The sequence below is a fragment of the Symphodus melops genome (assembly GCF_947650265.1).
Source record: "Symphodus melops genome assembly, chromosome: 11".
Taxonomy (NCBI): Eukaryota; Metazoa; Chordata; class Actinopteri; order Labriformes; family Labridae; genus Symphodus; species Symphodus melops.
The window spans coordinates 21,612,098-21,844,307 of NC_136701.1; the positions used below are offsets into that span (position 1 = coordinate 21,612,098).

The following is a 232,210-nucleotide window of genomic DNA, read 5'->3' on the forward strand; positions in this document are numbered from 1 at the left end:
GATATTGAGAATTTTGTACTCTCCTGATCTATTCAATTCTTTATTCTAAGACAAAAAAAAAAAGCAAGGAAGTGGCTGAATGTGAATGTTAGCAATTGATGATGGATTTTCTTTGTAATATGGCTCAGTGTCACTGCAGCTTTTCAGTAACATTGTTCAGTGAACCTGCTATAGAAGCCATGACTTTGCTTTGTAACCATGGAGGAAGTGTGTTGTGTTGTAATATAAGAACGACAAAAGTATATTTACTGTGCCTGTTGGATGAGAGAAATGGTTTGGGAGACTTTGCTGTTCTTTCTCCACACAGTGTTTGAGCCAAACCTTCTGGCTGCTGGCGTGCGGCCCACAAACAGCTCTCCTTCTTTGTGTTGTACGTCAGTATCGATTGTATGAATGATGGTTGAGCTCAGACCTGACAGACCATGAGGTGACTGCAGACCTACGTCACTTCTGGCTTCAGTGTGGTTATTCTGTGTTATATCAGCTGTCAGGGTATTTTTCCCCATGTATTGCATGTTAGAGGAGCAGTTTCTCTTAACCTAGTTTTTTTCTTCACAGTCTGCAACAATGTAACACACAGAGACATGCACACACAAACACGCTCATACGATGACTAATCATCACAGATAGACTGTAGATAGTTGTGATTCACTGCAGCACCCCCTGATGGCCTCTTATATAAAAAGAAAGACAGTGTGCACAGTAACTCTCAAATATAGATTTGAAAAATAAAGTTAAGGTATAGTTTGGGCAAATATGCCTTCATTGTAAAGGACAGCAGGAGATAGACAGGAAATGTTGGGAAAAGTATGTAAAGAGCCGAGACAGTTTTAGAACCCACAGCCGCATATATGCTGGGCTTTCTGGCACCTCAATTTGAATATTTTTCCGATTTAATATGTCTGACTATGGAAATTAAAATCTAATATATAAAAATGTTCACATCTGCTTCATTTCCCTGACATACGATATAAAGATTTAAAAAACAGACAAATTAGGTTAAAACATCATTGTCGATGACATCAGGTCATGGCAACATCCTTACACAGACACCCTCTCAAAAATGAAAACATACGCTGAAGACCCACTGCAGGTTGCACTTTCACATGTCAAATACTAGAAAATGAGTTTGGCACCAATCCACTCCACAGCAGCATAAACATGTGCACATACCCATACACACATACGTTTATTATTAAAAGTAATATTAAAGTAACTCAAAATATTTTTATGTCCTACTTATCTTAAATATGAAAACATATAACTCTCAAAATTAGATCCAATTTGGTTTTTTTTGTGTTTTTTTTTACATAATTAGTTTTCTATTGAGCTTTATTTCACCAGGAAATAAACCCACTGAGATCAAGATCCGTTTCACAAGGGCGACTTGACCAAGAGGAAAGCAGCACTTGTCATAAAAGACATTACATGATTAAGAAATCACATTTTAATAAATAGGAATAAAGTAAATGTTTTGTAAACTAACTGGCAGTCAATTTAAAAGTAACACATCCTCACATAGAATCAAAATAAGATCTCCAACACGTGTCTATCCTGAAGAGAACAATGCTTTAATAAGCTTCAGCTTTAATAAGATTGTTTTGTCTGTCTTAGTTTGGTTATTGTGTTTTAAATCCCACATTGTGCATCCATAACACAGACAGCGTTAACTCCTGTACAACCTGTCAAAGCTTTTGTCTCTAACCATAGGAGACCAGTTGCAGTCTAAATCCAATTACAGCAATTTCCTTCAAGTTCCAAAGCCCCCATAAAGCCTTCAGTCCTCATTTCCCCCAGGTCACATCAAAAACACAAGTGTGAGAAAACGACTGCTACAGTTAAACACAGAGATTGATTAAAAGGCTAGGTCCCAATTTTGGTCAAATCTACAGATTGCTCTTTGATTTATTCACCAGGTTGAATAAGGAGTGAAAACTACAGGACAAAAGAAAAAATGCACAGATTACTTTCATACCAAAGGTTTATATAAAGAAATACAAACGATTAACTAAATGGTTAATGCTGACATACTGCAAATATTAAAAAAAGAATGCTTAGTTGTCGCTAATGCTATGCTACATGCTATGCTACCTCAAAAGCATTACATAAATCATAACAACACGGCTAATGCTAAGCAATGTGCTATGCTACATCTAAAGCTCAGAAGAAATCCATGACACATAATACCAAGGCTAATGCTAATGTTAACATTATTTATTGATACGTCCAATAAATACTGCAACTAGATGCTAATAATAGATTCTACTTTGATTTGAATCATCAGAGTTTAGTTTTGAAGAATTTGAGAGGCATGTGTTAAAGTTAGCTTAGCATGACTAGCAACAAGCACTTTGTGGGAATCATTTCGTATGGATCGCGGATCTGCAGCTAAATTAAACACGTTTAATACTCATAGCATAGTTTTGATGACACAAAAAAAAACTAAACGAGGCCTCAAGGCAGCGGAAATTCCTCGAACAATTTTTGTCATCGAATTACTCGAGGAATCGTTTCAGCTCTAGTCTGTGTGCCTCTCTGTCTGTCTTTAATAAAATAAAAAGAAGTTATGCCTCCATTTCAGTGGCATTAATATGTACTCAAATGTTGTACTTGTACTCAGTTTTCACCTAATATTTGACCTCAGAGACCTGACTAATTGACTGGCCATTGATTTTAATATCTGATGTAGTTGAAGCTGGCGTCTTCCGGAGGGAAATTTATGGATGTATGTATGTTTTTTTTTTGTTTTGTTTTTTTACATTTAGCGTCAGACAGGAGTTTGGATTTGATTTTAAATGTGTTCATAGTTAATCTGCAATGACATCTGCTGTTTGTCCATAAGCATATGACTGTCATCTACAGTATGTACATTAGAAGCTGGACATTTCACATGACTCTGGGAGGTCATTAATATATAAACTAAAGTGTATTGGTCCTAGGATTGATTCCTGTGTTAGATTTATATTGTTTTTTAAAAAGGAGGATTTTTTGGGGGGTTATTTATTCTGACACATTGACGGTTGGAGAGATAAGATCATGTCTGGGATTTTTCTGTAGAAGATTTTGGTCTACCAGCATTTGTGTATGATACTACACTCTACATTGAAGCATATTTATCGAATCCATAAATTATTGTCTCGTTCTATGATGTTATACAATTATGACACTCTCAGGAGATAAATATTTTGTCTGTTCCACAATTTATTAGCTGACCCAAAATGTATCGACTTGTCAAATGTTGAACTTTGTGATCAGGGTCGGTGTCTTTTTCAATAATTATGATACATTGGGTAAAATTGAGTTACTGTCTTATTAGTAGGGATGGCAATTGACTGTTATCTCTGTACTCTTATTACCTAATAAAAGAGTACTCGCAGATTATTAATTTTTGCATGATTATTATTTTTGATCTTAAAAAACAAATCTGGCATCAGACGCAATATTTTTTATATTATTAATATTTATATAATCAGCGTTATAACAGTGAAACAATAGAACAACATAAAGTCAAAAGAAAAAAGGTTAACTTGATTCAAACTTCTGGCTGCAACTCTAGACAGATTTGTATGCTGTGTATGTTTTATTTTACTTTTCCCGGTCTTCTTATTACTCCTCCTATACTTGAGGAGTGCTTCTCCAGACACCAGGGGTTGCTGAGTAGACGGTGGAATGTAAATGGATGACTTGACGTGTGAATCAGATTTGGGGAGTATGATTGTGAATGACTGAAACATGAAGTAAGAAGACGATTAACCGTAAAAATATTTGTGTGTAATTGTTCATATTTGCTATTTAAGTCACTTGTTTGAATTAGTTTTTGGGTTGGTCGCTGGTCTTGAATTTCCCTCGGGATCAATAAAGTATCCATCTATCCATCTATCTATCTATCCATCTATCCATCTATCCATCTATCTATCTATCTATCTATCTATCTATCTATCTATCTATCTATCTATCTATCTATCTATCTTGGGACTCCAAGGGGAGATCCAATTCTTTACAAAACACTTAGTTTTGTAATAAATTATTTTCTTATGCGAGATTCGTCGTCATCCGTTTGTCACTTCTTATTATCTTATGAAGCATTGCTTTTGAGTATGTATTGTTTATTTCTGATTGATTATGAATATGTAGTTGATTGTTATTTGCCGGAGCGACACTGGAATAATGCTGCAGAGAGGAACAGTGACAAGCCATATGACAGTCATCTCTCCTCTCCACACACAGACTCTAGCAGTTCACACAGGAGCTGAGAACTAAAACAGAGTCCTTCCTTTTTCCTGAAGTCAAACGCCGTGCGTACTAAGACTCATTAGTGTTCCCAACTGACAGTTTGGACCCCAGGACTGAAACTGACAGTTTGGACCCCAGGACTGAGGCACAGACCGTTTCCTCAAATAAGATGAGCGAGCTAATGCATGCATATCTGAACTACATCTATATATCTAGTATAATTTATTGCCACACACACACACACACACACACACACATACACACACATCCTCTGATTAGTACTTCAGATCAACACAAATATCTTCATTGTTTGTCTTTACTGGAAGATTATTTTACTTGTGCACGTGCTGCCTCGCTGGCTGCACCTGTGTGTCAAAGATGTGTCTGTTAAAGAGAACAAAGCACACGTCCTAGTCCAATATGTCTCATCCTGTTGTAAGTGTGTCCTCTCTTGAATGAATGGATTGGCTGGAGGATCTGTTTAGCTTAAATTAGCTTGAATCTGTTTGAAATCAGTAAAGGGCATTTACTTGAGAGGCTCCTGACATTTGTAAACATCCTGACGTTTGTACATTTTTGTCATGGATACTCTTCCACTCTCACCTACCTTTGCCTCTATTAGTGAATTATTTTTGCTACACTATCATCCTTTGGTTCATGTGCTTTGATGTGCTTTTTTTTTTGTTGTTGTTGAAGATTCATCTTTATAATCACAGCATTTTCTTCTTCCTAGGATTTGGTGTGTGCCCGGTGAAAAAGCAGTGACTAGTAGTGGTGAATCTGGCTGATTGGAGCCAGTAGAAATGAATGCCAACACCAGCCAGGTCAGTGACCTCTCTGAGATCCCCAGCCTCAAGTCCCTGGTGGGCACTGTGTCTATATCAGAGAATGATCCTTTCTGGAACCAGCTGATATCATTCACCTTCATCAGCCCCACCAGCAGGTGTACAAACACACACACACACACCTAAACACACAAACACACTCAGAAGAGTTGGTTAAACGTGTCTGATCACATGCTAGAATTCTACAGTTCATCTATTTAGACTAAACAAACGCCAGCTATCGTCCGGCCTGTTGATTTTTTATTTTTTTTTAATCAAACAATTATAATTTTCCTCTAACATGTCTGCATTAATAACTGTGTCGCAATAGTAACATCCAAGTTCTTTACAGTCGCCGCGACCTCCAACGTCCACGCCGGCCCTCCATCGTGGGTGTGGGACGCAGGCGGGTGCAATGAAGGTCACCTGAAAAAATCAGAGGGGTATCATCATTATTACCACTATCGCGGCGACCTCCCCCTCCCCCGCCCCCCCCGGGGGCGTGATGCAGAGTCTGGTGAGGTCGCACAAAATGTTTATTGTTTTTCTTCTTTAAATTAAACAATTACACTTTTCCTCTAACATGTCTGCATTAATAACTGTGTCGCAATAGTGGGTGTGGGAGGCAGGCGGGTTCAGCAGAGGTTGCGCGAAAAAAAGCCGTGGGGTAACAAAGAGGAAGAGAAATAATCACTGAAAAATTAATTCAAAACTGTTTTACTTGGTCTGATTATGACATTGACCAAACTATAGTAAAAACAGATTCTAAGACAAGTCTGTTTCCTATTCAAAATCTTTTGATCTTGAATCTCTGGTTCACTTTAGTGTTTGTTTATTTGATGTTGTTTCAATTTTACTGCAGCAGCATTCATGTTGGCTTTGTCCTTACAAATGATCTTGGTTTCAATCCTTCATAAGTTTGAATTGCTTATTTTGTATATCACAAGAAAGCATATTTTAGGCAACATTGTTTGTGGCCCACAGAATAATAAAGTTGTATTTTTAGTTGTACTGATATTATAAGTCTGTTAGTTGCTACATTTCTATTGTGCCTGTCTTATATACACAGTTAGAAATTGAAGTAACGTCCAAAGTGCTGAATGCTGTTTAGTTTTACTGTATGAGAATAGAATTTACATTACATTGCTAGCATATTTGCTGCCAGTAGAAATACAGAATTATACTGTCATTCTGATTTATAGCCCACTACTGTGAAGTTCTTTACAGTGTTCATACTCTCACATTACTGTATATTGCTGGTGTCTCTGCTGCCAGCTCTTTAAAAAGAAAATTAAAGAGAAAATTATTTACAGTGTAAACTCAAGATTTCCGCTGGTCCCTATTATCTTCTTTTCTGACAGAAGGCTACTTTGACCGATGTATTTATATCTTTATTGTTAGATGGATCATCAATTCACATTTTACATCCCTATCTTTACACACACCTTAACACTCCTCCACATGCGTCCCTTTGTGTAGAGATTATGGAAAGTAGTGATGGCTCGGTTTACTTCCTGGATTCTGGATCTGTATCTTTTAATCTTTTTTTTTTCTTGTACAAACTTCATGCAGATAACGTCATATTTCCTCTCAAACTCAACACATTCTCAACTCCATGATCCACATGTGCACCAGTTTTCTTGACTTAAAACAGAACAAAACAAAATCCCACCGATTTTGTTTGAAATTACAACATTTCATATTGTGAATGGAGCTAAGAGCTGTTTAAAAGTTAATGTTAGAAATCAAACTTGGAGCCCTCAGGCAGCCTTATTACCAAGTTCCCCTTAAAAACAGAGAAGACTGCATTACTGGCCGTTGGGCTTACAAAAGCTTGTTATTAAAATGACAGGTGCTGTCACTTTTTACACTTCCTTTGAGATACAACCTGTAACTACTGTCATGAAAAGAAGGTGCACGAAGCTCCAAAAAGAAACTTAACAAGCACGTTGCATAATGTCAAACTTCTTGAGGCACCTGTCTCTGCTATCCGTTCACGTGTGATTAAGAGAAATCATGACAAACTTCACTTCATCGCCACGAAACAGTTTCTGTCTCCAGGCTGCAATCTCTGCATGAAGCATGTTTCTTTAATTTAATGCTGGTATGGTGTATCGTCAACAGGCTATGAAAGTAAACATAATGCATGTTGGCAGGTGAAGCACAACAATAGAAAAGTGGAACAAACTGTTCATGTTTGAGGCCAAAATACGAGCAGATTTTTACCTTATATGGCTCATTTAAGTTCTGCACTGAATTACTGAGATAACAAAAACAGCCCATTGTTTGCACTCTGAGAATTTGACTCCCTTCCCGCACAAATCCCAGTGAGCCAGGACCTCTTTGAGGAGCAATGAATCTGTCCAGCAAAAACAAAAACAGATACAAAGATTTCAATCCAGCATGTTTCTGTGATTATTACATTTGAGTCTTAATTGATTTGACAGTGTTTTGACATGTAATTTGGCACCAGAGGTGGATTCAGCATTAAAGCGGAATACACTTCACAAGTGGTTTCTCAGTGTGTTAGTGTGTGCGTGTGTGTCATTAACTATCACTTTAATACAAATGTAAAGCATCAATGTGGTTTTTTTTTCTGGTTTAAAAAACGGCATGAAATTAACACTGACGCCTTTTTATAACCTAAGAAAGCAGATGAGACAATCAGGCACATGACTTTATATTTCTATGACTTTTAATCCTGAAGGTAGGTGTCAGATAAGTGTGCATTAACAGAATGCTACAGAGACAGTCTTACATTTTCCACACTGACAATTAATGACATGTTTAGCTGTTAAAAGAAAACAGATTGAGCTTCTTTTTTTTGTGTGTAAAAATATAAATATTGAAAAATAAAAGTAACAATTTTAGGATGAAATTAGTTAAGAAAAAAACATGGAACTTTTCTTCCAGGGGTCATCAATTTAGACCCAAATCAAAATTTCACCACAAGAGCTGTGGGTGCATCTTAACGGGATTGGCTGAGGCATTGTCTTAAAAATGTGTCACAACCAAAATGTTGCTTGTTTTATTTAACTTAAATCTTCGCAGTCATTATAAAATACTGGAGAGATGCCTCGTTGTACCCATACAAATTGCATCGAAGGGTCACAAAAAGGGGAAAACCTGAAAATATAAGAACAAGTGGCAGAGTGTGTGATGACACATTTTCCATAGAGACACTATAAAGGTCTGTCACTGGCACATGCCTGTAATAATAAGTAAAAACAGTAATTGGGGGAGTGTGCAGCATGTTGTTGACAGAGGGATGCAATCTGCCTGTGACAGCCCCTAATTACACACTAAAGAGATATATTTTATACCAAATAGCTTGAATTGTTTTTAGATCGCTGACATGGTTATTTGTGCTAGAGGCGGAAAATTAAGATACACGCCACCATGAAAACCCGAAGCAAGCCCCATGACCTCTGAGAGAAATGTCTTCCTTTGTTATGACTGGTGGTGTGACTGCAGTGCGTCAGTTTTTGTCTCAACTTAGGTTTACTGTCAGTGATGAGCTTTAACCCTTCTGAAGTGTGTTTGTGCAAGAGGACGACCCGTCAGCAGCTCCAGGGAGAATCTGGACTCATTGACCTGAGTTTTACCACATAGGTCTTTGTGATTGGTGATGCAGTTTGCTTCGACACAGTTCTGGACAAACCACATGATATGACACATAACTTGTTAGAGATTGTTAAAGCTTATTGTTTTGCTGTCCTACCAACAACTTGACTGTTTTGGTTCACTCTCTCAGCAGTTTGAGCGTTTACATGCAGTTTTTTCAGTTTAAATGCAAAACAAGTGTGCGTCCCTGCATGCTCAGGACGGCACAGCAGACAGACAAGGTGAGTGATAATATGTGTACAAAGTGGATCATTTTGCAAAAAGGCAAGACACAGCAGGTGGGGAACACGAAGTGAAGCAGAAAGCAAATAAACACTGAACTTAGATTTTCCAGGTGGCTAAAAAACAAGTCCAAGTGGAACATGTTGGTCAGTAAGACTTGACTGTTAACAAACTCTCAATAACTACTTCTAACTCACAGCAGTCTGGGGCTATTGTGTCTGTTTTGGAATACCTGCCTTTGTGTGCAATATTAAAAACGTGTGGAGATTTCCTAATAATCGTTGCCATTGGCTCTTAAACACCAGTATGACCTGACAGAAACTCCTGGTGAACTCAGGAAACTGGTCCTGAGGTCAGGAGTCATTGTGAATAGACAGTTACCAGAACTGAGCATGATGGATAGTTTGACTCAGACAGTTGTCCTGAGGCGGGGTCAGCAGGAGGTCAACTTCACTTTTCACCCTCCCTAACACTGAGGTGTCATATTTCCCCCTGTGCCTAACAGGTGAGTTTTCAAATCTCCACTATCAGCACAGTAATAATTCCTCTGCTCACTTTTACCCTCATGTCCTCTTTGACCTAAACTGGGGTTGAGCAGGCCTATAAGAGGGAGGATTGCTCATGGATTAAGTCATAACACAAATGAATTATGTTTGTTGTTTCCCAGAAAACTTGTTCATCTGCGTTTTTCCAGTGTTAGTGGATGTAAGTGGGGCACTAAGGCGGGGATGTCAGAATTCTTTAAAAGCCTTTCAGCACATCTGCACAGTGATGCAGAGGACACAGCGCTAACAAGAACCAGACTCACTTCATCTGAGTGGTCAGACAAGAATCAACGTTTAGGCACGCTTACACCAGGAGATGTTTGCGCATTTCTGTCTTCCTCTAATATATTGCAACATTGTTGTTGGGAGTTATCATAAATGACAACAATGCAATCTGCAAGGAATCAAATGTAATCCTGTTTTTAATCAAACTCCATCAATATGTCAAAAAATAATGGGGTGGAGGTTTACCTCACAATTCGGATGCACATTTGTTAACCTCAGCTGGTGATACTCCTCCACTCTGAGTAATCGCTCCATCTGGGAGTGTGTGCACAAATGTGCATGAGTGTGTGCATTTATCATTTAAAGACGGAAATCCCCCCGTTCTTGTTTTAGTGTGCTGCAGCTGCTTAATATTGACAGTCCGGGCTGTGGCTTGAAGGTGGGACCTCGGTACGGTGGCCAGTAGGGGCCAAACGCCCAAACAAATGTAAAAACACAATTGTGCTGCAAAAACAAAAAGGCGCCGCAAAAGGAAAAAAAAAGATCTGCAAAAAGGCAAAACAACTTTACAAGCATCAAATGTGCTGCAAGTACAGACAGAAAACTGAAGTCAAAAACATACTGTACATTCAGAGAACAACAAGTACAGAAACACTGCAAAAAGGCAAAACAACTGCATGTTTATTGCACTTCAGTTGCATTAAGTTGATTTTTGAAATTAAGGTTTACGTGAAGTTTTGGGGGCGCTGCCAGATATTTCACTTGCTGCAAATATATTTCTCCTGTTGTGAAAACCTCTGGTTAAAAAACGAGTTACCTCTCGACTCCTGCGGAGAAATAAGACTAAAACCAAGAATGCAGAATCACATCAGCTTCAGTGAAAGAGAGAAAGTCCACTGTCCGTACACCTCTCTTGTAAATGCAGCTTGCTCCAATCAAAACCGAAGCTTCTAATGCTTTGTTTTAATAATGTTAATGTCCAGCTGCTGATGCTCTTCTGAGCTCCTTGAAATAACGGAGTATTCAAAACATGAGGTGTAGTTGAGTGTCTGTGCGCATGCTTGGATAAATTAATTAAGATATAAATACAAATGTAATATTAAAATAAACCCCAAAATTAGAGTAAGAAAAAGTGTGTCAGTAAATTAGTAGTATTTAGTGTTGTGTTTTGTGTTTGTTGTGAGTGTATTAAATGTTTGTAGGCTGTTGGTAAGATCTCGGCCGATTGGCAACTTTAAAAGCAGCTCTTCGTTGGACAGCTCTGCCTTAAAGTATTCTTTCCAACACGCCACACAAGGTCCATAGAGTGAAATAATAGAGATGATTAAATCTGACGTCTCCATGTTAACAATAAACAAATGTCAGATATTTAAAAGAATTAGGTGAATTAAATAATAACTCCCTAATCACTGTCGATCAATAACAGTACTTGACAACGCTGTAGCAGTCTACATGTCTGTCAGAGATTAGCTGAGTCTTTTCCCAGATGTTTGTACCATTGAGAGATATGTGTTGAAATACAGCTGCTTTGTCTCTGAGACGTATGGGCCACCATCAGTGCAGCCCGACTGTTTTGTCTCCTCTAGTTGCCAGTGAAATCTCCACTCATGAGCCAGGAGGAGGGAGCCAGCCAGTATCAGCCCATGATATCATGAGAAAGGAAGCGAGCTGTGCTAAATGTTCCTAAGATCAGGTTTATGAAGCCCTTCCCTTCATCCCGTGGAAACAAAGAGAGCAGATTTACACGCTGACATCGGACATAAGATCGTATATGTGAACATCATCATCAGGAAAACATTGTGTAGTCAGGTGTTCCTGTTATTGTGTTCACTTCTCCCTTCAGACACACGGTGTCATCTTAATGCTTCACTCGAGTTGTGATCCAGGAAGATTGTGTTGAATCATGCACATATCACATTTTAACGGCTTGTTCTATCGTCTTGCTTTGCTGTTCCACAAAACACCTTTTGAATCCTCTGGCCAAGATATGAAATGCAGGAGGAAAATAAATATGTTTATTGTTCTGCACTGTTGCATGGTATTTTTGTCTCGTATTCCAATTGGATCTCAGGCCAAGAATCCCTGTTGTTATCTCTGCGCTGACAGACAGACTCTGGGCTCTGAATGGACTCTGCAGTACTTTGACTGTTTGTAGGAAAGTTTGGATAATGCATATGCATTTCTTCAGCATCATATGGAAGCCATTAAATATTGTTTTCTTTCAGTGGTCCACATGTTGTGGTAAAACACCTCCAAATGAAAGCTGTTGCCTGTAGTAACTCATCAAAACAATCACACATAGTTCATCTCAGCAAAACTCACAATTTCAGAAAACAGAAGAGAAGAAATGAGAGATAATTTCAGCTCTTAAGGATTTTATCTGTATTTATTTCCTGTTATAGTCCTGAGGTTTATAAATATTCAAGTAAACAATAACTCTAAAATGTGGACAGTCACTGTTGACGTATCTTTCATCAGTCCGGTCAGTTTTGTTTTGTACTCGTGGCTTTTGTGTGGATGCTGTAATGTTTTTACATTTACTGTATGTCGCCACATGGAAACGCATCGAAGTTGGTGTTTTAACCCCAACTGGAGAAGCAGAGAAACATTTAATAAAATGTCTCAAAAAATAAATTCATCAGTAAAACAAAAACAAAAAATCACCTGTTTCAGTATTTCATTGTGTGATATATTTGGTGATTAGTGTAACCATAACTACTTCATTTTGCATGTTGATGATCCCATAATCGTCTCTTTGCAAGGTCTCCTCTCCTGCCGTTTACACACATTTCACATATTTCTCATCTTTGTGTTACAGGCACAAAAAATGGGAGGTTCAAATACATTCCTTGATACTGATGCCCATAGAGACAAGAAGATCTCTTTTTACCACTCGTCAATCTTACTTCATGACTGCTGTTATTTGTACAATCACCGGACTCCTCATATTTTTCAGGCCGTTATTGAAATATCACAATTCAGAGGAATTCATCTTGTGCTGCGGATCATACATGGGAGTGGTCTCTCTCTGAGTCTTTGGACAGGCTCTGCAGCAGAGACCTCTGGAACGCCTCGTCAAGTGACTCTGGGATCAGAAACTCCAGCAGCAGGTCACAGATGCAGTAGATCAGGTGTCTGCAGAGATGCATTCGAGCAGGGTTAATGACACGCTGGTTTCTTTACATCTTCATACAGGAGACAACATTTTAACAGAACAGTGAAACTGCAGCAGACGTACTTATTTCTTTCTTAATTCTTTTCACCATTTCTTCGATATTAAACAGGTAGATTAAAGTCTTGTTATCCAATATAATCACAACACACTCTACATATACTGTACAACACTCTTTCAGAGCTAATCTTTGTTGTCTCACTTGTTGATCTGATGGTCCTGCAAAGACTCCAACATTGTCTCCAGGCTCAGTCTGTACTTCTCACTTCCCAGCAGGTCAGTGATCAGTTCTGTTCACGAGCAAACAGTGAGTCAAACCAAAGAGGACAACATGAGTTCAGGACTGTTCCAAACAGCCACCGTCTGAATGTAACAGCAGCTTCGTACCTGGAAGCAGCTGCATCAGACAGTCCAGACATTGCTCTTTGGTCTCCTCTCTCTCTGCAGCGCTGCGCTCGGGTCGGGGCTGAGCAGGCAGCGTGCCGCCCGGCCATACGGCTTCCTGCAGCACTTGTAAGTAAATCACCCAGCAGGGGGCGCTGGTAATGCGAGCGACTCCTACATCCAACCATCTAAGACAGAATGAAGCAAAAGTGTTCCCTGTTTTAAGTTACAAGAAGGAGTAACACAAACAAGCGTGCTGAAATCTCTGTAGACCGTCACAGAAACATTGTTTACTGACATGCTCAGTGAACCCCTCAAACTCCCAGAGGCGTAGGTCATGTCCAAAGGCAGAGGTCAGTACATTCAGTTAATGACAGCGGGACACTAGAGATTGGACAAGCAACATTCCCACAGACTACGTGGTGAAAAACAATCCCAGTGGAGACTCCCAGTAAGTATGACACATTACATTTAAAGAGGAAATTAATATTTGGAAAGGAACTCAAAGATAATGTCATGCAGCTCTTCAAACCCCTTAGCGTCTCATAAAGCCATCCGCTATAAAAAGAAGGATCCAGAATCTGGACGGTCAGCTGTACAAGGAACGGCATCAACATAGTGACGACTGTCACTGCTACTGCATGTCTCTGTTGTGAAGGATAAATTATTAGAAAGTTATTGCAAAAGTTTCAAAGCAGCAGCTCGACCTATTCTGGGCAACTATTTTGAGCCCACAAAGCCGAAACAAAACAAGTGTAATAAAGAAATCCTTATTCACTTATATAATAGGTGTAATATCGTAATGAGGGTTCAGGCTACTGGCAGACAGGATTGGTTGATGCTGTGTGTTTGTGTACTGTAGTTATGTGTGTGCAGATGCACATGTAGATGTAGATGTATAAACATTTGTGGTACAGCTTTAGTCTCTATTGATTGTGCACACTTAAACATCACTTCTGTATCATTTGTATTTTTTGTGCTTTATATCGTAAAATGATTATAAACTCAAACAGGCATGTGCAAAAGGATATAGAATAAATAAGTAATGCTCAAACTCATATAGGTAGAACGAGAGGCGTACCTCTCGATGAAGGTGCCAAACAGCAGTCTGATGGTCTTCTGAATGTTCTCAGTGCACAGCCAGCTCCACTGGTCCTTCATCAGCAGACACAAGATGTTCAAAGCAACATCTGCCACAGCTGTGTCTGAAGTTCAAACACGAAAAGAGAGGCACATTCAAACAGACATGAATAATCAAGTATAATCATGAATACTACGGATACGCCACAAACATGGATTTAAAAGTGGATGTTTGCTGCGGCCAAGTGGTGATATTGTGTTACTGCATGTTGAACCAACGTTTTGTTGTGAGAAGTAAAAAGATCAAACCTGTCCATAATGTAACTGTGTGACTCAAGAATAAACAGAATATTTGTCTTATGTCATTGTTGCTCTTTGTTGTCATTGGTGATTTCTTCTTTAGGTCAGAGACTCTATTACAACTATGAACTAAACTAACAACATTGAGACTGTTTTGTTGAACCTGTGCCGTGAGTTTTCCCTGAAGTCTTCTTGTCTTTGCCCGGCTGCTCACAGCTCTGCCTGGCCGTCTGTCTTCCACTTGGCTCACATAAAAGTCTCTCCTGCTCCAGGACAAAGTTCTCCAGGCCTGACAGAGACATCCCATTGAGGACCTGAAGAGTCAACATGAGCATGAGAGAAAATATAACCTATGTAACACACATTAATCAACCATAGTCAGTAAATGGAGAACAGGAACTTACAGCGCTGCCTTCACTGAAGCAGTACGTCACTTTGGGGTGGAGTTCGGGTATATTGAGAGATGGGGAGATCTTGCTTGGGAACATAAGCCTCCTTATGTAGAAAAAAACACAAAAAACAGGCCAGAGACAAACTCACAAGAGTACCAAAAAATAACATTCAGTATCCTCAGGTGAACTCTACTGTGATCTGTTCTTTTCCACACGTGCACTCTTGGTCATTTGTAGACAGTTTCAGGATAGCCTCTGACATTTTCCCCTTTCGCACATCTACCTCACAGCAGGAGGAGACAACAGAGAGAAGATGGGATGTAATTGGATGTATTTTCAGTTTCATCAAATGAGTGGAAAAGAACATACAGACAAGTAGAAAAGAGTATGCAGCAGCTTCATTATGTGCACAAACATCCCACTGGTTTTACACTGGTCTCATTACATGAACGTCATCACTCCGGCCCTAACGTTAGCGCTGAATTTTCCTCAATATAAGCAGCTGCATTGCTTAACTTTACACAGGAATTCTGGCATGAAAAAATCCAGATAAAGTGAAGATGGCATTTTTGGATGTTAACGTCCAGACATGCAGCTATTAACGACAATTTTGGGACGTTTTCAGAACTTTGTGCATGTGTGAATGGGACTTATGATTGAACTGAATGTTGTGAGACAGAAAGAGTTTCCTTACCTGCTTGTTATGGAGCCTCTGAGTAGAGGGAAGGTAGAATAAAACATAAGAAAAAAACTTCACTGCTCCACACAGTATATAAAAGTAATGAATAACTTTACTCTTTTTTCTAGTACATTAATCCAGTACACTACTTAACACATCCTTCCCAACCTGAGATGTATCCAAATGACTCAGCCTAAAAAGGATACTGACTGTTTGGTATATTTCAAAGGAAAATTAAAAACTCTGTTGAGGGCTCACAGGTTGCTCCGGTTTGTTACTAAGGCGTCATACGGCATCGGCTCTTACCTGTTCTTACGGCTGTCCATTGCTCTGCCATCAGCGTCTCCTTCCAGCTCCTCTGTTGGACTGACGAGATCAGGATGAGGGAACGCTGTCTTCAGAGTGTCTAAAGCATTTTCCACCATCTTTAAAGGCAATCAAGTGGGATAAAGATTGATGATAAGACATGAGATTAGTATAAAGATACCAAACATAATGTGTAGACGATATTTTCTAATAAACTAACAGTAATGAAGAACTCTCCAGAAAAAGGGAGGTGGTTGAATTTAATTAAATGTGTTTTTTTCCTCTCAGGAGATCTGTCATGGTTCGATCATTTCTCACCTTATCAATTCTTGATTTGGCAAAAGGCTTTTTTTCAAAATACGTGCAAACATCTGAGTTGAGCGACAGGAACTCCTGCATGTCCTCACTGTTGGATGTCTCAGGAATGCTGTTCAGTTGCTATAAAATAAATGTATTAAATTATAGAAACACAGAAATCGATAGAATTATAATCTCAGTACGTACTTTAAGGAACATATCCAGTTGGCTTTTGCGAGCTTCGACCTTGTCGTTGTCTGTATTTCCAAACAGGAGGTCAGGGAACATTTTCTTCGGACCTTTGACGTCTGAAATCCATAACAGGAAAAACGTTTACTTCTGGTTAATTTGACTTTCAAAGACAGGAGAATAAAATCGATGAGATAGATTCTTGTTGCAGCTAAAATACATGAAAACATAAACATACAGTACATAATGAAAGGTCATCTGAGAGACAATAATGGCACCTGTTTTAGACATTTCAAATTGCTATAGCTTGTAAAAATAATCCCTCAAGTCTAGTCTGATTAAAGAGTCATCAGTATAGATTTCAGCCTGTTTCATAACCAGCTCAAAAGTCTTCAGGAGCTTTGAGCAGGTTATGAAAGTATGGTGGATGGATCTGTGTTGTCACATTTAAACGTAATCTGAGCGATGTCTTACTGATTCTGGAAGGAACCACATTTAATCTGATTAAAGTTATCAACAGTTATCAACAGGGTGGATTAAAAGCAAGCAGACCTGAAAGGCCTTTGTTAAAGATTTCCTCAGGAGAATTACACAGGCAGTCGTATGTTGGAGCAGATTTTACAAACGCAAGTTCAGGACAGGATCAGCAAAGACGTTAACAAGTAAGGCTCGTCAATATCAACACAAACTGGAAATGACTGAAGGTCAATGGTCAGTTAAAGCAGAGGATCATCATTTCTTACTCTTGATTAACTTCTTGACTTCGGGCTTCTCCTCTAAACGTGTCTGTAAGTTGAGGAACTCGCTGTATCTCCTGTTGACTGTGCGACAGGAAGCAAGCTGCTGAGCACAGTCGCTCTCTGCTTCGGTAAACGTCTCAAACTGAAACAAGAAGAAGAAAATGTTCATTATTGTTTAACAACAGTACATGTCCAAAATATAGGAGTGGGAATTGGCAAATGACGATTGAAACAATACCTTAATATGATACCATACTACAACATATGATAATTACAAACAATACCATAGACGTCAACAAATAATGTGGATTAATCAATATCAGTAGCCAAATCAACTCAATGCTGCCTTTTAGTACAGCTCATGATGAGAGATGAGGTTTATTATTAGGCTGATAAAGACATCCGAGAAAATGGAGGCAATGTGGGAGCCATGACACCAAAAGAAGTCATTAAACGGACATCGGAATCAGCAATCAGATAAATTGTTATTTGAAACATCGGCGATGGCATTGGTTCTTATTTTCCCAATCGATGCATCCCAAATCTGATAAGTGCATCTGATTAAAATATCGACCTCTGTGCATCGACAAGTCTTTAGTGGAAGCACACGAGTTGGAACGACCACATAGTGAAGTATCAGTTTTGTGTCTCACATCTATACAAACAGGAAGGTGTTACCTTTACAGTGTAGAGAGTGTAGGGATGAATGCCTGTGCCGCGCTGCTCCATTGAGTTGACGGTACCAGAAATCTGCACATTCTGGATGTTGACAGCTGAAGCTTGGTTGTTAGGGGGATCAAAATTGCAGGGGCTTAGACAAAATCTTCTTGGAGGTATAACTGGGGATTTTTCCTGGGCGATACCAGCCGACCACAGGGATTCCTCAGGCACCACCACCTTTGACGCGCGATTTTTCAGAGGAGCGAAGCATCCAAAGTCTTCATCGTCCTTCAGAGGGCAGAAATTCTTTGGAGGGCCACAGTCACAAAAGCCTCCGGAGAGATCATCCTCAGAGTCCGAAGGAATCAGGGAGTCTAAACCGATCATTTTGGAGTCTGATGAGCGGCAGTAATGTCCAGGTGAGAGAGAACAGCAGTTTACTTTGCATGGTGTGAGTAAACCTGCATGGCAACCTTCTAGCCTCCCAGCAGACAACAAGCTGGCCATGCTGCCCTGTGACGAATCCCTCTGACTCTGCAGATCCTCACAGTCTGAGGAGCTTCTGCCCGCTTGATCAGAAGAAGACTCTGACCTGCACGTCGTCCAGGACTCCTGCTGGATCGGACATCTGTACAGATCTTGTGCAGGGAGCTCGTCCACGCTGATTGATTGGTTGATTGGCTCTCTGGACCTGGCGATTATGTCCACAATAGTCTGATTGAGCCAGTCAGGATCAGCCACCCTGCTTATGAGAGGCAGCAGCACATTGCAGGTGATGAGTTCAGTAACTACGTAACCACCAGTTCTTGTTTCCATCTGAGGGTATGGAACTAGCACATGTAGGACGAGGTTTACTAGAGCTCTGGCGTAGCTGAGCTCAGCAGCTGCACTGCTCACAGCCGGGTGAGGGGAGTCTACCTCACTGTAGAGCTGCCATAGGCTGATTCTCTCCATCTCTGTCGACTGTATTTGTATTGCTGTCATGTAGTTCTGCAGGTGACAGCCGTACAGCTCAAGCAGCCGCTGAACAAGCGCTTTTCTGTCCAGGCGCCTTGCACGCTCCTTTAGCTCCATCACTGACTCTAGCATTGAATTACGCACTGCAAGTTCAAACTCCCCCTCCACCTCTGGCAGCAGAGTGCGATACCAGGACGACACAAAGTCTCGCACGGCTTTGTGGACGGCACTGTGGATCTCGTGGTTCAACCTCCACTCATGTTCAGGTGAATACAGAGGTGGGCTCACTTTGCCAAGAGGCAGAAAGTGTTCCAGGTGGAGAAGGCTGTTTGCATCCAGCGCAGCACGGGACCCCAACCATCCCCCGAGAACCACCAGGAGGCTGGTGAAGATGCAGAGTAGCCAGACGTTCACGAGAAGGTGAAAGAGGACGAGCCATGCCAGCAGAGCTCCGAGCCCCAGCAACCTCCGCTGACCCAGGACCTCCGATAGAGTCCACGGGTTAGAGGCCTTGGTGGATGGCATTATTGTCTGGACAATAAGTCCTGCAGAAAAGAAAGACTGGGGTTTATCCTGTCATATAACAAGTAACTAAAATATTTTAATTGTAAAAGAGCAAACAGCCTGAATCCACAAATGATCACATTTACAATGTTTTTTCAAACTGATTAGACATTTCACTTTTGATTATAGCTGCATCCAGGAAAAAGTGCGTTCTGAAGTGATCTGAATATTATAAATCATTTGTTTGATTGTTTGATCAGTAAAATGTTAGAGAAGAATGAAATAAATGATTCTGTATAAAGTTTTAGAAACCATTTCGATAGAGCAAGATGCAGATGAATCTGTGTCCAGAAGAACAGTCATACTCTTTAAACAGTTGGTCTGGTTAAAATATAGATTCATTAATCCATTGCAATTATGAGATTCCCAATTTAATATCACTTCAGAAAAATGCAGAGATAGATTTTGCTGTTGTTGTAATAACATCCCTCTCCACTCGGGGCACTGTGGGCAATCTGGGCAGGAGATTTGTTCACTTTACATATTGATTGAAATGTACACTTGGAAAAATGTATTATAAACTACATATGTGAGTATTATCACAAAAAACCTTTTCAGAAGGGTTTTAACAACTCCTCTCAGTCGCTCAATCACTAAATCAATAAAATAAAACAGATTCAAACCTTGTTTTTATTATTTTATAATCTCAATTGTTTTTTGTTTTTTTTTCATTTACATTATTCATTACTCCTTTAATCACTTACATGTCACATGGTGCAGAATTTCACCATCTGAATCAAAGGTAAAGCACCCATTAAAAAAATACTTTCTTAATGTCTTGACCTGACTTCCTTTACAGTATCATAGAGTCCATAGATAGATAGATAGATAGATAGATAGATAGATAGATACTTTATTGATCCCGAGGGAAATTCAGGAAATTTGGTATAAACAGCTCAGGTACTATAATTATTATTTAGTTCAACAGTAAATAATGCTGTTACAAAATGCAAAAGAGAACAAATTCAAATCTTCTTACAACGTGGAAGAGCTAGCTTAATCATTTAGCAACTCATTCATTATAACACCATGCACTAAGCCCTCTTGTAGCCTGCAGGCTGACAGTCAGGTTACTGACAGTTTACTGCTGCTCATAGGAAATATTCATCGTAGTAAAATATGCATTACCTCAAAGGTTGTAGGATCTTTGTTACCCGAGTACATGCTGCATTAGACGTCCTCCTCCTGCTGCACATTGCTTTAATCCTCCAAGAAAGATTACCAGGATCAGACTTGGCCCATATGGACAAAATGCTAGGCTAACTAGCATTCAGGTGAGGTGTCCATTTGGCCTTCCTGTGTGTGGAAGAAGAAACAATGATTTAGAAGCTCTGAAACAGACACTTTTATGTAGTTTTATAGAGTTTGTGTTTGACTATTTATATTGACAAATAAATTAGAGATTGATACAACTTAACATTGCCATGTAAATTGAAAATATTTCAATAACCACCGACTTCCTATATAATAGTTTAACAGAGCTAGTAGTTCCTTCAGGGTCTGGGTGCTTCCTTGCACCTTCTCATGATCCTTGTTGCATCCCTCTTATATCTCAGACAGGAACATCTCTCTTCTCTTCTATAGTGTGTTTTGTTTGTACAGCACTTTGGTCAACCAAGGTTGTTTTTAAATGTGCTATAGAAATAATAAACAAGCATTCTTTAGCTGCTTCAACACCATGGCCAGAGTCTGCAGGTGCTCACGATCATTTTTCCCTTTCAGCAGGATGTCATCCAGAAAAATGGCCACAAGAGGGATGCCTTGCAGTAGTCTCAACATGGTACATTGAAAATTGCAAGGCTAGATGATACTCCAAAAGGTTCTGTGCATGTACACACCTTTTTTAGTATCAATGTTTACATACTGTTTTGTTTCCACATTCAAAGGGATTTGGTAATATGCCTGAGTTAGATCAAGTTTTGTAAACGCTGAAAGGCTGGTGCAAAGATGTCCTCAATTCTGTTCCAGTTTTGTTACCTGATTGACAGTCAGTTTGTATTCTCCGCACAGTCTCGCTGTGTCATCTAGCTTTAACACAGGGACCACAGGCTTACTCAGCATATTTTACTGGTTCAATTATCTCCTGGATGAAGAGACCATTAAGTTCAGCCTGACCTCTTCCTCTTCATGTTGTTGTTATATTATTGCTTCAATTCCATAATGCATGCCATATATAATAAATAATAAAACCAGCATTAATAAAGTAAAAAAAATAAAAATATATTATTAATAGTAAATAATTTTACAAATACTCTATAAGTCACTTTATTTACCGAGGCTAATTAAAAATAAATATCCAGTAAAAAAAAAATAAAAAAAAAATAAAATAAAATATATATATATATATATATATATATATATATATATATATATATATATATATATATATATATATATATATATAAAAGGTCTATGACGCACACTACTTGCTTATAGGGTACAGTATTGTGTGACGTGAATGACGTTCATCACGCTCATCACGCTGTAATAACGCAGCTGTTCACGCCCACATCTGACAAACAGTCCGGCAGCTTACAGTTGCAGAAAGCAGAAGCTGTTTCCATCCACGACGACGTCTACCATGGCACCTGTGAAGGTCGACAGCTCAGGTTGGAAACCTCCTTTTTTTTCACCCTCGCTGCATGTTTCAAGTGGAGAAAGAAGACAGCTCCACGTTTTCACCGGCTCATGGTGTTACAGCGCTGAAATGACAGAAAAGGTTTAAAGATGCATGAGAGAAGCACATCACCTTATCGCTAAATTTTCCGCATATTTCAGCTCGTATTTCAAGGTCGGTTGTTTGTGTTGTTGCTTACTGGTCACGATGAAGGAGACTCCATATGGCAGTAACTCAATGGCCTCTCCGCTGAGCTGCTGCACGCGCAGGTTTCATCTCCACTTGCATCAGCTCTGTTTGTTTTGTCATTATGCAAAAGACTAATACGCATGCATCCCATGAGACTGTGTGATCTCAGTTTTGATCCTCTATTCTACGGCTCGTATTTAAGTGTAAAAAACAACAACAAATGTTTTTCACTCAAAAGCTTCTGAATCAAACGCTGCAAATCTTTATAAACATGATGCGTTGATGATAAAAAGCTGCGAAACAGGTTGACTACTGTAGATATGGTTTCGTATTAACATGCAGCCTTTATGTTATTGAAGTGGTGCTGTGCAGTGTCATAACACGCCCAAACATTTTGTTGTTGAAGGAAGTCTTCTCGCTTTACAGAGACTCAGAGTCTGCAGAGACAAACACACAGCGTGCAGTCACTTTAAAATGAGTCTACTTTCATGTCAACAGGTCATATTTCCCCTCATCTGGATTTTGCTGGTTTTTCTATTATGTTGTAGAGTTTTGAAAGGAAATCCAACTTTTGAACATCACAAAAAGTATGATAAAGAGAAATCCTGCTTTCAAGAAGATTTTTAATTTTTAATTTTTTAAATATAAAAACATCTTGTTTGCTGCTTTTGATGAAATCTGTGTTTATAGAAATACCAAATTAAAAAGTATGGCTGCCGGACAGATTGTGAAATTCAGGAGTTGCAGGAGTTTTTTGATTACTTAACAGTGATGGTCAAAGGACCACATGAAGTCCCAATACAAACACTTGATGTGTGTGATGGGGGGGGTGTCTCTTGTTTGGCGGTTCTCACTTGAGGCATATTTACAGACTTCGAAAAGTGTAAATTCTGGATTTCAGTTCTTTGTTTCAATGTAACAAAGCAAACGTTGTATTAATAAACAAAGATTACTCCTCAACTGCAGTAATATATTACACCTATGGAAATGTAGGTGTTCATTTGTGTATTAAATGAAAGCATTATGTTTGTTCCCTGTGTTACTGAGCGCTCCCTTGCAGCAGTTTTGGGGTTAATGGGACAGAGTGTGGACAGTAATTCAACTCATGTGTTGTAAAGGCTGGAATGTGCCCGAAAAATGCAGAAAACCTTTAAAGATGTTCCTCTCTGTCTGTGTTGGAAAATGTTGTCACACCTTCTGCGCTGAGTTGTGCAACAAGCTGCATTTCTATGGCTGCCGCTCTGTAAACACACGAGCCACAACACATACCATAGGCAGAGTTCAGTTAGTGGGTGGAGTTCACATTCACAGGCATAAACAGACATGTAGTGGTCAAAGAAACTGCCTGAACAAAATCAGATTACAAATATAAAGATAGATATTTTTTATTTATTGTTGATGGGATTTATTTATTATTTTTGATCATTGAATTCATGTCTGCACAGCAAGAAGGAACTACTGATGTCTTTGTTTTGTGCAGATGAAACGGTGCCTGTTGAAAATGGAAAAACAAAGGTATGCATCGCTTCAATACAGAAGGGACTGGAGACAATTGCCCCTCTGGTTCGCTCTGTAGAAGAGACGCCTGAGCCCATCTCCACTGAAGTGCATGGCACCATCCCTTCCTGGATCAATGGAAACCTGCTACGCAACGGCCCGGGGAAGTTTGAGTTTGGGAATACACAGTGAGTGAGATCAACTCCACACCCTCAACACACACAAGAAAACTTAAACAGCTGTGATGAGTTTTTAAAGGTGCATATTATACTCCTTTTCAATCAGTTTAAAAAAAAAAGTATCAGAGCTCCCCAAGACATGTCTGGAAAGTTTCTTGTCAAAAATCCTGTATTTGATCATGTCTATAAACCCCTTTGTTTCAGCCCTGTTCAGAACAGGCTGTTTCTGTGTCTGTAGCTTTAAATATGTAAATGAGCTGTGTCTGACCACGTCCCTCTGTGGAAGTGCTTAATGCCTTGGCCAATTGTTTACAGTGGAAAGTTGGAATCATGGGACAGAACAAACACCTTATTGTAGGAGGGTCACCCATCTGGAGGAGGGGTTCCCTTTGTGATGTCACAAAGGGAAACTCTGAATGGCCTGTTAGATTTCACAGTTTCTGAAAAGACTAAAAGAAGGAGTGGATGGACTCATATTTGGGGTGGTTATAGACAAACTTGGGAATTATGTTTGTGTTTATTTTTGTGTTTATTTACCTTTACCTTTAACCTTTGTTTGTTTTTTATCCCAGCTTCAACCACTGGTTTGATGGGATGGCCATGCTCCACAAGTTCAAGATTGAAGACGGCCAGGTGACATACATGAGTCGATTCCTACGCAGCGACGTCTACAAGAAGAACAGCGAGAGGGATCGCATTGTGATATCAGAGTTTGGAACCCTCGCCATGCCCGACCCCTGCAAGAACTTCTTCCAGCGCTTTTTGTCTCGCTTTGAGATGATCCGTGAGTATAAAAAGAGAGGGAATTAGGTTGGGACAAGATATTGTGCAAGAACGTTGCTTTACTTTGTGACATTAACAAGCTTAAGATTGGGACACAGTGGGATCAGCTGGGTAAAATGAGGATCAGCTGGAAAAATGGAGAACAAAATGTTTCAGCTGCAGAACATTTAAAACACTCATGTCATGTTATAGCTGTGTTGAGGACTTGGTTGGAGCCTCTTAAGTAAATCAAGTTATGTAATCCCAGCACCCCCAAGGCTTACATAACACACATCTGCAAATACAGCGGGAAACCAGAGAGGGGAGCAGGCCTCTCCTCATGGTTCACATTCCCGTTGGAATTTTCAGTGCGCCACAGACTGCAGAGCAGAATGGTTAACCATTGTTTCTGTTTTGCTACACTTTTGTTTCTCTTTCACAGAGCCTACTGACAATGCAAGTGTTAGCTTTGTGCAATACAAAGGTGACTACTATGTCAGCACAGAGACCAACTTCATGCACAGAGTGGACCCTGAGAATCTGGAAACTTTGGAAAAGGTACCTTCATGAACATTGTGGAATTACAGATGTAAATATAAATGCCAGGAAGGAAATAGCTTCAGACTCAGAAACAGGCTGTTCTAAGCAGGGCTGTAACAGAGGGGTTTAAAGGCCTGATCGAAGACGGTCAGAGAGTCAGCTTGATTGGGGATATATATATATATCTCCAATTTACTCCAGTTTACTTAAGTGTTCACTTACCACCAAAATTGAGCAAATCCCCTTAATTGCCAATTTATACCACAGAAATAAACATGTTAACAGCCAGGCACAAAAATGCTTTTTCTTGGTTGATCAAAGGTTAAGTGGAGGCAGAATTTCCATTCTGGTGGCTGCCAATAGTTGCACAAGTTGACTCTTTCATAAGCTTCGACCGGAGAGCTAGTTGTGCCAGAATGTCTCAGCAGCTCCATCTGACTCTTTTTTCACGTTTGGACATTTTAAAAATCAAGCTCAATCTTTTTCAGTTTCTTTAAAACCAGCTTCCTCGAGCTTTAGTTATTATTATTTTTCATAATTTTACAGCATTTATTCTTCTATCCAGGTATAAAACCTGTATGTCCTGTGTTTTGTAGGTAGACTGGAGCAAGTTCATTGCTGTAAATGGAGCTACCGCTCATCCGCACTCTGACCCTGATGGTACCACCTATAACATGGGAAACTCTTATGGAAGCAAAGGTTTGTCCCATCATACAGTACATTAGACTTGATGCAGGACAAATTATAGGTATGACAACAATGATGATTCCCTGGTGCCAGATGTAAATATTTCAATATCTATTCTCAACAGATTTCCCTGATATCATACCAAGAGTTAACCCTGTGGGTCAACACATGTCAGATTAAATTTGTGTGCAAGCTAATAAGAGGTACACTTTTATCCAGGGGCCCTGTACAACATCATCCGAGTCCCGCCTGAGAAGAAAGACACCACAGACACCCTGCAAGGAGCCAAAGTACTCTGCTCCATCGTGCCTGCAGACAAGTCCCACCCCTCCTATTACCACAGCTTTGGTAAGAAAGCACTCCTGGACGTCAGAGGTTCTGTCTGTGTCCTTTTACGCCTCTGATAAATAATCTTCTCCTGCTCACAGCCATGTCTGAGAATTACGTGGTGTTCATCGAGCAGCCGATAAAGATGGACCTGCTGAAGATAGTCACGTGCAAGCTGAGGGGGAAGGCTCTGAGCGAGGGCATCTATTGGGATCCAAAGCTGCAAACTGTCTTCCATCTCGTCGACAAGCGTACAGGCGAGGTGAGAGGTGGCTCTTATTGCTGCGAGACTGAATAAATTCCTCCCCTGTAGATCCTTGAGCATCTAATCATTGTTCGTTCACCACAGGTCAGCTCAGTGAAGTACCACACCAAAGCCATCTCCGTCTTCCACCAAATCAACGCCTTCGAGGAGGACGGGTTCTTGATGCTCGACATGTGCTGTTCTGACGACGGCCAGGCCATCAACAACTACCTCATCCAGAACCTACGAAAGTCAGGAGACGCGTTGGATGAGGTCAGCATGTCAAGACGAAACACACAGTTCACGGAAGGAAGGAATAAAATGAACGCGAAATCATCACGATTGTATTTTGTCACATGACGTTTTGTTGTACGATTGCACCAAGAAACAAACTTTAATAGATACGTTACCTAAATGAACTCCTGCATTGTTCTTCAAATGTCTCCCACAGGTGTACAACACCTTGTCCCGGGCTTTCCCTCGCCGCTTTGTTCTTCCACTCAGTGTGACCCAGGAAACCCCGACAGACCAAAACCTGAACACTCGGCCCTCAAGTGAGGCAACCTGTGTCAAAATCAGCAAAGACAAGGTGAGTTAGAGACAATTATTATTACAATAACCTGCATCTGTCTCACTTTACATGTTCAACAAAAAAAAAAACAACCAAGCAGGTGTTTACATTCAGGCAAAGAAGTTAAAGCAATTAGTTAATTAGTTAGCAAATTAAAGTTTCTGATATTATGATAAACTTATAAAATAAAGGAAAACTATGAACAGGAAGGGAGGGATTTTTGTTTTCCATTTTATTTATTTTGTTTCTCTTTTTCCATCTTAACATAAACTGAGAGTCTTTTTCCCACCTAATGGGATTTTTTTAAAGCGATAATTACATGAAGATTGCGTAATGGTTTAATTTGAAGACATAAAGAACATAACAACCTTTTCACATTTTCTTTACACAGTTTCTAAAGTGAGTATTAATAATTCCTTGTATTTTAATAATGCCTGAATGTGTTACAGTTGAAGTTTTTTACATTTAAACAGTTTGAATCTTGTTCGGTGTTATTATGACAAATGTAAAATCATGAGATGTTTGTGATGAAATCAAAAGCTCTGATTTAATTTATGAGTATCTTAAACTGGAACTCGAACACTCACGGAGCATTTCTCTACATATTCAGTCAAATCAAAATCTGACGGTCGATCCTCTGTGTAAACAGGTGTTCTGTCAACATGAGGATCTCCATGGAGACGACCTTCAGGAGTACGGTGGCCTGGAGTTTCCACAGATAAACTACAGCAAATACAACACAAAGCCGTACCGTTATTTCTACGGCTGTGGCTTCAGACACCTGGTGGGAGACTCTCTGCTCAAAATGGACCTCAAGGACAAGATGTTCAAGGTGTGTGTGTGTGTGTGTGTGTGTGTGTGTGCGACTCATAGGTTGCACTGGTTTATGAGGCACAAAGGCAACATAATACTTTTAAACAGGCTCATACTCATTTAATCCAATCCAATCCACTTTATTTATATAGCACATTTAAACAACAAAGAAATGTCTCCAAAGTGCTGTACATATGATAATAAAAACAATTAAACACATATTTCCAAGACGATTCCATAAATAAAACAATAAAATCAATAAAAGATGTAGTAAACTAGTAAAATAAGTAAAAGACACATAGGACCACAAAACTCACGCAAAGTTAAAAAGCCAGGGAATAAAAATGGGTCTTAAAACGAGACTTAAAACACTCCACCGTGGGGGCTGTTCGGACGTGGAGGGGGAGAGCTTTCCAAAGTCGGGGGCCAACCACAGAGAAAGCCCTGTCCCCCCTGGTTTTAAGTCTCGCCCTAGGCACCATGAGCTGGTTTAAGTGAGTTGGTGCATTTATACCATGCTATCAGTAGCTATGTAAGCTGACAAAAGAGACGAGAAGTGTTGTAGTGTGTCGTCCTAAAATATCAAACTAGGTCAAAGGTTAAAGGAAACTGTGGACACCAAAACTGTTTAGAGCAACATATGCAGGTGATTATAATGAAGTGGCGCCCTCTGGTGTTTTAAAAGAAGGCCAGCGTGGGAGTGCGACAACCTGCAGTTATACAGTGTGTTTAACTGAAGCTGGCATTAAAACTCCCCTTTGTATGAAATAAACATGTTTACACTCCAGTCACGTTTTTATTGGATAATACAGTGTTTAGCCCCGCCTCTTCATGTATTGTAAAGTCTATGGGAAGTGTTTACAGTCAACTAGGGTTAAAATAAAAAACTCAAAGACCTTCTTTTTCTTCATTCGTTCCAGACGAGCTGCTGATAAGTCGGTCTCTTGCCCAAAGACACTTCAACAGGGTTTACTACTCTCCGCTGACAGTACTGTGTGTGTGTGTGTTTGACCTCAGGTGTGGTACCAGAAGGGTTTCTACCCGTCAGAGCCGGTGTTTGTGCCGTCACCTGATGCTGTGGAGGAGGACGATGGCGTCATCCTGTCTGTGGTTCTCACCCCCTCTCAGGTAAGACTGTTTCTGAGGAAGATAGACGTACGACAGGAATTATATGTCATCTCTAAGATTCAACAGTAAGGTAGCTTAACTGTCAATTCTGCTTTAGTACAGAACAAACAGAGGACATTTTTCTATAAACAGGAGAACGTGTGTCAGAACTGCTTGAGTCATTAACCAAGGACTTGTTCTTTATAATTTTATTTTTATTTCATTCGTTAAGTTTACACATTAAAAGTATCAACTGTGTCGTTTTGTTCACTTAACCAAAATGTTTTTTAGTTTCCTGTTAACAACAATAACCTTGACTGTTACTGACATTATTCTAAACATGAACTCTCTGTTTCTGCAGGATAAAGGAACGTTCCTCCTGGTTTTGGACGCCAAAACGTTTGAAGAGCTGGGCAGAGCCAACGTGCCCGTGAACATGGCGTACGGCTTCCATGGGACCTTCAACGCCTGTGCTTGAAGCGCTTACATTCAGAGCGTTTCTGATATTCAATATAACATGAAGAATACCAGTACAGTGTTTAACCACTATATTCCTGATGGTACTGACTCACCGCTGATGCAGTGTATTATTACTGAACTTGTTACTGCGGTTTGTAGCTGCGGTGCCATTTGCCTATAAACTCAAAGATACTTTAAGGAAGAGTGTGCAACATTTTACACGTAAAACCAGCAGGAATCAAGTCTTTGTAAATGTTTCTCTGAGTCATGACTGTCTACGATGTGTGAGAAGTGTGAGTCCCCCCCAGCTGTGCTGTTGTCAGAGCCGTGTTTACATGGACAGGACGGCTGGCTCCTCCCCCTCGTGTATAAAGCTGTTTCAGTCAAGGACTAGAGAGAAGAAGAAGAACATAGTCATTGCTTATTTGGATGTCACATAAGTGTCTTTAGATCTCGGTCATTCTGTGCCAATTTATGTGCAATATGAAGCTACAAGCTAACCAGAATGTGCTAACATCAGTCAGCTCAGACAACAATGCAGGCCACAGACCATAACAGAGGTGCTTCTTGTTAACAGTCAAGGCAGGCAGCTGCTTGGGGCCCCTGATCAGTATGGGGGCCCCTGAGAGACGACACACTTTAAACCAAAGCAGTGGCCCCAAAATGTGCACATTTTTGCTTCGGACCCCAACAGACTGGAGAATCTTATGGGTGCTTAATTAAGGTGCTTTCGACTTTGATGACTCTTTAGTGCAACGTGTGTGGAGAGGGGTGAGAGGTCTTCCCAAACAGCAGTTTAGTTTGGTTTAATGCTGGAGTTCAAGGGCGACATCTACTGGATCAAAAAGTCCCACATTCTTCCTTTAAGATGAGCATTCAAAGACATTCCCTTTTTAAAACAGAAGCTGACTTTGTGTATTGAAGACAGTTCTACCTGTTCTTCTTGTTTTTTCCAGGCTGTGTGATGTTCCATTAAAGTGCCTGATGACCTTTTCTACTTTATGAAACGATACTTTGTGAGGTTCGATGACTTTTGTACACGACAGTATAGCTGACATTCAATAAACTTGTAAGCTGTTTGAAGATTGTTTCATGTCTTTATATCTTTGACAGTTTCGAACATTTGGCTGAAAAGTAAACCGGCTGCTCACAGGACTTCACACGGAGGAGTGTGGATGAGATTTCATCAGGATATGACACACAGAGAGTCTGAAAGCAGAAAGAGATGTATAACAGATATACTTTGTTCTCTTTGTTGATCTATTATGAAACAAGACTTGATTCACACTTTTAACAATTGATTTTTTATACATAAAGGGTAATTGGACTTGCCCATGGACACATGGGACATGTAGCTGGGGATCAAACCCCCCGACTGACTTGTTTAGAGACGACCGACTCTCCCAACTGAGCTACAGCTGCGATAACATGGTTTTTAAAACTCGCCTTTCCCTTTCTCTGCTGTTTAATTTTACAAGGGAAAAAAACTCATATTTATTATTAATGAAGATATATTTCACAAAAAAGTTCTGCACACACAAATATCAGGTTTTATTCAAATGTGATTAATGTAACGGCTGAAGATTTCTTTGTTTTATAAACTGGATTAATCCAAAGACTAGAAATGAGCCGAGCTGTTCCTAAATAAAGAACTAAGGACTTGACCAAAGAGGAGGCAAATTCAAACATAAATATTAATCTCTTCAGCGTTAAACTTTCTGAATTTAAAAACCTCAAACTCACATGATAGAAAAATGTGCTGAAAGTCTTCGACAGTGTTTTCGTGTGAATCAAGAAATACACACATCCTCCACCAGAGGTCAGCACATGATCTCATTTCTGATGCAGGGAGGGAGACTCAGTCAGTGAAACACAATCTGAAATGAAAGTGTCTCTATTTTTTCAAAGAGCAAACCTTAGTGCAATAGGAAATGTGTTTGTGTTTGGTGTATGTTTCTAAAAAAACAAGAAGATCCAGGAGTCTGTATGCACGATAAAGAAACTCCTCCACGCACTGATCCTTGTTCTCTTTGTGTTAAACAGCGCTGTGAAGAGAAAAGCCTTCTCTGCTTTCAGATAGTGAATCTTAACCGATCCACTTTCTGCCTCATTCATCTGTTGCAACAAAAGGGTGAGGCAGGAGCAATGTCTCCGAGGGAGGCGGGCTCAACACGGGCACAGTGGCCGTAAGAGGGATCAAACCTGTGACCTTCTAGAAATTGGGTGGACTGTAACGGCCAGCCCTCCATGCATCTTCAAAAACACACTGGAGGAGCAGGGCACTGAGCCGAAGAGGGGCCATTTCAAAAGTCTGTGACCTTAACTACTGCATTTAAAGGACACATGAGACACACACACACACAAAGACAACATGAAGGGGAAAATAGATTTGTTCACTTCAAGAGTGAACTGAAGACAGGAGAAAAAAAGAGAGAACCTGTTGGTCAAAAAGAAACTAGATTAGAGAAGACGAACTGCAGATTGCTTGTTAATTTTTTTCTGCTGTGTGTGTGGTCAGAGAACAGATGCACGTTTCCAAAGAGGAGTGGACAAAAGAGAAAAGAGAAAAAAAACTGTGTGCGTGTGTGTGTGTGTGTGTGTGTGTTCCTAACAGCCGGTTAAAGCAACAGGAACCAAACTTATGAAGTACAGGAGAAGCCCAACAGAAGCAGCGGTACGTTATGTTTAAACAATTTTTTTTCCTTCATGTTATCGTTTTATTTTTCTTCTCGTACACCTCATCTTCTCCCTGAACATGCATTATTCAATCAATCAATGCATGTGCGTACTTAACTTTGCAAACAACTTCAGGAGTGTGGCGTGGCAAGAAAATATAAATCAATCAAAAAATAATTGCGGCGATAAATCAGAAGAATTGATGTGATTTTTCATTGATCTGCTTCAGTCAGAAACGCTCACTGAACAGGAATCCAGCAGCTGCCTCTTTTGATTTATTCTGCAGAGAGATGTGCTGACAGATACCTTCCTCCTGCAGCAAACTCACTTCTGCTATGAGCAGCGTTCTTTTTTTTTTTGATATGCAAACAGATCGGTATTTGACGAGAAACTTTACTTGGAACAATTTCCTTTGTGTTATTTCTAAGCTCTGTGTGCAACAGTATCAACCATTGAGTGTATTTAAAGATAAATGAAGTGTATCCGCCTCCTCCCGCTGTTGAAAGTGAAACAAAATACCCCCAACGACGGGCACGCAGATGTTCTGCTGGTGACGTCATTTGGAGCTGGAGCTGTGCAGGAGAAACTCAGCTCCATTTTTGACATCCTGCCCCTCACCCCAACCAAATCCCTTATTTTAAAACGTATTGATGAATGAGGGAAATATCCCTTATAGGTTGGTACAGTCCATAGAAGAACAGATTCTCATGTCAGTTTGAAGCAGACACAAGTGGAAAGTTAAATGACCATCGTTTAAGTGGTTATTACATTTTCTTTTAACGCTTCTCCTTTACTCAGATAAATCCGTTAACATGGCAACACAGGAGCCATGTTTTTCCAGTTTTCATATTAGTCATCAATACTAAAATCAACCCTTGGACATAAACTGGAATGATAAGACCTAATTATAAAGACAGAATCTATGTTAAGAAAAACATTTGGCGGTGAGGCTATTTGTTTGACGGATGTCTCTGTCATGTGAAGTGAAACGCAGGAAAACCAAAAAGTATTTCTTTGAACAAAAAGGCAAAATAAGGCTTGCTTTACAAAAACAAAAAGCCACGAGAAAACACGGGGAGTTAAAGGTATAATATGCAGCCTGCAGAGAGAATCACTCCCATGATTCCCCGCCAGGCTCAACCTCATCGTTTGTTCTGGTTTTGATTGAAAGCACCCATGGCGGCAGACTTATCATGCTGTACGTTTAAAAGATGTATCACAGGAGCAGTTCATGAAACGAACTGACCACAAGAGGGAAGGTACACTGAAACTAAACACTGGGGTAATCAGACACAGGTGGCACTAACAACAATCAAACATGGAGGGGGAAAAAAAATGGAGAAAGTGAAGAAACACGTGGGACAAGAACTACAAAATAAAACAGGAAACACTAAAGACACAGAGAACTTAAGAATGAAACACAGGACATAGAGAACCAGGCGAGGATAAGACATGACAGAATAAAACAGGAAACACTAAAGACAAAACTTAGAAATAAAAAATAAACACAAGGTAAAGAAGACGGATAAGCGGCAGAAAATGGATGGATGGTAAAGAAGAACAACAGGAAATTAAATCCAAATACTGAAAGAAGCGAAATACAAAACTAAAGCAGAAACTAATTTCAGTTCCCTGTTACCAGATAGATTCAGATAGCCAGTAGGGGGCGCTCCATTTGGGGAACTTTCATGGCATCCATGTCACATGTCTGTCTTCTTAAGCTAAGTGATTTGTCTCTAAATATTGTGTGCTCTCATAAGCCAGCACTTTGTAGCACGTAACGTTGACTATTTGTCACAACTTTTCCTCGGCCTACATCACAAACCCAAAGAAAACCACTTTTGGGTCTCTACCCCTCAGTTGAGAACCAAGGGTGTAGAGTTTCTACATGCACCAGAAGATAATGTTAGAGAAGTTTCACTTTTTAGCACAGACTGACTGAACTTCATGAAGCAGTTGGCAGCATGTTTGTAGTATTTTTAAAATCAGTCAGTGGTGTCTTGGGTCGGGAAATGTGATTTTCTGGCAGGGTAGTATCTTGTGATCAGCTGTGTCAGAAAAAGCGAAGCGTTTATTTTTAGCTTGTTTCTTTGTGATATGAATAGCTCTGAAAGCTACTGCATTTTGTGTGAACTCAAGAAAGTCAGACCAGACAACACTTAGAGCATCTGCACTGCTTTAGTCACCGAAACCCTCGAAAGACCTTTTTTAATATCATACTTATGATTATTGTCTATTATCTGCTGTAGCCATAGATACCGTTAGCCTTACATGTTACTCCAGTTGAGCTGATAATATTGATAAAGCACATTTTGTGACAGCAGTGTGTTGGTAATGGTAGATAGATTCTTTTTTGATTCAGAGGAAAATTCAAAGCCTCAAACAGCATGTTTACAAAAACATGCATGACACAAAACATTTGTTACAAAATATAAAAAAAAGGCCTCCCCCCTCCCATACATCATCATTATTCATTTCATTCAGCTCACAGCAGAGCTCTCTCAATCAGGAAGAGTTTAACCACTTGCGCGGCTAATTAGAGGATTTTCACGAGAAGATGCTGTTCCCATCTATCCATTTTCTTCCACTTATCCGAGCTCAGGTCGCTGTGGCAGCAAAGTCAACCAGGAGTTCCTTCTCTCCAGCACCGTTTCCCAGCTCCTCCAAGGCGAGACAGGATATATAATCCCTCCAGCAAACTACCTCTCAGCTAGGCGTCCTCAGGATACTTCCAAAGGGAAGCGTCCAGGATGCATCCTCATCCGATGCTTGAACTACCTCAACGGACTCCTTTCGATGCGAAGGAGAAGCGGCTGTACTCCAAGCTCCCCCTGAATGTCTGAGCTCAGAACTCTAATCTCAGAGGCTGACAGAGGCCACGCTCTGGAGGAAACTCAGGCCGCTTGTTTCTGCGATCATATTTATTCAGTCACAACCATAGGTACAACGTCTCCACTACTGCCAAAACGGAGCCAATTCATCTGTCTATCTCACAGTTCGTCCTGGCCTCACCCATGAACAAGGCTAAGATACTTAAACTCCTTTATTTGAGGTAAGGATTCACACCCCACCCGGAGAGAGCGATCAACTGTTTTCCAGAACCACGGCCTCGAACTTGGAGGCGCTGACACTCATCCCAGCCGCTTCGCACTCAGCTACAAACCGCCTCGAATGCCTGCTGGAGGTCCCCAGCATGCAGAAGCCAACAAAACCACATCATCTGCAAAAAACAGAGACGAGATTTTGAGGCCCCCAAACTGGAAACTGGAAACCTAGTCCAGTCTTTAACAAACACTTTTGTTGACCAGGTGGGTAAAAGTAAATTATTGAGGTGGACATTTCTTGAGGCTTTGAGTTGGTACAAGCAACAAGATGGCTTCACTGTGGTTTTATAAACTAAGATTTGATGAAACTGGAGTTGGAGTCATTGTAGCTCTGGGTGAAGGGGTTAAAGAGAAGCCGTCTACATCTGGACACAGCACTGATGACAGGCGTAAGACAGAAACTAAAATGGGGAAGGCGGGTGAAAATGGTCCAAACTTTCACCCATCAACACTGTTTTCCTGCCAGCCTCCTACAGTATTATAACTTCCACAGAGAAGTCGAGGTGAGCTGATGTTTGAATGCAGCAGGTAATATTCAGGACGTTTCTTCGCCAGCGCGGGGAAAGGAGATGATGATGATCTCTCTATCTATAGATAGAAAAAAAGCGACAATAAAAGCCTTCAAATAAACCAGCTTTCACATAAAAAAAAGGTTATTTTAAACATTTCTTTTGGGGCTTTTTGAGCCTTCATTTTTAGGGAGGGAGAGAGAGATCAGGGAATGACATGCGAAAGGAGCCACAGGCCGGACCAGAACCCGGGGGCCACACTGAGGACCACATGTGGCTCACACACATCCAGCAGGCTGCCTCCAATCAGAAGATTCTTCAAAAAAAAAAAAACTGCTATAAAAAGCATCTTTCACTGCTTTGCAATTGCAAACTCAAACAGTGAGAAGCTGAGTTTCCAGTACTTGCACAGCCAATCAAAACTTTTGAAAAGCAAATACTGTCAAAGTAAAATACGCTTTCATGGTTGTTTGATTAATGCCTAATTATCTAAAGGTATCTGTCAACAAGGCAAGTATCAGCAATACTGAACCTCCGTCAATTCATCCCGAACATAGAGACGCACATCTGGACTTAATTATCTGTAAACTGTACCAAAAAAAGTCGCTCTTGTCATCTCGCTGAAGGTAAGACGTTCAACAAAAATGTGTTAATTTTCCAAGGCAGACGTTTTTAAATGACAGGGTTAAAAAAAAAAAAAAAAAAACAGTCTCTAAATTCCCTGCCCGGTTTGTTTTGGGATGTGGGGCATGTTAACATCTGTACAGTGTGTTTTAAATATCATCGAGCACATAAGCCTCTTTTAAGTACCATCAGAATACAAAAACAGCTTCACTTCTGCTTCTCCTTTGGTGGGACGCATTCTCTGGATAATCATGCACATGTGAGGAGTATGATTTCCACTCTTTGCGCGTCTGTTTTCAGTTAGGTCATTACAGGGAGATGTGTGTATGTTAACATTTCTCAAATTGAGAGCAACACTTGACCTCAGAGTAAAGCGTGTGTGATATGCCGTGCGGCGTGTTCCCCTGGCACGCTCGCTGTATAGACTTACACACGCACGCACACGCATTAAATCCACACTGCAGCCTTTTCAATACATCCAGCCTGATTCACGTTAACCCATAAAACATGTCTGACATATTAATCAGGTCTGCATGTGGGGGTAGCTCTACTATTTCTCTGCTGCTGTGAGGGGGAGGTCTCTTATTGGGCCATCTTACGCATCCTAGTGGCCAATAAGAGAAGGCTGAATACCTCCTCTCCTAGCAACAAGACTCCTTTTTCTCTGCGCGGTGCAATCAGCAAATCGTCACCTCTCATTTTCCAAAATGAATAATTACAACTTAGCAGCTGTGAAGCAGAATCCGGAAAACACAAGTTTATCTTTTTCCTCACAGATAGAATATCTCTGATTTCTCCTCCTCTCCCTCCCTCTCTCCATCTTGGCGGTTGCTCCGACTGAGCGCATTCAGGCAGCTCCTGTCTAACCATCTTAAAGGCACAGCCCTGCATATTTAAGTTTTTTTTTTTCCTCCCTCTGTTCAGGGGCATTGTGGGTAATGGTCTGTACTTGTTGACCTCAGAGCGCTGAATGGAGGGGCCTCTCTCAGGAGGGAGAAGGAATACCTTGGCACAGAGCTATCATTTCCCTGAGACACCACCAACCTCTCAGCATTGAGCTTCTCTCTCTTTCTGTGTGCAGATGTTACACTCGCATGTTTGCTTAACACCCGACGATTTGACCAAAAATAAACAAAAATGAAGGCAGAGCATGTGGAGTTAAAGGTGTCGTCTTACACAGATAAAACAAACGTATCCTCCAAGATAAAACAGGGAGAAACTTTGCTCAGTTGAAGGTTTGCTGTAAATGACTTGGCTATCGCTCTTGTACAGCACCTGTTGCCAGGATACAGCAGTGTATGTGCACATGGCTGTCCGACCTCTGACCCTCGCTGCATTCCTGTCCTTGCCCCTCTGGGAGCAGGGGAGAGTCGAGCACATGTTACATGTCTGCACAGCAGCCTAAGACAACCAGAAACACGCAGAATTTTTCGGCTATCGTGTTACTCGTAGCGAGCTCAGGTACGAGTCAGAATATTCTTCAGATTTTTGTCAAATGTTTTATCAGCCATGGTTTTTGTTGTGGCACGTTTTAAATAAAGGGAGGATGCTGCAGGGTTTCATATGTTAAGAGAAGGGGGGGGTAGAACAAAGTCTGCATCTCACGTCGCCTGTGTGAAATTTGACATGGTGCAGTTGTAGGGACAGTTTGACCTTACACTTGCGAGAGTTCTCAAATTTAGCAGAACAATATCTCATGGTCATTATGAGTCAATTGGGGAGTGGGGATGCGGAAAGCGTCTGGCAGGTTGAGAAGCAGATAATTAACTACCCATCTGACCTCCTGTCCTTTTCGGCATCTTCCGTCCAGCCTCTGAATTGTCTGACAGCAGGAACAAAAGCCCCCACAAAGCTCATTTAGCCCGCTTTCAATGAGGACAGACAAGGAAAGAGTGCTCTCCCTTTGAAGTGTGCTCCCTCCATCCTGCTCCGGCCCCACCTCCCGTCTACCGGATCAGACCGTTACAGTACGAGTGGCTCGAACACACAACCGGTGTTCAACCTTAGCTGACCCTTGCTCTCGTCAGACCCGCCCTCCTCAGGGGAGGAATGCTGCTGATGGGAGTTTTTAATATTCCCCGGCCCTGCGTGCCCTCAAATTTGGCGGTGCGGTGTTAACACAAGCTGACACCACAGATTAGCCACAGACATCAGGAATGCTGCTGCCTTTTTGTGCCACGTGGACTTTGGCCAAGAGGGTCTTTGGGTTGTAAAGGCCACAGAGACCTGCGAATAACAGGTCCATGACGGAGAGGCAGGCGCTTTTTTCGCCGTGCTCGTCTTAACGTTAGCTAGCAAGCGAGCAACAGGCCGTGGACGTTTACGACGATTTCATCTCACATTTTTTAAAAGTTACAGATTCATGCTGTGTAGACCTTTTTTACAGAATGGGTCGAGATTATAAAAGAGAAACTACTTTACAAAATCAGAAAAGCCCAAAAAATATTTCATGAAACGTGTGAAGTTTAAAATGAACTTTGTAAAAAGAAAAATACTTAAAACACCTGAAGTGTAATCCAGACCTTTAAATGAGCATTCACAAAAGACAGTTTGCTCCTAATTGACTCTTTTGTAACTGCAGGGTTTTTTTTTTTATGTGAACACAATCACTCATACACAATGATCACTCCTGATTCAGTAACAGCATGAATATCTAAAGAGGCTGGCATGTTCGAAGGCCACTTGATCACTGCTGAACTAATGTTTTGAATATACAGGTAAAGTGATAATTCACGGTTAATGTGTGTTTTCATGTTAATGAGTTCAAACATTTTATCTTTAAATACCAGAACGCACACACTGACATAAAGCTCTGTGTCGTTTAAATAACGTGATTAGACACTGTGAAGTGAATTAAAAACCATTAATCGGGTGTTTATTATGAGTGAGAATTTGAACAAAGAATCTGAATAAAATGAGGATGTTCGTTTTATGTCGTTCTTCTCAGTGGAATTATAAGAGAGAAAATCTATATAGCAGCAGCTTCCTTTACAGCTAGACTTATAAAAATGTCGACTCCAACACAATCATCTGTGGTAAACCTCCGTGGTTTTATGGCGTCTTTGCATCCAATGCATCAATTCAATAATCTTAAGTATTTGAGGAACTTGTGGTTGTAATCTGACAGTCACTGCTAACCTCAAAAACATCTCTCATCGCAGGCAGCGTCACATGCCGGCGGACTTACCTTGACGTTCTTCTCAATTTTCAACTCACAGAATAAACAACGTCGTAACAAACAGACGACGTACTGTTGAGGTCAGCAGCTTAACTAACACTATATGATCAACAGGATCATGAAAGAAGTCTCTGAAGACTTTCTGAAAAGAATGTTCAACATGTTGAAGTGTGAAAAACTCATTAATACAAGGATTCATCTTCCCGGAGAAGAAGTCGGAGTAATTGATCAAATTGACTAAGATTTATCCGGCTGTTTCCAAGAAAGATCAGGAAACAGTTTTGAGTCAAAGTCAGATAAAAACTCCAGATTCGAACAGAACCTGCCTCAGATGAACTGTGAAAGTCATTCATGTGAAAAAAACCCCGAAACTTTGTGATCTTTGAGCGGGAAGCTCTGAAGGACACGTTGTGCTCGCTGCCGCTGAAGTTGAATCAATGACTTCACTTTAATTGTTGAACAAAGTTGTTTGCTTATTTTATAACAGCACAAAAACAAGCCTCTTGAATAAACAACTCATTAACAGCATGGAAAGATAAAGGGCCGAGCGTCGTGTTCTTCGACGAAAAAAACAAGTCAAATGGATCTTTGGAAAGTCACAGCAGCAGAAGTAAACCTTGTTGAGTTTTCCTTTAAAAAAACGAACAGGAAGTTTAATGCATACACAGCTTCAGTAACCTGCCAGCAGTTAAACGATCCACAGTGAAATAATGACAGATGTGATCATATTGTGATGCTGCTGCAGCGTGAACATCATAAAACCTGTGAGATGAATCTATTCCACCCTTTGTTCAATAAAAGTTGAGACTCAAATCGTGGCTGGAGCCTTTTACTAATGACAGAAACAGGAAGTGAAATTAACAACTAACATTTGAATGTAAGTGATTAAAATGAAAGGAGTCCTGTTCCACTCGGAGTATTGTTCGATATCTTTCTTGATTTTCTATGTTTTTACACTGTGTTGTCATCGTAGTGAGGATATTTTAAAAATATTCATCTTCTTGATTTTACTGTCAGTCAAAAGGTGATAAAACCACACACAGCACTGATGAGGACGTTTCACGTTTCAGGAAGACTTTGTAACAACTGATTATTTCAATTACCGAAAAAAATCTCACTTTCATTAAAGGTGAAATTTTGTATATTTTCATGTGGACAAAAAAAAAAATCCTGATACAAATTTTTGACTTTGGTGACCTAACTGGGGCTCTGGCTGTTGCAGGTGTGAACAGCTTGTATGCAGATGATCTTATTGTATTTAATTCAAGTACAGTGCTGGTTAACAGCACCTAAAGTCTGATGGAATGAGCAAGATATCAAATATAATGCCAGTAAGAGAGCCGTGTATATTTGTTAAACCACATGTCCTGTTGTCATACTGTATTTGTTGGCTCTTGGCTGGCCTTTTGTTAACCTTTATTTTAAAAGTAGTATTAGCACCATAATGATCAGAGACCCCGTTTTCAAGGGAGACCTGGCCAACAATAATTGTTTAAATGTCAGTATGCATGAACGGATTAGGAAGTATTGGGCCCCTGGGCACATGATCCACCCGTCTGTACGTCATATCTGTTTGTAGATCGTTCTTATATACTACATGTAGAGCATATAAAATAAATCTTTCTAATGGAGATACTTTTAAACATGCGTTTTGTCCTAGTTAACACCAAGACACCAAACATGTGCCATGAACTCATCATTAACGGCGTAAAAACGGACAGACTGGATCAATTCTTTGTGCAGCTCGAGAGCAGCAGTTTGTGCGACGCTGAGATCAGGAGCTCCGTTTCAAAGGCCACACAGGCAGCTACATGTGAGATGTAAATCACCCAAGTGTTTGGTATCATAACCACATTTCACCTTTTAAGCTCTGAGATATAAAACCTGTCTCGACCATTGACTCTATGTAAAGTTGAAAGATGCACCTCACCCCCCCTCCCATTGTACACAATTGAAGCCATGATACATCCCTTACCAGTGCTGGACTGGGACAAATAATCATCTCTGACAGTTCTGCTCAGACTGGCCTTAAGATACAGGCCATTATAGAAACAGTGAAGGGAAGCTTGTAATTGGTCAAATGAGAAACCATTAGAGAGCTCTGAAAGCACCGAAATACATTCAAATATCAGGATAGCGACAACAAGTTTAAATCAACCTGAGGATCTATCTGGGTGTGCTGTGATTTGGATGTGGATTCTGGACTGTTAGCACATTTTGGGAATTTACGCGGCCACACAAAAGGAGGACTGAAATAGTTTTTGAACACTTGTATTTTCCCAATTTTGTTTCTAATAGCACCTCCATTACTTTCTCTTTCTTTTTTAAGTGCATTAAACGAAATTCAAGGTATCAACAGAACTAGAAAAAGAATAAAGGCTGATTGAGAAATGAAAGGGGGGGTAAAAAGAGAAGCTGCCTGTGACATTGGAGAGGCAGAGTTCTCACAATCCTCTGTCATTTATGCTTGGAAAAGAATCACATACAGGGCCCCTGTCTTATTGCTATGGTAACCTGAAGGCCATTATCATACTTCGCCATTCACTATGAAAGAAGTTCAGTGAAAAGGGAGGACAGTGTGGTGCGTTTCTCTGCTCAAAGCATAGAAATAGAAGCAAAAGGAATGAATGAGTGAAAGAGAAATCAGACGTGTATCATTGAGAGGTACAGTAGAAGAGTGTATACGTAAATGGGAGGGATTCCCTGATATATCAACACGTGACCGTACTGAGCCTCTGTCAAGAATAGGAAAATGGTTTGACCCTGACTTATGATGGTTTGTTACCTGGGAAATTCAAGGTCAAGGTTTTTTTATTTGTTAGGAAAATATCACAATGTCTCTGTAAAAAACATGGGTGGACTTGCATATAGTTATAAATGTATATTACAATAAAGATGTGCATAGATGACATACTGTTTGATACTTTTCCTATTGAATCTTTGATAAATAACCGTCTCGAACATAAATGCTTTAGGAATAACATCCAATGTCTGTGATGAATTAAAGCTGTTCTGTTTGATGCCATGTAAGATCATTTTATTGGACGACTGATAATCGCCCGAGGTCACTGAGTGAGTTTGAAGGTTCAACCTTTTGTGAATCATTGTTTAGGGTTGCTAAAAACCTGATCTTTTCCCTAAACCGAGCAGAAAAAGTTTAAATTGACAAATTGTAAATTTGGCTCAACAGCTTGTTAGTTATGAGATGACGGATGTAACTGAATGTATTTGATGGAGCCCTAAAAGAGTAAGGAATATTTAATAGTACAAATGCAAAAACTACGTAGAATCTTACCTTACTCAGTTTGAAGACACATGTATGTGGAAAGTTGAGAAAATATAACTGATGATTTGAATGATTAGGGAAGTTATGATTGCAGGCAAATAGTTAAGAAGTGTCTGCATGAGCGCTCTGCTGCTGTTTGTGGCGGTGAGAGAGAAGCGAGCGGGTTAGTGTGACAGTGCATTAGCAGCCAGAGTCCGTTCTCTGCGTCCCCAGAGAGACCAGAGCGGCCATATTAACATTCTCCTCAGAAGGGCCACAGGATCTGCCTTCAATGCCGTCTGAATCCAAACAAAGGATGGTGTGTGTGTGTGTGTGTGTGTGTGTGTGTGTGTGTGTGTGTGTGTTACTGTTTGTAAGATGAGGAGGCAAAAGCAGAGAAAAGTAACGAGGGAAAAGGGCTACAGTAGGAGGGGGATTGAGATTCAGGATGTCATTTTTGTGACTGTGTATGAAACGTTTCTTCTCAGAGACATGTGAGTCTTTTTTTCTGTTTTAAATGATCAAAATCATTTCAATCATTTTATCTCACAAAGAAACATAGAACCCATTAATATGAGTTAAAGTGAAGAAAAAAAAATCCAAATCTGACTCATAGCGCTCGTCTTTGAGTTTTTCTTTTTTTTTTTTTTAAATTTATGAATCTATTTTCGTTCAGTGTTTGACCAATCATTGTGATCTACACACTTGCCAACCAATCTGACTCTCTTTAGCTTCGAAGATGAGTTGCTTAAGAAACTGTAACCAGGGAATTCATGAGCAACTCCTCTTACTTTCTCACTTACTGTTTACATTATTCTGTTCCTATTTATATTCATGCATTACTGTTTATGTAAGAGACTTTCTCTTCAAACCCAGCTCATGTATTTGTTATAATGAAGCCTTAATAAAGTGAGAGAGGGCCTTCTTAAATTGGATTAAAGGGTAGATACCAGTGCCGATGTCGGCCTGCATCACAGTAATAACCAGAAGCAACTGTAGACAATTGACTTCCTATGCATAACTCAAACATCTGGCCTTCATCACAGAGTGCCTGAAATCTTTTCACATTCCATGTGCAAACTGCACAATGTCATGCAATCTTCCCCGACTCTGCTGCACCTACCAACATTCACTCCTCTCTTATTTCTGAAAAACTAATGATGTGTTTGCGGTTTAACACTCAGATCAAGAGGGAGGTCGGGAATTATGGATCCATTTGATGTGCTGTATGTGCTTAATGTGATTTATTTACACTGCTGAAACGACCAGTGTGATCGCTGCTCAGGATGTGATGTTTTAACTTCTGAAGAGAAGTGGATCAGCTGCATGTGCAAAACAAGAGGGATAGACATCAACATATACAAAGTATTAAAAAATAAATAAATAAATAAATCTGAGCTTATCTACACGTGTTTGATATCACTGAAAAATCACATCATTGATGTTCAGTAAATGTTCACTATACTGAAAAACATGAAAACCCCCCCCGATACAAACAGCAACAAGTCTCAGTCAGTTTAAAGTTATGTTTCCCCCCCAGTATAACAAACACATTGTCTACAGTTGTTCAGAAGTACTGTTAGCCAAATCGTCGATGACGTCTAATGTGCTGATATAAGAGAACAGCATTAATGAGCGCTCTGTTTACCATCATAGTTCAGAGTCCTCTAATGTATGCTGTTCAGCGTTCAGGTTGACGGGAACATTTTTAGCTTTGCAGGTGTCCGCTCAAAGAAAAGTCATATTTGACAAATCTGAATTTGCTCTGATGACAAGTTAAGGTATTACAGAAGGACAAACATTTCATGCCAATTCAATGAGTACATGTTGATTTTCAAATTATAAATGTCAACCTCAAGATGGCATTAGAAAATATTATTATCACGCTCAGTTACTCATTCATGGAACGGTAACCATGAGGAACGTTTTGCCAGTCTTACTAATGGATGTGAGGATGTTTCACCAGATCAGAGAAAACATGTTGCCTGGTAATGACTCTTCCAATTAAAGTCATTAAGAGTCAATACTCATGATGGATAGCTGTCAAAAAAGTTTAGTAGATGATATTGAGATATTTGAATGGGAATGTTGTTGACCAACCTACAAACTGACAAAGTCATACTTAGTTACTTACAATAAAAGTTAAAGGATAGTTACCCACTGGACATGCTGCTCACCTCGGCCCCTTCACTCAGAAACCTGTTGGAGGGCCAACATAGAAGCTGACCAGACGTCGCTGCAGAAGGGGCCGTTTGCACCACTGAAATGTGTAAACATATTAAGAAAAAACAACTGAAAAGTCATGCTGGTGTAAGAGGACACTATAGGGAGATTTCTTCATGACCGCTTATTTGATTTAGCATTTTGTCAGTGCACACAGACTAAGAAGGGGCTTGGGCATCTGTACTGAAGCTTTGTCCTCCATAAATAAAGTGTCATTTCTGCACATAAATCATTTCCTGTTTGCAAAAAGTCATGTCCCTGCCCGACAGATATATTTGGTTAAATAAGAGCATCCGGTCAGTAGATATGTGATCCAGGCCAGCGTAATGCCTTCTTCTAGATCCTCTCCCGGCTGCAGCTGCAAACGCACCATCGTGTACTACCAATAAGTTTGTCCTTTGAAATAAGAGTTCTGAATTACTTTTTAAGTTAGAAAAATAAAACTTTATATCATCAGTCAATAATGAAACCTGTTGAAGAATATAGGAGATACACATATGTGATTGATATGCCATCGTCTTTTAATTTATTTTGTTATTTTATTTTAATGTGCATCACTTTGGTCAGCTGTGGTTGTGTTAAAGTGCTTAATCAAATAAAGTTGGATTGGATTGGATCACATTGTTCAACATTGCAATAACGATATAAATGTGATACATAATCAGGAATAAAGGGGAATCTTATCTATAACTCATGGGTTTTCTTGTTACGTTTTCAATACGTTCCTCCTAAATCCAAATTTGACCGCTAAATGGGCAACTTTTTTTAAAGCTAGTATAGCTAGTTAGAAAGCTCGCTTGTTCCTCAATTTACTGCATCAAAACTGAAGGCATGGCCATCCTATCCACAGCTCCATCCATCAGGTAGAACATGTGCATGATGAGTTAAAAAGCATTGATGTTTGTATAACATACATGTTCTTCACATGATTGTGATTAATTCTAATAATTGTGCAGCTTTAACTGATTAAAAAAACGCTCCTTCTCCAATGACATACAAGCATGTAGTTGATACTGATATCAGGAATTATTTAACCATTAGCCTGAAAAGAAGAAAGTCTGACAAAAGCTAACAGCATTTAACCCGAAGAAAGTAACCTCTCGCCTTCCATACAGAGTATCAGTGCAGAGCGTCAGAGCAGAACTGTTGAAAGACACGAGGGAAAAGCAGAAAGTGGAAACCTCAGATGTATAGATTCTTCAGGGACACTTTGTTTTTTCTTCATACTTGGTGTGATTGCATTTGCATAGTTTCTTCTTGGCAGTGTCTGAGAGGATTGGAGACTTTCTGAACTCAATGCTGCATCACTCTGGAATCCACCTACACACATCCACTCTTTCTTTTTTCTTTCCTTCTTCACCACAGCGCAGTTTAATAAAGCAATAACAGTTCCACACTGTAAGCTGATATGAGCTTTCTGAATTGCTGCCTTTTCTTTTAACCTTGATTCTACCTGCACACTAGAGGAAGGCCTCACTCAAAAGTAATTCAACCTATTACTGCAATCCTGTATTTGTTCATCAGTCAACATGTTGCTTTGGGTCATGTCATAGCCTCCAGTGTGTTCTTTATGAGGTCTTGGCATATATAAGTTCTTTTTTCTATTTGTTTGTATTCCCCGTACAATTAAATGTTGCTGAGATAAATATGATGAACTGTGCAGCAGAGCCATTTTAGTAAAGTAAAATAGATCAAGGTTACACAACTTCAAAAAAAAAAAAGATAGATACTGTATAAAATGGAATCATTTGAAAGTTTCTGTGCATGTTCAGTAACATTTACGTTCAGAACACATTGGCCTTCATCAACAGAAATGCCTGCAGAATCAGGGTCAGACTGGGATGCACTAATTATTTCAAACAGCATGTTTGGAATAAAACAAACTTTTACAGCATCCTTTTTTGATGATTAAAATACCCAAGTGTTTCCAGGTCATCATGACATGTCACGGTTTGTTGTTGTTCACTTTTAACTGTGATTGTGATGTTGACTTAAAATAGTTCAGATTTGATTTAATTTAAAACGTTACAGTAAAAACGTAGTCCACGTTTACTCTTAAAAATATATCTTACAATCCTCATGATCTCTTTTTTTGTCGGAGTATGAAGTTGTTGTTTGTTGTGATTAAAGTGTCTGCAGCACACGCCTTTCATGTATAATGCATCAGCGTTCAAAAAGCGTCCATTTCAGGGCTGTGTGAAGTCATAAAGCTTCGAAAATGATCATCGAAAGGAAGTACTGCGGCAGGAGCGAGACGCTGGCAAACACTTGAGGCTGGGTTCGATGATTTTGGTTCGAGTGCAGCTGAGGCAGGAGACCGGCAGCACGAGCAGTTACAAGATGGCGGCGGTCTGCAGTAGTGCGCTCTGTCCAGGGAGAAAAGAGACAGAAAGCCAGAGTAACCGAGCGGAACTTGCACCAAGGGCCAAGTATCACAGTAATTTGGAGCAAGTCCCATCTACCGGTAGGGGCGGGTAGAGCGGAGACAGCACCCACATGGGCACTGATACTGTAGGTGCAGGGGGGCGCGAGAACAATAGAATGGCTGCCTCCCAGACAGAGCTGCCGTACTGCAGTGATAAGGGAACAGGAAAGGGGGGGGCGGGGTGCAGCACAGTAGGTAGACACACCTGCTCCTGCCGCTGGAGCAACAGCAGCCACAGTAACAAGCAGCAGACAGAAAGAGCTGGTTTGAAAGGCGAGTCCAGCCTCTCATGCAGCGATCAGAGGGCATGTGAGGACTCTTCCCCTGTGCCGTGAGAGTGTGAGTGAGATCAGAGCACAGGGGAAGAGCTGGAAATGACAGAAGAGGGGAGGAATAACGCTGAGCGAACCATACGCTGTACACACACACACACAACAGATGTGTTTGTTCATGTATTTAGACTTGAAACATTAAAACTGAATCTGAAATTTGAGGTTTGCTCCCAGTTAATTCAGCAATTCCTGAGGGTTTTTTTTTTTTTTTTTTTGTCAGTCAAAGAACAACCGTCATCTTTTTTTTTTTTTTTTTTAACTCCAAGACGAGCAGTCTGCCTTCATTGGATTCTGTTCATGACCAAGAGACTGCGCTGAATGTCAGCAGTGGGATGGTCCATGACAAAGACTCTTCCACACACTACCCAGCTGAAGGGGAATTGATCTTACGAACAGAAAAGGCTTCATCAATTCAAGCATAAAATCAGCCGGCTCACAGTTAGTCCAAAATCTTTCAAATTAACATTATTGCTCTTTTCATGTCAATCTATTTTCCTCCACTACAGGTCCAGCTGTTTGCATCCAAGTTTTCTCTAAAATTAAATGCCAATTAAAAAAACAAACATTCACACAGAGGGAGCTGTCAATGAGTGACATCGAAAGATCTGTACTCTTTTCAATGGTCGGCCATTTTGCAAGTTAGAAAAAAAAAAAGAAGCAGAGGCCGGGGGGCAAGGCTGCTGTGGGAGGTCTTAATAATGTGGTTTGTGCATGCATATACACAGACACACAGATGGAGGGACAGTGTACATGCTTAAACTGCACACATGGAAGTTATTACTTTCATTTTCCTCAGTAGTTCCTCAAAGTCGAGCTTTGATGCAAACACTCGAAAAACCATCAGCATGATTTATTCTTCCTCCTTGCTGTCTGTCTGGATGTCGTCTTTCACTGCATGTTTTTACTGACCAAGTAAGCACTGACACTTTCCCCTACTGAAACCTGCTGAACATGACCATGTTTGCATTTTATAACTAATTTAAAACCCCTTCACATTTTTCCTCTCTTACTTGTAAATTCCAAAGAGATTCTTAAATTAAAGCTAAATTAAACAAAATGTATTCACAAGTCATACATGATGCAGAAATCAGCTTAGGGTTGGAACAACATCGATTCCACAATAAATCGTAGCCCTGACTCGTGTGATACTATCAGTCTGTCGCTGAGGCCCAGTTTGGATATTTATTTATAAACTTACTTTAAACTGATTTCTCTCAAAAAATGGACTGACTGTGCCACTCCTTCATGACTCCTCATGATCGTGTTTATGGCGTGAACGAATACGTCGGGAACAGAAGTAAAGCGGCCAAAGTCAAAGGTAAGAGTGGAATAAAAGAAGAAGAACATATAGGAAAGTTAAAGGAAGAAGCTTGATAAGAGGTGAAACTGACAGAAAATTGCAGTGAATAAATTAATCGTGGAATTGTCGATCCTTCTGACTTTTGGGGTTTTAAACAGGACAAGTTTATTGTAACGTCACTTTTTGATTTGTCATGACACAAATATTATCTTGATGTGGGCCATGTTTTGTGTGGCATATCATTTTTCACGTCCAGTGAGATAAATTCAGACTTTTCAGATGTATTTTATTGAAAATCCTCAGATTGCAATAACAACGATTTTGCTACATGTGCAGCCGTATCTGAAACTAAAACAAAGCTTTCTATTTACATGAATAAACAAGCCTTTAGTCGATACTGATCCAGTATCGACTAAAGGCTTGTTTATTCATGCTAACGTTACCATTAACCTGAAAAGAGCTGGGAATCTTTGGGTGTCTCACGATTCAATTCGATTTCGATTCTTGGGTTCATGATTCGAAAATCTATTTTTGATACAAAATGATTCTGGATTCATGAATCAAAGTCTTTTTTGTTATTATTATTATCAGTGCATACTTCAGGATCTACTCCAGTCACATCTGTGAGACTGGCTGAATCTCTTGCTGCTCCATTTGGCCTTCTAGTGAGTGACAGAGCTAGCATTAGCATTTAACAGGAAGTGACTGATTAGCCAAAAAACAAAACTGATTATTGGAAGTTATGAATCTAATTAAAATCTAAAAGATAAGAATCTTGATTTTCTCCATAAAAAAGCTTTAATCCCAAAGCAAAGCATCCAATACCGTATCATATCGTTACCCTGTGATTCCTACCTCGAACTGTAGACGTTTTTTTGTCTGTTATAGGATTTTGCACTATTAAGACATGTAAAGATTATTTAAGGTGTCATATTCTTGCTTCCAATAAGTTATCACATGCATAACAATGGGAATAGTTTGTCGGTTTACACAAGTTAGCTCATTAGCAGTCTTTAACTAAATAAGTAAAAATAAAAGACATTTGCATGGAGCGGGCTTGTGTCAAAGAACAGCTGTATTTTTCAAGCATTCATCCAACATGCCTTCAAATCAAAGCTGAAAATAGAATAGAAGTTCAAAGCTACCTGTCCTTCATCCACATGATCACTGCATCACTTCCTGTCTGATAAAAACTAATGAAAGAATGAGGACAAAACGTCACACAGCATATTGATTGAAAACCTGCAAACGCTCTCTTAAAAAACACTGAGAGTAAAGACGAAGGAGACATGTAAAGAGTTACATACCGGAGGTGTGGGTAAAGGGAGGGGAGAGCTGGAAATGAAGCTGTTACTGTGATCACAGATCAACAACCAATTATAGAAACAGACATTTGCCTCCAGACACATTTCAACATAGTGCTTTTGCAGAACAGTGGAGACTGAGACAACGGCCATCCTTAGCATGATGCACTGCTCGCTAGCTGATGACCTCAAGTGCCCCCGTGTATGACACAGTGGACCGAACACTGTCCCAATTATTTAAACATTCACTAAATCACAGTACACACTACAAGGGATTTTACAAATGCTGTCACGTCTGTTCAGTGCTGCATACATCCACAGTTTAAAGACCTATAGGGCTGTTAGCATGCTACTATAACTTCCCAGTCAACCATGCATTGAGTTCGCCTTTTCACTGTCTTCTATTTGTATGAAACAAAGGAGCGCAGTGATTTATTGAGAAAGGATGAGATTTTCATGAGGTCAAACACAAGTGTACTGAGCTTTCAGTGTCACGCTCTCTCCAGTACTTTGTGCTGCCCTCAAGTTAAAGTGTAAATGACTTGTAGAGGTGTGATAATGAAGAAGATTATCTGTTAAATAAGATCTAATACAATAACCCATTGAATATGAGTCTCTCTAAAAGGGGTGTTATCCCTTTGCAGCCACATTATGTATGCTACAGTATTTATCTGCAGCAAATAATTGACTTCACCTTTTTTATCAGACTTTGCGTCTGTACAGTACACACAGGGTGGTGTGTATGTTACAGACTGAGGAGTGAGTGTGTTGTGCTGTTTGCACGTGTAACATTAGTCACTGTGGGTGTGACCTTAGTCACAAATTCCTCATTCATTTATTGTACCTGCCCCAAAAACAAGGCTGCTGTAAATGCCTCAGTGTTCCGACACATCACTCCACCTTGTCTGGACATCCCTCCGACCCAGTCACATGTCCCTTACCCACATTCCATTATCTCCCTCTACCACCCGCCGTCACACACGTTGTGCCTGCCTCTGGGTCTAGCCCGTCCATGTAATGTAAGAAACCCAGTGTTCTCCCCGTCCTTTTCCTTTTTTTTTTTCCCCTCAGTGTCGGTGAATGGAGTAATAATCCCTGTCACCGTGCCTAGCTTAAAAAAGGGAAGCCACCCCTTCTTCGCTTCACTTTGTGTCCTTCCGCCATGTTAGTCTTTTTCCTTTTTTTTTTTTTGTTGGGGGGGGGGGGGGGGGAGGTTACATAGATGTGTGAGTGCCACTCGCAGCTCCCAAGAACCCAACCCGTGCACATCAGAGGAAAACGTCACAAGTTAGGGTCTCAGGGAATGAGAGAGGTACAGGTTGCTTTTTTTTTTAACAGCCCTTCTTATGCGACATACAGTTGATCCATTGCTGCACGGACGCTGTGGCAGAGACTGGAGCAGACAATGGCAGCTTTCTCTCTCCCTGGCTTTGTGCTGTACTCTGCCCCAAGTCTCTAGTATTGTCACTTTATCCAGACCGGGATCAGTAAGTCAATTCTGCACGATCCCGAACACATTTACGCATGAATACATTCATTATATTTCATACTTAAAAAGACAATAAGTAAAACTGTATGCTGTTCATGTGGTGACATGCCGATACACATCGTAAGTCACAAGCAAATAACATCACGCAAACAAAACTGACCATAAACCATCACATTGCAACTGGACACACACACACATACTGTACACACTTGTGCTGCAACTGAAAGGCCAAACACACCCAGGCAGACAGCACTTAATCATCACATGATGTTCATAAGAATGGTTCTGCATCAGCGTATTTTGGCCTCCCTGTTGCTGCCGTAGCCTGGCTCGGCAGCAACCGTGGTATGATAATCTTTGATTTTTTTTTACTTGACATGCCAAAATCCTGAACACTGCACGCAGCAGCACCAGCCAGACAACAAGGACAGCAGCAGAGACCAAATCTGGACTGCTCGGGTCTCACTCAAATAAAAATCCCTCCACATTGCTGAAATAAAAAAGAAAAGAAAAAAGCAGCAGCTTCCCCCCCCCATTTACATATATTTCATCTCCAGACATGCCAGACTATGAGACAGCTCCTGTCAATCATGCAATCTGATTTTATGGAGGGAAAGCTCAGGTGGATAACGAAGAAGAGGAGAAAAAAAGGAGGGTGACGACGAGACGCGAAGGAGAGGAAGAAGAAAACTCACCCAGCTGACTGTGGCGGCGGAGGCTGCTGCAGTCCTCTCTGTATGTCTGTGCCGGTCAGAGGAGCAGAGGATGTGGCCAGACACACAGAAAGAGGGAGATCTGCGATAAAAGAAAAAGCTGGAGAGAGAGAAAGGAGAAAGGAGAGAGAGAGAGAGAGAGAGAAAGAGAGAGGGGGGGGAAGAGGAAGAGGTTTTAGTGCTGCTAGCTCAGGCTTTGTTGAATGGATCATTCGCACTAGCACATGAGGCTGTTGTAGCAGATTGCTGCTGTCTAGCCGTCTGCTGTTCAGACATGCAAGACTATACCATGTGCAGTGAGAGAGAGAGAGAGAGGGGGGGGGAGAGGGAGAGAGAGAGAGAGAGAGAGAGAGAGAGAGAGAGAGAGAGAGAGAGAGAGATGAAGGGGAGGGCAGGTGTGAGGTGAAAGGGTTATTTTAGGTGAATGAGAAATTTGGCCAAGATAGGATTAAAAGAGAAAAGAAATAAGAATGATGACACTACTGTACATTTAAGGAAAAATATTGCCCCCCAAAAAAAAGCCAACATATACATCATAGATCAGCAATAGGTAGTGAAGACATGGGAGGGAAATGTATTTTTTTAAAGTCTTGACGAGATGGAAATGCAAAAGAGGTTTTAAAGGAGAACAGAGGTAGGCAAAAGAAAAGAATGAGCAGATCAGTTTGGCCTGTACGGCTACATGCCTGCTTCCTTGTAAAGGGAGGCAGGAACTAATGAAAAATTAGAAACACATTGACAAAGAACGACAAGAAGAAAGGAGTTCACCAAGTTCAGTTTTAAGTTACGGTAAGTTCGGAGAAGAAGTGTGAAAACTTAAAACTGTACACTCTAACTTACTATCTCGGGTATGTTCAAGTGTTCCAGATTAAACAAAGATTTATACAAGGTCCAGAACAGAGGACAAACATTACCTCTTATTATCTGAAATGAGCAGATGTGATCCTCAGCTATGAAAATAAGCTCAGGCAGTGTGTCCAAACAGCCACAGCAGTGAATAATAGGAAAAAATGTGAAACGCCTGTTGCTGTAGTGCCCCTAAAGCCGCTGCTACTCACCCCTCCATGTGACACTACTACCCATCATTTCCTTCCCCTATCTGTCTGTCTCCTTTCTCCATCTGTGTCACATCTTCGATCCGCTCCCGCTCGCCGCTTCAGTCTCACACCTCTCTGTCTGTATCTGAGCCCCTGTATGTTCTTTCCCCTCCTCTGCCTTGCATGCTTCATGGATTGCAGGCTCAAGTCCCCAGGGCAGGGGAACTGTAGAGCTTCGGCTTGCCTCTCTGCCTGTTACATATAGCAGTGAAAGAGCAGAAGCAGAGCGGGGGGGGGAGGAAGAGGAATACATATCCCCCCCCCCCATTCATTTCCCCCTAACAGCTGAAATCACAGACTCTAAAGGCCTCGCTATATGCAGAGAAAATTAGATCAAGAAAAAAGGTAAAGAGCGAGGAGGGAGAAAGTGGTGGAGATGAAAGACAAACACGAGCAGAGGAAGAAGGCAGAGATAGTTAATCACATTTTATCTTACAGTGTCTCTTTTCAAGCTCCTTTTCATTTAAGAAATGAAAAAAAAAAAAAAATCCTTCTTCAGTCGGCAAGTCCGGTATTCTGTTCCTGTCTCTCTCCCCTCTGTGTCTGCGAGAGTGACTGGGTATTACAGCGTGCGATCATGGAGGAAAAGGAGGGTGGGACAAGAGAATATTGAAAGAGGAAAGGAGCGGGGGGGAGGAGGGGAGGGGGGAGGAGGGGGGAGCGGGTCGCTGTTGAGCGGAAGAGATGTAGGCGAACTTTATGCAAGCAGCATGAGGTGACTTTCTCATTTTGATACAAACAGCAAATTCCAACCTCCATGCCTTGTTAAACAATGTTTCCCATTGTATCAAATTACCACGGCACAGACTGACTGACTTCCAAAGAGAAGCATGAGGACTTGGATCAAAAGCCTGTTGAATAATAGCTCTCATGTCGATGCTAGCTTATTGGGAGAGATTTTACAAAGTCCCAGGAAAGAAGAAAAACTACCTCCACTCGTTAGAAAGTGACATTTACACAGAGATGTATTTATACCCGAGCTGTTAGACATGTGTCACTGGTAGCCACAAAACAAAGGGATGAAATAGAATTCAAAGTACAGGAAAATGCAGCTTGTAATCTATGTTCAGTGTGAAAACCTCCAAGACAAAATAAAGAGAACTAACTGCTATCATCATGCTTCATCATATGTCCCCAAACGAATCATTTACCATCTTCGATAGAAGGGAAAATACTTCATTATACGGCATATCCATTACCAGCATGGTGGAGGAGCAGCTCACTGAACTCAGAGGCACCTTCTCCAGCTTTGGTTGTCAAGAGAAAGTCTTCAAGGTGAAGTATAACACTCATTCAGCAGCCCTCTGCTGGCAACAAACGATGTGACTGTGTGACCTCCAGAGGGCTGCTGCCACCAACGCAACAAAAGAGGGTATGCAAGGGACGTCACGGTGGGCGGAGTCACTACACCTCGAGCCAGTGAGTGGCAGAAAGCTTTTACTGCGACCAGGAATCATTAAGAAGGAAGCAGTCAACGTTTTTTTTTTAAATCAGCCGTCTTTACAGAAACGACTTCTTGAAGATGATCTCTCTGAAAGATCTAATTAAAATATCCCCAGCTGATTTATTATGTGTAGAGAAAGTTTGAGATGTGAGGTTCTGTTAATAAAGCCAACAACAACACAGAGCCCACATTAAACTATTCAGTGATAAATATCAGCTGAACTCCCTCCTCTTCTTTTTAACTTTGTGTTTCAGGGAAAATTAAAATCTTAAAGATTAAACTATTATCCATATTTTCACCTTTATGTTTAGTTTTAGTTTTTTTAGGTCTTTCCTCTTACAACTTATAAAAACTCAGATAAAGTGATAGATTCACGATAACTTAACATTAAGTTAAAGTCTTTGAAACAACAAGAACAAAAGAACAAGAGACAAGAAACAAAAGAGGAACAAAAAGTTGAAGGCTGAATCCTCAGCTTATTAAACCTTTTTATCGTGTAGGATAGAGGAGCTTTGCGTGTTTTGCAAACCTTCTTATTCAACTTAAAGTGGCGATTTTAAAAATCCTGATCTCAGCCTGAAACAGTTCGTTTTAGCTGCTGTCTCTTTAAGGCTCCCTCGACGTGCCGATACTGTTTCCCCTGACTGTCCACCTTTGAGGGTGGCAGAAAGCTGCATGGTTGCTGGGGAAGGAATGTTTGTGTGCTCGTAGAACAGCCAATGAGAATGGCTCCACCTGCCACCGTGAAAGTCTCGCGTCACTCTTGTTCAGCAGAACGAGCCGTTTAGTGAAACACTGCAGACTTGCGGCTAAATTTCAGCAGATACGTGTCGGTGTGTCTCAGCCTCGCCCGGACACAAAAGGTTTTTACTTATGTGTGTGTGTCGATGTGTGTGCGTTCGCTGGCTCCGCTGCACTGCGTCTTAGTCCCTCAAGAAATTTGAAATGTTGCCATCGCAACTATTTGTGCAAGTTCAACCAATCAGCGCAAATTAAGTGCAACCCTGCAATTTTGTCCAACCACTACAACAGTGACGAAAGTGAATTGTGGCACAGCAATCAGCTAAACATGTGTTTTCTCTCTGTGAAGCAAATAACAACTTAAAGTGGGTGTGCTCGCCTGCAGTGAGTCTCTGTTTGTCTGTGGCTTTGATACATGCTTTACAGCTCCATTTTAACGGGTCTACCTGCTTAAAGGTGTTTTAACTGATGTCTGACCTGCGTCAGGTCCAAGATGGTTAAAAGAAGCGTACTGTGACATGTGGTGAGAGGAGCGCCTCAAAGACTAAAACTGGTGAAAGTGTTGTTGAAAATCTCCACGAACTGTGTGTCAGTTAAAGCACACTGCGTTTCCGTCAAATCTTTCAGAGTTAATAAACGTCCAAACTTTCGAAGCTGTTGAGATGCTTTTATTATGATAGAGTTATTTCAGGAAATGGGGCTTTTATTATGATAGAGTTATTTCAGGAAATGGGGAGTTTTTTGGGGCAGCAGCTTTACACAACTCTGCAGGAGAAAGACTTCTTTCTGTGATCTCATGCAGAGACATGAGTCTGGAAACCCTTCCAAACAGGCGTTAGTGAGGGGGAGACAGGGGGTCTTAGTTTGTTTATATTTATGTGTTCATACACGTCGACCTTTATTAATACTGCAATATCGTGATATAATAAACTATAGTTATCAGAAGAAAAAAAAATACAGTGAAATTAGGTTTCATTGCCCACCTCTATTCAACCATAAGAACAACTGTCACTCTGCATTGGCCATTTTAAATTCAAAATCAATTACATGTAAAAAATGTTTAAGATTGAACTTAAAGACCAGGTTTGTCATTGTAACTGGCATGTATTCATATTCTTCTGCAGCAGCATAACGATGCAAAAAAATAGATATATTTTGTTGGAACAGTTTTGATCCTTTTTTTATGGCTACAAAAACCGTGAAAGGCAGTTGCAACTTTCTTTTGCAAATTCACTTTCTGTTTTAATTTACAGAAAAAAAAGGCTTAAATAAAAAAAGAAAAGAAAAAAGCCACAATTTGCCAGAGAGCTGATCGAGCGGGACAGAAAATCCGACACTGAAACAACATTAAAACATCTGATTTCTTTCACTATCAAACACTGCTTTTGACGGCTCAGAACAACGACCATGTGTGTTTATTGATGTGTTTATTAGCTTCCAATCCACATCCAATGTATTATCTTACACTGTTGCATGTGATTCTGTGTTTTTTGTCTCCAGCTGTTCGGCGGTGCTGCTGTGCAGTGCAGACGCGAATAGATCACGACACTCTCATGACAACGTTTATTCGGTTTGATATCCATCACTGATCCAACTGAGCTTATTTAGGCAATCAGGCTTTGCTCTGCGTACTTCTCATACTTTGACATCAGTCACATATAAAACTGTGGACAAATGTAAATGTCCACAGACCTGTGTGTCTTTGGCGAACGTGTGAATCTCTTAATTTGATGCGAGAAGTACAGATTGAGCAGGTGAGAGCTGATTATTTTACCACAACCTTAAAGTTAATATAACAAAGCCTGAGTGCATTTTTTTCCATGTTTGTAATCAACTCGATATTTCAGTGGTTATTTTTTTGAATAGAGGCTAATCTCAGATCCCCCCACTCTGCACAGATCACAGCAGAAATGAATACACACAATCTCCACCTGCTGGTTTATAAACAGAAAACTGGCTTCTTTCTAATAACAATGACACAGGCAGGCTTACCAAGACAGGAGGAACCTACACCTCTGTTGAAATCCAAACAGATTTTTAACAGCCAGTGGTTTACCTTAACTGAGTCAAGCAGCAGGCATACGTCCAACCTCCAATTCACTAGTCAAGCTTTTCTGAACGTCTATAGACTTCCTGGACCCAGGAACAAATCTCAGGACTGAAGTTTTAGACGCTCTAATAGTAAGAAAGCGAAAAAAAACAAAAAAAACAGCAGCTATTGTTTGAGAAGCACACATCGTATGCAGATGACTTACTACTATACATGAGCAAACTCTGCCACCTTTATTTCAGATCTTATAATAATGTGATGATCTCTGACGCTGCACAGTCCTACATTTGCAGATAAAGGTCGTTACTCAACAATTACGCTGTGCAGCAACACTCATTATTTGATCAGAATTTCTCATTTACTCAAGCAAGTTTTGTTTTTTTATTTTGTTTTATATCACCGGATGTCTTTTCCAGTCCACTTCAGGTAAAAACTCATTTAATCTCTGTTTTGTCTGAGGTTTTTAGACACTAATTGTCCAAATTTCCTTTTCAAATCTTCAGACAATCCATGTCATTGGCTCGTGAGCGGCCTCTTTCACTCACAGGTAAAATCTCAACAAGCACGATCATGAATACTCACACGGTCTCTGATGGAAGGATAATTCAGAACTGAATCGTAGTAAAGACACACCTCCTCAAACTGATCCGAAAGACTTGTAGGAAATAGTAGTAACGGAGGGATACATCTTGAGGCAGTTAAAAATAATTGCGACTCACGTGTGGTGTGTTAGCCTCATATTTTACATAAACGTATGAAGTATGAGCTTGTTCAAAGCAGCAGAAAAGACCAGTGAAAGGGATGAGAGACAAGATGTTAAGAAAGCGAGACAAATGGGAAGAGAAGGAAGTCAGTGGAACAGGGTTTCTCTGACGGACAACCCACAGCGGGCTCAGATAATTGACAGCAGGAAATGTGTGTGGTCCTTCACTATCAACCTCCATTTCCTCCCATCGTCAAATGGATCTATTTGGAAATATTTCATCTCTGAAGGGCAATCAGGCAATCAGTAGGAAAAGCAATCATTGACTACTTTTGACATTTAAAGACTTCTTTTGAATTGGGTCACAGACATTAGAGGCTGTGGTGTCTTAACACATCAGTACAGTAAGGGCTCAGTTCACTTCAACTTTTCCTTCTGTACTTCCACTTTCTTTACAGTAATACTTTTACTTGACTGTAAAGCAGCCACACAGAGCTAACAATAGAACAGCCAAACTAAATATTTATAGGCATTTTTATTAAAAACAAACAAAAAAAAAAGAAAAAAACCCTTCACTTTGATTTCACAGCGTACGTAGTGGGGGGTCACCAGGGAGTGCTCCCGTATGCCTCCTGCTGTACTATAACACATCTCCCCAAAGCCACAGCAAACTATCACACACATGAAATGACACATCACGCTACAGGAAGAACAGACTAAGCAGGAAACATTTTCATTTCGTACCTACTCGTATGGACTGTTCTCATGCTGCCGAGGCCGCCCTGCACTAAAGATGCCTACAGGTCTTTACTTTGCCTCGATCGCCATCGAACCCGTTGTCTTCGGGACATAGAGCGAAGGTTTGAAGTGGAAACAGACGTGCTCACACACTGCATGCACAGACACCATCTTGATTTCTTAAATGTGTTCGATTGAATGCAGCAGCATAAATATTTCAAAAGAATAATACATTTACACAAACTGCATCACTCAAGAAAATCTGAACGAAACGCTGCCGTGGAATAAACTCCACTGTGATCATCTGAACTTTTTTTAAACTTTAAATCAAAATCGTAACCGAAAAGCAGAAGGTGTATTTATTTGAATAATTTGTCCCTTTTAGCGTCTCCTAAAAAAAAAAAAAAAAGCCTATAACTGATTAAAATGTTTTTATAAAAAGCAGCTTAAAGTGGCATTGATTCTGAAGAAATCATAACAAATCGCTTCGAATATGTTTCAAATAAAGCAATGAAGCAGCGTATTTCTCGTGGGTAATGATTTGAGGGGCCTGTGGTTTGGAGAAGTGAAAGTCGTTTATGGCTGTCTTCATCACAGCAGTGTCTTTACCACGCAGTTCAGCAAAGGAAATATATCGTTTTGGTTAAGTAACACTGAACTTTGTACATAATTGGCTGCAGAGGCCGTGTTCTTCCCATGCGGCTGTATGGCGTTTCCCTTCAGTGGCATCTCTTTCATTAGAGCGGCCCACAGACCTCACTGCAGCAGCTCGTTGGTGCTGTTCTCACAACTCTGAAATGTTTTCTGTCCTCCTTGTCCTCTGGTCTGGGATTATTTCAATCTTTCCTCTTTTATTCTGCCCGAAAGAATGTTTTCTTTCTAATGCTAATCTGTACTACTTTGCCCTGTAAAAACTGTGAAACAAAAACAATTCTGAACATTTTATATCGATGCTTAACGGCGAAAAAAAACAACAAAACCACCCCCCCGATATCAGACAAAGCATTTTCAAACAATCCAAAAATCTAATCCCAAATACTGCAGCATATGAAAGTAAATGATGGGTAACAAAAAAATCCAGTAGTGTCCAGGCTGTGTGGTGTTTCCTCAGGGAAAGCTAGGAGGCTGTACAGTTATCTCCTGTGGTGTCACTCTGAACTATACAACCTACTACCTCAACCTGCGGAAACACTGGAGGAAACTGCGGGGCGGCTGCTTTGAACCAGAACCTGCCAGACCTCTGAAAAACTTTACAGCATATAGTGTCCGAGCTTAATACCTGACGAGTCATAAACTTTCGAAACATTTCTTTACATTAAAAAAAAAAAAAAGCATAAGGAAAGCCTGCTTGAACCGTTTCTTCATGCGTCCTGTTAAAAAAGCCGTAGTGAGCTGGATCAGTTCATTGACGTGCAGCACTGCTCAAGGACATCAGGGCAGTTTTGTGTTGTGTCACATCGTCATACAGTCCAACCCTCCTACTTGGGTGGGGTTACTGCATAAAGATGGGACACAAGGGAGATGTTTAGAGGACAATATTCTGCTCTGACAAGGAGTGTGTGTGTTTCAGTCACACCTGTTTAAAACATACAGTGTAGATACGGTCTGACACTTCCATCCTGTTTGACATCGAACCTGCTTTAAATATGATTACAATGCGGTATTTTTTTTTTAAGGCGTATTGTAGGGCAGGAGCTGTGTTTGCTGGGAAGACACATACCTATAGATACGAGCTTGTGCATCCAGTCACCACAAGTTCGGATCTACGGGTTTGTGGCAGCTAGCATTACCCCTTTAAGAGCAAAAAACAACAGTTCATTAAAAGTCACAACGTATGGAAACACAAACCTGTAAACACCCCTCATTCTTAAGTGTCCAAATGAACAACACAGAATTGAGATCTGGAGTTAAATCTTTGTGTATTTTTTAAAATAAAATATCAAATGTATGTTACGAGATTTAAGGTCTGTTTTCACTTTGATATTTTAAGCTAATTACTAAATTAATCAATTTCTAAAACGGTCAGATTAGATACTGTTCCTATTATCTATTTACATTATTTTTTCAAATGGATTACAACTTTTCAGTGTGGCCATAAAACACTTTCCTATTTGTGTATCTTGAGTACAGAGAAGTCAAAGCACAGTCCATTGAACAGGCTAACAGCACATGATGTTTGTGTAACCTACTGATCACATTCTTCTGAGGTCAACATTTATTTTCCAAATGTCAGACAGAATACTGCTGCATGTTCTTTTTCTTTTTTTTTTTGGGACATAAACACCCTAAACGCCATCCACTGAACAACACTTTGATTTCTGTAAATACACTTGGTTTAAAAATCTGAATTCAGGCGGTATTCTTAATAATTTACCACAAAATGTTCCAACACCACAAGGTGACCCTTTTACATTCGTATCATGTAAAAGGTTCGAGTAGACTGCGATGTTCCACAGACACAAAATGAGACATCTTCAGGTGAAGACAGTAAACCAAGTCCAGAGGCGTGTGAAATCCTATTAAATCACACCTTTTACACAATGCTAAATATGACGGCGCTTTAATTATGAAAAGAAAATGGATCGTTTATAAAAATCCTCAGAGCAACTACATGACCAAATATGCATTTCTATACATTTACAGTCTCTTGACCTTCCTACTGTTCAATAACACCATATCACAAGAACCATGAGCAAAACATCACGTATGCATCCAAAAGTGTGGATTAGAAGCAACACTGAACAACGCTAACAAAAAAATAAGTTTAGGAATTATAAATCGCCAACGTACCAGCAAGGGACACTTCAGGTTTGATGGTCAAGACATCCTATGGAATCAGATGAAGGCATGAGGAGCAGTGTAGGCCAGTACTTCAGAGCAGGACCCCTATAAAAAACAGATTTACAAATCATTAGTGGGAAGAGAACAGTCTAATGCTGGCAGACGAGATTCCCGTGCACACACATTCCTTAAAGCACACACTTCGAAACACGTGGTGATCCGAGCACACCCTTACAACACATGCAAACTTATCACTACTAGCACTACCACAACGATTCCAAAACATTTACAATCAAACCAAAAAATACAGAAAAAGCATAAGTAGGAAAATAACATCCCCTCGTTCTTTCCCTGTTAGCCCTCCTGACCCGTTGTCCGGTTCCCATTTTCCGGGGTACAAAAACCTCAAATCGCCTTTAAAAAAAAGGTACGGCAAAAAGGTTGAACGCGATGAGATGTGGATGAGGAGGAGTCGCAGCGCAGGGCTTGCTACAGAAAAAGTGGAATTTGTGATCAGGCAAAGGAATGGGTGGTGTTTTCTTTTTTTTCTTTTTTTTTTTGGTGCTTCATTCTGCCTGGCTTTTTTGGATCCCAGCAGGATCTCTGGCTGCAGCTCGGTCTCTCCGTAGTGCTGCCAAAATGTGTATATGTCCTTTTGTCTTAAACTCTGTCAAATTGGAGAGATGAGAAAAGATATCTTTTTTTTTTAAAAAGGCAGGGGGATAGCACAGGAAAACTAAACTAGAGCACAACTTATGAAAAAAAAAAGGACCCAGCATGAGTGAAAGTGCACAGCAAAGAGACGAGAGGCTTAGCAATTGAATGCAAGGGTAACGAAAATACATTCAAAAAAAAAAAAAAAGTCACGATGGAAGAACGTTGTTTTTCTCGTCAGAATGTTTTCTCTGCAAACATATTATCCCCCAAATGCGAGCTGCAAAATGTCCCCTCTCTGCTCCTACAACACAGAAGCCGAAAACCTTTCCAAAGCTATGCCACGTAGCGTGAGAGGGAGAGAGAAATCAGCCACTTTTTCCTCTCTCCAAAATGGCTGAGGGCCGGGGGAAAGCAGCTATGAGCAGAGAGGAAGAGTGGTGCTCCCCGTCCTGCTCAGGGGAGGGCTGGGCGATGCAGCGAGCATCTCTCCCTCGTTTCCCTCGCCTCACTCGTGCCCTTTGTCCCAGTAGCCGTCTTTCAAACCGGACGATTGGCGTACAGCTGTGTTGTGAGTCCATTAGAAACTCTACTTGGGCCACCATGCAGGGGAAGGCTACGACTGTACAAGGCTAAGGCTGATATGGCTGTGAGTGCGTGTCCCTCACATGCCCACATCCTGATGCTCAAACACTGCTGTCTGTGTCCTCCCTATGATGCAATTTTAATTTCTCCTGAATTCCTTACCGGATAACTACAACTTATATTTCTTTTAAGAAAAAAATAACATATTAGTGACAGTATATTTAATTTTGTACCTTTTTATTTCACCACTGAGTAAAAAAAAAAACCTTTTCAAAAATGTCCTTCACCAACATTTTTTCACTTTGTGAGCATTGTTTTCTCATAGCTCATAAGTCGTGTTTTTGTATAATGTTTCTATGAACGTCCTTGTCAGAACCATCACAATCAGAATCATTATGAACTCTCCTCGTCCTTCTTACTCTACTTATCTTAAGCACCTCTTCTGGCATCAGATGAAAATAGTGAGTCAAGTCAGAATGCTGCAGTGAAGTACTAACAGTGCATCCTCATCTGCACAGTTTTAAATGAGAATCCCAAGGCTCTATTCTCGGACCCCTTCCATTTACAGCGTTTGCTCCTGTAATGTATTCTTCATATTCAGGAAAAAGACAAAGAAAAAAATTTCAACTAATACCTTCCTGAAAGAAAATGTCGAAGCGATGAACGTGTGTTACTGCCAAGCTGACACGTCATTGATAAGATAAGAAGAGAATTATAACGCTTTGCCTCAACTCATCAATTTAACAGAAAAACAAACGAGGGTGGGGAAAATGCTGGTCGCTTGACGTCGATGTTCTTCCAGTAAAAGACCTCTGATTCATTCAGTGCTGCACCTGTTCCTTCTATAATATAGATACGAGTGTCCACTGTTTCCACACAAATACAACAATAATTCATCTATTGATATGCTTCACATTTGAGGGATTATTTTCTACTTCAGTACCTATTTAATGCTCTTGTTCATTTTAAATGTATTACAGTAAACAGCTGGCCGATGTATCAGTAATTATCTGGCTGATCCTGACTCGTCACCACCTTCAATCAAACCTGAAGCAGCTACAAAATGTCCAAGAAGTCAAAGTATTAGCCATTTTTAAGAAACACAAGGACGGCCTTCGTTGTGTTTAGAGCCTTCAGTGTTAGTTTTGCCACAGCTTGCCGATGGGCTGCTGTCCACTCCATGGACAGTACTTGAATCTTAATGACTGGATTTCATTATCAGCACATTGCCAGGACACCTGTGTTTCTGTGTGGACACGGGGAAAAAGGTTCTCAAAAGAGAAGTTTTCAGAAAACAAATCGAGTGACATGAGCAGAAGCCCAACCTTCAAGGTAACCCCGTTAACGCCACTCTCAGAGCCTGGGAGGGGTAGGGAGGGGGACAAGGGGGGAAATCATTACCCTCTATTTTTGTTCTTAATATAGAGGTAGATATAAAGTGTACTGATTTATAAGTTCAGCATCACAGGAACACTTACAGTCAGATAATCACTTGTGTTTTTTTTTCAATGTTTGCCTTTTGTTTTCTGAGAAACCTTTGATATATGACAGCTGTATTACAAATCCCCCCACACCTGCTTAATCACAATATGATTGGAATTTAGTCTTATTGTACAAGATGGTCCTTTAAAGTTGTGTCTGAGAGCCGCTTTTTTTTTTCTTGTAGTCTTCAAACATTGAACTTCCAAAAGTCTTGACACATGATTTAAACCTCGGCTTGGATGCACTTCACATGGGTTTATGAGATGTTATTATTTTTCATCATCACAGAGGAGAAAATCCTGTGGACTTCTTCACATGAACATGAATCCATTTGAAACCATTAAGTATATCATTAAAAGAAGTAGGTTTATTATTTTCATTGTGCAGGCAGAATATTCCAGGAACAGCTACAACCAGCACCATAGTTTAACTTGTGGTTATAATGGTGATTTGTAAATCACTGATTTGTTTTAAGGCTGTTATCCACAATTCAGTTAAAATAGTGTCTACAGTGTATGACCTTTGTATCTCTACAAAAGCACATATAGTTTGTAGATACATGAAGCGTTAGTGGAGTCTCTTTCAGACCCTGTTTGTGTTTAATAAAAGTCTGAATCTTTTGTGATTTCCTGAGCATAGCTCAACATCTGAGAGGGCAAGCAGCAATAATGGCTGATACAAATTGTTTGGTTGGAGTCGTGGTAACATGAGGGGGGAAAAACCTGGCAGTCCAGGCCGTTAGTTGGATTAACTTCTTTTAAATATCACCGAAATCTCTCAAATTAGCAGCAGTAAGATTTTAAAAGCGTCGATGTTGGTAAAACCTGTCGAATGTGCTGCTGGTTTTTTGGGACTGAATTTGATGGACTGAAGTTTCTAAATTCAGTTCATATTTAAAGAGCTCAACGATACAGATGTTATTGTGTCACTGTACTCAAATCTGCTTCATCACAACTCAAACGAGAATAAAGTCATGATAACAACATGTTAAGATCAAAGGACAATCCATGAGAACATCAATCTGTCTGCTGCTTCATACCAAAAACAATACACATGTATTCATATAGCGTTTAGAAAAATAGTCAGACACATTACAGAGCTACATTATGAAAGGAAAACAATATACTATACCAAAGGTTAGCTGGAGGAACAAGAGACAGGAGAAGTATGAAAAAGTGACTTCATGATGTTTTTACAGCAGCTGTGTACGGCATGCCTCACAAAGACTTAAAAAAGCATCTAAGTAATGCAAATTACAATAGAAAAGGATTCTCACTCTGTAGTCCTGATGTCTTTCTTGCTTTCTGCCCTGTCTGACCCATTGTTGGTCCCTTCAGTGTTGTATTTAGATGAATCTAAACTTGGCTGAGTCGTGTGCGAAGGCCTTTATGTAAATGATATCCCCATGTTGAGCTCAGTGCATCAGAATAAATGTGCAAAGCGCACACTGTGAAGTGCAATCAGACAAGATAAAGCACCAGTGGGAGACGCCAGACAGCAGAACTATTTAATACTGTAGATTCTGATTCATGTTCATACATCTTGATGTTTCAGTCCAATTTTTATCTGTTTCCCCCCCATTTCATCTCGCCCATCTCTTGCAGTTGCTTGTCCCTCACTCTTCCCTCCTCTCGCTTTCCCCATCAAATATTCTGCTCACGCACAACTGCGGCACCCTTTCTCCAGTCCTCCCCATTAATCCACACCACAGACATCTTGGCCCACTGTCTCGTCTCTCCCTCAACGTGCACTCAAGGCTCTCAAAGTCTGGGCCGTTTCAGCAGAGAGTGCCTGAGCATTTTTCAAAGGCCATGAGGCCCACTGCTGAACATGCTTTTTACTGTACAGACAGACTAGTATATCACGTCTCCTTCCCACTTTAAATACCACTGATTAGAAGACAGCATCCCATTCAAAGCAGAGGTCATATCAGGATAAGCTGCACTCCAGTCCTCACTCACACAGTATAAAACCTGGATGTTCAGCCATGCCTAACATTTACTTTCAATACGGCAGGAAAAACATCACAAAACAAACGGATGGCCTGCTTCAGCCGGCTCCAGCCAGCCTCAGATATGTGGCTGGCTCTTCCCTGTTTGAGCTAGTTTCTAAAGACACTGAAGACGATGGCCCCGTGGTCAGAAACTAAATCCATAAAAACTGGCTTTGTGTGATTGATTTGACGGACGATTTAGGAGTTCCTTTTATTAAATCTAATTCTTTTTATATAAGGCATACCTAAATCCATATTGTAAAATTATTAGATGCAACTAGTTTTGGTACTGCTACTATATATCGAAATGCTGCACATTATGTGCTTAGTTTTTCTTTTGTGATTTCCCGATGTCCTCGCTGTGTATTTGTGAAAGGTGAGATTAATGTTCATCAGGGTTGGAAAACTCTTAATTCAATATTATACAACATGATAGAATATATTACAATACTCCTAAACCTGGAACACAGTGTGTGCCATACAGAGGTGTAATATGAAGTGATTTTATACTGGAAACATGCTTTTACAGTGATAGCTTCTGCTAAATGCTAAAGTGACATTTTTCTACAAAGCAGCTCAAAATCCCGTCAGTCAGCTTCAATTTCCACCTCACACTTAAAACTCCTTTCAAATGAGCACTAGTGAGTCTCGTGCATCACTCTAGTGAGGAGCACATTTTTGCTTCATGTCCATACAATGGGTAGCGATTGTCATGTTTGACTCTGTGGGCAGTGAAGTCCATCCATTGCTGAGGAGTGCAACTCTCTCTGCAGTCTGTTTGACCCCGCTGTCTTCTTCCACTCTCAACAACCTCAAGTTGTGTTCATGTTACCTGGATTAATATGAAGTATTGACACGGGGCAAATTGCTGTGAAAATCTGATTAGAGCACCTTTTTTTGTCCAAATTCTATCATCTATATTTGGGGCTAACATATCCGTTATTGGATGAGTAAAATCAAGACGATGATATTAGCCTTTATTCATTTGCTGCTTTGGGTCTCTCAATCGGAATAAAAGGGAAGATGTCAGAACAAGTCGTAAGATTGTGAAGTAAATTTGCTGGCATTAATTTCGATGAATCCTTTTACCTAGATCCAGAGCTACAAAAAAAAGCACATGCTATCCTGAGTGACCACACTCACGCCCTTTATACACACTGCTGCCATGACAGACTGTTTTTCCACGGCACCTTTGGTCTCCTCAAGACCGTGATCATCATAATACGTCACGATAATCCCACAAGCAGAACTAATGTATATTTGCAGTGCAATTTGCGGATATTTCGTCTTTTTTTTTATACTGCTGTCAACTTCTTCTCTGGTCTATTAACTTCAGTAGACATTACGAGGGCTGGGAATCGTTGGGCGTCTCACTATTCGATTCAATTTCGGTTCTTGGGCTCACGATTCGATTGAGAATATAATTTCAATTCATGAATTCAAAGTCTACTTAAGTCATCTGGGAGACTGGCTGAATTTCTTGCTGCTTCATTTGGCATTTTACTGAGTGACAGAGTTAGCCCCAGCACTGAGCAGGAAGTGACTGATTAGTCCAACAAAAAAATCTGGCGATTTTGAGAAGTTTTTAATCAATTTAAAATCTCAGAAGATAAGAAATGTTTTTTTTTAATTTTTATTCCTCCTTCAGACATTACAGTAATGATAAGTGCCACTATCATGAGTCATAATCATGTGAGTCAAATGGTCAGAAAATGGGTTTCAATTATAATATCACCTGATGTTAGCCAGTCAATAAATAAAGGGAAATAAATGAAAATATTTTGAGTTGTTACTTTCTGACTTTCAACATGAAAATTATCGTAATAGAAAAACATAAGTTCAATTTTTCCTTATATAAATACTTCTAGTTTGGTAGTACTTCCATTTTTTAACAACACAGCAGTAAAACGTTTTCACCAGACGCAGACAAAACACAACGTAAGATCCATCATGGGTGGCCTGCTGCTTCTTCACATGCTTTATGCACAGGGAGTTAAGAAAGGAGCGAGCACAATGACTTAGCAGGGGTAAAGCTGTAGGACGGAGGAAAAGATCTAATTACTCTATTAATTACTTAATTTCTTTTCATCTGCTGGATTCACTGGCTTGAACTAATCACGGCCAAGAATGCGGCCAAATGCTCAATATTAACACATCTTCCGTGACAGGAGGAAGAGTGTGGGTCTAGGAGAGGATGAAAGAATGAGCTTTGCAGGAGCATTTCAGCCATTAATGCTGTCAGACTTGCAAAGGAAGAAGCTCAACATGAATATCAAGGTGGTGGTGGTGTGGGGGGGGGGACTCACGTTCTTCTTTCTTTGTGCAGAGCACCTGTTCTTTACTGAAATGCAGGCAGTGCAGGTATATTACAAAAGTATTTTCAGATATTCCAGGGTAAAAAGATCCCAGGTGGATCTGAGTTTCCCCTCAATCATCCTTCTTTGAAATGAGGCTGAAGTTAATTTTTCCAGCAGTGCTTAGAAATAGCCCACAGAGCCTCATCAACCTCCCTCCTCTCCTGCACATTTCTTTCTTTCTATCACTCTCCACTCCTGCCATCTCAGACCCTTCTTTCCCCTCCCTCCTCTCTCTCTCTCTCTCTCTCTCTCTTGCTTTCATTCATTCACTTTAATTTTGAACTCTGCGCTGGTAGACAGGCAGAGAGGGTAGCTCCATGGTTACCTGGCACCAGGCCATCTCATTACACTGCCAATTGATTCTGGCCTGCCGCCACGTCCGCTGCCCCCCATCCCCCCTCCCCCCTGTACACACACACACACACACACACACACACACACACACCATCCACCATCTCTGCAAACCAGACTGTCTGCAGCAAAGAAGATTTCAGAACTCACAGGAGGGAGAAGCAAACAGATTCACTCACGTACTCTGCGTACTCGTGCACTGCTGCACAAACTAAGAGCTCAAGCATGAGATCCAGTCCTGAAGAATATTAATTATAAAAGGATACCTCTGACATTTCAAACTTTTAAAAGGTGGATCCTATCAAGATGATTAATTGAATCACCAATTCGATTTTAGTTCTAGCCAAAGTCAAAGCTTGTTTCTCAAGGATAAAGAGATGAGCTGTGAGCAAGAAAAAATCCCTCTACAGGGTGCAAAAAGTCCTGACCATTAACACCATAGATAATTAAAAAAAAAATAATAATAATAAAAAAAAAAATAATAAAAATAATAATAATAATAAAATCTAAATATGTTTTCCTTTTCAGGTCACTTTGAACTTGATTTTATATGTCAGGCCATCAACTACTGAATTCTGTTGACGGAGGGTGGGTTTTACTTTGTTAATAATTATGGTTTTTATGGAACTTATATTCTCAGTTTCCTGTTGTCACTTGGTGCAGGCCTACTATAGTAATTGCGTTTTGAACCTGGCTGTGAAACGCAGTTTCCCTTTGATGAAAAGAGTTAAAGTTGAAAGTTGCTCGTAGAACGTATTTTTAATCATGGTTAAACTTTAAATGTGTTAAAAACAAGCTAGTATTTTATGTTAATGGTGACCTTTCCTGCAGGTCATGACTGCAGAAAACAGCTTTAGGATCTCAAATTTACAAAAAAAAAACCCAACAACAACAAAAACAACAACTAAGACATACCCACATCCACTCTTGAAGTGATGTTTTGAAACCTGGATTTGGGTTCACTGCAAGCTCAAAGCTGCTATTGGACGTCTTTGTCCATATTTAACACAAAGGCCTTTTCACACATGCAGTATAAACTCCTAAAAATGTCCTCGATCTTTGGCATTGGGCTGTATGTTTGGAAGCAGAAGGCCAAATTCTTCAGCACAACTTAGTCCAGAATTTTGTCCTGCCAAACCCTCAAGGAAAAAGGTGAGTGGATGTGGGAAAGCAGCAGGTAATATTTAGTCAAATTCAACAGGAGTGTGCGACCGGAGCACGATGTTGGATCTTGGTGCACATGTAATGAAGGTGCTTCAGTCTCTTTTTTCTGTTGATACTGTGAATCTAATTCCACCGAACATTTATGTAAAGGCAACTTCACATCAATAGAAAGTGCCCGTTATTGTGCATTTCTTCCTGTGACACATGTCCCACTCTTCTCTGTCTCAGTGGCATACTGATTTAAGTTCTGGCTTAACAACAAATCCTACTATTGTAACTGACTCTAAATAAAATCCCTTATTAGGCTTTTTAGAGCTAACACTATAAAGTTCAAACGTCTGGCTCCAGACCCAGGCCTACATATTTTACTCTGTGACATATTTCATTGCAGTTGTAGGCCAAAGAAACTCTCTGTAGTCTCCTGATATCTCGAGTGTCTGCTTTACATCATTTGTGCTGCTTGGAGCCAAAGAAGTCCGGATCGATGTCTAATGACTCATCTTGCCCTGTGACTCTTCCAGTGGTAGAGATTGTATGGCAGGTTTCACGGCTTCATCTAACAGAGCATCTGTCTAGGTACAGTTGGAGCTCGCCTTCCCTTCTGCTGCTGCTGGCAGATGCAGGGGTCATGGCCTCATGGTCACCAGGGATTTGAGGGGATCAGGAGTCAAATGGATCATAAATCCACATGACAGTGTTTCTACTGTGACTTCAACATCCCCATAACTCCATTCATTCATAATTTGGATGGAAGAGTGAAAGGCAGGTCAGGGTTTTGTAGTGTGAAAAAAATGTTCTCAAGACAGTTTTGAGTGTTGGACAATGACCAATGACTCATTTCTTAAAGGTTCAATTACATCTGTGAATCTCTTTATATGGATGTATAGATGCAGGCAAGTTGCTGCAGACACTCTAAATGAAAGGCAAGGGAAACACTGCCATTTGATATGTGACTGACTGAGCTAATGAAAGGTGACAGAGCCATTACATATTTGATCTTCTATAACAGATTTGTCATTTTCATAAACACTAGTATTACTTGGGTTTGAACTCAAAAAGGTATTTTCATGGTACAGATTTTCAACTAAAAACTGAAGAAGAAAAAAAGATACAGCTTTATGTGTGCATGTTGTTGTCATTCATAGAGAAGGCTGAATTTAATAAGTCCATACTTGGAGTGCACCCTAAAACATCTGCAAATCAAACTCAATCAAAGGGTGCTCTTGTCTTCAATTCAAGTGAATCCACCTAATTTGAGATTGAGCACTGAAATGGTTGTCACCGTTTCTGATCAGATGATGTATTTATTACAGCAGAGTAAAGAGCATGCTACATTTTTAGCTTTTCAATCGAGGAATACTGGTGGACATTGTAGTGCTACATGTTTAGCATCAGTCCTCTGAGCTACATTATCACGTTCCAAACAACAATCTTAATTTTCTCTCAATTACTTTTTTTAGATGACCAACAGCGTACATTAAACACGTCAACACTGTTAGACTTTCACATACAGCTGGATTGATGAAGCCTATTTTTCACTGACCTTGGTCACGTCCATCTTTTTTTTCTTTGTATGCAACACTGTCATCATTTCATGTCGGGGTGACCCCGACTAAGGATTGACGTCGTTAAACTGTTTGTCTATCATCGACTGATTGTCGAATGTCTTCTTCTTTTTTCAGCTCAAAGATCCAGATTCTTGTTTGCAACACAGGAGGCAAACCAAAGTCCTGTAGCCAATTCAATCTGTACAAGTGGATACACTGCTTGTGGGGATTTCTTAATGCACACATATACTTTTTTGATTTAAAGTACGGTATATTTTCAGTTTTGCATTTAAAGTATTGCAGTTGATATTATACTGAGCTATGCTACCTGTCATGATTTATTTGCAGAGAACAGACACATCACGTTAAAATTAGACATTGGACACCCCCATATAGCTGGAATGATTCTTGAGTCATTAGCCGTGTGCGACTGTCAGTTTGGCTACTGAGGCGGACAAACCTTCCAAGATTCGACCATAGGGGTCGCCCTTAATTTCATGGCTCACAGAGAGATGACTTGTGTGCAAATGGACGTTGAAACTCCATCTTTTATTGGTAAGTTTTTATACACCTCTCCACAAAAGATTGGTTGAAATGTGTGCCTCATACAAATCTTTAACAAGTGAAAAAATAGTTATTCATCACCAGAAAAACGTAATGACATGAAACATGTCGAGTAAGAAAACGACTGGTGCACATGCAGGGAAACGTTTGAGTATAAAGTTGGTTGTATCTTTGTTAACTGTTCAAATGGCCTTCAGATATAAAACCGATGATGCCTGTCTCTACCCAAATCACTCACAATAATACGACACACATCATCTCGAACATCATGTGCCCATTTTATCAATCCATCATGTGTCCATTTTTTGGTGTGAAGACGCCAGTAAATGGGCACGTGATGAAAATGGATGGCCTTGTTCAGAGTGTGCGGGCTGCTTCGTGACGCCGCACACGCTGAACAAGGCCATCCATTTCTAGCAAGTTGCCATGAGTCAATCACACCTCCTATCAATTCATCAACCCATCCATCATCCATCTATCTCGGAACAGATCAGCACCTCTTGTGAGGAAGCACAGCATCAATGAAGAAAGGGATGGAGGAGAAAATTCTCTGCGAGTTAAGATAGTTTAGAAATGATCTCAGTAAAAAGTCATATTTACTTACTCTGCTCATAAAGTCAGAGGGGAACAAGCAGGAGAGGCTGGGGATTTAATTTATGTTGTTTCCTGTCACAAATCACTTCGTTATGTTAATTTTATTTATCCACCACTATAGCCAATAGGTTGGGAAAATTCACCTGACACTGCAGAAAAACACCAGACAGGTGCTAACATCCAGCCCTGAGAAAACACAAACTCCCACAAAAACTATATATGTTATAGGAAATGGTGACTTTGGAAATGACACTCTGATATCCATGGAAAAGGAAAAGGCAGTGTAGACATTTTCTTGTCTCCCAAAAATGAAGGGTTACAGATGAGCCTCCCCACTTTGGGGCCCCTTTCCTGTACATGCATAGGGGTTGTTTAAGGACACAGTGAACCAGGCTACCCGATCTAGGGAAGGGGCCAGGCAAGGGGAGCAGTGACGGCCAAGTGGAAGAAACTCTGATGGAATCCTAGAGCTCGAGCTGCTGGCTCAAAGAAGGAGGGAGTGGAGAATGCTGCAAGACAGCGACAGGATTGGCTAATGTAAAAACCAGAGGCAGGACCAGTAAAGGAGGAGAGTAGATTAGAGCGTCAGCACAGAAAAAAAAAAAAGAATAAAGATGAATGTGAGGGGCGGGTTGTGCAAGTGTCTTCCAATATTGCAATTTTTTAAATGAATCAAGCAGCATTTTGTGACTGCTATAACTCAGCAGTCTGCAATGTGTAGCATAATACTCTAAAGGCAATTAACAAGTTTTCTTCAACTTTGTTTTTAAAATGGAAAGCAAGTTTGAATTTGTTCAGTTCTTGAGAGTAAACATCACACCTGCAGATTTATGGGACCCGCCGCACATTTGCTCCCTTTTTCGCCCCCATCTCCATTTTCTCCCTCCTTGTAACCTCGTCTCCCCAAATCCTGTCTCCCAATCCTCTGTCGCTCCCCTTTCTGTGTGAGTGTGTCTGGATCCTGCTGGAGAGGCTTTGTCTGTGAACACTGGAGCCCGGACCGGCCCACAGGGGCCAGATCCATGAATACCCACACTGTGAGAGCCGCTCTTTCTCTTCACACCACTTTCTCTATTGGAATGCCTGAGCAGTGAGGTAAGAAATGTGCGCACGCGCAGCCATGTGTGCACACACACACACATATGCATACAGTACACACACATTTTCTCACTTTCTCGGCCTTACACACACGCACACGCACACACACATACACCGCACTCTACACACAAACTGAGTGAGTCATGCGGTGATGAAAAGCCAGTGTTTTGTGTGTGAACCCTCTCACCCTGGACTCACATCCTGAGAGCCTTTCTCCTCCATCAGTCCCTGCCAAGCTCTCCCTCTAATTAAAGACCATCGGGTCCAATAGCATTGGCCCAGACCATGCCCCAACCCCGGCTCATGGAGGTCCTGAGCAGAGCAGGGTCTATGTGGAATGTGAATGACTGCGGTGATTAACAACTTCTCAGGGTTTCTAATTCCACACTTAATGGTGTGCTTGGCCACAAGAATCTGCCAGCTTCACAGAGAGCAGCTCTAATGTATAGACTGCAGCCGACAAGACGAGGCCCACATAAACATCTCAAAACATCGCCCCCCCATAGACTTTAATGGGGTTCGATCTGTTTCTAAATCAACAACGGTACTGCACAGAAAGAGCAAATCTCATCACTGAAAAACAAACAAAAAGAGCAAACGTTTTGTTTTTTTTGTCTTTGAGGGCCAATTAAGGGAAAATGAAGAATTTGCCTGACTAATTTATTGAGTTAGTGCCTGCACCTTTCTCTAAAGCAGATTTCAGTCTATTGTTTTCAATACTACAATGGTGTCAATCAGGTAACATTGAGAGTAATTAAAGCAAATGGAAAGGTACAAGAGACCGCTCACTTTCTGTTTTTATTTTAGCTGTTATTATTATATTCGCACCAGGGCTTCCATATGTGCTAGACCTATGAATGAGAAGGGATTGTTTTGACTATATGTAAGAATCAACAAGTGGGCTTGTGAAATCAAATTTCAACCAATTAGTCACAATTTGGAAAAGAGAGCACAACGATACTAAAACATACCAGAGCAAATCGAGTCTATGAGTCAAAAAACGATCGTCTTCAGTGAATTTTGAAAACCTGGTAGGACCTGCTGATCAAAGGAAAATGTTAAAAGGACAATATATTAAAAATGCTCATCATATATGACATGACATCATGGCTACAGGTGAAAGGTCGGAGCAGCAGAGTGCCCGGACAGCTCTCACCTGATAGCATTGCTCTAACTCTCCCAGTCCTCCTGTCTCTCTTTTGTTTCTGCTATCACAAAAGGCAGAATGTCCATTAATAAACAAATTCATTATTTAAATAACTCTGCCGGGTGATGATGAATGAAGAGTTTGATTGAGCTGCACATGATCAAATGATCCTCGATGAGAGCACAACAAATCCACAGGAAGATCAAATAGCTTCTATATCTTCATAAATGCATTAAAGAGAATACGAGATGTGCAACATTTTATGCAAAAAAAAGCTCACAGGAGAGGCGCTCTGTTTTCTGTTAAGCCCTCATGCAAGGTTACTCTTTATGAACGTACATCCTGTTTATATGTTCAAAGCTACTCTGACTGACTTTTTATCGCGCCAAACGTGGCTGTCAAATAAATCACTGACTGTGAATCCTTGCTGTGAAAAATGATAAACACACTCAGGATAGTTTCAGCAGCCTGCTGTTAATCACCTCGTACGACAATGAACTGGTGCCAGTAGATTTAGAGCTCACGACTCTCCAGAAATAATCAACCGTTTTGACCCGAGGGGTCGAGTTTGTTATTGTAGGAAGTGGCATCAGTCTCAACTAAATCTTGAGAAGAATTGGAGTGTGACCGGCCTCTGACCCTCGCACAGTCAGACGCTGTTTTTAACTGATGTTGAGTTTTAGTGATAGCCGTTATCTGTAGATATGAGCCTTTCACTGACTGATGTGGTCTGCACTGCTTAAGCCTACACATTTCTGTTTGTCTGCAGTAACGTAGTGGTTTGTTGGCGCGTGGCGGCCTGGGTTCAAGTCCAATCTGTGGCTACTTCCTCACACATTGTTCCCCACTCCTTCTCTCTCTCTCTCTCTCACTAATTTTCAACTCTGTCCACTGTCTTTATAATAAAGGCACAAAAAGCCCAAAAGTGCATTCATCACCTTAAGAATGTCATGCTCGCCTTGGTAGCTCACGTGAGAAATAAATACGAGCTAAATAAAATGATAAAAAAAAACATTTATCTTTAAAGTTATTCATTTAGAATTGATTCTTTCTTAAATGCTTTATTCAATTTAGATCATTTGAAGATAATATTGTCTATGTTTTCAAATGAGATTTTTCATTGTTTTTCTTTTAAAGTACTTTCAACTTACTTTTACATTGGCTTGGCTCTTGGCTCAGACAGAGGAATTAATACCAAGAATAATAAAACAACAATTAATAATAATAATAATAATAATAATAATAATAAAACAGTATTGGAATCAGGTATCAGCTAAATATTTTTTTAAGATGGGAATGAGCATCTGCTCTGATTTTTTAATTAGGCATCTCTGTGCTCTTGTCACAGCAGACTGCCTCTTTGGGTTAACCCAAATGAAGGCTTGATCCTCCTCCTCCTCAGACAGCAGGCGGTGACGTCACACACACAGCCTCCACTAAGTGTCTGCAGTCTGTGGTCGCGCCTTTCACTTACAACAAGGTATCCCTTTTCATTTTGGGCATCTCTCTCTGGAAGCTGCGTCGATGAGACACTTCAATAAACAAATAGCAGGGCACTCTGGTTTGGAAAAGGCCAAATATTACACACACACACATTACCAGACTGTTACACATGTCTGATGCAGAGGAGGGAAAGGACAAGCTATGAGCTAAATCAACGAGATGGCAGCAATTAATCTGAAAACACAGACTCGAAAATAAGTGGAAATTCACTTTTGAAACTAGTGACAATAAATGTACGACGCTTACAAAATAAACTGTCATAAAGATCCCTGCGTCGTGTTTTTTTTATTATCAAATATTGATATATGTAGCATTCATCTGATATATTATTTTTTGCTCTGAATATATGGACTATAATAATCAGGAATACAGTAGTTGTAGCAGATCAGAAGGGGAATCTTTCAGATGGATTATAAATTTGTGTTCCTTGCGTGTGTGTGTGTGTGTGCGTGTGTGTGTGTGTGTGTGTGTGTGTGTGTGTGTGTGTGTGTGTGTGTCTGAGCGTGTATAGTATGAAAGCAGATGCATTATCAGACAGGTAATTGGTCATCTTGATCGCTGGTTGTGCAGGTGCTCCCAGATGACAGTCAACCATAAATCATCTTTTCTTTTTTTCCACCAGCCACACTGCAGGATTTCTTGGTTGCCCTATCATCTGTGTTAATAGCTTTTCCTTTCAGCAGTCTGTCGGGGGCATGATGCCAGTTTTCTTCAACTTTATTTTATTTAGTTTGGAGGTTAAGAAATGACTTTAATTGATTTTGTGATCTTCCACGTTGCCGGCAGAAGAACATGTACGTGTAGGGCTAAAAAAAAAAGAAAGGGTCTTGCTAGCAGAAAAGTTAAATGCTTTTTTTAAAATATAGTCCACATTTAGACTGTTGTAGTTAGTTTTTTTCAATTTGTATATATTATATTATAAGTACTCTAAAACGACACAACGATTGCTTTTAGGAAGATGGGTTGATTGTGTATTTCATGAGACAGCTGGCTCATTTAAAAGTCTTTTGTGGTCCTGTAAGTTTGGTGAGTAGTTTTGGGTGAAGTAGGCAGCTTTAATGAATTCGTGGCTTGATTGATGGATGACCTGTTGTGCTACTCATTCTGACAGGAACAAACAGCAGGACTGTTCAGCTTGAATTCAAAGTTGAAAACATATAAAACAAGAGAGTAAACAATGCGTCTTGCTTTGAGTGTTCTGCAGGTTCCGGGTCACCAGCAGGTGAGGATAATCACAGGCCGACATGAAATATCAGCGTTCACATTATCTCCGATGTCAGATGAGTTGGAGTGTTTGGTTCATATGATAGTATTCACTCTCACGTTTTCTATCCATTTAACTGTAAAGTCAATCTGAACATGGTGTCAGCTGGATTACTCTGATCTTTAAAGCTAGCTTAACGGCTTATTTGCTTTACTCTGTTTACAAACACCTGATAAGAAGATTTGATTGAAAGTGGTGTAACTGGACTGAGGGACGTCTGTGTTTGACTCAGCACACTGACAAACGAAATCCAACGTCACCCTGTCAAACGTTGTGTCTACAAACGGCGGTGTCTCTCTTTTAACTTGGAGCTAACTGAACAGGTAAAAACATGATATTGTTTGTATTCCACCAAGTTTTAGCGTCAGCTTCTATAAAAAACAAAACATGTATTAACTATCATCTATTAACAGGCAGAAGTCCAAAATGTTTGATAGGAAGATGTTTTAACCATCAAGCCGTCGTAGAGCAGGCACAGTGTTAAGAGACGATGTCATCTTTAACTCATTCTGAATATTAAAGAAAAAAAGGACAACATATTCAGTCTATTAGAGGCTTCTATTAAATGTGATCAAATCGTTTCAACTCCAACAATGGTTGTATTATGAAATATTGGGTATTTAACTTTCATGCTGTTTGCTTGATGGGGTTACCGGTACAAAAAGCGAGGTACATACAGTATATATTGGGATATTAACCTTTTTATACATGTTGTTTTTCATAATAAAGACACGACTCAAACAGCTGATTAGTGTCACTGTCCTCTTCTTCAACTGTGGGTCACTAGTTTAGAGAAATGACTCGACACTGACTCTTCCGCTTTCCTTTGAAAGCGATGAATCAGAAAAGTCATCGAGGTGTGTCTTTCTAGAACCACCGGGGACGTGATTCAGAACAGTGCAAAGACATTATGAGCAGGAAAAATACCCGAATTTCATCAATCAAGGAACAGATTTTTGGATCTGTGTGTTTGTGTGTGCTTACACCCTAAGGGTGTGTAGACACTGCTGCGGTTTCCTGAACTATTGTGTCCGTCTGATGACTCACATTGCACTTTCACTCGTGGTAAGCATGAATCACATCCCTGACCACAACCACATGAACTCCAACACACACACACACACACACACACACACACACACACACACACACACACACACACACACACACACACACACAATCAGGAAGAATCTATCACACTCCCCGTCGTAGTCTTGTGCAGTGATGAGGACGAGAGACACAGACCCATCCAAGTCTTCACAATACAGAACGCTGCTTAGCGTTTCCAGAACAGAGACGTACAACCGAAAAAAAGACACACACACACACACGCACACACTCGCACATCCCAGTGTGAGTCATGAACTAAGGCTGTGATGCTGCAGGGGAGGGACACATGCAGACAGTGGGCAGACAGACAGTGGTGTGCAGCCTCCCTCCTCAATGAGACTCCAACATAAGCGGCATTCATGAATCACTTTTTCAAACTTCAATCTAAATAAAGCTGAAACGAGGATGTTCAACAAACTGTTTTGTTTCGGTAACTCAAATTTTGGCCTTTTTTTCAAACACTGAGGTGTGACATCACAATGTCTTGTAGCTTCAAGGAACACAAAGAATATGCTTTATAAGGAGCCTGTTACAGCATTTTGTGCAGACGGTATCTTTAATATTTCTCATGGATGGACGGATTGTGCCAAACAGGGCTAATACTGGTATAGGAGTAAATGACTCTAAAGCAGTTTGCTTGCCTGCTTTCCTCGCTGCCGCACCTGTTGGTTTGCCGTGATAACTGGTCTCATCGCTTGTAGTCTGAGGGGGGGTCCAAAACGGCTGTGGGGTAAGCTTTGAATTACATATTGCTCCTTTTATGCACATTGACAACTGAAATGTGTCTGTCAACGGGGTAAGCATCGTCTGTGACCAAATCTGAAGGTTATTTGAGTTTGATTTAAATTTTAGAATTGAATTATTGGCTATAAACTGATCAGTCTATTATTATTCTTTTATGTAGTGCCAAATCCCCCCCCCCCAAAAAAAAAAAAAAAAAAAAAAAAAAAAACCTCTAACATAGACAGTGCTCTTGATAACAAGTCATAAACATGTGTCCATCTGGTGCAGTACATGGTAAAGCTGTGCAGCGACTCATTGAAGCTCACACTCTCATCTATGCGTTACACTGCACAGGAACATCAGCCCGGGGGGAAAAGTGACATCTACGTACACTGATAGAGAGCTCCTCTGTTAGCCGTCTGCTGCTGTCTGGCTAGCATTAAGTTTGCAGCAGTGAACACAGCACTGCCACACAGTGTCCAACAAAGACATAGGCTGGGATAGGATGGGTCAATTATACAGCAGAAAAAGATGGACCTCTTTCTCAGCACTTCTACCAATCTGCTCCTCTTCCTCTCCTCAATAAAAGCCCAGATTGCTGTCAGACTGACTTGAATGAGCATGTGGGTGTCATTCGTGTTTGTTGTGCAAGACAATCAGATGATTCTTTGTAAGATCAAGGTGAGTTGAGGGACAACAGTCAGATTATAGACAAAGGAGATGGAAATGAAAAAGTGAATAAGTGGGGGAGAGACGAACGATCCCCTCTTGAATTTGTCTTCCTTTGTCCTCCCTTGAAATCAAAAGGAAGAATACCCTGCAGGCAACCAAGGTCATCTACCACATCAGTGACCTGAGTTGGTAGGAGAGTTGTTGCTGATGGTAGGCCTGATTTTAATCACAGTGTAAAAGTAATTACATGTATACAAGGAGAATCATTTCTACTGTAATACAGAAATGTTGAGTTTCTGTCACGAGACTGAAATGTTACTAAAGCCAAATACTGAACACTGTGACTTTTTAAAATGCAGAAGTACAGCACACACAGAAAATTCCCTCTTTGAATATAATCTTACTGCACTTACTCTTTTTTATTTTTTTTACAACTCTTTTTTTCTTACGACTGCTTTCTTTGCTGCAGTGCTCTCTGATTGGTTAAGCACATGTGTCAAATCACTCCAACGCCGTCACGATTAGCCGTGCGATTGGCTGGCACTCGGACCCCACTCCACCCCCACCAATCACCAACCAATACTGTGGCGTAGATGAGTGGGCAAGCAGATGTGTGCATCAGGTGGGACTGCGCTTGTAAAAGAGGAGGAGGAGGAGGAGGAGGAGGAAGAGGAGGAGGAGGAGGAGGAGAAAGTAGGGGCCATCCCAGGTAACAGAGAGGCAGAATGGGGACAGTGGAGCAAGTGGATGTCTTTCACTACCCTTGATTTTCAGTCAGTTAGTCAAGTGCAAGCGAAGGCTAAAGGATGTGTGCCTCGTTTGTGTTTGTGCTGTATTAAGCAGAATGTGTCGTGTACAACAAGAATCATCAAAACGGTAAAACTAGGCCATCTGAGGATAAAGTATTTTAAGGAAAAAGGGATTTTGAAAAGCTGTTCATTTAAGCTTACTCTGAGGGTTTATCTGCCTTATGATGATCACAGGCGAGGGGTCATACCAGTCCATAATAGGAAGAGAGACATGTTTAAATCGAATACACTCTTTTAAGATAAGTCAAAGTCGTGGCCTCGCTGAAGTCTCGTTCGTTCCTCTCAGACTGCACAGACTCTCTCCAGACACACTTCAGGGCAGTACATCGAGGCTCGACAGTGGGCCAGCGTTGCACAGAGACACAGAGACCTCACGATGACACCGTGGTGAAAATAAATACAAATAAATAGGTCATGCCAGCGTTGTGAGTCACTCTGCTGTACACTACTGACATAAATAGCTTCAACAACACTGAGAAAAAAAAATAAACACAAAGATGCTCACTCACACAGACTCGTATAAAGGTGGCGCGGGTCTCAACAAACTGTCCCTTTGTCACATCACACCAAACCTGGCAGCAACAACTGTTAAAAATGGGACTGGAGATTTGGGGGGTTTTGGTGCTATCACACTGTGTCTAGAGCACACACTGCAGTGGGTGTGACTTCCACCTGCAGGCCAGCTGCGGGAATTAATGCTCAAAGTCCCGACTTACCGGTTAGAACACGATGTCTTCTTTCCATGCAATACAAAATTTCATCCAGCCACCTAAGGGAGGCGAAAACAGTAATGAATGCAGCATCCGTGCAACACTAAGCTGGCCAGTTCATCAAACACTGCCTCACAACAACAATGCTTCATAACTGACTATTTCTGCAGTGGTGCTCCACATGCTTCGGAGCAGATATGAAGTCTAATATTTGTATCACAGCAAGTGTAGCTGTTTAGCAGATTGAGGTCAGGGTTTGGCTTGGCATGTTATGTAATCTGGTATATGGGCCAGAATAATAGTATTACATATGAGATTGCAGTTCAAACGGGAGTCACGCTGGTGAAAGGCAGGCTGGTGCAGACTGCGGCAGCTTCTCTGTTTTCAGGCTCGTAACGGAAAAATGTACCCCAGAGAGTAGTCTGAGGCTTTTTCTTCTTGCCTTGTTTCATTTCTCCAAACCCATCAGTTTGTGCTCACTCCCCTTTTTTTTTCACCCACACTCGGCGATTCTATTTCTTATATTGGTTTTTGTTTTTTTTCAAACTCTCTGATGTCGCTGTCTTCACAGTTTGATGCCTCCAATTCCCCATTTAGTCTCACCGTGACAAACTGCCAGACGAGCAGACAGACAGACAGACAGACAGACAGACAGACAGACAGACAGACAGACAGACAGACAGACAGACAGACAGACAGACAGACAGACAGACAGACAGACAGACAGACAGACAGACAGACAGACAGATTTTGTTCATATCTCTGTGTAGTATCTCATTAAGGTCTTGTCAATCTGTCATTGCCACTTCTGCTTTTTTTTTCTCATCACTCGAGCAGGGTGGGATATCCGCATTGGTTGCTATGGCACCAGACAGCTCCTCGTTTCCTCAGACAACGGCTAACTGTGATTGTGTCTCTGTGAGTGCATGTTTGTCCATGCACATGCATGTGTGTGTATGACACTTGCACCCATGTGAGAGGCCCCTTGTGTTTATTGAGATGAGGTAAAACAGTGAGTGTGAGTGTTAATCACCAGTGTTTACTTTTTTCTTTTCTGCAATCAATAATTACATCCATTTAATGGGCTTACAGCTGGCACTATTAAAGCTCACAGATAAATTCTAGCAGCCCTGGATTTCAGTCTATCTGCCTGTGTTCCTCATTACTCGGCATGCGACTCAATAAAACCAACATCTTTTCTAAGTCCACCTGTCATTTCTTCTATGTTAGCTCTCCAGCAGAGGGCAGTGTCTGCCTGACATTACAGATACTTTACCTTTCCAAACATGTACTGTATGTGGGATGATTAGTTTAGTCGCAGAACCTTTCTTTTCAGGAAACTATAGAGTGGCCCTGCCTTTTATTAACTTGTGTGTTTGTTGTTCATAAAAGAGATACGGAGCTGTCAAGCTTAGAGAATGAAATTCTGGATTTTTAGTGAAAAGTCGAAGAAGTTTCCAAATTGTATTTTTACAGTTTGCATGATTTTTTTCACTCTTTGCAAGAGGATAACTGAATAAGGAGGAGGTAAGTTCAAATGCCTAGTAAGAACATTTCAAAAGACAAGGCTGTCGAAACTACAAGAACTTACACCTCTGACAGCTGGGGGGGTGGGGTAGGGTTAAAGAAAGGGAGTACACTTGTCTGTCTTGATGTGCGTGTGTGTGTGTGTGTGTGTGTGTGTGAGGTATGTGCGCGTCTGTTCATGTTTGCATATGTGCATGTATGTGAGGAAGCCGTTGTGTTGGGTGAGGGAGGTGTTTTTTTTTCCACCCTGTGGGGCCTCAGGCTGGGATAGGGTGAGGCGGAGTTTGGGGGAGGCGCAGCATGGGGCGGGTTGAACTCAATGCACTGTAACAGCACTCGGGGCAGGGGGGGTCAAAGAGTCCAGCATTCCTCCAGAGCGCTGTGTGTTTACATGACTGACGCTGTGCCGGGGGGGAGGTGGCAGCCCTGCATAACTACACCATCAGATAACACTCATTGGCTGTATTTATGTTCATCATCTATCGGGGAGATAAGAATTCTTTATTCATTGTTTGAAATGTTAAAGATTTTATCTTTATCTTACCCATTCATGTACATACAGTAAATCTTGACAGTCACGGAGGCATCAAGGTAAAATTAAAGAAACAATATTCTTGCCGTCTTGTATAACCGGTCAAACCTTGTGTTTATCTAGTGATATAGGTATAGTGATAAACTGTACGCTTTCTCCTCTCACTTTGTGTCCATCGTGCACAGAGATAGTGAAGAAAAACATGTGATAACTGTATGGACTCAGTCTGATCTAAACATAGCAGTCAGCACCTGTAATGCACACATGTAGAGGCTAAAGTTTTGTTCTAATGAGTAGCAGTCGACAACACTGTTGTAAAAAAAAAAAAAAAAAAAAACTCATGTAACTGTAATTTCCAACTGATGTGTGTCAGGATGTTATGTAAATATATTGTTTTCTAAAACGCACAGAATATATGATTGAAAAGTTTAGAAATGACTCTTCACCATGAGACAAAGAAAAGTCATGAAGTTGCTGCATAAACAAAGTAAAACTAGCAGCACCCACAGAGCAGCCAAAGCCAAAGTTCCAAGTCTCCCTGTGTTGGACCAAGGGGCCAGACCTGAGCTCAGATTATCCAGGGAGGGTCAGACTAAAAAGGACCAGTTCAACCTCCTCTCAAGTGGCCAAGCTTATCAAGTTATTTATGCAGGAATAGCCTGGACTCAGCTGGGCCGGGCTGCTGGCCCCCTTTTCTGGGCTAATCTGGTCTGAACTTTGACTGTAGCTCCTCTGTGCTGCTGCTCTCACATCCCAAAGCCTCGAAGGCAGCTGGTCAGCTCCAGGGCAACACAGCAGAGATGTGGAGTGACACCCAAGCCCCGGAGAGACAGTGCTCTGACTGTACTGTGGATGAGGGAAGGGGGGGGGGGGGGGGGGGGTGGGGGGGGGGGGGGGGGGGGGGGGGGGGGGGGGGGGGTATGACCGTCAAAGGCTCCATTGTTTGATAGGCAAGCATGGTTTCACGTGCAGCGCATGATTCTCGCTGCAGGTCTGAACTGTGGTCCAGTTTGACCCAAACTGTCCGGGAGGATGTAGCTGTGGCCTCCCTGGGCAGGTTAAAGTGTAACTGTGTCCGTGTTTTCTCAGGAAAGTGTGTTTGTCTAGAGGACCAACATGGAGGCCCTTTTGTTTAACTAAGTAGTGAGGCTCGCCCTAAAAGTAAAGCTTTCTGAAACACACAGGAACCAGGTGGCCCATCTCTGTTCCATTTACTGCCAGTCAGGTACAGCTTGCATAAGTGCGAGTGACTGTTTACATTAGTGTGAAAAGCAGAACGTATTTCCGACGATTATATCTCTGTGAGATGATAAAGACACAAACGCTGAGATTTTTTTTTTTATCCATCACAATTCATTCAGCTGACAAGTCCGATGCTGCAAACGAGAGGCACCTATCTTCTGCAGAGGGAGAAACAGCTGCAACCAATTATGTCTGAACAGTGTGAGAGGTAAATGATCAGGCACCATGTGGCCCTGTTCACGGAAACTTCTGGTACTCTTCAATCTGCCATTTTCATAATTGTGGCCTTTGAGACTTTAGGTCGCAACTACTTCATACACAATTATTGTAAGATACCTCTTACCAAATCTAATTTATAAATGTTGATATTTGTAAAATAAATAATTAAATACAAACGAGACGTAATAGTATTGCATTCATTATTACTGAATTTAAAAAAAGAGGGACAGTGAACAATTGAAACAGAAGAAGAACAGGGTGGAACAAAGTGAGAGGACATAAATGTGCTAAATGCTTCAATCGTTAGCTTTAAACACTCGTAGTGTTCACAGTGTCATGAAGCAGGGTTCATGTTGATCATGTTAGCATGCTAATGCTTTGTTAGTAAGTTTAAAAAACACCAGAGGCTGAGCGACTGTCAAAAGGTTTGTAGGTATATGGATGTGAGTATCGGACACATCGACATTCTATATTCATGCTGATATTAGATGAAAATTCAGCACAGCTATTCTGAACTCCTTTCCTGCATGCACATCGGATAGTTTCAGGAAGGGGAGGGGTTCTCTGGAGGGTAGGACAATGACATTAAAATGACTGCAGAAATCAGAGTGAAATGTTTGAACTTATCCAAGATGGCAGACGAAGCAGCAGCCTCCAGTGCTATCGTGACAGTTGTTGCCTTTATATCAGACATAAAAAGAAGATAATGGAAAGAAGATCAAGTATTAAATTATGTGAAAGGGGCTGTCGTTAGTCCTGAAGGGGACTTTCTATACTTTCTATGTCTATGTCTCCATACCCCAAACTCATGACAGTACATTGAATATCTGATTAGATTAGAAAAAGTTTGAAATTCATTTAAATCAACGCACCAATGTGATGGTTGAGCATGAGAAGAATCGGCTGCAGATTCAGAGAAAAGGTACGAGACCCAGACATGTCCCAATGAGCTGCAAGATGAGGAGAAAACACAAAGATACGGAGAGAGCATTTCATCATGTATAAACAAGATCTAACTAAACATGTCAATAGATCTTACACGTTTACAGTGTGTTGTTTGCAGTGTCTCTCTGCAGCCTAGCACGATTTAAGGATGCCAAGTGCTGTCAATCAAACACAAACAACAACACAACACTGATACAAAGACAGCAGTTTAGCTTTCTCCATAAATAGCCAGATAACTCAAGACAGTGTTAAAGTGTGAAAATAGGCTCTTCAGCATGTGGAGCATACAGTGGGCAGTTTTTACTGGAAAATGCTCCAAACCAAAAAGTGAAGGAAACATCTGAGAAGTTCTCCAGGGTTTGTCTGCGGTTGACCACGAGTCACCGCCATCGCTTCTTCTTCTTTTGATTAAGCTATGTTGGATTTAAGACACCCAAGACATCAGACAAAACACATGTTCAGCAGATTGAGCTGTTAAATCTGTGCTGCACCGAGCTCAAGTGACACCGAATCAAGCTATTTCAGCACAAAGCCTATGTTAAAACTCCAGACAGAGAGAAAGAGACACGCTACAGCAAGAGAGCACATCCACTTAGTTTTGATATAAACGTATATACAGAATACATATTTACCTAAATGCTCTGCCTGAATTCACCTTCATTGTAAACACTGACAACCGCTCTGACACGAGGAGGAGGCTGTGCCCTTTGGTCAGTGAGCATGTGAGATCGCTGGCTCTGCTGTGAGCTTCAGAGAGAAGCATTGCAGAAGAGCAGGGGACACGATCTGAGCCATTGTCCGTCACTCTTTAATGCTACTTTGATTTATCTGCTGTGGTGCCTGATGGGCTGAGCAATCGGTGTTACATCGTGTGTCAAATACAACAAACCTTATGTTATGACGATTATGACGGTATAAAATCCGTGTTATCATCAGGGTTGAATGTTATTCCGGTTCAGGTAATAATATACTTTTAACGCACACCCCTGTTTCTGATTAGATTCTGTGTATAGAGAATATCTGTTTGGTTTCATAACGTTTATAATGCTGACCTGACAGAAGTTTGTGACCCTGCAGTAGACTTTGGTTTTACTTTCATGCCAGTTTGAAGTTGTATAGACTTTACTGGGTTTACCAGCGGTTCTAGACTTCCCTCAAAGAAAGCATAACTGCAGAATGACGCATGCTGATGAACATCTAAGTGTGTTATGATTAATAATCTCAGTATTCAGCCGCTCAGTATGTGATCAGCAGAAAATGCAGAGATGCTCTGCTCCGCCCTCTCACAGCAGCTGGAGTCAAGGATGAGGTGAAGAGGTTCACCCAGGGAGGGGCTCTGCAGGGGCCACTCCACACTCTACGGCTCCGTCACGTGTGTTACCTGAGGAGGATCAGGACAGCAACATCTGGATATGTTCTGAGGGCTGTAATTTTAGAAGCTCTCAGACACTCTTAATCCCTCTCAGTGTGTTGTTTATTTTGGTTCCGTTCTCTGGTCAATAGCCAGATTTCTAAGAAGCAAACACCGGGTTACTGGGACTGACACAGTGAGGCCCCCACAGAGCCCAAAATGATCAGGCTTGTAAGACCCTTGTAAACCCTCTTCAACTACAGTGAAAGCAGCTCTCTTTCCAATAATCAGATAACATATCAGTCAATAAACCTGTCTGCTTCATGCAATCCCCAGATTGATGATTGCTCTTTTCTCAAAGTTGTTTCTGCATTCAAAGAAATATATCACTCATCGCCACCCTGTCAGTTTTTTTTAATTCTCAATCCCTGTTTCCAACATTTCCAAAACACATCACAGGAAACAGGCTTCGCAAGCTTTAAGGAATTGCATAAAGTTCAGAATAGTCACGGCTTAATATACATTTTAATGGATAGCAGAGATTATAAGGATAGTTGGAAAAACAACGTTTTGTTTTTTTTGCTGATAAATGCCAACGGATTGCACCTATTAAACTATTACTGTCTGTAATCATGTTACGCAAGTTGACAATGAAACCACATTTTAATCTGACAAAGGGACAGTTGTTGACAGAGGCAAAGGAAGTGCTCATCAGAACAGACAGAGACGGAGGAGAAAAGCAGAGGAGAGAGGGATGGAGAGAAAAAAGAAGAGAGGAGGTCAAAAGGGCAGAGAGTGAGAAGAGAAAACGGGAAGCAGTACGGTCGTATTTTTAAGCTGACAGCAAGCGTGTGGTCTGGCAGGCACAACAGGAGTTACTTTATTGGAGTCGTTTCTTTTACGAGAGTCTGTCCTAGCTCAACAAATGAGCAGGCTCAGACCAGCCATCTTTACCCGCTGTCTTAACACAAAGTACAAAACCAATCCACAGATTCACATGGCCTTAATATGCTCTATTTTCACAGAGATCCATTAATGCTTGGGGTGTCAGGTCGCAGGCACTTCTGAATGCAATATCTCTAAATTTGAATATGAAGCACCAGCACCGATGTATCTCTCACATGCAAATGAGTTTACACTTCCTCTGCAATAACATCGAATGTAAGGTAGACAGATTTGAAGAGACTCAATGTTCTATTTAGCAGGATTATCACACTCAGCGTTTTTCAAATGTGACACTGACGTCTCCAAAGTTCAATATGTGAGCTTTATAGAGGTTTTGTATTACATTGCTTTAATGGGCAATTATCAATGAATATGAGACTGATTCCATTTACTCAAATAACAACTTCGTTCCAAACACAAACAAAAACATTTTCTAAAATGAAAATAACTTGACTTTGACTAAGTGGCAACCTCCGGTCTTGTAAAATGAAGCCAATGTGGGAGTGCAAAATCCTGCCGTTCGTCATGTTTACTGCCTGGTACAACTGGTTTTTCTCCTGATGAGCACACACTGTACGGGGGGTTTAAAAGGGTCCGTCTTGATTCCGTAAGCGATACATGTTATACATAGTTAGGCGTGTACCTGACATGATTGACAGGTGGGCTCGATGTAACAGTTTGTCCGGAGGTTTAAACCCCGCCTCAGCTCCAGCTCTCTCTGCCTGTCGTTAGCTTGAGACAAGATGTCCAGCATGGCGGCTGCCCTCCTGCCCTAACAGATGGCTGAGGTCACTTAGGCTTCATCCATTGATATTTAGTCTGGTACAGTATGGTTTGGACTCAGACACAACTTAAGATGTTGTATGTTTGGAAGTTGGCCCTGTCCTTAAAGGTGCACAATGGAGTTTTGGTGGTGAAATTTAAAAGTTGGAGACTTGAAACAATCGGATGTTAAATGTTCTAAAATGAATACACACTCTTAACTTACAGATAAAACTGGTTCCCTGAACTTTATTTATCACTGTGATGTAGCATTTTATCTTCAAACAGGGTTACAGGGCCACATCTTCCTCTGAGGACAATTTGTATATCGAGTCATTGACGAATGCCAGAGAATCTTTACGCCTCTCTCATGCATGGTAGGAGAGATGGTTAATTTAATTTTTCAGATCGAGAAACAAAACAAAAATCCACAACTAACCCAACAGTCAAATGTGAGTTACACTTTTACACCCAGCAGGAAGACAAGGACATTATTGGGTGTTTTCAGAGAAGATAGGAGCAGAGAAAGTGGATGAAAGTTATAAACTTTCACTGTTTACTAGTTTTCACTGCTAATAATGTTTTGGTCGGTGTTCAGGGATAAATCTAAAATGTTGAGTCAAACGGTCTGTGATCAATGCAACAAAAGTTCCAGTGGACAAACTGTTGTAGATTGTTCTTTAGCTGCTATCTCAGTTTCCCACAGGTTTACTTCGTCCTTCACTTTACACAAATAAATGTTCTCTTTAATCGTGTAGCCTGATTTCTTCACTGTTATTATTGTTATAATAAACACATCTTCTGAAGTGAACACCTTCATTCCATACATCTTCAATACACCCTGAATAGGCCACACAAGGATCACGATCTATAGCTTCGAAAAGACGACGTGCTGAAATATCTCAATATCAGAACATGACAGTCAGCACTGCCAACATGCAAGAAACAGGACAAGAAAACAGCGTCCTCCAACACTGCCAGGCTGAAAGACTCAGCTGTACAATATGGAGCTATAGTGTTCACTTAGTAAGTGAATGTGTTTGGTATGTGTTTTGCTCATCATTGTGAAGTTGTTCTCCTCATACAGAGCAGAAGTGTGGTACCACTAACCACTCAGCCTCAGCCACTGGTCACTGCAGCATGACCTTCAAGCCCGGCTGTTGTTATTTTCCACAGAGGTCAGCAGCTAAGAATGTGAAGCACGCAGAGCCTCAAACATACCCCTCTCTTCAAAACAACCCCCACAACATTTTTCGTCAATCATTTTTGCTGTTACTTATTTGCAGTGCTTCTAGCATCAAGATAAAATATGGACATTTTCTACACTAAAACATAAATCACAAACAAATTGACTGAACTAAAAGTTATTTATATTTTGTTGTTGAGTACTCACATTACCGCCGATATTTCCAGCAGTTTCATCAGCCACAGAAATAATTCACTTTACGGGGACGTTCTTCTCGCAGGGACGACCATGACAAACACATCATGTTTATCGTTGCCGTGGAAACACTGAATGGTATAGCAAAGACTGCTACAAAAGGAAGCAGGAACTGCTACTGACAGCCGCTGAACTGTTGCTATATGTGCAGGTAAGAACGTGATGTAAATTATACTACTTAAATCATTAACTCGTGGGTAAACATGTTTTTTCTTCCTCTGATCTGTTTTGCCCTTCTGTCAACTCAGCCTTTGTTTTCATTGAGGTTTTGATAGTTGGCTGAATGAAGAGAAGAAATGAGGTGTTAATGTCCAGGGTATTTAAAACAACGTAAAGCATTGTGTCAGAAAACACAATTTAATTTTGTTTTTTTTGATTTTGATAACTACTGTCATTCACTAAAGCATTGATATGATGACAAAAATAGACGGTAGTCCTTTTAGTGTCCAGACTGGCCCACTGATGCAGGCCTTGTTCTTTATCATACAGCAGAGGGATCTGACCTTAAAGACAAAGAGTAAAGCCACTGCTCCCGCAAATAACAAGAAGCCATCGGGAGGTGATACCGACACCGAATAAGATTCCTCCTGCGAGCGGCCGTTTGGAACTTTTAGGAACAAGTCCATCTTGGAAGGGAGCAAATGAAAGACCAGAACCGTCTGGAGGGATAACATGTCTCATAAAGTCTGGGAAAACTCACACACGTGCTTTAGGAGCTGGAGAGAGTTTCTAAGGAGAGGAATATCAAAAGTAACCTACTCTACATTTGGACACCATCATGGACTCACCAGTCCCAAATAAGAACACGAGTTGAATGATGGACGGACAGATGGCTCGACTGACAGCTCTTTTTGTGAATCTGTATTCATGTTCAGGTATTATATTCGACAGCTCTGTGGTTTCAAAATCATGTGAGTCTGAAAAAGTGTAGTCAGGCCAAAAGGGACTTTTACTCAGCTGTTTTGTGTTTTACTGCAGGAACTTTGACCATGTGATGAACTCTCTGTTCATCACATGGACCAAAGCAGCAACAGAAAACATCATCTTTAAAACCTTAGTAGCAGATTAAAAAAAGGTAGGCTTACAAGTTTGACTAAAAAACCAGTGGACGGAAAAGCAGACCGCTTTTCACATTAGCTATAATCATGCAACCTTGACCACATGACATGCTTACAGCTTCAACCACGTCTCTCCGTCTTTATTTTCGATGGCTTATAAAAATCCAAACTAAAAACACATGTGGCTCTCTGGGGAGTTCCCTGTTGGGCTTTTCCCATATTCCATTTTTGTGTTTGCGCATGTAAACATTGTATCCCGATTTCAAAAACCAGGACAAGCCCACATCCTGATTTTTTAAGTAACCTGACTTGTTACCTGGAGGACTCTGAGAATACAGTGACATAAACACACCTTGCCCCACTTTCTGACAGCTGCTGGCTACCTCAGCCAAGTGCCGTATCAGCCAAACAAACAACAAGAACGCCTTACTCCTGAAGCAGTGAAGAAACTGAGTTCTGTCTTTTGGTAAGGAATGAATTGAATAGATTTGGAAGATAAGATGGGAGAGAGCATCAACATGATGACCCTATTCAGTTCCCTAACACATAATGTGGAGCATTTGTTGGAAAGTAGGCGGTTTGTGTTGTAAAAAATAACATGGCCCAAAGTAACATGATAAAAAGCAGGGCCGGATCCAGGCTATTTTGAAGGGGGGGGGGCAAAATATCGATATGGCAATAAATCATCATGTGATCCATGCCAAGACGTGTATCGATACAGATTTTATAGTAACAAGTACAGATGCAAAGCTGTGAGCATTCAGTGTTGAACGACACATTGGCCTTGATGCAGCAACAGTACGTGTCATATGCATGGATAAAAAACTGAAGCAAAAAGATAGATTATGGAAACATTTGGTATTTTTACAAACACCAAGAAAACATGCAATCTCTCTCCACAGAAATGACTTGTAATGTGATTTATTTATTTTTGTTCTTAAATAATTATCTTCTTTATATCGGCCGACTAACATGACAAGATAAGATCATCCTGTGTTTTTCAAAAAGGGAAATCAAGTAAATGTTCAATAAAGAGACATTAGTATAATCTCTTGTGTTTATTACCATTGCTCTTGAATAAAGAAATGATTTAATGAAAAACAAGATGGCCGACCATGCAGTCTTTCTTATCTGATTACTCGATTAGTCGTAAGAATAATGGACTTCAAGAATTAGTTACTGCCGCCCTATCACACGTGCTGAAAGAGAAAGGGTTTGTTTTTTTTTTGCTTTTTAAGGCATGAACAGAAAAGTTCACAGTAATATGTGTGGATCAGTGCGATGTGGACTGTAGCTTGTGTAGGATGCCGGCTCTACCAACTGAGCTACAGTACACGAACATGTTTACTAAAATAAAGCTGCAACTTTAAAACAGCCTGAGATAAAGTACCTCAAAAACAACAGAACTAACGGATGGTGTTCTGCTATGAACTAAGAAGGATACGAGAGGAGATTAATTTGCAAGAGGACTGCTGTTATTTAAACCAGGAGGAGTGAAGACATCACACTGTCCTGTCGCTTCCTGTGTATGGAAGAGTGTCTGTGTGTGTGTGTGTGTGTGTGTGTGTGTGTGTGTGTGTGTGTGTGTGTTTATTTCTTGACATGTGAGATGTCTGTACAAATGAGCAAGAGAAAACAAGACACACTCTGAGAGAACCAGAGCAGCTTAGTCTGATCCAAAGATAAACCACAGAGCAGCCAACGCATCATAAAGTTCAACAAACAAACACGTGCCTGTGCATACACACACACACACACACACACACACACACACACACATATAGAGAGAGAGGGAGCAGCTCATGTTAGATACTCTGTATATATGTTTCAGTCATGCAAAGTTTACTGGAGCAAATGATGGTAAGATCAAAATGGGGAAACTTTTCTATTGATCCTGGTTGGGACCAAACAAACCAGAGTAACTTCAGCTGTTTGTGAGTAACTCACCTTTGTCCACAGGAGTCAGCATGCTGTCAGATCTTCATTCCAGGTAGGTAAGTTTGCTCTTCAAGATTTCTTTCGTCTCAAGATGGAGGCAGGAGCTCACCAAACACAAATCCTTTGCTCTGAGTTATTGTTGTTTTGAGTCTAGCAGGTCCACTTCTGCTTCTCTCCTGCTGATTGCTGCACGGACTGCAGACATGACAGCGTTGACAAACAGCCAGTTGGACTGTGAGTAACCAGTTCTGAAACACAGGTGCAGTGACTCTCAGTGAATACAAACAGCTCAGTATGAAACGACTTCTTTGCCAGTGGTTCCCCTCCAACCTTTCTCCACCTCCCCCCTCCTCCTCGTCCTCCGTCTCCTCCCTGCGTCTCCCCTCCCTCTCTTCCAAACAGCTCAAAGACAGAACAGTGCAGGGCTCAAGAGTTGTCGTTTCTTCAGCATTTCCATGTTCGCAGTAAAGGCTGTAGGTAACACAAGACTCCTTCCTCTTCGCTTGCCAAGTTTAGGACAAGAAGTCGAGAACAAAAGAGTTGTGAAGTTTACAAACAACGGCACCTCTGTTTTTGAACAGTGGTCAAAAACGAAGCTGAAGAAAAAAGCAAAAAGTAGCTGTGTTCAAACAAACGTTCTGAACCGTTCTTCGGAAAGACATTTCTACAGAACACAGCGTTCCTTATGCATATCATGATGACATTTAAGCTTTATTAAAAAGAAGAGGCAAAGGGGGAGGACCCATGAAGACGTTGAAAAACTTCACTTCGAGCCTCCCTTGGGCGAAAGTTGGCCTCAAACTGCTCTTACTTGTCTCATTTCTGTCAAACTCTAATGTCCATACAGTAGGTTTCATTCCAGACGTGCAGCTTTGCTAGTCAATCATTGTTCCATACTGAATATTAATAACAGTACATCAAGTCATTGGGAGTTACCTAAAAGTGACAGAGACGGTTTTATTTGCTAAGTGAAGCAGAACGAGACTGGAGTTATTCTTTCTGTTTCACCTGGCTCTACAGCGTCGGATTTGTTGCAACACACTCACATTCCCGTCTTCTTGCAGTCTGAAGTCAGTTAAACCCATCTCAAGACTACGAGGAGGCCTCACTAACTCGTGACAGCTGTGTCTAACCCTATTAGCTGTCAGAATGACTAGCTCTGTTGTTCAAAGGCAAACTGCTGAATCTGAAATCACCCGAATAATTAAGAAATGATCTACTGATTGTTTGACTGCTAGTAGGCATGTCATTCTTATAAATACTAATACTAATACTGTCTAGGAATGATTTGATACAACCAATGAAGCCTTATCCTAAAGTCTTATGTATTAAAATTGACATTCACAAAATGTGTCACACTCCTAAGTTGTTATGCAGCAAGTGTTGACAGCTGTATTGATTATAGAGGCATAGCAATAATGGGTAGGACTGAAAAAACAAGGCTGTCTGTGCAAACATAAGGTCAGGCAGTTTGCATTTTTAAAAGTCAGCAAACAGGCTTATGACCATTCCTTGATTTATTAAATCATGTTTTTCAATGCAAAATAGTTTTTCACCATTTACTTCTCAATTGTAAAGTCTTCACAACACTGATTCAGCTCAGCTCACGTGACAAGAAGACAACTATAACCTAGTTTTCTGACAGGCCAAACAAACTCAGTGCAGGCCTGAGTTCAGAGACAACAGCGAGTACAACACGTTTTAAACTGCAGGACAAGGCACAGTCTGGAACGTCTGTAACACAAGTCATTATAAATCACACTCAGAAAAGTGGTTTGCACAGTTTGTCTCACAGCGAGTTGATTCTGGGTTTAAACCTGCAGGCTAACTGGGTCAGTTCCGTGTGGAGTTTGCTTGTTCTCCACACACCCACTCATCAAAGGTTCTTCTTTCTGGACAGTCAGGCTTCCTCCCACGGTCCACAAAAATACACATTAAGTTAATTGCGGCCTCTTTGCTGCCTTTAGGTGTGAAAGTGATTATGAATGGTTGTCTGTCTTTATACACGCCCATTGTCAGCTTAAACCGGCTACATCAACCCTCTACGAATAAGACTTACAGGTACATGATGAATGGGTAAATATCACATGGCTTCACAGTTACCTCGTTACGTAAAGAGTTTTGGCATCTTTAAGATCATAATTTTGGTTTTACAGCATGCAAACTTTCTGCGATCACTGTCACTGCTCTCATCAATCTGTTTTCAGCCACAGCAATAAAAACAAAGATGATCACCTGCTCAACACCAAACAGCAAAGGGAAGCAGTTAGAAACTGGCTGGTAAGGTCGATCATAGTGACTCAAGAGCAGGACATGTCCAAGAGGATATAACAGAGACCAAAGCAGAGCTCAATGGAGAATAAATAATATGTTCAGTATCAGGTGGATGTGTAAATATGTCTGTGAGTCAATAGTATATCTGCCCAAAAGTGGCCTAAAAATCAGCTGAGTCTGGATCATAGAGCTCAGAAGACACATGGCTGAGAGGGCAATGTTTCAGAGCCAGCGACAATAACAAGCCAGCGACAGTCAGATAAAAAATGATAACAGTGGGGACACAACAGCCAATGAAATTAGCACCTGCCGTCTGCAAAATGTCGGGCAAATATTGGCTGGGGCTAGTAAAATGCTCAGGTCACCTGTCATCAGGTGTTTATACAGTGTTTACGGTTTCAAAGATTTCCACGTAGATTTCAGACGTGGCAGACAAAATAACAAAGCAGCCAGCTGAACGATCCGTGACCTTCCAGAGCGACAGGTCAGAGGCTGGAAGAAAGACTCAAAAAAGCTCCTGGTCAATCTCTGAATTAGATAACAACTCAGACAACTCCACTGGGTTTAGGGAAAACCATAAAGTCTTCTTTTTCTAACTGTCTATCTTCACTATATAACAGGCATAATTAGATCCTGGTAAGATCATAACCATATGTAATTAAACATATCAGTTTTTATTAACTTGTATAAAATACAAACTATGAAGACCTTTAAACAGGCCTCTGTCATATCTTTAGATAACTTGCATCATTCTATTTTTATCATGTTACGGGTCTTCAATGGTTGATGTGTAAAAATGTAGTACCATGAAGACGAGTGAATCACAGGATAGTGTCTGCTGGGCTCTTGGTCTTCACCGCTCACTCCTCCCTTAAAGGAAATACACAGATATAATGTTGATGAACATAAACAGAAGGCATCTGGTTGGTTTAATTTACTGATTTTAATTCATGAGCAATGTGTGTCATAGTTTGACAGCAGGTTGTTGAAGAACTGATCGTACAAGATAATAATCAAAATAAATTATTCAGATGAATTTGCTGATGTATTTGTACTGGCAAATCTTAGGATGCCAAGTTCTCTTTTTTAAAGCCAATAACAACATCTCAGTCTTTGTCACTTGCTCGGAGCAAAAAACTCTTGCCAGATTTGATGAAGTGGTAACTCTCTAACATCACCAAATATACAATCAGAATTACCTTTTAGATTCATTATCTAAAATAAAGAGCCACATGGAAAACATGTACAGAGATCTGGTTCACTGTCCAATGTCGTGGTTTCTAGTTGAAGATGAAGGACAGAAACTAATATTGGTGATCAAACAACGCCATCTAGTGTTTGTGTCACATAGTTTCTGTGTAAGTGCTGGAAAAGTTATTGATGTAACTTCTCAGGCCTTGGCTTCTAAATCTTATTCAAGAGAAACTTCCTCTTAATATATCTGTTATTTTATACATTTTTTTTGACAGTTTTATAGTGCTTTGAAATGGTAGCTAATAATCTGTACATATCTGTAAATCTCAGTTACTAACCACATATTTTTCTAGGAGCACCTGAGCTCTCTCAGGTTCCTCTGGGATGGTTGAGCCTGAACAACCAGAGGACCTGTTAACTTGATAACCACAAACAATAGTTTATATCATCAAAGGAGAAGGTGGTGTAAAAGACCAAACTGGATCAGATTTACTCTGGATCCTTCTATTTGTTTTAAAGTCCTACACATTCTGCATCTTCTAGCATCAATTGAAGAACTTAAATTTGAACTTATTGCAAAATAGATGCAAGTTGTATAGCTGAAGCTACAGCTAGTAGCTTAAATTTATGCTAGCCATTTCGGTTGTGCTGACAAAAAGCAAAAACAATCAGTAAAATAGCTATGAAATAGGATAAATGTGTTTTAATTCCGTATCACACAAGTCGCCTGATTCCGTCTTCATAACTTATTTTCGTGTACCTCGAAATATTTCCAGCTTTTTTTTTGTGGAGGCAGATAAATCTCAAAGTATGCTATCCCAAATGCCCAATTGAGCCCAATTGAGCGTCTTCTTCAAAGCCCCTGGCCGGCAGGTCAGACGGTTGTCATGGCAACAATTTGGGGGGAAAATGTTAAGTGAAGAAGTAATTCATATTTGTTGCTTTTTTTTTTTTTTGTTAATGCTGGAACACCGCAATGAAGCTCTGCAGTTACATACTGTAAGTGAGGGTTGGGACCAAAGAAGGGCCAGATATTTATATTTGGGAAAATATGCAAAAAAAAAAAAAGGTTGTTCCAATCAAAACAAAGTCATGGTCGTTAAGTGAGATTTCAAGTGACATGAAGGCCATGTGTGAAACTTCAAAAGCAAATATAAAGTGACTAGAACAATGTCTAGGTCCTTACCTATAAAAACACACAGACACCACCTGTTACGGCAGAGGGGTGTCCAAAGTGTGGCCCGGGGGCCATTTGTGGCCCTTGAGTGGATTTTTTGTGGCCCTTGACTTCAAATCGAAGAATCAGAAGATTGTGGCCCCAGGCCTCATCAGATGGCATATTTCGTTCTTTTTTTTTCTTTTTCATGTTAGCGAGGGAGACCTATAAAAGCCTGACTATTCTATCCAAAAAATTAGAACACAACAGTTTCCCCACTGCAATTAGTTATTGTGTATTTACATTATTTTTTGAAGAGGTCAAAATACAAAAAGTTCCTTACAATATTTAAAAAAACAAAAACAAAAAAACCCCTGTGGCCCGTGAGCGATTCTAACGCGACAATTTTGGCCCGCAAGAAAAAAAGTTTGGACACCACTGTGCTCTTCTGCTTCTAGCATTTCTTACAATAAGTTACTAAAAGAATATCTTTGTTTTTAGGATGCTGTGTTCTTTTGAGTTCTCCTAATGCCAGTTTTGATAGGACTATTAGTAAGCGTGCCTCGCCTCAACTTTATACTCTTCAACAAGCTCCAAGGGCAGTGGAGGTTCCCCGGTCTCTAACCATGTTATTTTGATGGTCGTTGGTTATTTTGATTGGAACCCCTGTAGATTAGGCTACTCTGACAACTGAGCTACTGTTAATGTTTTTATTTCCACATGTGCTGTTCCAGCTATAAGTCAAAATGTCTGCTTCTGTGAGAAGAGGTCTTAGTCCACTTCCCTTTCAACATGTTGCTACAATAGGGTACCATATGTGACTGATACTGCTACTAAAACAGTTAAAGTCATTGAATATTATTTAGGTCTTTTCTGCTTAGGTCACTTTATGTATGGGGTACAAGGCAGCATACTCAAATCCTAAGAACCTCCTATTTGTATTTTGTATAAAAAATTCAAGAAAGAAAGAAAAATAGAACCACTTTCACCTGGGCGCACAGCAGCACATTAAAAGTTGTATCTGTGAAGAACACATTGCAGCTGCTGATACGTACAAGCCTTCAAAACTCCCAAATGTTGCTTTATTAGTTTTTGGAAAGTGTGGATACATTTTCTGAGTCATACAACAAACAACTGGTCGATGCAGTAAGCACTTAAATCATCTGACAAAGCCGAAAGAAAAGTGTTTGAAAAGCGGTGTGGTTATCAGGCTTACATAGAGCGTGTGGGGCATCATAAAGAAGCAATAGTTCAATGTGTCTGGATTAAATGAACAACATAACAGCATTCTTTATTCCATCATATTGTTTTTCTTATATGCAGCTGTGCCTGTAATCAAAACTGTTTTTAACAGGAGTGTTAAAACATCATTGTGGGAACATGAATATTAAAAGAGCTGGGCACACGTCCGTTAATCCGTTAATTATAGAAGTTAGTATTTTTTATTTATTTTTAACTTTGATGTTAATTTGAAAAAATATTATCAGAACATTTAAGTTGAGTTAAATGTGGTTTTGGTAAATTTGGTCATTGTCGTTACTCAAGTTCACTTTACCCAACTCAAGACAGCTTACCCGTTTCGCTCCTTACTCTCTGACGAGACTGCCAACCCTGTTGTTATCCCTTTTATCAACTGACACATCTGCGTCATGTGTCATTTTATGTTCCATAACACAATGGGAAAAGAGAAAATCCCTGTTTCTACTCACGCTCTCATTGGCTAAAGTAGCCTAGGAACAGTGAATGGAAGGTGCTGATTTGTCCAATAAGGTGTCATTCAAAAGTTCTGTAAGCTTAGAACTCAAACGGCTGAAAAGTCACAGGAATTTTGAACCAATCTGTGGATTTTAAGATGAAATGAGTTTGGATTAAATCTTGAACTGGAGGTGGATCATTGAGGATCCTTGATGACATAGATCCAATACAGACACGTGTGTAATTAGATTTTTTTTATTTAACTCACATCTATTGATAATGCAAAAATCGGATGCCTTTTATTGATACGACCGTTAAAATGTTCACTTTAAACTTCAGTTGAATGTTAATGGAATAATTAAAGGATGAATTGATATTTAAGTAAACAGATTAACGGAGTAAAAATGTGAATCAACTGTGCCCACCTCTGAATGTTAACTTGAAAGAATCACTTCATTTTATGACTTTACAGAAATAAAACAGAATCATAGACTCCCCTCTTAAGCACCAGAAACAATGAAGATCAGTTCTCCTCGTGTCTGATTGTCAGCATTTCTTTTGTGCTTTTTTTTCTGCAGGAGGGTCATAGCTACAAGTTAAATAGTTTCTGACACGTGAAAAAAAATACTTCTGTCTTACCAGCTCCTCTCATCTAATTCTTGTCACAGTGTGTGAGAAGGCTGCAGAAAAAGTCTTGACGTTTTCTCGTGTCATGAAAACCTGATTCATCATCAGCCACCGTCAAGAAACATCCAGGTTTCTAGTAGCATCTCCACATTTAGGGGTAAGAAACACAACGAAATGAGGGAAACGTGACAAAGTGCTTATAATCTCTAGTTCATTACGCTGTGATTTCCACAAAAAAATGAAATTTCTCCTTCCTGAGCAGTGCCTTTGAATACATTTGCTTCATTGAATGTACAATTTTTTTGCATGTTGTCTTTGTAGGAAGCCAGACGTGTTTTTTTTGTTTGTTGTTTTTTTTTTTTGGTAGAAGGGCTGAATTTAGAACAGTGTGGGTTAAAAATAAATATTTCTTGGGCAGTTCAGGTCTGCGGAAACAAAGCGAGCCAAAAAAAATCCCATCCTTTAGTCTTGCATTAGCATTTCCCTCCAGTTGAAACTGTGATTGGGTCCATGTGTGAGAGGCAAGATAGGTGGGTCGACCAGCTGCCACACCCCGGTCTCTCCCAGTTCTTCACAAGCACAAAAACCCAAGTATGGAATCTGCACAAAGCAGAGACAGATGTACTTGTTATTACATAAAAAGAGATAAAGGGACAATAGAAATGAATAGAGCGTTGTGAGGAAAGCAGAAAATTGACCTTTCGGACCACTTGGACAAAGTCCTTGGCGTTCTGTGGGCTGAGGCCCTGAATCTGGCGAGTGCAAGCCTCCAGGGAGGAAGCATGGGCCACAATCAAGACCGTGTTTCCTGTGTGAAAGAAGTATGGAGCAGAGCCACATTCCATAGATACCATTAGCTATCTTTACTGTTTACGGACACTCAGCAGGTGATAATGTGCAGCTTGAACTCTTCTATTGGAGACAAATCGTGCAAACAAAAAAAGTCCCTTCTTTCAAATTGCGTTTCTCTTGTCTTGTTGTTGACTCCTGCTCACTGTACAAGGGCTACAGAGATCAAATATATTTGTAATATAAAACTTAATAGGCCATGTTAGCCAGCGATGGTTTCAACATGTTTTGCTGTTTTGTATTAATCTTAAAATGTGGATGTTAAAAGGTCTACTTTACCCAGGTTTTTGCACTCTGCCAGGATCTCTCGCGTTACTTGGAAGCTCCGGCTGATGTAGGTATCGTAGGACTCAGACACAGCCAATTTGCTAATGGGAATATGAGGTCTGGGGACAAGGGAGGACAGAGTTATAGTGAAGTGAAGCACACAAAATAAAAGGGTATACTTGCTGTTGTGCAATCATAAATAGGTACCTGTATGTTGTGTCCACGCTAAGGTTAGTAGCAGCTAAGTCAGCTGGGGGGATCCAGGTGGGCAGAGATGTGCCTGACACCCACTTTGTCCACTCAAACAATCCGGGCTCCACACGGATTTTTGTTTTTCCGTCCTGCAGAAGGCCTGACGCAGAGTGAAACACACAGAGAGAGAGAGACAGTCAGAGAGTATGACAGCCCTTGTTAAGCCCAGGGCTTTCCTCCAACCCTCTGCTTTTTAGTGCATATCATCTCCCAAACCCTCATCCCCGTTTCCAACTATCCACTGTGCTGTCCTCTCCATTCGGGCATGAAGAACCCCAAAAAATCTTTCAAAAGATTCATTCATTGGACAAAATTTAGACAGTCTAGCCATTTCTTTTCTTATCCTTTCAGTTTCCTAATGATATCTCTTGGCAACACAGATCTTTGTGTTGTTGCTCATTAGAAACTTGTTTTGTGATACAGGACAAATCCTCCAGAAATCCCAGATAAGATGCCAAACTATCACAAAACCTCTGGCAGTATTACTTCTCCATGAGTTAAGGTTTGTTCATGCACTCCAAAAAATAAGTGCTTCATGATACTGTAATGTATGACGCAGTTATTTTATGTGATGCATCAACAACACGTCTGCTGAGGAACCTGAGTAAATATTTTTTGATGACAGCGCTGAAGATGAGGTCCTACCCTGCAGAATGTGCTGTGCAGTCTGGACGCAGCGAAGTGAAGGCGAACAGTAAACAAAGTCTATTTTGGCGTGACTTTCCAACAAGGCTTCACCTGAGAAGGACCAAAAAAAAAAAAAAAAAAAAAAAGAGCAATTTATTTTTAATTTTTTCCACAACTTTTTATCATCCTTGAAAACATGAACCGTTTCAATTAAACCCACATCAAAATAAGATGAATATAATCCTATATAATACACTCACCTACGAGACGGGCCTGGGTGGAGCCAAACACAGTAATCGGACAATCTTTATCATAGTCCCGGTGACCTCCGCTCCTAGCTGGCAGGTTGGATGGCATGTTGAGATTAGAGCGAATGTATCGGCCTACACACAAACACAACACAGAATCTCACATCAGGATTAAAGCGCCAAATGTGCAATTTAATTTTTATATTTGTGTTCTTAATCCTTCGTGCAGTCTAACCTTTGGAGTCAAAGCACTGAGTGACCCAATGTTTCCCAAACACCACATCCATCCTCTCTCCATGGCGACACACAAACAGTCTCATCTTGGACAGAGACTGCTCAGTAGTTTGCCTCGACACCTGACATGAAGAATAATTCAAAATAATGATTGGACATTAAAAGGGAAAGTTTGTTTCTTTTGTTTTGGGTTATATAAGGTGCGTAACTAAAGTAATCACATTATGCACAGTGAGTAACAATCAGCCTGGTCTTATGATGGAGAGACTGACTGGAGCTCTAAGACTTTATTTAGTGGCTATAGTAGGTGTTTTAACTGGTCCTGTCTGTAGCGATACAGAGCTTAGCTTCCGTGTAACTCTCTTAAAAAGCGAGTTGATCAAAAACCTTAAGGTTCAAGATGATTATGAACAAGCCGTAAAAAGTCTGCTAATACACTTGCTGCACCTGCATAGGGGGACAGAGGCCGGGAGGATCCATGAGACTGTCCAGCAGACTGTCATTCAGCTGTCCGTCAAATAGTAACCCACCCACAGTGCTTCCAGAGATGGATGGAGAGGCACAGTTGAGAATAGACTGAGACCTGCGGATCAGAAAAAAAAAAAAAAACTTTATTCATTCAGAGTTTTTAAATACCACACAGTTTATCCACAGTCAATCACAAGAAAAAGCACAGGAAGTTCACAGAGAGGGTGGAGGAAGGGTTGGCAAAGAAGATGAATCAGTCGCTTTAATCTTTCTTTTGTTTGCATTGTACCCGCTCTGAAGGGATTCATCTGAGGTAGAAACAAATGATACTTTTGTTTTATTGCTAAAAGAAGATACAGAGAGAGGTAATCTGATGGTCCAACACTCCCAATACTTAATAGAGATGGTCTCTGAGCACAGTTGTTTTAATTTTAAGCCCTTTTTCACGCATGCACTGCTCCTAAGATTTTACAGTGTCACTGATGTCCCTCACATCATCCCCATGCACCCGCTCACTGGGAATATTCCTGAGGATTAACTGCTGTGATCTTGAGGCTGGCTGGAAAGATTCAGGCTGGTGTCACAGGCAGCCCACCCAGACTATTTGGTGGATTTTTTTCAAGCGTGCATGGCATGTGTGAAAGGAACTTGAGAAAGGCACAATGATGGCTTTCCTTACCCATGAACGACCCAGGTATCAGACTCGTCAGCACGGTTGACGTAGTTCTCAGGCAGCAGGCCAGACAGCCCAGTACCCAGCGAGGTGCCGTACACCCAGCCCTCACTGGCACTGCTCTGCTCCACCGGAGACATGAAGATAAAATCTCCTGGCACTAGCTCGAGCTCATCGTCATTCTGAGGCACATACGGGTACATGACCTGCAGTGTCTACAGTGGGCAGAGAGATAACAGCTGTTAAGAAAAAGGGATTATCTACAGTATGACACCTGCGTTTTTTTTAGGACTGACACTTCTTTTATTATCGAGCTGAACATGCCACAATTGCTTATTATCTCACTGGAGTCAAATCTACCTCGTGATTCGCAAACCGAATGTCCCGGGAGAAGAGCACAGCCAGCCAGTCGCAGCCTGAAGATGCATCCACGTTTTTGGCCAACTTCTCCAGGATGGGAAGGTGACTGGCTTGAAAGTGATACGCCAAAGTAACATGAAGCTGTTTCTTATGCGGCTCAATGTGAACGTCTGAAAAAGAGCAAACACCAGATGTTTATATCAACACATAGACCAATGAAGGCCACAACTGTGTAAAATGCACAGACAGAGGACTTTAAGACTGACTGTGTGAAAGAACTACTTTTGTCTTATTCAAAATATTTGTGTTGCTGGTGAGTATTTTTGACTTTGTCATGTTTTGCTTTGTGATATTGTGTGCAGTTTGCCTTGTTTTGTTATAAGCTAACTCTGCTCTTCATGGCAACATTTAATTATATTAAAAATATATTAAAAATATTAATCCGACACGATCCCTTTACATAATGAATGAGCGAATGAATTCATTCGTTCAAACCTGCTTTCGCGGCAGCCTCAGCCGCAAAATCAGAAGCAAAAGTCTTCAGCACTTCGGCCACCTGCTCCTCCACAAAGAGACCAATAAAGGTGGAAGAGGTGTAGAGCTCCAGTGGGAGGGGCGCAGGTATACGAGACTTCCACTTGGCAGCGGTGGTCTGGAGAGCGTCGGTAAGAGCCTCCACCTTCCCATCTGCACACTGACAGGGGGAAAAGATGGACGGCTTAAAAAAAACCTCCTCATGAATAAAACAGATCTGCGATTACTGATTTGCACTCTTGGCATAGAATAAGGCAGACACTGACCACGAAGAACTGGCAGAGGGTGATGTGGGGGAAGATGTTGTGCGCCTTATTCTTGCCGCAGGAGAGGCGGGACTGCTGCCAGAAGAGTGAGAGCTGCTGAAGCAGAGGCCCACTGGGTCGCAGGTACAACACATACTCTCTAGGAAGAGGGTCATCCAGGAACGGGTCGTCCACGTGGGAGAAGAGCCTGGAGGGACAGACGAGGAAGAGGAAATAATGAAGAGTCAGGACGGTCGATGTCCAGCAGAGGGCAGCACTGTTGTTAAAGCACAGTGACAGGTCAGTGCAATGTTAAAAAGTAGATGTGTTATTTACCATTTCTCAAGTTTGTGTTTGCATTGAAGCTGTGCGTGAGTGAATGTGGTACAACATGTGGGTAAAACGGTTGTATTGTTCTCACCAGTCACAAGCTGCCTGCACGTTTTTCCCTCCTGTTGAAACCAGAGCTTTCAGGCTGAAAGTGAGAAAGAGAGAGAGAGAGAGAAATGGAGTTCAAAGCACAGTCACAAAATCAATAGTTTCTCTTCCGGACTGTGTTTATTAGAAGGAGACTGCAGCAGCGCATCCACATGACAACGAACAAAGAGCAAAACCTCCCAAGAGAGCAGTAAAAAAAAAAAACAACAAGCTGGCATAAACTCACAACAGGAGTTCATTAAATGAAGCAGAGATTCATGAAACAGCAGGAGTCACCTGAGACACTCATATCTCTGCTATGGAAACATTATAATAATGTGAGTATGTGGTACACTGTGGGTTAAACCGGAAGTGATTCAGTCACAGATAAAATAACGAGCACTGTGAGTCTACGGTAAGAATTCAAAAATATGAACAGCCTGTAAATACAACACGGACACTGAGACAATAAAACACATGCCTTTTGTTTGATAATGATAATTTCCATGTCCTATCTGGTTCATTAGAAACATTTTCTCTTCAGAACCACGAGTGAGATGATGGCATACTTATTCTCAAGTGCTCCAAATCTAATTAGTGTCTTTTTATAAAACCTCTGGGGTGGCGGCCGACTCTGAAGGGATTGGCTGCCTCTCGTAGCTTTCTCTGGCAGCGTGAAGCCGACTGAGAAAATCTCCACATGACTGTGTTTTTGACCGTTAACAATAAGCAGCATCCCTGCCCTTCTCTTAGTCATTAAGACTAAGCAAGACATGTATAGACCTGGACTCTTAGAGCCTTGACAGCTTAGACTAACACAAACCTCTTCAATACAACGTCCTCAATGTTTTATAAGAGCTTGTGGCAACAGACAAATATGAAAATATATGTTTTGTGATTTAAACGAACATCAGTGGGTGATGTGGCTCGGTGTACCACAGTGGACTCATATTTATAGTTTTTCATTTCAAAGTACAGAAACTATAAATACAGCCATGTGGTTGTGTGTTTACAGCCATCAGTGTTTAAATGCTCATGTTATACAGTCTATAGTCCAAGTAGAAGTTAATGGCTTTAATTAAGGATGTTTCATACATAGTTAATTTATTTTATTTTTTTTCTTTGGGGGGGGGGGGGTTATTATTATTTGATTCTCAAAAATGAACGAACCCCTCAGTCCCCATCTGTGTGTGAAAATAAACAACATTCTTCTTCATCAGATATGAAATCACAAATCCTCCTAAACGCTGACTTACAGCAACTGTTCCCTCCCTGAACACACCACCGCTTCTCACTGCTCTGAACGTCCAACCAGTTACGTAGAAACAGCCAAGTGTTGCTTTCTGCAGCATCATAGAGCCTTTTGATACAAATACAGACGTGATGCAGCTGCTCTTTATGCGACTCCGTTGACAGGGCTCAGTGTGCCACTCTACAATCCAAACTCAATGAGCTATTTTTAAACGTGTCCCACTGAAAGGGTCCTAGATACGGCACAGTCACTGAAACCCCGGGGGGGCAGCAGGCGGTGTGGCCTGACCGAGCACAGCAAGCAGGAAGGGAACGCCTACGCAACAGCATTGTAACAGATGGCTCACACAATCCTACTACAACACACAGTAACACACACAGACAAGTATATGCAGGGCGAACATGCATTTAATACAGAGAGTCATTTGTGGGCTCGGCTCGTCCACTTCAGCACCTTGAGTTTTGCAGAGGAGGAAAAGAAGGGGATTTTCTCTCAGCTGACGGGATTACAAGCAGATGTGACTGAGACGTCACGAAAGCAAATCCTGAATATAACACGGGATTGCTTCTTTCTTATCTCTGCAGTCGTGGAGTGAACCCTTGAGACATGAAATAATGCCAAAAAGGTCAAACTACTGTCACAGAGAGAATTTGAGGTTTACTTCCAAGTAATCGGCTTCTTTTGTTTTGTTGAAATGACCAGAAATCCTGTTCCAGATATGAATAATAATAGAAGATCAGGCAGGATATACGGCTTGGTTTTGCTTGCCATTTTCTATTTACTAATGTGGGACCTAGTTCTTCTGCAGGAATAGAAATAAAAGCCTTCTTTATTTTTTAAAGTAGGCCACAGAGTGATCTTTCTAAATGAATCCAGGAGATTGGTACTGCGCTGTAAATGTGTTAGACTTTAAATTAAATCAGCTTTGGGCATCTATGGTCATGGCAAAAATGAAAATAAAAAAAGGTTTTGCTCCGTCTCTGGTAATATTTAGGGTTGTAAAAACAAAAAATGAAAGAAGGGTTTAGAGCTGGTGATGTATTAGCCTGTTTGGAAGTCAGATGCTGTATTTTGTTTCGTCCTGTTCAAGTTAAGCTATACTGCAGAAACACACTTTGTATAATATCTTAGACTATTTTGCATTTCTGGAAATTCAGCATTATCAAGATCAACAAGATCTATTTTTAAATTATAGCAAAGAGGAACATACTGTATATACATTAAATGATATTGTTTGCTTGCTCAGAATCGTTGTTCCATCAGATGACGAGTAAAGTCGAAATGTATCATGTGACCTTGGTTCCCACAGAAAACGTGCCTGATACCAGTCAGTGCACCTTGCACCCTAATTCTGTCAGAATTTCAGTCAATTTCCCTTTTTCACTTCTGAATCTCACTTCAAGGTTTGCCTCAGCGTACTGATTCACAGGAGAGGGACTGTATGATGAAGTTACCTTCTGTTTGACCCATACAGTATGTCGAAGCAGCAGGAAGACAACTGGCCACTGACTGAAGTGACAAACGGAGAGCAGGTCTGAGCAACCTCAAACCACAATCTCTGAGGAGAGAGGTGAAGTTTGTTCTTTCATACGGATATGACGACGATGAATCTGAAGCTACACTGATCAGACAGAATATAAAGGACCAAGTCCACTCATGATATAGAAAATAAAGACTTTTCCATGCTGTTTTAAAATGTCCACCCCTGTGAAAAGTGTCAACCAATTATTAAACAGACTGACATTAAGAGTGAGAGTAACATTATTGACTAATTCTTTACAGTAAATGCCAATTCTTCTCGTAACTGCTGATCATGGTAAGTGTCCGATAAGCACGCATGAAGGCAGCCTTTTCACATTTCCCACAGACACCACGCGCGACACATTTGACTTTAAAAAGAAAGCAGAATAAGATCTTTTGAATGCATCATTTAAGACTGCAGAAAACAAAAAATAGGAAAGAAAAAATACCGAGCACTTTGTCCACTGGGGGATGCAAAAAGGAGCTTTAAGTACCAGCAAAAAATATATATATGGTTGTGTTTAAGTCAGAAAATTCAACTCCACTTTCTGCAGATATTGAAGCTGATCTGTTCTCAGACACTGAGGACAATATATAAAGAGGTGGTTAAATAGTAGATGCAATTGTGTTTTTTGTATTTGTTGATTTCTTAAAAACAGCACAAAAGTAAAAAAAACAAAAAAAACCCACGTAAAGATTTTACATGAGCTAGAGAGAACAAAATCAATTTTTATACCATGCAGTTATATTGATTTCTACTATAAAAACTGGCATTTTAATACAGACTACAATGGGGACTTGTTGGCTTTTGAACCAGCTCCAAGAGGACACTTGAGGAAGTGCAATTTTTTTTAGCACATCTGCTCTGGCTTAATTTCTCCACACCAGAGGTGACCACTTGCTTTCACATCCGGCACCATGAGTTTGCCTTTGCTGCAGTAAATATTCATGTTTTCTTTTCCAAGATAAATGAAACGGCAATCTGTCATCCATTACCGCGTCTAACCCTGATGGCCTCTGAGCAAGTTATTTATAAACTGCATTTTCTCTTCACAGCTCCACAAAGATGAAAAAGATTAGCGAGCGAGAGGGAAGAGAACTCACTCTGGAGTCCAGTACGGCTGTGCTGTAAATGACAGTGACCATTATCAGATGAGGCCTCACACTACAATCACACATGCCCCACTGCTGCAGGCCATATTGGAAACAGCCTCTCAATCATTTCACCCACACATGAGAAGTGTTTTCAGTTCCACTTTCAACATTTAACCCTTCCTCTGACCAAATGTTCTGGCAGGTTGCCGTGTGTTTAAACATCAGCTTTCTGTTTTTCATGTATGTAAACGTTCTTTGCGGTTTATTGCAGCAGACCTTTTCGCTACACTTGAATGACCCATCGACGAGCTTTATGTCAGGCAATCTGTACTTCAGGAGCACTTTGAATGTCTGCTAACATCATGTTTAAAGTTATTGTGGTCAAACTAGACTTCATAAATGCTGTAAGGAAATTGTGGACTCTGACAAGCATAGAGAAGTAACAAACAAAAGACCATGCCACCCTGTGGCAACACGCACAAATGTGAACACACATCCTAACAGTCTCAACTTCAAACCCCCAATGGCCCCTCCCTGAATAAGCTCCATGGGTGAAACAACACTTCCTGTTTACAGGCCAGCGGCGAAGCCCTCATCACTAACCACTTATCGCTCTAACAGCGCTGGGAGAAATGCTTCTGCCCAACACAAACTGCACCCGAAGGAGAGAATCCGTCAGAAAAGGATATTTGCTTCCCTGTGTCCCATCTGCTCGGCTCTGCTCAGGCCTGGGGAGCCCCCGATGAGCCAAACACCAGACACTAAAGCCATTTAGAGTTATGGGAAAAACATGACACGGTTTGAATCCAGCATGTGGCTGACTGAAAATGAGATCAATGTTTTCACCTCAAGATTTCATTTACTGGTCACATAGAAGATATACATAGCATAATCTTTATTTCCTAGCTAACAGCTACAAAGCAAAGTTCTGCCTGTTCTTAAAAAAATATAATATTATTAGAAAAACAAAAACATGCACAATTTTAACATTAAATAAAATTAGATATTGGGACCAAAAAAATGTTTTTGTGCTGGGCTGCTTACATAAATTCTGTAAAAATCTGGCAATTTAATATGGACTATTGTTGATTCCTTGTTTCTGTGGAGCCAGCCTCATGTGGACACTCACACTTTGAAGCTACTAGTGCTAGCTTCATATCTCTGACTAAAAAGTCTATTTCACCTTCTATCAAACTATGCAAAAGTTGGAGTGACTTGTGGTAATAGTTCAACAGTAACATTTTAATGAGGGTGGGCAATAGAGCCAGCTCTCTCCGTGTTGTATCATAACCTTTTCCTGTTAGCTAACAAGGCAACACTTCAGTCAAGCTGACAGAGCTAGCTCTGTAAAGTCTGTGTCTTATTTCCTAACATCATTATTTCTGGAGGAAGAAGAGCGCTGAAAACCACTACCAAGAGGGCAGACAGAGCAAGTCGGAGACTGACACCATTTAATGAACTGTGTGGTCCTTTGTTGGACTAAATAATACCATTCCTTGCAGTTTATCACTTTGACCAATGATTCTAAAAGCTTCCATCAAATAAAACATGAACAGTGTTGTTTTGGTATGAAGGTTATTTTCAGCGCTGCCTGACGTCAGTGAAACAAGTCAAAGTGCACAAAGCAAATGTTTCACTGAGAATACTGAGGCACAGAGCCAGAAATATGATGCATCACACAGCACTCCTTAAAGTCACAGGATGTGTCATAGGAAGAAGCTAAAAGCAGAAGTTTGAGACTCACTATGGTTTAAGACGTGTTACATCTTAAAAAAAAAAAAAATTCAACACCAAAAATGAATCCAATATTTAAACTACAGCCGTAAAAAGATTATAACAGAAAACACGCAGGCTTATATCATCTGTTATTGGGAGCACAATCTGCAGTCTTCAGGCCTGTGAGAGCTCAGTAAGTACACCAAACTTTTTCCTGCTCAGCCGCCCTCAAACTGCCTTCTCAACTAAGCGCTCAATAAAGGTCACAAGCCATTTCCGGAAATAGGCGACTTCCTGCTGGCGGTCCAGAACAAAAACGTTGAGTTTGTTCTTGTGAGCTGCAAAAAGAAAAAAGCAAAAAAAAAAAAAAGCATCTCATGAACATTTTTCATGAACCGTTTTCCGACACTGATTCAACCTCATGTTGAGTTTAGCGACCTCCTAAACACACCACAAGCTTCACAGACTGACATGGGGACATGTTGTTTTAAAGGGGGAAGATAAATTCTAACGTTTATTTTATTGGGGCTCACTATCAGCCAACATGAGGTTGAACATCTTATATTAAAAAGTAACTTTTTTTTAATTACAAACTTTAAAATATGGATTAAAAAATGCATTTACAAATTAGTTTTTGGCAGCTTCAGAAATGTTCTGTTTTGCGGATTTTCTCTGCTTCACTGAATCTGTGTTTGAGTTTTGGACTGTGGCTGTCTGTCTTGGTTCTTTCCCTCAATAAGTTATCACCTGGTGAAATCAACTTTAAATAAATATAAAATAACATTGAAAGGCATCACATTAGAATCTACAGAAACAATGACAAATATCCCTTTATAAATGCCTCTAAAAGAAAAAGTCATAATAATTCAAGGTAAAAATGGACAGTTTGTAAAGATGGACTACATGTCTCAACGTCCTCCCATCGACGAAAGCGAAAAGATGAAATACGCCCTTTGACAAGTGGTGACACATTGTCCTGCTAACGTCATTTAAATCAGAGTTGCGTCATAGACTAAGCTGCGGTTTTCACATCATGCCCCTTGAGCTTACAGAGCTAATATTTAAATGACCAGAAAAGAAAGTTCACAGACTCTTCCGTTTAAATTTACTTCCTTTTGCCATTCTTCCTCTCTGCCGAGCCAGTGCACACTCAATGCAGGAATCAATCAGTGGTGTTTTACCCCTTTTGATAGCAACTAGCTAAACGTCTCAGAAAAACGATCACTATGGCATAATCAGCATGTTAGAAACTAAAACCATGATGATAAGATTGCATCTGACATGTATTCTGGTTGAATCATTTGATTGATTTGAATGACCAATATTGCAGCCTCTAATCTTTCATGGCTCTAAATGTCACTTTTGATATGAGCCATCATGCCTTGAAATACATTCTTTACATATTTACAGTCTTTTTTTCATATCAAATCAACCAGTCCTGGAACTATGATTTAACTTTAGGGTTATGCTGTTTTCATGACTTAACCAGGAACCAGATCTGTTACAACACCTGTGATTGGCCTTAAATATCACATGGCATTGCCTTTCTTCACTCTCGTGTCTACATGCTGTTAGAACCAGAAACAAAAGAAACATGCTGAATTTCCCTCCTATGTTTTAGTCACTGGAGCCAATCTTCTGGCCCATTTTGGTCACCATCATCCTGTTGGTTCCTGCTTCGTTCACAATTACCATTATACTCCTGAGTTACTAAAGAAAAAGGATTTAGTGTTTCATGCATCCTATTCAAAGGTTTTCTTCTCTCAAATCTTTTGGCACAGCTGCTTTGGGGCAGCTTTGTTCTTCATGCATGGCTGACAAGAAGCAGCAGCAAACCAGCCGTCTGTTTACTGCAGTGTTTCTTATAAACCACTCAGCACCTCATGTGTTGAAATTAAAGGTGAAATCCAAATCTTCATTTTAGAAACCAGCCCTCAATACAGTGCCAGGTCCCTGTCTTCATCCAAACAGCTTGAAGTTCTGTATATGGTTCCCAATTTTTAGGTGTGTGTTGCTCACAATACACACCTGAAAATATATTGATAATTATTGAGGGCAAACATGACCTTTAAAACTGCACATGCAAACACACCGTCACATGTTTTTGTATTATTCCTCGACACACGCACCAAAACCAATTTACTGTCCATGGATACAGGTGGCTGGTTTTTCTTTCTGTCATATTGCTTCAGGCTGGGAGAACAGCATTTCGGATTTTTTTTTTATGGATGCAGAAACATCAGAGAAATGACAAATCAATGGAATTTTGAAAAAAACATCAAATAAACCGAGAAATCAGGAGTGTTGGATAAATTGTTAAAAGGCAAGTGAACTATACATACCAAGTTTTACAAACTGAGGAGCTTCCCTTGCACCATAGTAGAGCAGAGGCTTGAAATTCACTAAAACATGCTACTGCATTTAGTGCTAATGGATGTTGGTTACTGATACTAAGTTGAATTCATTATATTTTCAGCAATTGTGATATTGACTCTTACCAGTTGATTCAACCAGGTAGCAAAAGGACTCTGAGAATGACACGTCGGGACTGTCAAGTCTTTTAAAACGAATGGACAAAGATCTGCTCCATTTCTGCTGCTTATTCAAATATCTTTCTATCTGTCGGTGGTTCTCAATGCAACAAACCGATATACACTCAACAAAAATATAAACGCAACACTTTTGTTTTTGCTCCCATTTGTCATGAGATGGACTCAAAGATCTAAAATTCATTCCAGATACACAATATTACCATTTCTCTCAAACATTGTTCATAAATCTGTCTAAATGTGTGATAGTGAGCACTTTTGCTTTGCTGAGACAATCCATCCCACCTCACAGGTGTGCCACATCAAGATGCTCATCAGACACCATGATTAGTGCATAGGTGTACCTTAGACTGTCCACAATAAAAGGCCACCCTGAAATGTGCAGTTTTTGCTTTATTGAGGGTCTGGGGACTCAGAACCAGTCAGTATCTGGTGTGACCACCATTTGCCTCATGCAGTGCAACACATCTTCTTCGCATAGAGTTTATCAGATTGTCAATTGTGGCCTGTGGAATGTTGGTCCACTCCTCTTCAATGGCTGTGCGAAGTTGCTGGATATTAGTGGGAACTGGTACGCGCTGTCGTATACGCCGGTCAAGCACATCCCAAACATGCTCAATGGGTGACATGTCCGGTGAGTATGCTGGCCATGCAAGAACTGGGACATTTTCAGCTTCCAAGAATTGTGTACAGATCCTTGCAACATGGGGCCGTGCATTATCTTGCTGAAACATGAGGTGATGTTCATGGATGTATGGCACAACAATGGGCCTCAGGATCTCATCACGGTATCTCTGTGCATTCAAAATGCCATCAATAAAATGCACCTGTGTTCTTCGTCCATAACAGATGCCTGCCCATACCATAACCCCACCACCACCATGGGCCACTCGATCCACAACATTGACATCAGCAAAGCGCTCACCCACACGACGCCACACACGCTGTCTGCCATCTGCCCTGAACAATGTAAACCGAGATTCATCCGTGAAGAGAACACCTCTCCAACGTGCCAGACGCCATCGAATGTGAGCATTTGCCCACTCAAGTCTGTTACGGCGACGATCTGGAGTCAGGTTAAGACCCCGATGAGGACGACGAGCATGCAGTTGAGCTTCCCTGAGACGGTTTCTGACAGTTTGTGCAGAAATTCTTTGGTTATGCAAACCAATTGTTTCAGCAGCTGTCTGAGTAGCTGGTCTCAGACGATCTTGGAGGTGAACCTGCTGGATGTGGAGGTCCTGGGCTGGTGTGGTTACACGTGGTCTGCGGTTGTGAGGCCGGTTGGATGTACTGCCATATTCTCTGAAACGCCTTTGGAGACGGCTTATGGTGGAGAAATGAACATTCAATGCCCGAGCAACAGATCTGGTTGACATTCCTGCTGTCAGCATGCCAATTGCACGCTCCCTCAATGCTTGCGCCATCTGTGGCATTTTGCTGTGAGACAAAACTGCACATTTCAGAGTGGCCTTTTATTGTGGGCAGTATAAGGTACACCTGTGCACTAATCATGGTGTCTGATGAGCATCTTGATGTGGCACACCTGTGAGGTGGGATGGATTGTCTCAGCAAAGCAAAAGTGCTCACTATCACACATTTAGACAGATTTATGAACAATGTTTGAGAGAAATGGTAATATTGTGTATCTGGAATGAATTTTAGATCTTTGAGTCCATCTCATGACAAATGGGAGCAAAAACAAAAGTGTTGCGTTTATATTTTTGTTGAGTATAGTTTGGAGGGCTGGGCTGCTTCAACATTTTACAATCGAGATCAACGGGGAATGATAGATTAAAGAGCATTTTGGGAGTTTGAATACAATGGTAACAAGCTCACTGAAATGCCAGGGCTGAAAATGTCAAGGTAAGTAAGAGATTAATATTTAACCATGGTCAGTGATACAAGGAAGTCACCATCAAACAATTACAATTTAAAAAACCCCTACAACATGGTGTCACGTGAATGAGGCAAAAATAAACCTTTTATTTAATCATTAAACAGGACAAGGTTGCCAGGAGTGTAATTAAACACAGATAGAGCTTCACAACAGCACTTAGCCGTTCTCAGAATGAGTTCAGAAGATGGTGTGAAGAACAAAGTTAGGCAATTGTAATGAAGGTTAAGCCACTAAAGAAAATCTTGTCATGTCTTCTTGAGTATCTATTCTTTGGAGGCTAACCAGCACCAGTGAGTTCCCTTTCCACTGCTGGTCTCCCTCTACTCAAATGACTACACCTCAGGGACCCTTCATTTTGTCCTGTGGTCTGTAGCCCCAGCAATGTTTGAGTTCCACTGAGTTTCCACTAAGTTGGGGTGTGAAATCCACTAAAACCCCGCGTTGGTTCGCCTTAAATGATATACTTGTAAAATAGTTTAGAAGCTAACATCCCAAACTATCCAAAATCCGGTTTCAGAAATGACGTTTTAACTTCATGAGACCAATCAGTGAGACACATTTTTTTTTATGTCTTCTCTGTGTTGCCACTTTTGCTTAATTGTCATGAAACAGACGAAAGGTAAATTGTTTTTTACACATCTTTTTTTTTTTTTACATTGCATCTATGAGCCTGTCTATAGCAGCGTGTGATTTTATTATTTTGCATCGATTGTTTGTTCCAAATTGTCCTTGTTTAAAATCAAAGTATGTCAGTTTGTCTTTTAAATAAAACCTTTGAGTGGAGGGACTTTGAGTGACGTAGTGGAAGGGTGCAGACAGAAAAAAAAAAAAAGCACTGGTCATGGTGTGTAGTTCTCAGGGAACTCCCTAGTTCCTCTTTAAAAACTCCCCTGAACTGTTTGGTGTGAAAACATCTATGGTCCGCTATAAAACTCGCCATGAGCGTCTTTCACACATACACTACTCATATTTTCTTGAACATTTTAAAACATCCTGCCCCTGAGAATTTCCAACGTTTCCTTTTCACTCATGCCACAAATAATGGGAGATTTTCCCTGTGGAAGGGGGTGATCATCAGGAGGCAGGACAGCAGACAAAGAAACAGAGTCCGGCATGATGAGTCGAGTTTTCGCTTGTAAGCGATGTGTGTCATTGGACAAATTTACATCACATGACGTCTATAGGTGGACAATCTGCCGTTTGTGTTCTCGCGTGCTATTGAAGTGAGGTAAGTGCATGTGTGAAAAGGGCTGATGTCCAGATAAAGAGTACCCAATTCTGCTTCGTCCTATCCGAGCAGGAGACGTCTTCCAAAACAAAACTGATTCCAAATAAAGAGCAGCAGGCTTCATTTTCTGCTTCTGATTATCAGATAGGACCCGATCAGGGAGAGGGGCCGCTATCAATCCAGCTCTTATCAGATGACACCATTCAATTCCTGAATGACTCAGCAGAAAATATCCCCAATTAAAGAGAGAGAGAGGGGCTGTCTGTGAGTAGGTGGGTGGGCTTTGTGTATGTGTGTGTGTGTGTTATTTTGCGCGTGTTTGTGTACATGAATTATGTTCCCTTCTGGCAGGAAAATAACCCTCAAACACAATGAAGGCCCTGTTCCCTGAAGCTATGACTGATAACTGATTTTCCTATTATTCTCTCTTCCTCTCTCACCACAGTTCAGGGAAGGGCTTGATGGCATGAAGTTCAATTAGATGTTTATTTTTATATTTACTACAATGTTAGTTGCTGAGCAGAAAAGTCAATGAGGACAAAATGTAATCGTTCTCCACTTGGATATTATTAGCGACTTTATGATTCAAGTTATAATTTAGCTAATTTCATATGCATTTCAAGTAGAAACGGTTTTTCAGTAGCCACTTGATGATTATTTAACATCGGGACAGAACAACAATACGTTGGTTCAACAATAAAGCACAATGTCACATTTTAAATGTCCACTGAAAATGACAGGGCAACATGTCCTTAAACACGTTGGGACATAAATAAATAAATTCAAAGATTCCTTCAAATCTTTTCTTCTCCTTTCTGCTTAGCTTTGGTCCGCACCATAGACTGTGTTGTGTCCAAGTGTTTCTTTTTCCACAAAGTTTTACCAAGGCATGTTTAATCGACTAACCAGTTAAATGTCATCACACTCGTCAACATCAGAATCTGTATTCAGTTAAACGGATTATTGTTTTTGTTGGTCAGCGATGACGGTCAGATGTTATGCTCAAACTCTGTGCAGCAGCGGCTACTAGCTATGGCTGTAGCCATTGACTGACTGTAGCTCCGGTTAATTGGCCCACTCTCCTCTACTACCAAGATGTAAACAATCATCTTGCAGAAGCAGTGCAGTTAGGACGAATTTGATCAAGAAAATCAAGATGAAAATTGATGTAGACCATGTCAGGAGAACAGGACTGTGGACGTTAACATGCAGGGAGGGCCGAAAGTTGGTGGCACTAGCACTGCTAACGTTAGCCCCACTCAGCAAACCAAATAACATAGTTTACCAGAATAAAATAAATAACATAAATCTATAAATTGTGCTCAATATTGACTGTTTTCTTACCTGAAACTGAATTTCTATTTCAATTTAGTTGACTAGAAAACATTCAGTTTGGAACATCCCTAGTTTTAATCTGTTATTTTCACTGGATTAGCAGAGTAGAGGAGGAGTGGGAGGGACATCGCAACAACCCCCAACACAAGAGTCATTGAACTGTGAATGTGAGTGCTTCAAACCAACACAAGAATCCGTTCTGCAGACAGTGCTGACCAGAGGGATGTTTGCCTTTTTATCTGCAACTTAAATGGGGGGTTCCAGTAAGCAGCAAGTCCCTGGGGGGACATTAAATTTTCTGCAGAGTCTCTACTGAGCATCTCTTGCTCCGAATGACATCACCAGTATAATATGCCAGAGCTTGTCAGATAGTTTGGCTTCACTTTATTAAATAGAACAAGGAGATATCACGTCCATCTTTATACAGTCAATTGTCTAGGTTTAAAAAATATACCTTCCTTCTGTATATTGTCTCTGAAATAGGTAGCGTGTGTTAAGCTGTTATGAGATGAGTTGAGCCAAACCAACACAAAGATATCACCAGTGTTTGAGTTGCATTTGCACACTATGTGTTTCTAACATCATTCCTGTTGTATCTCCACTGTCCTTTCCAGACAGCACAGAAGGTAATGCTGGTAAATTATTCTGCCTCATTATAAATGTAGAACCTCAATCAAATCAAAGTGTATTAGTCTGACATCAATAATGGATGGGAGTCTGCAAATATAACCAAACCCAGTCGCTCATTTTGCCTGCAGAGGTTCATTAAGCAGGAGGAGAGAGAGCTGCAGCCGGAGACGATGAAAGCCTGGATGACCTCAGTCAGTGTGCACAGGATAAAAGGGCTTCATTTTTTAGAAACTGTTTTTTTTGTCTGATTGAAAGATGAAAATACTTCTGGCCTACTTAGATAAGAAATACTGGTCTTTTGTTTTACATGGGGACACAGTTTTATGTCCCGTCGTAACTCAGACACTCAAAGAAGTAACGGTCTGGGAGTTAATGTCTGCGCTCTGAGATTACTGCTGCTGCTCACAAAGACTCAAAGTGAACAATTTCAGATGTCTTTTGTTACCGTGCACACAATGTTGAAGCTTGCTCTGCACACAGAAAGGCTTATGAAAACTTTTCATAATGTGGGAGTCAATGCGACACAGACAAAGAGAATGAGAATAGTATGATTATAGATGATATGATTAGACAGAGCTGAGAGAGTTATAGGAGGCTTAGATGTAAGCTGAGAAGATATTTGATCCGATTCTTATTCTGTGTGCATGTTGCATAGTCTGCAGTATTGAAATGTAAAGGAATTCCCTTTGCTTCAGAAAGTGATTGGTGATAATACTTGGGACTCAAGTAGATTAAACTGTCTCTGCCCACAGGTGTAGGTAAAAAGACTCAACGTTACATTCTGCCTGCTTATCAAATTACCCTGAAATTCAACGAGAAAGCAGCATTTTTTTTAATTCAAATTTAAAATCATCTCAAGCTTCTGTTGAATTGTGATGAAATTTATTGAATCTTTCAATTCATTTTCAGACAATAGCAGACTATACTGCTTCAAATGCTGAAACTTCATTGTGAAATTCTTGAAGCAACCAATTCAAGTCGTGCGTTAACCTGATATTCCAATTATGCTCAATAATTACGATCTGTCTTTAAGAGGAGATGTTGTGTATCGCCAACAAACACCAGTAAAAACAGACCATGGCACGTCTTTTTTTCCTCTAATTACATAATCCATAGACACCATTCACTGCTTGTTTCCTGGCAACTTCTCCTCTCAGGGATGAATGAGAAGAAGTGTGGAGGAGAACGAAGGAATACACACAGGATCAGGTCTTCATTGAAACACCAAGAAGAGACTGCAAGTGGAATGAATGAGTATCTCTGGATTCATCTTTTAAAGTTGGCAGTTGGTACACATCAAAACGTTATATGGACAGGTGTACACACACACACACACACACACACACACACACACACACACACACACACACACACACACACACACACACACACACACACACACACACACACACACACACACACACACACACACACACACACACACACACACACACACACACACACACACACACACACACTCTTTACAGGCAATGCTGCTGAACCAACATACTGTATTACTATGTGAGCAAATAACAAATAATTCAGTCATTGTGAGTTGTGTCTTATAACCTGACTGGTGCACTGCATTAACATGAAGTAGGGAACGTTGCAGGTGCATGTGTTAGGCATATACAATAAAATACATGGCTATAAAGTATGTTTAACTGGACAATCAATGTACATGATATTTGTTTTTATAGGAAGTATTTAACCAATTTAAATAAGCTACAACTCTGACTTTCAATATTACTTACAAAAATACACAACTTCCTGCCTTTATGTACAATAACAGTTTACATTTTAATAGTAGGCCTTTGTTATCTGGATATGTCAATGTTCTTAAATGCAGGATATATAAAGTGTTTTTATAAGGGTCAAAATACCTCAGTGTGTCTCTATGCAGGATAAAAACTTACTGTCTCTAATGGCTTGACAAATTTGAAGACAACTATGCCATAACCTAGGCCCATACACAAGAAAGATTACACCTTGTATCTTGTAGCATAATCCTTGTATAGTATGTCACATTCATGAGGATTTAAGAGAAAAAAATGCAGTTAAAAGGCAGCACATAGTCTATTAACACAACATTGTGTTTCAGCAGAGGAGTCATTTGCAGACTACTTCAGATGATAATATGACTGACTGTGTGTGTGTGTGTGTGTGTGTGTGTGTGTGTGTGTGTGTGTGTGTGTGTGTGTGTGTGTGTGTGTGTGTGTGTGTGTGTGTGTGTGTGTGTGTGTGTCCTGGGACAGTGCAGCTGTGTACTCACGCCCTGGTCTTGGGGAAGCCCATGGACAGCAGCACGTCCAGAGCGGACCCATGTTTGACCGTGCTCGGCCGGGTCTGGCGCTGCCTCCGCGGGGTGACTTTGGCGTACAGTTCCTCTTTCGCTGCCATAACTCACTGCTCCATCGGTATGTCAGCTGCTCGGCTCCTCTGAGATATTATCATTTATTGAATTACAAGTAATTTTAAAAACAAAAACAAAAAAAGGTAGGAAAGGCTATAGGCTAAGCGGTTCACTTTTTTTTACCCCACTATTATATGTGTTACGCGGAAGCACGTATAGAAAACACCAAACCCTGCGAGGAAACGAGCATTTTTTTTCTGGGTTGGACAAATATTCTGATCTGGATCAAGCTGCCTCCTGACGGCTTGCACATGAAGTCAAAACCATCAGCAGGAGGGTCAGCCATGGGAAGTCAGTCCTGCTGTCTCGGCCGTGCCCCCGATCCAGATCCACATCCACAGACCCAAGTGGACATGTCTGCCTCGCAGCTGGTCCGAAAAGACTTGAACAGCTATCAGACGCGATTAAATGTGCATCCTCTTCCAATGATGTCTTATTTATGAATGGATCCCGAGTGAGCGGGGGATCAGCCTGTCTAAAGCACAGCCCATTTACTTTTAAAGGGACAGTGCACTGTTTGTGAGCGCACAGGAAATAAAAACGAACATGAGTTCAACCGACGGTAACACAGCTTTCTTGTTGTGACACTCTTGCATGGATATTAATCACTTAAGGGGAAGGAAAAAAAGAGTCGAGGTAGACCTGATTGGTGGAAAAAGTTGGTCACCGTTCCTGTCTACGTCAGTGGGTGTCGACATTCCGCGCATGCGCAATGCTCGACAATGACAGCAGCAAGCCATCAGTTTCCATAGCGATTCACGAGAGAAAGGCAAACAGGCTTCCGTAACTTTGCTTATTTTATAAATTTAAATTAATTTTATTATCTTATTTCATGCATTTAAAACAAACAGACAAAATGGGGGAAAAAACGAACGTTATGATTAGTTAATAAAAAAGGAAATCTTTTGAAAGAAATGTGCTGGAGAAGCCAATTACGTTTTTAAAGTAGTCCAAGCAAATATACTATATAGCTAACTACAAAACATACATTTTTTAAAATAAATACAAACCTTAGCTTTTAAACATAGCAACAATAGATGGCGGTTTTCCTTTGCTTGTTTTTTTTTATTAAGTGACCTATTTTAAACATGTACAAATTAGTAAGCTATCAGGTTATTTTTATTAATAGAAATATTTCTATTGAGACAGGAAATTCAAAAATCTGTCATATGCTTTTACATTAGGAAGAGTTAGGAATAAGTGATTTAGTATTGAGACTTGTATGACTTGTATTGAGAGTGCATGTAATGATTGCACGTCGATGTAGCTGTGCACATTAACACCGATATATTGAAAGATTAGTGTTTGAAATAGTGAAGCTGAGGTGGTCAAAAGCATCTTTTTATTGTGTGTTAAACATAAGGGACATACATTATCACTCGTTCTTTCTTCTCAGCTAGTGATATTGTCATCGAAATCACCTGCACCGATATTTTAGAAAGAAAACATGCATATCAAAGACAAGTGACTCATAATAAAGCTTAAAACATGCTCATGCAGAGGGAAATACGATCTTGCTGAGGCATGACAATAGATTCAAAACGTTTTATTAAACAAGTATAAAGCAAAGTTACAAACATCTGCTGATTCATCAGCTTTACAATTTCTAAAACAATGTAGAACAATGTGACTTTTGCCCAATATAAATATTAACTGCTGGAGGATTTAAACTCATTAATTAATGTCCAACTTCATCAAACCACTAAACACAACCTGAGAGCCAGTGGATGTAAAGGATAGTCGATAAAACAAACAATGATTTGAGTGTCTAGAGGTAGACGACAGAACTGACATTAGGACAAAAATATCAGAACAGTTTGTATTTTCAATTGTAAAGATTAAGCTACAAATGATACACATGATGGTATACCTTTCAAAAATTGTGAAACCCGACATCATCAACTCAAGTTTCAAATTCATCAAATTGACATCATCACAGCTGACATCCGTCTGCTTTAAGAGGAAGTGGACGTTTTCCTTTCTCACCATTAATCAACATTCAAATGGTTACAAACCTCTCGGACAACATTACTAAAATCGTAAAGCTACTTCTTAAAATGAGTGTGCACCTTCAATGACGTTGCCCTTAAACACAGTCATAGAGAAAAATCTTAATGAAAGGAAAACTTCTCAGTGAAAAAACGTTAACTTTATTCACAAGATAGAGAAAGTGAAAGATTTGTTAGCAAGAGTACTGTACATAAAATAAAAAGTTTGTTTGAAAAAAAATGAAACATTTCCAGAGCAACTCGGCCGTGTTATTCTGGGCACATCAATGTTTCAGACAAGATAAACACTTGTAAAACGATTAAGGTGATGCGTCAGTAAATACAATAAAACTATTGACATTGTTTTTCAAGGCACTGTGTTTCTAGATTCTGTCTATTCAAAGGCATGAGCTCGATTTTCATGAGAAACTAACATTTCTCTTCCTGTTCTTCTTACCATTATAGTTACTGGAACTGTACACTTTTTTTGTCATGTTAGCTTTAAGATAAATCATTATAACACTCACCAAAAATAGCTGTGTTTTTTCATTATGTGAATGGTAGCCAAAGTTCATCCGACAGTATTTGCAAGTACAAAAGACGTCATAACCTGTTTGTTGTAAATTATTATATATAACCTTGAAGCTCAAGTCAATGTATACGAGATACTAAAGCACACAGTTCAGGTCAGCTTAAACAATCACACTGGTCTAAAAAAAAAAAAACCAGAAACTTCAAATCCAACATCGACCACAAGCACACTAAAAACTTGAGAGAAATCCCACGCTGACAGACATTTAAAACCGTGTATTTCTTCGGTGGGGGCTGTTCGTAGTTGACTATACCACAAAGGACGACTTCTGTTTGAATTCACCCTGGAAACAAACAAATCAAAAATCACAGCTGGAACATTTTCATACGGCTCTCTCACTCAGGGTCTGTGTTCCCTCGCATCACAATCCCAGTTTCAGAGCACTTCCTACTAGTACTTATTATTGCCAGGTTTTAAAACGTAACCACCAGTTCCCTCGGTAATGAGGGAATCAAGGAAATATCACCAATGAAAAAAATGAAGACGTGAGATCCTTCTTGATTTTGATTGGTCAGTGAGGGAGAAGTGACATTGACAAGCAGGGCGCTTTTCTAAAAAAGATTTTTTTAAATTTTATTATTTATTTATTTTATCAGAATGCTCTAAGCGAAGCAACAAAAAAAAGATACACGATGCTGAGGGTGTTCTCAACCGGGAGTAAGAAAAAAGCTGAGCTGCATTGGCTTTGTATTGAAAATATGCCGACCAAAGCAGGGGGAGTGTCAGGAGGCAAAACATGAGGTAACAAGGATACCACAAGCAAGCAGAGAAAAAAGAATCTAATGCCACTTCAAGGTTCAAACTGGTTGCACAGTGGTCTCATGATATTAACAGTATCACTCCCTTCCACTTGCTAGTGGTAAATTTTCCTGATTATATCCTACGCACACACGTTTGTTTACGCCGACTTCTTGCACACATTACACAAGGAGGAGGTCAGGAACATCTCTGGGAAAATATGGTCGTCTACACTTACACATATAGATCACACGTTTTTTTGTGCATGTGTGACAATGAGTATACATAGCAAGAGTGTGATCAAATATATTTCAAGTTGAAATCAGACGCCCGATACTTACATCCTCACCATCAGCTTCACTACCACCGTACAGTGATGTCGGCTGGTACACCACACTGGGCTTTGGTTTGCTGTGGGAAGAATAAAAAACAAAACATGCTGAGATGGTCACAGACAGATTACAAGAGTTTATGCATGTACTATAATCTGAAGGAAACATTCACAGAGAAAAGAGAATAACATCTGAAATGGATTTTAGCAGATAATCCACAGACTAGCTTGTTGCGTCAGAGTATAAAAAAGAGAAAGTGCTCTTACCTTTCGCTCTTCTCTGTAAAGGGATGAGAAGAAAAAACATCAGTGGGATGGAGTACATACAGATATGCAACAGATTGCTTTGGGGAGAACAGCTGTACATCTACAAATCTTGTAAACTCGACATATAAAAGACAACCACAATATATATATATTTTTTTTTTTAAATCAGAAAATGGGTATAAAGATTTTTATGAAGAACTATTAAATTCACTTTCACCACTAATAAGGTAATTCTGGGACAACTATTGAGTAGCATTACCGGATGTGCAGGACATTTATCTTGTACTGGTCAACCAAATCACTCACGTCAGCTTCTGCCTAAAACACTTTATCTGAGCTGCTGTCTCTTTAAGGCCCTTTCAGATCTTTAAGATCCTGATAACTTCAACACTAGATTTAAAAAACATAGACAATGTGACTTTTATGTGTAATACTCACTTGGCAGGTATCCTTTCTTGTTTGCGTACCAAATACCAAAAACCAGGAGAGCCACAAGCAGCAAAGCCACAATCACCCCAGCTACAATTCCTCCAGTGTTGAGGTCACCTTTAGGAAAACATCACATTATAGATTAGCTGAAGAACAGTCAAATATTGTTGTGTGGTTGATTTCTTAATTTACATTAACAATTAAAAATTACACTGCCTCACTGTTTGAGCGCCAAATGATCAATGAAAATTACACACTAATAATGATCCTTTGATGCAGCCAAACCAGTTTACAGTGCTGAAAAAGAAAGCGTGCAAACTGGTTCAACAACAATCCTTTTCTTTATTAAGTAACTAACTGACTTTGATTTCATCAAAGTCATTCAATCCAGAGGGGCTTTACTGGCATGGGAGACGTGGTTACGTGGTTTGTATTCTTATGTATAGTTCGTCTATTAAGAAAATATATTAGTGCAAATGGTCATTGCAGGAATACATGCATGATTGACTGTATCATTTTGTGTTGCAAAAAAAGCCAACTCTAAAGCATGTTTTTCGTCTTAAAAGAGTACTTACGGACTTCCAAACGTCCTCCTTTGCAGCGCTGAGGAGGACCTGCTTCATTGTAAGCCTCACAGTAGTACTGACCCGAGTCCGTCTTGACTGTTCTGGGAAACTCCTGAGGAGACGGACAGGTTTGAGGTTAATGAGCACAAATGTCCGAGTGAAGATAAAGCAAAGTAAAAGCTTAGAGCTGACCAGGTTGCCGTTGTCAACGTTGAGCTTGTAGGTGGCGTTTTTGTAGCCTGCGATCTTGCTGGGTTCAGCGGGCAGAGGCACACCGTCTTTGAACCACCTGTATTTGGGCGGAGGTGAGCCATCCCTGTCATGGCAGGATAACATGGCTGACTTGCCGGTCGTCACTGAGGGGGTGACCCTACACAAGGGTGCAGAGGGAGCAACTGAAAGGACAAAAAATAAATAATCAGAGGGTCACAACTGGCGTGAGAATAAAAGCACGCAAACATGTCTTTAGCTTCATTAAATTTCACACAGTCTGATGAGTCTGAACCGATTTACAGTAATTGATTCATTTTGCGTAATTTGAATAAAGTTGAGAATCCAGCAGCAGACACCTAACTAATTGACTGACCTGGATCTCATCATCTAATGCAGTGGACACAGTCCGTCTTCGAGAAAGTCCACATCATAGTAATGGTTATTTTATGGCAGTGCTCACAGTCTGGCTGGACTATAAATGTGCAGATGGGTATGTGGAACCTTATTTCAAAAGAATCCTTACCAAGTACAGTCAGCTTCACTCTGGCTTCCCCAAACTGGCCGTTTCCCGACACCTCACAATCATACATCCCGTTATCTTTGCGGGTCACACTTGTAAATCTCAAATTGCTGCTGCTGTACATTGACACTCTGCCGGAATATGGTGCTGAGGAAGAATGGCAACACAACAGTCACAAAAGCATTCAGACAGAAAATATCTCATGCATCAGAAACCTACAGCGACAGGAAATCCTGTTAAGGGGACTAAGAGGACATTTCAAATGTGTCCTGCCTTCAAATTTGAGACAGAGACAGACAGACACAGTAAATCTTCGTACCTGTTGGTTTCCCATCGAAAATCACATACACCTGTGAGCCCTTCAGGTTCTTAAACTTCCACTCCACTCTGGCATCTGAACCAAAGTCGCCAGAATAGGTGCATGTAAGGTCGATCCCTGAAATTTTGAAAAACGTATAATCAATACAAAAACAAAAAATAACTATTGTGATACGTGTTCATGTTCACAGCAGTGCATGGTATTTTAGATTTAAATAGCCTATAAATAAACTCTGCTCCAAAAGTTATTTACCCCTAATAAAAATAAAAGGATTCAAAGACAACTATGGCAACATGAAGGTTTATGATGACAACGCAGACCCAGGTTCTGTTTTAAGGACCATCAAAGACTAAATAAACTAGAAGCAGGAATACAATGCAGCAGCAATCTTTTGAGCTGGGCAGCATGCGTGAACACAAACAGCTTCATTTTAGCCCAACTTTTTCCTGCCAGCCGCTTAATCTGAAGTTCAAGTGTCAAACGATGACAGACTAGTCGCCTGCTGGCATGGAGACTTTGTGGTTAGCCGTCATCTCTAGTCTTTGTGGTGTGTTCAAGTGCAACTTTTTGGCCCGGACAAAGGTCTCATGACGTGACGCCACAGTCAGCCTTTACTTTCTATTTTAAATGAGTCATCTTATTCAACTGTTCAGCAAACACTCACCTGCTCAAACATTGATGTGTGCATTTTCAGTTTTCTTCTTTTATTTCAATTATTTACGAAAGTTGGGACTCACCTAAATTCTCTTTCACCTTCACGTCTGCGTTGTTGGTGGAGACTGAAAAGCCGCCGACACCTGAACACAGAATATAATACAGATATCAGATCATGCAGTAACTATAAACACATCTGTTTACTTTCCATTGATGAACAGAAGATACAGGAGATAAATCGTTGAGGAGGGAAAACAAGGGAAATTACATAAAGCATTTGGAAGAATGAGCAAAGCATGAATTGTTGAACAGATTGGTTCTTTACTGATTCAGTCTTTGTTTTAGTTTCTTAGGATATAATATCGCTTCTAAAGATTTTAACGTCAGGCACTAAAAGGAAACGAGAATTTAAGACTCAGCACTCTTCACTTCTGCATTCAGTCTGGACTGAATTCAAATCTGTGGTCACACCAGTCCAAAGCAGACAGAGTAGTTTTATGTTTTGCTATTTCAGATTTTATTCAACATAATGAAGTCCAAGAGAAATAAGTCGTGAAAACAAGCATCTGAGGCCAAGATATAACATTTGAAGGTGGACCTGGAAGTCTAAAATATAGGGTTTAATGTGAAGATGTGTTCATCAGCTCAAAGAGAGGACAACTCTCTGAGCGTGCTCACAAGCCTTCAGGGTGCGAGTTGTCAGTCTCGTCTCATTCCTGACAGATGAGTCACACACGTTCAGGTGAAACTGTCAAAAGTGAAAAGCAGCAGCAACAACAAGACGAACACAAGGGACCAAACACACATGGAGTCACTGACTGACCGACGCATCATAGTTACATCCTCTGAATGCAACCTTCCAACACTGCTATTATTTTAACTGTTGGGTGTGGAGGGATTTGACTTGTCTAGTAGACCTCCCACGTCTCTGCAGAGATAAGCAGCCGGGACCAGTTAATAATGAACACTGAGCAAAGACAACTACACTGAAATAAATCAATCGAAAGCGAGACTTCTATTAAACGTATGTGCCATCATAGCAGACTCCTCTATATTTGAATTCCTATTTACAAACACTTGAGTATCATTCGTGTACAGCCTGCAGGTGTTCCTCACAGGCGTCTCAGCTGAGATAAAGCAACACACTCACAGTTTTGGTTTGGGGAGATAAGCTGCTGGTGTAAAATGAAACCAGAGCTCTGCATGACTTCTTTGTTTGCATACTTTGCTAGTTTCAGGGTTGGGGTAATGACACACTTCTGTCAAGGTAAAGTAGTGGAAACGTCTATGGTTCATAGAGCTCAAGGAAAACTCAGCCTGCTGTAGATGTCTGTGTTTAGTGCGTCAGGTCTGAAGAGGCCTGACTGTGAACGTCTCCTCCACACAGCAGACTTTTAGAGATTTAATGCAAAGACCAGTCTGAGAAACACAGGAGGAGTTTTCACGGTATCAGAACAAAACTGGTTTAAGTACTCTGCTATGTGGCCTTATAATCCCAAACTGGGCATTTTGCCACAAAGAAGAGATTAGTGACTAAGAATTACACTGGAGGTTTCACAATGTTTATGGGATTTATTGGTACCGATTATTTAGTGTCATATTTGACATTCACAGTCAAATATCTCGATGAATCAACGATTGGCTGATGAGTTTGTAAACACTTGAATACATAAATATGGATGTTATTGTAATCCAAAGCAAATGATGACAAAATGATCCATAACATCAAACTTTTTCCACACAACATGTTTGAAAAGTGTTGACAATCTTTGATTATTCTAATTATTGATAGCGTGGAAAAGCACAAAGGCTTTAAACAAAATGGATCCATTTCATATGACAGGTGGTCAGGAGAGGAATTAATCCATCAACAATGGTGTATGATTCACACATTTTGCTATCAAAGTTGTGTACAGATGTTTGTGTGCAGATTTTTATATCTGTACTCAAGACACAATACTACCATTACATTTCAAAGATGCAGTTATTTGAACTTTTAAAATACAATAACTGGAAGTAAGAAATCACACCTTCACTAGTTCCACATATTAATGCTTCCTTGATTCACCAAGTTGGTCTAACACCTGCCGTAGTTTAATTATAAAAAAACACACTGTAAATCAAAAAGCTTGAAATATTCTGCAATTGACTAACTTCGAAAGAGAACAATATTTGTTTACTTGTGACAAACCTCCTGAACTCACCCAGCACACCCTACTGAAAAGGCCCGAGGTGGATTTTAGGATTTAACAAAAAAAAAAAAGAGCAATTTGGTTTTGTATTTGGTGGTCAAGAAGCTTATTTCATCCTTTTGCTTTTGGTTGAAACTCACAAGAGGAGAAACTTTTGAGCGTTTAAAAATCAAATAAAGTTTAAATTGTGCTGCTCACCTGTCGCTGCGAGGAGGAACAAAGACACCGAAACCAACATGTCGACCAGCTCCGACCTTCTCTTCTCACACCACTGCTTCACTTCTTCACTCAAAAATAAAGAATGAACAAAAACTATGCAAAAATATTTCCAGCGTCGAATAAACTGATAATAATAAATCCAAGTCTTTCTTTAAAAGACTGCGTCGCTGTTTCTGTCTGTAATGACTGTTTGGCTTCACCTGAGGAGTCCGCCCTGGTGACGACGAGCTCGGTAACTTCCGGTAATAGGATCCTCTCTCAGGTGCTGAAGTGACGACAGAGTGGAAAAACAGGTGAGACGGTGAGAGATTGCATTTACATACAGAGAAAACAGGAGGGATGGAGAGTGTGTGGGTAGTTTATTAACCAGACAATACGTAAAACAGAAACAAAACAGCTGGACTTACTGAACACTCTCTCAGGGTTAGATAGGCTTTCAACACAATCTGGCTGTGAACAATTTGTAATGAGTTTGGGAATTTAGTTCCTTCTTTTGGTTCCATCTTCCTTCATGGTAAGATTTTTGCAACGATGACTCAGAGCTGAAGAGCCTATTAGGCCTATTTGCACACACTTATATCAGAACAGAATCATGTTAAACAATCCTCAGTTTTGTAGTCCTAAATGCTTTTGGTAAACTGTGTTAACTGTGCTATTAATAAGATTATACTGACTTTAACTTAATATTGGGGTGCAAAAATACAACATAGGAAAACAAGTCAGTTAGTAGGGATGTAAAGAGGTGTCACGGTTCACATCGGTGCTCTGAAAAATGAATTTGAATTAAACTATCAACATGTCTTGTACTACTACGTGGTAAATTACAGAAGAATATGGTATCAAAACAGAAGTACACATTTAATTAATTAAATGACCCAACCTAATGGAGTACTCAGCATGTTTGAACATTGTGGGGAAATATATATTATCAACCTGTTACTTCTTCTGAAAATAACAACAGCATTGTTTTTCCACTTAACAACCAAAATTTCCCATTAAAAAAGTGTGTTCATGAACGCAACTTCAGCTCTGCAGGTTAAAACCATAACGCTCCTGTATCCACTTTGTGTAGGAGAGGTGGCACTGCAGTTTGTATTTATGAGTTCAGAATATTGTAAGAAAGAAGAAGAACATTGTTTTACTTGTGTTCACAGTAAAAACAAAATAGATTTTAAGTTTCCATTTGCAGTCCTACCCTTTTCTTTATGATGGTTTAAAGTACAACTTATTTTATGCAACACTGCCCTCTACTGGACACCCATCGCACTTTCCATATCATACGCATCATGTCATAAGAGTTACAAGCATGCATGAACATATTTAACTAAATGTTCTGTTTCAATTGATAAGCACTGTTCTCCACTGAGAGGCTGCATGGTGGATGAGGGGTTAGTCCTGTTGAATCACAGTGAGAAGGTTCCTGGTTTGAATCCCTGTTTCTGTGTGGAGTCTGCATGTTCTCCCTGTGCATGCATGGGTTCACTCTAAGTACTTTGGCTTCCTCCCACAGGCTACTCTACATGATCTGTGTCTGTGGTAGTCCAGAGTTTACCCGCCTCTCGCCCAAAGACACCTGGGACAGGCTCCAGCCCGCGCAACCCTAAACAGTAAAAAGCAGTATAGATAGTGGATTATGTTTCAGTTTCAGTTTATTGTCATTATACAGTACATAATACAGCAGTGCTTTTCAGTGCAATTAAATGATTGTGCTTTAGCTACACACCACCTACTCAACTATATACACGAGTAAAAATCCTTTACATTATTACCAGAGAAATCAGTGCATCATAAAAAGCATATTCAGTGTTAATCTATGAACAGAACCATCAGTGTGAATCTGACTTGGTTTACAGCGCTCAGAGACAAACTGTGTATTTATGACAACAAGCCTCAGCTGAACATGGATCATGTGTCACAGGCACAAGTGAAAGGCAAAATAAAAACTTTGGGTTTTCTTTGTTTCAGTAGTCGAGGAACTTAATACATTGTCTTGTCACAATAGAGTAAAATAGAATACAGACTTTATTGCTCATGCATCAAATAGTCAGAACCTGTTTAAAAGTTTTTGGTTCTCTGCCTTAGATTAGAGAACTCTTTGCCAGAGCTATCTCTCATCCCCTTCCAGGTTGTTATCGACAGATACAACACAATCTTCCACTGGTGGACCTGTGAGACACAAGGTCTCCTCTAGCTGCCCTCCTCATTTGGCAGCCGAGAAGAGACACAAGGGACGCATTTAAGTCAGGCAAAATAGATTGCCTGCTCTAAAGAGTGATGAAACTCAGCATTAAAGTCGCTTTGCGGTGTACAACGTTACATCACTTCTGAGCAGCGTACTTTTAAATCTCCAGATGCTTTTCATCCCTCTATAAAATCTGATTTATGCACCACCTTCATTCATATTTCCTCTACCTATCGTTTGTTATTAAGACGTGAGGTTAAAGCTCAATATCATCACCACAATCACATAAAATATTCAGTGTAAATATTGACTAAAACAGGATATAGCTCTTTAGTTCTACCTGTAAGTCACATTCATGCTTTTTACTCATCACTCTGTTAGGCTCATCTGCCAGAAAACAACGTGGATCCAACAGATTTTCGACTGTACAATCAAACAGCTGTTTATATGTGAGAGTATTGTTGAGTATAAATATGCATAGGTACATGTGCTTAGTATTGAGTGCAGACATACGCAGAGTAAGCAGGCCTGTGACATATCAGATAAATATACGTACATTCAGTTCAACTCGTTGCACTTTGTGCATACACACAACTTCAGGAGCGTCCAACAGCAGTCACCAGGTAATTATGGGTGCAATGTTAACGAATGCAGCAATTTGGCGCCTTGTTCACAGCCAGTGAATTTCCAGCAGCACTGGAAGTGTCATCAAGGTCAGCAGTAGGCCACTGCAGCTCTGTAACAGGACACTCCACGCTGAGCAGGGGAGGAGGAGCTCTGCAATAAGAACAATAATGCAGGTTCTGAAGGAGGAGGGTTCTGTTTGGCAGTCAATCAATATAAATGTATATATTTATTTATATGTTATATTGTGTACAATGAAAGGATATGCGTGTAAAACAAAACTGACATGAGCTTACTTTTCTCAACCACTGAGGTTTTGGTTGCTATGACTGAGTTTGCGTATTTGATGTTGCACGTGAAGTTGGACTTGCCATTGGGCAGGGATTTAAACAGCAGGCGACAGTTGTTGCCTGGAAAGATACGGACTTTGGCGCGTTTCCTGAAGGGGGCATGCTGCTCCTCCTCTGGGTCCGTGGTGTCAAAGAGTCTCTCACCATTGGTATACTTGCAGAACGGTTCTGGTGACTCAGCTGGAAGCGCATACTTGCAGTCCATCCTGAGGTTGTGCTCATCTAACGAGCAGTAGGTTAACTGAATTATTTTCTGGGCTGAAGCCAAGCCTATCAAAGCATAGCATAAAGAGATCACCATATTATCAAAAAGCCATTAAAAAAAAACCTACTTATGAATGAAATGTGTGGTCAACAATAATGAGAAGCTCACTCGAAGGAGAATATAATTCAGAGTTTGAGGGGAAAAAAACGTGCAAATATGAGAAAAAATTCTGTAATTAGAAAAAAAAAAAGAAACTGTGAAACAATGAAATCTTACCAAAAAGTAGAATTGTTGTAAAAAAGAACATTCTCCAGTCTTTCCTGCAAAAAAAAGGAAAAAAGATGAATTCAGAGCAAACATCGTATACTATACCAGAACCCAACAATGAGCCCATTCATGTTTTCATTCATGTCTTTACAATATTGAAGTTTTCATCGAATAACGCTGACTGTGCTGTAAAGAACGGGCTCAGATTTCAGAGACATGAATACCACATTTCTGCAGCTCAATGAAAACCCTCAGGGGTTACTGTAGAAAAGTCACTGGACCATAATACTAAACAACAATACAGCCTCAGTGTTCACGCTGCAAAGACATGAACTGAAAACTTCTCTGGTAAAATGCCAACATTGACACATTTCTGTCCTTAGCCTCCCTCGAGACCACGAGCTGATTGTTTGCGTACTTGTGTTGAATATGTAAAGAAAATACATAAAACGGTTCAGCTCTGTTTGGTTTGCTTGATGCAAACCCACTCTCGCCTTCATTCAAATATTTGCTCTAGTGCTGACTCCAGTGTTAAGACAAATAATTCACCCAGGCTAAAAGAAAACCATTGTGCACAATAGAACAGTTCAATATTTTACCATCCAGCAAATAAAGGTATATAAATCAATCTCACCTTGTCTGATGCAGTTTGAGCTTCTCTCACAGCTCTGCAGTGTGATGCCAGGGGTAGATACAGTAGAGGTCGGCTTATAGAAGAAAACAGAGGAGGGAGGGGAGGGGGACAGAGAGGAAGGGGAGGGGGGAGTGAATGCTGCTCCGCTGGACTTTGGGGACATTTCTCAGTATTGTAGTAACCTTTTTTTTATTGATCTTTTCCTGCTGTTTTACCACAGAACAGAGGATCACATGTCAGTACACACACACACACACAACTGAATGAATGAAAAAGAATCAGGAATTGTTGAGATGAGGGTTTGATTAGCTGAGACACCTCAGCAGCTGCTCTACATTTCCTCATGCAGTGTGCCAGTCCAATATGTGTCAGCAGTTTTTCTGCTACTATTTTCAACATGCATTTGAATACACACACATAAGATACCGACAAACATAATTCAATTGAACATTTCATTGAAGACACTGAACTGTGTAAAGAAGCACAGATAATAGATCTTAGGAGGAGTTTTGCATGTTGTTGAGTATTCTGCAAAAAAAAACACCTAAGGTGTCACAGATCAACTATTAGCACGGCTCGTGTTGGTACCTGATCTGAAAGAGTTCAACATGAAGCTGGCTAAATTCAGTCATTCTGTTTTAGCCTTCAATCCCAGTTCAATGGCGTGTTTCTCAAAGGTCAACATGAAAGTGAGGGTTCTGGATTAACATAAGCAAAGTCTCTCGGATCAATAAGTCAATAATGGTCTTTAGTCAACATTAAAAACTGATTGTGCATCCTTACAGTGGTGATGGTTGTTGATCAACCACGTTTTCAAAAATATGAGTGATATAGATTAAACTTGAATTGGCATTCGCTTCATGGGAAATCTTTGTTTGTTTTTGACACACAGCAGGGGGCCGTGGTCAGATTTGAACCTGTGGGCTCTGCGATGAAGACTATAGCGTCTGTTAATGGGACATAACCCCGAGGCTACCCGGCGCCCCAAATCCCAAAAGCTTTTCTTTTCTTTTCTTTTTTTTATTTTTACCTAGCCTCATTTGGACACTCGACAAACTGCAGTTTTGTGGACACATTTCCACATTGGCTTCATTTATTTGCTTGGGTGGTTTAACCGAATTAAAAAGTAATCCAATTAAACTGAATGAGTGGCCTAAGGCAATTCAATTCTAGTAGCTTATATAGTTAGCATATATATATTTGCAAAGCTCCAGAAGATCCCTTAACTGATCACAGAATAACACGTGTCATTACTGTAGGCCACTTTTGTTTCCAATCAACAAAAGATTGATATAAAGCAAAAAACTCTTCTCATAGCTTCGGTCTCTGTTGCCTGTAAGGGGCCATTAGGGACAGTTGTAAATATTGCACTGTGACTACTGCATTGTCCTTTTCACACTGTGTATTGCCACCTAAGACTGTCCTCTCCTCACCCATCAAACAATCAAAGTCTCTCACTGTGAGGGACATGTTTAAAAGAAAACGTCACAGGCAGTCTGTCCTGAATCTTTCAAGAAGTTACCAGGAGTGCATGTTGTAAAAGTGGCTTAAGTAAAAATCTGTGAGGTTGGCATATGAAAAACCTTGATTAGCTAGGATCTTGTCAAATCAACTAAGCTGTAATTACTGTGCCCTCTTACTGTATCCTCATTATCCTCTACACTCTGCTCATCCATTTTGTCAAGGTCTTTCCTGGACAGTTGCTGAACAACTGCCATATTGAGGCAGAGCAGCGTCTCTCAGGACTCTGACGGAAGCTTCAGCAGAGATCTCTAAAAGGCACAAACCACAGAAAACTGAAGATGTCTCCTGCTCTGAACTACATTTCCTGTTCATTCATTAAAAAGGCATGTTTTTAGGTTTTTCCCCTCCATGTTTCGACTTTAAAAACAGAGACAGCAGGTGGAGTGATTCCTGCCAAAAGTATTCGTTAGAGCTGCTGTGATCCCTGCTGCTGGTTGCTGCTTTTAAAACACAGACATCACCTATTCCCTGTCTGTGATTTACACTTCATTTCAAGAATTATACCCTTATGCAACACTAGTATTATACTTCCAATCTGCACACACTCTTGATAAGTCACTACCTGTCAATGCTGTTGATTGTACAATTCTTAAGAATATTTACTTCAAGGTCATGAATAAAAAATGTGTTGACACACTTCCTCCAAACCTCCCATCTAGTTTCACCAGTCAGGTTCTGTAAGGAGGACACAGCAGCGAACGAGTGTCACTAAAAATCTGAAAACAAGCTTTCCATTCAATTTCAAGTAATTATATGCACCTCAAATTTAATTCAGATGGGGTTTTTTTGGCCTCAGAAAATCTTTTTATACTCCACATTTTACCTCAGAAGACCCCCCCCGCCCCCCTCCTGCCTGACAGGGTCAGTCTCCCGCTGTGAGGTGCAAATCTGAACAGACATGTCAGAAGAATATCCAGAGCACTCCTCCAGGAAATAATCTAGATTTTTTTTCAGGAGTGGATTTGTTAAAACGGTTTATAAAACTAGTTTGAGCCTCGGAGGGAAACACAAACAAAAGGAAGTTTTACTTCGATCTATTTTAAGGAATTTGTTACTCCACAATAATTTTATATAGGATATATGTTTGACTTGTGCTTCGTAAGTACTCATTATGTCACATTTTATGCCTTTAAAATTCCTCCATTTGCATTCAAGCATTTTTCACCAGCAAAATATGACAGGACATTTTTGGCAGTGCAGTACATGTAAGAAAAGGGATTATTGTGAGTTTATTTTCTTACTTCATGCAACAACATACCGGAACAACATACATTTGATCGGCAACAAACTGGGGAATGACAGGTCAGACATGTATTTAGCTTGAGAGACCAAAACTGGTGACCAAAAATTACAACAGAGACACTTTAGGCTGCATCAATCTAAATACACAAATATTGATCAAATTTAAATCCTTGTCACAAACAATGGACTAAACGGGCTGCAGACTGTACAGCCCAGGGGGGAAGAAGTAACTGGTATCATTGATTAAGGATCCCGACTCATCTATGTTCATTAATCACAATCTCTACCATTCTTAAAGCACAGCAAATGCTCTGTTTTGTGCAGCTTCACATTTATGCCTTTAATTACAGTGAGCAGGAACAGTGGGGGAGACTCTCACACATTTACAATGCTCAGTGAGGCTCCTTTTGTTCACTCTGGATATCAGCTCATGGACACACATTCTTAAGCTCCTTTTTATTGTGACACGATCATACAACAGTCAGACATTATAAAACCTTGAATACATTTTTCCCAGATATCCAATTTGAGCATCTTTGCCTTTATTTGATGGAAGAGCTGAAGAGAGATGAGACATGTTGCAAAGAGAAATGCAGCAAAAGTTCAAACCCAATATTGCGAAAGGGTTTTGTCGTCTTGGATTTCCACTGCATCTATGTACAGAAGCCAAAGTCCAGGCTTCACTCAGATCCACAGCCCCCTGTGGTGAGTCACCCCCACTCATAATATCTCCTCTCTCTTCAGCTGTCCTGTTAATGAAAGCTTAAATGGCCCAAACATATTGTGTTTTCATTTTTTAGTGATGTAATTTTTTTTTTTTGACAAACAAGAATTCTTTAGGGTGAAGGTCTGGTTACACAGGCCTGAAATGGACATCAGATAGGTACAGCAAATAGAAAATACAAGTTTCCTCGTATACCTGATGGTTTTCTGAGCCTGTGATTTCACTTGTAATATGATTTACATTAGATTTCAACAATCCATTGATTTGTGTGGGTTTATCTTTTGCAGTGCTTCCGGGTTTTCTCCTGCAGAGGGAACCCTTCTTTTGGATCTCCCCAAATACAACAGTTTGGGTGGGAGTTGTTGTAGAAGTGATATGTTGGTGATTCGCTTTACAAGTTTCACCCCCCCCCCCCCCCCTTTCTTTCTGTGAAAGAAACTCGACGTTAAAATTGAAACTAAGTCACTGATAACGAGATAATGAGTAAAAATGTCTCGACACAGCAGTTATTCTGTTTCCGTTCAAATAAATGAAATGAAACTAATTTATTCTTTAAAAAAAAAAAATCATCATCCTGGATCAGAGTCAGTATGAGTTTTACGTTTCTTGAGGAAAGTATTAGAGTGGGGACCATAGAGGTAAGGATGAACAAAACCGTATCCGTGTCCTCAGTCTGGAGTCAGAGATGCTGCTGATGCTGATGCTGCTGATGCTGCTCAACATACCAGCACACGGGCGCAGCTCCACTTCGGACAGCGAGCAAAAAGCCGGGGTAAGACCGCATGTCTCATCTACGGAGTAAAAAAATAAATTGAAAGTGTGTGTGTGTGGGGAAATCTGACATTGTCGTGGCGGTTTTGCATGTGTGAGAAGCATGTTAACGTAGCTGTCAGGAAAGGAGAAAAATGTGCGCATATTAGAGCTCTGCAGTCTGCTGCGGCATCGAGACGCTGCATGGGCGTAGTCCATCTGCATTTGGGCTGCAGGCACTGACTACAAGTCCAGGCCTGCTAATACTGCACCTGAGTGTGCACTAACCTAAAATACGGTGCATTAGAGCCTGCATGGTTACTTCTCTAATATTAGCATCGTGTGACGTAGGCCTGTGCATGCACCACTGATTGCAGGCTGATTGGACTGCATGAAAACTTTCTCATCATGTCCCATGTTGAACTCAGCCAGGTGAAAACGTGGTGTGAAGGTTATTGATCTGATCGGACGGATATTAGTCGCCATGGAGCTGCAGCTGTTCGCCACGGCCTGTCTCCTCTTAGGCTGGATAACAATGACGCATCAAACAACCCACAGTATGTGTCATCCCATTTGTATTTACTTAAATTCAGACCGACATTGTTTAATTAGCCGACGAAGGAGAGATGTTGCTCATGACTGAAAAGTTGTTGCCAAAGTCAGGTTGATGTGAGGCACTCGTCTATTGTGAGATATTGTACTTTTAAAGATTGTCAAATGCAAGTGTTCTGAATAACGAGTTAATGGAAGATTCTCCATAAATGAGATAAATAATACTGCAGTAAAGCTGTAATTACCAGATGTCACCACAAGGATCAGTAAAGTTACATTTAGATAATCTCATCCAAATGTAGAGATTTTAATAAATAATATCATCATTTGGGAGCTGTGTGTATTAGTCTTCAGCTTCACTGATAATATATTCATTATTTCTCTGTTACACTGAATCAGTTTCACAGCAGATTTAAAAACACACCTTTGAACAAGGGCGTGACCGCACTGAACAAACAATAATAACAAAAATCATTATAGCAAGTTGTTTATTTATTTTATTTTTTAATGCACCTTTTTCAGTGAACCCAGTGTCCACGTTTCTGTTCGCTCCTCGCGGGCCTCAGATGTTTCCGTGTCTAACATACCTGGAGCGAAATGTCAGGGTGGACTGTGAGTTTCCAGAAACCTTCCAGGTCCCGGGGCCCTACTGTGAGTATCGTCAGGACAGCCGGCTGGTGGGCAGCACCTACCCCAACATGGTCATTTATGTTTCCACTGAGGACAGGAGGAGGAGCAACGTCAGCCTGGTCAGTCCCAACCTGTGCCGCCTCACCTGGGCCCCACTGGCTGATGAGCGGCCTTTCACCTACACCTGCAGGGTGTACCAGGGCAACTCATGGAAGGAGAACAGCATGGCTGTCCATCACAGTGAGTAAAGTTCACTTTGGCCTCACATTTGTTTGTTTGTTTTGACTGAACTCTCTGAACTCACATGTTGCTCTGTTACAGGGATTCTTCCAATCTGCTCTGCAATCAGTGTGATGTTCAAATCAGCGCCTTGGCTTTTGTCTGTGGTGATGTCACTTCCTTTTGCTGTGGGTCTCCTGAGTCCCTGACCTGTCACTTTCACAGGGTAACAACATCATGGACCTTTTTCACATGATGTGTTTACTCACTCTGGTTTCATGGTTGATGATCGACTCTGATTATATTTCCATTTATCGAGAGAATAAAAGCCATGTGAACATCTCTAAAAATATAAATGCACTTAATCTTGAAAAGAAAAGTATGATCAACATTTATCAAGCTCTCATTTAGAATTGGACATTTCTTAAAAAAAGAGGAGTGACATATTAAATGTAAGAGACGTCACTCTCACCACTCTACCTTGATCAACATCGTCGCACAATGCCAACAAATGGGATAAGAAGTCAAGATTTTACAAATAAAAGAAACTGTAAAAAATGTGCTACAGTGATCATAGCTCATTTGTATTATAACGACGGCTCTATGTGGTCTACCTTGTAAATAAGATCAACTTGGACCTACCTGTATAAACAATACTTGAGTTTATGTCCAAATAAAGAATTAATTTGTATTTTTTTAAAAGAAAAAAAAAGCTTTCTTTAGATTTATATTGCATTTTATTGCTATTCAGAAGAAAAAAAAGAGTTTGATTAAAAACACCGACATCAAAACAGTAAAGTAAAAGAGAGCAGAATGATTCAGCAAAGAAGTGTTATGTTGCAGCTTATTGTCTGTCAGCTAGACCTCTTCATTTAATTACAATATTTAGATTTCAAGTTTGCTCTTTAACGTACAACCTATAGACAGGTATTCAGGTGGCCGATGACGCTTTTTAGCCTTCTAAAAAATGCTCAAGCACTGCCTTACCTGCTTGAAATGCTAATCATTTCCGATTCCTTCAGTACCTTTGAAAGCCTGGAAAAGCAAAACCTCCATGTGAGGTTTACACCAAATACATGGTCTGTTGTCAGAGATGTCCCTTAGACCGGGTACAGAACATGACTGGAATGATTGTCCCTTCATGGAAAAGCACTTTAATGTCTTGACACCGTGTTTCACTCAGTGCTTTGATGCTTGTCTGTCTGAAAACACATGCAGATTCATGTAGTAACTTTGCAGCTGTGAAGTGAAAGTAATGAAGCTGCATCTGAAGAACATGTGTATCGTGCATTTCAGGAAATAACGGATGAGCAGACAGACACATGCTCAATGAGACGAGGACAGGAATTGGGAGGAATTCATTGTTTTCACTGAAATAATAAATAATATTAGTCCTGGTGCTTAAAATAGATATCGCTCTCTTGTGCAAGTACGCATGTGTAGATATACACAATAATGTATGGAAACTATATGAAAGAATATTAAAGCTTTATGTGATTTTAAAGCTACGTTTGCTCTTCTTTGGGCTCTTAAGCTGCTGACTTAATTATTTAAGGCTTTTCTTTTACTTTGATGTCACATTTTTAACACTTATCCACGGCACACTTCCTGTTTGTTTTTGAAGCTAGAGCGAAGTATTGTTTGCAAATAAGAACGGGTAATATAGAGGTCTTTATATTTTTCAAATAGTCAGGTCAGCTTGTCAAGTTTCTTTTATTCTGACACCAAATGTGTATGAAATGCTATAGCAAATCTATAGTATCCAATAAAGCTTTTGCACCATCAAAGTGTCTCGTCTCTTCACTTCTCAAAGATTTACCTCGGAAGATACCTTTTCATTTCTCCCGACAAACACCAGTAAAATTTATATGGAGTTAATTTTCTATAATTAGAATATATTCCTGGTAATTGCAGGATCACAAAAATAAAAATAAAAATCAACAACACTCTTCTTTTTGTGCCCAATGCTGTCCTCATGGAGAAGTCGTGACCTGCAGAGAGGGGTATCCTACCTCTTATTAATGCTTGCTGGGGTTGACGCCACCACAGGCGACCCAAATAACTAAATCAGTGTAGAAAATGTATCGGAATAAAAGGTTAGCGATCCAAGATGTGTTGGAGCTGATCCCTACAAAGCTCTCTGTACCACCAGAGGGCGCCGATGCCATGGTTTTCACTGCACTTCTTCCTCTGTTTGTGCTTCTGGGTTCCTTCCTGCAGAGGGAAATCTTGTCTTCACCAACAATTGGCAGCCCCTTAAAAAAACACTATATTTAATCCATAGATTTAAATGATTGAGCATCAATGCTCATCATGACCTCGGGGTCGGCCTAATTTAATATGTATGTGGGGAGAAAAACACAGGGGTCATTTAGCTATTATTAAAGACCAAAATCTATTTAGATCCAGAATGCTTCTTACTTCTAAACCTTGTTTAATGTGTAGTTTAAACTGAGCAAAGACACATCATGCCCACTCATACTGAATGCAATATATTAAGTGCAAACTTTTATAATTCACATCATTTTATACCAAGACCGTGACACATATTAGTAAGCTTATTAAGAGGCTGCTGCATTAGCTCCAAAAGACATTCACCCAAAATTGTACCGAGTAGGTTACTCACAAAGGACTTAAAAACACTACATATAAAATGTATTAAGTATTTATTTTTGAAAAAGCGATTTTAAGACAACCCAGACAAATCCAGAAAACCCAGCAGTTCCGACCATTGGTGTCGTAGTGGGGGGGGAAATTGGGACTGATGCTGGTGGTGGAAATGACCTCAATGGGGCCTGAAATAAAATATGTTTTTTTGTATGTTGTAACTGTTATAGTAAAAGTAAAATATATGAACATTTATCCTTATCTGTTACGTAACACTGCCAATGTATTTGTGTAACTGAGACAGTGTGCAGGGGTCTGCTTCCAATTTTTGATTGACCCATTATTCTCTGAAGTACATTGTTTTTGAAAGGTTGGTACTTTTCAAAAGTCTCGACCATTATTGAGATTTAGACTTTTAAAAAGTGTATTGAAAACTACTAAAGGAGTAACACAAAGCTTTCAAAGGCTCATTTGTGTTATTGAAGTGTGGTTTTAACAATATCACAGGGTTGGCTCAGGCTGTGATGGAGGGGACCGATGTGATATCTTTTCATGGCACCTATCACACCACAAACCGGATTTCTGTAGTTGTGACTGAGAGGACCGCCATGTGGCTGAAAAGCTGTTGCAGGTTAAATCTCATCAGGTATTAATGTTATCCTGGCCTCCCTCTGAGAGATACATGCAAGGACTCAGGCTGAGTGTGCATGTGCATGTTGGGTTTCATATTAGCAAAGCTCCAATGGCCCAAACCATCTAATTTCTTGGCTTTGTGCCAGAGCCACACGTAAATTAGCACATCAACCCTCCACCTCTGGGAAAAGCTTCTGCTTGAGCTGTCTACCTCCATGAGTCTGAGGTGCATCAAACAAACAAGCCAATCAAGACTATGTTGATTTTTTATGAGCCAATCAAGAGCATCAACAAGGACACCTTTCAACCACAATGTGTCCTGTGGAAATGAATGGTAACAAACAACGATGTCATGCGTCACAATGATCTCGACGTTCAGTGTCACAAAAGGTTTTTAATTTTTGAGGGAAGTCGTTGGTAATATAGCCATGAAATACTCACACACTTAAGTCCCGACATCAGTGTGTCAGACTCCGAATTTTTAATCTAAAATCAAGTTGTGGATACAATGTGATTCAGGAAAACAACTATGAGTTTGAGAGTGTCAACTTTCATATAAACTCAAATGTTCCTCAAAACCACAGCTCTCATTGTTGACACAAACACAGAAGCACTGCTTGTCAATAGGCAAGTAAATTCAATTCAAAGGCACACAGAGCGGAGTGAGGCAGGCAACTAAATGGGGCCCCAGGTCAGTAAGGGGCCCCCAAGGGCTGACAAACTTTAAACACAGAACTTGGTTTGATGTTAATAAATAATTTAACATATTGATTATAACAAAAGAAACATTTCAAAGTCAGTAATCATGAGGATTTGCAAATAATATATTGCTCTCTTATTGTTCCTTATAGCTTTGTGAGGAATAACGTGCATTTGCAGTGTGGAATGTTTTTTAAACTTCAGACACCAACAAGATAGTATCTGTGTCCTTTTGCCTCTGCACCATAAATCCTTTCACAAGATGAGCTAGTTATCTTTAGAAAATAAGTAAGTAATTAATCTTTTTTTCCACAAGAAAATTAAGTAATGAACTGATTCTGCAAGTCTGTGTGAACACGAAACCTCAGACTTATCCAACCAGAGGCTCCTGTTCTTAATTCCCCTCCATATTCTCTTTTTCCTCACATTCATAAATCACATTACAAAGCCTCAGTTTTTGTATCTGATCACATGGTACCTCATCAGGAAAACCAAAAGCAGATAGACCAATGTCCCAAAACTTGAACTATTTCTATTAGTGTCCAGTGTTGAATACTTCCTTGGATGTAAGTAGGTCATGTTATGCAGCATGTTTTGTAACCAGCAAGGCTGACGAGCTGTGCCCCAGTCAAACAAATATGTGACACCATAGACAGCCTCCCTTTAACCCCACTCAGCAGCCTGTCCAGCTCCTGCTAATGCATTTTATTGACCAAACAGGCAGGAGCCCTGACCCCACAGCGCTAGAAACAACCACTTACAGCACCTTCGCAGTCTGCCTCCTGCTGCTGAACGCCTCCAATTGTCTGATTAATCGTGCGTGAAGCTGGCTGTCAGTGTTTAACTGTCTATAAGGAGAATATATTGTAGAAGAAAATTGATACGTTCGCATCAACTAGTTCATCACAATTAATTAAGATCTTAAACTAACATTCATTTTTTTAATCACATGCTATTTTGTCCTTTAAAGGTCTTTGCAATGTCTCTCTGTAGTCACAGTGATGGAGACAAACGACCCTGCTGAATTACTCTGTCAGACAGCTCAGCTGACGAGTCAAAAGTAATATTCTTCAAAGATTTTCCCTTAATATTGATCCTTTGAGCCGTTTTACTATAAGTTTCTTTTTCAATGGTTAAGTGAAAAACACTGATCTACCAGAGAGCCTTTACTTTATTTCAAAATAAAAGCAAAGTTGAATTCAAACAGCAAGTAAAAGACTCCCAGTTTAAGACAGACACTTAGTTTATAAACATTAAAAATAAAAGCCGAACTATTTTTATTTTTAAATGCAAGATAAGGGAATTCCAAACATACCATTAAAAATGCAATAAATCACGATTAACCTCGACGAATGAAAATGTGAACTGTTTAACAGCCCTTCTAATTTTTTATGACGGCATTTTTTGTCATTACAGGAACTTCTTTAAGATGTTCTGTTTTAAGTTTATAAACTTTAATCATTTTATTATTTCTTTTATTTAAATACACTAGCATTGATCCTCCATGCACTTGCTCTTGATATAATGTGGTCTCTTTTTAAACGAGACATGACAAATGTGATCCACAATGTCCAGCCTTCTGTCCCGTTTACTCCATTCGGTTTTATTTGTTGAATATTTCTGTAGAGAAAACATCTTTAAGTGGCAGCAGACCAGTTGTAACATGACTAACTGACAGTTTAACATTTTGTTCACATTTGCTGGAAGTAATTCAGCTGTTACTGGAGCTCCTGGGTTGCATCCGGTTCATGTTCTGTGGGCTTCATGGAGGTCTTATCAAAATGATAGCGTAGGGTAGGTCCGAGCACGAAATGTACACGAGGACCTTCGCTTCTGGCGGCTTAATTTAAATGTTGTGTTTACAAGCTGACTGCTACTGACTCTACCTCTAAGAAAGCCTTCATGCAGCCTACATAATGAAAACCATTTATATTAACAGAGACATGCAGCATGTTGATATTTACCACCCACTCTTTCTGCAAGAAGCGAGTCTGCAGCCCCTTTAGTGCTGGTTTGTGAGAGACAATACGCCAAAGAAAGACAGAATAATACTGTCTGGATAGAAATTCAAACTTTTTAGAGCAACAACATAACTTCTGACCACGGACCTGATCTGTGCAGACAACCTGGAAAACTTGTTCGGTGAACATCAGATTATGTAGCATGTTTTACACCCAAATCTAGTAATCATCAAAAACCTGCTTCATTACTAATTGCACCTTACTAAAATGATCAGATATCATCAAAGGCCACAGAGAACAGAGAACAGCCACATGATTTAGTGATGCACTTTCAACACCTCTATTAACTGCTTTTATACAGGCTCGGAAAGTGAGTGGTGTTCCTGCCTTATAGAAGCGGCCTTGTGAGAATCTTATTTCCTGTAACTCTATTTTAAAGATGGTTTGTGTCTTTGGTGATTGTGGTGTTCAATTGACTTCCTGGATGAGACAGCTGCCTGCAGTATGATGTGACATCACATTTGGTGACTCTCACATTGGAGAACGTTTTTTTAAAAGACAGTCAAATAACACGATGCATGAGGTAATCCATTTTTGACACAACATCTAATGTGTTACAGGTTTAGGTTAGTGACCTTGAATTGAATTTCTTATTCACACGTCCTTTGAGAACGACCTCCCTGAGGAGCTGAATGCATGCATGCAGTCTGCACACGTCTCATCATTAAAGCCAGCCTACCTTTTCACACATGCTGGATTTGGTTTATCTATTGACCTACTGCCATCTCAGTTACACTGATGACAACTCTACAAGATCACAACTGTTGTTCTCTCTGCAGTTTGTAAATTGAGATTGAACAGTTATATAACTGTATATTTCTATTACATGTATAACAACAATAAATATATGTGTGATTTTTTTACATTTATATACAACAATAAATATATGTGTGATTTTTTTAATATTTATATAAATATATGTGCATTGAAACATATTTGTGTGGATACTCACTGATAAATAATCACAAACTACATTTGTGATTCATATTGAGACCCATCACACTCCATACTTTTATGCTTTACATTTTATTGCATAAACTGCATTCTTTAAAACCACATGGATTGGGTTTATTAATGACAAAAAAAAACTGCATTGCATTTTTCCTGAAAAACATCAGTCATATGTGAAATGTCAAAAATTACATATAAACGTAAAGCTTATTTACTCTTTACAATGAAATGTAACAGACACAGGCCCTTTTTCTTACAGGTAGCTTTCTGAGTTGATATAAAATGCTGAGAAGACATTTTATTTCAATACACTTCAACGAGCTGAGACGACTACGGTAATTTGAACATTTAATTAACTCTAACTTAGATACAACCGAACACACTTGTTTCAGTTTAATCTGAAGAAAATATAATAATAAAGAAAATACTTCAATATTGATAATATATAACACCAATTCATTTAATTACATTTAATTAATTACATTTTCTTGTAACTTTCACAAAACAATTGACTGAGGGAACTAATGGCTATAATCCTTTAACATTAAAAATACACACATTCAAAGGCAGACACTTTACAGGTCCCAAAAGTACATCACCACTAAAAAACAAGAAAACAAATATATGTACAAAACGTTATATGTCATAAATGAGAAAGAATGTAATAATTACTCATTGAGGAAATTGACAGAAAATATCCCTTCAAAACTTGAGAGGTAAAGTTTTTTGAGGTATGAGTGTTCATATATTTCTCGATATAGTTTGGACTGAGATTTGTAAACAACCATTAACACAATCAGGCAGTATTATCCGAACAGGTCACGTAAACCCGCCATATATAAAATGTACTAAAGAGTTAAATATGTACAGTACAACATAAGTCTGTAAGAGGATGTAGGCACAGTGAAAAGGTAAATCATGTGCTGCGCTCGCTAAACTTTCAAGCGCATCAACTTTTTTTGTTTACGACATCATCGACTGCTTCTCCCATTGTTTCACACAGCTTGAGTCGAACCAGAATCCAAAAACTCCCTTGAATTTGAACTTGATTATAATGTTTTTGTTTGGTTTATCCATTGTGGTTTTCACAACCTCATGATTTAGAATTGGAGGTTGATGCAGACAAGAGTTTGGTGTCCTCTGAAGGCAACATCAAATCCAAAGAAGACAAAAAGAGCTGTTGAAATGCAATGATATGCGACACTCACAAAGCGAACAACTTCCACGATAAATACTGAGACTGTGAACTTTTAGACGGCACATCTCGAATGTGGTTGAATTTATTTACAATACAGTATAAAAATATTCATAGGAAAACTAAAAGCAAAAATCTAACAGCCACTCCTGGAAACAAATACTTTCATACAGTTTATAAAAGATGAACTCAATCCACTTAGAGATGAAGTTAGCCTCTTAAACCAGACCTGATAGAGATACTGCTACAGTCTGATTTAAGGGCTTAATTAAGCCTCATTTAAGGATCTAATGATGACATATTCATCACTGGTATGAGGGCCTTCCATAGGTCTATTTACTAATGTATAAATGTGAAGATGTGTCACTATGCAGATGATATCCTGCAGTTTGAAGGCACTCTGACGTGGTCTTCTGTCTTATTATTAAATACAGCACTGTTTAAATTTAAGGACTAGTAGATATTTTAATTTATTTTACAGGTAGTTTAAGAACATGCTCGTTGCCTAATGCATCCGTCATTGATTCTCTCTGCAGGGCTGTGTTGACATGATTTAAGCATATTGTATGCACAAGAGAAAACAGTTTGGACCGTCACCATTTCACATGGAGCTGCAGCATCAGATATGTGTCGAACTGATGACAAACATCCTGATAAAGTTTTCGAATATTTCCCAAAGTTGTGAAGTTAAGCTGCATGTGTGAATGCATTGGCAGAATATAGCCGCTAAATTTTATCCAGATTTTTTTCCTGACAAGTAAAAGTCCGTAAGAGAGCCTATGTGTAATCTGTAAGTAATAGTCTGGGTAATTAACCGCTAGCGTAAGTGGGGAGATTATCAGGGATGATGGGTAAAGTTTTTAAATCATGCGACTAATAAAAACTTGTTTGATCTTCCTGCGTGTAATGAAGCTTCTTTGTTCTCTACTCTGCTTGCCAGCATGTTTTCCATGACTTCATTGATACACCCAAATCCTTTGACCAATGCGATTTTCGTGCACTTCATGCTCTCTTTTTCTCACCAGCATGTTGTTTCTACTCTCTTCTGTAATCATTTCCAAAAACATGCTAAGGCAAAAAAAAAAAAAGCCATAGAGGTTCGGACTGTGTTGCTAAATCCGCCATCTTGAATATGTGGTCATTATTTCTTTGGGACTCATGCAACCTCCGATTTACCTCATGTGCTTCCTCCTAAACCACCCCCTCTTATGAAAGCAAAACAAATCTCCCATCGTGAGGGACATTGTTAAAAGGCAAACGCCACAAAATTGTCCTGAAGTTCTAGACTGGTTTGGAGTGCGTGGCTGAAAGACGTTCTAGTTTTATAAAATCGACGGTCCAATTGTTACACTCAGCTGTTTGTCACCCAGCATCTGTTCTAACCTGACACCCAGCTATGAGTGGTTGTCTTCACCCTCTGAGGAAACCCATAAGGCCCAGCCGCGGGGTCAAAGTTAAAGTCAAGTGCCCCGCCATCCATGAGAGTGTCATGTAGGACGGTCTCCATGTCACACTCAAACCTCTCAATGGACACGTTGTCCAGGTCACTGGGTAGCCTCTCCTGATGACCGTGCTGGTGAACTGGATTTAAACCCCTGAAGCTATTGCTGCTGCTTGAGCTTGCTGAAACATCTGAAGGGTGAGCTGGGTGTCCACGGGGTAGTTGCATATATGCCCGAAGGCTGTTCATTCGAGGAGGGGCCCCTGAAAGTCCATTGCGACTAGTCAGAGGGATCATGTTACAGCTATTCAAGTCTCGTGAGGTTGAAGGACCCTGGCTATGTATAACTTGTGGATTCACATGAGGAACTGGGTGACTCTGTAAAGAATTCAACATTTTAACCCCATTGCGACCTCCCATGTGTCTCTGGCTGCTGTAAGTGGGCAATAGCCCACCTGCCCTCCCAACCTGAGCCAACCGTGTATCGCTCGAGGGCATCACGTCCCTACTGGTTTCTGCATCTAAGGTCAACAGTTCTTTCAGTAGGCCAGCAGGGCAGACATACTGGTTCTCATACGCCCCAAAGCTTGGCTTAGTCTCTGGAAGTGTCTGCAGTGGAGCAGGGGACAGCGAGTTCATCCTCACCTGGCTGTACACACGCTTGTGGTAGTCCTGCTGTGGGTGTGCGATCAAACAGGGGGAGCTGTAGGGGCTACTCTGAAGCATGACAGCATTTGAGGAATGAGAGGAGTCAGGACCCAGCTGGGAGGATTTAGGAAACACCAGGTTAAGGTTATCCAGCAGACTATCCATAACCACCTCTTGGCCATGTTGGCCCACAGGTCCATCCATCTCGGACAAGCTCGGCAGGGGTGAGGTTATCTTGGTCCCTGCTGCTTTAGGATACATCATGTGACCATCGGACTCCCCTAGGTCATCCTGTTCAGAAGGGAAAGGTGAATGACGACCACTCAGGGTGCTGGCGTCAGAGCTGGTCCGTGTCCTAAAGGAGCTCCAGGCTTCAAAGTCCTCGTTGCTGTGGGAGTTTGGGCTTCCCATCCAGTTAGAGTACTGGGAACCAGGACTGCCAGCTCCCTCAACCCCTTCCTGTAGAGCCATCTATGAATCATAATATAAAGTTTACACATGCTGATGAAAACAGTTGATTAATAACCAACACCAACAACAAAAATCAATTATTGGAAATCTAGAGCATACCATCATCTGTCAAGATTGGGATGAGAACATTAACTCATTGATGTAAATGCTGGAATTGTTAGTTGCCTTCACAGCACTCATAGTAGCAAATCTGTTAATATGAGGATATCAGATTTACATAGACTTAAGAGGAATTTAAGTTACGATATTATGTTCTTTGATTTCGAGTACAACAGATATTTACAAATCCTTTTGAATGTTGAAACATTTTTTGGATAGCCGTCTGTATTTTCAAACTCCACAGAAAGTCTGGTGTTTCTACCTCCAACAGCTACGGTTATGTAACAGCTTTGCTTGGACATACTGAATGGGGAAACATATAGCCTAGCGTGCCCGAAAATTAGCATCTACAGAGTTACAAATGCTATTTCTGCACTTTGGCTTTAGTTTTGATTTTACACATAATATAAAATGCTCATTAGTGACATTTAGTTTCAAGGTCATTGTTTTGGCCTTTTGTTGTTGCCTTTTGAACAGCGCTATGCTAGCTCTTTACCGCTATATGCAGCCTTCACACTATGACTAATATGCTGCTGGCTGTAGCAATAAATCTTATCATCTAACTCCACGGGTTAAAAACAGTATTTTAACATGTCAAACCATTTCTTTGACCGAGAGTCAGTAGAAATGTGAGAAGAAATCTAAGGCCAAACAATAACCACTGCTTTTAAGAGCATGAAAGGTAGCATTGTTGATAACTGTACCTTTTTCTTTGTGGCCCTTCCTCTGCTCTTGGCCAGTTTACTGTTGTTGTCCATGGAGGCAGCTCTGCGCCGAGGTGACTTTCCACTCTTTCCCCCCTCTGGGTTCAGCATCCACCAGGAGCTTTTTCCTGTTCCTTCGTTCTGTATGCGCACGAAGCGGCTGTGCAGCGACAGGTTGTGTCTTATGGAGTTCTGAACAGGAACAGAAAGGATTTTTGTGAGTTGTCTGTGTAAAAGAAGCACTCGTGGCATTTTATACCTTATTGCTCTTCTGTGGGAATTCAAATCTTGTTTGATATACCGTGTTAAATGAAATGTTCAAACACTAGGCACAATAAGCTTCGGCTTCATCCTACACCTTTTCTGCCATTTTTTAAAATTTTGTATTCATTATTATTGTTCGTGTATGTTTTATGCTTCGTGGTCATGGACCAAACTACTACTAAAACAAAGGAAGTGTAATGCAACTTTCAGACAGAGCGGAGAAGAAAAGAGTGCGATGTTAAATCCATTCCCTCCTCGCGCTCAACAGCTAAAGACATTGGTGCTAAAACGTATACATCTAAATCATCATTCAGTCGAGTTTCTCTAATGTTATGTTACGAAACCTAAAAAAAAACGCAGCGGCGTCTCCTGTGGTAATTCTTTCAGGAAGAAAAACAACGCTGGTTGAGGAGGTCATGCAGGACACACGTGTAATGTACAGTCTGGTCTCTGTGAGGAACAAAATCTACCAAAAACACAACTCCTTTCTGCTCTGGATGGTGGGCACAATAAAAGACACTAGCAGGGGAATTCCCCCAAATACTCATGTGAGTTCAAAAGCAGCTCCCTGCAGTTAGTAAAGCCAGATGTCCCCAACCACAGGACTGAGCATGGATGCACTCAGCATGGAGATAAAGACACTCACACTAAAACAAAAGATGGATTGTCTGAGTGTGTGCTTTCGGCAAATGTATTCAGCACAGATATGAAGATAGTGTTTCATATCAATGCAGTGTCACTGATGTGTCACAATGTTAAACAAAATGACATATTGTCCCGCACGGTTTATTCCCCAATTTTTCAGTCAAAGAATACAGTTTCTTCTGGATGTAATCTTTAAAGTTAAAGATTTATTTCATATTGAAATGTTCTTTTAGAAAGTCAGAAAAGTCTTTCATACACTTCATAAAGCTGGACAAGCAAGCCTCACAACAGGATTTTAATTGCGGAAAGAGGACAAGTATTGTTTTAGAGGAGAGTCCCCATATGGAGGCACTGAACCACTTCAGCCACCAGTGCCTCCCACTAAACATCAACAGCAGTGTTGTCTCATCCACATGCTCTGAGTGGAGGCAGTGAGCTGTGCATGAATCAGAAGTTTCTGCTGCAGAAGAAAGCATGGAGAGGTTACAGGGTTCGAGTGAGGATGGGGAGGGTGACATAGTGAGATGTTTTTGCCGGCAGAGCTGGGGTCAATGAGTTCACTGAGCGCTGAACACGAGCTCCTCAGCCTGCGCTGACAGAGACATGCAAACAGGTTGGATGGAGCGGGAAAAGGGAGGAGAAGCATCAAATGTGACATGCTGGGTAGGACTGCCTTAACACATCAGAACCCACCCCCACTAAACCAGACTCCACCCTTTTCTTCTACTGAGTTTTAAAACAAGGCTTCCTGTGTCAGAGGACAACCTGCACGCACATAGAGCCTTGAGGTGCAGTTTACACTCATTGCATGACTGCAAAATGTAATGCTTAGTCTCATTTGTGATCTTGTGACCTTTATACTCCCTTTTTTTTTTTACTTTCTTCAGATAATTTCTAAATCTGAAAGCAAAGGCAGGAAATGAGTCATTAGTAGAGGACCTAAGCTCTGTAGAACATGCTGCACAGGCGTCACCATCTATAAACCAACTTCAGTCCCACTAACTCAACGACATGTCTTGTTTGAATTTGGACTGCACAAAAATGTCACAGTTATCACTGTATGGGCATTTGCATCACAATAAATAAGGAATTGTGTTTCATGTATACAAGCAACGCTTTCTCGCAGCATGGTGAACGATGATGATGATGCTCAGACGAGCTGGTATCAACGCTCAGAAGAGTTCATGGCAAATAAGAGGGGGAAAACTCTTTTGATTTATTTTGGAGAATCATGTTACAAACTGGAGTTTTATATTAATCATGAAGAAGAGCAGATAGTTCAAACTGTGAGTTATTGCAATTTATGTAAAATTCATTGTGCGTTTATTTGTCACACTTCATATCTTTAATGCATTATTGAACATTGAACTGTTAAGACACATTGAAAATGTTCTTCCTAAAGAGCAGGCCTACTTTAAACATGCCTCAGATCACTTGTGATATGCAAATGCTCGCCGCCTCTGATTAGAGCCCACAATAGATCATGGACTGCATGACTGGGCCCTGGGAAGAACTATTCTCTGCACGGCCTGGGATAATCCTTGTCTCAGACAGACCTCACCTCAGCCACAAGGGAACAAAAGACGTCCCCCGCCTCACTAATTCAGGAGGTGCCTCCTTCACACAATATTCCTCTGAAAGCCCAGCCCAAGGTGGCCTATAAGCATCTTTGTTGCTAAACTTTTTTATAAACTGATTGTTATGGCCCTCACTTTTGAGTGACTTTAAAAGGGTCAAATGTGTGCACCTGTAGCTGCAAAACATATATGAATGTGAGACATTAAAAAAAAACCTAAATGCTCTTTATTGGCCTTTCTTGAAGGCTGTGGAAGTTCCCAGGCATAGATTATGTGGCCTTTAAAACAGAAGGTTGGCTGGGATTTAAGACACAATGTTCTTAGAGAAATATTACAAGAAGCACTGCTTTGTATTTGCACAGCTTTATGAGAAAACTCAAAGTCTTGCATTGTGTTTGGGTATGCCATGGTGTAGGCTGGGAACAGTTTAACTGATATGGGGGATTTTAAAAGTCTGTTCTGCATCTTTCAAACTTTGCAAAAACCTTTAAAAAAAAAAAAAAAAGGCGAATCATGTTTCTTGCAGCATTAGTTTAACGATGGTTCTTCATCTGTCTGTAACTTACGCTACATTGACTCGTGTGTAAGTTTTAATGTCGCTCTGGGTCAATTGGTGAAAGGGAAACAGAAATGGGAAAGGTCTGTTTGCCCCTTCCAGACACTATTAGAAATGACACAAGAACAGCAGGCAGAAACCAGAGGACTGTCCTGCTCTGAGACGACCTGCTGCGACACAGACTTATACCAGAACATAGTTTGGAAATCATACAACAATATACTTTTTTTTTTTTTAATGAATCAAGCATCCTAAAATCATTTGTGATCGATATCAAATAGACACACTGCAGCAGCCTGAAATGACTCCGCCTACTGGACTTCAAAACAATCACATTGACACAGCTGCTGTTTCTTGTGTAGTGAAGCATAAGGCCTGCAGTAACGGTCACAGGATAAGTAAACAAACGGAGCCCAGTAACAGGGACAGGTGCAGCCCCAGTGAAAGTGGCCTTACTTGCCACACTTTAAAGGTTTTACATACTCTTTACACACACAACCACATACAGGACGGAGGATCTCCCAGGAGAAGAGCCTCTGTAGAGCAGCTGCTGCTCAAATCATAACTAACTTCTCTATGAATGATGAGGCCCTTTATTTCAATATGGTTATCAGAAAGGATGGCGTTTTTAATTTACAAACTCATTTATTTGTAGCTTTTAAAAATGCCATATTTCTTCACTATATGTAGCTTTAACACACGCGCAAATCAGCAAAAGTAACTATAATGACAGAAACCATGTTTGATGAGGTTTGTTTGGAAACGAATTATCATGTTCTTGTTTGAGTCATGTCCCAAATGTTTACATTGAGGAGGCGGAGCTTCCGATCTGTACTGCAGCCAGTCAGTCTAAAAGTTGGAACAATTGTCCATAAATCAAAATCACATTAACAGTGAGTGAGGAAGTATGCTTATCTCTTGGCTGTCAAAGCCACAAAGAGTTCACCTGTAGGTAAATATTGGACTTCTGCTCATGAGTCATTAATGCAGCTATAGTTTCGTACAGTTGCTTCTTACAATATGTAGTGTGAAATCAGTGTCAACACCTGGGTTGGATAACCTTAAAAAAGTTTCTTCTCATGACGTGCACTTTCTTTTTTGTTGTTGTCATAATTGATAATTTTGTTAAATAACATGTCTTTGTATTATTCAGAATTATTCTCGCCTCTCTCTGAGTCACAGTAAGATGTGATCCAGCCCTGAACAAACCTGAATGTGATCAGTGGAAAGATGTTGGATGGATGCATGAGTGTAAAGACAGGATGTGTGAGTATGTGGATGGGCCCATTGGTGTATGGATGGAAGTTATGTACAAGCTGAGAGGTAATGTTCATAATCGTGTTACTTCATATTCTCAGCGGTTCAGTGTTCTGTAGTTAGCCTTCTTTATTCTTTTCTCATGCAGTCTTTGAATATTAAAACAGAAAAAAGTTTACAACTAACGGTTAAGTAATCCACATTGAGAACTGCCACCACTACAAAGCTACCTGGTGTGAAATATAATGAAAGAGCACAGCACTTGCAGTGATTACAGTAAAAGAATAAGCCACTTCCTGACAATGTCTTCCTGTGCACCCTCATCTCCTCTGACCCAGGAAGCGCAAACAGTGTATTGCAAGCGGGACCTGAGTTTCTGTTAAAGCAGGTGGGTACAACAGCTGAGCTCCGCTGCAGAAGAAAGACAACACTTCCAGTTCAGTATGCAAACAGTGGCATGGCTGCAGGCACAATGCAGCCTACTTGATTAACACTGTGCATCACACTGAATGACCTACTTCTCCAATTGCTTCAAAAGCAGGCCCCTGAAAAGCCATGCTGAGCTTTGTGTCTGGAGTTCAGCGTTCGATAAACAAGGAGTGGGCAAATGAAAATGACTGACGGTTAAGCACTTTACCTTATAAGATATTGATTTAAAAGCTTAAACATAACACTGAAGTCATACTAAATAATCAAAAATACCAAGCTGATTATACTTGATCTTAAATCTTTCTCAGCCTGAGCTTGACTCTGGTTCACATTCTTTGCACACTCCAAAGGGTAAAAAGGCCAACTCATTTGCAGGATTGAACATTAATCTCAATTACTCTTTATCCGGCTTCTTTTCTTCACGCCATATTTTTTTCCCCCTCGGCCACTCACGTCCTTTATACTTTGCATAATAGACTTGAGGCCAGGTTCTTTTTGTGAACATAATATAGAGGGGGGACTATTGTCCTGTGTGTGCATGCTGGAGGACAATGCAAAAACCTACATGCCACGGATTCCACAGGCTCATACATGTGTAGATGGAGACTGTACACAGGCCTCAGCTCACAACCAGCCAGTCAGCTGACTGCTCCCCTCCTTCCCTCAGGCCACTGGTTGCTCCTCTTGAAAAGCCCCTGCTCCAAGCCTGCCTTTCCTAAGCTTTCACTGGGCCTCTTAAGTTCAGCCCCCACTTTTTAACCTTGTGATCCTAAGACAAATAGAGGCAGTTAATTATTTTTTAAAGCTTTTTTTAGTCGCAAGCTGCCTTTTTTTTCCCAGGTCTGTGTCGCCAAACTGGGTTCAAAACGTTCACACATCCCTGAGGGCATTTCACTTCGAAACTGATCGTGAACTCAATGCCATTATGGGAAAGTTAACTCTAGATTATCTGACTTATGGATATTTCTGAAGTATCTGCAAGCATGTTATTGTTGTTCAAAGGTGCAGTTATTGACTTAGTTATTGACATAAAGGAGCTGTAAGCTAAATGCTAATGCCAGCACAGCATGGTCCACATGCTAACATCTTTATAATGACATTACTTGGTGTTTATTAATTACAGTGTTAGCTATATTCAGTATCTTTGTCAGCATGTTATCAAGCTAACATTAGCTACAGAAATGTTCAGTAAGTGGAAGACAAAGTGATCAACAATTCTCAGTTGAATTATTTTAAGTCTCATGGAACTGTTTCATGTTAACTTCTGATAAAAACAAAACAAAACGTAATACGATTATGATGTCATGGTGCTGTAAACGAGGGTGTATGGCCTATAGATGCAGGCAATCAGACATCAATCAGTACATTTATTACCTTTTACTTGTGGTAAATGATAATAATGTAATATTTGCAAGAATGTGTCTGATTGCTACAATATTGGAAAAGAAGTGATTGAATGCTAACATTATAATTTTTTCAGTTATGTCTTAGGACTGGAGCAATTTTCTTTCCAGGTCCTGATCTGCCTGTTTTGGTGAGTTAATAATAATTGTCAGACTTTCTATGTAAAGATGTTTATTTTAAAACCTGAAATGCTGGTGTCATGTGATACGAGAGGAAATATTAGTGGTTTACTAGAGTTGGTTATTAAAAACCTGATTAGTTCTTTAAAATACTAAACTAGCACTAGCCTTACCTACAGGACAGGTTGCACCTCACTTCCACTAGGAGGCACTTTAATCAGTTGTCGCTCTGTTTGAGGGATGTTGTTGTTAAAACTGAGTTTTTCCATTTAGCTACTCAGCTCATCTTGAATAAATACTGTCAGCATTGTCTGTCAGTACAGTTTCCAGCGGGGATATGCAAACATCAGGCGCCTCTTTTGACACCAGTGTTAAATGATATAGTAAAATAGACCACTTTACAACAGGCACTGATTGCACGCTTACAGCAACTGAAGGCTGCCACTAAGACGGCATATTTATCCAGAGAGCACTCGTGCATAAACAGCCAAACAGCCGTTTGCTTGTTTAGCACTTAGTCTCAACAAGCCTCATAACCTTAAAGAAGTGCAAAAGCTGTAGGTGAACACTGTGTTTTACTATCCAGACCTACAGTACATGTTTTTAAATAAAAGCACCAGAACCTTTGTGCCAGTTAAACTGAAGGTTGCTTCTTCCTGTTCCAGTATTAAATGTCACAGTTCACTGAGAAAAACAGAGGCAGTACCAGTAAGATGTCTGAGTAGCCTTGTATACTCATTTCTACTTATAGACCCACCGACATCCCAGGGGAACATGTCCTCCCAGTTGATAGGGGGCTTGTCTTGCAGCAGAGGGACTACGATTGCTGACTTGCCACAGTTTTTGGAGGGAAAACAAAACATGTCCATAACATAGGGGAGACAGGAAGCTGTAGCGGCAGCAGCATCGCCCTCGTCCTGCCCTCCACCCACCTTCAGTTTTTTAGGTGGAGCTGTATAATCACTACGGTTTAAACTCAACGCCCTCCACCCACCATGAGGTCTCTGGCATACCTCTATCTGTCATTATAATCAGGGACGTTCATGCATGTGGATTCTAAAGTCAATAAAAAGGCCAGACTGATGATTTTATTGTGGCAGGAATGTTGAAATCAAATCGAGGTAGATGCACAAACATGTTCTGTCTGTCCACTTTTTCCAGCGCCGACCCTCGTGTTTTGTAAGGTGGGGAAGTGAACACATGGCACTGTTTTCCATCCACCAGGCAGGAAATGCATCATAGTTCATTGTGGGGGGACCGTCGTGTTTTTTTAACAGGAAGGTGTAAAAATAACTATTAGCCGGTGGTTCCAAAGCCCAGAGAACGAGCCAACATTTAGGAATGCAGAGGTTGAAGTAGAGATGTGTTGACTTAATATCAGAGATAAACACGCCGCAGCTATTGTTCTTAATAGAACTCTGCGGCTTGGTTGAACGTAACACATTGAACTATGCAGCAGAACTCTTTTCTCGAAAACTGAGAAAATTCACGACAGCAGGCTGCAGAAAAAGAGGTTGATTCTGGTTATTCTGGTTAAAGTATGAACTATGCTAAAAGGGCTTTTGTGCAAGTCGTTTCTCGTCGTTTATCATTTCGGGATCGACATTAAAATATATAAGAATAAAAGAAATGCCGCCCAGCAGTTACACAGGGATCATAGAAACGTGTGTTGCATCATGACAGCTGATTGAAAATGAAGAATATTACATGCCAGCCAAAAGTTAAAATGCAAGATCAATTTATTTGTTCACTGCAATTTAGTGTCTTACCAAGTTCTCACCTTCAACCTCCCTCTCTACTATTCACATTACCGTCTTTCATGTTACAAGGATCACTGCGAGGAGGCATGAAGAAGTCATGTGGGGAGTCAAATTGGCAGGAAAATCTGTTTTAAGAATCTTTTCATTTTATTAGAACATCAACATTTTGCACAAGAGGTTTGATCATTTTATATGCAAGTCAGGAGGTCGACATTTCATCTCACTCTTATGTCTGATGTTGTTTATCTCCACAGGACATAACTAATAATCTCTCTTTTCTAGTTTGGATGAGATGATGCATGTTTATTAATGGGTGATATACAAGCTATGAGGATGAAACCGCCAAACTTTGAATAAAACAAGGAATAGCCTGATCCCGATGTCCCTACGAGTTTTTAGCTGAATGAACTGATGTTAGACGGACACAATGTTTACAGTGTTGAGTCAAGATAAAGGGAGTGTCATCAGTACTGCAGATATTTGCTCATAAACCAAAGTGCTTGATAAACTATTTCAAACAGCTCCTTGTGTAATCTGTTGTTTGTGCGTCAACTTGTCTTTATTTATGTTTCTTTCTCATCTGTACAAGCTGCTACATGGGAGGGATTTATAAAGTTGTTTGAATTGAATTGAATGAAAAAAAAATGATCAGGAGTCTGGGTGTCCGAAGCCGTGTGCCCCATGTGCAGAGGTGAAAGTCCAGCGGCCATGGGTTTGAATCCCCCCCCCCCCCCCCTCTCCTCCCAACATTTCCTGTCTCTCTTCAGCTGCCAAAAAGGCCAAATAAATAACTTTAAAAAAAACCTTCAACAGCAGAATATAAACATTTAGGTCAACCTTTCTTGTCTACCACAGTTCTGAAGAACATAATTACTGGGGGGGGGGAAAAACTCAATCGAATGATGGCACTGTGGAGACCAAGTCTTGGGATCAAAGAGCAGGATGATTTATGCTCTGGTTATCAGGAATCAACCCATCAGATCAATTTTGAACGATTTCATTCTGGACCCAAAGTGGCGGAACAACTTGCTTCCCCTTCATTGTTATCTCCAAAGGAGAAGAACACTCTGTGGTTGGAAATGTTTTTTTGCCCAAATAAATCCTTCATGCCCTGGAGCTCAACTGAACAAAACTGAGGATCACATGAATCTCAAAACTCGGACTGGACAACAGACCATGATACAGTGAGACGAGTTAAAGACGGTGTGTTCCCTCCTGATTGGACACAAGTTATTCAAACGAGTGGCAGCGATGTTACACTGAGTATGAGTGCAGAAGATGACGACGGCAGTGCTATTATTTAGTGCCACATTATCCCCTCATGTGTTGCTGTTATTGCAGTTGTAAAACAGTGAATATACTTAAAAGTAAAAATCAACAACAAATTTGTCGAGCTCCACATACTCAACTAATCCACAAAGTAACTGAAACTAGACTGTTGCTAAGCAACCCAAACATACTCTTTGGTTGGGTCTAAAATCAGACCCTCATTCACTACTCACCATATAAGGAGGTATGTGTAGAGGAGTCTATAGTGCACTCATTGAGCACAATAATAAACACATTTCGGACACGACTGTGACGTCTCGATGTTGCACAACTAAAATGTCAGCTTAACTCCAGCCGAGGATCGAGGGATTTCAGGCACAGCTCTACACTCTGGCTACATTGTGTCCATGCTTACCCGAACCACTTACTTTTTTTTTCTTCTTCCATGTACTTGTTTTTGCCTTAAAGTCAGTGAAATGAAACTCTGTGCTGTCAGGTGATGAATAAAGACAAACGCTACCTACAAACACCTGGCTGAGGCGGACCGGTACATAAAGTCATAATCTGCATCAGCACTCCGGTTATGTCTTTTTGTTCCAACAGATTACTCCAACAGAAATAATTATTGTATAATTAATGTTGGTGTTACTTTAAATGTATAGACTTGTACCCAAATCTGCAGGGTTGATGATATGAAACATGAGCAGACCGTGTGGTGTTATGATGATAGTTTAACTCGTCGGTCCACTTAAACAAACACGAACGTTACCAACAAAAAGCCACACAGAAGGAAGTGATAGGATTAAGAGCAGCGATCCCTCTCTTCGAGCCGTAGCATCCGCAGAGGAAACTCTAGAAGACAGGGACACAGAGATATGAGCGCACAGCTCAGGAATGGAGGATGTCTGACGTTGTTCCCAGCATTCCCTTCTCCCAACTCCTTCCCCTCCGACACACTCCTCAACACTGATTGAGCTGTTTGTGTCGCCTCCTGTTATTGTCAAAGGACTTTACTCTACACTGATTCCCCGGCTATCTGACTGAATTCCCACCAGCCAGCGCAGCTACGGTTTAAATGTAACAAAGTGATGTTAAAGAGCTGCAGAAACATGAAGAAAAGGAGGAAAAGGGAGGTTTAGCAGAGCCATATTTCATAATGTCAGCTGTGATCAAGCTCACAAAGAGGGTGTTTAACAATGGAAACTATATTTGATTGAGGTTCGTGAGGCATTTCCTGACATAACTTGAAAATTACATCTCATCCCTGGAGAATGAACGGGTTACAGGAAGGGCCTGCAAAGCTGAAATATGAACTTGACTCAAATTTTGTTTGAGTGTGCACATTTTAATTGGCAACCACACTGACTTTCTCTGTCTGCTTTTGTCCTGATTTATTTTCTATCCATCACAGTTGAGTAACTTCCTCGACCGGCGAGACAATATTAAGACTTGGATTAACGTGTTTGTGCAGGCGTTAGACTAATGCTTTTACAACTTCTCCCTTGTACTTTAAACATTTCCAGACAGGAAAGAAGGAAAGCTTTCAAATTTCAGGAATGCACCAGGTTTTCCATTACCCTGGATACGCTGCATAGACTATGACTCAGTACTGATTTTTTTGAGTTTTCCCCAATGTTTGCACAGATATTTAAAAATGCACCATATTCTCAACCAAGATTTCCACCGTCCCTGTCTCTTAAACATTAAAAGCAAAGTTGAATGTAAACACTAAACTCCAATAGTCTAAATCTCTCTAAGTATTCTCATTATATAAATGTGTTTTTGCATTGTTTTCCTCACTAAAGCAGAGAAAGACATGCTCTCAGACACATGTATGGGATGTTTACAGTCAGAATGGCTGCTCCTTCCTCCCTGACACATCGATGAGGCGCTTGCTGCCACTGACAGAGGAAACCACTCCGAAACTTCAAAGGCTACCGAAACCACAAAGTTCAGCAGCCCATTTTAAGCATAAGAGTTATACAACTATTTTAAAAAAGTCTACATTTTTTAAACTTTGTTTACTTTGGGGAAACGTTTTACTTTCTCTAACTGATGGAGAAATGACAGAGAAGGTGTTGTCTTTAGTAATCAGTCATTCAGTTTAGATATATAGATAATATCAACAACAATCAAAATTGGTATGAAACACAGAAAGAGATCTTTGAAGTCACTATTTAAATGTGTGATTGGAGATGAGTTAAGATGGTTCTGTTCTTTTGGAGATTAAAGTCACCTACAATAGTGCAGCACTGCTTGAGTGAATGACGAGTTAGAGTAACTTCAGAGACATTTTGAAATTATACACAAATTAAACAGAAGAAATTCATTATCAACACAATAAGAAAACCATCCATAAAACACAATCAGGATTCGGTGAGGACCTTGCATTTGCATAAACGTGTGTTGGTCATCTGCATATTGAGTAGAGCATGATCAGGATGCCACGTCTGGGTCTTTGCATTAAATGAGTGCAGATCTGCTGCTTGTTGACAGTCTGTGAGCAGACTCTTTGGTGAGTATGCACAATAAAAACCCAGAGGTTTGGTGGTTTTCAATCATGGCTTGGATTGTGTTAAAAAGAACATCATCTAAACTTTGACCATAAACGTGCATGCAGACACTCACCTTCCAGCCCGCGGAGCTGTTGCTGTCCCCTTTATCCTTGAAGTAAGGGACGCTCTTCACCATCCAGTCGTAGATCTGAGACAGCGTCAGCCTCTTCTCAGGTGAGTTGTCTATCGCCTTGGTTATGAGGTCAGCATACGACATGTTGCCCCAGGCGTTACGACGGGACGAGCTGCTCTTCCTCTGGCCGGGGCCACCCAAGGGTGCAACACCAGGATGAGGCACCTGTTGTTGCTGAGGCGGCAGCTGTGGTCCCGGGAGGTGCTGCTGATGATGATTATGGTGGTGGTGATGAGGATGCAAACAGTTTCCCTCTCGACACAGAAAGTCATTGCAGGGCACAGGCGGTTTGTCCTCTGCATAGCCCTCATAGTCCTCCTCTAACAAGCCGAGGTTACTGATGAACTCGGTGTTTCCTCCCGGTTCCTGCTGCACCGACGGGGCCGGGGACGATGTGTTGGAGCTGGCTGGGTCAGTGATCTCCGGACGGGGCAGCGGCCAGGTGCAGGACCGAGGGCGGGAGAGAGGCTCAAAGTCCGGGTCTATCTCGACCGGCTGTGACTGTGTTGACGCTGCCTCAGCCATATCAGAGTCTAACCTGTTTTTCGCAGTCACACAGAAACCCACATAAAAAAAAAATTCAATTAACAAATTAATGCGCAGGTGAAACAAGAAACCTGCGTGCACGCGCCAGATTCTATTAGTCTGCTATGCGAAGAGAAATCTAAAAATGTAAATGTGTCAGAGCCGCTGTGTTCAAAGTCTCCATGAAGTTCACTCCATCCTGCACCGACTCGTCAAAACTCTCAAGTCTGTCTCTCTCTGCTCTCGTGCTCTGTCATAACAGTAGTAGCCTGCAGTGTGTGGTGCTGCCTTCACGGACCACACACATAGTAAGTCATCCGGGTGTTACAACTCGGCGGTGCGTTCGAGCCCGCTTGAGTTTGTAAATCATGACAAATTCAACCAATTTCAATTACAATGATCATTATTACGTGTGCCTGTTTATTCGTTGCTTGAGGGCAGTCTAAGATAACTAATTAGCCATTCATTAAGCATTAATACAGATATGCTCATACGTCATGCCTGTTTGAATCTTGAGTTATTGGAGCTGTAAAAATGAGCAGGTTTTTTTTTTATTGTATTTTGCCATGCCAACATGATGTCCCTTTAAATAGCCTTTGATAAAAAAGGGTCACAGGCTCACCACGCCAATACCAACAAATATACAGTACAACCAAAAAAGTTAAAGTAATATTGTGTAGTTGTGAATGTAACATGCTCTAATTTTCATTAACAGCCTGGCATTAGACTTAAGACACTTGTATTCATGATACCAAAACACTAAAGTTACTTATTAAATTGTTAAGACATCATTTATATATAGGTTACTCCATCGTATCCAGTGTCCAACATGTAACTGCATATCAACAGGAGCCTTTAAAGTAGCAATAGAAAGGTCCAAGCCTGGTTGGACGCTGTTAGAATTAGTGCTCGGTAGTGTCATCTAGTGGTGCATTTGCGTACAACACACCAGTTTTCATTTCTACACAAACACGTCCGCTGTTCTCATGAACACTCATAAGTAAGGAAGTGTTGCCAACATGTTATCATGCCAATCATGATTGTGTTTAAGGAAAAGTGAACAAAATGTGGAAATGAGGCACTTTCAAAAGTCATGCTCCCTTTTTCCACTCTTTCTCCAACAATAGACGGCACACTGTTTTAAAGCAGAAGGAATCTGAGGGAAACATGTTTTTTAGCTTTAAGGGAACTTCCCTTGCGAGGGGTAACAAGGTTCAAGGTCTAATCATTCTCTTAAATTAAACCTGATCTGAGGTCTTACATGCTTTTCACTGTTTAGTCTTTATTTTACGACCTTCCTGGAAAAATCCTCAATGGCCACAGAAACATTGTTAATTGTTTAATCATAACATATTATTCAACACATTTCTCTCCAACAGTTTATAGTCCCAACAAATGTTGAACCAAACCTGGAACTCATTTGAATGTAGTGTGCCTTTGTGGATTAAAACCATCAGCTGGAGATTTGAGTAGCTGGCAGAAAATAATAAAAAAAAAAACACGACTCCACCTGCTGCTTTGCATTGTTTGTAAATCATCTTACGTAGATCTTAAGATTCAACAGTTTATTTATTTTAAACATTTATTTTAAACTAAAGATGCGTTATAACATTTCCCACTGCGACACAGACATGAGTCTAGTCAAAACAAACGTTTCTCCTGGAGGAGTTAAGAAATCCAGTCCTCTTTTATTCTGCATCCTTTTAAGCTGTATGGCAAAAGATGATGACTGTCCCGAAGCCTCACTGACCACATTCAAAAAGCTACTAAAAACTGGTGAACTGTCTTAAGCTTAGCGAAGGTAAACATCAGCCTCTTTAAGGACTTCCTCTTTCTGGTGGAAGTAGTCTCTGAACCAGGAAATGTGTTCCTTCTTCTGCTGGACTGTCAGATAAGGGTTTTTGGACAGACCGGCCACCACGAGCTCCATGAAGTGACGCACCGGGCCCTGACTGGGGAAACCGTCCTCCAAGTGTTGGTCTAAAAAGATATGCTCATGGAACGAGACGCTGACTTCCTCCTCGAGGCCTAATGTAGAGCAAGAACACGTTCGTCAGTGCGGTCTCGAAAAGGGCAACCCTTTAAAATCCTTCATTTGTCTTTAACTTGAATAACTCACCAGTTTCGTTGTTGATCGGGTACTGCCACAGTTTTCCCTCTTTGGTCCAATGGATCATTTCCTCAAGCCCGTTGCGGGGTAATTGGTTTGTTGACAGAGCCAACTGATTAGCAAAGTCCATGTCCCAGAGAGTTGGTCGTGCTGAAAATATGACAGCAGCATCATTTAAGTTAAAGCAAAAGATTTTTTAACTTATTCATGAGCGACAGGGACTAACTTCTTTTTAAGCAGCAGATTTCATCAAATTGAGCTAGAGTGTCTGGATGCTGAAGCACAAATTTGCCATATCACTTAAACACTGGTCACATGAACATGGCGAGAAGGAAGAAAAAGCTGAAGGGAAGACGCAGATCTTCTGCTGTGTGGAACACATTTTGAAGAACAAACCTCTAAACACTACACACATTACAATATTGACTCCATTGTTAGCAGCCTCTAAAAAAGCTGTGCATATAATAAAGAAATATAAAAAATCGTTATTACCGACTGATGTCTCAACTGCAGCTTCATCAGTGGCTGGAGAGAAGATGTTCAGTCTTTTCCCTGAGAGCAAGGTCCTCCTTTAGAGAAACATTAAAACACATTTAACACACAGTCAAACTCAAACTAAGCGTGACTGAAGAAGTTTTTACCTTCTCCGGACACTATTCAGTTCAGCAGTGATCCCTCGTTCTTGTGTGTATCCTTCGCCGTCCTCATCAAACCGGATCTGATTGGCCGGCAGACTGCTCTGTCGGTTGTTACTCTTTCCAACTTTCATGTCGGCAATAATCACCCTGAGAAGATGTCGTTGAGACAACGTGTCAGATGAGAAGACGGCCCTTCATGTCCATCTTATTCAAATACTAATACTACTGAACTTCTTACAGCCGACACTCACCCGAGGTTCTTCGTGTCCCCTTTCTTCTGAGCCTCAGTGTCAGACTCGTTCTTCCTCAGCTGACGGAGCAGCTCAGACTCAGCTTGGCTGCTGTTTGGAAGAGTGGAGGCGGCAGCAGAGGCAGCAGCAACCAGTGAAGGGTCCAGTGTCTCGCTAAAATAAAAATAAAAAAATCACAGTGCAGAGAAGCCGGGGTCAATGAATGAAGAGAGATTGGGAAAGGATTACCTCCCGAGAAAAGAATCAGAAAAGAATGGCAAAATATGCCCCACATTAAATACAATATCTTACATTAACGTTAAAAGAAAAACACTGCAGAAAACATGAAGTTAAACCCTCTCACCTCTGAGACGCTGCCTCCCCTGTAGCCTCCTGAAACATACTGATTGTGCTCTCCATAGCTGCTGGGTTTGACGTGGGGTTGGATTGAGGGCTCTGTTTCATTTTGTTCATATTTCTAGGCCTTCTCTTACTGGTCACGTCCACTTTCATGGCTCCAAGAAGGTAAAGAAGACTCTCCTTCCCACTCTTTCCTGTAGGTGTCTGCACTCGTTGGGGTGGTTCCACAACCTCTTCAACTTTAACGTCAGCCTGCGGCTGCTCGACATCGTCAGTCTTTAACGCCACTGGCACCTCATTTTGTTTCTCTTTCTTGATGTGTGTGCTTTCATCTTCAGCTTTCTGTGTGAGCAAAGTTGGAGTTTCTGTTGGGACAACTTCTTCCCCAACATTTGTTTTCTCTTCCTGATGAGCGGGCGTAACATCATTTTTCTTTTCACTGTGTCTGAAAGAAGTCGTGCTGAGGGCCTTGACTCCAGCTCCATTTGAAACCCTACATGACGAGCAAACAGAGACAATCATTGTTTGAATCATGAGTTTGAGTGGAGTGACAATTATTATCATTATGAATTTTCAAAACCACAAAAACACATTAGATTCAATTCTACTGCTACTGCATGTATTAGACAGTTTTTGAGTTTGTGGTGTGTAGTTATTAGTTGTGTCTATTGCACACTGAGTATGAATGTCATGTATTTATGTAATACTAAATAAATATTGTCAATGAAGATAGAGAGAGACCAGGAAGTGTAACTACTGTTTAACATGTAAGATATTGGAGATTTTAATGAACAAACTACCAAACATTGACGCACATGAGTCACAACACAGTGCAGCTCCTAAACACAACTTTAAACACATTTAAAACACGTAATTCTCACCCTCGTCCAACATGACAACACTTGACTACCAAATGAATACCTAAAGCACCAGTCAGTGAGCCTGTAAGTCACTATGTTATATCATCTGTTCGTGTTATCACAGCCTTTAAACTCACCTGAAAGCTGAAGCTGCAGCCTTGTCACATTTTGATATCGACACACACGATTCATACACATAAACTGGATGATTAAGCGCTGCGTTTAAAGTTCGTAATAAAAACCTATGCATGATTTATTCTGGAAATGTCCTTCCACGCTCCTGACATTTGTGTCTGTTGCAACAGCGTAAGATGCCCCACCCTCCGTGAACTACAACCTACCAAAGGTTCCGGGCTGCTGTATCGTATACATGTGTAAAAAGATTGAATGAAATGTGTATTTTACTTAGCCATACTGGAAAACAGTTTAGTCTTATTCTTTTTATTTAAATTATTATAATACTTTTTGCAATGTATTTTTTTATTTACATTTCGGCAAGCTGTCAGTCGTAGTCTCGCGATATTTTTTAAACCGGAACGTGACTCAAAATGGCGACGGAATACAAGCGCTAATTCACCAGCGGAGGTCTGCAGCTGCAAAACCATGAATTAGTGAAGTTATCCACACCTAGAGATGGCTATTCGTCGAAAAGAATCAGCTCTGCGAAACGACTACTGTTGCACATTTCGATATTAAACGATTTTATCCGCAAGTTGCTGCTGAAAGTCAGAAAGGAGAGGATAAACTTCAAACAGGTAAAACGTCAACGGAAGCTATCTCATTAGCATCCAAGCTAACAGTCAGCAAATTTATCTCCCTTTAAGTTTATTTTTTTTGAAAAAGTATAAACACATGCAAAGTTCACTAACGCTTCGTCTTTGCTTTATAAGTTAAACTTTAATGCTCATTTGACAGTGTTTGTGTGTTTCGTAGTGAAGCTTGTTGGTCGGTTGATAAACCCGCTTTTATTTACAGCTCAGTGTTTGTTTACACACTTTTAATAAGGATCAACATTTAAAACTCTCTAGTGTTGGGTTTATTTTAATGCTATGTGTTCTTCATCTTCTAAGAATTTAATGTGATCCATTTCATGAACATGATTCAAACTTGTAAACATTAAATTCACTGATGTAGCGTTCAGTATATTTGTATTTTACACTACTCAAATAGTTTAAAATTTCATTCTGTGCAAATATTTATTTGATATTTCTGCTATATCCATTCAGGATTTATATGGTGCTTTAAACGTGTTTCATCTGATGCATTGCTTCAGCTTCAAGTGTGCAGATCTTTTCCTTTGGCATTCATATTTTCATCAACCTGCACACCTGCAAAGAAAGATCTTTTGAGGATCAGGATCAACTTCATTGATCCCACAAGGAAGGAAATTTGGTTGTTACAGCAGCTCAAAAAACATCAATAGCAAAAAAGTTTAAGTTTACATTAATTAAATAAAGGGATAAAAAATAGAATAGAATTTAAAAAAAATACTAGACATAAACACTATGTACCTTATGTAGCTTTTACTGCTTTTTATCTGTCCAATTTAATAGAACTTGTAACCATCCTACACAAAAAAAGATTGTGATGCATATAATAAAATGGATATGTGTCTTGTGCTGAATAAACTGACTGCATGTATAATGTGGGTTTTTTTGTGTGTAAGAGGTGATCCATCGTCATAGATCTGTGTGCTTTGTTAGATAATGGCAGAGGAACGTCGGCAGAAGCAGTGCACGGTCATCTTGCCCACAGAGTCCATGAAGGCCGTGGCAGAGTCTGTGGGAGTGGGGCAGTTACAGGAGGAAAGCTGTGCAGCCCTGAGTGAAGAAGTTAGCTACAGGATCAAAGAAATTGCACAGGTAAAACACAGGCCTGAGTGCTGCAGATGCACATACATTCTTAATGCCTGGATCAAATCTTAAATCTTTTGTTTTTCCACTTGTATCGTAGGATGCTCTCAAATTCATGCATCATGGAAAGAGACGCAAATTAACCACCAGTGACATCGATAATGCATTGAAACTGAAAAATGTGGAGGTAAGGGGGAGACTGAATTCTCTTAAGACTATTGTTTCACCGTTTGATATAACCTTGTTATGGATGTCAGTTGAAGGAGAGTTTAACATTGGTCTTTAACTTTTTCTTTCACCCCTTGTTTTAGCCACTGTATGGGTTCCAGTCGCAGGAGTTCATACCTTTTCGCTTTGCAAGTGGTGGCGGTCGAGAGCTTCATTTCTATGAGGAGAAGGAAGTTGACCTCAGTGACATTATCAACACACCGCTCCCTAGAGTTCCACTAGATGTGTCCCTTAAAGGTACCTAGAGAATCAGTAGAACATCAGATTTGTGTGTTTTTTCCCTGACCGTATGTCTGGGAGCTTTTTTATCATGTGTGTGTGTTCATCCACAGCCCACTGGTTAAGTATCGAGGGTGTGCAGCCTTCTATTCCAGAAAATCCTCCACCTGGTGAGTCGCTTTCGAAGTATCTTCTCTTTATGCAGCATGAATGTTGAGGAAATACTCATATTTCATGTATTCTGCCTTGCAGCACCAAAAGAGCAACAAAAGGTTGAATCTACAGAACCACTCAAAGTGGTCAAACCGGGTCAGGAGGAGGACGGTGCGATTCAAGGCAAGGGCCAGGGGGCAACAGCTGCTGATGGCAAAGGTCAGTGTTTTTTTGTATTAAAATTGGAAGCTTTTCTTGATGTTCATTTCCGGCTCCAACTCCTTTACTTTCGTCTCCCCTTCCTTTATTTCCTGTTTGTTTTTCTTCTCTTTCAGGAAAGGACAAGGGGCTGATACGGTTAAAGCCACGCAGCACTCATGAGCTGTCTGTAGAACAGCAGCTTTACTACAAGGAAATCACAGAAGCATGTGTCGGATCCTGTGAAGCTAAGAGAGCTGTAAGTCCTGCCTGCCTGTCTGTATATACATTCTGTTAAAAACATAGCGCTCTTTTGTTTTGACACATGATTATGTACTGCAGTTCATTGATCATTTAAATAAATCTGACTGCTGCTTTAAAGCACTAAAGTTGCTTTTTATGTAATATATCTGCACAGTGGTCACATTTGATGTCAATCTTCAATATTTACCTTTTTACTTTGTGTTGTACTTACTTTCTATTTTATTTTTATATTGTTGTCCTTACCACACAGAGATGCCACATACATCTTCATTGTACTCGTGACAAACTGTGACAAACATTCCTATCCACCTACCTCTTCTCCTTTCACAGGAAGCTCTGCAGAGTATTGCTACAGATCCTGGACTGTATCAGATGCTGCCGAGATTCAGCACATTCATATCTGAAGGAGTGAGCATCTTTTCCAACTTGTTGTATTTCTCTGAAACATTAATCACAACTTCCAAAACAACAAGAATGAAGTGTTTCTTGTCTGAAAGTTCTGACTCTACGCTCTCTTCTAAGGTTCGTGTAAATGTGGTACAAAACAACTTGGCTCTGCTGATTTATCTCATGCGGATGGTCAAAGCTCTTATGGACAACCCCACGCTCTATTTGGAGAAATATGTAAGTACTTTTTTTTATTTTTTAAATTGGTTTTCACGCATTTCAAGTTCTCGCACCGAAGCTGTGGAATGCACTTCCTCTAAATTTAAGATCGGTAGACACCTGTGAAATCTTTACGAGGCAGTAAAAAAACACTTTTATTCAGACAGGCTTTTGGTTGACCAGTAGCTGTTTTATCTATTTTACCCATTGTATGTTTGTTTTTGCTGTTTCTGTTTTTAACTGTTAATCGCCTTTTATTGTTGTAAAGCACTTTGTGATCCTTATCTGTGAAAGGTGCTCTATAAATAAAAACTTTAAGTTCACAAAATGCTTCTAATACTATACTTTTCCTTTCTGTCTGCTTAGCTGCATGAGCTCATCCCAGCTGTGGTGACGTGTATCGTGAGTAAGCAGCTGTGTTTGCGACCGGATGTTGACAACCACTGGGCTTTACGAGATTTCGCCGCTCGCCTCATGGCCCAAAGCTGTAAAACATTCAGTACTACAACCAACAACATCCAGTCCCGTATTACCAAGACCTTCACTAAGGTGGGTTATGTGCTGTATATTCAGTTCATTTAAAGTGTATAAACTTGATCAGGGTAGAGATGTATAATACTGTGAAGCACATACGGGTTCTTTAAACACTGATCTATATGTTTCCTCAGAGCTGGTTGGATGATAAAACACAGTGGACGACACGTTACGGCTGTATAGCTGGACTCGCTGAACTCGGATCAGATGTGAGTGCGGTTTTGTTTTCCATGCGTCTTTATTGTTTTTTTTTTTTTTGTTACCTTCAATTCGTCACCAATCTCTTGATCTTGTTCCCCTGCAGGTGATCAAGACGTTGATCCTTCCTCGGCTTACTATAGAGGGTACTCGCATCAAAGCAGTGATGGACGGACCAGTGGTGTCCAATATTGACAAGATTGGAGCTGATCATGTTCAAAGCCTCTTACTGGTAATAAAATAAATATGGTGTTATTATGAATAAAAAGTCAATAATAAGTCATGTATGATGTATCATGTATGTATCATGTATGAATAAAAATGCTTTCTAAAGAGGTAGATAAAAATTAGGATGCAATAGTTCAAGTCTCTGCTGGAGTAGATTTGAGTTGGGTTTTTTTTTAATAAATTTTTAAATCAGTTATTTCTAAATTCCTATCAAGATTAAACTTGTGTTTAAAAAAGGAATGCATTTTGTTTGACAGAAACACTGTGCAGCTGTCATCTCCAAGATCCGACCTCTGCCTGACACGGTCGAGCAGTATCGCACAGATTACGGTTACCTCGGACCCATGCTGTGCTCCCACGTCATGAAAGCCAGGACTCAAGCAGCGCTGCAAGCTCAGCAGGTCAACAGGACCACGTTAACAATCACGCAGGTAACACAAAACACTCAGTGGAAATTTGCTTCAGTGTAAATCAGGTGAGCAATAGTCTATAAACGCGCAGCTGTCGGATAATTAATGACAAGTATTTTTCGCGCAGCCTCGTCCCACCCTCACAGTCTCACAAACTGGTATAAGTGGATCGACCGGGCCTCGCACTCCAAGCATCATTAAGGTCCCGAGCTCCCTCACCCTGATGTCCCCTCGACCCGGGACCCCGTCACAACCATCTCCGCCAGCAACAAAGTACATTGTCATGGCAACCAGTGCAGGATCTTCCTCGACTCAGCAGGTTTGTCATCGCAATGTTGCTCTTCTCGATCAATGCAGGAGGCCACAGGACTGGATGTTAGTGAGCTCAAGAAGAACTACAGAATAAAGACATAATACATTAAAAATACTTTTTAAAAGGATTGTAGGAAAACTTGTGGAAATATCATTATTGTTTTTAACTTTAAACTTATTTTATTAACTTCCCTTTAAAGTACCAATTTCTCATTTTCTTTTCTAATTTCCCTCAAGGTAATCACCCTCAGCTCTTCCCAGTCTGCCTCGCCAGTCACCAGCACTGTTCCCAGTGCCACTTCCACCCTGCAGCCTTTGGTTAAACTCGAGTCTGGCAGTGGAACTGGACTGACAGGTCAAAGACCGGTACAGAAGTACATAGTGGTGTCTCTGCCTTCGTCTGCCTCCTCCTCTTTGGAGACTAAGAGCTCTATGCTGCCAACCTCAATCTCCTCAACCCCACTAGAAGCAGGGATGAAGCTCGAAAGGTCCGAGTCTCCTGGAGCGAGCACACAGTCGCCTCACTGAGACTTGTATAGGTAGTGGAACTTTGTTTTTAACCATGCTGATGCAGCTGAACACACAAGGAGGTCTGCTTGGGCTGAATTTAGACGAATGAACCCTGGAGTGGTATGGAGGAGAATATTTGAACTTTTGACTAATAAAAAAAAAAAGCAAATGTTTCCAGACATTGTAAATATGTTAATGCCCAATGAAAACTGAGGTCCCTCTGTGAGATCTGTTATGTTTCAGCTTATATTCTAATAATTTCATGTTCTTTTTTACCCTAAAATAAATCAGATTTTGTATGAAAAACTTTACCTGGAGGATTGCTTCCTTTTGTCTGCCGTTAGCATCAAACTAAGATCTAAGAAAAGTTGTTAATGCTACATTACAAGTATACTTCTTGTCAAGTCAGTTCAAACCCAATTGTTAATGGACTGTCCTTAAGTGCTTTTGTCGTCTTCAAAGAACTTTTCCACTACTTGTCACATTCACACACTGATTGCATATGATGCTATAAAAAGTGCCTGATAGTATAAATCCCAATCATAAACATTCACACATCCCCGCCGAAGCCTCCTAGAGGAAAAATGGGGTTCATTGTCTGAGTCAAGATTCCTTCACGACGTGGACTGGGATCAAACCACCAACCATCCAGCTGAAGATTAACACTAACACCAACACTGACCCACAGCCGCCCATGGCAATTGTGTTGAATAAAAACTGTACACTGACTTCTTGTCAGTGGTGGAGGAAGTTCAAAGAACTTAAGTTGCATTGTTGTAAAAAAGACCACTGCACTAATTTTAACCTGTTACTTTGGTTTTATGCAGAAAAGGTGTTAAAAACTATTTAATTATTTATTGGTGATAACTGTTTTATTCTATAGTGCAAAGAAATACCACAGTAAAAAATGCTTGAAATTGCTTTAATTGCTTAAAATTGAAATTAAGTATAATTGGACGCAGCAATTATAATTAAATAATATATTCGGGGTTAACTACACCTCTGTTATATTACATCACCATGAGAAAGAACTTGTTTTATTTTCGAAATCAAAAGATATTTAATAAATGTATTTAAACACCTTTAACTTATCTTATGCATGTGTTATTAAAAGAAAACATTTCCCTCGTAAACTTTAAATTCAAATCTTTTATTTTGAAGTCGAGGATGCAGCTCCGGTGTGATGGTGAGTTTTGTTGCCTTTGTAAAAAATAAATTTAAAAAAAGCTTCAGTGGCGCGAATTGAATCGTTTTGAGCCGCATGTCAATGGACGAATATCCACTAACCAGTATTCAAAGTAATAAAAAGTAATCAATGTTTACATTGTCAGAGTTTGGTCAGTAATGAATTACAAAAAAATGTTTTTAGATTAAGAGACGTTGCAGTTACTCTGCGCATGCGTGGACCCGCTCTGTAGCAAATCCAATAGGTAGCACTTTTCCGTATAACACCTCAACCTTTTCCAGCGTGTTTGCTTCTCAGTACAACTTTGCTTTATTTGACCACGCTTCAGAAGACAGAGTTCAGAGTTTGTTGCAGTATATGAGAGGCTGTTTCTGTGTTTGCTGCAGACATGCATTTTAAAATACGAGCTGCGACAAAAGAAGACTGCAAAGAAATATCAAGAATGATCTTGGTGAGTGACAGACCTGAGTTGTTGTTACGAAGCTCGCTACTCTTTTAAAGCTGTTCTTAATCATGCAAGCTTTGCTTTAAGATTGCATACACCTGTCCCAAACGTCTTTGTGCATACTGCAATTCAATGTAACATGCATTTTGCTGTTGACACCAGTCTGTGGTTGACTAGTGCTACTTGCACCGACATTACATTTTATATCCCCCCCCCCCCCTTTTTTTTGCAGGAGTTGGCAGTCTTTGAAAAAATGCCTGACCAGGTGAAGATATCTCACGAAGGTAAATCTGCTCTTATTTCCCTGACTTAGGGACAGAGACAAATGTTTTAAACCAACCTAGATATTATAATTTTAAACGACATCAGATAAGTTTAATTAAAAGTATCCTCAGTAAAGAGATTGAACAGGATTTTTTGGGGGAGTATCTCAGCCTTAAATGCAGACATTTTCACCACTTCCTGTTGAACATTGTAGGTTTGGTCCTGGATTGGCATTTTTCTATCTGAAGCGTGCAAAGTGCAGTTTGACATTGGTTAAAGAATAAGCTTAGAAACACTTTCTAGACATATTTGAATATAGGTTAATAGGTTAGAGAATGTCATAAGTGTGGGCAGGATTTTCTTGATTTACTGCTGATACAAACCCTGTTTTGAGGTTTATCATGCAGTGTTCAAGAGTTATTAAGTATTAACTAAGATAAAACAGTCCAAACTATACAAAGTCTACAATATCTACAATACCACCCCTGAACTTTTAAAGGTACATCCTGGTGTTTTGACCACTAGCTGTACTGTTGAGCAATGTGTTAACCAGCAGGCGCAGATAGTTTATGTATCGCGTTGTGCGACCTTCGGAGCACACAGAACACATTTTTTTCTGACTGAAGATAATGCGTCAAATGGACATGTGGAGGATACGTACCATGAGGTAAGCAATGAAGCCATTAAAGAGGAAAAGAAGGACACTAAAAGCAGACGCATTCAGGACACAATTATTAAAAGGTAGGAAAGGCAGGAAGTATATTCAACTAAGGGACTAGTTCACCTGAATCCTTCAGCAGATTTTTTATTTTATTTTAAAAATTGAGAGTAGCATGTTATCCACAGCTGGAGCAAGGATTTCTTTACATGTTGGTTGCATAAAGGCTTATTTTGTAGCATTATTAGCATAAATCAAATTATGTACAAACACATTTGACTTTTAATGGAATGATAAAACCTTTTTTTTTCTTTGTGGTAAATTATCTGTTTTGCTTGACTCAAGAACTGGAGCGTGATGGTTTCTGCCAGAATCCTTTCTTTGAGTGTCTTGTTGCAGAAGTTCCTGAGGAGAATAAATCTAAAGAAGGTAAGAAGTTGATCATGTTTTTTTTCTATTGTTATGAAAGTTGTCAGCCCGACGTGAACCCACAAACAAAAGTTTTACAAGATGCCAACTTACAGTATTTCACTGTTTTTATTTAGCATTCATTTCAATATTTTTGATATTCGATGTTTCTCTGTTTGAAATGCATTTGACTCTTCCCCACTTAGGATTCACAGTGGTCGGATACGCTCTTTACTTTTACACGTACAGTACTTGGAAGGGACGGTCAGTATTTTTGGAGGACTTGTACGTGATGCCAGAATTCAGAGGTAAAATTTCTCTTGAATTTATGTTAAGAAAGCATTGTGAACAATTGTTTGGGGACCTGCATGCTTCTTCATTTCGTAAAGCAAGTCTTGATCTTAATAAATATATTTAAATACTTTGCCTTACAGGAAATGGTATCGGCAAAGGTTTACTGAGCAAAGTGGCAGAGGTAAGAAGGTTTTTTTTCCTTTTTTTTCTTTGGCCATTGACAACATTGATATAGGAACGTTTGTTTGTGTAAATACAGTATGTTGTGACTTTTTATAAAGATCACTTCTTTGTTGATATCTATTTGACATACGCTGTCCTCTGTGATGATGCAGCATGCTAAATAGAAGAGGCTCTCTTTCTGTTCAGGTGGGGAAAAAGAAGCAGTGTGTGCGGCTGCAGTTATCTGTGTTAGACTGGAATACTCCTGCTCGGGACTTCTACGCTGCTAAAGGAGCTCAGGATCTCACTGACAGTGAAGGCTGGCACTTCATACGATTTGATAACCAGAACCTGGACAGTTTAGCCAAAGAAGCACCTAAAGATTGAAATGTGAAATGAATGTGACTGGAATATAAGCTTTTTGTCCTCAGCCAAAATAAGCTTCACAACAATGTACATCGTTGTTGTGAAGCTTAGATTAAAAGGATCTAATGATACTGTCTTAAGTTTAAGTCCAGATTCCCAGCAGGAAAGTGATTTCATTCGGTAAATCAAAGCATGGTTGAGATACCATGTCACTCCAGCAGGTGGAGTATTGAACCAACAAACAACAGACTTCATGCTCTTAGTTTTTCTACCTAATCTTCCTGATGCTGAAATACAGTCTAAATGTGTTGAAGTAAGGTCAAGGCAACTAAGGATGGTTTCTAAAGATGCTTCATTTTTTTTTTTTAATTGTCCATTTGTTGACATTGAATCTTTTTTCACTAAATGTGTAAAACAACCAGCCCTGTGGTATTGTGACTGCATTTTTACATTGGAGCAGCTCTGGTTAAAGATGCAAAGAATGGCGTCAAAACCAGCAGTGTAGACTCCGCTCTTTGATCATTGGCACTGACATCAATCATCAATTATTATTTCATTTTTCAAAATAAGTTAAAAATATCTGTATCTCTCATTAACACTCCCATCGCTTAGTGCAGTAAGTCACTGTACATTATGTTTATTGAGTATAAAAACATACTAAAATCTACTGAAGCCAGATCACCCAGAAGAGACAGTTATGACATATACAATAAGTATACAAGTGTCAAAAGGTATTAAAATACATGCAAAAATAGAGCCTCGGTCATCTAGTTTTCTGCACCCAAATGTCAGAGTCAGAATATTCTCCTTGATACGGAAACAGCACACTTATTAAATGCTATGTTTATATAAAGTAAGCCTGTTTATATCAGGATCTTTGCAGAAATTTCTAGGATAGCTTTTTTAGCCTCTAACCTTTATGGGCAAATTCAGCCGTTAATGGGTACTCTGGATTATTCTACATATAGTTTAGCTTCAAGGACTGTGTTAATGAAAGGTGTGCAACACCCATCTTAATCAATCAAGGGCACATGAAAAACACAATGTGCTTATAGAGACTTTCTACACTTTGGAACATAAACAAGAACAATTGTAAAATAGTTTAAGATCATCTAAGGAATACGTAATGCTGAGTGTAATAGAGTACTAGGTAAAGAGTGCATTAAAATACATCTAGAAAGTTCTGTTAAAAAACTATTATTCCTTGATCAAATTCCCACCATATTCCATTTACAATGAGTATACATATACATATGCAATTGATATATCAATTGTATCCCTCAGACTAATATTGAGTTGTAGCCATTTTGCATTAATAAATGTTAGTTTGTTTTGTATAGCTATGAGTAGACCATATCAAAACTTCACATGCATCATTTAAGTTTTAAAAACATGTACAGTGATTTTGAGCCTGTGTACCTTCATAAATGCTGCCCTCACATGACGCATTCAGAATGCTAATCACTGCTCATTTTCTCTTGAAACATTCAATCTGCTCAATTGACTTTAACCCAGTAAGCCTTCAGTCTGACACAGCCACCTCTCAGACATAAGCGTTTCTCCCATAATGGCTTGGAGCTGACTGAGATGCTGCCACTGTTGACAGCACATGTCCTCTGGAAGGGGGTTGGTAGTGGTATGGCCTGAAACAAAAAATGTAAGTGCATACATTTAGAGAACACACATCTCTACCATTGTACTCACTGCATTGCCACTTAGTGTTTTAGCTAAGGGTACTCACACTTTTTCATTGTCTGATTTGAGTCTGCACGCACACGTCAGACAGGAACCTCCACAGAGGGCGAGTGTGGCTGAACACCAGCCAATGTACAAGCCCTCTCCAATCTCGTACCTGTGATACAATAAGACAGAGGTTTCAATGTGTAATCATTATAATAGCAGCACAAGCTCATTACTGAGTGCTGATACAGAATATGTCAACTTACTTTGTCCCTAGATAAAAGTCGTCAAAGAACTGCTGTGTGATGTTGGCTGCATACCAGGACACGGCAATCATGGTGCAAATCCCTGCAAAACATTGTGCACTTTAGACAAGAGGGCTGTTTTTCATTGGTCCAAATGTACACTGTTATAAGCTTAGATCAAATGGACACGGCCAGCAACTTTTCAGAATTTAGTGTGTGAATAGTAAAGTAACAGCAATGTTGAGCCAATTTCCACCAGTAATATAGATTCACATAAGTAGTCAGACATGAAGCAAATGCACCCGCCAACAACTGCATGAATCAGCTTCTTTATGACCACTCTAGATGCTCGTATTGTCATTCTATTATATCCAAATAAAGCTAAGTAGCACGACAAAATGGAAGTGACTTCCAGCCCAACATTCCCATGCGTTTCCCATGACATGGCCTTTAAGTTTATCCCCAGGTCTTTACCTTGTAAAAGGAAGAACACTCCACCAATTGCAGCTATCCTCCCCTTCAGGATGTAGTTTTCCCCTCCAATTTTTGAGCATTGCATTCCTATGAGAGTTGCCACAAGCCCAAATGTCCCGCACACAATGGCAGCGATCATGAGTGCCCGAGAGGCTTGAATGTACCCTGTGTGAAGACGAGAAGAAAATGATATGTTTATCATTACATGTGGTCCACAGACACGTACATATTGTGTACGAGTACTACACATACTTTTACAATTATTACTGGCAAATCTGCTGATTCATTGTTGTTTTGTTAATCTCTGTCCATCTATTTCTTTCTGCATCACCCACTCCCACTTTCCAAGCTCAATAAAGTTTTGGCAGATGGTTGTTCAACATTAGTCTGGTTCTGCTTAAGGTTACTGTTAAAAGACAGTCTGCCCTTGTTACTTAAATATTGCTTTGTGCTATGCTCTAGTTGGATTAATGTTGAGTCTTTGTAAATACTATAACAGTAGTCTAGACCTGCTCTTTTTGTAAGGTGTCTTGAGAAAAAAAATTATGAATTGGCGCTACATAAATTCAGTCATGATTTATAATGATTAAAAATATAATCACTGAAGTTATTAAATGCATCTTTGGCTCAGTGAAAACCAATGTTAAATTGCACTAATACTTCTGTTGCAGAGGTGTAGTTCTAAGATGACTCAAACTGTTTTTATTGACATGACTGTTAAAGATCAGGCCTAAAAGGAATTTACTTCCAGTATCTATTAAGAAGCTAAACTGTTTATTATTCACTGGTACACAGCTGATGATTAATGTCCCATATAACTGTTGATTGACTGACTGTGGCTAAACAAACTTTAAATATCACTCGATGTTCTGATTTTTTATATTTTGTAATGTCTGTCTGAGAATACCTTTTCATCAATCTAGCCAAGCATTTGGATTGTCAGCTAGAAACATTGTCATTTGCTGTATGTAATTCCCTGGTTTCTGTGAAAAGTGATTGGCCATAAAGATCCTTACAGGTTAAATCTGTTCACTGCACCAATCTGTCCAACTATGTGATATTGTCCTTCATGACTGACGGTCTTGATGAATCTTTACCACAACACTTTAGAGCAGTGTGAGGCAGTGGGCACCCAGCTGCATGTGTTTATGACTATGCAGCAACAGTCTTATCATCTTGGTAAATGTTTACATTAATACATTACAAGTAATATATAACCTTTCATTGTATAAGTGTGTCAACATTGACCCTGGGAGGTTGTTTTCTTGCAATATGTTTGTAATTAAAAGTTGCTATCACATTATATTCCTGGTATTCCTAAAAGAATGTTTCTGAAATCTTCTCATTTAAATAATTAACCCATCTTTTATACATTGTAATTGTAGTTTTTGTATTACTACTCCAAGCTTCGGTCAAAACGGGTCAAAAATGATCTGCGTGCATTTTCTATGGAATACCATGGTAACCTTTGAATCTTATCAACTGTCCTATCACAGGGACATATTTAATTTTGACCACAAAGTCTATATCTGAAAGTGTCATCGGCCATCTCTACACTGGTCTGATACATGTCAGGATTATCTCCATTTGTTAACCTCAAAAAGTATTTGATGTCATCAAATTGGTATAATTCAACATTACAATATTAATGTGTGTGTGCATATCATCAGTCATTGTGTGCCAAAGTACATGTTATTATTCATTAGCAAACTAGCTTTCATTGAGTTAGCCAACTCTATCTAGCTAACTTAGCTATGGCTAAAATTACTGGATGAAGTGTGTTTGTGTCATACATTAATTGTGTTGATTAATATGTATCATAATTATTGGCTTATTCTAGAGTTCAGTAACTAAAGTTAAAATCTCAGTATTTATTGTGTGTGAGTGCGTGAGCTACAAAAGGCCCAAGTAGAGACAACACTTTCATATAGGTAATAGCTAAACTCTCTGTGCAGCACATCATTTTCAAGTTTTGTGCGAAAAAAAAGGTTAAATTGCATCGTTCCTATTAAATATAATACATTAAATATTTTAACATTGAAAGGTTTGCTTGTCAATCAAAGGCACTCTCCACCCTCCTTTGGTTTTTCCTCAAGGTGTCATGGCTGCCAGAAGGTAAACAGGTTGCTTGAAGAAGATGAGTCCCATACGTTGGCAGTTTTCTATTGCCGTTATTAGTTTTTGAAAAGTGAAAAATACCAAATAATTCTTACATGACATATCACGGTGTTGATAAAAATAGTGAAGTAAATATTGTTAACCAGAATGATACAAATTGCAAATAAACACATTGATTCTTATATGGTTCATTTTTGACCAACTTATGGGAGAGGGTTGGATCCAACCACTGTAGTGTAAAAGGCAGTTAATGTCAGAGTAATATTTAGGCTATATAGGAGTTGATTTTATTGTTCTATTCTTCTTAGATTACCTCAATGTGTCTTTTTGTCTTAGTTTATTATGGTTCTTGCTTATCCTCTTTCACCCTCTCATATCTTATATTACCACTCTTTACAACCTTATTATAGCAACTACAGTCAGAGCTACTGATAACTTTTACAGCTACACTAAGGCCCCACCTTTATCAAGAAAAAAACATACAAATACATCTAATTCTCCAACCTTTGGGGTTTTTGAATTTTGTAAAAATTAAATTTTTGTTTGAGATCTTTTAGGCTTAGGTAGCAATCTTGTTGAAAGATATTGTATTTTCTCTTTAAAAAATGTTTTCTAGGAGTATAGTTTTCTAAATAACAGTATCCAAGCTTGTTTCCTTGTGTGGGTAAATATCCAATTCAGACTGATAAGAAGTAATAAACAACAAAATCTGTGTTGGCAACATACCATTAAGTGCAAGCAAAGATGGAAAATCCCTGCAGTTGTGAACCCCTGTCGAGTCAGTAGCACAGGATATCCATAGGTTTTCATAGATAGTTGATGTGGTGATAACGTTACCATCCACTGAGGAGACCTTCCAGTATCGATTTGGCAGAGCAATGCCAACCATCAGCCAGGCCAGAAACCCCAAGAAGAATGCCACAACTTCCACTATCGCATTCATATTTTCTTGTTTCTGACCAACCCCGTCAAGTTATCCAAAGAAAGAAAGACTTTTTACAAACGTTGACTAACCGAATTATCTACCTTCACAAACGTGAGGATTTGGTCGTCCTACAGTCTCAGTGTGCCAGACCAGTTCCTACCAACCCTTGAGCTAAGATGCTGGAGAAAACTACAAATCAATGATTAATTCCAAATAGCCCACTCATGATTTCCCCTTTTATTCCTAACTCTATTGAACCTTTTGAAAGGCTTGAAATGTTTACCCAACTTCAGAGACAACAGAGCAGTGAAGTCCAACGTCTATAGACTTAAAGCCATTTGTCACCTTTTGACGTTTGCTTTGAACACTGTGTCAATAAAATGAAAACATTATTAATGTGATTAGAGTCAGGTTTTGGCTCCTCGCTTGACCCTGGGTCTGAGGAGGATGGGAGGACTTTTTTGGCGTGGTGGCTTGGGGTCTGGCCACCCCCCAGGTCTGTGGTCAGTCTGATGATCCTGTTTGCTTGCCTGACAACTGAGGCCTAAAATGTTGTCTTAGTTGGGTGTAACAAATGTAATGATCACTAATCGCCCTTTATCATCGTGGTAATGAAATACGACTGCAGCTTTTTTGCAACTAAACCAAAAAACATTGGCAACAAAAAAAATTGAAACACCGTGACCCAACGTTTACCTAATGAACTTCTCTGATTGAGTGGTTTTATACTGTATTAATGCATATTTTAAGAGAGAACATGATCCGTTCTTCTGGGAAAAGCTTGACTTAACTGCTTAGAAGATACCATGCCAAAAGAAATTGATGAATTGTGTTAAAAATAACAAATAGTAAGGGTACAATGGACAAAGAAGTAGAATACAATGATAATTGTATATCCCAACAATGTGGAAGTTTTACCTTGATTTTTTTATAGACTCTTTACTCTTAACAATAATAAAAAGCTTAACATTTTTGATTTTATCTCTTCTTAAACAGCCTTCATAAACAGATGTCACAAACTTTACTGTACTGTTGGGTTGCCCATTGTAATCTTGTAGATTACAATACAGAAACAATAGATTTATTGCCTTGGAGGTTTTCACACTGGATTGTACCTTGGTCCACTGGTGGATAAATCTAGTAAGGAATTTAAAGAACTGGTACATGCATTGCTTTATGAATTGAATTAGGAATGTGTGGTTTGTATGCATTGTGTGCAGGAACTTAGTTTCTTGGAAAAGTGCATGCCTTAACCAGCCAAAGAATAATAATCTTCACTTTTGTTCAGTTGTTTTTTTCTTTTCTTCAGATATCGTATTTAATGTCTTTGGATGCTTTGTGAATCTATATGTATAAAGTTTAAAAATAATTTACACTGTTGGAAAAGCAGTACATATATCAATCAACCAAAGACTAACAGGGTTTCTCCCTTTGACTTTGAAGATTAGAAAATGCATACTCAGCCATTATATAAAGCTGAAGCCTTGAAGAAAAAAAATAAATGGATAACTCATCTTGGAAAAATATAGTTGTTATCAACCAGCTGTATCTCTCAAATGTTAACTATCTGTTTAAATGATAATTAGAAACCAAGGGATGATTCTAGGACTTTGGTAAAGTATGCGTTTAATATAATGTAAAGAAATTGTACTTTAACTTACCTGGAAGAGCAAAAAGGGATGGAAAGTCTCGACAGTTGTAGATCCCTGTTGAATCACTTGCGCAAGACATCCAGAGGTTTTCATAGATAGTGGACGTGGTAATCACGCTGCCTTCTGTGGTAGATTCTTTCCAATACTGATCTTGCAGTGACACTAAAATTAATATCCAGCTTGAAAAACCGAGAAAAAGTGCTACAACCTCGATGATCTCTTGCATCTTGAGAGTAGGTATCTAATAGAAATGAACAAAACAAATAGATATTCTAGATATGCTGTGAGGAGCTCTATTCGCTACTTCTATATCTGATATACATTTTGGGAGTGTGAGAGCTGACTCAGGAGTTTTTTCCCCGTGCACTCAAAGCTGGACTAATTTGAACATTGATTTGTAGGCTGTAGCTACATTATAAGTCTGCTATTCCCGCCTTAAATTGATGACATTTCAGGTGCCTGCCATGTTACCATAGAAATGTAAGTATACAATGAGCCTTTTTTTTTTTTTTGGAACTCTTTTGATTGTTACTGAAGGTAGGTTTTATGCCTTTCAATCTTTTCCCCCAGAATTTAATCCAAGAACCATGAGTTTACATGACTGGAATAAATTATAATTTATTGCTTAGAATCATCTTCAGATGACAATTAATATTAAAATGCCTTTTTTCATTCAGTTTGCAGTTATGTGTTGTTAGCATTGTAAAATGTATTGTAACAATAGACAGGCTGAATAAATCTGCAAGAGAAACAAAGTGATGTTTCGAGGTTTACTCTGTATCATCTTGTCCTTCTGCCTGTTAATTGGAATTGGTAGCTTGTGAATTTGGAGAGGTCATTTCAAGTTTCCAAAGTAAATACTAATGTAGAAATAATGAATAGAGGGCAGAGCCAACACTGAGAGCTTGGAGAGGTGGGTGATTTATTGAAGGCAGAAAGTGTCTATTTTAGCTGTGGTTAAGTATTAACTGCTCTACAGCTGAACAAAAGATGGCGTTGAAATTGTTGCACTCTGTAAATCTTTTTTTTTTGTGCTTGAGCGTATAGATTTAACACTGATGCCTTTTCTTTGAAACATTGTGTTTAAATAGTACAGTGCTATCGCCTGAAAGACCAGGCTGTACTTACACACCCCTATGATGGATTGGATAGCCATATACAGTAAGGATCATATGAAAGAAATTATGACTGATTTTTGCCCCCGTCACTGTGTCAGATCCCTGAATTTTTGCTTGTCACTTTTCAAATCTTTATTGCTGAGTCAGTATAACTTGACATTTGAAAGATACATTAACCTTAAATATGAGAAACCATCAGTCACCACTTAGAGTTTATATCTTATCAAATTAAGATTTATTTTTCTGGACTAGTAATCAGAAGCACAGTTCAAAGTACTGTCATATATTAACCGTAATGAACCAACATTAAAGCTTTAACGCTAATCACTTGTTAATATTTTATCTCATTGCCCTTCCCCCCCCTTAGCTGTAATATTTATTCTGTTGTGTCCGCGTTGACCTCCCTACTTAAAAGGATAGTTCACCTAAAATGAACCAGAAGTTGCTTTTGATTCTGACCTTTGACCCCATCTGTCACAAGAAGTCTAGCACTGGCATCAAGAACACCTTTGTGACCAATAACAAAAAAATCTTGAAGTTATACCATTTTTATTAATCTTGTGACCTCATTTGTGAACACTGAGTTACATTTTTAACATTGCATTAAGTAGAGTTATTTAAATCTGTCCACAGCATGCTTAAGTCAAACAGCAACTGTTACGAAGCAGACGAGCTTGTAAGCATGATGCTCCAAACATCCGCTTAAGTTGCTACAGTCACACACAATAATGTTAGTCAGTAAATGAAGAAATATATTTGGTTGTCCAAGTTCCATTTTAAAATTAAACATGTAATGGAGAACGTCTTTGTTCAGGTCCCTACGAAACTATATTTAGAATATGATTAGTAACATGCTGTCAGCAAAAGCTGTTTCAGTAATGTGTCAGGTGTATATATTTGAACAGTCAGTACTTGTGTACTCTGTAATATCACTGAGTTTCGGTGAGGTCACTGCTTTAATATAGTCTTATAAATCAGTATGATTAATCTTATGACTAAGACTTTTGCTCTTTGTATTTTTCTTTCAAACAGCAAAACTGAAAAGTCAGTGACTTTAGAGTGATTGGCTTGACAGCTGATTTATTGGGTTCAGTTGAGTTTAATTTGATTGACATACACTGGTATAGTTTTGAGTCCTAAAACCAGGAAGTGAGTTAGCGTTTTAGCACCATGGGTTCCTAACTCTAAAAGTCAATGGGGATTTTTAATGGGTTTGTGGTTGGACGGCTGAAATAAGGTCTGTGGTTAACACAAGCTGAAGAGATGTTGACATTTTGTTAGACGAGATAAACAACGTTAGCTAAGACCTCACTTGTGAATTTTAAGCTTTTTACGCGAACTTTAAACGGCGGTTGCTAATGAGTAGCTAAACTCCGGGAACTCTCTCCCTAATCCTCTTTACAGCCGCTAGTCATGTTTTTCAGTGTTCTTGCAAATATTAGGTTAATAAACAACTTATTAAGCTAACTTTGAGCTAGCTTGTCAAATCCCCCGATTAGATCGATGAAGCATAACGGTCATGACGTCATTATCAACCGACCGCGGTGTAGTATGCTAGAGAATAACTATAGCTTTTTACTTCTCTCGGCTGCATTAACTCTTCAAAAATTTTATCGAAATGATAAAGATTATCCCGCTGAACAAAACAGCTACACATCAGAAACGTGTGTTTGACACGGAGCTTATTTTCGGCAATGATCCAAAATCCATTGCAAAAATCCCATAGGCGAATTTTCGCAGGATCCACCGGCGCCATTTTTTTGGGGTTGGCCTACGGAGAGTAGTCTGGGTTCATTTATAGTGGTTGTCTGGAAGTCTTGACTCACACATAGATTAAAATGAATGATGTTAAAGTACGAAAGCTCACCACATGCACTCACTGTGCATGCACCAGGTCAACGGTCAAAGCATATGGCCAAGCAGGATCTTTTTGAAAACTTTCATAGGTGTAAGATGTAGTGAAGAGGATGTTGTGTCAAAGCCAGAGATGAGCGATTATTAGTACTTCAGTGAATCAACAGAGAAGCAGAAGTAGGAAGGGTTCATACTGTAGTCCACTACCACTCTTCAGATTGACAAACGGTTTGTGGAAATAGTTTGGTCATGTTGGGGAATTCAAGGGGTTTCATGGGGAGTATGCATTATTTATTAATTTTACAAACCAAGGATTTACCAGAGAAACTGTTTGTCCCCCTTGACTTTTGCTTGAAGGGTCCAAGAGCCACAGGTAAAATGTTTCCTTTATTCCGCATCTGGTCAGGTGAACGCTGTTTGAGGTTAACATCTTGTGGGGCGGTGGATCTTTGGCGGAGGCAGGCGTGGATCCTTGTAGTTGGTCCATTTACACTTAAGGTTAATAGTCTGAAGGACTAAGAATTGACAGGGGCTTCAGGTCTTTCTCTTTTGCACTCATTACTTAGACAAAGTAATCAGGCTGGAAGTTGGAAGCTGTTGATAAAGAGTTATGAGTTGATAAATGTCTGTTGATCGAGTTCTTCCACCAGTTTCTCGTTTTCCTTTTTGACATATAAGGCAAAGGATTGGGTCCATTAGACATATATTTTAATATCACAAAAGGCTAACAGTAACATATTGATTGTTATACCATCCACCAACATCTACTATCAACAAACAGCTCCAACGCACACTAATGGGGACTCTAACCACAAGGTTAATCACTGACAGGCTTTATTACGTTTCACAGACATATAGCAAATGTTCAGACAAAGAAGAATACAGCCGCTGTGTGCTGATATTCAGAATCATTAAATCAAGTTGACAGATGTTGTTATGCTCAAGGTTTTTAAGTTCAACACCAGTAGTAGAAGATTTCTTTTTCCAAACCCAGTGGCTGATGAGCTATAATGTGGAGACAGACTGCCAATTTCAAATTATTTAACCATTCTTCTACATCGATACAACTTTAAGTATTTAAAATAAACGACTAGAAAATAAAAATGTGGCTCCCAGTAGATCACAAAACACACCCTCAAGATGGAATTGATGTGTATAATAATCCTGCTGATCAAAGGGGTTCATACTTACAGGATGAAGAAGAAGAATTTATCATATCTGCTGTAAATTTAAGTATGCTCCTTAACAAGCTTGAAATTTACACTTTACAATTGCTGTGAATCTTAGCATTCAACCTTTTTTATTTAATCCAAAATTCATATGATCTACTTCAATATCATATGTCTTTAAAATATCAGAGTAAATGGTTTTATACCAAAGTGTTTGTATAGTATATTTCAGTCAAAGAAACATACTAATAAAGGCTGAGCAAGAACTTCTGGCATGGAAATATGACCTCATATGGAAACTCAGCGCTGCTGCTGGTTGGACTGAGTGCAGCTGCACCCTGTTTAAAAGCACCCTTGAGTTGAGTTGTATCACAAACCTGATGAACCCATGCGGGCCAAACGCATTGTTTGATTTTGAATTCTAAATGAATAATGAGAGGAAGTAATTCAGCCTTCTTGTATGTGCGGTGAATCTCCTGACATCACCGGCCCCAAGATATAAAGACCGATTTTAAAGAGGTTTACAAAACTCAACACTTATTATTGCTTTGCAAGATTTTATTAATTGCATTCACTTGTTCTATCTACAGTATCTGCCCTGGTTATAAGTTAGATACCTTTTTATATGATAGATAAATATAATTACATTAGCATAATATGTACAGAAAGGAGCTTCTGTCCAAATCATTTATATAACTTATAAATTGCATCTGAGCTCTTCAAAATAGCATATACTTAATTAGTCTGTTGTTACTAAACAGAATAATTGGCATAAATAGTGACATTTCAGTAGTCATTAGTATTATTATATTTACAGTTTGTTACATGCATGATATTTCAGCAACGTAAACTTTTCAACAAGCTGCCACTTTAAAAGTAACACTGCATATTGTACATACTCTAATATAGGTATATCCTATACTATGATATGAGTACTTCACATATGATATTCATTACAATAATAACAGATTATTGTACAAATAAAAGATTACACAGATTAGAAGTAAGTGGCTGCAAATGAGCACACGCCAAATCTAAATGTGTTTATTTTCAATAGACCTTCTCTCCATCGGTTGCTACTCAAAGGAGCACACATCCTCCACCTTTGGATTCCACAAAGTTTGGGTCAAGGTCATTGGGCAGCTTTCCATTCTCTCCCCAGATATTCATCTCTCCAAACACACCTGTCTCGATCATCTCCTCCTGCCATGGGATTGGGACGTTGCCAGTAGAGAATTCACTGAAGAATTCAGTGTCCGTGTTATCCAAAACCACACCTTTGATTGTGCTGAAGGCGCCCACGTCGTCAATATCTTTGGCGTAGACCATCTTGGGATCAGGGACAAATGGTGGAGGAAGCATACCTTCAAATTGAACGGGAAGAACAAACAACAATTTTTAAAGTTTGGCATTTTTTAAATGATTCCATGATTTCATTTTGGATTTCAGTATTTTCTTCCCTTTTTGTGCCTGTTATATATTTGACGGCTTGAATTTTTCTCTTTAATCTCTTGCTAGTCGTAATTATTAACAGATGAAATCAGTAAGAGTATTTTGTTCTCATACTTTGTAGCCACAACTATCAAAAAGTTTTTTTTATTGAAGCGTTGAATGTTAAACTTTGTTTGTGTTGCCCACCTGCTTCCAGACGACCCCAGTTAATTTCAGTGAAGAAAGGCTGATTCTTCAGCTCGTCGCAGCAATTGTTTTTGAACCCAAGGCGTTTAACTGGGTCTTTATCCATCAGGCCTTCACAGATAGCCTTGCAGTCTTTGCTGAAGGCTGGTGTAAATGGAGGTGGGTCGTTCAAGATTCTACGAGCCACTTCCTCATTCTCAACCTGAAGAGAGAGAGAGAGAGGGAGCATTTTGCCTGAATGATTCAGCAACAAAGAATTTGCCCTCGACTTGAGCAAACAGGAGAATTAATGATATTTACTTTTTTACCATAAAAGTCCCATATGTTTAGTACCTTCTCTCCTCGCACTCTAAAAGGCCCTTTGGCTGCAATCATCTCGAACAGTGTCACTCCAAGTGTAAAGTAGTCCACTGTGTAGTCATATTCCTTCTTCTGCAGCAACTCTGGAGCCATGAAACCTAAACAGACACACATGACAGAACTCGTAAAAACAGAATCAAAATGCTGCTACTGTTTCTGTGTTCCCTGTAACATTAACGTGATGATATATTCTCTCGTCTAGTTTAGTTTAAAGACATCTTTAGTTTAATTTCAGTACCTGGAGTTCCAGCGTATCCACTTGTTTTGTCTTTTCCAACCGGGAGTTCAACAGCCAGACCCAAATCAGACAGACGGACGTGTCCTGAGTGAAAACATGCTTTGATTACCACAGTGTCATGTGACATGAAATAGACAGCCAACTTGTGCGGTCTGAGTGAATTTTTTTTTAATTTATTTTTTTTAAAGAATATTTTCTGTAATTAAAGTACACCTTAAAAAGATGTCACCTTTTTTCAGCTGAACTCTCAATACAAAGTTATTTTTCTAATATTCTCGGTTTAAACCAGCTAGCTGGTTAAATGTTAAAGCGTTTTCAATGGCTGTGGTGACTGTTGGAACAAATCAAATTCTGCAGAGTAAAATGTCTCACCTGCGTCATCCAGCAGTACGTTCTCTGGCTTCAGGTCTCTGTACACGATCCTGTGCTGGTGTAGGTGCTCCAGTCCGCAGATTATCTGAGATGTATAAAAACGTGCTCTCTTCTCGTCAAAACCAGGATTTTTTTCATCCACGTTATACATATGAAACCTGTGAAACATGAAGAGAGGTTATTATTTGGCTTCTTTGTACATTAGCAGGAAGGTTTATAGACCACCCTAAGGCTGATTAGTAGAGATGAGAAGAGCAGAAGACCTTTTGATAAACCAGTGTGTATCATGTCTTACATGTGTGTATTAGAGGTGTAAGGATACCTTGCAAAACAGTCAGAAATAGAAATACAAATATAGACCAGTTACTGTCCATGAGTTTGATGAAAACATATTTTGCAATTCTCTGTTTTTTCCACCAGCAGAGTGCACTGCATACATTAATGCCTCTTATTTGACATCAGTAGCTGAAGAAGAAAGTTGTACAGACAGGATGGAAGCCATGCAGGGAAGATTTTCAGGTTTAGAGTGAAGAAATGTTTTATTTGATTACCAACTATATTAATATTAAAAGCAACATGTTTCTTCTTAAAGTAACTTTACTCTGATGTCTTCAGAAAATTAGAAAATCATAAGTGATATACCGTAAATTCCGTACTATTGAGCGCACCTGGATATAAGCCGCACCGGCTAAAAATAAGTAAATAAATGTATTTGTACATATATAAGCCGCACTTGATTATAAGCAGCAGGTGTCCACGCTATAACAAGAGCTATTTACACAGACGTAGGCTACCGGTAACATCCACAAATACTGTAGCGTCCGTACGGACGTTAAAGGACGACGAGAGCGTTCAAATAATAACTTTTAATAACCCGATCACTGTCGGCCGTGACCACGCCGTTTACAGCAGAGAGCAACACATAACTTGCCGTAACAATCCAACTCTCTCCCCCAGCGTTCTCTCATACAGCCACTCAACACGTTCTCGCTGGTGCATTCACTGACTCTCCACATAATCGGAATTATGAACACATTATCAACTACTGACTTTACAACATGAACCGTTACAATACGAAGCCTAGCCGACGGTGTCTGTAACACGGCTGATGAAAAAGATGACCGTAATATATTTCACAAGAAAAAGTCCATCCATTCACTGCCTCAGAATGACTTCATTACTCACTTCCTCAGTCTCTGTTGTCGCTGTCAGTGTCATCTTAACGTGCAGCAGCTCTGTTAGCTTCTTTGACAGCCAGGTCGATCGCCTTTAACTTGAAAGCTACATCATATGTATTTCTCCGTGTGTTTTCCATCATGAGGGTGCGTGCATGAAGCGCAAAATGACTGATATTAAGATCCGACGTGACGATGTCAAATGTTTTTGCGGCAGAAGCTCATTGTCCCCCATAAAAAATCCATGCATTAGCCGCACCGGAGTAAAAGCCGCAGTGCTCGAAGTGTGAGAAAAAAGTAGCGGCTTATAGTCCGGAATTTACGGTAGATAAATGATAAATTGGATGATATAAATAGATGATAAAGTCATATTTTGAAGTCAATACCCTAGAAAGTATCAATCTGCATTTGGTGTGATTCTAAATATTGAGTACCTGAGGTCTCCTCCATTCATGATGGTCATTACTAGGCAGAGGTCAGTCTTGGTCTGGAATGCGTAAGCCAGGGACACAATGAAGCGACTGTGAACTTTAGCGAGGATGCGCTTCTCCACAATTGCTCCCTAAACACAAATTAACATTAAAAAGAGTCATTAGTCAAATAACAATCATAATGTGCAGACTTGCTGGTTCTATAAATCTTCTCTGATGTAATTCATTAAGCTCCATTAAGCTTAATTTTTGACTGAAATTAGGTGAGTTTAGTTACATGCTACGAGTGAGTATTTATGTTTATGCTATCATAATATGAGCATATAAACCAATATTTAGGTACAACTCTAAAAAGGAGTCTCGCTGAACCACCTTTTTTGAGGGTTGCAGAGTAGTGGTTATTCTTCATATATCAACAAACGGTGACACTCTGGCTGATCACTGCTTTGATAGTTAATAATTAGTTTTCTTCTGGTACAGTGCGACCCAGTTCACCAAGCTTTAAGCTTCGAACAAAAAGTGACATGCTGCTCTAATAGCAGGCAACACCTTTAACACTTCATAATCCACTAATGCTTTTAAAGGCTGTGGGTTTCAGTCGAGCACACTGTCTCTCTCTGTCTGGCTCTGAGCTGCTTTGTGAGGTCTTTAAGAGAGACACAAGCTTCTTTAAATTGAGCTGTTGTGGTCCAAATGAACCCTCTACTCTCACTGGATTAAAGCCCCTCACAGGCAGTTCTTTCTCTCTTTTTTGTTATATTTTTGGGCCAGTTTCTCCTTTTTTTAGACAGGAATGCTAAAGACAGTCTAGAAATGTTGTAAGCAAAAACCCAATTTTGAATTCAGACTCAGGGCCACTGCAATGGGACCACAGCCTCTATAGATTTGGCTCTCGACATAACCAATAAGTTATCTGGTGCCCCAACAGTTTCTTCTTTATTCGTCACTGGTGGTAGAACAAGCTCACTTCATGAATGGTTTTTGGGTGGGACAACAGATGACGTATCAGTATTTACCTGGTAACCTTTACGTTTCTTCAGCCTCTTTTTCTCCAGCTTCTTGTTGGCATACATTTTGCCTGTTGCCTTAGCCTGACAAGCGAACACTTCCCCAAAACCCCCTTTTCCCAGGACTCTGAAGTCCATGAACCACTCCTCGTCAAAAGGCTGGCTCTCCAGCCATTTAAACTGAACATAACGCAGGAAGTACATGCTGTTCTTAAAGCCATCTAAGGCTTTCTGCTCAAGATGTTTGAGTAGCTGCTGCTCGCTCTCTTTGAAGAGGTCTCCGCGGATGTTCTTGTAGTCTTCCTTTACTCGACTGATGGCCTTCTCCTCCAGGAAGCTGCAGAAATTCTTTGAAGCAGACTCGTAGTATTTATTTACAATTTTCTGGGCCTTCTGCACTCTGTCCTTCTCTTGGCATATAGTGTAATCTTCGATGTCTCTCCACAGATCTCCAGCATTTTTATTGGTTGCGTCGCTATCCAGAAACTGTTGGAAGAGACGCTTACCAATGGGCTGTCTTAGACACATGCTGTCAAAGACTGAGTCTACAGTTGTCTTCGTGTGCTCGCACTCTCGAATGTGTGGGAGTTTCAGCCTGGCACGCATCTTCTTGTCCCGCATTGAAGCTGCCGCTGCTCCATCCACACTACCACGGGCTGAAACATAGGCTGAGTTGGCCACCACTGTCTCCAATCCACCGATGTCCATGGCTGCACCTCTGTTTTTGACACACAGAAACAGCAAGGATTTTATCTACACTCATACAATATATCAAGTCTTCCAACATATGACCTAACGTTATTGTCACTATATGGTGTAATGATATTTACCACGTTTTTGCTTCCTTCCCTCTCCATGGTACAGTGAGAGTCAGCTTACTCTGGTCCTTTAAATACCAAACTACCTTCTGTTCTAGGGTTTGGTATCATGAGTTGGTTTTGAAAGATTATTTTAGACAAAGTCTTCAGACATTATGAACCTGAGGGCTTTTTTTCTGAAGGTTCTGCTGACAGGAAAGAAAATGAAATTGGATTCGGAGTATTGTTGTGATATGCTACCCCCTGCTGTTCAAAAGCCTAAGGTTCTCTGAAGTGAGCCTTTTGGTATAGATGCTTAAAGCACTGACCTTAAAAAAGTCTGCATGCATTCAAGTGTGCACACACTCGTGCACTGCAGAGAATTTGGGGAGCTTTAAGCTCGGAAAGGAGAACAAGTCACGTTGGTGCAGGCCAAAGCTGTTTCACTTCCTCATCCCGGTTCCTTTATTTCTTTCATGTCTGCAGTCAGCTTTAATTTGTAATACAAATGTGTAATTGCATGCTTGGATATACAACAGAGGTAAAGTTTATTCCTTGGCCAGATTTTGACGGATTCCTTCCATTTTGTAAAATTCTCAGTAAGTCTAGCATTTCAGAGAAGACAATTCAAGAGAGAAGCTTTGATTTGTTAAGAAGTTTTTTTATTAAGATTGTTTAAAATAAAACTGCTGCAATTAAACAGGACTCATATCTCCACATTATATTAACACCATTAGTGCATGTAACGCTCAGAGAATTACATCTCCGTGCAACGAAATGGGACAGGAAACTTCAAGCTTAATACTGCACTGGTTTGGCAGTAGTAAGTCTGCTCGGGTGTCTATTTCATGTGAATAAGCTGCAGCGTCTTGACCTGGTACATGTAGTGATACTCTTGGCGCTCACCGAAATCCAATTAACGCTGACTGTTGATACCGGAGATTTTCAAAGAGATGATCGACATTCTTGTTAATTAACCTACATTTTAATTAAAACAAATGTTTTGACAGCAGGAAAACTTAAGCAAGCGTTTGTATTACAAATAACAGGATTTATTGGTCCATGTTGATTTCAGTGTAGCTCTGACTAAATGAAGCTAATGTAATACAGTATGAGTCCAGAAAATTGGGGGATATGGTCAAATTAAGACATTATTATCAGGGGTCGGATTGTATCTTTCTTTTTAAAAGATCAGGAGCCATACAGAAAAAAAACAGATGTTACTTAAGGGAATATAAACGATGTTGCATTATACATGTTTTTAATATTGTCATAGACATATCAATGAACACTTTTTATTTAAGAAAGAGTTATTTACACCCACGTTGAATAGTATAGATAAAGCAGCACTCACTGTTCTTTCTGGCTGTAGCGGTGACTTAAAGGAGGACTTGAAGACAATAGATTAAATCCAATTGGGTGGCATCCAAAAAAAACGGTTTCTTCCCTTCTATTCTCCTTGTTCTTCCATCAATCAGAACAAAAAGAAGTCATCTCTTTACGTTGACGGTCTGCGAAAAATGTACTAGTGTATTTTAGACTCGCTTACTGTTCCGTCGTCCCCACTCGTCCCTGCAGCTTGCTGAGCTGGAAAGGTTGGGGCATCAGGTCGAGGTTTACCCTGCACCTGAAATCCGACTTGGTTGTTCATTAGCTGGTGAGGATTACACCCTAACGTTATTGGAAGGAGCAAACTGGGCAGAGGCTATTAGTGTAACAGCAGGTGTGATTACGGATGAGGAACAGTGCACTAGTTCAGAAAGCATTGCTCAGGTTTCTAACTAAACTTTGGCTCTTTGTTCACACTAAGTTTCAGTTTTCTACAGTTTATGTCAAATTTACAGAGTTGTGACTCTGATCAGTAAAATAATGAAGGTTAGATACAAATCCCAAATTTACATTTTGACTATATTTATTTAATCTGTTGAGTGACGGTCCAGCAAAAGAAGCAGACTGAAGAGCAAAAGTGGATTGTCTCAGTGGGTGTCTCAGAGCACAACACTGTTGTGAGTCTTCACATAATCTTTGAACTATGTGCTTCACTGTGTGGGAGAATACTTTCCTTTCTCCTTTCTCAGGAGAATCTGGATCTTAACTAAAACATTCCCTACATGAACAAGCTGAAGTAAGTATAGGGTACATTTTCAGGTGAGCAGATTTAGAGGGTGGCTGAGGGAAGAAAGTGGGGATTAAGATCACCAAGCTGAAGAGGACAGATGTAACCTTAGACATCAGAGAAACTACAACAGAGCATCTGTTTTAGATGGAATACCTGCTCTTTTATTAATGCAATGTTGCTGCTGTAAAAAATACTATATAAATACTATTATTTATTTTATATTTTGGCTTTTAACCCAGCATGAGATTCTGTTCTTGTTTTAGTGTTTTATTGTTTTTATTGTTTTAACCCTGTTAGTGTTTTACTTATGTTTTATGTTTTGTGCTCTTCATGTATGTACAGCACTTTGTCACAGCTACGGCTGTTTAAAGCGCTTTATAAATAAAGTTGAGTTGAGTTGAGTTGAGTTATGAATATGCATTATTATGAACAAATGTATGTCAGCTTTAAGAGCAGAATTACGATGTGCACTGCATTTAATACACTTTAAATATTGGCCACAAAATAGCATATCTACATTCTCATAAGTTTATAATATCAGATGTATGGCAGTGGTGGTTTTCACAGACTTTCCCTCAGAAATGTGTTGGATTGTTGATATATCAGTCGTGTGGTTACTTTGTTACAAACACTGCTTCGGCTTTTCTCTATTTCCTCTCACTGTCTGCTTTTATCATGCAGTGTGTGTGTGTGTGTGTGTGTGTGTGTTAGGTGTTCAACATTGTAAAAGCACACACGGGAAAAGGATAATTGTAGATCACAGTAAACTGGCTATTCACAGAAAGATTTCTATTTGTTTTTGTAAAGTTGCTGTCCTTGCTGGGGGGTAAAAATACTCTTATTAAAATGATGAATATATTAAGGACTGCTGACCTTGAACCTTTAAATCCATTTTTCAATTAAAGGAGTTCAGCTTTATCTTACGGTGTGCATGATTTTTATTGGTATAGTAGCACATTGAGGACGTGATGCGTTTTGATTTGTAGTGCTGGTTCAATGCACAGTTAGAAATCTGTGGTCAATTCAAAACCGTGAGATTGGTGATCCATTGCACCAGTATCGTTTACCCTTTAGTTGTGAGCACTTTGGCAGGGGTCATGAAATACTTCACATTGTGTTCATCTGTTCCAGTGTTAGTAAGTAAAAGTAAGTAAAAACACTGTACAGATTTAAATCTTGTGTGATTGCTATGTTGCCTCATTCAGGAGCTTTCAAAAGAAACAGAACAGAGCTGTGCAATGTTGACTGGTTGAAGTTAGACAGCAAATGCGTGGCTCAATGGAGGCGGAAGAAGCAATTGAAACAGGCCCTGTTAACCCAATTCCCCCTGCATAAATCCTATTTAAAGGGGGGTAGAGGTGAATCAGATTTTACGTTCAAGTCTAATCCAGCTCAGTGACCAAGAGCAGAGCAAACCCACCAACCCAGACAGGCGGTTCAGTTTGTAGATCAGGAGCTCTATCACTACTTTTTTACTCGCTCAGAATCAAACATGATCTGAGTTTGCACACGTCACTCTACCAGCTACAACTGTAGACGAGGCCAAAACATGTTACTGTTTTACTATCAAGTCAAGTGGATAAGCTTTTCCTGTTTAATTATTTGGGCTTTAAATTACAATCCCATTACATTTTCACACACACATTGGAGTGTTAAAAAATACTTGTGATCCTCAGCTGGGCTCTAACTGCTCACCAGCTGATTAAACAGAAATGTGGTTATAAACAGCTCTGGAAGTCACCGTTCTCCAACAGACAATTATCTCTAATTAAGAGCCATGGTGATGCCCTGTTGACCCAGTATTTACCTGGACTCGCAGTGAATGTTAATAGAAATAGGCCTGCTAAGGAAAGTGTGTCATTGGGGGGGGGAAAGCACTGTCAAACAAATTTACTGGTAATCAAGGGGGGTTTGGGGGCTACTTAAAGAGAAGTGTAGACCTGGATGACATTTATTCTTTTCAATTAGTCTGATACCTCAGAATCCCACAACAGACAGTATTTTACCGATCTTTCATGGCCTACAGGTAAATATACAGAGTAGCCCGTCTGTTGTACGCATGGACACAAACTAGCATGTGTGTGTAGAACGTTTAAGTTGCTTGGCAACAGTCCAGATCCAGTTAAGCTGGTGAACTAAATTAGTTAATGGAGCTAGAAAATATGTTGGGGATTTTTTTACTCATTAATACACTAAAGGTAAATGGGTCGAACTGTAGTCTTCTGACTACTCAAACTGTTTTTCACACCACGTGTCACAGTCACACCACATTCACTGATGGCAGAGGCTGCTACGTAAAGTGTCCATCACTTTGAAAGGACACTGCAACCTATGATTTCAGGATCGAACCCCAGACTTTATGCTGAGAGACGATGAGCCACAGTGGTTTTGTTAACTTTTTTTTTTTTTTTTTTTTTTTTTTTACTCTTGTTTAACGGTTGGTCCTGATGTCTGGTGGCAAGTCGTCTTGAATAAACTGACGTCCTATTTGACTTGATAGAGAAAACTCAGGAGAGTCAAGTATGCAAAACTAGATACCGACTGGAAGTGGATGAAGGCTTCACAAGCCTTATCACCACTGGTTGGGTCTAATTATAAGACCCTGAAACACCCCATGAGCCCGGGGCACATCACTGACAATGTGTCCAGGTTGCACCACAATGTTTTAAAAAAAAAAAAATAGAAGCTCCCTTTGTAATCTATATTGCCTGAGTGAGGATAGTATTGTATTATTGATTTCTACGTTTAAAAAAATTAAGATATATTTTGATTATAGTTTTAATGTCTTGTTTTGTTGATTAATAACAATTATCATGAGTCTTGATTCAAAATGATCTTGTAATTACACAATTTTGATGGCTGCCAGCGTGACAGGAGAGATGCTTGGACTTCTACCAGTTACAACTGGAGGTCATGTGAAGATGCACAGGTTCATCTTTAGAGATGTGTGTTGTTAACATGGCTGCCTCCGTCAGTATGTGAATTCAAATCTCTCAGCCTGTCACCCTTCAGCTCTGCACGGGATCTTCATTAAACAAAACCGTAAAGAGTTCTTTTCATTGGCTGAGAGCACCGGCGTCAGACGTACGCACTGGTACCAGTCTCACAAGATGAGGCGTTTAGGGTACGGAGAGAGGATGTGGAAAACGCAGTACTTCAAAGTTCTGATTTAAAAGAAAATCTCCATGAAGCATATTGTCACACATGTTACGCGAACTGTGAATTACAGTTTTGTAGATGTTTTTTTATTTAATTTTACATGCACATATTCAATTACAATATTCATTTAATTCTTAAGGATAGTCTATTTCTCTCAAAATTAAAATAAATAAATAAATAAATAAAAAAGACAATTTCCTTTTAGGGTCCTTATCTCAGAAAGTCTGTATATTGGGATATGACATGTAAGTAACTATTCACATTTTAAATGAATACGGTTTCACAATGAAAAAAGATCCCAACAACATAATACAAAATAATATAACACAACGTTAAAGGTGAATTACAAATTGAAATGAACAAGTAGGAACTGATTAATAAAAAGTTTGGTGTTGTGAATATTGCTGCCATTAATTTATCAAATCGTACTTGATATTTGGCATTCACCAAACAAGCGTTTAACTAGGCCTATCGTTTCGATGCTCGGTTTTACGATTCCTACCAGATGCTCCTGAAGTGCACACATGTCTGCACACTGATGTACCTCGCGGCGGTACGCTGTGTGTGTGCGTGTGTGTACAGTAATGTGGGAGGAGGAACCCCTGCTGTGAAATGAAAGACAGGTCGGACTAGGTGAAGGCCTCCACATCTGTCTCGACTCCCGTGATGGATTTTGTGCTGAGCGGAGCGGCAGCATGCGGCGCCTGTCTCTTCACCAACCCGCTGGAGGTCGTCAAAACGCGCATGCAGCTCCAGGGCGAGCTGCAGAGCCGGGGGTCGTACCAGGTTCACTACCGTAATGTCTTCCACGCTTTCTACACCATCGGCAAAGTGGACGGACTGTCCGGCTTGCAGAAAGGACTGGCACCGGGGCTGGTTTATCAGTTTTGCATGAATGGAGTCAGACTTGGCTCTTACGCCATCATAGAGTCATCCGGTTACATCCACACAAACGGAAGAGTCAGCGCACTCAAAACCACGGTTGCAGGAGCTGTGGCTGGAGTGGTTGGAGCCGTAATGGGCAGCCCTGTGTATCTGGTCAGTACCTGTTGTTATTTCATCCTGTCTAAAACTTTTTTTTTTTTTTAAAGTCAGCTGTGACATTGTGATCTGTAACCATGGAGATAAGTAAACTTTGTCTCCACTGACAGGTCAAGACTCATCTGCAGAGCCAGGCTGCCTCCTCTATTGCAGTGGGACATCAGTACAAACACCAGGTAACCCACTAACTCAAGGTGACAGTGTCACACATGATTGGTGAGCATCTACAAGCACTTTCTCACGTGCTCCTCCCCCTTTTTTCCCTCTCTCTCAGGGGATGATCCACGCGCTGGCAGCCATCTACAGGGCGCATGGCATTATGGGTCTGTGGAGGGGCTCGAGTGCTGCAGTGCCAAGAGTCAGCGTGGGCTCAGCTGCACAACTCTCCACCTTCTCCTCCGCCAAGGAGCTGGTTATAGACCTCCAGGTTTGAATATTTTTATCCTATGTGGACCCTGCTTGAGTTGATCCATCTAAATCCAGGAGCTATGACACAGATCAGAGTGACTGAAGGAATCCTGTTTCCTCAGCCCTCCTCTGTGTGCACGCCTTCCACATGAACACAGCGGTCAAGAATAAACATGACTGCTTTAGGGGCCTTGAAATGAGTCACAAAGATCGATAAGAATATTGCTGCTGTTCTTTGTGTTACAACGAAATATTTTAACGTCTGTTTGAAACACTTTATAGACGTCCAATTCAAGCTTTTGCAACATTAGATTGTCATTTTCCACCTTTTGATAACTTTATCTAAAGTTCTGATTGGTCCAAACTCCAATCTTAAGACATTCACCAAGAAAACCAAAATCAGCAGCTGACAGGATCCTTTTAAATAAGCATGAGTTGCAGCTTTCACCTCCGAGTCACGGGCTTGTGGAGAGGTAATTTGCAGTCAGTAGCTGCACACAGATTACAAAAGCGGTCATTGTGACACTGACAAAGCGGGAGGCGTTGGACTCTTCCGGAGTAGAAATTCGACACCTTTCGTTGGCCCCTCCGGCTGAAAATATGCAGCTTACACAACGAGTGCCCTAGAACTTGCTGCTGACCCAGGTCAAGTTGAAAACCAGCGATGTCTGAACACTGTAGCACTCAGTTTATTAGTCTGTAGAAATGTTTGGAAAAAGCACAATCTCATAGTCTGCTGTACAGTTTCCTTGAACTACTTCCTTTATTGTACACGTACAATACTAATACAATACTTCCTTCTAACTTTTGTAGCTGGTGGATGATGAGTGTGAAGGAGGAGGATCTAAACCCACCTCCTCCCAAAGTCAAAGGCAACACTCCCACATCCCTTTACATCATCTCCTGAAGTGCAGTTCGTAAATCACCAGCCGTGTAAAAAAAAAAAAAACTAACAGGTTTAACTGCAGCGTCTGTCGTATGAGTTTGTCGCTCAGGCTCTATTTATAGACCATTCTTCTGTTTGGCAGCAGGTGGGAGATCATGACCAGTTAAAATTAGAAGTAGCTGCACACATGGCGGTGTGCTAATGATGATTAGCTGTTCTAATATCGCTGCACTGAGAGGAGCTACATCTTGGGTTTCTCAGCTGTGTCATACTACGGCCGAGGCTGAACGACAAAATGTGATTAAGTTCACAGCAGTTTGATGCAGTCAGATGAAGCTCAAGCGAGCCAGCGAGCTAGCGTTTAGGGGAAACATAGAAGCTCCCTAAACATAAAGAACAGCAGGTGAATATAAAAACGGACATATGGATAATGTGCACACACTTTTATTTCAGGTTTTCAATTTTCTTCAACACTTGAATACTGTCACTCCTCACTACTACTCACTACTCACCACTATTATTTTTACCCAAAGCTGCCATGTGCTAAAGTGCTGTGGTCCATTCAAATTCAAAGTTTGATGTTTCTGAAGTCATTTTGGTGTCTCGTGAAGTCACAGAAGTTACATTTGTCTCTTACAAACAGGCGGATAGTTAAGGAGGTGAAACATTGCCACTGTATTTGTGCAGTGTTGACCGGAGTGTGAATGCAATTTATTGGTAATAAAAAAAGAAATCAACCTCATATTTGGTGCACTCGGACTTTTTACAAGCATTGTGTCACAAGTCTGAACATGTGATCCCACATTTTAACTTTGACCTGAGCGTTATGTGTGTGAGGTCGTTGTTTCACTGCTGTGTTGTGTTTTTCTTCAGGTGTTCAAAAAGGACAGCTGGTTGGTGGCTCTGAGTGCCGGCATGATCAGCAGCGTGGTTGTGGTTCTGGCGATGACGCCCTTCGACGTCGTGAGCACGCGACTCTACAACCAGCCCGTGGACCATTTGGGCAAGGTGAGGAGAGCGAGACCTTTTTGAAAGTTACAACCCTTCATTTATTTCACGGGAAACCCCATTTATGATCCTAACATACTGCTTATTGATTCCCACCAGAAATGTCTATCCACTTGTAGTTTAATTGTCATTGATCGGGTCTGCCCATCTTTTTCAAACCAATGCAGGAAACTCTCCTCTCTCACAAAATGGATACATTTGTGTGATGACCTTGAAGCAGACAGAGAGCCAGAGCATGCACATATTTCACATAGTTCAGATGTAACCACATAAGGCCGACCTGGCTGCCTCCACTTATGAAGATATATCACGTTAACTAGCCAATAAAAAACAACACAAAACAAGACGAAGGAGATAGAAAAAGTGAGTTTCTGCACATCTTGGCTTTAGGCTGTTTGCGTAACAAACTTAAAAGTTATTAGAGCTTCTGTGGAGAGAGCCTAATGTGTGCAGCATCTGAACGCAGGGAAGATTCCCCTATAAGGACAATAAAGTGTTGTATTGTAACGTATCAATGTCCAAGCCGTCTGAGTGCATTGTGTGTAATGTTATTTTACCTTTTATGAAGAGGAAGATAAATGTGTCGGAGGAAACAACTCTTCTTTTTAACCTCTCATTACTTTTACAAGGATTATAACATTTAAGTTATCAGAACACTCATCAAATCCTGCTCAGGGGGCTCACCTTTGTTTTCTCATCCCTTAGGGTCAACTTTATAAAGGATTTGCCGACTGCTTCTCTAAGACTCTGAGCAAGGAGGGCTTGTTGGGACTCTACAAAGGTCTGGGAGCCTCTTATTTCCGACTTGGTCCACACACCATTCTGTCTTTGTTCTTCTGGGATGAACTGCGCAAACTGTACCGGGACTTCAGGTAACCCCGGGGACAAAGGAAAAATGAGTAACTCATTAAGCTCTGAGTGCATAGCTGAAATGACTGCTCATTTAATGAGTTTGCTATTATGAGGTGAAAGCAAAAACCAGGAGAGGCTCTTCTCCCTTGATGGGACAGAGGAAGAGCAAAGGTGATGAAGAACACTCCATTATGAAAACGCTTGAGTCAAGTTAAACTGTATCAGGAAGAAGGAGAAGAAAATGTTGTTACTGCAGCCAGGAGTGCTGACCAAGTCTGAGATGTCATTAAAGCACTTTGACATGTGTTGGTGCCACACGTGCCCAAATACAATAACCAAACAGGAACTTATGTGAGGTAGATCTCATACAGCGTGACCTCCAGGATAAACATGGCACTTTGATACCTCTGAAACTCCGTCGTCATGCCATTCCAAAAGATAAAGATGTATCTGCAGCAGACGCAGCACTGTACCTTCTGGATAAAGCATCGCATGTGGCCCACTGATTGGAGTGAATTGTATCTGCAGACACAGCTGCTCTGATATAATAAAGGACTGGTGCAGATTGGCCAGACTGTACCTGTCCTTTACTGTGCTGTAACAGCTGATTCATACAAGGCCATCCCAGTCAATGGTCCGAACAAGGGCAAGGACATATTTATATACTGTACATGTATTGCTTATTAACTTGATTGAAGACTAAAATAAATGCTGCTGCTTGATTGGACATGCAACAAGAAGTGAAAAAGTAGCTGCAGTCTTACATGGACAGGCGATGAAGGGTTTCTGTAGGCCCAACGTTGACCTCAACACAACCTGCAGATCTGTAAACGACCAGTTACAGATCTGCAGATTGTTACAAACTTTAATGTGAAAAAACTGAAAGGAGAAACTCAAATAAAGGCGTTAAAGGCGGCTCTTATACAAACACTTCCTTTAACTAAAGACATCATCCGTAGCCGATGAGAAATCCTTCACAAGTTCCTTTTGTTTTCTTGTTATTCTTGTTTATTTATTTTAAAGAAATGGTCCCATATGAGGGACGAAAACTACACAGCACTTCTCCCTCTTCAGAAACCTACGAGTGAGGTCACTGAGAACACGTCCGCATGTGATCCACTCTGCAGCTTTTAGTCATCCGGTTGTGAGTGAGCGTAGATTCACGGCTCTAAACAGTAGAAGTAGTTGAGATATAGAGAGCTGCTCTCTAAGCCAGATTTAATGCTTTCTTCTCGCGTTAAAGTGCACGATGCTCTGCAAAGTGTTTCATGACACATTTTTCAGTTATGACCGATGTTCAAAGTGTTTGCGTGACACATTCAATGATGTACCTCAGCTTTCAGAACTGTGCTCTTACTTTCTATGATATAACACAGGAGGCGGACGTTACGAGAGTTTATTTTTTAGCAATGAAGTGTTTTGCTTTCTGATATCGTCGTCACCATTTTTATACTTTAATTTCTCTCCCTGATGTCCGTTTGTCTCTTAAACTATGTGAGTGCTTCTGTCGGAGTTCGTCAGAGTCGTGAAGGGTCAGACAAATCCAAGTATCAGCATACTGTGTGTTTACTCAGGAGGAATATAGACGATCAAAAAAGTCTTCCCCAGACATGATGAGTTGATGACAAGTTGATTGATTCCTCACTAGGAGCAGTTCCGGTCAAATAAAACCACCATGTGCCACCTTTTATACAATAAGCAAGCTGAACAGCTCAGAAGTGTTAGAAATAAACTGAAATACATTAGTCCATAAGCACTAACTCTCATATTTCAGTCCTGATCAAGACATTTAGGGGTCGAAACCAAGACAGAGCAAGACCATAAATGTCACTGAGAAATCATTTTGTGTGCTGCAGTGTGTCACTCACTTAGACTGTAACACTGGGAGGGTCGGGTCAGTAACTCGGGGATGAAATAAAAATGAACTGAAGTTATTTTTTCTTTTAAAAAGGGGCATTTTCTTTCTAATCTTAGTAATGACGTGGAAAAATGTCCTGTCAGTAGTGGCTTCATGATTTAAAATCCAGAGTCCGCCCAGTCTGAGGCCGAGACAAGACCAAGTCGAAATCGCTTTCGAGGTAAAGATCAAGACCTTCAAGAAGCGGTCTCTAGACCGGTCTTAAGACAGAGACAGATTTTGAGTACTAACTTACACTGCAGGTGCTTTTCTATTACGATAAAGCTGAAATGTTAATGTCTGTTTTATGTCATTTAGGAGCTCAAAATTCTGACTTTTAACAGTGACCTTGAAAAGTGACTTGAGATGTCGCAAAAAATTGCAAAATACAGTATGGTATTCACACTTTGGTTTGAAAACTGCTCATCTCATTGTGACTTGAAAAGATTGTTGATTTCCATTGAGCAGATTAAAATGAATGTTAAACCAAACCCATGCTTTTGTTTCATGAATGTGTAATGTGTCATGTTCAGCCAGTTTTTCTGTTCACGAGACACAAAGGGCAAATAAACTTTTGCAAACTTTGATGCATTCATTTCCATTTATTCCTTTTGAAAATCCTAAAATATAGTATTGTAATGAAGTATTCAACCTGTTATGAGTAAACGGTTGTCTCAGTTATTTCCTTCACATGTTGTGTTAAGACTTCACACATCTATGAATGACTCCTTTTAAAGCTGTAAAACATCAGGTGACCAGAAGCAGCTTTTTGAGCAAATCATTTAAAAATCAAGGATTACTCATCAATCAAACCGTTAGATCAGTTCATGAAATCAAACCTTGAGAACTGTCATGGTGTGATAATATAAAATATTACTACTATTTAATTACTATTAAAATGTTACTACATATGTAACCAATCCATTAATAACCTTTACATGAACCTGTAGGGCAGGGATGAACAGCTACATTTTATTATTTATCATTTATTGTTATTTAGAAATCAGCATTTACAAAAATCACATCACAAAAGTCTGAATTTATCACGGAAAATAAGAAAATGTATATATATATATCGCTGTTCATATTGACATGGCAATACTTAACAATGTGAATGCATTTTTCTCCTGTCATGTCCTACTGGCTGGACTCAATAAAATTATCTTACACACATTTTCTGCTCAGTCTTTTTCTTTAATTTTTATTTTGAACCTCAGATATCCGTCGAGGCCACGTCGCCTCTCAGTCTCTGACAGGGTGAACCTACAGGTTTCTCTTGTCATACCACACAAGTCATGTCTTGTGTTAGCATGTCCTAGCATAGCCTGGAGTGTGTACACGACATTGTTAAAATACACAGTTATGACATTTTGTGCTTTGGATAACCGATGGGCTCTTCCAGAAAGCTAGCTGTGTGGAGGTGCAAACATAACAGCAACAGAGTCTTTATGTACACACACTGTAGGTCCATACTTCACACCTTTGGCAGTCCTGAAGGTGACCTAAAGTAATACCTGTGTTAACTCTTCAAGCCTACGCTGACGCATACAGTTGATGAGAACATTTCATTTTATTCATGTCCAGAGACACAAATTCACATTTAAATCCAGTTCAACATTTATTAAAGTACAAACATCAGTTACACACTTTCTTCTGTTCAGTTGGATGGAAATAAAAAGAAGAACCTGATTTTTGTGTCACTGATGCACCGATGAACTGTGCACAGCGTCTTGAGGTGGAGGAGCCGAGCGGCTTACAATAAGAAAATAAAGTTCTTACATATCAAACTGGCTCTGGGGGAAACAAAACCTGTAAACATCGAGCTGTTCAAGTATTTCAAACTTATATATTTAGCTTAACATGACTGCATTGGTTTTCATTTTACTTGAGCAACCGAAGTAAGTAAAGGATAGCATATTATCTGTTGCCGAACAAAAAAAACATGAAGCTGCACAAAAGAATCAAAATCCTGGAACTTTCTGCCTGATCACCTGAAGCTTACTGCAAACTTTACTTCTTTGGTTTTGGAAGAGAGCCATCAACAGCTTAATGTGTCTTATTGCATCTTGCTCGACACCGAAGCCCTTCTTTGGACGAGTGTTGCAAATATATAAACACTGTGATACTTGCACTGGATTGCTGTTTTCAGTATATTGTCTGTCCCTATAAAATGAAACGTGGTTCAACTGGAGTTACTTTAACAGTTTGGCCGTAGCGTTTTCAAAGTCCCTGTCACATGAATGCCTCACCAGACTACCGCAGCATTGGAACTAAGTGAAAAAACGTGACTCGAGGTGTGTGTGTGTGTGTGTGTGTGCGTGTGTGTGTGTGTTTGTGACTGTTGCATGACCGGACTTCCTCCCATATTTAACACCGTGTGTGTGATTTACTACTCTCACTTTCACAGATGATTGACGTTCTTCTTGTTTTGACCTCACTGTTTCTTTCCACATATGTACACAATCAGCCACTTTATAGATGGATTCAATACATTGAAATTTTACTTCTGCAAATAATTTGTGAACCACAGTTTGATTAGGCTGGAAAAACAGTAACAGAGCCACCAGGCAACGTCAACAACACCCAAGTTAAGGAATTATTCCCTTTAACCACTAGAGGGAGACAAAAGACCATTCATCCCTCACACTAAAAAAGTACAAAATAAGGTATCAAATAGCATGAAAACAAGAGTTTTAATATGACTTGGCTGCATTAAATCTGAGTGTAGCACACAGATTTAGTTTTGCATGATCATGTTATAAATGTTGCTGCTACTTCTGTGCTGTATTTATTTGTTGTAAATGTCAGGCCAGAATGTCCCTTTATATTTAAAGGGAGAGGGTTTGCATGCGTCCATTTCGTCTTCCTCCTCTACTCACTCTTCCTTTTAGTTGTGGCCGTGCTGCTCCTGTAGCAGAGGACCTGGGCCAGGAGGACGCAGCTGAGGCACGCTGACAGAACGTGTGAGGAAGTCTCAAAAGAGCTTTCCATGTTCTTCAGAAAAGAGAACAATCTCAGTAACGACATTGACTGACTTCAAGTGTGTGAATTATGAGTTTTGTGTCCACATGTTGGTGTAATTCCTGATTGCATACCTGTAAAGACACATAGAGAACTCCTAGAGAGCCTGTCCATGAGAGTGACACAGACAGGGCGGACAGCTGGCCGGTGTGACCGTTACAGTAGTTTGTACGAGCCTGGAAACCCTGGAAACAACAAATTCACCAACAACAATAAAACAACTGTTTTCTGAAAAATTGGATTCACGTGTGTTAATTATTAAGAGAGGAGATCAGATGAGAGCTGCACAAATGACAAACTACGAGGAGACCGTTTTAAAGACGACTTTTAGGATCGAGTGCTTCCTGTTCTACTGTGTTTTATTGCATGATATTGTTCATCTGGTATTGGTCAGTTCTGTTTTATTGTCCGTCCCTCATCTATTTGTTGTTAAGTGAGTGTGTATGTATTTTTAAGGCCCGTGCAAATTAACTTGGACCCGTCGTGCTGTTGTACTTGGTGTATTGGCTTCACACTGAATAAATAAAGATCTTTGTTACCTTGCTTGCAATTAAACCTGCCAGTCTGGAGTCCTGCAGCACTGAGGCGACGGCTTTCGCTGTATAGGATCCCAGGAGGAACATCACACCAGTGTAGCACAAAAGCAACAGTACGCCTGCCGGAAGAAGAAAAACAGGAAGAAAAAAAAACAACTTAAAAAAAAAGTGCACAAAAGACACCGAATACTGTTCATTAACAGAATCTTCACACTGCTCGCGAAATCAGTCAGACCAATCCGGACCACTTTGTCAAGAAGAAAACTTTATTTGTAGTTTTATTATATTTGTATTATTTATATTTGGAGGTATGGCTCTCCTCTGGGATCTCACCGTCGCACCATATGCTTACTTGGAAAGCATAAGGCAGGAACAGCACACATACATGCCCTTCCTGTGCATACAGGGAGCCTAAGGCAGGGAGAGATACACCAAAAAACCAAAACAGAGCAGGCGTCAATGACAACATCATGACATTGATTAAATCAGAAGGAGGAGCTGAGCTGGAGGAGGGTTACAAATGCGGCTTGTCGAGGGATCAGCAGAGAGTTTAGGCACGCTAAAGCAGCTTAAATGAGGACACATGAGTGTGATTAGCCAATTGGATGCTTTGAAGCAAATCAGCTGGACATCGTCACTTCAGCTGTTTTTATGTTTACGACAAATTATAGCTAATACCCCTCTCTCATCTTTATGATTTCTTCACTTCTAATTGTTTCTCTTCTAATCCCTCATTTATCTCCTTACAGCCTCGACCCTGTTGGTCTCAGTCGCCTGAGTTATGGTGTTTGGGATCTGGTTGTGGTCGGGTGTTTGTTTGGGTTCTTATGTTGGTTTGATGTCTCATCACTGGGTTGCTATGTTGTCGTAGTTTTTTGTTGTTGTTTGGTTTCTTATGTGCGGTTGCTATGTTTGTTTCTGCACATGCCACAGCTCTAGACACTAAATCCTTGTTTGTAAAAGTGCTTCACAAATAAAGTTGTGGTTATTACCATTATATCATCTAATGAGAGCTTAGCAAAAAAAGAAAACTTTAACCCAAAGTCTTCAAGTATCTAAAGATTTCAGTGATGAAGAGCAGCATGATAAAATGATAGTATCAAAGTTTTACTCACAAGTGGGAAACTAACAACTGTCAGCAAAAAGCAACAATTATCTGAATCTATTGGCTCGATCCAGCTTCCACATATACAAACTCTTTGGGAGTTTATTTACTGAGCTCTTTATTACAAAACTGAGAATCAACAAATCTGACAGAATCAACGATCTGATAAATACACAAAAAAAACAACAACACTTGTAACACTTTAAACAAACCATAAATTAGTTCCCCATAGACGCTGCCATACTGCTGTGAACGATCCCGAGAACACGTAATGTTCATTAATCTGTAACAGAGAATACTCTCAGCTTTGTTCAGGTCTTTTAGGAAAAAGGAAAATGTATATTATATGTTTGAAGAAGGTTAAAACCTCAGTGGGAATAAAAGGGTTCTGGGCAGAGAGACAGACGAGTGCACGGAGAGAAGTCGGTTTATTTATGGACGACTTGTGCAGACATTTTTTTCTTGGAATTTGTTTACAATAAGAAAAAACGTAGAAAACTCCCAGAGTGAACTTGAAAGACTAAACACTACTTGAAATGTGAATTTGGAAAATGTGTGCGCTGACCTTTGAGGGTTTCACCGCGATAATGCAGAATGAGGAAGACGAGCGCTGCTGTCTGAGCCAACACGATGAACCTCTCAGCCCAGGCGCTGTGGAGCAGCGTAATAAAGCACACGTAAGACACACATTGATTAGAACAGACACATACTGTCAGCTGAGGAACAGGAGAAATGTATTACCACAAGAATATTTACATAATGGACTGAGTCTTTGAACTTTGAAGTCTACATCTTTTATATTTATTGGCTGGCTGTCGCTTGATTAAACAAAGTGGCTTCAGCAAATGACTCACTTCCACCAGTGAGTCACAAAGAATGAGCAATCTGAGGTAAAACTCTATGCTGCTCAATGCTTACATATCTTTTCCCTAAAATTAGAAGATCATTTTAGCTTTGTAATAAAATAGTAAAGGATCATCTATGCATATGTTTTTATAGCATTTATTTATACAGCTTTATTGGCCTGCCATGTTTTACATAAACACATTTGAACCCTAAACTAGTGTGGACAAGCCAACATTAGAAAATAGTGCAGTTGTGATAAGAACAAGGGAAGTTCAAATAGACATGATGAAAAGTGATGTACTCATTCACTGACATCAGAAAGGCTCTTGGCAAACAAACAAAAAAAATGATCAAACTACGTACTAAATGTACTATTTCTCTTGGATTGTTATGAAATTAAACATGATGCCACATAATGACCCAAGGTCAATACCCTTATTTAGTCATCAATGTTAAAATACTTACAATAAAGGGAAGTTGTTGGCCATGGCGTACACAACAGGACATGAGAAAGCATAAAGTTGCAGCAAGCTGGCGGTCAGACTCAGGCCCTCTGCACTTCCTCTCCACACGAGCTTCAACAGCTGAGGCAGCTGGGCTGCAGGACAGCAGAGACAAGGAGGTCAGAAGAGGGGCTACCTACATTTAATCACAATGTCATTGTTAATTTAGTGTGAGCAAAAGTCTGAATTGATCACAATGCACACAACTATTTTCAGTAAAGAAGTCGGACTTGGTCACTCAATCAGCAACAGGAAGATCGCCCTGTTGCATGCTGGTCCACTATACCGGTCTACTTAAGAAGGCCAAAGTAACTTCAGGTGTTCCCAATTATCCAAAAACTAAATACACTGAACAAATTATTATCCAAAAATAAAACTTAGTAAAGAAAATGTTTAGAATAATCAATCAAACAATACAAATTGTTAGAAAACTAAGGCTGAACACAAAATCATACTCAAATAAATATGTCCTAAAATAATCAATTAGCTGTATAAATCCCATCAGCAATTACTAATGACATTAAAGAGACATTCGTAAAATACACTGAGAGGGGTGAATAATCTCGTCTGTGGATGAGGGGATAACATCAGATGAGTTTAGGCTGAAGAGAGGTCTCACCTAAAAAAGTGTCCAGAATAATGCACAACGACACGATCCTGTTCAGCACAAACTTTAAACAAGGACCTGCAAAAAACATGATCAGAACAAAACCATCAGACAACAGTCGAGCTTCAAAGACATCTAACAGACTAAGACAGCAAAGGGCCTGAAAACATGAGAGCATTTAACACACAGAAAAGTATCAAGCAAAAATAGTTTGCAACAATAATCCGTATATTTGAGAGGCGAAACCAAATAGACTCCTCCTCCCAAACATCTGGACAACAACGAGCCTCACCGTCCAGCTGACACTTCACAACAATCCTTTCGTAACATTTTTCTGGCATTAAATATGTAACCAGAAAGTCTTTGAAGGGAGACGTGGCCATGGTGAGTCCACTACGGCCCGGAGAGAAAACAAGGGGAGGGTCCGAAGGTTCCCCCAACAGCTGTCCCTGACAGAGGGGTCAAAGTGGGACGAGCTACCTGCGAGGCTTCTTCTTCTTCTTTTTTGGGGTTTTATTGTTGCATTACTGCCTCCTTCTGGATTTAAACATTTGTATTTGTATTGTATTTGTAACATTTAATTTCTTCTCCTCCTCTTGAATTATTGGAGTTAAAGTCTTTTAATAAGTCCCGTCTTTATCAAAAATCTAAAGATCATCTTTCTCTCTTCATCTTCACTTCCACACAGCAAAATGTCTTTAATATTGATTTCTATTCGCCATTTCCTTTTTAAGTGCATTCATCATAGGGCCTTTCTCACTTCTCTTATTTGCACCGAGTGTCCTCCGTGTGGTCTCCTCCACTTGCGTCTTAGTCCCGCCCACCAGAGATGCACGGAGGAAACGAAGCCGAGGACCGAGGACCGAGGAGACTGCAAATAAGCAAAGTGAGACGTACACTATGATTCACTGTCTACTTCTCCCCACACTGACAATTTCCTGTAGGATGTTTTTACCTGCGAAGTCCAATCACATCTCCACCTTAACCATCAACCGTAATGACGTCAGCTGTGCTGTGCGTATGTCATAGGTTGATGAACATCTCACGTGAACAAAAACAAAAACATCAAACACGTTGCCTGGAAACAAGATGCTTGTTTGCCTTTGGAACCGTGAGAACGTCTTGCACCATTTCCTGAGCAAAACCACCAACAAACGTGCAAGCATCTCAGTTTTTTTTTGTTTTTTTTTAAGGTGAAGTAACCTCACATGTCCTTTGAGACAAAGAGACAGATTGGCTATAAAAAGGCTTTGAAAATGTTGATAGGAGTCTTTTTTTGGCTCTTGTCAACTGACTCCATGTGGCTCTGAACAAAGATATCCCTTTTTTGGGGGACTTAGACTCTGAGACCGAAAGCTTTGAAAAAAAAAAAAGTAGAGGTCAGGCACCTGGTTTTAAACTTTTATTTTTCCTTTTGTCAGATTTTTTTACTGTTTTTAAATGTTCAATACATTTTATAAAATCTTCATAAAACAACTTAAACGATCATACATACATACAAAGAAATGCACATTTGCAAGTCCTTCAGCTCACTGTAATTAATAGAGTGAGGCAAACAGTGAATACATGTCAGTGTGCTGATTAAGTTCCAGGGAAAACAGGATCATATCCAGAGACTTTTATAATCACTGGATTCTATGCCAACTCTTATCTTCAAGCAGACAGACACAATAAAGTATCTGTGTTTCTGTCAAAGAGGGAAACTGAAATATTTTAATGAAAAAGTGATTTGAAATAAGTTCATAAACACAAAACACTAAGATAAAATGTGACACTTAGTATTTCTGAAAGGATTGGTTGTGTCTTCTTTTGATTTTCATTTGTTTAGCATGTAATGCTAAGAACATCACTTTCCTTCTGGGTTGCCCCTCTGAACATGTCCGGTGAAAAGAGTTGGCAGAAGCGTCAGTCTACAGCTTTTCAGTTGGTTAATCACTACATGTATTTATTTGTGATTGTTTCAACAATATAAAACTCGTACAGCTGGGTTTAATTTGTTTTAGAGTGAGAGGTGGTGTTGCATCAAATAACGGGCCAATACTGTTCCCCTCCCCACAGTGGAGGCCACACCTTCTACATACATCTTAAAGGAAAATCAAATTCAGCAGTATGCTTTTACAACCACTGTGTTGTAACAGCAGCTCGAAGAGGAAAACAACCTCGCCCAGGCGTTGCTAAGAGACACCGCATGTTTAGGGAGGCTTGTCCTTTTTTTTTCCCTCCAAATTGTCAATTCTTTCCACTCATTTACTGACATGGGTTGCAGTCAATGGCTCACTTGACGAACCAAACATTTTTCCCTTTCCTGTCAGTATTCGCCCTCCACAATGTGGACATTTACCAGTGTCTTGCAGTAAGTGTCAATGACACATTGTCCCTCCCAGGCAGGCATGCTGCCACAGGTTTAAAAGTTCAACGTGCAGTGATCCTGCACTCCCAATGTCAACAATACATCACAAGAGTACTGTATGCAAACTGTGGAGATTTAACAGAAAATCTCTGCTTTCTTAACACTCCTCAACAAACCATCACGTCTGACTCAGAGGACCAGAATTTAACCAAAATATGTGCATCTACACGATTCAACTCAACAGACCCCGCGTTGTGTCTCAAAGACTCGATGGAGTGAGTCACATATAAGTTTTTCAGCCTATCCCCGTCTCTGTTTGTCCATGTTATCAGCCTGCCAATGCACCTCCCACACCCTCACATCAGTTCCACAGAAAACTCATTTCTCTCTTTGGGTTGGGCAGTGTAGAGCTTCTCTCTTAAAACAGGAAGGTTTCCCCCTCAGACTTTCTGAGCGACTTTGACTGCAGTTAGTTTGTTTTCTCTCTGACAACATGTGTTCAGGAGCGTGTTCCCGTTTCATTGCTGTGGCTCTCTACCCGTTAGCAGTCATATCCATCATCTGTAACATAGTGCTGTTCTTTCCGGGTGGCGAGCTCCAGTACGCCAAAGATGGAAACATTACAGAGGAGGTGAAGTACATGGGGGGCCTCATCGGAGGGGGTCTGATGGTAAGTTCGATGATCTCCTGCCTGTGACTGAATGTTCAAAGCTGCTGTAAATCCCTGTCTGAAATATTAGAAGCCTGTAAGTTAGTGAGAAAGGTAAAAAATAAAAATACTGCGTACACACTGTTTATTGTTGTCTGCCATGTTATTATGTTTTAGCAGTGATTAAATTCATACACAAGATTTAATTTTAAGTTTAATGCAGCTTAACGAAAAAAAAAATCCTTCACTAACTGACTTCTTCAATGTTTTCCAATCCTTTCAACATCTTCAACAAGTTCCCAGATTAAATCAAGTGTGTTGGTGGAAGAGGTCAAAAACTTCTGTATCAAACAATCAATCTTTATTTGTATAGCGTGAATTCATAACAGGCGTTATCTCGAGACACTTTACAAAAGCAGATAAAGGACCTTACTGTTTGTCTATTAACATTAACAAAAGAGCAGGTAACAAGACCATGCTCATTGTTATGTTTACAAAAAGCAGGTAAAGGACCTTACTTATGGCTATATTACAAGAGCCCAGCTTAATCCGTCATAGCGTGGCAAGAAAAAAACTTCCTTTTAACAGGCAGAAATCTTCAGCAGACCCGGATCAGGATGAACAGCCATCTGCTAAACTGTGCTGGGCTTGAAAATGGGAGATGGGGGAGATGGGACAAGATGCAGAAAGAAGAGTAGGATGGGATAGGTTTGGGGAGGGGGGGGGGTTGTTTGGGCAGGCCATCCTCATCAACAGTCTCAAGGAACCTAAGAGCAGAAAAAGGAGAGGTTAGAATATAAAGATAGTGACAAGCAGTAATAAGATATGAAAGCTGGGAGAGAAAGAGGGAGAAAGATAAGAGATCCTGGTGCCAGTTCCCCCGGTAGTCTAGGCCTATAGCAGCATAACTATGAGCTGGTCCTAAGCCAGCCCTAACTATAAGATTTATCAAAAAGAAAGTAAAGTAAACTGTAAACTGTTAACCCCTCTGTCCTCCTCCAGGTGCTGCTGCCAGCACTTTACATCCACTTGACTGGAAAAAAGGGCTGCTGTGGAAATCGCTGTGGGGTGAGTCAGTCAGAGCCACAAATCACATGTTCATTTCATGGGGCTTAAAATAAATTCATTCGAAAGATAAACACAATGTCAATCAATCAGTGGAAATGCATAATGGCAACATGATGACTAACGCATAGTAACAGGTCAGAGTAAAACATTTTCGGAGGCTTAATTTAAGGGTTTAACGGAGCTCTGTCACACTCAAGTATGCTTCCTAGTAAATAATTAACCATTGCTGTACATCTCGATTATAAAGATAAGATAGAAACACTGTAATAAAGTCACTCCATCCGACTGACTTGATCCAAACAGAGTATTTAAACGTGGTTAAAGCTTTTTGAAAGACTGCACATTCAAACAATTACGTAACTCCAAAAAGTAATACAGAGGAAAAAATGGAAACAGAGTCAAACTGTTTTGGGAGGAACAACATGTCACTTTTAGCAGGCTGCTGTGAAACATGCTGGGTTTAGCAGTTTCTTGTTTCTGTTGGCAAAACCAAACATGGACAGAATAACTGTGAGAAAGGAATGTCTGAATGCTACTCACAGCCTGTTTCCTTTCAATTCATGGTACAATATATTGCACACAAAAAATGTTGGGAAGAGTGTAAGCATGGGGAGGGTTCAGTATGAGTCAACTTTCCCTTAAAATATGTCTGATTATCATTCATCTCCTGCAGATGTTCTTGTCCATTGCATTGGCTGCAGTGGGAGTGGCCGGTGCTCTGTACAGCTTCATTGTGGCAGTGGTGGGTTTGCAGAATGGACCTCTATGCAAAGTTCTACTGGTGTGGGCGACGCCTTTTAAAGACAGGTGAGTAACTGTACAGGGATAAACTTGAATGATCTTGGCCGTGTTTAAGGAGTAGCCTAAGAACCACTCAGCAGGTAAAGGCCATCACCACCATCTACATGCAGTTTAGACTTCTGCTACCAAGCAGGAGATTATAGTAAATGGATATATTAGGTCATATGTTCCCTTAGCAGTTGGTAGTTTCTATAAGCTGTCTCATTGCATGTCTTTCATTATGGCATCCATATGAGTAATGCATTTCTTTGTGCATTTAATATGCTGCGTGCAGTTTGTGTGCGCTTTTGTTGCAAAATAAATAGCCATTTTGGTGGCGGCATCTAATCCCATTTATAAACTCTCTCTGGTGCATAACAGGGACCAGAGTTACCTGACAGACAAAACCTGGTGGGGCGTGTGCACAGCTCCTGAGAACATTGTGCAGTTCCACATTGGACTGTTCGCTACTTTGCTGGCCACCAGCTGTCTGCAGCTGATCCTCTGTGCCATTCAGATGATCAACGGGCTCTTTGGATGCCTGTGTGGAACCTGTAACAAGGGGGTAAGCTGAAATGGAATCACACCCTTCCAAGAAGAAAAAAAATAAAATAAGTATGGGTGTGTCAGAACTTCATCTTTTTTTTTTCCATGTTCTCTCTTACAGCCCCTGTGAGGTGCTGACGAGTGTTTAGTGCCCCCTGCTGGAAAACAGAGTACGGTTCCGTTCAAACTGCATACAATATTCACATTGAAATTGTTTCAGATTTTTTATACTTTGTTTAATGATGCTTTGCTGGATCATGTGAGTATGTTGGCACAGCATTAAAAATAATCTATGTTAATTAGATGGGTGATTTTTTTTTTTTTTTTTAAATAAAATGGATTTTAATACAATCTTCTGATAAAGCTGTGTTGGGCTATAATGTATTTGACTCGACAGGAACAATAATTGGAAACTGAAATAAAATACAGGACACAGGATTTATTCTTCCATGACACCGTTATTGTATGTTTAATCACTACATCATCTTTACAAACATTTGAGTGTTATCATAAATTGTTAGCGCTCTGACATCCCAACCTCTTATCGCGGGAAACAGCAAATGGCACATTTAATGAAGGCAGCTGATTATTTTTCATGAATTTGTACAAGAACAATAAATGTCAAAAAAATGTTTAAAAAAAAAAAAAGGCAAATGTAGTTATTTAAAAGGTAAACACTGGGTCTCACAGGAGATGTCATGTAGCTTCAACACAAAAAAGGGCCAAGGTGGTAAAAGAAATAAGCTTGAACTCTTTTTTTTGGGTTAGGGTTAGCTGACTCTGGCTGTGGTTTGTCATGAGGATGAAGAAAGATGTGGGGCATCAGTCAGAGCTGAACAGTAAAGCCCATGTATGATCAATAACGGAGGTGCATACGAGTCTGAGAACAATCCCATATTAGAAACATAAATTATCAACACAAGATTCAGGCAGTTTAGAAAATGAGAATTTCAAGTTTCAAAGCAAAATCTTCACGCATTGAGTTAGCTTAGCTTAACACTGTTTGTATTTTGTGCAAATGTTCTTGCACACTGATACAGAATAAGCCATGAAGGATTTGTAATGACTGTCAGAATTTGTAGTTTTTTCTCAGTATGAGTATGTTGAGGTAGACAAAATAACATCACTTGAGTCTTAAACCCTTTAAAAAAAAAAGTTCCGCTAGAATGAGCCAATACGTGTTTGTTGTCTTACTGGAGTGTTAAAACAAAACTATTTTCAAATCGATAAAAAGGTAAATAAATATTAGGATTAAATTGATGTTAACATTCTGTTTAAAACGTTTCTTTGTCGCTTGAAATGAAAGTGTGGCACTTCCAGAGTCACTTTATTAAAAGCTTCATCTGGTGTTTTGTCGAGGTTATATGGCTGTAAGACGTCTCTTCCAGTCTATTATTAGTGGTAAGCAGAAGCCATCATGAGCTGTCAAACTGCTTCATCATGAGCTTCCTGCTGACCTCATAACCCAGGAAAAGAGCCCCGTTTGCGGGGAAAGTGCGTACCATGGTGGGGGTAAGTCCGGAGTAGAGAGCCCTCACACCTAAAAAGACCCAAAAACAAAGATTACATTCTGATGGATCATCCAAGCAGCTGAATGGTTCGTTTTCACCAGCTCGTCATTCAGCCCAACTTCAACCTACCTTCAGTCCGCGCAATCGTCATTAAGGTTGTCAAAAACCCTGCCTGCTTGCCCGTCATAGACATGACCTGGATCCGAGACTTGACACAGTCCATAGGAAAGACCACCAGCCACAGGCACGCCCCTCCCAATCCCCCGCTGAGCACTATAGGAGCCACACCTTCGACATACACAGGAACAGTTGAACATTAACACACTGATACTGTTTGTTTGTTTGAGGAGTGGAACGAATGCTGCGAACCTTCAGAGCCAGCACGATGGATGTTATTGTGCAGAAATGTGATAGGTCTATATCTCCAAATCTTCCCGTTGATTATGAGGGACACACTTTCTACCAGTACCTATCTCATCTTTGCCACATTTCATGTAGTCTGCGAAGGTTGTGCGGCTGAGCTCGTAGCCACCGAAGAAGCAGAAGTAACCTGGGACCTCTCTGGCTATAGTGGTGGTCAGACCCTGGAAAAAACCCTTTGGCCCCTCGTTCCTCATGATGGATTTCATCACCGACCACACTGTGCTGAAGACAGAGCAGGGCAACTTTTAACTTGATCAGTGAACACACACACACGCCAGTGAACATGACTTTTGTATATACAGACCTTTGAGTTTGTGTAAATTGAGTCTTAAAATTTCTTATTTTAAACTTCAAAAATAAATGTAAGTCTGAAAATATAAGTTAAGCCCTATTTTTTTAAATGAAATCATGTATTTTATTTACTCCTTCTGCTAATTACAGTAGAAGCCCATACTGTGCTATAATCAGAGTAACTTATGCACATAGAGTGTTTATGTTAAGAACCACTTACTTCTGGCTCTTGCTGATCTTGCCTGATGCCTCCATTTCATACATCGCTTGCAGACGACACTTGACAAGCTCAGTAGGGCAGAGTACGAACGAGGCGAAGATGGATGCAACTGAACCAGCACAGGCTTTCTGCACGTCACTAACGCAGAGAGAAGGATAAACAGAACAGTTGGAGGACAGCCATGTTTTCCTCAGTAAACTAAGGACAGCCTGGTTTACATCTTCCTACCTCAGCACAGCTTCTTTGTGCAGTCCAGCCGTGAAGCGGATGACCTGCTGGCAGAAGCCGTAGCTCATAAAGAGCACAGAGTTCTCTGCGATGTTGGCCACGAGTGCCGGCGTGGTGCCCTGGTAGAGGCCGCGCAGACCCACCTGTTTGTAGGTGGACGTGAGGCAGTCGATGAAACCCTTGTACAGTTTGGGAAAGGTCTGCATCTTGACCTTAGCTGTGTCCAGAGGCTGCCCGCTAAAAACACATGCTGCACCCCCTTAGACGACAACAGTGAGCAAAAAGAAAGACTTTTAACAAAAGAAATAATTCAAAAATATATATATATTTTTTTTACTACAGAACAATCAAATAAAGGCGGAAAACAAAAAAAACTAGCAGTAAAGAAAGATTCCACTCAACTGAGCAGTATAAACATTCAATGAGAACACAGAGTGAAATGAGCTGGAAAAACAAGGGTGTCATCAAAATCTGCTGAAAGGTCAGCCGCAGCTACAGAGCTTCAGTAATGCAGAGGGGAAAGCAGCAGAGTTGTTCAAGTGAGGATGTCTTTTGTACTAGTTTACTGGTTATGGGAGCACTGTAGTTACCTACGGCTCCGGCAGAGAGGTCAATGAAGGCCTGCACAGCCGGGTGTGGGGCCATGGTTGTCAAGGAATTGCTGGATACGTTTTCTCCAGCAGAGCTGCCTGGTAAAAAACAAAAAACATATATTTGACCCTCTAACTCACAGGTGTCAAACTGCAGTCCTCCTCAGACTTTTAGATGTCTCCCTGCTCTAACATACCTGATTTAAACCAACACATTGTCATCAACCTCTGTAGAAGCCTGATTGGATTCAGCTGCGTCCGAGCAAGGAGACATCTAACACATCACCAGGACCGCCTCCTTCCACCTCAAGAACATTGCCTGCCTCCGTCCCTCACTCACCTTCCCTGCTGCAGAAACTCTCATCCATGCATTCATCACATCCAGACTAGATCACTGCAACAGCATCCTCCATGGTTCACCGTCCAAACGCCTCAACAAACTGCAATACATCCAGAACTCAGCCGCACGCCTGCTCACCCACACCCGCTCCAGAGACCACATCACCCCCGTCCTCCGTGACCTGCACTGGCTCCCCATCACTCACCGCACACAGTTCAAAATCATCCTCCTCCTCACACACAAAGCACTAAATAACCTGGCCCCACCTTACCTCACAGACCTGCTTCAGCACCACACCCCCTCCCGTGACCTCCGCTCATCTGAAGGAAACATCCTCTCCCCACCTACACGGACCAAGCACCGAACCTGGGGGAGACAGAGCCTTCTCCATCGCTGCCCCCTCCCTCTGGAACTCACTCCCCAAACCCATCTCTTATCTCTTAGACCTGAAGAAAGTATCTTATTCATACCTTATTCATATCTTATTACTGCTTGTCACTATCTCTATATTCTAACCTCTCCTTTTTTTTGGGAGCTCCTGAGCTCTCTGAGCTCTCTTAGGTTCCTTGGGACTGTTGGTGAGGATGGCCTGCCAGCCCCTGTAAAAGCGCTTACAAATAAAATGTATTATTATTATTTATTACTATTATCTAACGGTCTGAGGAAGCCCTGCTCTAACTCAATTCACAGCAAACATTGCCCAATCTTTTTTTTTTTTTTTTTTACAACTCAATTGCTTTAAACATAAACAGAATAAAATCAGCAAATACCCCTCCATGGATCTGTGAATATGACATGTGCCGAGCAGCTGCAGAAGCTAAGTCATAAAGTTCACTACAACAAAAGCCGCCCTTATTGGAGGACACAGTAATTATTTACAGTGAGCTATAAAGGTGTGCACACGTGAACAACGTAAACACCATGAATCATAAAGGGCAGCTTTTCTTTTAGATAATTCAAATAGTTGAGCATTAGTAATTCTGAATAACAAATTAAATCATTCATTAAGGTCTGCTGTGCATTATGGCAAAATGCAATGTTTTTCAGTTTAGAGACCCCAAGCACATTTATGATTTTATTTATTTAACCCAGAAAAGAAACTCATTGAAATAAATAAAAAAATCTCTTTTCCAAGATTGTCCTCGACAAAACAAGCAGCAACACAAGTATATGAAAACAGTGTCTATTTAAATGTCAGCTGTCGAAATGTGCTTTCACTTAACCTACTTATATATTCACTTTTAAGTCGTCCTCTTTGACATTACAGTGAATTTATGCTGACAGGCCTGTCTGCAGGGTTACCAGCAGGGGGCAGCAAAATGCTTTTATTTCCTCTGCGACCAACCACACGTTTTTAAAACACATCTGCTTAAGGTCAGGTAAAAGATTTCACCGTCATGTAGCGATGAAAAAACAATTAAAACACTTCAGACAAGGTTACCTGTCGACAGGTGACGTAGCCTACGTCACATAGATGTAACATAGCAACACAAATAGTATCCTGAGTCATGAAAAATAATGAAAGTGAAGGTTTTTTCTTTGAGCATGCTGTCACTTTGTAAGCATTGTGTTGTCCCCTTTTCAAAACCAATGTTGACTCAAAGTGCAGAGTTAATAATTTAAAAAATACAGACCTTACAGGAGAGCTTACACGAGCAGCTGGTAAGGTAACGTTAACTTAAGTCAAACAGTAACGTTATCAAAGTGAACCGCTGACAGAGGAGCACGTCGTCCAGGAGAGGTTGCATTACACCACCAGCTTCAACAATCAAACTTTGTCTCAGTGTTATCTCATTTGTAAGGGTGAATGAATGGATCGGCCATCACTGATAGTGCTGAGGAGGAGGAGAGGCTGGAGGTTGTGTCGTTCATGATGACCCTCAGAGATGGCGGATAAATGACGAGCTCTCACTCTGCCACAAATTTCCAGGTATCGCAACCAGACTCGCGCTGGAAACTCTCAATTTGCTCTGAAATCACATTTCATGAATGTGTAGTGATAGTGAACGTTTCTAACACACTTGCCAATGAACACAATTATTGTATTTTAGAAACGCTTACTTGTCAATTTTTACGTTTACACTGTTACAAAAACAACTCGTAACCCCTCGCAGGCATGATATGTGTCTCCCTACTGTTACATTATGTTTCATTTATTGTTTTATACGAATTAAAGTGATATAAACATGGCTCAGGATCAATAATACGCAGACAGTCACTGATTGATCTTCACAATTTAAGATCTTTGGCATGAAGCGACAGGGTCGTTTAAACTTCCGGTTTACGGTACCTTTTTTTGTCAATCTTTATTTAAGTGTGGCTGTTGAACAGTCTACAGCATATACTGCACACTGACTGGATGTTTCATGTTTTCGAAAATATAAAGTTATTTTAGGGATATTATTTAACCTTCTTGTCAGAATTAACATTTAGGGTGACCATGCCAACAAACTGTTGATGAAATTATTATTAAATTATTATTATAACAGTATCGCACTCAAGGGCGAGATGTTGTAGGCCTACTGAATATTAAATACATTTAAAATAATCACAGTAGTGCTGATATCCGGTACATCTCCACCCCGACTGTGACATTGTTTTATACGACATTTATACCAATATAATAGTAAAAAAAAAAAAAATCAACACGTCATTATTGGTTGCTCATCAAGTCAACCATACACAAAAATTGGATGTTGCCTAGCAACTCAAATATACTCAGCAGCGCCGTTGTTACTTTTTGTCCATGGTGTCATAGAATAGATATGTTGGTTTATCCATTTATCTGTATGTTTTAATTTATCATGCCAACCAGCCCAGGCAAGTCATAGTCTATGGAGTTGGTTTGATATTAAAAGTCAAGCTTAATAAAAACTAACAATGTCACTTACTTTATCTGTACTATTTGTCTGTTAACATGTTATGTTAACAGACAAATAGTAAGGTCCTTTACCTGCTTTTTGTAAAGTGTCTCGAGATAACATCTGTTATGAATTGACGCTATACAAATAAAGATTGATTGATTGAGATGTATTGTTAATTTAAAGTATTCAGAATAGGTCTACCTTGCTAATGCGGAGGGATACACAGTGAAAAGTCTCTCATCAGAACTTAAGGAGTGACCATCGACTCTAAAAATAAGTGAGTAACTCGTTTCCAGTCATATAACTAAATCTTTGTACAACAACCAAATGACAATGATAGATGTGTTACATCATCTGTCATTGCTAATTTATCTAATTTAAATCAAGAGCATTGGGTTCTCTGTTTTCCTCATTTTGGTTATAGAGCAAACAACAATGCAGATCAGTAAAAAAGAAAACAAAAGTTATGAATTTTCCAACATTGCTAAAAGAGATCGCTCGAAATAAACACACATTTTGTCAGGTTTCCAGATGCAAGAAAAAGCAGAAGAGAAAGGGTATTTTATAAATCAGCTTTCCCAGCCTATGACTTTAAACTCCACTTCTGTTTTCTTTCTACCAGATTATTTTGTCCCAACTCATAGGTTAGAATTAAAGGCCACTATGCACCAGTCATGCAGTTTTTATTTTCCCACTAGACTAAAAGATTACACCAAGCCCTGTTTAATATTTAGCAAAAAAAACAGGCAGCATAAAATATTTAATCACAAGTAGGCTACATCAGACATATCCAAACATGTCATTTGTAAATACAGAAGAACTTTGTGGGATGTGCTGTTCCCGATCAGAGCCGCCTGCAGAGTTCTGCACTCTCAGCTTCAAACACTGCTTTGTTCATAATTACCCCAGCTATCATAAGAGCTGCTTGAAAGTACAGACAGGGAAACTTCATCAGCAGGCAAGTCTCCATGTGGGAGGGTTTAATTCAAAATGCTGTGCTGTTTTTTCCTCCTTTGTGTGAAGTATTTATAAACTTATATGTGGCTCAGTTGGTAGAGTCTCAATCAGAAGGTTGGGGGTTTGATTCCCAGTTCCTGCAGCCACATGACAGATGTATCCTTTGGCAAGACACTTAATCCCAAATTTCTCCCGCTTCTTCGTCAGGGTCATGTCAATGTGTATAAATCGAATGAGTTACTTCTGATGTTTACTTTACATAGCAGCCTCTATCTTCAGTGTGTGAATGTGTAGGTGTGTTGTCTGTAAAGGATATGATTTTACCTGGCCGCGAAAACCAACGTCACTCGCAGGAAAAATAAAGTGTTTTTTGTTGTTAGGATAAGAGCGCTGACAAGCGACAGGAAAATGTGGGTAGGAGAGAGGGCGGAGGATGACATGCAGCAAAGAGCTGATGTTGGTTTCAAACCTACGGCCACTGAGTACAATAGCCTGTGTACATGAGATGAATATAACATAACCACTAGGCTGTCTGGCACCTCAGGAAAAATCTATTTGAAATTCAACAAGCTAAAGTCTGATTTCCTCAGTTTTTTGAGATGCAGAAAAATGTGAAAGATACAGGAAAACTGTTGTTATAAAAACTGTGTTTGGTAATCTGATACAATTAAATATCAATAACCTTACTTATAACAGGTTTATTAGGCCGTTTCTCTATTATTGTATGAAAAAAAAATCACACAGTTGTTATTCATCCCTGAACTTAAATGCCCCACAAATACCATCTGTTTCAGCAGAGTAGCCAGGGATTAAATACATGTGCCCTCTGTCCACAGGCTTATCCTTCAAACTCAGACCAGCGATGGCTTACAGCGGTCTGGACTCACGTGTTGTAGCACCTCCATCCACGTAAATCTTTCACTTTAACATGCACGCGATCAATAGAAGACACATGAGTACCATCTTTTCATATCACTTTGCCTTTTATCAAAAAAAAAACAAAAAAACATTGACGTTGTCTACATCACAGACAAGAATCATCAATATTCTGTTTTGAACAATTTAACAGAATGAACCCCATGCCCATCCCTCCCCCGGAGCAAACTCCTCTATACACAGTATACTTTACATACCTATAGTTACTGTTCAGTCTTTTTGCAATTTACATCATTATCAAAGTAGTAGCAATAGCTTTAAAATACATACAATGCTCTTTCCATTGTAATTATAGTCGCTATCCTGATTGTACATACAGTATCATTTCCCACAGTTAGAATCTGCATTTAATCTGCCTCGTTGTTACAAAATATTCTGAAGAGACAACACGAGCCTCTGCACTTCAGAGACCAAAATACTTCTGATGATTCGCAGATGTGAAGCATTTCTCGTACGACGCCGCTGTGTGTCGCGAGGATGGAAACACCGCGGAGTGCCTCATGCTGTCAAAGTACTTTGGAATACACAATGAATCGAATGATATTTATTTACTCAAATCCGCAGGTTATCTTTTTCGGCGTTCCTCTTATTTGACTGCATTAATATCTTGAACCCTTCTAAGACTCTCCACAGGGCTTTTCTACCAACTGTTACGTCTGCTCCCACTCCAGATTATGGGGTACGGTCAGGGAGTTTTTGGTAATCCCCAATTAGAAGAGTTACACTGATCCAACAACAAAGAGATTATTAAAGATCTCTTCAACAAAAGACAAGTTATAAAAAGTGGACCAGGTCCATGTTCGCTTACGGATTTCTAATACAAGAGTTTGGCAATGAAATTCTCAGTATTGAGCGCGCACTGTTGGCAGTAGCAGTAGTGCTGCGCTCAATCGATACACTTAAAAACAGTGACTATGAAGTGCCTTACAAGTTTGGGGTTTGAGGTGCTCGACCCTGCAGCAAGACGCTCAGAGAGCCCAACTTACACGTAAAAACTTTGGCACGAGAAACAAGGCTTTTGCAAGGAAATGTGTCAGGTGTTTATACACATCCCCGAATGATAACTTAAACGTGTGGAAGACTTGCAGGAGCTGGTTTTGTATTTCCTCACCACTGATTCATGAGCGGACACAAGTTAGCACAGCCAGGCACTTGAGTGTCCTTTGTTGAGGGCTGGATCGGTCAGTGAGGAACTTTTGGACAAAGCAGAGTAAACATCTGCACCTTTATGTTTCTGAGGATAAAACCCGAAAAACTTGTTTTTAAGTGAAGCAGCGTGCAGGTGTAGTCAATATCCGAAACCGTGTCAAGGAACAAGATCCTCAAAGTATAATCTAAATGTGGGAAAAGCTACCAGTGTCAAAAATACATCAAGAAAGCCTTCTTCATTTGTACCCTGTATACACACAACCAGAGCCCTGTACTAAAAAGTTTGTTCATTGCAACACTGTGACGAGAGGACGTTTTTTTTTTTGTTTTTTTTTTGTTTTTTACACAAACACGTCCTGATCAATATACAGTTTCCCTTGTGTCGCAGCATGGCCAAACTCTCTGTCAGCAGCTCTGGATACAGTCAAAACCAGCCTTAAATTAGGACTTACACTACCTTACAAAAAAAAAAAACCTTTAAAAAAAGTTCCCTTTTAATTTAAGGAACTCATTTTTTGGCCCAGTGGCTGTCAAGTAAAGGAGTGTTTTTTAATCAGCACAATGTCTGATTTTGGGGCTTCTACTTGCTGCGGATTATCTCTTGAATTGTTGTCAAACTTTGTCTTGTTTTTGGCAATTACTTTTTACTGCAGCAGAGAGTTTTAAATGGAATAAATGAGAGAGAGAGTAATGAGTGTGAGCAGGACTGGCACTGTGTCATAGTTAAGTCTAAAGAGAAAGAGAGCAGAAGAAGTATTCACACCTTCTGGGAGTCTAAATAATGATAAGAGGAATGCTGTTTCAGCCCAGATAAGAGCTCTGATGAGGTAACATCATCATTTTCACGTTTGTCTTTTGGGTTTGAGATACTGATAAGTAAGTAAGAGCACGTTTGTCGGAGGACTCCAGAGGTCCAGCAAAATCAGCAGGAAATTTATTCTATCTACACAACACTTGCAGCCATGTTCGCTTGTTTTTGTTGTCTGAGCTGAGATTTTTTTTACAACACAAGAATCTCATTAAAAACTTAATTTATCATTCAGATCTTTACTAGCTTTAAGATGAAGCAGAGTGTCCTCAGATTATATCATCTGCAGCAGACCTTCGGCCTTCACACAAGTGGCTGCTGGATGGTGGACACGGGTAAAGAAAATGGACACTCGGGTTTGAAGTGGATACATTTCAGGGTGTGATTTTTTTTTTTTTTTTTTTTTGCTTTGTTTGTTGATTTTGGCCAAACCTCAACTTGACAACGGAGTAAACAAACAAAAGAGTAAGTGAGTGCTTACATTGTGGCTGAAGTGTTAGGCACTGCAAAAGAAGAGAAAAAAAGAAGAAAACAAAATACGATTTTTTTTTGTCTCATAAACACAGTAAGGCAATTTGATTATGGCTGACTGATAGCAGTAAAAGTTTGCGGGCTGTCATCTGTAAAGTTCAACATATTCACAATTTGGACTCAGGAGAGAAACAACACCTTAGTTTTTTTCCGTTCACAACCCATTTTCAGATTATCTGTGTAAAAACAGCTACAATCAAAAATGAGGCACTTTATAAAAGAGAATATAGATTTCTAGGCTATGTAGTTCTTCATCATTATATGTATACTGTATATTTGATATAGCATTGTAATGTGTCACTTTATTGTGTTCACTGAAAACAGACTACAGTATATGCACTATAGTTTCTGTTGTTCTACGTGTATAGTATCATGTACAGGTAGAAGAAAAAAGCTCAGTTGCCCAAAAGCATTTACGCTCTGCCAACACAAAGATGTGCTGCTCCATGATTGGTTCAAAACACATCAAAGTGACGTTTCATGCGTTAGTCATCAACTCTAAGGGCCTCGTATTTTATTACCCAAGATTAAAGAAAACAGACGTCGGGGGAAGGGACTGTACACTGTTATGTTTTTATTTTAGTTTTTTAGGACGGGAGGCCGGGGATTAACTCCAACTTTTTCGTCCTTGTCCACCTCCAGTACAGAATGTGTTTCTCCCACGATGCATTGCAAGTTTTCATTTCAATATTTGACACAGTCTCCAAAAGGACTGGTCATGGGACTCAAGTATGTCAGTGACTTAACATCATGTGCCATGCCTTGGCTTTTTTTAATGAATAATGGGGTCAGAGGAGACGCCAGGAAACTTCTGAACCTGCTTGTATATTACAGTATCAAACATCTTCCAGGCAGCTTCCTGATAAAAATAAAACTCGTCACTATTTTGTACTGAAGAGATTTGCAATCACTTGTGGAAATGAAAAATCTGCTGTTTTTCCCAAATAACGGTATGACCATATTTTTTTTTACGTTATTCCTGAACTAACAATGAAGTCATTGTAGCATCCCGTTGATGATTTCACTATCGCGTTAACAAAAAAAACAGACGATATGTTTTTGCTCCATGAATATAACACACATCTGCAGTTTTGCAACGTTTGCAATAAAAACAGTATTTTCTCAGAAAGGTTAAGAGCGAGGTTCTCTTTTTCATTGAACGTAAACAGTTCAGTTTAGTTTAAAACACAGAGGCTGACAATTTATCCACAGCTCTAAATGTTTGCTATTCCTTTTCTAACCTGCAGTTTTCAGCTTCCCTCACTCACAAGCCAACAAGTCTGTTATCAGGTCCCTTCAGCGCCTCTATGACGACATTTACATACACCGCCTCATTATTCTCCTTATTGCCTGTGTAGGATAATTAGATTAAGCTGTTCACATGCATAGTGCAAGAATGTTACGTTAAGTTAGCCATTTTTATGCAATGTTGCGTTCAGTGATGATTGAATAAATGCATTGTTATGTATCTGTACACTTGATCATGTGACATCAATCACTTCTCTAATTAGTGTTGTTTTTCAGTTATGGTTTTCATGCAGCATCGTAGCTGCAGCTCCGACTATGATTATGACAATTTATTCTGTTAATTTAAAAAGCAAAATAGTGAAGAAAGAATGATCTCCTGGAAGAGTGGAGGAATTTAATTTGTCATCAAACCTTCTAAAACGTCACTGACTGGACTTTCTTTCAGGCACAGTTTGAGAAGCAGCCTGTGGACACGACAGGACATGTTTAGTTTGTAGATAATCAAAGCGGGGACTGTGTAAACATATTTCCTGTGTGAGTGCACATCTGGAGCTTTAGGGATTACACATCATTCTGGGAGGAAAAACACAGAATTACAATATGACCATTTTGAAAAGATGAAAGTGAAAGCTTTTGTTCTCCTGGCTCAGCTATGACCCAGAGATAAACTGGGAGCACAAAAAGCATCTGAAAATGAAATTGTAATCAAATCGCCCGATATCCAATTTAATACGGTTTAGACTCTCGTGGATTTCACAAAGATTGC

General features: G+C 40.1%; 16 protein-coding genes across 21 annotated transcripts; 6 read left to right on the forward strand and 10 right to left on the reverse strand.

The window, feature by feature from the left end:
• Positions 1 to 12,064: 12,064 nt before the first annotated feature.
• On the reverse strand, positions 12,065 to 98,635 carry snx19a (sorting nexin 19a). Its single transcript, XM_079355527.1, has 20 exons — positions 98,597 to 98,635; positions 98,175 to 98,247; positions 97,448 to 97,512; positions 94,378 to 94,616; positions 82,415 to 82,467; positions 62,091 to 62,186; positions 52,510 to 52,627; positions 20,522 to 20,689; positions 17,891 to 19,374; positions 17,216 to 17,354; positions 16,491 to 16,591; positions 16,305 to 16,424; positions 15,987 to 16,105; positions 15,696 to 15,713; positions 15,014 to 15,104; positions 14,773 to 14,923; positions 14,311 to 14,434; positions 13,233 to 13,417; positions 13,048 to 13,135; positions 12,065 to 12,808 (listed from the first exon to the last, which is right to left on the reverse strand). The coding sequence occupies exons 9-20, from the start codon at positions 19,352 to 19,354 to the stop codon at positions 12,679 to 12,681; spliced, it is 2,730 nt and encodes a 909-aa protein (XP_079211653.1). The 5' UTR covers positions 19,355 to 19,374; positions 20,522 to 20,689; positions 52,510 to 52,627; positions 62,091 to 62,186; positions 82,415 to 82,467; positions 94,378 to 94,616; positions 97,448 to 97,512; positions 98,175 to 98,247; positions 98,597 to 98,635; the 3' UTR covers positions 12,065 to 12,678.
• On the forward strand, positions 21,892 to 108,548 carry LOC306831423 (carotenoid-cleaving dioxygenase, mitochondrial-like). Of its 2 annotated transcripts, XR_013780083.1 has the most exons (13): positions 21,892 to 22,002; positions 23,680 to 23,884; positions 24,448 to 24,659; positions 25,080 to 25,195; positions 25,774 to 25,876; positions 26,084 to 26,212; positions 26,293 to 26,453; positions 26,541 to 26,708; positions 26,887 to 27,024; positions 27,656 to 27,838; positions 28,837 to 28,947; positions 29,288 to 30,300; positions 108,538 to 108,548. XR_013780083.1 is itself a non-coding variant. In XM_079355529.1 (12 exons), the coding sequence occupies exons 1-12, from the start codon at positions 21,975 to 21,977 to the stop codon at positions 29,402 to 29,404; spliced, it is 1,671 nt and encodes a 556-aa protein (XP_079211655.1). In that variant the 5' UTR covers positions 21,892 to 21,974; the 3' UTR covers positions 29,405 to 30,468. The 2 variants fall into 2 exon arrangements, 1 of the variants encoding a protein (XP_079211655.1); XM_079355529.1 differs by lacking the exon at positions 108,538 to 108,548 and having other exon boundaries at positions 29,288 to 30,468.
• On the reverse strand, positions 100,045 to 122,845 carry ubash3ba (ubiquitin associated and SH3 domain containing Ba). Its single transcript, XM_079355528.1, has 14 exons — positions 121,987 to 122,845; positions 106,493 to 106,546; positions 106,093 to 106,279; positions 105,788 to 105,986; positions 105,293 to 105,462; positions 104,939 to 105,147; positions 104,239 to 104,374; positions 103,793 to 103,913; positions 103,570 to 103,692; positions 103,328 to 103,420; positions 102,638 to 102,782; positions 102,443 to 102,549; positions 102,013 to 102,122; positions 100,045 to 101,914 (listed from the first exon to the last, which is right to left on the reverse strand). The coding sequence occupies exons 1-14, from the start codon at positions 122,112 to 122,114 to the stop codon at positions 101,777 to 101,779; spliced, it is 1,920 nt and encodes a 639-aa protein (XP_079211654.1). The 5' UTR covers positions 122,115 to 122,845; the 3' UTR covers positions 100,045 to 101,776.
• An 813-nt stretch (positions 122,846 to 123,658) lies between these two features.
• Positions 123,659 to 131,465, reverse strand: f11r.1 (F11 receptor, tandem duplicate 1). Its single transcript, XM_079355709.1, has 10 exons — positions 131,135 to 131,465; positions 128,828 to 128,887; positions 128,091 to 128,207; positions 127,775 to 127,918; positions 127,231 to 127,433; positions 127,048 to 127,150; positions 126,482 to 126,589; positions 126,044 to 126,056; positions 125,787 to 125,856; positions 123,659 to 124,990 (listed from the first exon to the last, which is right to left on the reverse strand). Exons 1-10 carry the CDS (start codon positions 131,172 to 131,174, stop codon positions 124,955 to 124,957), a joined length of 894 nt encoding a protein of 297 aa, XP_079211835.1. The 5' UTR covers positions 131,175 to 131,465; the 3' UTR covers positions 123,659 to 124,954.
• Positions 131,466 to 132,796: 1,331 nt separating this feature from the next.
• thy1 (Thy-1 cell surface antigen) lies at positions 132,797 to 135,481 on the reverse strand. Its single transcript, XM_079356452.1, has 4 exons — positions 135,418 to 135,481; positions 134,793 to 134,836; positions 134,258 to 134,581; positions 132,797 to 134,114 (listed from the first exon to the last, which is right to left on the reverse strand). The coding sequence occupies exons 2-4, from the start codon at positions 134,821 to 134,823 to the stop codon at positions 134,008 to 134,010; spliced, it is 462 nt and encodes a 153-aa protein (XP_079212578.1). The 5' UTR covers positions 134,824 to 134,836; positions 135,418 to 135,481; the 3' UTR covers positions 132,797 to 134,007.
• A 3,896-nt stretch (positions 135,482 to 139,377) lies between these two features.
• Positions 139,378 to 142,845, forward strand: LOC306831859 (uncharacterized protein). The gene is made up of 4 exons (XM_079356105.1): positions 139,378 to 139,679; positions 140,086 to 140,214; positions 140,732 to 141,079; positions 141,161 to 142,845. Exons 2-4 carry the CDS (start codon positions 140,142 to 140,144, stop codon positions 141,265 to 141,267), a joined length of 528 nt encoding a protein of 175 aa, XP_079212231.1. The 5' UTR covers positions 139,378 to 139,679; positions 140,086 to 140,141; the 3' UTR covers positions 141,268 to 142,845.
• A 7,595-nt stretch (positions 142,846 to 150,440) lies between these two features.
• On the reverse strand, positions 150,441 to 165,238 carry LOC306831364 (forkhead box protein O1-A-like). Its single transcript, XM_079355436.1, has 3 exons — positions 164,436 to 165,238; positions 152,528 to 152,719; positions 150,441 to 151,724 (listed from the first exon to the last, which is right to left on the reverse strand). The coding sequence occupies exons 1-3, from the start codon at positions 165,018 to 165,020 to the stop codon at positions 150,543 to 150,545; spliced, it is 1,959 nt and encodes a 652-aa protein (XP_079211562.1). The 5' UTR covers positions 165,021 to 165,238; the 3' UTR covers positions 150,441 to 150,542.
• Positions 165,239 to 166,570: 1,332 nt separating this feature from the next.
• mrps31 (mitochondrial ribosomal protein S31) lies at positions 166,571 to 169,563 on the reverse strand. Its single transcript, XM_079356069.1, has 7 exons — positions 169,356 to 169,563; positions 168,363 to 168,851; positions 168,020 to 168,172; positions 167,772 to 167,915; positions 167,623 to 167,699; positions 167,140 to 167,280; positions 166,571 to 167,048 (listed from the first exon to the last, which is right to left on the reverse strand). Exons 1-7 carry the CDS (start codon positions 169,466 to 169,468, stop codon positions 166,813 to 166,815), a joined length of 1,353 nt encoding a protein of 450 aa, XP_079212195.1. The 5' UTR covers positions 169,469 to 169,563; the 3' UTR covers positions 166,571 to 166,812.
• Positions 169,564 to 169,734: 171 nt separating this feature from the next.
• taf6 (TAF6 RNA polymerase II, TATA box binding protein (TBP)-associated factor) lies at positions 169,735 to 175,242 on the forward strand. Its single transcript, XM_079356068.1, has 15 exons — positions 169,735 to 169,973; positions 170,922 to 171,080; positions 171,172 to 171,258; positions 171,383 to 171,536; positions 171,632 to 171,688; positions 171,771 to 171,890; positions 172,007 to 172,128; positions 172,464 to 172,541; positions 172,656 to 172,757; positions 173,106 to 173,288; positions 173,408 to 173,482; positions 173,578 to 173,703; positions 173,957 to 174,130; positions 174,237 to 174,428; positions 174,659 to 175,242. The coding sequence occupies exons 2-15, from the start codon at positions 170,925 to 170,927 to the stop codon at positions 174,947 to 174,949; spliced, it is 1,917 nt and encodes a 638-aa protein (XP_079212194.1). The 5' UTR covers positions 169,735 to 169,973; positions 170,922 to 170,924; the 3' UTR covers positions 174,950 to 175,242.
• Positions 175,243 to 176,366: 1,124 nt separating this feature from the next.
• Positions 176,367 to 179,135, forward strand: LOC306831931 (thialysine N-epsilon-acetyltransferase-like). Its single transcript, XM_079356235.1, has 6 exons — positions 176,367 to 176,568; positions 176,795 to 176,846; positions 177,830 to 177,913; positions 178,099 to 178,200; positions 178,327 to 178,367; positions 178,556 to 179,135. The coding sequence occupies exons 1-6, from the start codon at positions 176,506 to 176,508 to the stop codon at positions 178,733 to 178,735; spliced, it is 522 nt and encodes a 173-aa protein (XP_079212361.1). The 5' UTR covers positions 176,367 to 176,505; the 3' UTR covers positions 178,736 to 179,135.
• Positions 179,136 to 179,872: 737 nt separating this feature from the next.
• Positions 179,873 to 186,207, reverse strand: LOC306831932 (claudin-15-like). The gene is made up of 5 exons (XM_079356236.1): positions 185,818 to 186,207; positions 181,114 to 181,278; positions 180,661 to 180,742; positions 180,456 to 180,566; positions 179,873 to 180,357 (listed from the first exon to the last, which is right to left on the reverse strand). Exons 1-5 carry the CDS (start codon positions 186,032 to 186,034, stop codon positions 180,258 to 180,260), a joined length of 675 nt encoding a protein of 224 aa, XP_079212362.1. The 5' UTR covers positions 186,035 to 186,207; the 3' UTR covers positions 179,873 to 180,257.
• Positions 186,208 to 190,509: 4,302 nt separating this feature from the next.
• grk1b (G protein-coupled receptor kinase 1 b) lies at positions 190,510 to 198,272 on the reverse strand. Of its 2 annotated transcripts, XM_079356430.1 has the most exons (9): positions 197,517 to 198,272; positions 197,322 to 197,431; positions 195,180 to 195,886; positions 194,167 to 194,294; positions 192,558 to 192,715; positions 192,186 to 192,269; positions 191,921 to 192,045; positions 191,588 to 191,789; positions 190,510 to 191,313 (listed from the first exon to the last, which is right to left on the reverse strand). In XM_079356430.1, the coding sequence occupies exons 3-9, from the start codon at positions 195,876 to 195,878 to the stop codon at positions 191,030 to 191,032; spliced, it is 1,680 nt and encodes a 559-aa protein (XP_079212556.1). In that variant the 5' UTR covers positions 195,879 to 195,886; positions 197,322 to 197,431; positions 197,517 to 198,272; the 3' UTR covers positions 190,510 to 191,029. The 2 variants fall into 2 exon arrangements, with proteins under 2 accessions (XP_079212556.1, XP_079212555.1); XM_079356429.1 differs by having other exon boundaries at positions 197,322 to 198,272.
• Positions 198,273 to 201,735: 3,463 nt separating this feature from the next.
• slc25a35 (solute carrier family 25 member 35) lies at positions 201,736 to 206,008 on the forward strand. Its single transcript, XM_079356692.1, has 5 exons — positions 201,736 to 202,283; positions 202,397 to 202,462; positions 202,561 to 202,713; positions 204,454 to 204,588; positions 205,294 to 206,008. Exons 1-5 carry the CDS (start codon positions 201,912 to 201,914, stop codon positions 205,462 to 205,464), a joined length of 897 nt encoding a protein of 298 aa, XP_079212818.1. The 5' UTR covers positions 201,736 to 201,911; the 3' UTR covers positions 205,465 to 206,008.
• Positions 206,009 to 206,852: 844 nt separating this feature from the next.
• Positions 206,853 to 214,429, reverse strand: LOC306832207 (mannose-P-dolichol utilization defect 1 protein-like). The gene is made up of 8 exons (XM_079356693.1): positions 214,248 to 214,429; positions 213,968 to 214,033; positions 213,311 to 213,443; positions 212,565 to 212,650; positions 210,898 to 211,013; positions 210,433 to 210,543; positions 208,301 to 210,331; positions 206,853 to 208,269 (listed from the first exon to the last, which is right to left on the reverse strand). Exons 1-7 carry the CDS (start codon positions 214,336 to 214,338, stop codon positions 210,209 to 210,211), a joined length of 726 nt encoding a protein of 241 aa, XP_079212819.1. The 5' UTR covers positions 214,339 to 214,429; the 3' UTR covers positions 206,853 to 208,269; positions 208,301 to 210,208.
• A 2,244-nt stretch (positions 214,430 to 216,673) lies between these two features.
• Positions 216,674 to 219,786, forward strand: tm4sf21a (transmembrane 4 L six family member 21a). Its single transcript, XM_079355259.1, has 5 exons — positions 216,674 to 216,975; positions 217,957 to 218,022; positions 218,696 to 218,829; positions 219,184 to 219,367; positions 219,470 to 219,786. The coding sequence occupies exons 1-5, from the start codon at positions 216,799 to 216,801 to the stop codon at positions 219,476 to 219,478; spliced, it is 570 nt and encodes a 189-aa protein (XP_079211385.1). The 5' UTR covers positions 216,674 to 216,798; the 3' UTR covers positions 219,479 to 219,786.
• A 332-nt stretch (positions 219,787 to 220,118) lies between these two features.
• Positions 220,119 to 224,994, reverse strand: slc25a15b (solute carrier family 25 member 15b). 4 transcript variants are annotated; one of them, XM_079355255.1, is made up of 8 exons: positions 224,586 to 224,994; positions 222,952 to 223,051; positions 222,612 to 222,710; positions 222,022 to 222,280; positions 221,794 to 221,931; positions 221,329 to 221,504; positions 220,989 to 221,147; positions 220,119 to 220,888 (listed from the first exon to the last, which is right to left on the reverse strand). In XM_079355255.1, the coding sequence occupies exons 2-8, from the start codon at positions 222,977 to 222,979 to the stop codon at positions 220,764 to 220,766; spliced, it is 984 nt and encodes a 327-aa protein (XP_079211381.1). In that variant the 5' UTR covers positions 222,980 to 223,051; positions 224,586 to 224,994; the 3' UTR covers positions 220,119 to 220,763. The 4 variants fall into 4 exon arrangements, with proteins under 4 accessions (XP_079211381.1, XP_079211384.1, XP_079211383.1 ...); XM_079355258.1 differs by lacking the exon at positions 222,952 to 223,051 and having other exon boundaries at positions 222,612 to 222,706; positions 224,586 to 224,993; XM_079355257.1 differs by lacking the exon at positions 222,952 to 223,051 and having other exon boundaries at positions 224,586 to 224,992.
• Positions 224,995 to 232,210: the final 7,216 nt, after the last annotated feature.

Excerpts from the sequence above, each read along its gene's own strand:
- snx19a (XM_079355527.1), bottom strand. The coding sequence starts at position 19,354 with ATGCCATCCACCAAGGCCTCTAACCCGTGGACTCTATCGGAGGTCCTG. Across the intron at positions 16,592-17,215 it reads AGTCAAGAAGTTAATCAAGA|ACGTCAAAGGTCCGAAGAAA; the intron begins GTAAGAAATGAT and ends TATGGATTTCAG. Across the intron at positions 13,136-13,232 it reads TCTGATGCAGCTGCTTCCAG|AACTGATCACTGACCTGCTG; the intron begins GTACGAAGCTGC and ends GCTCGTGAACAG.
- tm4sf21a (XM_079355259.1), top strand. The coding sequence starts at position 216,799 with ATGTGTTCAGGAGCGTGTTCCCGTTTCATTGCTGTGGCTCTCTACCCG. Across the intron at positions 216,976-217,956 it reads TCATCGGAGGGGGTCTGATG|GTGCTGCTGCCAGCACTTTA; the intron begins GTAAGTTCGATG and ends GTCCTCCTCCAG. Across the intron at positions 218,830-219,183 it reads GCGACGCCTTTTAAAGACAG|GGACCAGAGTTACCTGACAG; the intron begins GTGAGTAACTGT and ends GGTGCATAACAG.
- slc25a35 (XM_079356692.1), top strand. The coding sequence starts at position 201,912 with ATGGATTTTGTGCTGAGCGGAGCGGCAGCATGCGGCGCCTGTCTCTTC. Across the intron at positions 202,463-202,560 it reads GACATCAGTACAAACACCAG|GGGATGATCCACGCGCTGGC; the intron begins GTAACCCACTAA and ends CCTCTCTCTCAG. Across the intron at positions 202,714-204,453 it reads AGCTGGTTATAGACCTCCAG|GTGTTCAAAAAGGACAGCTG; the intron begins GTTTGAATATTT and ends GTTTTTCTTCAG.
- mrps31 (XM_079356069.1), bottom strand. The coding sequence starts at position 169,468 with ATGCATAGGTTTTTATTACGAACTTTAAACGCAGCGCTTAATCATCCA. Across the intron at positions 167,281-167,622 it reads TGCAGTTGAGACATCAGTCG|CACGACCAACTCTCTGGGAC; the intron begins GTAATAACGATT and ends TCATATTTTCAG. Across the intron at positions 167,049-167,139 it reads CCCGATCAACAACGAAACTG|GCCTCGAGGAGGAAGTCAGC; the intron begins GTGAGTTATTCA and ends GCTCTACATTAG.
- f11r.1 (XM_079355709.1), bottom strand. The coding sequence starts at position 131,174 with ATGTTGGTTTCGGTGTCTTTGTTCCTCCTCGCAGCGACAG. Across the intron at positions 127,434-127,774 it reads AGTGAAGCTGACTGTACTTG|TTGCTCCCTCTGCACCCTTG; the intron begins GTAAGGATTCTT and ends TTGTCCTTTCAG. Across the intron at positions 124,991-125,786 it reads GTGAAGCTGATGGTGAGGAT|GGTGAATTCAAACAGAAGTC; the intron begins GTAAGTATCGGG and ends GTTTGTTTCCAG.
- ubash3ba (XM_079355528.1), bottom strand. The coding sequence starts at position 122,114 with ATGGCAGCGAAAGAGGAACTGTACGCCAAAGTCACCCCGCGGAGGCAG. Across the intron at positions 105,987-106,092 it reads CCCTCTGCCAGTTCTTCGTG|TGTGCAGATGGGAAGGTGGA; the intron begins GTCAGTGTCTGC and ends TCCCCCTGTCAG. Across the intron at positions 104,375-104,938 it reads GATACCTGGGTCGTTCATGG|GTCTCAGTCTATTCTCAACT; the intron begins GTAAGGAAAGCC and ends TCTGATCCGCAG.
- LOC306831931 (XM_079356235.1), top strand. The coding sequence starts at position 176,506 with ATGCATTTTAAAATACGAGCTGCGACAAAAGAAGACTGCAAAGAAATA. Across the intron at positions 176,569-176,794 it reads AAATATCAAGAATGATCTTG|GAGTTGGCAGTCTTTGAAAA; the intron begins GTGAGTGACAGA and ends TTTTTTTTGCAG. Across the intron at positions 176,847-177,829 it reads GGTGAAGATATCTCACGAAG|AACTGGAGCGTGATGGTTTC; the intron begins GTAAATCTGCTC and ends GCTTGACTCAAG.
- LOC306831932 (XM_079356236.1), bottom strand. The coding sequence starts at position 186,034 with ATGCAAGAGATCATCGAGGTTGTAGCACTTTTTCTCGGTTTTTCAAGC. Across the intron at positions 181,279-185,817 it reads ATCCCTTTTTGCTCTTCCAG|GGTACATTCAAGCCTCTCGG; the intron begins GTAAGTTAAAGT and ends GTCTTCACACAG. Across the intron at positions 180,358-180,455 it reads AAATCAGACAATGAAAAAGT|GCCATACCACTACCAACCCC; the intron begins GTGAGTACCCTT and ends TTTTTGTTTCAG.
- LOC306832207 (XM_079356693.1), bottom strand. The coding sequence starts at position 214,338 with ATGGCCACGTCTCCCTTCAAAGACTTTCTGGTTACATATTTAATGCCA. Across the intron at positions 212,651-213,310 it reads GCCAACAACTTCCCTTTATT|CGCCTGGGCTGAGAGGTTCA; the intron begins GTAAGTATTTTA and ends GCTGCTCCACAG. Across the intron at positions 210,332-210,432 it reads TTCTCTATGTGTCTTTACAG|AACATGGAAAGCTCTTTTGA; the intron begins GTATGCAATCAG and ends TCTTTTCTGAAG.
- thy1 (XM_079356452.1), bottom strand. The coding sequence starts at position 134,823 with ATGTTCTTTTTTACAACAATTCTACTTTTTG. Across the intron at positions 134,582-134,792 it reads TACAACAATTCTACTTTTTG|GCTTGGCTTCAGCCCAGAAA; the intron begins GTAAGATTTCAT and ends ATGCTTTGATAG. Across the intron at positions 134,115-134,257 it reads AACCTCAGTGGTTGAGAAAA|AGCTCCTCCTCCCCTGCTCA; the intron begins GTAAGCTCATGT and ends TTCTTATTGCAG.
- taf6 (XM_079356068.1), top strand. The coding sequence starts at position 170,925 with ATGGCAGAGGAACGTCGGCAGAAGCAGTGCACGGTCATCTTGCCCACA. Across the intron at positions 171,259-171,382 it reads TGAAACTGAAAAATGTGGAG|CCACTGTATGGGTTCCAGTC; the intron begins GTAAGGGGGAGA and ends CCCTTGTTTTAG. Across the intron at positions 174,429-174,658 it reads GATCTTCCTCGACTCAGCAG|GTAATCACCCTCAGCTCTTC; the intron begins GTTTGTCATCGC and ends ATTTCCCTCAAG.
- LOC306831859 (XM_079356105.1), top strand. The coding sequence starts at position 140,142 with ATGGAGCTGCAGCTGTTCGCCACGGCCTGTCTCCTCTTAGGCTGGATA. Across the intron at positions 140,215-140,731 it reads GACGCATCAAACAACCCACA|TGAACCCAGTGTCCACGTTT; the intron begins GTATGTGTCATC and ends CACCTTTTTCAG. Across the intron at positions 141,080-141,160 it reads CAGCATGGCTGTCCATCACA|GGATTCTTCCAATCTGCTCT; the intron begins GTGAGTAAAGTT and ends GCTCTGTTACAG.
- LOC306831364 (XM_079355436.1), bottom strand. The coding sequence starts at position 165,020 with ATGGCTGAGGCAGCGTCAACACAGTCACAGCCGGTCGAGATAGACCCG. Across the intron at positions 152,720-164,435 it reads ACAGCTCCGCGGGCTGGAAG|AACTCCATAAGACACAACCT; the intron begins GTGAGTGTCTGC and ends GTTCCTGTTCAG. Across the intron at positions 151,725-152,527 it reads GAAGGGCCACAAAGAAAAAG|ATGGCTCTACAGGAAGGGGT; the intron begins GTACAGTTATCA and ends TATGATTCATAG.
- slc25a15b (XM_079355255.1), bottom strand. The coding sequence starts at position 222,979 with ATGGATGAGAGTTTCTGCAGCAGGGAAG. Across the intron at positions 222,711-222,951 it reads GAGTTTCTGCAGCAGGGAAG|GCAGCTCTGCTGGAGAAAAC; the intron begins GTGAGTGAGGGA and ends GTTTTTTACCAG. Across the intron at positions 221,932-222,021 it reads CACAAAGAAGCTGTGCTGAG|TGACGTGCAGAAAGCCTGTG; the intron begins GTAGGAAGATGT and ends TCTCTGCGTTAG.
- grk1b (XM_079356430.1), bottom strand. The coding sequence starts at position 195,878 with ATGGACATCGGTGGATTGGAGACAGTGGTGGCCAACTCAGCCTATGTT. Across the intron at positions 194,295-195,179 it reads AGAAACGTAAAGGTTACCAG|GGAGCAATTGTGGAGAAGCG; the intron begins GTAAATACTGAT and ends ATTTGTGTTTAG. Across the intron at positions 192,270-192,557 it reads CGTACTGCTGGATGACGCAG|GACACGTCCGTCTGTCTGAT; the intron begins GTGAGACATTTT and ends GTTTTCACTCAG.
- LOC306831423 (XM_079355529.1), top strand. The coding sequence starts at position 21,975 with ATGGCACCTGTGAAGGTCGACAGCTCAG. Across the intron at positions 23,885-24,447 it reads TTTGAGTTTGGGAATACACA|CTTCAACCACTGGTTTGATG; the intron begins GTGAGTGAGATC and ends TTTTTATCCCAG. Across the intron at positions 24,660-25,079 it reads GTCTCGCTTTGAGATGATCC|AGCCTACTGACAATGCAAGT; the intron begins GTGAGTATAAAA and ends TCTCTTTCACAG.